Here is a 288,358-nt window from a genome sequence, read left to right as displayed (position 1 = left end):
TGTCTCCAAAGTGGCTACTGACTTTTGAAAAGTAACCTGGAAAAAAAAAAAATCAGAAAGATTTGCTAGGTGGAAGAGCTGCTTTTAGGGCAGTTGGTCAGAGTAGCTACAGCAGTTTGGGGGAGGAATAGGCTTTGCACGGCACAAAATTGTACGCTGCCCCAGCAGGAGTGATTTTGAGGGGGAACCAGTAGGACAGTGACTGATGCAGAGGGACCTCCTTGGGGACAGGCTGAAGCCGGGCAGGGCCGTGGGCCCGCGGGTTGGGTCAGGCTCAGCAGAGCCCACGTCCAGGCAAGGGCGATTCGAGAGCCATCCCTGGCTCAAGGCTGACGGTGGAGTTAGGGCCGGCAGTCGCTGCGGCTGAGACGCCCCTGTGGCCATGGGACGCTGCAGCCGGGGCAGCCCCGGCAGGCTCTCCAGGGACCCGCCTGAAAGGGGAAGCCTTTAGCCTGGTCCTCTGCAGGGCTAAGGCACATCTAAGAAAATGTCCTGACTGCTCGGTGGTATGTCCGTCCTTCTGATTATTTTTTGCCATAAAACATGTTTACTGCTCTTCCTACATCTCCCAATGAGTATCAGTTATGTAGATCAGAAAATAAAAAGGTTTTTCTAGTAGATGTTTATAGTATGCCAATATAACTGCTTCTACCCTGTGCATTGCATTAGTATGGCTACTTTTTTCCAGGGAAAAACCCCACTGTTGTTACCAAAATTGTTACACTGAGAGAGGCCTCACAGCATTTGCTGTATGCAAGGAGAAACCAAAGGACGGTCTTGACCCATCACACTACTTCTACTAAAAATTGCCATCAGACCCATGTCTCCCTGTTGGTACACAGCTATATTGGCAACACAGCTGGATCCACAGAGCCCCTGTCTGCATTATTCAAACACCCTCTCCCTAATGAAGATCTTTTTATTCTCTTATTTTCCTTTTCAAGAGTAGCAATGCCTGCCCTTTCTTTGCTGCACCAGCCCCTTGGGGTTTGCAGGGCCCTGCTGTGCCGTATGCCCTGGAAAAGGCTGGGTCTGCAACAGCAAATGTCTGAGGCTGGAGTGGGGATGAAGATGCTCAGGTTTTGTCATCCTGAAGTAGTTTTTTTCCACTGCAAATGGGTTGTTATGGAATGAAGAACACCATTTTCCTCCTTTAAAAGCTGCCCATAAAACAGGGGCAGCAGGGGGAGAGAACGGAAACCTCCTTTAGGAAGGTGAGAGAATGGGTGGATTTTTTTGGTGGGTTTTTTTTTTTTAAATCTTTTGGCACACTGTCATACTGTAAACACCAAAGCAAATGGTAGCAGAAGTCACCATAGCAACAAAACCTTGGTCAGTGAAAGACTTTCCAAGAAGTGGTGATTATGTCCTTCAGGTAGCAGAGAATAAGACCTCATTATTTTCAACCTTTGAATACTTTAATTTGCACTTTGCTTTAAGGAAAAAGGCAAAAATAAGAAGGAGAACAATGAATAGAATTGCCTTTGTTCTTCTCTGGGGTGTATGGTAGAGTATAATACAAGCAACAATAATCCTGTCACCGTCCTTCCACCCCAGAAAAAGAGAAAGGATAAACATTCCCTGATCCTTTTTTCAGGTTATAACAGGTGAATTATTCTTTAGTGATGGTGGTAACATTCTTTCTTCCTTCTAACCCTCTAACCCCAAATTAAGCCCTTTGAAAGCAGCAAAATATTGAAAAATATTTTAACCAAGAGGTGGTTAAGCTTTGCCCCCGGCAGAGGTGCCAAAGGACAAGGGAGCCCTTTTCTGCCAAGCCTGGTGCCGGGAGGGTGTCCCCCTGCCACTGCACGGCAGAAGGTCCAGGCTGGAATCTGAAGCACCTCAAGGCTTTGGGGAACTCCCTGGAAAGCTGAGGGTGTGCTAGTTTTTCAGCATAACAACTCCTCAGGCTGACTTTGCAACAGTCCTTGAGAGGTTGAGCCGTCCTCCAAAACAGCTGGACTTGGATGCTCTCAAGAAATGTGAAAAATGAGCCAATAACATACAACTCTGTTGTTGCCTGATGATGCTCTGAAGAGTGAGGTAGCACATTTGGGGTGTTTAAAACCCAGAGCAGCAAGAAGCTTGGTCACAAGCGGTTTGTAATCAGCCTTTTCAGGATCTGAGGTATCTTTATACATTACCCCGTGGCAGAATGAAAGGCTGTTTGAATGGATTCCCAGAGAAGATGGGAAGACTTAGTAATAGTCATATTTAGCACCCATCAAGAGAAATTATTTTAAGTTTCCTACTGGAAATATTCTTCATGAAAATTTGAGGTTTTGAGGGGAAAATGAATCTGTATTATAAAACTTTTCTTTTAGCCAGCTTGAGGAAAAAGGATTTGGGGCCTAACTACCAGCCACCAACTGGCATGACAAAAGCAAATAGTTTTAAGAAACCCTGAAGACCCCAAAAACTAACAGAGCTGACATTCTGTAACATTTTGACTTAAACCAATAGGATTCTGTATTTGATGCAAGATTACAGTAATTTGTGGATTTCTTCTCCTTTCTTCAACTCTATTAATCACGTCCAGACACAAGTATGAATTCAAAGTAAAGAAAGGTTTAATCTTTTAGAAGACTAGACAAATGCTTAGAAAGAACATTGGCTTAATTGATTTTTCTTTTACTCAATGCATTTTGAAATTCTCCTCTTTTGTAATAGGACTTGTCCTATTGCTTTTTATATTAGGCAATCTCTGAATAGTACTTTCATCTTCCTATAATTCAAACCCAAGATTTTCTTAGTGGGACCACAGCAATAAATTGTTCAGCCTGGAAGCACAATACTTGTTCTGATAAGAGATTACAAAACTGGTATCTTCTACCTCCATAGAACAATTCCCATTTTTTCTTCAGATCATTTGACTTTTGCATTGGCTTTGTTTAATCCCGTTGTTCTCTCAGGACTAATACAGCTCATACGGAGTGCAGTTCCTAAATTATATGGCCTAATTTATATGCGTAATGGCATTTGGGTTATAAGTCCACAAAAAAATGGTTGATGTTGTATAGTTGTTTTCACCCATGGAAGCTCACTGAGCTCAAGCAGGTCAGCTAAAGCCCTGCATAGACCCACAGGACTTCTGTTGCTCTTCTGTATGACTTACGTGATATATAGAAGTCTCTACAGAGAGAAAGTGGAGTGTCTGTGGGACCAGCTGTTATGAAGTTCCTCTCTTTGTTGGTAAACACGATGGGATTTTAACAGAAATCAGAGAAGCCCTATGAAGTCAGTACTTTGATGTCATTTTCACAGAGATACTTTTTATACCATTTGTGGGAAAGTTACCAGAAATAGCACTGTTTGTATAGGGAGTCCAGGGAGCTACACAAACCTTTTGATTTTATCAACAAATAGAAAAGCTATATTCTCCTGCGGCTTGTAAAACATGAGCAGGAAGAAGTCAAATGTAGTGCCATAGTTAGGACTTTGAAAATAGGTTAAAGGTTAATAATCATCATCATCATCATCTTCAGCGTTTTTATTGACCTGTCTGCATATAAAGCTGGATACATATTTTGACCTACTTTTACCCATTTTAATGAATAAAGCCTATACGGGTCACTGGCAGAACAAAACCAAAATCTTTAGGTGCACAGTAAGTCCACAGCAAGAGGACAGCTGAGTAATGTAGTTTGACACGTTTCCTTACCTGCCCATCAGCTCTTTTGCCCTATGTTTACATAGCAGACCACAATAATCTCTACATCAGATATCTTAAAAAGTAGATACACATCAGAAATACTTTGGGAAATTATTTGGCTTGACATTGTTGAGATGTCAAGGAAACTTGGCACAGCTGTTGTGGAGGCTGAAAATATGCAGAAGTGAGAATCTGCTGGTTGGAAAACTCCAAGGAGAAGAAAGCAGCCTGGGAGATGACAAGATGGGTCTGTACTTATTTGTCATCTGTCAGGGCCATAATCTTGGTTTATGTATAGAATCTGTTAATTAGAGCTGTAATGAACTGTTCAGTTCACTTTGTTCATGCACTAGCTTGCAGACTTAAGGACAAAAGCCAGTGCCTGAAGACCCAGGGGACTAATTAAGTACACAATGTTTCAAGTAATTAACATCCTAGTCAGATGTTTTCAGTGACAGTAAGTATATTATGCTGTCATTGCCCTGCCCTAGAGCATTCTCAGGCCAGGTTTTTTAAACACTCTTATTCTGTAATCTATTTTATCTGTTAACCCACACAAATGTCAGGGATTCTTTCATAAATTTATAAAATAAATCTTTAGCAAAACTTGTTCTTTCCAAAGGAGTCATTGTCATGATGAGATGACCCAAGCTGTGATCTGTAAAATCGATTATTTGTGTATCAATTTAAACTAAATAGACCTATTGGCAGAAGAGATTTTTGCAGAGGGGTGATGCCAGACTTTTATACTGCTTAGTGGATTATATTGTCTATGTAGATTAAAAGACCAGTTAGACATCTTGTTGCATATTGACGGTTGTCCTTTTGATCTTGTACCTTTGTGAGTGGTGTATTTTATATTTCAACTGTGAGAGCGCCACCGGTGAAGAATAATTAGCAAAAAATGCCCAAACTCCTGCACTTCTGTCAGTCAAATAACAATTGGGAAGGTGCCTTTGGTTTTCCTTATCCTTTGACTGTCTTTGTGCTTTAAGGCAACAATGGTGAAATTACCTGAGCTAGATGAAAATGAGGAGGAATACCATCTCAGTATCTGCCACGGCGGCAATGTCTGCTTGCATTCCCATGCAGTACAACTGAACTTGGCAAAATGTGGCAGCCTGAAGCCCCATGACAGTAAAAAATATGCTTCTGGTTTTTAAACAAGTAGTAAATTATCAAAGAAATTTCTAATCTGGAAGAATGGATCATATCAATCTTTAAGAAAGTGTCCAAAAGTAACAAAAGGCAAAATGATTCAGAGATGGTAACAAGATTTCATTTCTAGTGAGTTAGTTCCTTTAAGCATCATGAGATCATATTAAGAAGGCAGTGCTTCGTGACTTGTTAGTTGAGGTCAGTTTATCAGCGTGTTTGCCTAACCTTCTGGATTAACTATTCAGACTGGTGTGCCAAGATCTCTGTCTCTTCCCTTCCCTTTTTAGTCAGCCGTAGACTTTCTGATTTCCAAAGGCCTTCTGTGAAAGATTATCAGTAATTTTCATGATTTTGCAGCCTTGGAAAGGATATATGTGACTATTTGTTACCTTTCATCCCCAGACTGAGTCTAGCCCTGCTTGCTCCTGGTACTTTCACGGGCTATATTAATTGGAGGATTCAGGATGTGTCACCTTTGTTTTGTCCAGGTGTTACCAAAATTTACAACCAGCCCTTACTGGTTGTAGCTAGCAAGTAGCAGGCTTGTGTCTGAGAGTGCAAAAGTTCGGTTTTAGACATTCACCCATACACACTCACATACAGACAAATATCAGCTGCCTGTCAGCATTCACAGTTTAAGTTATTTTTTGTCTACCATAAAGGCCAAATCCTGCGACAGCATGGTACTCCAGTGTACAGAACTTATCTCTGACTTCTCCTATATGGGACTTGTATCACTATAAATTAGACTTGCAGAGACATATAATATGGTTGGGGCTGTTGTAAAGTGTACTTATCATAGCTATTAGTAATAAATCCTATCTGTGCTTCACTAAGAAAAAAATCCCCAGAGCAAAGATGGCTGGGAAGCAGCAGAGCCCACCGGAGGGCACAGTCTCTGTCTGGTGGGCTTGTGGTGGTGGAGTGTATTTTTGTGAAAGTTTTCTTCAAGTATTGCAGCATAGGCCTCTTTTTTTTTTTTTGTTAGGTATTGTCAAGCATTTGCCTATTTAATTTCTACAGAGGATAGGTTCCCTAGGTATCTTTATTAACATTTGATCTCCACACAGTCTGAACCTGAATAAAGTTCTATTTTCTAACTTTCCTTCAGAATCAGTGAGTAATTAACTTTATTTTGACACAGTTTAAATGCATTGGCTGAAGCAGTAGTCCCTTCTATCCTCTTTTCCCAGATTGTCCCAGTTAGAAAAGTGTCCAACTGTATGCTATACAATAAATAATACTCAATCATAAGTTTTATTCCTCAGACGTAATTTCACAACAAAGAGGATTGCTGTGAAGTAGCAGCCCAATTAGTGTTCCTCACTATCTTCCTTTGTATTTTCTTCTTTATAGCAATCAATAACCTTCAGAAGGGAAGAACTGCCACAGAAGTGGACCAGTAGGGATTTGGAAGGGGTATCCCAAAAGTTTTATTTTCTTTGCCTTGCTGTTTAAAAGTGTTGGTGCAGACACATTTATGCAAGCCACTGAGTATAAAATACATGCATGCACGTGCATTTCTGAGATATACAGCTAATGTTTCTCATTGGAAATACTTTTGCAGTTAAGATAACAGAGTTTAAATCTCTCTTGAGGGGTGAGGCCTGCTGCTCTTCTGTAGTTCACGAGGATAAGCTTGACAGATGACCTTGTTTGTATGCAAATTAGTTACTTTAAATACATTTTTATTTAGACTTACTGTACTGGGGACCTAGTGGCCAATAGAGAGCAAATCCTTGAGTACATTTTAAACTGTTTTGTCCTGCCACACCTGATAAATTAAACTAATCCTTATTAGAATATATTCTATCATTAGCATCCCATCCAATTTTAATTTATTGTGGACAGAAGAAATTGCACTAGTGTCCTAGTTTTTCTGTTATTCATTGTGGGAACTAATAATTTAAAATAAAGCCTTCTCAAAGCTTCGGCAGAATAAATGGGCATGGGGACAAGGAGAGGGTATAGGAAATGTGGCTAGGGAGTCCCTCCAACAGCTGGCAAAGCTGCGTGGTTGAAATGCATGGTGTAAATAGATGTTTTGTGAAAGTCAGAATAAATTTTCCATTGACTTTAGGGTCAGTATTTCACCTGTTAGTGTTCAAGAAACCAAGAAAATTAAGAGCTAATCCTCTGTGTAGTCATAATCAGCTAGCTAAAAAATATCAGAACTCCTCGTGTCTGCTCAAGGACACGATATTATCACTGAAACAAAAGGCTGGAAGCATCTTCCTGTTTTCTCAAGTCTAGGCAACTATATTTTAGAATCTTGTCTCTACCTAAAATCCTTGTCTCTAAATTGGAGAGATATGGATTTGATGGATGGACCACTTGGTGGATAAGGAATTGGCTGGATGGTCGCACTCAAAGAGTTGTGGTCAACAGCTCGATGTCTGAGACCAGTAACGAGCAGCATTCCTCAGGGGTCGGTATTGGGACAGGCAGTGTTTATCGTCTTTGTCGGCGACATGGATGGTGGGCTTCAGTGCACGCTCAGCAAGTTTGCCGACAGCACCGAGCTGTGTGGTGCGGTCGACATGCTGGAGGGAAGGGATGCCGTCCAGAGGGACCTTGACAGGATTGAGAGGTGGGCCCGTGCGAACCTCATGAAGTTCAACAAGGCCAAGTGCAAGGTCCTGCACATGGGTCGGGGCAATCCCAAGCACAAATACAGGCTGGGCGATGAGTGGATTGAGAGCAGCCCTGAGGAGAGGGACTTGGGGGTGTTGGTTGATGAGAAGCTCAACATGACCTGGCAATGTGCGCTTGCAGCCCAGAAAGCCAACCGTATCCTGGGCTGCATCAAAAGAAGCGTGACCAGCAGGTCAAGGGAGGGAATTCTCCCCCTCGAAGCAGGGGGGGGCACGAAGATGATCAGAGGGCTGGAGCACCTCTCCTATGAGGATAGGCTGAGAGAGTTGGGATTGTTCAGCCTGGAGAAGAGAAGGGTCTGGGGAGACCTTATAGTGGCCTTCTGGCACCTAAAGGGGCCTACAAGAAAGCTGGAGAGGGACTTTTTACAAGGGTGTGTCGTGATAGGACAAGGAGTAATGGCTTTAAACTGAAAGAGGGTAGATTTAGATTAGATGTAAGGAAGAAGTTCCTTACTGTGAGAGTGGTGAGGCACTGGAACAGGTTGTCTAGAGAAGTTGTGGGTGCCTCGTCCCTGCAAGTGTTAAAGGCCAGGCTGGATGGGGCTTTGAGCAACCTCGTGTAGTGCAAGGTGTCCCTGCCCGTGGCAGGGGCATTGGAACTAGATGATCTTTGAGGTCTCTTCCAAGCCAAACTATTATATGTTTCTATGTTTCTGATTCTATGATAAAATAAATGAGCTTTTTACTAATTTTCTTTTCTCTTTTTTGGGTCCCACTGGTCCTAATGGATGATTGTTCCTGAAGCTCTGTCCTCTGATTTGGCAGGCTGTATTTCTACCAACAGGATAGTATCCTCAGAATCAGCAATTCTGCTTTTATAAAGGCACCAAAGATTTTTGAGGAAGTTTAAAATGCCCCAGAGATTTCTTTGCTGTACCTCAATATTACTGCCAGGCAAGATAGCAGTATCAGTCAGGTCTTTCTTAGAGCCCTGGGATGAAAAAGACTGAATGACAGCAAGGGAGACAATCTCTAAGAAACAATTGAGTTCATCTCTTGGTTTCTTGGATATCTGAAAGTGGGAGATCTGCTTGTATGATGATTTATAGACATTCATTAAAATGAACTGTTTTATTTTGAATCGATAACTTGTCATGTCAAATAAATGCTCAGGTGATGCTGAGGAACAATCCTGATTCAGGCTTCCTTCCCCCTTATTAGACTTCCCTGTGGCCTGAAAGTATTTCATCGGATTCCTCCTTGCTTTTGGTGTGTTTGTATCACTTGGCATTTTTATGAGCCATAATTTATTTTCCTCTTACAAATAGCTTGTTCATCGCTTTCCAATTTCTCCTGCTATTTTGCAATACTTTTACTGACAAATCTGTTCATTTGCTTGTGTTAGAGATGTAAAGATATTTACAGCAGCCACATTTTTGAGTAGTCTTTCATTTAAAGTGTTTATGAGTCTGAGGAGGGTCTCAGCCCTTTACCTTTAACATATTTGTCCTGTAGTGCCCAAATGCCAAGCAGATGAGCCCTATTACGTTAGGTTCTGTACAAGGAAAAGTAACTGTAGTCCCTTGATCCATCTGTAAGGCAAAGTAGGGAGAAGAGGCAAGCCAGCAAGGTGGATTTGGTAAAGGAAACAGTAGTAGAAACAGAATAACAAATACATATACTAATAATTTTGAAGTGGGAAATGCCAGTGAAGTGAGAAACCTTCCCCAAAGTAGATGATTTAAAGAACACTTGATAGAGAATGGGTTTGCTTCTCCCTATCCAGAGACCTTCAGATTTTTAGTGGCTTGGCTACAATTCAGAACTCTTTCACACAGCTAGAGATACTGTCAATAACCTCCAGGATAACATGGTCCCTGTAAAGCCATGATTAGAAGGTGGTTTTTTTTCAAAAGGCATGTACTGTTTTAAAGCTTTCAGTGCCGTTCCAGCTTGAATTAAATAGCTCAGTTCATTTTAAGTATTGATTCCTCACAGAGTAGTATCATAACCTAAACAGTCACAAATTTCCTGTGGAATTCTTGTTTGTTTTCTGGCTATAGCCTCCACAGGCCTGAGACTGCATACTAGTCAATGGCAAAACCAAGACCTGGTCAAACGTGGTAAGACAAATAGAAGATACTGTTCGGCAGGGACAAATGCAAAGTATTATACTTTGGCAGAAATAAGGACCCACAGAAATTTAGATTGGGAAACTTCTGATATGAAACAGTTGTGTAAAAGAGGATCTGTGGATTACGGTAGATCACAAGCAGGAGTTACATCCATGAGATAAAGTTATTCAGAAGAGGGCAAATATGATCTGGTGTTGCAGAAAGAAAAGTGTGGCCTGCAAAACAGGTGAAGTACTTACTTGTGTTCACTACTAGGCAAGTTTCACTTGGAAAAGTGCCTGGTTTTGGACATGACACTTCAAGAAAGATGTAGTTTGACTGAGAACAGTCTCTTATAGACCAATGTGATCAATCCGAGGTTGGAAAGGATGACTTACAGAGAAAGTGTGAACGAGATCAGGTAGCCTGAAGAACAAAGGACTGAAGAAGGATATGACGGACTCTAAGATACATAAGAGGTTGTTGGAAGAGAATAATAGTTTCCAGTGTTTGCAGTAGAATAGGCAGGAAATAGTTAGCTTCAGTTGCATAACAGGTGACCTGGACTTGATGTTAGAGCATACTGATATTGCAAGGTTAAGTGTTCTCAGCTTCTGAAATGGGTATAATACCTGAATAATCAGAACAGCTGGAAACTTCTCCTTGATGTCCTTTTTTTTTTCTTCAAAGTCAGTAAGTACTTTCAAAGTATAACACCTTATTTAGCAAGCAAGGCTATATAATAAAAAGAAACTGTATTTTCTTACCCAGATTCTGAACTCACATTAACTTCCCCACAGCACTTATTGCAGCCTGCATCAGCCTGCGGGAAGTGGAGCCCTGAGACTACCATCAGTCAACAATGCACAGGCCATTGCACATGCATATACTATAGGGCAGCCATAAAGTAAACAGCAGGCTGGGCTTTAAAGCTGCCTCAGGACAGAAAGTAACAAATTGATTCAAGAGTGAGCTCATCAAGGAGGTGTACTCCCTCGTGCTCTCCTCCCGGCAAGCCGTACCACCAGGGCTAGAGTCTTCATTAAGGCAACACCAAATACTCTGTGATCGTTTCCCAGGTAATAACCGGTAATTTGTTTCACGGACTCACAGAGTAGCTGGGGTTGGAAGGGACCTCTGAGACCGTCTAGTCTATCTGCCCTGTTCAAGCAGGTCAGCGGGAGCAGGCTGCCTAGGACAGTATCTGATTTTACATTTTATGTAAATTAAAGTACATTTTAGAGTGTATGTTTCTGTTAACTCAGAGGAAGAGCACCAGCTAGCTAGTGGGGGACGCAGCACATTCCCAATTTTCATTGTAGTCACAGAAAGTGAAGGATGTTTGCCATATTTAGGAGGGGAGCGTATGATGTAGCCCATTATTTTTGCTTGAGTGTATTTTCAATGGAACATGCTGGGTAGAGAATTCCCTCTACTGCTATCTGTGTGCCCCCAGAGCAACTACTACAAGATAAATGGGAATATTTCAAAAATTAAATTCTCAGTCATAGAGTTAACAGTACTGACCTTTGAAGCAGCTGATGTTTTGGTTTTATTAACGTGCTAACTTGCACAAAGAGGTGATTTTCACAGTTTTTCAAATATCTTCTTAGAATTGTTTCTTGAGCAACAATGTTTTCTACACTTGTTTTGCAGTTGAAACAGTTAAACCATGGGTCCTTGAAACTCTTATGGCAATTTTGTCTAAACTATGTCAGGAAGTGATGAGCAATTCAGGGAGAAGTCTTCTGCTAACTGAAATGTCATTTTTAGAGAGATAAAAATGCATTAGACTTATGACAGAGGAGAAAAAACATGGAATGACTGCAATGTGTATTAATCTAATATATGCAGAAACTGGAATGAAACTGTCCAACTGACATGAGTGGAAATGTCACTGTTACATCATAAATATTTAACCTGTCACTCGAATAATAAGCAGACACTCTCAACTTGTTATTTGGATCTATGTGTCTGCAGAGAGGAACCTGCTGTGTAGTTTTTTCAACTCTTTTTCAGATGTCTAATATTTTTACTTCCACCTCCAAAAGAGCTCTCTTCTGATACTTGCTGGCACATTTCACTAGCATGTTTATGTGCAAATTCATTCCTTTTTGAACCAAGTAGGATTGTACTCTTCTAAGTCATTATACCAGGCTTGCTGACTACCCAGCAGTTGTTCCCCATGCTAATTCAGAACCGTGTCTGCAACCTCACCTAGCCAGAATTTCACCCGTGCTGGAGCAGCAGGGTTGGCAAGCACTGAGCGATGGAGCTGGCTTCTCCTCTGTCTTACAAATCACCGGTGCAAAAAATACAGCTATGAATCTGTCTCTGTAGCACAATGTAAGGCTGTGCAGAGTAACACCAGATTGCTGTTGGTGGGTAAATTGGCAAAGTCAGTCAGTCACAGATACAAATGGAAGCTGAATCTGATGAACATGTTGGGGCTGACTATGCGTTTGATAGTAATAGCGATACCACCCAGGGGAAGACAATAAAGAGATTGCAAAGGTGGCTTGCACAACTTTAAACTGTTAACTGGTTCAGATAAATGAGGAAATAGGACAGCTTGACTTGCAGATTCAAGCTGGATTTAGCAAGGCAGGTGGTAGTCAGTGAAAAGATATTTCTCTTCTAAACAGCACACATGAACTGGAGCCACAACAAAAATGGAAACCTGGGATGCCATTTTTATCAAGTCCACTGTCAGAATAGAACTGCATTTGTGCCTGATTAAATAATACGACTTTTCACACTGAACTAACATCAAAGATAAATTTCAGTCAGGTACTTGTTCTTAGTCACTGTAAAAGTGTTGAATGGACTACTGAAGAGGGAAACCATTTCACCGTATTTTCTATAGTATCTTTCATACACATTTCTATTATTATTTTACTTTGACTCTATTTACTTCAGTAAGGGTTTAGTGAAAACAGGACTCAGTACTGAGTCAGAAATATATTTTTCAGAGGGTAGGGAATAAAGAAACATGAAAGAGTAACAAAATTTCAGACAAAATGTTAGTCTGGAGTCAATAACAGAGAATGGCACAGATATTGCTGAGGAGAGCTGTCAAGCCAACAAAGGTGGATTTAAAGAGAGGAATCAAGAGAGTCAGAGATAAGTACAGAAAGGGTGCAAGACTGCTACTTGCTGTCTCATACAGATGGCTAGGGAGATGCATTTATACTAGCTCAAAAAAATCTTGAAATTAAGTGAAAATAACTTTTGTATAAATCAGCCAAGGTTTTTATTTTTAAGCTTGATCAAGACTGGATAAAGAAGAGCGAACCATCTGACTTGGAAAGCCTTTCCCTGAGGGGTTCCCAGGGAAGACTCATGGGAATACCTAATACCACATTATTCTAACATTACCACCCAGCCATAGTAGCAAAGCTTTTCAGGCATGACCGATATATTCAAATTTCTGGGTGTCCAGTGCCAAGATAGTGCATAAGGCTTTCCCTTCAGTGGGTAGGTTCTGAGCACTTTCTAAAAATCATATCCCTTCACTGGACTGCATTTGGGTATCTAATAACAGAAACACCTCAAATCATTAGCCATTTCTGAAAAGTTTAACCTGTGCTATCAACAGAAACATAAGCTGAGTATGTTACATTACGAGATCTGCACTTCATGGGTGAAGATCTGGCTATACCTCTTCTTCTGAGCTCCCCGAGCTCTTCTTCTGAGCTCCCTTCTGAGTCCTCTGTTTCTTTAATGTCAGGCCTTCTTCCTACATAGTATTCAACAATCTTCCCAGCTCCCGGCTGGGGCAGAGCCCCAGACCTGCAATGATTTGTGCCTCTACCTGGCTTACTCTGGTCAGCCAACTGAATTCTGGTCCTGGCAATTTTTTGTTTGTGAACCTGTTACTGGTAAGGTGTATCATGGCTAAAGATCCTCCTTAAACCACGGTACTGCTTATTGAGAGACAGAAACAAGTGTGTTAGAAAGGCATATTTTCAGATAACAAGTCCTAAGTGAATTTTTTTGTCTTCACAGCAGAGGTCTTCAGGCGGCAGAAGGGCTGCGTTGTGTGCCAGCCTCGGGAGGAAGGCTCTCACACCCTCACAGCCTGCTGCCATGGGCTGTTTCTTTTCAGACGCTTTCCCTAGCCTGCATGTTTTCCTGATCAAAATTCTCTATTTTTTTTGTCTTCCCTGATAATTCATTATCACCCCAGAGATACATGGGTTTTCTTCAGACAAACCTCTGTGTGTATGTGCCATAGTTTCAATGTGGCTGATCTAAACAACTGCCTTCCCCCTCTGAGAGAGGGTGACTTTTTAGGCAGATCAGACTCCTTTCATTTTCTTGTCCTCTTTGACCTTTTCCTGCCCCAGAGTCCTTCATATCATCCTGAATAAAGGAGGGTAGTAAAACAGGCATTGTGAGCTATTCTTACAATTTCTTTTCCAACATACGCCCAATTACGTTGAACACAATATACTGTACTGCAAAAAACCTTGTAGCAGGTACTGATAAATACTACCTGGTAAAAATCAGTACAGGTACTGATAAATACAACTCCTGACAGAGAGATCTGTCAGTTCTCTCAGCTTTGTTATCTACAAGCTTCTACACAAATATGGCACATTTCTGCACTGAATTATTGTTCAGAAAGTAGCTTCACTGCTATTACCAAAAAAAACCCCAAAACATTTGGCATCCTAATTTGCCAAATGCTATATCCTAAGGAGCAAACATCATCCTGATGATGGTAGAATTTTGCAATAATAAGGATTTATAAATCTTGTTAGATGAGCAGTTTCAATTATTTTTAGCATATCAAAGCCAGGAAATTATTAAATACCAAGATGCTCTAATTCATGCCATGTTTATATGCATCACCTTACTGAAGTCCTCAGTTCTCATCTGTGGTGACACTGATTTCTGTATATATTTAGTTTCTCTATCAGTGTTCTCTCTGAATCACTGTATCTTTTTTTTTTCCCCATTGGCCTTTTAATCCTCTTCTCTAATTTCATTCCTGCTATTACAGTCTTGACTTGCATCTTAGTAAACCTGGTCAATTATCAGAAAAGTTTGCTTGACATCATTTGGTCAACCCAGTATAATTTAATCAAACAGATCTAGAAAGAATAATTTACTCAATTTTTTACCTGTCTCTGATTGAATCTGAGCAAGTCAACATGCTTAAAGTTCCTCTGTATGAGCAACACTCACAACAAGATCTGAAAATGCTGAACAGTCCTCTGTTGGCAGCCTGGAAATAAATGCCCGAATGACTGGGATGTCAATAGCTGTAGTGTCAGCTGGGAGTGGGGAACTGATGAGGATGGAAAGCTAGGGAGCATGCAGGTAGATTCTCATCTTGTTGGCCTAATGCATGACCTAAATCTTCTAAAATCCTACAGTAGCAGCCAGTGTCTATGAGGACACTATTTTGGCCTTGCCTTTGTCAACAGAAACATCATGAGAATTTCCACAAAGCTGTTACCAACTCTGTTCCACACTTCAGGCCCTTCCCAAAAAGCTTACAGCAGTCTTAACAGTAAAGCTACTGACCTTCTGTAGCTGTTTGCAGCTAGGATAGTTTCACTGAAGAACTTGATGCAGTGGTAAGGAAAGGAGAAGTGGGCAGGAAAGTTGTGAGCTGTTCATTGAAGCAATGCACATGCTCTTTGCAAAACCCATTCTAAGCAGCTTTCTGAGAAGGAGATAAATCTATTTCCAAATCAATAAGAGAAATGCTGATCAAAATACAATCTATAATTATATGTATAAAATAGACCCATTCACTAAAGAAGCCATCATAGTTGGCAAAGGATTGGCTTATGTATGATAGGGAAAAGACAGGCCTAAGCGGAGCTCAGAGAGTGAATAAGCGTGACTCACAAGAGAAAGACCAAAACCAGGAATAACTATATGAAGGTTTATCATCTGACCAGGACAAGCAGCATCATGACAGACCTGGCTGTACTTTTAACTCTGAACAGCAAAGAAATCCTCAGAATCACAGGGTGTTGCCTGGTAAGAGTTAGCGTGGGTTATCGGTACTGCTCAGAGTGGGTTCTGACTTGTGTCATTTCGTAACACGTACCTGCTTTTGGAGGTACTCATCACTTGTGACAAATAGATCTGGGCTGGTGAAAAGCAGCCCACCATCTCCAGTTCATATTTCTTAATTTGAAACACTGCTTTGTCTCCCTCTCACCTTATTGGGATAAGAGACCTGGGATGCAGAAACCAGAGGTGAGAAGAAGGAGGAGAGCAAGCTGAACGTAAGAATAGAGAATTTTGATCAGGAAAACGTGTGGAGCAGACAAGCTGGGGAAAGCAGCTGAAAAGAGACAGCGCATAGCAGCAGGCTGTGAGGGTGTGAGAGCCTTCGTCCCAAGGCTGGCACACCACGCAGCCCTCCTGCCGCCTGCAGACCTCTGCACGAGGGCGATGGGAAGGGTCGGAGCCATCACCCTCCTGCGGCCAGGCTGCACATAGGGCAACGGCTGCTATTGGCACTGCTTGCTCTGCCAGCTCCTGCAACAGAGCTGTGTTGTGCATGTGAGAGATTTCAGCCTTACAAAACCACGTAGGCATCATTATGGTCACATTAGAGGAATCTTGTACCTTGTACTTGCGTTTTTAGGAAACAGGAGTGCATATAGACATTTGGATTCTTGGGAACAACAGAACAGTGCAGTCCTGTGTGCCTCCTTTCAGTCATTTCTGATTTAACTCTATTGAAGCTCTAACAGAAATGTCAGATCAGTTTCAATCTTAATGCAGATCTCCACTGAAAAGCTTTGCCATCTTAACTCTGCTGCCTTATACAGTAGTATAAGGAGACTCCCCTCAGCATCTCAGCCTCTTAACAAATATCCTCCTCTGGATTCAGATGTGCTGGTGGAAGTGGGAGCTCCCAGATGCTGCTTTTCATCTCACTCGTTGAGGCTGCCATCCCACGAATCTGCTGGCAAAGCAGACTGTGACTGCTCACTAAAGTGCTTGAGGCACAGTCAGCTGGCTTGCCTCAGTCAACAAGTTCAGACTCCACAAATAAAACTTTGGTGTAAAGGGAGGTGTTCTCTGACAGTACAGTTCTTCTGTAACTCAAGTTTTATCTTGGGATTAGATGATCCACCATCTCATCTTTTCGAGTAACCAGTATATTTGGCTACTAACATGCAGAAGTAACTTTTTATAATTACATTCCCCGAAATACCATACGAATCTATACCTAGCCTTGTAGAATATTTGCAGGTCTCTTATTTGTATGTATTTTAAGAGTTGTTACGGTAACTTTACTTTATTCAGTAGTATGCAGAGTGCCAGTGATATATTATTGTACTAGCAGATTGGGAGGGAACTAATAGTGCTTTAAAAAAATTAAATAATTTACATGAGAGCTGTGAGACTACTTCAAAATGCCATTATGAAAATACATTCTAATGAAATTAGTTCAGTCTGGTATTTGAAAGTTTATTTGCTCCCATGAATATTCATGCAAGCTGCAATTTTTTTAGCAATAACATTCATTAAAAAATTTAAAATTAATCATGCCAATATGTGTTTGCCCTGAAAGTGTTGTGAATTCTCAGATGACTCTGTTTGCATGAATTTTCACTTCTATAAAACTTACTTGAGTCCTTTTCCTTTTTCTTGTAAGTGTGATGGGGTGGTGGAGACAACCAAATGAATACCCTGGGATTTAAGATAGTAGCAGCACTGTGTAAACAGCAAATTATAAGTAAAGAATGCCAAAAGCAAGGCTGGCCTGAGACAGTTAATGAGCAAGCTATGGGCAAGAATACGATCACATAAAATCCTTTCTAAACAGTGCCAGCCAGCATATTTTGTAGAAATGAAATCAAATTATTCCTATGGCCAAGTAGCAAACACAGAAAGAAGGGGCTTATGTTAAATTCATTTTTCAGTCACCTGTAACTAAAAACTTAAATAGTGCCCATTCCTCTTTTCCTGAAAGATTTTATCCCTGCCTTAGGATGATGAACCTTTTTGCTGTAACCTCTGTGGTATGAGCAAGACTGTCTTAGCACATTATTAAGAGATATCAGGAAATGGCTTTAATAAACTTAATACATTCATGACAAGCTGTTTATAATTCTAACAGAAATCCAGCATTGTATCCTAATATGTGATAAAGCCTTAATTCTTGCAAGCAGAATGCCTGAATCTAGTATCAATATTAGGTTACTCCCTTGCTTTGGTCTCAGGGTGACAATTCACACACATGTTGTTGCTGCCCTAGGAACTGAAATCGGAGCTGAACAAAACCACAGTCAGGAGGGGATCTGGGATGGAGGCATTGAAATTATAAAACAGGGCTTGATGGCTTATCATTTTATTTCATAGTCTTTTCCCCACTCCTCCTTCTCTAGGGTTCATATATAACAGAGTGGGTATTCCTCCAAACCTTTATTATAAGTTATAGCCTAGATAAATAGCCAGATGATCACCTGCATTGTTGTTAGGTGACCCTTGGCAGCCTGTGTTATAAATGGTTTCCAGAAATGAATACCCAAAAAGCCTGTTCACCAGGAGGTGAAATTCTAACATGATCGGGTTGAAAAGCATGCAATCAGGGGAAGAAGAGGGAGAAGCAAAGACAAAGGGCTATATGTGCTAATGAGGAAATGCAGGTTAACTGAAGCTTCACCCACAGAAAAGCCATATGGCAAAGCAACATGAATAATTTGAACCCTTATCTCAGAAGAATGGAGCTAAGAAACTTTTGACCAAGGCAAAAAAAAATGTTTATTTCACTAGAAATTAATAGCTGAAAGAATATGTGTCATTCATTTGTATACATGGAATTGCCTGTTCAAAAGAAGAATCATCACTATATATATATCTTTGCAGACCCCACAGTGAGGCACCTTGGACCCTGGTGACCCACAAAAGCAGGACTCTGCTTCAGTCTCCACCCTCCAGCATTACAACCAAAACCAGATATGAATCTTTAACAGCTGTAGACACCCGCGAGCAAAGTCTGCAAGGAGAAACTGTACCAGCAGCACACAGTGAATACTGCAAAAAGAAACGCTGAGTGTTTGTAGTGGGTGATTCTTCTGTTCAGGGGCATGGAGGTGCCCATCTGCCGGCCTGACAGAGAGGCATGAGAGGTATGCTGCCTTCCAGGAACTAAGGTCTGAGATGTTGCCAAGAGGGTGCCACAACTTGTCAAGAGCACAGACGACTATCCGTTGCTACTCTTTCATGTGGGCATGAATTGACACCGCAAGTCAGAACCTGGGCAGAATCAAGGAAGACTACAAAGCCTTGGGGGTGCAAGCGAAAAGTATTGGTGCCCAAGTTATCTTTTCTTCCATTTTACCAGTTAGAGGAAAGGGTGCAGCCAGAAATAGACGTATAATGCAAATCGACTTCGGGCTTCGTGGCTGGTGCTGTCGTGAGGGTTTTGGCTTTTATGACAATGGGACATCCTTCAATGAGTATAGCCTGTTAGGGAGGGATGGGATCCACCTTTGGGATCCCAAGGGAAACTTTGGCAGCAGGCTGGCCAACTTGGTGAGGCAGGCTTTAAACTGAAGGACTCGGAGGGTGGGGTCCAAAGCGGCAATGCTCACACCATTGCAACCAACTGGGGAATAAGCCAGGCCAACCAGAGCAGCGACAAATGTTCCTTAGCTGCCTCCCAAGATGAGAACCAGAAGACCAACCACCTCAAGTGTATGTATACCAATGCACACAGCCTGGGGAACAAACAGGAGGAACTGGAGCTCCGCACCCAGTCAGAAAGTTATGGTACCATAGGAATGACTGAAACATGGTGGGACAACTCACATGACTGGAGGATTGTGATGGATGGCTACAGGCTGTTTCGTAAAGACAGGCAGGGAAGAAGAGGAGGAGGAGTCACGCTCTATGTTAAGGAGAACCTTGAATGTATAGAAGTCAACTATGGCGATTGTGGAAGCCCTATTGAATGCCTCTGGGTCAAGATCAGAGGGGTTGTCTCCAAGGGGGATCTTACAGTAGGCATCTGCTACTGACCTCCCCACTAAGACAATAAGGCCAACGAGGCAATATTTGGGTCACTTAAGCAAGCTTCAGGTCAATAGAACCTGGTTCTTATGGGTGACTTCAACCACCCAGACAAGAAGAACAATACAGCAGCTCACGTGTCATCCATCAAGTTCCTGGAATGTGTTAGAGGACTGCTTCCTCATACAAATGTTAGATGTGCCAACCAGGAATGAGGCACTGCTGGACTTGCTACTCACAAGCAAGAGAACCTGCTTTGTAATATCTCGGTTAGTGATAGCCTTGGCTACAGTGATAATGTTGTGGAGTTTGGGATCCTGCTGAGCATGCTAAAGGTTAGTACTAAGACAAAGGTTTTAGATTTTAGAAGAAAAAACTTCAGCTTACTCAGAACAGTGTTGGGAGGGATTCCATGGGAAGCTTCCATGGGGGATAAAGGAGCTAGCAAGTGCTAGGAGAACGCTCTCCAGGAAGCACAAAACCAGTTCATCCCCTTTAAAGGTAAGGGAAGCAGACAGAGCAAGGGACCCCCTTGTCTTAACTGCACGCTTCTGAGTCTGCTCAAAACCAAAAGAGAAGCAAGCGTACCAGAGATGGAAAAGCGGTCGAATACCCATTCAGAACTACAAGGGCATTGCCAGGGTGTGCAGAGATGCAGTTAGAAAAGCAAAAGGTCAGCTTGAATTGAAATTGGCCAGAGATGTCAAAAACTACAAGAAAGGGTTCTTGAGGTACATAAGCAACAAGCAGAAACAGAAGGAAAATACTGGCTCGCTGTTAAACAGGAGAGGTGAATTAGTCAACAACAATGCTGAAAAGGCACCTCTATCTTTACCAGCACTGTTGGGCCTCAGGGCTTGGGAACAAAAATCCAGGTTGATGCAGAAACCCACCGTCAGTGAAGGAAGAGTTGGCACATGAACTATTACAGGAGCTTGACCCCTACTAATAGATGGTCCCGACATCATCTACCCAAGGGTGTTAAGAGAGCTGGCTGATGTCATTGCAAGGCTATTCGCTATAATCTTTGAGAAGTTGTGAAGATTGGGGGACATCCCAGAAGACTGGAAGAATGCTAATGTCACACCCATCTACAGGAAGGGCTTAAAGGAGGATCCAGGAAATTATCAGCCCATCAGTCTTACTTCAGCCCCTGGGAAGGTCATGGAGTGAATCCTCCTGGGGGCTATTGCAAGTCAAATGAAGCATGCGATTGGGAAGAGCCAGCAGGGATTCACCAAGGGCAAATCATGCTTGACAAACCTGATTGCCTTCTACGACAAAGTAACCTGCTCGGTTGATGTGGGCTGAGCGGTGCACATTGTCTACCTGGATTTTTCCAAGGCTTTCTATGTGGTTTCCCACAGCCTCCTCCTAGAGAAACTGATGCGTTATGGTCTAGACAGGTGGTCTGGGCGATGGGTGGGGAACTGGCTGACAGGCCGCACCCAGAGGGTGGTGGTAAATAGCTCTTTTTCATACTGGAAACCTGCCACAAGTGGGGTCCCCCAGGGATCGGTATTGGGCCCAACACTGTTTAATATCATTGTGATTTAACCCCAGTCTGTAAGTAAGCACCACACAGCCGCTCGCTCACTCTCCCCCCCGCAGTGGAATGGGGGAGAGAATCGGGGAAAGAAAAAAGTAATACTCGTGGGTTGAGATAAGAACAGTTTAATAGAACAGAAAGGAAGAAACTAATAATGATAATAATAAAAACAATAAAATAACAACAATAATAATAATAGGATTGGAATATACAAAACAAGTGATGCAGAATGCAATTGCTCACCACTTGCTGACCGATGCCCAGTTAGTCCCCGAGCAGCAATCCCCCCAGGCCAATTCCTCCCAGTTTATATACTGGCCATGATATTCATATGGTATGGAATATCCGTTTGGCCAGTTTGGGTCAGCTGTCCTGGCTGTGTTCCCTCCCAACTTCTTGTGCCCCTCCAGCCTTCTTGCTGGCTGGGCATGAGAAGCTGAAAAATCCTTGACTTTAGACTAAAAATTACTTAGCAACAACTGAAAACATCAGTGTGTTATCAACATCCTCCTCATACTGAACCCAAGACATAACACTATACCAGCTACCAGAAAGAAAATTAACTCTATCCCAGCCAAAACCAGGACAAATACCTTCATAAATGATCTGCATGATGGGATCAAATGTACCCTGATGAAGTTTGCCGATGATACCAAACTGCTTGGGGAAGTGGACACTTTGGAAGGGAGAGCCACCTTGCAGGAAGACCTGGATAGGCTGGAAGAGTGGGCTAACAAGAACCTTACAAAGTTCAACAAGGACAAGTGTAAGGTCTTGCACCTGGGAAAACATAATCCAGGAGTGCAGCGCAGGCTGGGATCTACCTGGCTGGGGAGCAGCTCTGTGGAAAGGGACATGGGGGTCCTGGTGGACAGCAAGCTCAATAGGAGTGAACAGTGTGCTGCTGCGGCAAAGAAAGCCAACAGGATGAGGGGTTGCATCAACAAGGGTCTCACCAGCAGAGATGAAGTTAATTATCCCACTCTACTCAGCACTTGTCAGGCCACACCTGGAATACTGTGTTCATTTTTGGTCCCTGCTATGCAAAAAAGATGTGGACAGGCTGGAGAGGGTCCAGAGAAGGGCCATAAAGATGATCAAAGGACTGGGAAGCCTGCCATATGAGGAAAGGCTGAGAGAACTAGGTTTGTTCAGCCTGGAGAAAAGAAGGCATAGGGGAGACCTTATCACTACGTTCCAGTATTTAAAGGGTGGCTGCAAAGAAGGTGGAGACTCCCTTTTTACAAGGAGTCACATGGAAAAGACAAGGGGTGATGGGTAAAAGTTACTCCTGGGGGAGATTCCAATTGGACACGAGGAAACTTTTTCGTAACAAGAACAATGAGCCATTGGCATAATCTCCCCAGGGAAGTGGTGGATTCCCCAACATTGGACGCTTTTAAGATTCGGCGGAACAGAGTGCTGGGCCATCTTGTCTAGACAGTGCTTTTGCAAAGAAAGGTTGGACCAGATGATCCTTGAGGTCCCTTCCATCCTGGTATTCTGTGATTCTATGATTCTGTGATTTTCCAGGAAAATAATTGCTTTCTTAGCACAAAATATATAAATAATCCTGGAGGAGAAAGTAGTTCTTCGTCCTGTGAACGTCTCCCAGTGCCACTGCTTGAGTTTGTGTCCTACTTGCTAGCTGTCATACTGGTTGCCATCTGCTCTCTGCAGTAGCTATGCCCAGGGTGGACTCTTATCCCTCCCTGGCAGAGAGATCTCATATCTACCTGAGCCAGGCACTGACCTGTAGCCAGATAACTAAGGCACTAGATAGGTGTGGGAGCTGTGGAAGTACCCAAGATAGGTACATTAAAAAAAGATAGATTAAGCAACAGTAAATTGCCCCACAATCACTGATAAATTTTGTAGCAACTTCTTTGTTTTTTTACTGTCAGAATCAAACTCTGCTGAATTCTTCCATTTCATGTATTTTTTCCTGTCTGATGCTGTTGATGTGCAAAATGGAGCCGTTCTCTCTAATTCTGTTTATGTGTATAAAAACTAGCATTTAAAACCCTAATGAAAATGGTGATCATAAAAGATGGAAAACTACTAAATTTCTGGGATAAATTCAGTAACTAATGGGTTTTACTGAGCACTCACTGGATCTGGTGGTAAAATATCAGTGGAGTCAGTGGGTAGGAGGGAGGGAGCAGGTATGTCGGTTTTAAACACCAGCACTGTTTAACCCCTGGTGTACGTTCTGTACTAATAGACTAGGAGGGCACAGTCAGGTTAAAATATCAAGCGATTGACTTTCTAATTAATCAGTCAAGAACCTGAAATACCAGGAAACTTGAATGACTGTTTGCAGCTGGATCCAGTTGTTTTTATGCGTGAGGCATCTTCGGATCTTGAAATTGCTTTATTCAAAGCTTTCTCCTCTGGATAATATAGATAATAATAATGAATAATACCAAGAAAATGTGAGCTCAAAACCACCCACTTTGTATAGAGCAGGGAAGTACTATATACTCCTGGCAGGCTTTTCAGTTAGATGGAGATTTATTATAACGAAGAAGTTGAGTCATGTCCTCTGATACTGAACTGTAGGAAAGAGATATTTGAAATTATGCTTACAAATGCCAAAAAACATTCCCCCGGAACATGCTGAAAAAGTAAAGCAAGTATGGTAAGGCAGAAAGCCCCACTGAAGAAATGTCTCTCAATCACATCCATTAACTACTAAAGGGCGTTATGAAATATGCCCTTTCCATTCCACGTAGTGCTCTGAATGTAAAAATTATTCTGCAGTAGCACTGAGTGCTGAGCAGATAATGAAGAAGTTTGGACCCCCACCCTCTTAACTGATTTTCGTGTGAAAGTCAACTGTATATCTAACGGTCATATAATGATGTGTCCATTTCAAGCACAGCCAGGGCCTAAAAGCTCATAGACTTCCCACAAACCACTTTATTTTTCCAGATCCATTAATACAGTCCCTGCCCAACTATCTGAATTGTAGGCTTCATTTAATTTAATTGGCACCAAAGGCAAAGAAGAGACTTAGCTCAGGTTTTTTTCTTTCAGTATTCTCTTATGCAACCAGACAAAAAGGACAGAGCATGGGTGATTTCAGATCAGGTTTGGTATATTCAAAAGGCCATTTCCTGCCAGTTTTCATTTGTGTTTCCTAGCAAGTGGCAACCAGGAGTTTGGCCAGCAGAAACAGGAACAAATATACATAAACTAATATCAGCAACATGCTTCAATACTAAAAAAAAATGTCTTATATAGGGTAGTGGGACACATTTAGAAATTATCAGAGGGTTGGGTGATGCCTGCCTCTAGTCTGGCAACAGAGGGAATGAGAAAGAATTAGGTGTTGCCTGCCTCTAGTCTGGCAACAAAGGGAATGAGAAGGAATTAAGCACTCTGGACACTGTTTCGCAGCTGGGATGGTTGTGAAAGGGCTACTTAGCTTAGCTTGTTATTTACTGCAAGTGTGCTCATAGGGATGGGAGTGAATGAAGCACTGGCATAACCGTCTGGTTCAGAGATAGGGAGATCAGCTGTCCTGGCTGGGGCCCGCAGAAGGGAAGAGCTCTTCGAAGCGAGGGAGAAGTAGGGAGTTTCCAAAAGGCACAGCACGGCTCCAGTTTTCTTATTCGGTTAAATCCTCTGCATCTAGCCAGATGTGAGGAAGCCCTCTCACCTTTAACCTGCTCAGGCTGCTCACAGAAACTGGGCTTAGTTTAGAGATTTGGCTCAGTTCATGATTCCTCTGAAAACATGCAAAAAATCTTGGTTTGGATGGTTCTGCTTTTCATCTTGCTATTCAAGCAAGCAGTATTTCGGTAATGGCACTGCCACTCATATGCAGCACAATGTAAAGTGACACCTTACTTCGCCAGCAAGCCAAGTGATTTCCATATTCCCTTCCTACCAATCTGGAAAGACAGTAGCTTGGATGACTCCTTCTCTGGGAAAAGTAGTGTTATTCTATGTGGGAAGGGAGGGTGGAAACAGCTTTTTGAGCCTGTGGAAAAAATTTCTAGAACAGTCTTGAGACGATTCGCTTTATCCTTGGGAGGAGATACTTCACTGCTGTAAAAAACTGTGTAAGATACAGTATGTGTCATATGACCATGTAAGCCTGTTGTACCTTCTTGTGGGTGACCCACTGAAGAACCACTAGTGAGATTCTTCCTGTAATGTTCTTTAAATGTAAGCTCATTTTGCTATGTTTTATACATAGAGTACCTTAATTTAGTCCCAAACGGGTGGGTTATCATAGCTTATTTAGACCTATGTTAGAAAGTCTCAGTATTTCTTCCATTTTTTCACCCCAACTTTCATTTCCGCAAGCAATCATTTAGCACCCAGACCTGGATGCTGCAGTAATTTCTGATTGATCCATTGTAAGGCACTCAACACGTGAAAATTCCTTAACAGATTCATGACAGTAAAAAAACCCAACCCCCAGAGTTCTACCAATGCCATGATGCACAAAGGAATTAATGTGTTATTTTAAGTTAAAAGAAAAGCAATCCAACACTTCTTGCCAGATAAAATTACTGAAGCTCTGAAAATTAATTTCCTGTTTAGCAGTGAAATAATTGAATGACTAAAGTTGCTCCTGAGATTAGAAGGCTGTCTGCAGGTTCTGTCTGTGAACAGACTTTCATGCAAAACTCCCTGCCAAGCCAGGTTTTCTGTTACTTAGACAGTTTCCTACCAACAGAGATGTAGATTAATCACTGGAAAATGCACAGTAAATAATAGAATGATTAGTATAATTGCCCGAAAGTGGATGGCTATTCTTAAATGATCACGAAGTGTTACAAACCTCCAAGGTACAACATTTCTGTATCTTTGGGTGTAGAGCTTTGAAAATACTTGTTTCAACACTTCCATGGTCATCATCTACCATCTGCCAGCCATCTAGAGCATTCCCAAAGGACTAGGAGGCATTAGTATGCATAGGAAGGATGCCCGGCTTCTGCATCATTCTGTAGGAACAGGAACACAAGTGCAACAAGAAGTAAGTTCTACAAAGTTAGAAAGGAGAGACATTTTGTTTTTCAGAAACCTCTCCATTTGAAAATCTTCCTGCACTTAAGGCTAATTCATCTGGGATTGCTCCAGGTCCCTTAGACACATCTGTCTGTCTCACATCTCTGAAAATTACAGTTTTCTGCTTTGGTAGGCCTACTATTTATTATTTGTAGTATTACAGGACACAGACCAGGCCTCGCTAAGCACTGGGGACAGACAACATCAGCCAATGGTTCCCTAGCAGAAGAGCTAGCAAGCCAAGCCAGACATACAGAAGATATGCAAAGGAATCTCAGTTTCATTTCTTACTTCTCAGTTTTGGGATGGTGATTTTTGGCACTTAACTATATTCTCAACGCCTCGGTATATGCACCTGACTTAAATGCTGACTTCATAATCATTGAGGGAAGACAGAAGTTTCTCCAGTGACAACGCAAAGCAGGATCCTAACTTGAGTGTTTGTTTTGCCCTATGGACGAAAGCCTGTCTCTCTGCGCTGAGTATTCGGGAAGACTAAGCAGACCAAACTACATCATACAAACACCTTTCTATCTCCTCTGGATTTGGATCCCTAACTGTGAAGTAGGAATAATACTCATTTTCCACACAGAGTGATTGTGAGAATAGACTGGGAGGTGCCTATATACAGTCGTGCTAGGACCACTGAAATACACTTAATAAGCTCTCTTTCTCTATCTCACTGTATGTATATTTGCTTTTCAGCATCTAAAATTAATTCTTTGTTATTGGACATAACAAGTATTATGATATTAGAAACTGTTCTGCTAAACTCAGACTTTTTGCTTTCTACAGAAAAAAATATTGAAGGATGAAATATTTTTTCTTGCAAAGGGTTGGAGGGTTTAGTAGCAACAAGAAAATGTAGAAGAAATAACATAACTTAATCATTTCAGGTTCCTGGATCATATTTGTTCTCTGTGCAAAGCAGATGAGAACTACAAGAATGAATAAAGGACTTCGGCCATATAAGCCAGAAAGTGGAACTGACAATAAATGCAAAAGAAACAGATTATGCTCACCAGACTGCTGAAGACAAGAAGGTGCAGACAGGGCTATTACCGAATGAATACACCCAAAGTCAGGTAAGGATGTGGCTTTAACTACAAAGTCAGGCAGAGGATAGCTCTTTAGAGGTTAATCATGTGCCACTCTCTTCAAAATACTTAACTACTAAAGAACATGCATCTTGTTACTTCTTTTCTAGTCTTGAAACCTGCTTTACCCTTGTACATTCTTATGCTTGTGTATAGCCTCATTATTTATAGTAAGTGGAGTGCCACGTGGTATGGTATTTTCACAAAATGAAGGCCACCTTTGCCTAAGGAATATCCTTTTCCTGTGTGTGTTAGCACATCAGTACAAGGCTGGCTAAATCCATTCTCCATAATTCAGCGTTTTGCCATTGACTTCAAGTGAAGCTGCAGTTTGGATATCTGTAAACAGCAGAGATGATTGAATGAAGGTGCTCGTGGTCTTTGCAGATTCAGAACAGACAGTGTTGAGAACAGTAAAGAAAATAATCAAATGCAAATAATCAAATCAAGACATGTAATACATCTGAATGTGCACAATCACTTATTTTGCGAAGGACCTGAGATAGCTTCAGAGGAGCAGTGAAAATGTCTTTAAAGATCTGCTGGAAGGCTGCATTTAAAAGAGATCTTACAGGTGCTTGTTGTGGTTTAACCCCAGCCAGCAACTAAGCACCATGCAGCTGCTCACTCACTCCCCTCCTCAACTGGACAGGGGAGAGAAAATATAACAAAAGGCTTGTGGGTCGAGGTAAGGACAGGGAGAGATCACTCACCAATTACCATCACGGGCAAAACAGACTTGACTTGGGGAGAATTAACTTAATTTATTGACAATCAAACCAGAGTAGGGTAATGAGAAATAAAACCAAATCTTAAAACACTGTCCCCCCACCCCTCCCTTCTTCCCAGGCACAGCTTCATTCCCGAATTCTCTACCTACCACCCCAGTGGCACAGGGGGACAGGGAATGGGGGTTGTGTTCAGTTCATTGCACATTGTCTCTGCCGCTCCTTCCTCCTCCGGGGCAGGACTCCTCACACTCTTCCCCTGCTCCAGCGTGGGGTCCCTCCCACGGGAGACAGTCCTCCACGAACTGCTCCAAAGTGGGTCCTTCCCACGGGCTGCAGTTCTTCACAAACTGTTCCAGTGTGGGTCCCTCCCACAGGCTGCAGTTCTTCAGGCACAGACTGCTCCAGCGTGGGTCCCCCGCGGGGTCACAAGTCCTCCCAGAAAACCTGCTCCGTGGGCTCCTCTCTCCACGGGGCCACAGGTCCTGCCAGGAGCCTGCTCCGGCGTGGGCTTCCCACAGGGTCATAGCCTCCTTCGGACACCCACCTGCTCCGTCGTGGGGTCCTCCCTGAGCTGCAGGAGGATATCTGCTCCACCGTGGACCTCCATGGGCTGCAGGGGGACAGCCTGCCTCACCATGGTCTTCCTCACCACAGGCTGCAGGGGAATCTCTGCTCCGGTGCCTGGAGCATCTCCTCCCCCTCCTTCTTCACTGACCTGGGGGTCTGCAGGGTTGTTTCTCTTACATGTTCTCACTCCTCTCTCCAGCTGCAGTTTCTGTGCTGTAGCAACTTTTTTTTTCCTTCTTAAATCCGTTAGTCCAGACGCACTACCATGGTTGCTGATGGGCTCAGCCTTGGCCAGCGGCGGGTCCGTCTTGGAGCTGGCTGGCATTGGCTCTATCGGACATGGGGGAAGCGTCTAGCAGCTTCTCACAGAATCCACCCCTGTAGCCCTCCCACTACCAAAACCTTGCCACGCAAAACCATTACAGTGCTGTAAATATTACTTACTCCTAGGTGTTCTTCCTAAGATCTTAGGTGAGATCCTTTTCTAGTCATAGCTGGTGTTCAATAACTTTGTTGCACTTACCATGCTGAGCATCTGGATATTTGTGTGGAAAACCAAACAGCAATCTGAAGTGACTTGGCATTGGTATTTCACAATTATTAGAGATAAGTGTTCAAGTTTCGTATGTTATAGACAGACAGCAAGTCAAATTCTGCTTTGAATACAGTGGATGAGCCCAGCAAAGGGCTAAATCTGATCCTGTGCTGCAGGGGTTTGCAATGTACACCTTTAATTTGTTTATGTGAATAAATTATATACCATGGTCACAGCACATCTGTGAAACTCTTACAAGTTCTTTAGAATACATGATGCATATTCTTTATGAAAGGTACAGTTGAACATTATAAAAATCCCTTTCTCATGCCACTAAAAATGTATAGTATTTTCACGAAATGAGCTTTTCAGTTTGGTGTGAAGTGACTAAAAAATGATTAATTCATTTAAGAGATGAGGTCTATGCTAAGAAAGGGGAGTAGCGATGATACAAACAATATCTTGACTTTTGGCCACACAGTTTGTATTCAGTCCACATCTTCCTCAAATGTGCCTCAATTCTCTTCTCTACCCTTCCCGAAAAAGAAGAGTGTTCAAGCATTCCCCCTTTAAATGGCCTCCATAGAAATAGCTTACCTGCACAATGAATTGCTTAGTCTGAGTGACAAGTTTTAAAGGTTGGGCACAGCACCTTTCATTCATTTGTCTAGCACAGTCCTTTTTATCAGCACCCTCCAGGCTCCCTTCACTCTCTGTGCGGGGGAGATAATGAATAGAGCAAATTTTTATAAAGAATACTTTCTATTTAACAAACCATGGTATCTATCTGTTGTTAACCTTCTAAGCAATGAGTGAGACAGGATTCCTCTCTAGGTGGCGAAATAGCCATTAAACTGATAAACCAAACTTCACTAGGTGTTTCAAATTTTCTTTTGTCAGCTGCCCAGGTCAGAGGAGAGGGGGGATATTTTGAACTTGGAGGTGGATTCTCTTATCTGCTGCCCACCACTGCCTGTTCCAGCCATAGGTAATACGAGATGTACGAAGTAGGCTTGGGTGTTTCATAAAGCTGACTCATAAAGACATTCTTTCTTACTGTTTTTTTGTGTGTTCTGAGAAAACTTTGGAGTTCAGTGTGTCAGTCTTTAATAATGATCTTCAACATCTTGAGGAAAAGTGAAGAAGCCCTGTGACTGGGAACCAAACTCACAGAGCCCAGTTTGTTTGTAGAAAGATTCTGTGAAAGATAGGCTAAATATCATGTCGTAGAGGGATCCGACTGCTGTTTTTCATTTCCATATGCATATGCATTTATTTATATGCATAAATAAATAGGCTACTCAGTCTATTTACGCACAGTACTTTCCAGTTGATCTGTATTTTTCTCTACTGTTTTGAATGTCTGAAGGACTTGTTACGTGAACTCTGACAACTGTCTTCCTAGAGAAGACAGCTTTGCTCCTCATCCCCTCTGGGAAGTAGTTCTTAATTCAAATCAGATTTCAAAAAATAGTAGCAACTTGCTGGAAAAAAGGAAAGTAGCTATTCATCACTGGCAGGAAGAAAAGAGAATATCCTTTGAAGCTGATTTATCCTTTGAGTTACAGAGTAATGCACATTTTATTTAGCTATAATGTGTTTGGGATCTTGAGTTTCTATCAGCGTGTCATAGCTGTATCACCTCCAGGCGTCAGGGACTGTGAATGGGGGGGATTCAGCTCAATTTATAGTTCAGGCAACTGCTGATGTGAAGCTGTCATAAATCACAACAAACAGTATATGATGTCTGAAGCTAGTCAGTCTACAAAGTGCAATTTCTTCCTCCTTTCACACATAAACATCAATTGACATTAGATTAGCAAGTGTAGAGCTTAGTGAATAATTTATAATGAACAATTAGTCTAATTGTGTCTGCTTCCGTTATGAGCTGATTATGAAGCGCTGAGATTGGATGTCTGAAATGATTTGTGTGTTTCTTCAAAACAAGTTTTCTGTGTGAATGTCTTGTGAGTAATTCATTGTGAATAGTTGAACTTCAGAAGTGATGATGGTTGCTAAGTTATATAAGTCACTGGGATTGTTTGTGTTTCTCTAATTAGATTATTTGCAAGTCCAGACAAAACACGGTGAATTTAAATTATTAGAACTGAAAATACCATGGCAGTAGAATAAAAGCTGGAAAATATCTGAATATTTGAACTTAATATATTTGGAGTTAATGCAAAATCATCCAAATAACTGGAAAAGTAATACAAAAGGGCCATAGACATCATTGTATTTACCTTTGTTTTCCAATGAGGAGGTTATTTAATAAAAATCTTTTTATTCTCCTAGGCCTAACAGATCTTCCTTTTACCATCTGCATTTAATTTCTGTGTTGTTCAGGGAGCTGTATTTCATTAATTAGCTGTTCACATGCGGAGTTTGCCAAGGCCAGCCCCAGACAGTGACATAAAATCCTGGCTGAAATGAAATTTAAATATTTCCACAGACTTCACCAGCACTGTGATTTCATTCTTTCTTCAGAGTACCTTCATATCACAGGAGAATCATATCTGGATCTAGGTTTGAAGTTGCTATGTGAAATATTAAGATTTCTGAAAATGGAAAGAAAAAGTAAAGTAGGGCATGACTAAAGGCCAATGGAAGTGTTATTAGAGGTCCCTGTAGATGCCCAGTGTCCTGCAATGCCAGTGCTCAAGTGGGAGTGACTTGAGTCATGCCTGGATGATCACACAAGCCTGTTTGAGACAGGTCCCACTGAATACATCAAAATTTTACATTTGAACCTGCATGCTGCTTTAGCGCCTTTACCTTTGCCTTGCACAGTTTTAAAAAGACCCTTTCCTCACCTTGTTATTTCAGCATTAGCCAGTGGGTCGCACTGTGTCAAATGTGCCCTCAGATTATTGGTGAAGGACTTTTTACAAGAATGCTTCTTTTCTGCACTATTGTTATCACAATAAAGGCTCTTTCTCAACATTTAGGCATCCTCCCCCTGTGTAATGTGTCAAATCATGACAGTGAGACTTTTACTCAAAGAGTTTTTATGCACCCACAAACCGTGATCGTCAGTTATTTACTTGTACCACTGAGAGCGGATCACAATAAGGGTTTTTTTCAGCTCACAGGTGTGCTCTGGGCACCTGAGCAGATGTATTTTTACCTTAATTATCTGCACTTTTTTTTTTTCTTCATTTAGAAATCAAAACCAATCATATTTTCTTATGTCACAGGTGTTTTGTAAAGATCAATTAAGATTTGTGAATCCCAACATACGGGTAATAAAGGGCATCAAGGCTTGCACCAAACATTGCATCGTGAGAATAAAATTAAAAATTGAACAGGTGCTTATTGAGTACTGCTCACTGTTGTACCAAATAAAGCAAACACATCCTTTAAAACATCTTATCAGGTCCTGGGATTAAAAGCGGTGTTGTAGTGCATGAACACCAAAGAAATTAATGGCTTTGCAACCTGAATCATGTTCCTTTGACATATCCACGGTGTGTGTAAAGGCTGTTGCCCTATCTCTCAAAAGGACCATATCAGTATAATGAAGTGAAGAAGGGAGGTGGACTGGTCAAGCAAAAGCAACATTTTTATTTCACTGGTAAGTATTTTATGAGGCTAAGAAGAGGCATGTGAGCAAGGGGTGCTGACACTCAATATTTCACTTGGGAAAGAACACAGCATTTAGCACTTCCAGACATGCCCTTCTTTGCTTTGGTCGCAGCACTGTAGCAGCGGCATTTCTAAAAAGCTGTAAAATGCTAAGAGGGAAAGGAATGATAATTCACAGCTCCTCACACATGTGGGTTTTGGAAACATAAGCTTTCATGGCATCAGCTGTTCCATCTAGCCTACACCTGGCTGATATAACTTAGGTTTCCTTCCTCTCTATATAATTGCCTTATGTGTGTTGTGAAACAGTTATTTGAGGGTAATTAGTAGTCAGGTGTTTTTCCTGTAGATTACTGCTCTGGTCACATTTATCATCCCAGCTGGTGTTTAGAACTTTAAAGCAGAAATTTAGAAGAGGGAATACTGTACCAGACAGAGCTAAAAATCACTAACTCTCCATGTGGTATCCAGAAGGTCTCTGAAATGAACCCTGTTATGTGATTCATATTCTACATTTTAGTTGTTTTGGTTTTGTGCAGAGTTTCCAACCCCACCATTGTTGCCGGATAGCTAATATTCCAGGTTTGCCTTTACTGGTATGCCTTTCCAGTGTTGCCAGGTTCCAAGATCATTAAACATTTAGAACTGAAGGAATTTACAGATTATTTATGCTTAAGGCATACAAATATTTCTTTTTTTCGTTCTAGAAGAAAAACAAAAAATCTGATTTATTTATTATTATTGCTGAAGTCAGTCATAGACAGACTGATGGTCAGTCATAGAGGTGTGCAAATGAACTGTGGTAAAACAGACTTGCAGATCAGGAGTCCCAGGGAGTTTCTGCAAAATCTACAGGAGCACAGAATAATGGATTATGCCCTAAATGAGTCCACCATTTTACTATTGGAATTTGGCCCAAGCTGGAATAATCTTATACTCAGGGTGGAGGTAACTGTGTTGTACCCCATTAGCACTGCTGGGGTGCAGCATGTGCTCACATGAAATGGGAATAGCACCTCCCAGAGCCATTCCAGCTAGCTCTCCTCCAAACATTAGCTCTGGTATGGCATCAGCTCTCCCCATGTTCTCTCTCTGGAACTTTCTGTGCCAAGAGGGAATCCCAGCTAGTAAAGAGCACGCTCTGCAGCTTTGGTGCAGCCTCTGAAGCCATAAAAATGGTAGCTTTGGCTAGGCAACCACTGTTCTCAGCATCCTCTGTGCACTCTTCCATGTTGTATATGAACTCAGTTATGCCAGTATCCCATAAACCAGGAGGTGCTTGCAAGGTCCACTGGCACTTTGCATCATTTCCATTTGTGCTGCGCACATCGCTGCTTGGATGAAGTTCACCTCAGGCTGGGAGTAGGTCTGAGGTTCTTCACCTAGTTGGGGTGCTCATGTGGGGAGTCTAGTTGGCTTGGGCTTTCCTGAAGTTCAGGTATCTGAGTCCAGAGAGACAGGTATTTCTCTGCCTCTTAACTCATTGGACAAGGGCCATAGTGTGTCTCCACATTTGCCCTAGACGTCTCGGTTCAATGCCTCATGCCAATGGGTATTTAATATATAAGTGCTAGGAAAAAAGATTAATGAACTCTAGTAAAGGCATTAAAACTCCTTCATATGTACATTTGTTAACAGTTTTTCCTTCTTAAATTTATGAGAGAAACCTCAGTCCACAATATTTTGTCATTTTACACAGCAAACTTCTCTGCTGTCATAGTGTAGAATAGGTGAAAAAGACATTGTTTACTAGACTGAACACTTCCACACACTCATACCCAACTGAAATGTTGACCTTTACAATGAGAAATTGCGTGTATTGCTTGTAAGCTTTTCTTTTCTGTTTTAATATTGAAAGTTGGAAAAAGCACAGACATAAACTTGGACCTAAATCTCTTGTCTGACGCTACTTCATAAGTAGTGTCACCCAGTCCAGGCACTAGTCGCACCAATGCATACGAGCTGCATGGCTGACTCTGGGGGGGTCTTGGCTTCATTAAACTACCCTTTCTTTCATTTTCTGTACTCATTTCTGATGCATCTTTGTCATTTTAGCATGTAAGCCAGGCTGAGGCTACTTTCTGCTATCAGCGGCTTGTCCACCTCTATGTCTTTCATAACATTTGTAAGTAAGTGGAAAGTAATTTTTAAAATTACTCAAGTTGACAGGCAGTGCTTTCTGCTAATCAAAACTGCATTAAAGTTTATTCCTTTGCCCTTTTGGTGCTGGTGGCGTTTCACATTGATAGGAGATTGGCATATAAACAGGCTTCAAAGTTTAGATGCAAGGAGTAAAGGTAGCAGTGCTGGATTCTTCCAGGTGGGAGCTGGATTTCACTGGCTTCTGAATGCATCCTTGCAGTGTTTGCTTGGGTTATTTTTTTCCTTAGAAACCTTGATTTCATTAGAAAGCTCGAATGCGCAGCGCTGATCTGTCTGATCTCTGCATGTGCCTTTGTCCCTGAGCCTCCTTTGCAGGTTAATTTTTAACAGCGTCCTGCATGTGCATATCATTTGTTGCAGCATTTCTTCAGTAGGTGTCTGGAGGTGTGGTAAGTGGACTGTGAGCAGTGGCTTATTCATATATGCTGATTCATATACAGTATTAATGAAGAGGCAGTATAAGGGATCATCGCTGAGCCTCCCTTTCCTGCCCACTTCCTACCAAGCCCCTCTTGGAAGGAATTCTTCAACACTTAATGAATAGTATTTTAATAGTATGTCATCCTTGAAAAGGCTCTTGAGTCTTGCTGAATATTCATTTACATTGCTTTAATCAGTAGTACCTTAAAGACAAGGGCTTCCACCAGTGGAAGGATGACATGAGAGAAGATTCATGAGATTACTCAAGAGCTGTGCTGGAGCAATGTGCAGGGAGCAAGTGGCACAAGATTCACGGCATTTTCAAATCTCCTTCTCCTCTGAGATTTTGAATGTGATCAGCTTTGAAGGTTTTCCTTGACAGTGATATTTTGAAGCTAATAAATGTCATATGACAGGAAATCAAGCATGGGATTTGTAGCTTAAACTTACTAATTAGGGTTACTTCCTTTTGCTACGCAAGATTTTCTGGATGAAAAATCTGTAGGATTTTTATGTCCACCACTTTGTTCTGAGATTGTTTCTTCAGAAATGGAAGGTCTTTTCAGGTTTTTTTAGTTTGTTACTGGGGAGCTGCAATCCAGTGTAGGCAAGCACAAAGTCTTGAATAATGTCAGCAGTCAGCAGAAATGTGTGAGTTCAAGTTTTTCTCAGTGCAGATAGATGTATCTACCTATGCCAAGTGCAGAGATATGAAACAGTTTTAAATCAGTCCCTTTATTCACCTTGCAAAGCCCTGAACTGGGATCTGTGCCCGGGTCTCATGCTGGGTGGACGTGCAAGTTCACATCCCAGAGCTGCACAGCTGAATTAACATGGTACTCAGACTAATTAGCCTTGCCTCAAAGAGCATGCACATACTGTAGGTGGTGCAAAAATCCCTCAGCTAGCAATGACCGCAGTAGTTCCCCGGGTGGAGGCAGCCAGATCCTGCCTTTCTTCAGGGCTTTTTAAGTGAGACATGGCGCAGCCTAAATGTAACCGGACTGCCTTCATGGCACATCGTGATGCTTCATCATACAGATGCGTGGCCACGTTACGTAGGGAGTCCCACTGCCTTGGTCCACATAACTGTGCCTTCAGCAGGGCTTGTTAGCCTAAGGGCAGCACCATGCTGCCATGTCCTACACGCAGGGGTGGAGTTAGCTCAGTTCATGTGTATGCAGGAATTTCTGCCCTGGGGGATGTCTGTACCGTGTCTCTGGATGAGGTGGCCTGCACTTTGTCTCCAAAGTGCCTTGAGTTACCCAAGACCAGTTCCTCAGAAGCTGCTTGCTTCTTTCAGGGCAACCAAACACATACTGTTTGCGTGGATCTTGGCTCAGACGTTGCAGGTTCATGTTCTGACTTCGGGCATTAATTTCTCGTTCCTGGGTCAGCTTTGCGTGTTAGCCACTAGATCAGATTCCAAACCCGCACGCAGTCATTACACGAGGCCTCACCAAAGATGGTTGAATTTCATAAGAATTAAGATCTGGTTTAACTCTACTCCCAATTAGGCCTACCAGGCCAAATCCCATATTAAACATAACCTTTAGATGCATATCCAAGAACTTTCTGTAGCACTTGTTAACTGCTCAAGCTTATGATTTTACAAACCTAGCAGGTAATTCAAGCTGTTGGGAGCTCTCATGTTTCGGGAGTCCACTGTGACAGTAGCTGTTAGGAGAAAGTCAGAAACTGAACATTGCTTTTGAGACATAATTAAAACTTTTCAGCTCCCTTCATAAAATATTCAGGAGAGTCTAACAGAGATTTAAATTAAAACCTATTTGCAAACATTTTAGTGGTGACCACCTAGGACCTGGCTGACTGCATCACTGATGTCATGGTGTGTTGGGGGACGTTATCCCCCGGGGCCGCTCTGGCGATTGGCTTCTGCACCTTGTTCTGAATGTGTTTCCAGCGTGGTTCGGGCGGATGCAGAGTCCCCTATTCAAGACTTGCGCTGATACGATTTGTAAGAAATAATGTATTGTGAAATAGAGACAGCAGGTCAGCGTTGCTGCCCGTTCCTCACTTGTGCCGGTGCAGCTGCTGTGCTGCCCGGCTTCCCCGTGTTTTGGTGATACCCTTGTCCCCGCGAGTGCTGAGAGGGAAGCAAAGATGGGCAAGCGGCACCCAGGGCAGTGCAATGGCTGGCACCCCCATGAATTCCTAAAGCCTATCATACAAACTCATAGAAGGTGGTTTTAAATAAATTCACGCTTACAAATATAGATTTAGTAAATTTTTCAGAGAAATGGGCAGAACAAATATACTTTTTCTGAACAGCAAGAATCAGAAATGTGTCAAGTGCAGCATGTGTCAGAATTTACATGGGTCATCTCATAAGAATACCTGAGTACTTCCCAATCCCTCCAGAGCTAAATCTTAACAAAACCTACAGGAGTTAAGACAAAATAATTCCTGTTGTACAGATGGGAAACATGGTAGGTTAATTGTAAATTCCCTACAGCAGATGACCTCAAAATCATGTAGTAATAGGTGTTATTTTCACTAATACCTTTATTACACCTTGTTTTCGAGCCCAGTGTACAACAGAGCTACCAGGAAGATAAGATAATGCATGTGCAGACACAGCATACATTTCTGCATGTAACTTTGCCTGTGTGCTTCAGGAGAGCCACAAGAAGAGACTGTTCCTACTGAGGTTGCCAACAAAAGTACCAGGGGGTATCTGCTGGCATTTTCTGATGTCAGTGCATGCTCAATGGGATCCACTGACATAATTTCATACTTCCAGGCAGTTTTGGTTTGTGTTTAGGCTGAAGTTGCAAAGCCAGAAATGAAGTCAGTGTTCCCATCTGACTGTAGTTTATTTCTTGGATAAAGTGCGTTTCTTTCACTTAATTTGCTGGAAAGATAAAACAACCAAGGATCATTTGGGAGGTTTTTTCAAGATGTTTTTATAGCTATCAGGGGTTTTCTTGATGGTAAGATACTGATTTGTGTGACATGAAGTGATAGCCTGCTGCAAAGAAACAGCACCATTCTTTCAATGCAAAAACTAATTTAATATTGATCTTTCACTTATAAAATGCAAGGATAATTCTTTCAGTAAAAACACCTTGCATCAGGGCTCCTGTGGCTTTCCCAATTCAATCTGAATTCCTAAGCACTAAAGAAATCTCATTATTGAGAAGTAAAATAGCAGCTCCCTCAGCAAAAAGGTCACGGAAGTGTGAAATAGCCTTTGTACTGTATTCAGCAGCAGTTCTTGAATATACGCATTACTCATCCATGAGGCTCGTGATGTTTAAATGCCATCTACAACAGTGCTCCTTCTCTGATAGTCATTTTACTTTTTTCCCTTTTTGCCTTTAATAAAGCAAAGATTAAATGGTTTACAAGAACTATTACTTTGAAAGTCACGTTTTCTCCATGTGTCACTTGCAATTACGCAGGGAATATGTCTTCTATTAGAATACTTAACTCAGTGGGTTTGGATGTTTAGGTTTCAGCAAGTCCAAAAATGTTTAAACATGTCTCTGAACTTTGAGGTTTTCTCCCTGATACCATGCCAGTCATCTTAGCTTTCCATCCATCCCCACCTCCCTTCCAGCCCAACTCATTCTTTTTTATTTCCTTTGGTTCTGTCATTTCTTTACCTCAATTTGCCCTGATTTTCCTTTTAACCTGTCTCACTTGCTTCATAGTGCAATTAGATCTGTCTTTTTTCCACACTCCAGCAACATCCCACGGTTAGTTTGATCATTAAAATCAGAGGAGTTTAAAGATGCTTCTTTGATTTTTCTCTCAGTTTAATTTGGTTTAGGCTTGTTTTTAAATAAGGATTTGTAGAAGAGGTATAAATGCTATTAAACAAACTTCTTCCAAGGCTTCCCCCCCCCCCCTTCAGAAAAAAGAGTTGCATAAGCAGTCTAGCATAAGGAGGATCAAAAAGTAAATGGATGGGGAATTCCTGAAAACAGTAGAACAAAGGTATTTAATGGGACGTTACTTCAAAGGAAATCTGGGAAAAAGAACCATGGGGATCTGTATACCTAAGAAGGCATACCTCACACGATTTATTCTTACATGCTTGTTCTATACAAAAAGGATTTCAGAACTGAAATACGCACACAGGGAGACCCACTAGCTAGAGTTTATTCAGAGACTCCTGATGGGGAAGAGGAAGGAGCGTGTTATTGAAATGTTCAGGGTCAGTATTTGTGCACTATGCAGAAATTTAAAATATTGGAGAATATCTGTTGCATTGGAGGTAGGGCTCAGTAAAGGAGATGGCGTGAGTAAAACTGAAAGAAAGTATGGAAGTAATGATATGGGGTTCACTGACAATAAATGTGGTGAATGGAGGTCAGAAATTATGATCAAAAATTTAAATATTTTAGAGATGAAGGAGCTGTGTGAAAAGCCTTGACCTTCAGAACGTGGCAGCCTTGTATTCCTATTCACGCTACCTAAGTGTGAGGGGAAAAAAGCATTGAGAAATAACATGTAATCAATATGGAAAGTCTATACTGAACCTGTAATAGCATCCGCAGTGCAGAATAAGACTGCACCATTGTGCAGACCAATACTGCAGGCTAAAGCTCTGTAAGTTGCATTTATTATAGGAAGAGAGCCCAAAGGTTCTTTCTTTGGCTTCCAGCTCCCAGAAGAACTTTGCTCTTATTTTCTGTGTTGGTCTGACCTGCCTTTTAAGCCATGCATCCTTCACCCGGTAGAAAATGCCCTCCTAGACATGTCCACAGTAATCGCTGATGCCTGTGCCAGCCCAGCCATCGGAACAGGCTGGAGCAGCAGCTGCCTCTAACGAGTACACACAGATCGTCCTTCTGTTGTGTGTGCCTTGCTCTTTGATGCTATGGAAATACATTAATTTATGCTTTGCAGCTACATCCCAGATGATCGTGGTTGTATTTTTAGACAAACAAAATTAAGGGGGGAGGGTGTGTGCTCTTGGAGGATGCTGTAGTTCGGTAGTTGATAAGAGGAATTAGAAAATGCTTTTTGCTCTGACCAGTTACAAGCATAAAAGCTATGGTGATACACATATAACGGGAGCCTTATTCAGATCCTGCATGCCGAATTCAGCTTCTGTTTCTGCCAGAGATGTCTGAGTGTTTTGCCCCGCTCTCTATCCCTTCCCACTCACGCGAACACACACACGCATACACATACACATACATGTACTCACTTCGTCTCTCTTCCAGGCTCCCACAGATCTTTGAAGGCCTGTGCTTATGTATGGTGGTGTCCTGGTTTCAGCTGGGATAAAGTTAATTGTCTTCCTAGCGGACAGAGCCATCACATAGAACTGAAAGTAAAACAATTCTGCTACCTGCAAGCACGTTCAATATGTTGCCTTACAGTTTTTACCTGTTGCTGCTCACCGCTGTTCACTGAAGTGTGCACAAGCACTTACCCTTTAAAAGGTGTATTTCTGCTAAGGATGCAGACATATTCAGGGGAAAATGTTGAGCTGTTACTGATTTGTTAGAGATTTCCCGCTCTGTAAAGGTATTTTTCCGGCAGGAGGTGACACAGCGATACCCCTGTCTGCATACTCCTTCCTGAAAAGTCTGTGCATAAACTATGTTTTTGTGTTCAGCAAAAGCGTTGGCACGCTTCGAAATCATGAGTGAGGTCACAGCGATTTTCCCTGTGGGTCAGTGAGGCTGAACTGGGAAACAACATGCAGATGCCTTCTAGGAGGAGAAGAAAAAAGTGCCTTGAGGATGATGTTTGAATCCAGTGTCTCCAAACAGGGTCGAGGAAACAGTTTGTTCTCTGGCCTGATATGGCAAAAAAACTCATTCATGCCAAAAGGCTTTTTAGCTCTCAGTAAAATTCGTCTTTTGTGCTTTGCTTTTCTGATTTATAGCGTCAGGCAAGGCCTGTGTGATCTCCCATTAGTGGAGAGATGAACTAGATGATCTTGTAAAATTATTTTTTTTAGCTCTATTCAGTTTCTTTTCTGAATACCGTATTTAGGATTTTACAGCAAAAGTACTTATCTACAGATAGAAAAAAGCTTTGCCTGTTTTCAGTTTTCTTGTTTTTACATGGTAGTGAAATCACAGCTTAAGTCTTATGGCACAAAGAGGTGATTTATTAAGTAGCAAGAATAAAGTTTATGGATGATACTAGTCTTTTTCTCTAAAAAGGGTATAAACATCTTTTGCCCTTTCTAGGAGCTAATAGGGAATACACATGTCAAAGACAATGCAAAACCCGAGTTGTGCAGTTGTTGACATGATGTTCAAATCCCAGCTGACAAACTCCCATTTCTTCATTCAGCAGCAATCTCTGACAGGTTTCACAAGCTGGACAGCGACAAAAGGGGAAAAAAAGGCCTGACAATTTCTCCCATAATTGCCACCTCCAATCCCAGAGAGCTGAGGAGGAATGAAGCCATAAATAGCAAGAAAGATTTGTCAGGCTGTGCAAGATCAGAGCATTGATTCAGCCTTGATTGGACTCCCTACTGCTGTCGTTTCGTTATTTATGTCAGGTTAACCTCTCACTTTCAGCAATGACATCTGTTCCCCATCTACTCATTTCAGGGAATGTACTGCGGTTTCCATTTTTTCAGCTGGTTTTCCTTCTTCTGATTACTTTGGAACAAAGCTGCTGGGGTGGTTTTATTTAAATAATGCCTAATTCAAAATGAATGTGTTTGCTTTGAGATGGGACATGTGATAAGACATGGTACATTCCATAAAACCTACCAACAATGTTCAAGATGAAATGAAAACTATGAGGACCTAACGGAGAGGTTTAGAGAAGGCAAAGGTGGAGGAAAGAACAGGCCGAGCACAGGGGTGGAAACTCCCAGACCTGTGGGAGGTCTGTTTCCTACGAGGAGAAGGTAATCGTCATATACCCCGTAGTTACGCATGATACCGAGGTGAAGTGTCACCAAAGGGAGCTCTTACCTCAGGTGTGTGAGCAGATGTGTACTTTCACTTGTTGCTAGAAATCTGCTTCTATTCATCAGGTAGTCCAATAAAGTCTGACAGCTTTATTTCTGAATTTAGATTGGTTGTTTTCAGTTTGAATGGGGTCTGTTTTCAAAGGAAATCTTTGTAAGGCAGTTTGGTAATTTTTCTTGTCTCCCGTGCATGTTGGTTGTGCTTCACTTTAGCTTGTACACGGCAACTCCTGCACAAAACCCCCCACATTTCTTGAGCAACACTGGCAGGGAAGGGACCTTACTGTGCTGCAAACTGTGCTCACAGAAAAGCATTATGTATCTTCCACTAGAGATGTTTCTTAGCTTACCTCTATGCTTATTTAGTAAAGAAACTGCTCTGCTGGGATAGCATAGAGGCATATCCTTGACTCAGACGCCTACTTTTGCCTCTTTTGTCTCTGTTCCTTTCTGTGTTCCTAAACTGTAATGACAGACTAGAGCTTCATGCAGAAGTTACAAGCTTGATACAAGAGTCATTTTGTGAAAATCAGTGATTATGAATTATGCAGGAGTCTGGCTGATATCAAGTACTACATTTCTTTAAAAATGCTTGAATCTCCAGTTTTAATCTTGTATTTTTACATAGGGTTACTGGTTTCAAAGCAAAAAAAAAAAGTATTTTAAATACTTTTTGACATACAATGCTTGCAGTGCTGTAAATTTAATTCTGGTGTTGATTCTGGCTAAGGTCACTTTACCTCTTTATTCTGGCATCCCCCAGGGCAGGTATTTCATTGCACTTTGTACATGATTTATGTAGTTTACCTATTCAAATTCCTAGCTGCATAGGACAGCGTGTCTCATCTCATGCCAGGTATATTGTTAGTATTTAAAGAACAATAATAATGATTCTACCTTGAAGGAGAAAAGAGCCATATGAACAAGGTAAGAGACTTAATAATCATGAAAATCTTATCTCTGAAAAAATATGAAGCTGCTTCCTTGCCCAGAGATACCCATAAAAAGCAAGAAAATCTAAAGTAGGTTATTGTATGATCTCCATATAGACTGTTTTAGCAATCTCTCCCTGCTGCCCCCCCTGCCCCCCCCCCAGTTTCTTCCCTGGTGGTGTTTGACGTTGCCTCTGTATTTTATTCTAGGTTTTCTACTGTTAGGAATTATTGCTGCTTAGGGAGATTAGCATTACAAAGACTAAGAAACTTTGTGGAATTTCTCTAACTCTTATCTTGAGACAGGAAGATATTAAAAACAATTGCTGCTATCCCATTATATGTGTTGTTATATCAACCAGGCCACATGAGCAACTCCCAGACTGAAGGCTTTTAAAATAATCCCTACCATTTCATATGGAAGCTCATCTCCAAAGTATTCAAACTCTAACTAAGCCTTTCAACTTCTTTCACAGAGGAGTTTTAACTCTTGTTATGGACTATGGTCCAGAGAAGCAATTTACCAAAAGTCAAAACAGCCGGATTCAAGGCTATGCCCATGACCAGCGGTGCTGCTTTTTGCGGTCAGTCATTGGGGCACCTTTGCCAGCAGTTGATCTCAACATGGACAAGGGATTTAGGAATACCCCTCTATCCCCCATTTCGGGGATGCTGTATTACCCTGAATGTCTTGAATCTTCAGCTTGGTCCCAGGTGCCCCCTGGTTTCACTAATGTTTTTGCACTGTTTTCCAAAATTAGAGAAAACAAGACACGCGGGTCTTGCAGAAGTTTTATTTCCCCCCACAAAGTTATAAAAAATTCAAAAAACTAATGCTGTTAGATCAATGCTAGTACTACTGTAACCCAAATTAACTTCAGCCCTGTACGGTACACCAATTAGCAAAGACAAAAAGGGAAGCAATAACTAGGTATGCCATTATTCTGCCAATCTTTACAATCTCTTTTATGTGGAATTCTACTTCAAAGCGCCTTTCTTGTTTGTTACAAGATCACTTACATAAGCAACCAGACATGACTAAAAATAAGTATTTTGTTATTCCTTCATGTCTCTGTCCTCAGCTACTGAGAATCTCTTATTCCTATTGTCCCTGGCAGTTCTTCAGACTGACGCTATTCAGCTGTCTTCTCTATGTACACTTTTGGCTTCTTATTTTTATTAATTTATTGCTTTATTTTAAATTTTTTCTCATCTTGTGCGCCTTGTTTTTTCAGTCACCTCCATACCCATTTTTAAGGGGTGAATGAGAATGTTGAGAGTAGGACTGGACAGGTAGGGGGACCAAAAAGTTGGGTTTAAACCCCTTCTTTTTTTCCTGGTGGCGCTGGTTTTAAATGTAAATTAGGATTACTTTGGGGTAACTCAGAGCTAGCTGCTCAATCTACAGAGTTTGTTCTCGCAGTCTGAGAACTTCATATTGTAAAAACTATCACTCTGGCTAAGCTGCCTCCCACATTAGCAAGGGACTGGGATTCTAGCTTCCTACTCCTACATAGGGAACTTGATTTTTCTTTCATTTGCACAGGTACATATAAGAATTTAGTCCCCTCATGTGAACAGTATTTTTCTGGTGTACACTACTGTATACACTGATGCTAGAAGAGAATAAGCCCTGGTAATTCTCCTATTATATGACCTCATTTCGCTAAAGTATTAGCTGAATCTGGTATGAAACTTAACACTAAAATAAAGGCAAAACATGTATTCTGCTAAACAAGATGTTTAGACTGCTGCCAAGAGAGGACCTGAGAAAAATCAAACTTTACAAATGTAGGTATGCCTATGAAGTATACACACATATTCAAGTGTCATCTTGTCTTTAAGTGTATTACCTTGATATATTTGTTTGTCCTCGAATCCCGACATTGAGATACAAACATAATAGAAAAAGCAATTGCTAACAGAATGAACTACTGCAAGTACCACCTGTCCCTGCTTTCGATACTCAACCTTAATCTAGAACCTTTTAAAGTAGTCAGGTTATCTGGAAATACTGCACAGCTTAAGTTAATTGCCTACAAGTGCCTCTTCTGTAAATATGTGTCAGGCATCATAAAGCACTCCCAAGGATTAGTCATGTCAGAGGTGCGAAATTCAATATTCATTGGTGTACTTGCAGGAGGCCCCCACAAGAGCAGTTGTTTCTACTTACAGCAACCTGTCATTTATTGGCACCAGCAACATTTTGCAAGAATAAGCAAGCTTGAGAAAAAGCAGCCCTTTGTAAGAAGAAATTGCAATGGAATTATGTTGTGAGTAGCATTGCAGGACTCTGACACAATAAATCATTCAACTTCTAAGGTTGAAAAAAATGAAACATGAAAGTCTTTCTGTTGGGAATTAGCACCAGTTAAAATTTCCAACTGCATGGCTAGCCTCAGCCTGTCAGTCGCAGTACTGTATCTTTGCCTAGTGCCATGTTTAAAAGCTCTTAGCTGAATGCTGATGACCGTGACTTGAATGAACAGGCAGAACAAACAAGCTTAACTTCGATAGTTCTTCCTAATGCATTTTTAAAACTTGGTTCAGGAAGAGTGTTTACATGACAAACAAAATGTCAAAAAACACATGACCAAACTCGTCATTTTCTTTTGTGAAGCCTAGTATCCCAAATGTAGTCCAAAGTCCTCTTGGGTTAGGTGCTCTACAGGAAAGAAGAGACTGTCTCTGCCCTGAATAACAGTCAAGCTAAAAAGAAACAGAGGAAAGGAAGAAAGAAAAAAGATCAGGTGATTAATCCAGCGGTCAGTAACAGAGCCACAGCATGATTTCGGTCTTAATTTCCAGACCAGGCTTGCAGACTACTGAAAAGCCTACTTTTATTATATTACTTGTAGTAGCTCCTAAACTGTATTAGACACTTTTTTTGAGTTGAGACTTGCATTTACTTCGATTATACCCCCAAATGGTTCCAAAGGCTTTAAAATAAGTCTGAAATATGTGAGAAAATTTCCCAAGGGGGTGGCAGAGAGGTTGAGGTGTTAATCCAGGTAATGTCTGAAAGCAAATCTAAAAGGAATTCTAATTTTTGCTTTGTTTGCAAAATATTACTTTAGGACTGTGCTTATGCCTAGGAACTCTGAAGAGTTTGGTGACCCGTTATGAACTTCCCAGGCATATACTTTTCACCATCGCTATTGTCTTTGAGACTACACATACATTAATAGAGTGGACAAAACGGAAAGTAAATGAAAATATCTAGTGTCGTAAAGGCTAGAAAATTTAACAGAACTATATGAGAAAGAGGTGGGAGTTCCCCTTTACGTTAATTCAACACTGAGTGATTGATATTTCGTTCTGAATTGATGATTTGCATCTCTGCTCCAATGTGTGTGATGCTCTGGGACTCAGAAATCCTTTTCCTTAGCCTGCTAGTGATATGCACTGTGACCTTGGTCAAATAGTTTCATTTTGCTTTATATATATATATATATATATTTTTAATGCTTTGACTTTGAAGGACAAAGGTGCTATATGAAAGCAAGGTATTACTGCTGCTAGCTAGTTCCACTTCACTAGATCAGATGTAACTAAGAAGAAGAGGAAAGTCAGAAATTCAGCAGGTTTGTCTTTCTCTGTATTTGCTAAGAATAATTGATCAAAATTGCTTCTGTAATGTCCAGTGTAACTCAGTAACAAATCTAGGACACCCTTAAGTATGAGTAGTAGCCAAACCACCAATTTGCAGTTGTTTATTGTGGGGTAACAGATTTCCTAACAAGTAAGAAAAATGGACAGTGTAAACTTTGAAAGTATATTAGAAGAAAACTAGGAAAATTATATCCCCTCCCCAGCAAGAGGTATGGCAATTTAATTAGTATTTCTCCCAAAATGGCTACAAATGTTGATGCAATTTCCCAGGAACATCAGCTGTTTACATTCCAGATAATTTCCAGCTACTCTGATTCCATCTAGATCAATTCAGTAAGCTTGTAAAAATATAAATATTGGATTTTACCCTAATACTAGAGAACCATATGGGTCATTAACTGTAATTCAGGCCTTGTAGGCTATTTGCTGACTCTCCTGAATAAAAGCAAAAGCGTTTCTCCCTCTCAAAAAGACTGTTCTATTTTGTTTTGCAAGTTTGGGAGGTAGGGCCCAGTCAGTCTTTTTTTAACGCTAGTGTGCATACAGAAGACAGAAACCAAAGAAATCCATCCATAGAGATTTGGCCTTTCCTTGCTCGGTACACTTTTCAAAAAAGAAATTGCCAAGGGAGGTCAGAAACAGTGAAGTCATTATTTATTACTTGTTGTGCAGTAAACCTTAGGAGCCTGAATCAGGACCAGGTACACAATTGCATGCTTGGGACTTACCATGTACCCCCCTAACCCTGCCAGGAAGAATATGCTTGCAGGTTTTTTTTTCCTCATGTGACTTTCTTAAGGGTTCCCCAGGACTCTAGGAAATTTGGTAGGTGTCTCTCAAATCTCTTCTGGTAATAAATAGTCCCAGAGATTACTTTTAAGGAAGAATGGCTGCGTATTTTACAATATTATGATTTTTTTTCAGGGAATGTTGGGAAATAAGAGTTGTCCTGTAGCTCAGGAAGTTGTGTTTATCATTTTTATTTCCTGAGCCATCTCGGTTCTTCAGCTGCCTTTTAGAATATCAGCAGCCCATGTGCCTGAGCCACCCTCCTGTTTTTAACAGGATTACGCTCCCAAGGCATGAATAACTTACAAAAATGACAAAAGTGTTTCAGAATTATTTAAGAGAAGGGCGTAATAAAACTGTCTCACATTCTGAAAATATCTTCCCTCTGCCTGTGGGAAGGAAGCTGTCAACAGCGTTTAATGCTGCCGCAGCGTCCATGCCGACAGAGAACCTGGAGGTACTTTGCTGTTGACGGTTTAGCACAGTGCCCGGTTTCTCGCAACAGGTTTTCTGGTGATCCGCAGGAGGCAGGCAGTGGACGCCCTGTGAGCAGGGGTGTGGGTCGGAGACTCTGCCCTGCTGCCAGCTTAGCCCTGCACCCGTGGTGCCTGCATTTGTCAGAGCTTTAACCTTCCTTTCCCTTGTAAGGTTTGGGGGAGCCGATGTGCTACTGCTGAGTAGGTTGGGGAAATATGGTGGGTGCTTTTCTCTGTTTCTTCTTTCTTTCTGAGCCTCTCTAGATATGCAGAATGAGAACAGACTGAATGGAAGAAAGAGACGCAGCAGGTCTAGGTGCTCAGGTCTTCAACATTTTCTAACACCTGCGGGAGAAATTTCTCCCACAAATCAATGCAGCCACTAGCTCAGAGGCTGCCATGAAACCATTAATCTGTGGCAGAAGCTTTGACGGTACATTTACACTTCGCGCTGTTAAAAATTAATGCCATACTCCAAATGATGACTGTGCACCGCACACTGGAGGAATGAAGTGATGAGTACAATGACAGACATGAAGTATCAATTTCCTGAGTATTTTTAGTTACACTGTCATGGTTTAACCCCAGCCAGCAACTAAACACCACGCAGCCGCTCACTCACTCCCCCCCCCCCCAGTGGGATGGGGGAGAAAATTGGGAAAAGAAGCAAAACCCGTGGGCTGAGATAAGAACGGTTTAATAGAACAGAAAAGAAGAAACTAATAATGATAACACTTATAAAATGACAACGGCAATAATAAAAGGATTGGAATGTACAAATGATGCGCAGTGCAATTGCTCACCACCCGCCGACCGACACCCAGCCAGTCCCCGAGCGGCGATTCCCCCCCCCACTCCCCCCAGTTTATACACTAGATGTGCCGTCCCATGGTATGGAATACCCCGTTGGCCACTTCGGGTCAGGTGCCCTGGCTGTGTCCTGTGCCAACTTCTTGTGCCCCTCCAGCTTTCTCGCTGGATGAGCATGAGAAGCTGAAAAATCCTTGACTTTAGTCTAAACACTGCTGAGCAACAACTGAAAACATCAGTGTTATCAACATTCTTCGCATACTGAACTCAAAACATAGCACTGTACCAGCTACTAGGAAGACAATTAACTCTATCCCAGCTGAAACCAGGACACACTTAAGAGAATACCAAGCCAATGTTGGTGTAATCTGCTTTACCTTTTTTTTAGTGATTTATAATCTATCGGCCAGGTAGGTCTGTACTGGGGTCATGTTGTCTTTCCAGCTTAATTTCTTTATTGATGTTAATATTATTTGTAAGGGCAACCACACATCCTTGGAAAATTATTTGGGTCAGCTGAAAACCTAATTTTGGTCAAACTGCTTTCCAAATTACAGAAGTCGTAGTAGAAGCAATCTGAAGCAGAGACTTTGCTCACAGTTATGTCTTCAGTAATGTGGTGACACAAATACTGTTTTATACTTCATTAGCAGGCAATTAATAATGCATGGTAGACATGGTAGTATCCCCTGTTGGAGTTCAGCTGTGAAATTGAAGTGTTTCCTTTCATTTAGTTTGTCAGCTTCTGTGAAAACATAAAGGATTAGGACTCCTCCAAACTCTGGTGCTCACACCTTTAAAAAACTAGATCTCAGGTTTCATGGTGCGTGGAAACACCATCCTCTATAGGTTTCTCTTTCAATACTTTTCTTTGCTCCTTTCAAGAACAAAACCAATCTTTTCATCTCTTGACTGAATGCCTTGAATCAACCTTTTTAAATCAAAGGGCAAAACTATCTGCCAGTGTGTGTCCCAGGCAACAGTATTAATTTCAGGGATTCTAGATCCCATGAAGAATTGCCTTACAGCTGAACATGAAGTAAAAAACCATACCAGAAAAATTAAGAAGAATTTACCTATTCATGCAGCAGGAGATAACGTGAGGAAACGCATAGCTACTCCTGACTTTATGCACCAGCATAAGGTACAGATTAAAGAAGATAAACATTTGTGCTTACATTTAAAATGCCTAAGGTTTTCAGACATTGTGGTCATAAGCGTGCTGTTAGTGTCAAGAGAGACAATTACATGGTGATCGATAGATAGTAACCAGGTTATATACACAAAACTATGGGATTCTAGGGAAAAGAATGGTTGTATCTCTATTAGTGGTATAAAAACCCACAAAGTCCCACAACTATTTCATTCTTCCATGTCAGAGTGTGGGAATGAAACTGGTTGCAGCAGAACCAGAGAGTGCTCTTTTCATTAACCCAGTGCACATCTAATTTCAGTGAGAATAAAGCTGTCTGTGTTACCAGAAGGGTACAAAATGAGAAGTCAAGAGAAAATAATGTAGTAGCTCTCTCAGTCTCTTTTTCTTTAAATTCTGAAATTGCATATCCGTGGTGTGCTTAAAGAGAATATAGATAGGTGCATATTTTGTATATTTATAAAAAGAAGCTGAAGTGGAAGAAACCACTGTGTGGGAGAGCTCATTCTGATATCAGAGCACATGTAAAATGATTTTGATACAGGCAGGGCTAACAGTCTAATATTAAGGTGACTTTTTTTCCATTAACATATTGTTTCCAGTTGCTTAAAAACTTTGAACATTTTGACTATTTGTGCCAAAATTGTCAGCCTGGACTAAATTTATATGCAGGGGAAGGAAAGGAGGAGGACACAGAACATTTTAACCAAAACTATTGATCTCTTTCCAAGGAAAATGTTGTTTCAGTCAAGGAATTGAGAGATTCCTTCTAGTCCTTCTAGGTTTTGGACAAAGCATGTACAATTTTTCTGTGACAGATGGTTACAAGTAATGATACAGATGTGATTTTTTTCTTTGTGCAAGCACTGTCCTAGTCAGCCAAATAATAAATCCTTAAGCAACTGTACTTTATGCATGCTTGGTAAGGGACTTTGTTCGCTTTAGGAGCTCCACTTTTAAAAATCAAAAGTTTCTGGCTCCTGTGAGCGTGTTCAAGAGCTGGGTGAGCTCTGCTCCACGTGCACTGTCCCCACAGACTGACTGCAAGGGACCAGCAGCAGGTATCTGGACAGGTGACTCCAAACCAAGGAGAAGCCAAACACAAAAGCAGGAACCCTGGCACCTGCTAAATACTCCTGAGGTATGGTCACTGTGTACAAAAATCTGCATTAAACTTACGCAAAGCTGCCTTGCTAGCATCCGTTGTTTATATGATTACAGTTACCGAGCAATATTGCTTGGGAGAGTGCTAATCGTTTGTAAGTACCAGATAAACATGGGTTGTGTCTGCACTTCTCATCTGTCCGTTAGCAGACAGCTGACTGAGCAGAGACAGTCGGTGATCATACGGCGGACAGAGGTGAGGGAGAGAGATGTTGCACTGACACTCACGGACAGAGAGCTAGCTTTTTCTTTAAAAAAAGCAACAAACTACCTGTTACCTTTTGAGTAGAGCAGTGCTCACATGGGGAATCAAACCTCTTGAGCAGGTTGGGGGTCATTGTCCAGACAGCAACAGGGGTCTTGGGTGCAGGGGTCCCCGCAGCAGATCTTCACCTGGGCTTGGTGAGACCCCTGAGCCACAGAGTACTTACACCCAGCTGTCCCACTGTTCTCTGCGGCCACCCCAGCACATACAGGGCCCATGGCTACCCATCTTCTTAAAATACGTACAAAACACGTCCTAACTGCCTCACGTGGGTACAAAATCCTGTCCTACGCAACTGTTTCTGCATCTTTTCTCCTGACTATGTGCAAGTATTTTGTCTGTGTATATCGTGGTGAGCACTGCAGCAGGAGCCGCCCCGGGAGGGTGGGGGTTGACACGACACCGAGACGGGACAAATCCCCAAATCCTCCGCCCAGCACAGGAACCAACACACAGAGACACGCGTCAGTACTGATGGCCGCCCTGTACACCACAGGGGCCGCCTGGGGGAGTCTGCAGAACTGCCCCCAACTCTCACCTGGACTGATAAAACATTTCAGTGCGTTTTGGTGTCAGGGCCCTGTGGGCTTTAACAGGTGTTAATGCTCTTAATAACCCTGACCAGCTTCACCTGGGACCTCTGCCCACACCCATGGGCCCAGAAGCCCTATTTAAACTCCGCCATGGGCCATTTGCTTTGTTGTAGGTGTGCTTGTCTCCAGTACCACTCTCCTGGATGGACTTTGTGCCTTTGCTGTGGGTGGTGTATGTCCTGGATGGACTTTGTGCCTTTGCTGTGGGTGGTGTATGTCCTGGATGGACTTTGTGCCTTTGCTGTGGGTGGTGTATGTCCTGGATGGACTTTGTGCCTTTGCTGTGGGTGGTGTATGTCCTGGATGGACTTTGTGCCTTTGCTGTGGGTGGTGTATGTCCTGGATGGACTTTGTGCCTTTGCTGTGGGTGGTGTATATCCTGGATGGACTTTGTGCCTTTGCTGTGGGTGGTGTATGTCCTGGATGGACTTTATGCCTTTGCTGTGGGTGGTGTATGTCCTGGATGGACCCCTTATGTGGACTTGTCTGCAGTCTCACTTCTGGACCCATCTCCTTTGCTCCTGGCTAGACTCCCTGGACCTGGTTCATCCCCTTGTGGTGCCTGGGGCTGTTGGTGGACCCTGTCACCAGCACCCAGCTCTGGCTGCTGTCTTCAGTCTCTGTAGGACTGTGCTTGTCAGTGAGGGCCCAGCCTGTCCTGGGGCTGCCCTTGGCTGCTGGCTTGCCTTCCCTTGGGGAGCAGCTCACTAGTTCAGTGTCCCGATGCCTGCGAAGTTAAACCTAAACATGTGTCTGCTAGTCTTGAGCTATGTGTTAGCAATGTGAAGCCCTATGGATGCTTTGTGGTTTTAGGGCTTCAGTAATTGATAGCTTAGAGTGGCTGGTAAGTGTTTGTAAGGCTTCGTATGGTACAAAGATGGATGTGTGTTATGGAGTTTCTTGTCAATTCACAGTCTATCAGTGCGACTATGTTTGTGACTGCAATATGAAAGTGAGGATGTGTGGAGCAGACTACCTCTTAATTAGAAAGGGACAAATTTCTCCTGCTGTATTCTCAGGCTATTGACTCCAGGAAGCAGCACAGGTTGCAAGTCGAGGTGAGGGCTTGGCTCTGGGCTAGTGTGTGGCATGTCAGTGTACCTGAGTGACTTTCTTCACCCCTGAACCTTGGCTGTCAGTCAGGGGAGAAAGCCATGAGCTGGGTGCTGAGGAGCCCAGCTGGTGCCTGGGGCAGAAGCTGTGGTTTGAGGCAGTAAACACACTGGAGAGCCAGCAAGAACTGAGATTGCTCTGGGAAGAGGCAGGCACAAGATCAAAGCCAGGGAGCCGGCTGCTGGGACTTGCTGCATATGGATCCTGCAATGAGGAATTGCTGTGCAGGTAGGAAGGAGTCCAGTCCAGTCTGAGAACGGCAATGGGGAAGATCAGGGATTGCCCAATAAAGCATGGAAGGTCAAAACTAGGACTAGGCAAGAAGGAAGCCTCAGGAAGAGGTGGGAGCAGAAGGGTGAGTGTGTTTAGAGGTGGTGTGGTTTAACCTCAGCCAGCAACTAAGCACCGTGCAGCTGCTCACTCACCTCCCTCAGTGGGATGGGGGAGAGAATCAGAAGGGTAAAAGTGAGAAACCTCATGGGTTGAGATAAAGACAGTTTAATAGGTAAAGCAAAAGCTGCACACGCAAGCAAAGCAAAACAAGGAATTCATTCATCACTTCCCATGGGCAGGCAGGTGTTCAGCCATCTCCAGGACAGCAGGGCTCCAGCATGTGTAATGGTTACTTGGGAAGACAAATGCCATCACTCTGAAAGTCCCCCCCTTCCTCTTTCTTCCCCCAGCTTTACATGCTGAGTGTGATGTCCTATGGTCTGGAATATCCCTTGGGTCAGTTGGTGTCAGCTGTCCCAGCTGTGTCCTCTCCTCTTCTTGTGCCCCCCCCCAGCCTCCTTGCTGGTGGGGTGGTGAGAGAAGCAGAAAAGGCCTTGACTCTGTGTAAGCACTGCTCAGAACTAATGAAAACATCTCTGTATTATCAACACTGTTTTCAGCACAAACCCAAAACATAGCCCCATACTAGCTACTATGAAGAAAATTAACTCTATCCCAGCCAAAACCAGCACAACAGGAGAAGGGAGAAAAGGTGCAGGAGGTTAACTGGCAAGATGGATAGGATGTGAAGTCAGATAGGGCTGGGACTTCTTTTCTTGTTGTAGGAGCTCATGCAAGCTCTATTTTTTTTGAGGTGACTGGTACTGAAAAAGTACTGTGTATCTCAGGTTGGACTTCTAAATTTGTCTGTTCCTCAGCTCTCTGTATGAAGCTTGTGGTTAAAATTACTTTTGGAGTGGTTTTCTGAAGACAAATTAATATCTGCTGAGTCCTTGGAAGAGCTCATCAGGAAATCATTAAATCATCCAAACTGTATGACAATAAATAAATCCTGGCCTGTTAATTCACTGAGGGGAAGAAAAAAATCTGGATGGCTGCTCACCTGTTAAGCACCAGCCATCCACTATGCTCAGTCTTGGGGATCCCCTGGAAGAAACAGTACCTGCTGTGTCACAGATAACTGGGCCCAAAGGAACCACATTAAATTTATGTAGGTAACTCTTGTTCTGGAGCTTTCCTTAACCTGAGTGCTTCTTCAGAGTATCCATTCCAAAAGGATATGAGCCTGAATGAAATTCCTGGATTCTGAATGTCTCAGAATTATGATGAAGTATAAATCCACTTTCTGCTGCTCCTTTTGATATGCATTCCCCCACCTGCTATTTGCTGAAAATCTAAGCCTGAAGTATTCAGGTGGCACACTAGTCCAATCAATACCTGGCCCAGTTTTCTGGTTCACTGAACCTGCTGCAGATTAGTTGGAAATGAAGATTTGAACATTTGCTGTTCAGAGTACCCACATGTTACAGCACCCAGCTCTTCCATGCTGCTGCTTAGTGGAAGTACCTGTGCCAGGTAGGTGCTCGGGCTTCTCCATGGGATCCTTGCCCTACAGCAAAGGGGGAAGCTGCTTAACCCAACTGGGAAATAAGTGCAAAGGGAGAGGACTGTTACCTCAGTGACATGCAATAGGCCTCTGCATCTTTTAGTCCTGTGATTTTTCTGGATTCCTTGGCTGAAGATCAGCTATGTATTGTCAGCCTGGTGCTAACATGTCAGCTGCATGGAGGGATGGAGGCTTATGGCATGGAACAGTTATGGTTGAGGTCTTCTGGGGTAGATGTCAAGGGCTGTTTCTGGGCATGCCCTCCATCTTCAGGTTGTAAACACTACTAGAATTATGATCTGTCCCTTTCAGAATTACAGTAAGTAGATTGGGAGAAACATCAAAGTCTAGCCCCTCACTTTTTCTATTTGAACTACCAAGGACACCTGGGATGGGTTCTTTTGGCTATTGGGCAAGCCAGGAGGACATGTGGCTTTTTTATACCATTTTCAGTTGATACATTTGGTAAACCTACCATATCCTTAGACACTGTAAGCAGCCTAGTAAGATGTTTTTCATCAGGGAAAGTACTCAGAGTTGTTGAGTGGATTTCACAGCTGAAACAATACACACCGTGCTTGCACAAGCAGAGCATTTACAGGCAACAAAATGTCAGTTGCAGAAGTCTGGTCACTGTCTAACATAATGGAAATAAACATTTAGCTGGAAGACTTAAGAAAAGTGTTGGCTTTTCTGGCTCCTATTCATTTCTCCTCCCCCCCCCCCCCCCCCCCCCCCGTTATATTTAGTGTCCTTTATTTGCACCAGCTGTGTACATGTGAATGGTAGATCAAGCATCTTAGTTACTTTCAACTGCATGCAGTTCAGCTTCTGTAAAAGCAAACATGGTGGGAATGCCTGACAAACTGTCATTTGGATCTGTTGCCTTTAAATTTTGGTTCTTTACCCTCCACATAGTAATTTATCATTATGTTAGGATATGCAATTTAGCTTCAGTTTTACTAAGCATCTAGTTTGTGTGGTATTCCAGGGAACTTTTTCAAAGCAGTGAATTGGCAGCTGCCTCTACAGTATCTTCTCAGCTGTACCTGCTGTGTGGCTTTGGGTTTGTGGAAGTGGGGGTTCCTTATAACAGGATTGTTCATGGTGAATAGAGACCCACAGCACCGAAGTCTTCAAAAATTAAGGGCAGTAAGAAGCACCCTGAGTATTGATTTAACTAAGGTAGTAAACAAAAAAAATCTGAAAACTGATTATCTTATTCTCTGAGGACAAGCATGTGGTTGCTTTAGGGAAATATAAGGGCACCATGCTCTGGTATTTGCGTTTTCTATTGAATGCCTTGCTTTTAGACACTGAGCAGGTGTCAGTCCTTAAACTCGGAGGGAAGGGGAGATGCACTTTTAAAACAGTAGCTAGGTGAATATAGTGCTCAAGTAAGGACGTGGAAGCTGTGAACTCAGATGTGGTGGTAACCTCTGCCTGAGTGAAGTTACACCTCCATCTCTGAGGAGAAGACCTCCTCATCAGCACATTTGCTGGGTGGGCCTGGCTTGGGACGGCTGTTCTTGTTCAAGTGGCTCTGCAGTGTCACACTTGCTTGCCGTGTGGGCTGCGGCAGAGGCAAGAAAATGTGTAAACACCTTTTCTGTGAGAAAGGAAGGGAGAGAGAGGGTGGTGAGTTAAGCTTTTCAGGATGAGAAGCACCTCAAACCTCTGCAACTTCTTCCTGGCACCTTCCGTGAAGGTGGGTGCTGCTATGTTTTGGTGGGCAAATGAACCTTTGATCACTGAGGAATTTTAGAAACCTCTGCTCTAAATCTCGAATAGAGGAACCCATTGTGTCTCCTATTAACATACAATGTACTGAGTGGCTCAGGGTGCACAGGAGGGATTTTGGGTCTAATCTGGGTGCTCTGAAGCACCTCCCTGGGGTCAGGCGCAGAGCTATGGGTACCCTGGTGGCTTAGCTAGAAGCAGTTGAACTAGCTCATTTGGTGGGGTTTTTGCTTCAAGTTTTCCGTTTGTCAGATTTCTTTGACTGAGCCTATATTTCAGTGGCTTAAATTTCAGTGAAGTCAACTTTTTTTTACTTCATATTAAAGCACCTGCTGCTGGGGAGTATGAATTAAATCAAAATGTAAAAAGCAGAAATGTTAATTTGACTCTTGGCTAGATGGAAAGTGATCTTAATGTCTAGGTCCATTTGTTCCAGCTGGTAGTACACAGCATGTCATAACCTTTAGAAATACTCTTTAACCAACAGCTTTACAATGCATCTTCAAACTGGAGAAATGCCAGAAACTCAATATTAATTTTTCATAGAAAAATATGCAAGTTGAAAATTGTTCATCCAAGCTACTGTAGTTGAAAATTAGTTAAGGTTCCTTGAAGTATGGTGTCCAAGGAGGCTTTATTATGGGAAGTGACAAGGATGTTTTTAATAAGTTACATCCTGTGGTAATCTGAATATTTTTCTGAAGTTACTGTCTTCTGATTAGAGTTGAAAGGATTTTCTTGTAAACTATTCCTGTTTCAATTTAAACTTTGTGTGATTGTGACAATTGTGTCCAAATATCCTTTTTGGAAAACAAGAACCTAAACAAAACTACATCAATACTACAATCAGTTAGGAAATTGCTATGATTAACTGAATGATTTCAAAGTGTTGAAATAAACTTTCAGAACTTCCTATTTTGTTTTATCCCTGCCTGGGATTCTGGATGCTTCTGAGTTTCCCTCAAAGCTGAAGAGGGAATCCATGTGGATCTACTTCTGATGTACCACAAATGGTTCCTGAAACCATGAGGGTGAACTCTTGGCTCTGAAGTCAGAGGATATTTCCCACTGGTCTGGATCAGGCTAGAATTTAACTTCTAACCTTACTTCAAGTGAAAGAGGGTGTTTGAGGACTATCCTCTTGTAAAATACTGGGATTTTGAGTTGTGTGGTTGTGTTGATAGGCTTGACTGTCACAGTTAACAGCCTGATTTCTCCAAAACTGGAAGGTGTTCAGTGATTGCACTTAAAGTTGGTACCAGCAATAATGTTTTGACATTTGTCTGTTTGTTTTTCTGGATCAGTTCCTTGACCCTGTTCACAATGTGGCTGCTCAAGCTAAGGCAGGTGCTGTGTTGTGCCAAAGGGTACAAGTAAGATGCATGGAGTGGGAATAACTTCAGTAAGCATTGCCACTGAAAGCTCTTTCTTGAATTAAAAACAGCCTTCAGTTTCACATGAATCTAGAGAACCATCTGGGGCTTGGATCTCCATCTCATGTGGAATAATTACCAGCTCTCGCCAACAATTGGATTTTCTCCATTTTGTCAATTTTGCGATATAAGACATAAGACTCAAAGTGACTTATAAATAGCATTTAATTCCTGTGCAATTCTCAGGATGTCTACAGTATCCAATTTATTAGGGATCTCATGTATTTGAAGAATAATGCTTCATAATTGCATCGTTATATTCACAGAATTTACTTTAAGGAGACATTTGCTATGACTTCATTTTCCCCATAGCACGGTAACTTCTGACCCTACAGTAGCTATTTCATGAGAAGATGAGGTCTCTCTGAAGCAGTGGGAGCAAACTGCTGGAAGGACAGTGGCGAAGTAATCTCCATCAGAGAGCCCTCTGATGCAAAGATCACACTACACTTTCTAAACTGAACCCTATCTTCTAAGAAGATGTGGGTTGTCGTTTTAGCATTCCCTGATGGATTATAATGAGGTGTCTGAATTTGTGTGTGCAGCTACAGTCAGATTAACATGCTCTGAGGAGAACAGGGATGGATATTCATTATCATTAAGAGAAAGCTTCACAGGGAGGAGACATCTGTATCTCTCTCACACTGCTAACATAAAGGACATGACAGGCAGGCTTGAGTGATGTGAGGAGCAGTGGTTGCAGATTTTACCATAAGTAGTTGTCTGTCTAAAGGTAACTGTCCCAAAGTAAGAATAAAAGCAGATTGTACCACATTTCATCCATCTCATTCATAGCATGGTTTGGAACACTGAAACAAATACTGCAGCTATGCCCAGGCTGAACTTGAGGCATGGGTACGCTGCCTCTTTGGCTGCCTGTTATTGGGGCAGAAGATGGCCATGTCTTTTCAGACAGCCACTGTGTGCCATAATGTTTCTGTGAGTGTTGTCTTACTACATGCATCTGAAAACACCCCCACCTTGATAACATGGTCATCTGCACTTGAAACTTTGTACTTAGGTTTATCCGGCTAGCAGACATAGTCATTCTCGGCCCAGTTTAATATGCAGTAATGGGCTCTTTGTTTCAAGTTCTGGGATGTCTTTTTTCATTGCACTGAAGAAATGGGTAACTTGTTATTTTCTGGATTCCTTTTCTGAGTAGAGCGCCTCACTCTTGCTATTGATCACTATTCCTTTTGGACTATTCTCACTGGACTACTTTAGGTTATACTTCAATTTTAATACTACTTGTCTGTTTGCTGCTTCTGCTCTTGTGTCCTGCTCAGGTCTTTAGTTTCCTGCCACTTTTGTCATTTTGGGGGTTTTACAGTAGTGCACATCAAATGAGTGGCTTTGTTTACTGCAATGACAACACAGAGCTTTCACCCCCACTCACTAGTCCATGTAGAGACTGCATGTATCTACTGTTACTAAATCCCTGTGCATTTTGTGGCCAAAAGTAATGTCCATGGCCTTAATTTGTCTGTACTAGCAGGTTTTGTATCTACTTACATTTAGTCCCCATTTTATTTATATCCCTGTACTATGCTCAGTAAAGTGCCTTGCAGAAGCACATTAGGTGATAATGGCTGCCACATGTCATGTAGAGATTTTTCTTTCTGCAGAACTCTGTTCTATTTCTAAAAACTGTCTATACATCGGTAGTCTCATAAATTGTATAAATGGTTAATTTTTTTCTTTTGACTAATTCATACCTAATCCTGGGAACTTGGACTCCAGATACAGAACTGTAAGTGTTGCACTTTCAATTATTTGTAATACCGTGCATGTTTTAGTATTCACAGCCATGGAAAAAAGTAGGTGATACATGCTGAAGGATCCAATGCAGTTTTTCCTGAACCTTGACCACCTGCTCACACTCCCTTTCAGAGTTGCATCTCAGGACTATTTGCAGCACTTAAAAACCTGTGAACTGTTTTAAAGCAGCTGCCATATTTGTCTGGTTAAAAAAGCAGCTTCCAAAGTAACACTCCTTCTCTCCATATGTCTCTTTGCTACGATGCCTGAGTATTGTCCTCAGTTTTTATGTATTTCCTGGGAATCCTCTAAAGCAAAAATGGAAACAGCCTATTGAGAAGGAATAGTGTCCTTTGCTGTATTAAGATGGGGAAATAAATAGACTACATACACACACCTGTGCACTCATCTTGAACAACCGTAGGTATGTATCTGTCCTGCCTTCGGAATTACCCTTGAAATCAAGTAAGATTACTTCCTTGCAGATGTGTTTGCAAAACTGCAGCTATAGACAAGAGATCCTTCCTGCTGAGTTGTGTATTTCCATGCATAAAGGTTTGTTGGCTGTCTTCTACATGTAGGCCTGAACTGTCATAGATGGAGACTGCTTTTTCAGCTTCATGTGTATATATATGCTATGGTAAGATCACAAGGGATAGACATCACTTATGCACGTTATTCACTTCTGTTGTCTGCCTTTGTCACACAGGAGGTATTCACCAAATACTGATTATTTTTGTCTCTCACGCATGCATCAACACAAGATATATGGCATCTTAACACTTGTGATCTTGTTATATCATGCTAGAGGCTTATTAAGAAGTGACTGCCCTTTGGGTCAGAAGTAAAAACATACACACGAACCCTTAAGGCTTTACTTCAAATAGCTGCCCTTTCCCCTTCTACAGAAAAACTGTAACTCTGTCTAGCGGCTCACTTTGACTCAGATGAATTGGCTATAAGCAATTCCCCTGCATGCGTGGCCTTTTTTACTAAAAAGAAAAAGAACTGAAGCACCTTGCACTCTTAACTAGGTTCCAGATATGGAGGCAACTGAGGGCATTTGCGTTTTGCTTCCTATCAATGCTGTGCTTCAGGTCAGCCTATTTCATTTCCTTCTCTAGGGTTACAGAAGGGGGGTTTGTAGACAGATATTGCAATATTAAGGTTTTAGGTAAACAGATCTTGTGATACAACTGTTCTGGTATCTATTGATTGCCTATCTGTATTCTTTTCATTAGCCTTTATTTGGTTTTACCTCTGCCCTTATTGAGGGGCTTTCTTTGCTGTTGCAGGCTCTGAACTACCCTGAAAGGAATGCAGTTCCTACTCCTACCTCAGACAAAAGAGAAACCTGGAAAATCAGATTTTTTTTTTTTCCCTCTGAAGCGTGCCTATCAGGGTAAAAATGGGAAAGAGGGTGGGTAAGTCTTTATCTCTGAAAGCAGAGCTAAAAGCCTCAATGCTCAGCAGCCCTAGAAGAAGGAAAAGGAATAATTTTGTTTGGCTTGTACTCGCCTGCTTACCTTCCCCTCCCCATCCTCCAAGGAAAAGCTCTAAGAATGGCACAACTAGCAAAGGGCCTTGCGGGGAGGGAAAACTGAAAGTCTCTTGCCTTTCTGGTTTTGGCAGCCCTAGTCCAAAGGATACATGCTGTGTATGAATACTGTACCATCATACTGCAATTATCTCCTGATTGCCACCTTTCTCCCCACAGGAAAACCTGTGAGAACAAAGAATACCTGTCCTACCACAGCACTAAATGGGCCAGTTAAAGGTCTGCTTTATGCTTATGTTACCAATTAATTCCCTGAGCTAGTAAAGAACCTTGAAAGCTGGGAAGACCCCATTACTTCACTGTTCTGCAGGGAAAAAGAGTCCCTTGAATCTTTACAATTCAAGGCCCTTCCCAGACAAGTACTCAATCTCTGAACATTAAGTGAAAGTAAGATTGACTAACTGTAATTATTGTCAGCAGTGGAAAGCAGAGGATGTCTGTACTGCTTTATACCCTGTGGATATTGGTATTGAAAAAACAAAACAACACTCTTTCCCACCAATCCCTTAAATGAAAGGAAGCAGAAAACATGTCTGACTCAACTAAATCTTTAATAAGATATTAATATTTTATACTTAGTTTGATAGTAAATGCATAAGATCTATTGCCACAGGGGTCTGACAGAAAGGAAAGATCGGTTAAATATGTGTATAATAAACCAAGGAAAAAATTAATTCTGAAGCAGAAAGGTAGCAGGATTGGCAAGAGCTCAAGAGATTGTAGCTGTTTGTAGGCTCTTACAGTTTTACAGATCAGTGGTGAGGAACTTCTATTTGGAAGTTTGATCTTTGATTTATTATGTGAGCTTGAGTCTCTCGGTAAACACTATCTTCCCCTATCAAAGTGTGTTCAGGCCAGAAACTTGGACATGCAGCAGCAGAAGTGCAAATTAAGTGTAGGGTTAAGCTTTTGGCATTGATGCCCTGCTGAAAGTCAGGTGGAGATTGCACATTGACTTTTGTATGTAGGATAGGGCAAGGCTGGCTGAAGCTAAGAGCCTACGTTGCTACAAAACTGTGGCTTGGAGGGATTTCAGCTCCTTTAGAGAATGAACTAAGCCTCTCCTGATGTATCAAGAGAAGAATAACTTGTGTGCCTCTGAGGTAAGAAACTCCGTCCTATGAGCCTTGAAACCTGCTAGGTGAGTAATGTCCATCATGGATGCTGCCTTCCTGATAGCTCTTTACCTGAAAGAGTAGATAAAGCTCTTTTCCTTTTAAGTGGAGAATGGTGTGGTGTTTTCCAAGAGATCATATGAAGAAATATTCAGTCATGACCAGAGCTATGGCTGGATATGTAATTGTAGCTTTGGTGTTTTGTTATTCTGCAAGCTTAATTAGCATCTTTAGAACCTCTCTTGATCTGGAGAGATACAAGTTAAATTTTGAGCCTAAATCTTCTCATTTGTGAGAAGTTATCTTTATGGTGATTAAGATATCTATGCCATCTACTTTCATGGGCTTCACTTGCTGTACAGTTCAGTAACCCTGAAGAGTTTCCCTTATGAAGGAGGATATAGGACTTAATTTATCTAGAATGATTCACAGCCTTTTAGACCAGGATAGTCAATGGACTTGGCAGGTAGCAATGACAGGGGTCTTGGCTCTGTTTAAATCAGAATAATGAATTCAGTGATGTAAAGGGAAGAGTGTGATATAGATAATCCAGTGACTTACACAGAGCTTTTGTGGAAATTACATGAGAATGTGTAAGAATTGCTGTTGCAATTTTGAAAACCAACAAATGCAAAGAACATGCTTCCCAAACTTCTGTTCAGAAGTGTTTTAAAAATGATCTCCCACTGAAGGCAAAGTTGCTCTGTGCCCTGAGAATTAATGCATTCCTGTTCTGATAGTGAGCAATTGACAGTGTAAATTTGAAACAGCTTCCACAATATGTATAATTGTTCTAGGAAAAGTCTGATCCACATCCAGGTGGATCTTGCATAGCTGCTGCCATCCTTACTCCTTGAGATGTTGGCAACTCAATTAGTCTGACATAAAATGTGAAAGAAAGGGGTGTCTGAGGTGGAAAAGAAGGGTCCAATGATTTCCCCTCTAACTCTTGAGGAATGAATTGGAAAGCTTTGAGCTTTGTAGCACTCAAGAAAAGCTGTTACATGATCCCCCAAAATAACTAAAGAACAAAACTGGAGAAAAAGGCATGTATCAGTGATAGGAAAAGGAGTAATAGGTTCCTGTTCAAAATACTGTGGCAAAATAAGTTTTTACTGAGAACAGCTAGAAGGGAGAAAAGTCAGGGAAGAAAAAAGGATGCTATATTTGCTGAATGTTTATCCCAAGATTAGATATATCCTAAAAAATGAACATTGTACAATGGCAAGGCAAATAATGGATGAGCGTGAACACAGTAAACCTTTACATTTGATACAGTTCTCCACCTCTGGAGTAGGCATAACTCTGTATTTAGGGAACAGCTGCTCGCTCCTCAGTAGAGCTGGGTAAGTCACATTTCTTCCCTTCCTTGTCAGTTTTGATTTTTTTAACTACACTTGGATAGCGATATATATATATTCCTTGGGGGGGAGAAGTTTTGTAAGACCTTTGCCAGCTTTACTGTTCAGGAAATTTTTTTTAGAGTTAGTGTGTGTTTATGTTCTGAGCTCTTGGAAGAGGTATCATCAATGTCGACTGGCTATTTAAAATATCAAAAAGCCCACCAGTAAGTTTCAGCTGTCCCATGAGTTACCTCAAACCACAGACTGAATATTAACTTCAGTTGGTTCATCCCTAAAGCCTGCCATCACCTCTAAATACTGGCAGTGTTGCCACATTTTGTTGCTTAATCTCTTTAACTCCCTCTATAAGTCAGGAAGTACAGGCACAGCCCTACAGCAGGCATAGTAAAGCCTTTTTCAACCTGTCTTAATGTGTGCCAATGAGTTAAATATATCTTATTTTTGCTACCAACTTATGAAGCAACCTTTATAAATAAAGCAGTATGTTTTAGGTAGGTAGATACCACTAGTAGGAATACAGTAAATGTAGGTGGCACACTGTCTTGTGGACACAGGAATAGAAGTAACATCTTCACCAGTCCTGAACATTGACAGGAGATAGTGACAACTGCAGTGTATACCACTTGCTTCATCTTGGTTTTTCTGAAATTCTTGAATAAACTACCTTACCTTAAGCCTGGATATTAAAGCTACTATCAGTCTTGATACAGGAAAGAATACTGTGGGAATACAGCCATGAGTGGATTGATGCTGGTCAAAAACTAAAACCAGCATATAGGCAAGCAAAGCTCTCTTCTGGTGGATGGAAGTGTAGAATATAGCCCACTAAGAGAAATTATACTGGGGTTTCACTGCTTATGTATAAATGTTAGAGCTATAAAGATACACAGTTAACATGTTGATGGGGGAAATAAACTCTATATCTGTACATATTAGGAACTTCTTAGGCACATACTAGGAGTGGTAATCAGGAACAAATTTTATGTATGTTTCTGCCATGCTGAGGTTAACTTTGTTTCTTTGCTCACTTATGCCTGAAACTTGTACAAATGCCCATCAAAGAGATAGTAGATTTAGAACACTTGGAGGCAGTCAATTCAAGAAAACGTAAGTGTTTGCTTCTGTCTGTCATCTGAATACCCTGTCCTAATGTCTAAGTTGTATATTTGATGCGAGTCCTGGGTGAGAATAGCTCGAAATACCTGGAGAAATAATACTATAGATCAAACTGATTTTTTTTGAGCTTGTTTGCAAGTATGCTTGTTTTCTTACAGAATTGAAAAGCTGAAAAATTCCTCTTGGGTTGAACCTTATGTTTAACCTTTGGTGCTTGGGTATAAGGGAAGTGTTTTGGTGCACATTTGAGTGTCTTTAACAAAGGGAAGTGAAACAGTGCTCCTGTAGTCAGGAGGATGTCCCACATTGTGGGAGGGTTAAGTTCAGCCCTGTTCTCTGCCTGACTGGGAGCAGGGGGTTGAACAGTGGCATCCACTGGGCTGTAACACAGGTCATGGTAGATCATCCCTTGGTTTCCACTGAGGGAGTAGTCCTGACAGAAAAAAAAAATCTCTGAATATCTACTGAAACAAAGAAAGAATGTACCTAGTGTTTCTTCCCAGCCCATGGGCTATTTGGGCTTATCTGTAAGGGCTTCCATCCCATTCCCATATTGAACAGAACTGGCCCTAGAATTGAGGCCTGAGGGGTGCTGCTAGTGACCAGTTGCCAACCAGAATAGCCCCATTTGCTACAACTGAGCCCTGCCATTCAGCCAGTTCTTCACCCACCATACCATGTACCTGTTCATCTCACAGCTGGACAACTTATCCAGAAGGATACTGTGAGGGATAGTGTCAAGAGCCTTACTAAAATCCAGAAAACTATGTCTACCACCTCCCCTTCATCCATTAGGCAGGTGACCTTATCATAGAAGGATATCAAATAAGTTAGTACTTTCCCTTTGTGAAGCTGTGTTGGCTGTGCCTGATGATGGCATTGTCCTTTAAATGTCTTTCAGTAGCACCCAGTGTGATCTTCTCCTTAATTTTTCCAGGAACTAACAGGTTTGTATTTTCCTGGGCCTTCCTTCACACTCTTCTTGTAAACTGGAATAACATTGGCTAGCTTCCAGTCAGTAGGGACCTCTCCAGATTCCCAAGACCTTTGGCAGATGATTGAGAGGGGTCCTGCTGTAACATCTGCTAGCTCCTTCAGTACTCGGATGAATCCCATCAGACCCCATGGACTTCTGAGCATTCAACTAATACAATATAGGAGTATGCAAGAGGCTTGGGGTGTTGTAACCCAGAAGGTAAGGGGTACAGGGCTGTGGCCTGTACTTTGGATGTATGGCTTCATAGATGTGTTAACTGGGCAGCTGGTGAATGTAAGCAAAGGTTATACAAAAGGTTTTGCATTATGAGAACAGTGGAACCAGGAACCACTGAGCTCTTAATTTCCATGTTTGCTACAAAGAGTGACTTTTGGTTCAATCAAATGTGACATGTTTCTCATGGGTCTGACAGTAGGCTAGCCCCTTCTCAGCAGGGCTGACATCTTCATGCCACTGTGCTGCCAGCACAGGTCTTACCTGTGGCAACGTGCAGTCCCATATGAGTGAGGAATCTTGGGGGTGTCAGACCCAGCTGCTAATTGGCCATCTTCCCTTGCATCTGTCCTCCAGCTATTGGATACAACAGGCAAACTGGGGATTCAGGCTCTGAAATCATTCCTAGGCTGTGTATTACAAAAATGATCGTAAATACTGAATAACTGTCCCTGGACTTTGGGACTTGGATATCTGCCTGCCAGTTTGACAACAGACCCTCTCCTCCAAGAACAGCTATTCTCCTAACAGCATGCTCAAGTGACCCAATACCATATGGCATTTAATGCCATGAAAATGAACGTTTTGAACATTTTGACTTATGTAAAACCCTAAGGCAACAAAAGGAAAGAGAAGCCTGTGAGATCTCTGGAAGAGCAATGTCTGGCATGGGGTCAGCTGGTGTCTGTGGGAGGAAGAGAGGTGGGTTGGAAGGAAAAGCATCTCAGCACCCCCTTTTCCCTCAGCCCACCGACAGTAGCCAATGTGATATATGCCTCCCCTTCACAAGCTAGGGTTGTCTTTGCTGCTTCACTAAAAGGGAGCTCAATCTGTGCATAGACTCTTCTTGCTTTACTTCTACATACTGAGATCTCCAAATGATGTAATGTGGATGGACTACTTTAGCCTGCAGATCATGAATGGTGTTATTCTCTCGCCTGCCCCTGACAGTTAAGGATTTCATACCATCCAGTTTAGCATGCTAGCTGTCTGTATTTTTGAAGATATTTTCATCTTTATTTAGGAGAATTTTAACATGCTAGGTGTTTTTCTTAAAACAGATATTTCTACTTACAATTTCTACTTACATATTCAATAATCTATGTAGAATATAATAGAATCTGAAAAAGAAATTACTGCAAGTATCTAGTTTTAAACCAAACATCTTCCTCTATTGTTTTATCCAGTATAATCAGAATACTGTGAGGGTGATTCATGAGGTAGAGGATAATTTTGGTGGTAAAGAGCAGAACTGAAAATAAGACAACTTGGAGTTTTGTTCTCCTTTTTGGCAAGACTTCTGTGAAAAATTGGGAATATAATTTCAATATCTGACTTATCTCTAATATTTTCCTTTGCAGCCAATTGCTTTGGAGTCTTCAAATTGTCTTTAAATCTTCTCAGTGTCATGGATGTTCAGTGTGGAAAGCAAGTGCATTTTTAAATCAGATTTGTTGAGAGATGGCAAATGAACTATGATGGACTTGGCACTTGGACCTGTAGGTCCTGGGTCCTGCTCCTGTTAATCCTCCTGCAGTTTCTGTGGTGGAAGTGCCTCACTGGGTAAAGAGAAACCCTCCCCTCTTCTTCCAGAGGCAACATGCTTTGCTTCCCCTTCCTTCTCCTGAGAAGGCGGTGAGGTTGTCTGGAGTACGTGTCCTAACTATGAGGCTGACAGATGCAGGAAGGAGCTGTCACCTCTGGAACCTCAAGCTGTGTTTAAAAATGTGCTTGTTTTGTAGCTAGAATTGGATGGAAAGGGATAAGAGGAAAGAAAATGGAAAACACTAGCTCAGCTGCCCCATGGCACTTCAATTGTACTGCTGATCAACCTGTAACACTTGGGGTTGCTAAAGAGGGAGCAAGGTGTCTTGAAGTGGGATTAATACTGTGCACTTCATCCATTAGCAGTCTCATTTATTCGGATACCATGATTGAACAACCCTTAGGAATATTTATATGCTGCAGAAAATCTGCTTGCTTCAGGGCATGCTTGTAAATATAGGCTCTAATTTAACTTAATCACCTCCTGCTTTATGTACCTACGAAACCTCTTTGATTAAATAGCTAGAAATGACAGCTGGGACTGTATTTAATTTGAAAGTGACTCTTAAAAGAAAAGCCAGTTGTTTATACATAGAAAGTGAGAGTTTCAGTTTTATAGTTCTAACTTCTAATGAAAGCATCGCAAATGATGCTGCATGGATGAAAACTTGTTTTTCCCCTTCCTATTGCATGGCATAAGAGAAAACCTGAAGTTATATTTGAAAGATTTTTTTGGTTTGAATTTTCATTTTGTGCATGGTTCTAGTAGTGCAAAAATGTTTCCAAGGGGATGAGAGTACTCATCTGAAGTCTGCACATAGACCCTGCTACCCTTCTGAGCATACAAAGCCAGAAACAAACTTGGAAGTGTCCCCTTTAAATGAATGGAAGGTTCATCTCCTATTACTACATTTGCTTTAGACCAGAAAGGCCAGGTGTCCCACACTTTGCTATTTGCTTTTATTATGGTAGCACCATGAAACTTTAAACAGAATCATGGAAGGTCTCATGGACAAGAGGGCAGGTGAAGGATGGATCAACTGAATTTTTGTTTGGAGGACCCTTCTGTAGTCTGAATTCCTAGGTAGCACAGGTGATAGAACTTTTTCTAAGGATCCTTGACTCTATCAAGCCTAGTAAAATTGTGTCTGTACTAGAAAATATTGCTTAGAAAATCAGATCCAGCTTTAAGAGTTTTGAGTGGTAGAGTAAGCTTCCTGGTTTAGCTGTTCTCCTGGCTAGTTAGTGGCTAAATCTAGCTAGGTTCTTTTAATTAGAAAGGAGGTTTGGTCTGGAGGATACAAGGACAGTTCATGTATGTAAGTGCACATATAGCAGAGAAGCTGGGATGAGACTGATACAGTCTTGTTGCTGTGTTGGGAGTGGTGGAAGTGTAGGTCATGGTGATAAGTGGCAGGAACAAAATGATTCCCTAAGGATTAGGGAGAAGAAGAATAGGGGCCATACGCTGTCACAGTTTGCCACCTGGCTTGCTGTTCATTGTAAGTTGGTGTCTTGCAGGTAACAATGCAGAGGTGAGCTGTGAATGTACTCCTGTTAGCTGAGAGCTCAAGTTTAAAACTAAGTTTGGTTAGTAAATACTAAAGTGAGTACTTACATATACATGTGTATGATGTGACAGGGCTTCTCACTTAGAGAACACCTTTTAGTGGCTTGTGTCTATAGCTGAAATAGAGATTGTAGCTATTATAAATGTTTGCAAATAGAAGCAATATTTTCAGGAAGAGTATCCCTTATGAACTCAGGTTTGTACTTAAATTGAAAATATTGTGTAGGGATACATGCTCACTGATACCAGACCTGGGTTCTCTACACAGTGTGGAAGTATGCATTTGGTCTAGATCAGGGGTGTTATAGTAACCTGAATGTTACCTGAATCTACATTTCTTGCAACACTTACGCCAGCCATATGCTGGCTACAAGTGAGCAGGCAACACTGGCTACAGCAAAACGTTTTGGGGGACAGATACAGCCATTCAGAAACTTATGATCAGATTAGCCTTGGCAAACTGAGTTTCTGTTGGTTTACTTTAGCTGGTCCTGGCGCTCTCGATTCAGGAATAGGTGCTGAAAATAGATTTATTGTCCTATGAAGCAGCAGCCTGAATACCTAATATAGAGAAACTTAGCTAAAAGCAGTAGTTGTCTCAAACCTTTTATAGCAAGGGAAAAGATCTTCCATGTTATATGTATGTTACATAAAGATCTATATGCATCTTGCTGTATGTATATAGATGGTATGTTTTTCCTTGTATAGGGAAAACCTTGGCCTGGAGGTATAACTCACACCTATATTTCTTCAGTATTGCTCTTATTTCATTCCTCACAGTTACAAATATTAGAGGAGGAACTCAGTGATGAGGTAGACCCTTGCTGTGGCTTTTTAAAATCATACCCAGAAGTGCAACTTCCACTAACCTAGACATAAAACTGTATTCCTGATGAGGAAGGCAATTATAGTGTTTTATGATATAAATTTCAATTGTCAAGCAAAGTTTCAGTCACTAGATTTGAGCTATGTAGATATGTCTCAGAGATCAGCACTTAGAAGTGAATTTTTAATTTTTTTTAACTCTGTTCCCAATATAAGTATTTCTCAACGGCCTTTTCTTTCTTCCTTTTGTTCATGTCATTTACTTCAAATGCCTTGGCCACATGTTAGCTGTGGAGTGGTTAGGCTGAAAATAGTCTACACATTTTTTTTCATCAGCTTTACAATAATTTTCAGTCTTGCCCCTTAACAATTCTAGCAGTGCTGGGATAAAATGAGGCTACCAGTTCTGTGATGCAGCTTGTAGGTGGGAGGAACCACTGAAACTAATGGGACCACCCACTGTAAGATTATTGAGGACCCTCCAATTTCAGTTGGGAGCAGTTTCATTCATGTCTGTGTTTATTTACGTTGACCCTTTGCTTAGGCTTTGAGAGTGACAGCTTTTCCTCTTTCATGTTTAGCATCAGGCGATTTCATAAAATCTTCCCCCTGCTTTGCTCCCCCCCTTTCACCTGCATATATATACACATTCATATTGCAGCCTAATGTACTGTCCTTATAGCATTGTCAAAAGGCTTTTGCATAATCCTTTAACAGGATTTTAAAGCAATACTTTGAATTGCTGTAGTGGCAGTTTAATGGCTTGAAAATGACAGGGGAAAGGATTTCGACACATGGTAGCATGTAAAAAATGAAACACTATACAAAAGTGACATGGCTAAAGGAATTCCTGTCTAGGCTCTAGAGTTATGAGGAAAGAAAATAACAGTTGGAAGAATGGAGTACTTGCTGTAGGTAGGGCAATGGCCTTAAACTTAAGCAATCTACAGTTAGCTGACTTTAAGCTTGGAAACACTGTGAAACAGTATTTGCATCTGGCGGGTATTGACAGTATCTTCAGTGGGCAGGCCCTGGCCTCTTCAGCAGACATTTATACTGAAAAGGGCTCCAAGGTAAGTGGCAATGGAAAAAGTGACCTTTGGTCTAGGCTTACGTTAGTTTGCTATGTGGGATCTGTTATCGTAGTTTCCCATAAACTGCAGTGCAAAGCAGCAGGTTCTCACAGGCAACCTGCAGGACCCATTGCAATGCACTTACCATAAGCATACACTGCAGTGGCAGTTTCCCTAATGTAGCCTCTGCCACAAAAAACTATTGAATCAGCCAACCATAAAGCTACCCTCCTTTAGCAGAGCTGTAGAGCAAAAGTGGTATTAAACTCCTGTACTCCCATTTATTTTTTACAGCAAAGTGTGTCTTGCTAGTGAGTCTTCCCTTTAATTGGCTTTTGTTTTGAATTTTATTTTTAACTGGGGTTATTCTGTCTTGTGTGAAAGACTTTGCATGTATCTTTGAACTTCATGAGGTTTCTACCGTTCCAGCTTTTTGAGGTCCCTTTGAACAGCAGCCTATCCCCCACCGCATCAATCATGCACCCAGTTACACCTCATCTCTGAACTTGCTGAGGGTGCCTTTCATCCCATTGTTCAGGACATCAATGAAAATGAACCGCATCAATGCCAACGTTGAACCCTGAGGAACACCACTGGTAACTAACTGCCTTCAAGTGTAACTTTGAACCTGCCAGTCCAGCCAGGTTTTATGCATCTTGTAGTCCATCTGTCCCGTCCAGTTTGGCTACAAGGTTGTTATGGGAGACAACACTGGAGACTTACTGAACTCAAGACCGCTTTTATCTTACTGCTCTTTCCTGGTTCAGAGCTAGTCACCACAGGTTGGTCAGGTGTGATTTCCCCTTACTAAATCCATGTTGGCTGTTCCAAATCACTGGCTTATCCTTCAAGTGCCTGAAAATGGCTTCTAGGAGGACTTGTTCCAAAATCTTCCTGGCGAGTGAAGTGAGACTGACTGGCCTGTAGTATCTTGGAGCCTCCTTCTTGCCTTATTTAAAGAAAGACATGGTATTTGTCTTTCTTCAGTCAATGGGAACATCCCCCAAATGCAGTGGCTTTTCAAAAATCATAGAATGGTCTTGCAATGATGTTAGCCCGTTTTAGATGCATCACTTCTGGTCCCATTGATCTGGGTATATCCAGTTGATTAAGTGGTCCCAAATTTGGCCCTTCTCTACTGTGGGTAGCACTCTTCATGAAATTCTGCCACTAGCCTTTGTCCATTGCATGTCTCACTGGTTTCAGCTTCAGTCTTTGTCCTTCTCTGTCATTGCCTGCCCAGGCAATGCTTTGCTATGCCTCCCAGGTAGCCTGTCTCGGCTTCTAATTTCATGTATTCTTTTGTACTTGAGTTACTCAGGAGTTCCCTATTAAATCAAGCTGGCCTGCTAGTTTGTTTCCTCACTCTTTAGCACACTGGAATAGACTGCTCCTGTGATTTGACAAGGTGTTGTCCTTGAAGATCAGCCAGCTCTCCTGGGCCCTTTTGCCTCCCAAGGCAATGCTTCACAGGGTCCCACCCACCTGTATAACCGAAAGTCCACTCTCCTGAAAGCCAGGGTCTTTGCTCCTTGCCTGCCTTACTCCCTTAGGGTCTTAAACTGCAAGTCATGATCACTGTAATAAAGGCTACCACTGCCTGAACGTCCCCAGCAAGTTCTTTAGTCGTGGGTGGAAGGTCCAGCAGACCACCACTTCTAGCTGCCTGTCCAGCATCTGCAGCATAAACTTTCCCAGACATGTCCCATAAATCTCCTGGACTGCTTGCATCTCACTATATTGCCCTTTCCATAAGCATTATGTAGTTAGAATTTCTCATGAGAATCAAGGCCTATGTTAGGAGGCCTTTTGTTCAAAGGAGGTTTTGACTGGGCGTCTGTAGGAGACCTCCACCGTGGCTATCCCTTTTGGCATACTCTCTAGTTTTGGTCCGTAAGCTCCCAGCCCCCTGCTACCCCTGTAGCAAAGCTCTATGCATTGAGCATTTATGCTGAGCACAACCCCTTGTCTTCCCAGCCTGTTCTTCCTAAAGAGCCTGTGTCCACCCATTACGGGGCTCTGTGCGAGCTGTCCCATCTGTTTCATGTCATTCCATAACTCTGCAGGTTCATGCAGATCTGACTCATCCTCTTTGTGCTGCACAGTCATATACAGGTACTTCGGGTGGCTCTGTGGTTACATCACTTTTGCAGGAAGAGTGAGAGCTTCCTTTGTTATACTGTTGGGTGGGTACCACCCCCGTGTCCTCAATTTCTTATTCCCTCTCTTTGATTTCTGGTCTTCATCCACCAGTAAACCTAGTTTAAAGCCTTCCTCACTGAGTTAGCAAATCTGTTGAAGATGCTCTTGTCCCACTTCATTAAGTAGATCTTGTCTCTCCCCAGCCAGCCTTGCTACCTGAAGAGCATCCCTTGGTTTTAGAAGCCAAAATCCTGCTGGTGTTCAGGGCGAGCAGCACCTGGCCCTTGTGCCCTTCCTTCTTGCCCTCAGAGCTGTAGCATGCTGTAAAAAGACATTCTGGCCTTCAAGATGTTGGGCAATGAAGAATGCACTGTGTCCCTTGGTAAGGTAGTGCAATGTCTAACTTTCCTTACTGTAACTAAAATGAAAGAAAAACTATACCACATTTATATTCTGAATATATCCAGCTTCTTCCATTAGATCTCAGGAAAACTTTATCTGCTAAATTAAATACAGGAGAAATTCTGTAGTTAAAAGCTCAGATCAGACCTTCTGATGCAATGAAATGTTGGGTCTAGTCATCCTGAAAATACCAGAGTGAACTAGGAGTTACAGTGTGAAGGTAGGATATAAATCTGTCATGCTCCAGAACTACCTGTTTAGGCTTTTCAAAGCAGGCATCTTTTTAACTGCCTCTTACATGTTTATGTGCATGATGTGCAGCCTTTCATAAAGCATGTTTAAAGTTTATGCTTAAAATGCTCCTTTGTTTTGTATGCTCAGGAGAAGCTCTTCTGTTTTCAGAATTCCTGATTGGATGGATCATAAAAATATCCATGAGCTGATGAGCCCTGACCCATTTCTTGTTTTAAAAATTAAGCACATCTCATACTCATCAACACTGGTGTTTAAAATTGCATGTAGTTTCAGGCAGCCCTTGGGTTGTTGAGTGATGTCATTGTGATGTACAGGCTCTCCCTTAGAGACATCACCTTCTGCTTGCTGTGCTCCATGGTGATATGCATGTTAGAGCTGCCTTTTCCATCTGTCTTAATGTTGTAAACCTGATACCCTTTTCTGCTGCCTATCTTTTCCCATCAGCAAGAGGGAGAAAGAAGCCTGCAACTCCCCCACACATCCACCTCCACCTCCACAAATTCACAACTGGGCTCAGAGCTGTGTGAAGGAAAAACTGACAGGCTGCAATTCTGAATTTTAAAATCTTCATAAACCTCTCCTGTAATTCCTGTGTAGAAAGGGGTCGTGTGCTAAATATAAACCTTTTCAGACAACCTAAGAAGAGAAACAGTCAGGGAGCTCATGGTTAGGAAAAGAAAAACCCTATGAACTGATACTGTGGCGGCAGATTACCAAATGCTTTCTATCAGTTCAGCCTGCATTTAAGAGTTTAATCTGGTTTTGAGTTGGAGTGGTGCTTTAGGTGACTTGGAGGCAGGTGGCTTTAGAGGACATTTGACATTTCACTTTTGGCAGGGTGAGGACAGAGACAGACTTTATTTTGGACTGCGTTACGGAACTGGCATCCAAGGGAATCTGCTCTCGGATGAAGTGATGCTCATTCTGATCTGCAGTTCATCTGAATGTACGTGGAGCTTGGAATAAGTTGATCAGTAGGCAGCCACTTTGAAACCCATTATTATTTGTTTCTTAGACACATCAGTGGTGACAACTGACTTGCTAACAGGTAATGCTATTTATAGTCCTTCTTGTAGGTATAAAAAAATTGCTTATTAATGTTGGTCTTACTTAAGCTAGTAATATTGCTCATTCTTAAACACTTGGCAAGGTTTTAACTTTCAGTTCATCAGCGATTTTTTGTGTAATACTCTAGCTAATGCTCATTGCCAAAGAGAAGCCTTTTGACAGAATTTTGGAATTTGCATTAAAACAAAATAGGTTTTGAGTTGTTATTCTAGTGGCTTTTCTTGAAAGCTTTTATACATGCCAGAAAAACAAACTTGTAAGAGCTGTACAGAAAAGTTGCAGGTGTTAAATTAGAGATTTAATTTTTTTAATCCGACTAGCAAATTAATCTAGATTTCTCTGTCAGGAAGCCATCTGCATGGTCTCAAATGACAAAGATTTTTTTTTTTCTGAAAAGACAGCAAGTGCCATTTCCCTAGGATTTCTACTGTAATGTATTTCTACTCCACATAATAATGGTACTATGTATATTTAAGGAACTACTGCTAGTTTAAGATGTACTCTTCAGAAGGCAACTGAAACTATGATAGGGGAGGTGAGAAATTTGTGAGCTGAAAAAAAATAAGCTGTCAGAAGGTTAGAGTTTATAAAATAATATTATTCAGCATACCAAATGTGAGCTCCTAAAGAGCTTTAACTCCCAGAAGACCAGTATTATTTAGGTTGACAACAAAATGAATGCATAGACAAATGCAATTTTTACTTCCAGCCTTCACAGACCTGTACCATGGTGTCAGCCAGGAAGGTGACTTCTTGCTCCCCCTCAGCATGCTGAAAAGGAGAATGGGCAAGCTGTGGGCAAGGGGAAATGGGTGCCTCTGCTGTGTCACCTTACAGTGTTTCATTGAAATCAGATCAGTGCTTTCCCAGTTTTGGAAGGGAGTTGTCTTTGTAGATGACAATCATATTTTGTGTGAACTGTGTAAACTGACACAATTATTCTAATAAACCTTTTTTGTCTTGGTTGATGGAAGATTCACTTAATGCTTCGAGAGCTTGCTCATCCTGTGGTATATGGACATATCCAAATATTAATTACTGTCTAAATGGATTCTTTGCCTAATCTGCATAAAGGATATTTAAGGGAAAGGCATTATTTTTTATTCCAATTTCCTTGTGAAAGAGCAGGTCATTTTATTAAAGTACTTAGGGCATCCAGGATTATTTCTGTGTCTAGGGTGCAAATGCGATATGCTTTTTCTCTGCTAAACTTCTCCCTAAATTGATGATGGCCAGAATCAATTGCAAGTAGGTTGTTCTAACTCAGGTTTGAACTACCTAGCTCTGAAGATGAATAAGAGAAAAATCATTATTCTGACAGCTATGTTACCAAGCCAGCTCACAGTATGGAATCATTATGCTTTCTGTACTTTGCAGAAAAGTTAAGGCACAGCCGTTGTGAAAGTGTCTTTAGACTTTGGGCTCCAGCCAGTTCAAAATGCGGGGTGCATTAATCATGTGCCCCCTGTGAGGCTGTAAAGGATTAGCTAAATATGAAATCTGCATCCCATATTGCCTCCTGTGAACCTGTGTATTCCTCATGTTGGTATATTATGGTAGGGCATAAGCCAAGGTTGAAGTATGTTAGTGGTAGGAGTTAGCTTTCTCAGAAGGTAGAGAGTAGGAGAAAAGGGGAGTACAGTAGTGGAGATGAACTGAAAATCTCTAGCTTGCCTTAAACATCTTGGAGGTCTGCAAGGAGAACAATGTTGAACCCAGTCAGTCAAGTCCAATTCAACAGCAACTTCAGAGTTGAAGTCACAGTTCAGCATCTCAGCTGTGAGGCTCTCCTTCCTCTTGGAAGGGCTTTGCTTTCTGTGTCTGTATATCTAGTACTTGCCCTCAGTAGGTAACGCGCTTAAACAATTTAAAGCATGTTGAAATATTGCAGTAACGCTAGCGAAAACAAATTCCGTTCTCCGTGGCTTTCTGCCATATCAGCTGAGCAGATTGAATTGTGCCAGCTTCGAGGGTGGTGTTTCCTCCTGCTCGTCCTCTGAGTCAGCGGCAGACAGGACTGGGGTGTGCAGCTGCAGCGGGGAGGGATGAGCTTCCCCAGGTCTTACTGAGGAGTCCAAGAAAACAGGTTAGTGAGTTGTCTATTTAATGCTGCAATAAGTGTTTGGTTGATGACATGTAAATTAGCTCCATATGAATATTTATGATGATTGAGAAGATACTTTCCCTTTCTGTGTGGGCATCAGCCTGTCTTTTTCACATGTGGATGAAAAAATCTGGTAATTTATCCTGAAAGAAAACCTGGTCTTGCACAACTCTAGCCATGTAGAAAATACTATTCTTGAATCAGGATGCTATTGGGATTGAATCTTTTCTTGTGCTTAATGATGGTCTGTTGTTTTCTTATCAATAAGTGATAATCCCATACTCCCCTTCTGCAGGTAGTGCAATCCAACACTTAAAACATTGAAGCCGCAACTGACCAAAGATAGTGCAGAGTGCAGGCAATAAAAAGAGTTGATCAAAGAATGCATGTGCAAAATTGAGGAGGGCAGTAGAAGGGTATCTAGTGTTTTCCAGTTAGCTCTAGGACTGGAAGCCGGACATGTCACTGCAGGCCTTGCAGATGAGCAGTTTGGCAGCCAACTGTGTAAGGACTCCCCTTAACCAGGGGTCAGACTGGGATAAGTGCTTTAGTGTGAGAGGACAGACCTTCCTAACCATAGGAAAAAAAACTGGAGTATTCACCTGGTTTTAGTGAAATCTGCTTGATGGCCACTGGTGGTAAGGTTTTCTAATTGTTTTGTCCATGTTTTCTATAGCAATGCACTCATGGTTACAGAAATCTTTTAAAATCAGTCGTGTATGTGGCTGTAGTATACATGGGTGATTTCACTGCCACTTACCTCCATGAATTTTTCTATCACTACCTGATACTGTGCTGAGAGAGGATGTAAGAGTTACTGCTATGCATTTTTCATAGTTTCAGAAGCCTGATTTAAGAACCGTGACACCATTATATTAGTAGCTGCCCAAATAACATACTAATAACCATTACAGTTACTGCAGGAGGGGATTACTTCACTGCAATGTAATGAAATGTAAAGCTGCAAGGAAGTATTTTAAAATTAGAGGAGATGTGACATTTTCATGGTGATACAATAGATGTTTTTAGAATGAATTTATAGTTGTTCCATATATAGTGATTTTTTTTTCTGCTATCATGCTGTTACCATTTTAAATTTAAATAAAAGCTTAAGAGCAAGTTAATAGTGCTGCTGCCATAATATATTTCTGGTTGCTTGGGTCTTCCTCAGTAGTCACCTACATCATGAGCTCTTTCTGAATTTCTGTTGCTTTACTAACTTTTACTGAGGTATCCATACAGCACAGGGGACTAGTCTTTTCAGTCTAGTGTTTGATCTGTTGCTTTGTCTAGATTATAATCTGACTGAGATCCTAGGAACTGTCCTACAAGCAAGGACACAGCAAAGATCCATATAGGCTTGTTCCATACAATGCTGGACCAGATGCTTAGGAAAAAAGTGCACAGAAACAGCACTTGTAGAATGTTAATAAATATTTCATACACCTACTGTTTTTCTGCAGTGAAACAGGACTAAAAACATATGCTGAGTTGCAGACTTCTATCAATGGAAAACAAGTTGGTCTAGATAATACTTGTTAGATAACACCATGTGTTACAGTAACATCTCAGCTCGTTAAACCTTAGGGTCACACTATCCTCACAGGGGAAAAGGTGTCTTGCAGAGTTTTAAAGAACTTAATATGCAGAAGGAACAGCCCTTCAAAAAAGATACAAGGAGCTCGTAAGCCTAAACAAAAGGTTTGTTGCGATCTTACTGATACTACAGTACTTTGTAGACAAGGAACGAAAGCATCTGAGGAGGAAGAACTAACATATTTTGAGTATATATTCACCCCTGCGTTCTCTGTGTGTCAGGGTGCTTTTATAGAATTTAAGTAGGTATGGAACTGGGTGGTGGAAGGCAGTTCAATGTCGTTTAATGTGTATTTCATGTAGGAAGTACATATTATGTGGAATTTCAGATCTGATTATCCATCAGAACAAAAGGGCTTGTTCTGTTCATGAACTGAAAAAGGCAGGGGAATCTGCCTAAGTCTCTTCCAAACTGTCCTTAACCTAAAAGTAGCAATCTCAACTAGATTTAAGTAGAATAGGAGACAATTAGAGTTGCTCAACAAGATTGGTCTTGGTAAGGTGCTATGCAACACAGGGGATTTGGTGTACATTCTCCAAGCTGACTTCTGTCTTTGTCCTATCTCCCTAAATTTAGACTCTGAAATACATACTTGGAAACAAATATTAATGGTTGTTTTTCACAGTACTTGCATATGAAGGTCTCATTGATTTTGATGGTATTCAGTGTGACTCTGTACCAAAAGAGGCCATCTTTTAGGTACGTGAGTACAGAATTTGTTATGCATATAATTGGTCTAAATTTTTAGTGGCTAAGGAAAAATGTTATGTGAAATGAACAGTAGATTTAGCAGGAGTACTTAGAAAATGTTGAATTCTCGACTACACAAAAAGTATTTTGAAGATTGCTAATATATGTGAAAGCTTTGAGAAATCGATACAAGCTGATGAAGAACTGAACTCTGCTTCAGATTTGTGCCCTTACAGGCTTAGTAGAAAGTAGACATCCTTCAGGAGCAAAGAAACTGCAGAGCCCACTTTCAATGTTTAGCTCTCTTCCACTGTGATTTCCTAAGAGCTACTGGAAATGAAAAGGAGTTTGGCTGCCTGGATCCACTGAGAAAGGAAGCTCAGAGACATACAGGGAGCTGAAAATGTTTCTAGCTTTCAGGTACCACCAGTATAAGACAAATAATGGATAGCAGGGGAACTAAATGTCATATGTAAGGGAGGGAAGCAGATGGAAGATGCACATTTATGGGAAGTGACTGAATAGCAGTGTAGCATAGGCATGGAAAATGGTTAACAGAACAAATATATGAGAGATTAAATATAGAAAAGAGAGGAGATTAATGTACTGGAAACTAGCTGCAGATGTGATCTGCTCTGGACACTCTGTTCTCTGCTCTTGTATCATCCCCATGGTATCTAGGCACTTAACCGGCAGATGAGTCACTGTGTCTTTGTGCTGCAGCTTGTTTCTCCATTAAATAAAGGTAATTCTTTCCACTCTTGGAGTGATGCTGAAAAGGATTGATCTGTAAAGTGCTTTGAAGATATACTAACATTCACAAATCCTCTAAAGCCTAGGTTTTAATTATGGAGCTGCAGATAAATTTAATACACTTTTACAGCAACAAAAATGCCTAACTGCAGTAATTCTAGTCTATGATAAATTGGTTTTGATGTTCCTGATACTTAAGATGATGAAGAGGCTGGTTAAATTGGTTAGGACAGCATAATACCATTGACTTCTCTTACACTTACTTAACAGTGGGAGTCAAAAAAATTGCCGGTTGGGAATCATCTTGTTTTGTTTCCAGGGTAACTTTCTGTACGTTTCAAGGATAACCTATTTCTTTAGCTGATACATGTTATACTTCGACCTTAACTTTGCTGTGTGTTGCAAACAGTGAAGTAAAATGACTCTAAGTGAAATATGAATTCATGACATGCAGCCACAATACAGCTCCTCTCTTAACATGTTGTATGATGGAGTAATGGGAATAGAACTTTACAGTTTCATCTAGTATATTTTTGCAGAGCTCACACACCAACTTCAAATGTTATGTACCTATGACTTCGTGGTCAGTAGCTTTGTGACCAAGTGGTCATTACAGTCTAATCAAACCTGTTCTTTCCATGTCAGTCTACAAAGCCTACATCATTCATTGTCTTAAGCTCTACTTTCCTTGGAAGTAACCATCAAAACCATTTTGGTCAGCTCTAAGCAAAGCAGCAACTGTTCTCCTAATGGTCCCGTAACCATTATAACAAAAATTGTTTTCTAGGTATGTTCAGCAAGGAAGGGAACCTACTGGCTGTAAATAACTAAGGACTTTCTGACAACTTGAGCTGATTTAAATTCCAAATTACTTTGTAATCTGAAAGTTGATACTATCTGACCACTTGCAAATGTAGTCATTCAGCATAAAATCAGAGCCTCGGGAGAGCTTGGTAAGAGTTACTTGAAGATGTGCCATGAGAACTATTATATGTATTTGTTATTTGCAGCACACAAGTGGTGGTTATACCTCTTAAGAGGTGCACTAATTAATAGAAACTTTAAAGTTGGTAATAATTAGTGCTATTAATGATTAAATGTGTCCAGTGGAAAAGTGTGATGGAATAGGTATGGTCTTGCCACTTAAAAGGAGATAAGCAGTCTTTGCTGTACTTGACATTTAGTAGACCTCATTACTATGTACTGGGCCTGATTTATACTGGCAAAGTACTGAAGAATGACTTGAAATGAAAGTTGGTTTACAACATGTTTTAAATCCTTTCTGTTGTGTTATAACACTGTAAATGGGCCTTCGTAAAACACAGTCCAGGCAAGTAATTTTTCAGAGGTCCAGATGATATTACCTCCTACTGGAAAGAAAGTTGCACAGCTGGAGTTTGTCAGAAAAGATTTCTCCACAGCACTTGGCCCATGGTTGTATCAGATCTCATAGTGATTAATCTCAGCTTTATTGGCACTTTGATGCTCTCATTGGGGCAGAAGATGGGGGTGCCAGTGAAAAATCCACTAAATCCAGAGTAATTCCGATAACTATGATTTTTTTTTATTAACCTCACCCATACTTGTTTTTAACCTGGACAAGGTGACTATACTGAAAGTTTATTCTGGTAAAGCAAAAGATGGTCTTTTAGTAAAGTTGGAGACTATCAAAAAGTGAAGTGAATCACTAAGGCTTTCTTAAACTATCTTTAACATATCTATAGCTGGCCTTGTATACCTGGTTTCCATTCAAAACAAATGCAACATCAAAGTAACTGAATGGGACTGCATGGAAGAACTCTTCCCTTTTTAAGAAAGCTATTGCATTGTGTTTCTCTTTGACTTTTAGAGACTGTGTGAAAGCACGGTGACTGCAAATGAAGCTGTCTGAAGCTTATGACCTTTGTAATATAAAGATGTTCTCTTCCTAGTCTTGCTTCCCTTTCTGCTTGGAAGTCTCCTGAGTTGTATGTTTACCAGTTTCCCCTTTCCCAGATAGCATGACATAGAATTCTTAATTCTTTCAATTGAAATTGAATTAGAACTTTTAAATTCTTTCTTGGTGTTGTCCCATGTTGCAATTGCTTATAAGAAATAGCAGCAATATGATGGTGCTGATAGTGTCATTTCTAATATATTGCTGCCTTCTATCAGAGACCAAGTGACAGTAATAAAAACAAATGTCAGATTTAGGCACAGAGCACTTAGTTCAAATCGCTTTGCACCCTTGTCCCTCTTGCTGCTCACATGAGGAATTTCCTGGGTTGCCAGCATTGACAGGTTCTGCTCCTGATCGTTTCTCCTTTCTGGATGTGAAGGAAGCAGCCAGGGGTGATGGTCCACGTGGACTCCACATGCTCCAAGGTAGGGTTGAAGTCTGTGCACAAAACTTGTGACTATTAGCATCGAGTTAGAAATGAAGGGGGGGGGGCTAGTATGTGTGAAACTCCTTTTTCCTTCCCCTTGCCTGAAAAAGGGCCTTTAAGCTGGAAGGGCAGCCTCAGCTACATGAAGTTGCTACAGTACCTCAAAGAGAAGATAGGTCTCTTCTAAATTCTCTGATCTCCCCTGTACTTTTGTTTGGTTACTAGGTCTAAAAGTCAGGAACAGCCTTATATCTCCACACTTGTTAGAGGAAAGTATTATATGATAAGTATATTTAATTTTACTGGTCCCCCCTGAAGTGAGGGAAGGATAAGGAATTTCCTTTTTTGTCTACAGAGAAGCTGTAAAAAAACCCAAACAAACCTAAACCAAAATGCAAACCAAACACAAAACAAAAAACATAGACACAGCTTACTGTTAGGATGTGACACTCCTAAAACACTGAAAGCAAGTTCAGATATCCAAACACTAGAGTGGATTATTAGGCAGCTGCTGCTAAAATATCTTGATTTTAATGCTAATGTAAAAATGCCTTATATGTTAAAAGAACTGTCTATCTTTCTGGACCTAGTGCTAAGTCTTCTAAGGTTCCTTAAAAATCTTACTAGATACTTAGACCTGTAGATCTTTAAAAGGCGGTCTGAGCAATAATTCTAAAGTAATTTGTACTTCAGGTTACTGCTTCTCACTTTAGTATAGTGTTGCTAGTTTAGAGCCTTTCTGATACTGCTTTTCTTTTAAGATTTCTTGTTAGATTAAATCATAAACCCACCACAATTCCAGCATGCAAATTACTTTTAAAGCAAAAGGACTAGTCTATTTCAGCACTCAGACTTTGAGGCAGATAAAGCTCCTTCCACTAATTTCAAGTGACAGTAGTTCAGACCTGGCCTGCAGAGGTATGATCAGGTACCAAAAGCTTTTGATATCTCTTAACAGCATGAGAATAGACATCATACAGCCAGCTGTCTCAGAATAATTCAGTTCTCTGCTGTTGGAAGTTTTTCCTGTTGCTTGGACTGACTTGTTTGCATTTAGTCTGTGCAATGTTCCACAAACCCATTGCTATGGGAAATAGTACTATTGCTCAGGTGTCTTTCAAAATGCTACTCCTTTTAACCTTGTAACTTCTAGTATTCTCACTTTCTACAGAAAACTTAAGTTTGGGGAATTTTGCAAGTCATGAGAATCTACTCTTTTGTGACTATGGAGTCACTGAAGCCAGTTCTGTTTATAACAAGTTAACAAGCTTATCTCTGAGGAGACATTCAATGTACTGTTACCCCTGCTCTAAATAGGACATTTCTAAAGGAAAATCACATCTGCTTTCATGGTAAACCCTTTGCAAAGCTAGGACTTCCCTTCTACATCTTCTCTTGTACAGAGATGTTTTCCATCTGCAGAGATGTCTCCGTGTCTTCCAAAAGAATATAACGTTTGGATCCCTGCATTCATTTAGCTCTGAAACTTAGTCTCGGCACTGGGTTATTTTGCCATTTATTATGTTTACTCGAGGTAAATGGAACTTGCACTTTCACTCTAATTCTATCAGGGTGGGAAGGGGAAAAACCACTAAGAGCCTTGATGTGGTCTTTAGTGTATGTTGCTCTCATCTGTGACCTTTTTCATATACTCATAAATTTTCTCCTTTTGCTTTCTGTGTGTATGTGCATGCAGTAGCTCTAAAATATTAAATCAGATCTCAAATGTCATGTTATCAATTTAGGGAAGAAAGAATCTTGGCCATTAATATAGAAAGTGAATCCTTTTATGTTGCATAACAGATAAGTTATAATAGGCAGGCTGTATCTGAGGATACATGATACAAACATGGCACTGAGCTTTTTGCTGTTTATCTTTTAGCTGTCTATTAGAATTACTCTTTCATCAAACAAATGAGGCTTTTATGGATATTAGCAGGAGATGTGCATCTGTTATAAGCCATGTACGGTCACTGAATTTATGTATTGAATAAGATACTTATATGCTTTTATTACCTAAATATACTGTGTCCTTTATGTACACATATGGTAACAGATCATTTTTGGTCCTGGTGTTGTAGACTACATATAAATTACTTCAGTAGTGTAGACTGGCTCACTTAAGCAGGACCATTCTTCAGAAATTAAATAAGTATAGTGATGCTGGATGTTTCTCTGAATTACATTTTCTCATACTGCAGAATATGGATCAAAGCTGTTCAAATACTGATAGACAGTCTAGAACAATGGTCTGAATTTGTTAAAAGGTAACTTTTTCAATCTGATTTTGTTTAAATGAATCATCTTTCATCTATTCTCCATTGCTACTTGACTATTATACAGCAATCACCTTTGTAATGAAAGCCATTTGAGTCCATATGTTAAAAATCAAATCAGTTGGACTATTTCATTTCAAAGCCATTTAATTCCAGAATTTGAGAAAGTGAATTCATACCATAAAAAAAATCCCTTCTCCCTGCCCACTAATGCAAAGTTTTTCACCAGTTCATTAAATCTTGTATAGCACCCTACCTAACTTTTCTGCAATCTTTTAGTGTACATAGCTCCACTGAAACTTAGCAAACTCTATTTTTAATTAAATACATTTTTTCAAAAAGTAAAACCATAAGCAGTAAGAAAACCCCTACCTTTTGAAATATAGTCTAAAGCCTGTATTGAAGTGTTAGTGGCATAGTGCCCCACCCCTAGGAAGTTGTTCCTTTTTGTATTAAGATGTTGGACACGCAAGGATAATGAGAACAAGTGTGTTTCTTAATGCTTAGCACAAAATTCATCTTGCATCATCTATTTGCAGGAGTATCTTTCCCATATGAAATGCCCATCTGTGAATGTTTTTGGACACAATACTTGGCATATTTGTTGGTCCCTGAAACATCTCTCCCTTCCTTTCTATGACTTATTTCTTGATAAAGTGGCTGAATTACTTGCCTTGCTACTAACTGAGGCTTAAGGAATGGAGTATGTTGCATTTAATGGAGGGAAGAGTTAGGATTGTAAATAACTGCTAATAAAATGCTTTGATGGCAAATAAGAGTTGAATATATTCTACACAGTTTGTTCAAACAGTTGTGTTGTATGAGGCTTACATTGCAAACAGCAGTACTTGCGTCCACATGCATTCTGTATTGTCAATAGCTTGCCTGAAAAGTGATTTAAAGGATTCATAACCTACAAATTTGCCAGTTGTTTGTTATACTTAGGGAAATATCTCACTTTCTATTATTGGGTCATTTCTTCAGTGTGTAATTGCTATATGTAAGTATTCTAAATCCTCTCTCTAACTTGGAGAAAAAAATTGAGTGAAAGCATTTAGATGATGGCCAGCATGTTGATAAGAGATGTGAAGCCCTGCTACATCAGTAAATAAAGGAGGTAGATTTTCTTCGATTTTTCCTTTTGCTCTTGCTACAGTGTGGCATCTCTGAGTATATACATAAGGAAAAAGAGTATTGTGCATATGGAGGGTACCTACTGGGATTGCATTATAATTGCTTTCTATTTGGGCCTGGGTTTTCACTCTAAACTCACACAGTGTTTAGAGTGGGGGCTGTGTGTGGCACAGTAGATTTAAGAACAATCCCTATAGTTTTTACTTAAAGTAGGAATTTACATACTGAAAGAAATGCTCTGCAACCTCAGCCCAAACACCGAATGGGCCAAGAAGAATGAAAAACAACTTTTCTCCTAGGGGTAGTGGCCAGGTGTTAGTGGAAGAACACAACTTCAACATTACATGGGGAAGCCTCTTACCAGCAAGGCAAGGTAATAAAGGCACCTTCAAACTGCTGTGTTCTCCAGCTGGCAACAGGTTAGAAATGCCTATCCCCAAGTGGAATACAGCCTGTAAAAATTACAGTAGCTTTTATCTAACTGATATTTGCCAGTAATGAACTTCCACAGAAAAAGTAGATAGGAAAACACCAGTGAATATCCAGGTATACCATTGCCCTCACTAGAGTGAATTGTTGCCACATTTTAATTTATGACTCATTAAAGTTGATAAACATATTCCAATACCTCTGTGATTATTTACAGTCTAATTGTTTCCTGAAAAAAATAAATCAGAAGTTTCTTCCCATTTGACCAACTGATAGTATGCTTTTGAGAGCAAGTTGAAGGGTTTTTTTAGCTGGGAAGAGACCTCTCAGCATAAAGCATTTAAGATTTTTCTGTTGCTTCCAGTGCAACAGCAGCACTTTTCACCCATTGCTTTAATACATTTGCACAGAGTAACACTGTTCACATTTCAATTCTTAGGAGTTTTGCTTCTCTACCCCTTATATATCTGGCCTAACACCATGCTTTCAGAAACCTGGCGCTTCATATTCTCCTCAAAAACAATTTTGCCATAATAGCTAACTCTTTTTACTAGTAATATTTAACTTGTTTTACCTGACTGGGAGGTCTGATGTAGAACAGTGTTGTGGTAAAAAAAGGATGAAAAGTTCAGTAGTTAATTCATGAAGCTCTTGAATAATTCATTGCACATAAGCCCTTTAAACTCCCATTTAAGTTGTTAATAATGATGAGTAGTTCATTCCCAAGACCTCTGTTACTTGCGTCCTATATAAAGTACAAGTAGGAACAGCTTGGTGAGGCGTCATGTTTCATCTGTAAAATAATTTCACCTATTGCAAAATGACTTTTTTCTTATCTTTTATTCTTTTCTCACACGTTTTAGAAAGTACTAGCTCTAAGAATTTCTTCTGCTTTCACCATCCTACATGGCTATGTAACTGAAAAAAGGCATTTAACTGAAGGATATTCACAATATTTAATTGGAAAAAGCAGTAGTATATTAAATGTCTTCCCCACGCTCTTGCTGTTTTCCTTAAATAAGCTCTTCTAAAATAGTATGAGCATAAATGTCCTACTCTGGGAAATACAGGATTTTTTCCTGCAGAGATCAGAAATAAGCACCTAGTATATTTCTTACGTAAAATTCTTGTTCAATTAAAGACATCCCCTGCTAAAGCAATGAGGAGTACAATATGGCCCTCAAGTACAGAATGCTCCAGGGGTTCAAGCAAATTCATGATCCCTCCTCCCTGGTACTGTTTCCAACTCTGAGTAAGGAATAAATGGAAAATTACATTTGTACATCCCAGGAGTTCCTGATGGAGGGAAGTGGTCCTTCAACATGCTCAGTAGAGGTGATGGGACAGATGAAGCTTCAGTGAGATAGAACTGGGTGGAGGGTTTTAGCAGATAATAAAATTGTTGAAAATTATTCATCCTGAAATGTGTTACAAGCTTTTAACAGTACTTTCCAAAATATCAGGGTGAGATGTCCGGGGTGATAGTTGCAGAAATGCTGGAGGAAGAAAAGTGTTCATCCATATCTCTGCATCATAGCCTAGAGCTTATGTGTTTTTCTAAGCTCTATTAGACTCCTTCTGCTTAAAGAACTTGTATTATTTTCCCAGGACGGAGTGCCCTAATAACCAATAAATCTTATCTTTAAAGTTAAAGCTCTTGCTGATCTTGTAACTTGATAGTCACAGAATAATTCAGGGTGAAAGGAACCTCACAAGGTCTCTAGTCCAAACTTCTGCTCAAAACAAGGTCAGCTCTGAGGTCAGAACTGTTTGGGGCTTTATCCAGTCAGATCTCAAAAGTCTCCAAGAACAGAGACTACACACTCAAAATTTTGTATAAATAATTACACTTATTTGGGCAGGGACTGAAATTTGGGTGACTCACCCACAGGTGAGTGCCTTAATTCTTTGGCTAGAAAGTTATCCTAATGCTCTAAGGATAATACTTATAGGTATTTGCCATATAAAGTTAAATAGTTCTGAAAACAGGGCATAAGTTAGAGCACTCCTCTGCAGGAGAGACGTAAATACAGATCCTGGTCCTGAAATGAGCAGGCAGTCATAAATAACAAGGGAGTGCTAGGTGGAGGGGTGCATCCTCCAGCATTTTTAGGGTGTTTTTTAAACAACTGCTACCATTTCCTCTGCTCTTAAAAGTACTGACAGGTATCAGTCTAAATGGAACACTACATTGCATGAAAACACTTCTCTATAGCGGCCCAGGAAGAAATAAAGGATTTCAGCACTGCTGCAAAATGAATCTCAGACAAACATGGATTATATTTGGCAGGCTGCAAATAAACAATAGTAGGCAGGGGAAGCGGAGCTAGGGCTGTAGTGTTTTGCAAAGGTAAATTACCTTTGGGAGATGTCTGCCTGCTCAAGGGCAGGAACAGAGGTATGTAAGTGGCAGAGGTACACAGATGTAGTAGATGGACTCATTGCTAGTGGACTCATGCTATAAATTAATTCAGGATAATGGCTAAATAGTTGACTCGTGCTTGCACTCTTCACAAAGAAGGTTATCCTGTTCAGTGAACAGTCAGCTGTAACCATGAGTCCAGCTACTGGGACCTGGTTTGCTGCTGCCACTTTACCTACTGCTTGTACCTGTGGGCTCAGGACATTGCTCTCACTCTTTGAAATGTGCTATATGATTAACTGAGGGTTTACAGTGTAAATGCAGCATGTTTACTAAGGAAAGAAGAAGGTTATGTATATGAACTTTGTCACACAGTTCTTTAGCTTTACGTTATCAGAGGAGGTTTATTTGATTTGATTTCTGCTTTAAGTGGGTTTCCATAAGAAGCAAACATTGTTTCTGGAATCATTTAACCTCCTGCAGGGCTATATTTCGTAATCTCTTGCCCCTCGCATACCCCTATGCCATTTAAAAGGCTAAAGATTTCTCTTTAATAGTTAATGCCATTACAGTTTGAATTTTCTAGTGATAAAATTAAACTCCTTGCTGTCAAAAACCCTTGTGACAAATCATTGCTCTCAGCTCACAGCTGAGGGCTGTTGTGATCATTTGTGTTTGCATATGCCAGCTACCATTCTTCATGTTCTTAAACATTTTTCTCAGAGTAAGCAAGATATAGGAATAGTTGAACCCACTCAGATTAATTTAATCTAGTTTAATATTCCCCTTCTCTGCTGTTGGAGAGAGTAAGGATGAATTGAATCCTGCTTGCTAGTGGCTTACTGGTTTGAGCTGGTACAGATGATGAAATTGCTCAGTCAGAGACTGCGAGTTCAGAGTCCAAAACTGTGATTTGTTTCTGACGCAGACTAGCTCTAACACGGTTTGTTGCTCTAGACGAACCGTCAGATGCTTTCCTCCTACCTGCCGTAGGTGCCCGTGCAATTTTGGAACATCTCTCTACATATAGTGGCCTATTTGGCTCATACAGTCTTTGTGCCTGAGACTGCACTGGGTTGAAATATTAGCCCTGTCATCCAGCCCTTGGGTCCAGGTCTAGCTGGTTCTGTAGGAAAGCCGAGAGCCAGGTTAGCTGCGTGTGTGAAGGCTCAGCCTGCCATCAAGTGACACCCACGTAATTGTTTTGAATCCTCTCATCTGTGGTGGTCTGCACTGAGCTCGAGGAGGTAGTTCTGGGAGAAGACGCTGTGCTTGGCTTGGGTGAGTGTCCTCCAGCAGATGCCTTTCCCTGCCCAAGGGTACATTACTTCTCTCATTTTTCAGCAGTAATGCGGGATGTCCCCAGATGAGGAAGGGGCTCTGCTGTATTTTGCAAAGGTTATGTGGCAAAGGTTGTGTTCCCTACTCAGGGCCACGTACGCATCGTCTATGGGCAGGTATGATTCTATACGTGTGCACTGTGGAGAACAGAGGGAAGGGAAGTTATAAGGGAATTGGCTAGGCTCTGCCAGACTGCTTGGCTTTATTAAATACTTGGGTAGTGTCATCAGTACATTAGAGGTGACTTAATGTGTCGTCTTTGCTTCTATGTTTTACCCTTGCATGATAGCCATTACAAATCATCACAATTTATGGCCACCTACCAGAAAACAAGTTTGACTGGAGCTTGCCATAAAATAATGTGGGCAATGGCAGATGACAGATGAAGCAGAATGAATGGTTTGGTTATTCATAAGCTAAATGACCCCTGAAAGACAGCAATAGAAAGCAGTAGAAGATATTCTGAAATAACGTGAGGCTTTAGGCGATGTGACTTACCATAACCGGCAGTCAGAACGTGCTGGTTTTTGTGCTCCTTGGGTGCATTTTGGCATGGGGCTGGGAGGCATTGTCCCGCAGAGACCTGTTTGCCACTGTTTGAGGACAGAGTATTTTGTGATCTCATCTCCGAGGAGAGAATAAGCGAAGGATTTCTGCTCTCCACTGTCCAGCAGCTCACCTGTGTCACAAGTTAACTGGGGGGGAAGGACCTAGCACCACTCCGACTTTCCACCCTGCCTGTTTTTCTCAAGTGTCTCTCCTTGGATCTCCCTGGCACACCAACTCCCCATAATACTCCAAATAACTCTCAGCTGGATGAGCCATTTTAGAGAGCTGTTTGAAAGAAACAGCCTTGTGCAGCCAAGCTGAGGCTAGTCCTTGTCTACCTTTTAATCCCTGAGCTGGATGCTTCACTGTCTTCAGAGCAGCAGAAAGTACAGAAAAGAACACTCCTGTAATGCTTTCTGAGAAATAATATGCTAAGTATTGGGAATGGCTTCACTTGCAACAGTAGAAAACTGATATTTTAATGTAACTTGAATGAAGTGAGTAATATGTGGCTTGTTCTTCTCTAGGTGGCTTGTGTGTTTCTATCCTAATGTTGAGTCTTTAAAATGAGTGTTTAGTTGTGCACTGTGTTGCTGTCATGTTTTTTCTTTGTTCGGAAGAGCCATCTGTGTTTCACTCACTAGGTTTAAAGGAGTACTATTTTTGTACAGTGTTTTGTAAAGAGCTGTACAAATGCCATAGAGAAAGATGTCCCAGTTTTAAGGAACCTTTATAACTTTAAAGAGAGCTACCTAATAACTTTTATGCCAAGTCATTGTTGTAACCTTCATTTATTAGCAAGTCTCAGAAATAGATGCTATGTGCTCATACATCAAATTGAAGTTACTTTGTTTCCCATGATCTTTGTCCTTACACTTTTGGTTTTTGTAGGTCTCTGGCTGTTAAGGTTTTACAGAAAGGCTGAAAAATGTGAATCAAATGTAACCAGATAGTTAACGGAGGATGCTAAGAGAGTATTTCCCAGGGAATGTCAACTTCTTATTCATCTATGAAAACTGCAGCTAAAACTGACAACACTGCCAAAAATAAACATTAATTGTTCTAGGATTCATCTGCATGGAAAGTTTCTCAGCTTTAAGCTTTTAAGACAATTCCAAAATAAATAATTGTATTGGTATTATGTGAACACACTCTTTCCAATAAAAAACTGGTATGAAGCAGGGGATGGGGGTCAATGGGCTCACCTTATTTTTCATTTAAAGGTATACATATTCAAAATTTAATCTGCTATTAAGGGAAAGTGGTCTGTAGGTCTCTAACTATACCTGTAGCATTATTTAAAACTCTAGGCAAAAAAAAAAAAGATATAGGGAAGATGGCAATTTGGTATCCCAGCTTGCTGGCATCTGTGAGAATTCTCTTTTTGCTCTTCAGCAAGAAAGGGGCAAGGAAACCAGTTTACAGGTGTATCCAGGTCTCTTCTAGAAGCAAATCAAAGGATGTATTTCAGCATGTTTTGACCATCTGTGTCCATACTTACTAGCAGTATCTTACTCTCTCAAATTCCATAGATGGGCCTGTTTTTATAAGTAACAGTATCTGAGGAATCTTCCCCACTAAACTCTCAGCAAAATGGCTCTAGCTTGTAAATAATGAATAGTCATTTGTCCAGCCTTCCTGGGAACATTTTTTCCGTGTAAGTACTCTAGTAGTGTTTGTGAAAATGAGAAAATACAGCACAACTTGGGAATCAGCCATTCATCTACATTTTCCAATGGAGAATGAGATTGTGGTCTCAGTTATGCTGGTGTAAGTCAAGTGTAAGTAATGAAGTTTGCTTTGCCATGTATTAGCGTGAAGCTTGGATTTTAACTTTTCCTGCTCTATCAATACGGACATCTATAGGGAAATCAATTTCCTTTCTTCAGAACAAACTTAATGTTAGGTATGTTTTCACGTTCCTACTCTTCTTCTACCTTATGTCGCATGTAAAACAGTGTCTTTTTTATTTAAAGCAGTGGGAGAAAACAAGATGTTGGGGGGGGGGGTTAATACCTATTCATGAAACATCTCTGGGGTCTTGTAACTGAAAGAAGAAATCTTACTTTTCCAGTGAAATTACCTTAGCTGAAACTATGTTGATCATTTTTCTGTAAAATGATTTTAGAATTTATAAATAAGACTACTCAAGTAAAGAAGAAATACTCAGTCTTCACTATTTGTCTCTGTTCATAGACATTTTAACTGTACAAACACATGCTATAAAATGCAATATTCATTTAATTCAACACAGTTATGGGTGGATAAAATTTAAATATGGCTGTTGTCCTTTTAATTTAAATTCATTGGTAGGAAACTCAGTTTAATGGTAGTTGAGTAAAAAAAGAAAATACATTCTCTGTACTCATAAATCACCCCACCGTTCAATTTATTCAAAACACTGAATTAGGCACTCAGCTAGGGCACTGGAGAAGAAGAAATTACATTGCTTTCATTAATAGCTTCTTTGAGTATGCAAATTAATAGTCAATTGTAAATGGCTTTGCAAAAAAGCAGATTGATTTAGAAATTAAAAAAATAAAAACCCATCATTTGGATAGTGAACAAGTCTATCTCCACTCCTGCCTCTCAGGCTTTTATATAAAACAAATTATTCTGACACCTAGTGAAGAAAATTTCAAATTGCCCAATGTAAAACTGGAAGTGTAACTACTCTTTGGTCTGAAATGATTGTGTTTCTAAATTAATGGGTGTTATTAGTGCATATCAATGTGGGAAAGAATTCCCTAGTATTTGTTACTGACATTTCAGTGGTGCCTATTAGCAAGCTTTTGCAGAATGAACAAATAGTCTTCAGCTTTAATTAAATTGTTAAACTGTTTTGTGCTAGGATCCAATCCAACCGTACTAGGTAGTCTGCAAACTAGTGGAAAAACTCTTAAAAGTTTCACTGAGCTTCGGATGTTTGCCTTATTCCCTGAGGCTGTGCTTCCGTCCTCTTCATTGGTGTACCTTATCACATATCTAAATGCACATCCTATTGAAAGTCTTGGTTCAGCAAATCTGCTCAGCTCACGCCTAAACTCATCTGTGCGCTTTAGAGCCTTTGCTTTACACTTAAACATTTTTATCTTCATTTAGTCAACTGTCTCAATGGATGGCTGAGCCCGCAAAGAGGAGAGGCTCCTTGGCTTGGCTGGTAGCTGAAGGCTCCCTGCTATTTGCTGGGCCAGCGGGGGTGGCAGAAGAAAGTGTCGGAGCAGGCTCACTCTGTTCAGATTTTCTAGAGAGCTAAGAGATCACCTCTGTGCTCAGAAAATTACATTCAGGGACGCAAGAAACCTTTGTCTACCGTGGCCTCTTTCAGTACCTCTGTGGGCTTCTGTATCTTCAGGTGGTAGAAATATCCAGAAACAATCAAATAGTGGAAAACTCATTAAAATAGGGATAATGCCTGTAATATATATATAGTATATAAAAAGCAGATAACCCTCTTCCTTCCAAACTGGTAAATCCCACATTCTGCATGTTACTCCCTGCGTACCTGATGCAGTCCACGGAGGGAGGAACCAGAATTCTTACTGACTGCAGGGACTTGTTTGCTTCTCAAGGGCCAGAAAATATGTCTGAGGACAAAACTGTAGTTAAAGTGGCTTTTATAGAAGTGTATTGTATAGTAGTAGAAGCTGCATTGGTTTAACCGACATAAGCTTGCATTATATGAAGGGAGGGGTTGCAAAATAATAAAGCTAATAAATTGCATGGATTGCACAGTTTAGCTGTGTGCTGTTCCTGAGCACCGGTCATACAGTGATCCAAGACTTTAACAATTTCTGCATTCCTACCTGTATTTCATGCTTGCAGCACCTCAGCTTAAAAGGCCTGTGAAATTCCTAAAAATGCTTCTTGTTACAGTGTTGGCCAGACTTTTCATTAATTTCAGAATGGTCCTTTCCAGAAATCAGTAAGAGATGACATGACAGCCCATTTCAAAAGAGCTCTCTTATTCGCAGCCCTGACTTTGTGGCTACAGAGTACCACCCGTTTACTAATAATTGGAGTAGACACTTACTGTATTAATTTAATATGTAAATCTACCTGCAGTTTGCACTAGGTTTCCAGAGTGATTGCATCCCCCGCCTTTCTGATGTACAAGCGAGCTACTGGCAGCTTGTATTTCCCGGGTGGGTCCATGCAAACCTTGCAAGGACAAGGCACGGGGTTTTGGACCAAGCCCAGGTTCACCTGGAAGCCGTGTAACTGAGTTTTCTGTAACCTTGTCTGCCCTTACCCATTCTGTGCGGGGGGGTGCAATTTGATGCGCAATCGAGCTGCGTTTCACTCTGAAGAGCTGGGAGGCACTTGAGCTGAAAATGAAACTTCATGGCTAGGACTCATAGCAAGCTCTTTCAGACTCTTGTGCGCAGGTGCTGGGCAGAGGGTGAGGATGTGAATGTTGTATTTATCCCCGCGGAGGAGCAGAGAGCAAAGCCCTTGCTTGTTGTGATGCCTTATCCCTTCTGCCTGAGGTTTGGGAAGGGTCAGAGGAATCTGGTTCCTCAACGCCCCCCTCCGCCGTGTCCTGCGGGATGCCCGGCAGTAAGATCTGAGGAGGTGTCTGCAGGTCCAGGCAAGGCCAGCCCCCACTGGAGCAGCTCGCTTCTGCAGCCTGCAGAGAGGGAGGTATTGTAAGAATGAAGTCAATCTCTCTTTTTTCAGTCTGCATGTCTTAATTGAGATACATAGACTTTCTCTAGAAACTGCTGTTAACAGTAAATATTTGGATTCCCTGTAATTAGGCAATCTTTTATCCTTGTCTGCTAGGACAAGACCTCCACGGTAGTTTCAGTTTGGTATTTGTTGTCCTAGCTGGGAAGGCCTCCTTTAACAGACCGGGACGTGAGGACAGGAGAGGTCCTTTAGATCTCCTGAATATCCGTTTCAGCCCATTAAAGCCTGCAGAAGGTTTGTGTGTAAAACAAATGTCAAGTTGGGTCCTGTGCTGTTCTGAACACCCAGTGATGAGATCAGCAAAACAGCATCTCCTGATGTTGAGCCAAGGTAAGCTTTAATTCTGCAGCCCTTTCTAAAAATGCTGGAGAAAATGGCAAAATCGGTGCCACGGTTCCTTGAGGGTGTCTGGTCTTGCAGCCAGCCCTGCGTGTCCCGGCTCTCTCGGCTGGCCCTCTAAACAAGCTCCACTCTGTCCAGAGGGGAACAGTGCTCTGTTCCTCCACACGTAAACACCTCATGGATACCTGAGACTCAGACAATGAAGAGAAACTTAAAGTCTGCGTGCAGGAATGTGCTTGCTCTCTCCCCCAAACAAGATCAAAGGGGCCTCAGGTCAGGGCTTCTTGCCTCTCAGGCAGCGAAGCCTGTAAAAAGTAAGGAAAACGGCAGTACTTGGCTGAATATATTCCAGTCCTGTACTAATGCCAGGGTTCTAGAGCAAGATAAATGTAAATCTTTCATATCAATTTAGTATTGTACTGTGCTGAACAATAATGCTGAAAATAGTTGGTTTGTCATAGTTTGATTAATGTACCTGTTTCTTATACAGTAAATACTACGGGAGTTTGTATTACTTTAAAACGAGATTAGAGATGCAAGATAACTAAGAGGAAATTCTCTATATTGCTGCTCAAACAAAATAATATATTTAATCAGTATTATCAGAGAGTTAAGAGGAGCAATCCCTTGATTAAATATTTACCATATGAGACATGATATTATCTCTATTGTAGAAAGCATCCTAAAGCAACATGTGATGAAAGGGCTCAGAAAGCACTCTCAAAACCCAGAAACTAGTAACAATCCTCTTGGCTTAATCAGTAAATAAATAAATAAAAAAATTAGATTTCATAAGCTTTTTATAATGGAATGTATTTTAAAAATGGCTTTGTCCTAAGAAACAGGATGAATTCAAAAGATATTTTGAATGTGGATTTGTACTATTGTTTACTTACGATTCTCAAACAAATAGTTAAACTGCAATGTTTTTAAGATTACACCGCATCTCATTTCTTCAGTGCCATTTTTGTTCAGATCTTAATGTCTTTATGTTCCCCACTTAGAACCACTGGCCATGCTGAGTCCAAATGACACTGCGTGGACTTCAATGAGATTAGACTGCCACTAAACAGAATTTTCACACAGCATGGCTCTGTAACAAACCACCCTGGGATTTTAAAGCCTTGAACTTTCAGCCTTTGTATAAAGTGTCTGCCCACTTAATGCAAAATGCTTCTCCAGATTTATTAGGATGCAAAGTCATGTACATAATCAACATTTTAATAGTGCTGTTATACATACATGAATATGGAAACAGGGTTCAGGATGCTCCTTTGTGCGAATTATGTAGAACTATCCATATAGCAGATATGTCTGAACCGACATACAACCTTTCCAGAGTTAGAACTCTAGATCTAAAGGAAAAGCTTGAAGTGACTTGAAATGGGAACCAGTTAAACCAGCTGAGCTTCAGGTCAAAATCCATATATGCGCTTAATGCTGCTTGAAACTGAGCTTGAGTTTGAGAAGTTTGTGAAACTGGTGGACAGGTTGAAAACTTGAAGTACTGCAATTTCTTTGCAGGCACTGCATCTATATGTCGACAAATAACTGTCTTCCAGGTAACATAAATAGTTCTAGAAGAAGAGTTAATTTTCTTCCTCTGTTTGGGGAAAACAGAACATTTAAAAACAAGAGATGCTACACTCATGTTAAGTTATTTCCCAAAACAAAAGGATGGTAGTTGCCATTTCAGTGAAAACAGGATAGGTCAATATAAATTAAATGTGCAAAATCCAAATGCAACCTCTTAAAGGCTGAAGAATCTCTTCAGAGCAACTTACACAAACGTAAATGCATGATAGCTGCCTTGCCTTCTTTCAAAATTTGTTTGTGGTCCAAATTCTGTTGTAAAGGATAGGTAAAAGCCTGCTGAAACTAGTTTGAGATGCATGAGTTTATACTATCTGATTGCATTTGATCCCCCCATATGGAAATCCTAGTGAGTCTCTTCATACTAAATATTCTTTTCTGAATGAAATTGTATCCAGTCTCAATTGTATGTGCTGAGAACACTGCAAAAGGACATGTAGAAAGCTATGCACTCCTTGTTGTCAATATTTGTCGTATGCTAGGCTGACCTTTTGAATGATAATCTTTGTATTTGCGGAGTGAAAAGAGATTGATTTTGTTGCTTTATTCTAATTACACTACAATGTAGCGGTACCGCACGCTTTTGAAGGGTATTCAGGAACTGAAATGTCAATAACAAAAACAACTTTCCATCTGCTCCCAATTTAATCTGAATGAGTTTGTGATTTTATAGAAGGAGGTTATTTCTGCCACTGGCAATTGAAAGGTGGTAATCAGTTAATCAAAATGCATTGATTGCTCTAATTATTGCATCTTGAATAGGGTTTTTTATGAATCTTAGTCACCCACAATTTAGTTTTGGCATGTTTTGCTTTCTATCCAAGGCAGATCAACGGTTTACAAAAACTTTGACTTCATCAAGAATAACTTCTTTATTGAGATTTAGGGTCAGATGCACCAGTGCGTGCTGACAATGTTATACCAGCCCAGTTATGTAAATTGGCTGGAAACAAACCAGTAAAATCAGTTTGATGAGCAACTTTGCACAGTTCCAAAGATTCTGAGTGAACCAGACAACCGGTCTTGGGCTGTATTCCTCATAGCACAGAATATTAGATGTAAAAACCCCACCTCTGTCCTATATGGACTTCAAGCTTTATCTGCAGCTATTGATGTCTCAACAGAACAAATCATCATTTTGTTATTGTTAGCTAGTACTGCAGCAATAATTCAGCTAGGGGAGAGTGAGCAGGAATCCATTTGTATTTGATCGTGGGCCATAGAGTTTAAAACCTGCACTTGTTTATTATGTTTTTATATGTGAGTGAAAAATAGCACTGCTTCATTTCTACATGTCCAAGTTAGATGCAAACTTAGGGGGCTAACAGTTTAAAAAAATAAAAAAAACAACAACAACAACAAAAAAACAACCCAAAAACCAAACACCAAAAAAAAACCCCAAACCCCAAAACTACTTCTCACAGTCCTGAGGAAATGCAATATAGAAATTTCTTCCAAGAGGGGTAAGTACAAAATCAGTCAGGCTTTGCCGGAGTGCAAATGTATGCCCACAGGAAATTGATTCCAGGTTTAAGGTCTTAGAAATATTGACCGGACTGAATAAACAAATGAGTACTTGAAAACAAATTAGTAAATGGTCATGTATTATTTCTGTGAATTGAAACCTAAGGTTAGGGATTAAATAGCTGAACAGCAATCACTTTTCAAATATTGATATTAAAGAAGCACCATTTTATAGGAAAAGAGCACATTTGCGTAGTAGTTTAATTATGTATATGAACATATTTGCCCACTTAGAGGTGTGCAAAAGACCAGTGGCCTTTGGATGAAACCTTTAGTGACGCTGGTATTGGAACATGAATCTATCATAGTCTAACAAATATAAACCAGATCAATCATGCCCCATCTGAAATAATTATGAAGGGTCCTAAAAGCAGATCAAAATGAGTACTGAGACAATTAGCAGAAATGGAGTAAACTATTTTTCATGAGAAAAATAACTCTACAATTTAATCATCTATCCATAGAGCACTATCCATGCTGTCAGAACTCAGTTCAGCCATGAATTGCAGGAAGGCAAGAGTGAAACTCAGCCTTGGAGTATGTTCCAGAATAATTGCTCTTTAAGTATCTTGCTCTGGAAAGTATCAGTGTAGGTCCCCGCTGGAGATGAGCAGGGAGCGCTGGTCTGACTTGATCTGACAGTTGGCGAGAACAAGGAGCCAGGGCTGGTTGTCCGGCCTTTACTAAAGCAGTCTATCCATTGGTACGATGTTCAAAAGCTGAAGCAGGCCTAATACAAGTGTGCAATAAATGACAGACTTGCAAAGCCTCATTTGTCTGAGGATTAACGATGACAGAAGAATGAAGCTAATGTTACCACAGGAGTTATAGCTACTGCAGATAAACCTGTCGGGCATTTGCCCACAGAGAGCCAGGGTAAATAACAGACAGAGCTCAAAGTGGTAAGGCAGCGGGGAACTGAAAACTGCCTTGGCAGCAGGAGAATGGTTCTACCGCTGCTTTCCTCCGTGGTGTGGTGAGTACGCCCATCCTGTGAAAAGGAAGAAACTCCGCTTTGAAAAAGCGTATCTTGAGATTGCCCTGAAATCAGCCAGACTTCTGAGTATTAAGCCTGTGACAAGAACTTCTACAACAGGCCATAAGTTGCCTTATGTTGACAACTTACGATATCTGGCTCCGGTCTTGATGCTTAGTAGATCCTGTTTTGCATGAGTTCATGATGATTAAGGACAAGCTGGTTAAAAACGGATAGAGGACAGAGGACTGGCTTATTATGCGCTCTCCGTAACGTTATCCTGGAAGGTAACGTGCCAACAATGTATATGCTCTTTTTCAAGTGATGGGGAGTACCAAGTACAAATTTCCTTGTGGCTTCATTAAAAGGCCTTGGATAAAATCTGTGAGCCTTTTACAAACTTGGAAGGCTTGAGAGCTAAAATTACAAGTGCACAGTAAGTCTGGACTGTGTGTCCTTTGATCTGCAAGAATTCTGTGAGACTTGCCAGACAGACAGGTGGAAGACTTGGACCTGTGAAAGAGGATGGAGGATCAGTGAAATGGAAATTAAGTATTTATTAAGAGTCAAAAAAGTAAATGCTTGATAGGATTTGGAATTTCAGAGAAGCTTTGTGGTGTCTGCTGGATTCAAGGAAGAGTAAAATTACCTTTAAACATATGGAGTCCTGCATGAAAATTTATAGAAAAAACATTCTGGAGTGGCAAAGTGATTATTTCAGACACACTCTTGCAATAACAGCAACAATAATTCAAGGAGCTACAAATTAAAATCCATCTGAGAGCAGAGATCTAGACATGATAAGCTGAAGATTTGTAATTTCATTTTAAGACTGCTTGAAATATCCAGTGGTGTAACCTAGAGGTAGTTGATGAAAATAATTTGGAAATTGTACTGGACTCTGTCTGACAGCTCAGTTGATTTGAGCTCTTTCCTGAGACTGGGATTCTGATCTCGGAGGGGAGCACATCACCTTGGGTTTTCTAGTTTAGCGAGCATGGTTTCAGGTGTGGTCAGACAGTCAAGAGCTGCAGAAGTCTCCCACGTTGATCCCATGTGGCTGTATGGTACCAGAAACTCCACAGTCAAAAGAAAAGGTAATTTTTCAGCTTCCTCTTCCTAAGAGATAAAAGTATGTATATCTTTGTAGCTACAACTGATTATTCAGAGAGCTAGCTCACCCCACTCCCCCCCCCCCCAAAAAAACCCCAAAACAATAAAAAGCAGGAACTTTTGTCTGTTCTGCACCCAAATGGAAACACAGCTGTCTTCAGGTGTTATGTTCTTGAGCTAGGAAGGCTAGTCCTCTCCTACTCTAGGTTTCGGCACAGGTTCTACCTTGGACCACAGAAAATCCTCAGTGAAAGATTTTTTGAAATTTAGATTTGAAGCAGTGTTCCTCAGAAACACTTTCATGCATATCTTCATGTTATTAAAACAAGTAGTAGGTTATTGATATGGGTAAAGCAGTACTGGATAGAAAACAAAAGGCTGACATTTAAAGTTGTGCATTAAAATCCATCCTCAGGCCTTTTCCATTTAAAAGCAGTGTTGTCACAAGATTTACTGTTCACAAATCCATGTTGCTATTTATTGCATACTTTGCCAATTAAAAGGAACAAGGTATATTCCTTGTTGCCTGCAAAGGCAAATCTTTCCATCTGCCTAATCCTACAAACCTGTGCTAGTTCAAATATTGCCTGACAAACTCATGTTTGTAAAGTAACCCTGTCTCCAAACCTGCAGGACGCCAGGGTATTTTAGGGTAGGCAGTAGAATCAGCAAAGGCCCTTTATTGGGCCTTTACTGAAGCTGAGTCACTGGGGGGAACTAAGCGTCTTTCAACATCAAATCTCAAGGTGAGAACCCTCAAGCAACTGTCGACTGCCCTATCTTTCATTCCTCCTTTTATTAAATGGTGAACTTTTGAGTAAGTAATCAAACACATTTTAATTCCCATGCTTATAACTTTTGAATGGCAAAGAGATTTTTGGAGAGCCGCAGTTCATCAATACTTACTGCTAACAGTTTATACAATCCTACAGCTTAAGCCAGATCAAATTAGCAGCAGTATCTTTGGAAAAAAAAAAAAAAAAAATGGTTGGTTGCTGATGCTTCACTGGCAGAGGCATTCACCCAAGCTCCTTTCTCACTTCATCAGTTTTGTCAGGAATATTTAGATAGAATTTAACATTTACCTGCTGGTAGGAAGGAATCACAGTGACCAGATTGTCTTCTACCATATATATGGAACATAATTTGCAGCTGTCCAATGCTGGTGATATTAACAGGCTTGCATTATGGCAAGGAAGGTTCAGTTTAATGGTCAAGACAGTGATACGTTGAAACACGAGCTGTGGAGGTTGTGGAGTCTCCACTACTATGAGCCTTTGCAAGCAGCTTAGCAAATTTCTCTCAGAAGAAAGTTGATCTTGCCCTGGGGAGAGAAAGGTATATTAAAGGACCCTTTACTAAATGTCCCTCCTAGCCCTGAAGATCTATGCTTCCAGGCTAAAGCAAAGCAGAGGTGATGTATGCCGGCCTTGCCTATTGACCTTGCTGCCGCAGAAACTCACTGCTGAGTAAATACACCTTGACTTCGGTGACAAACTGTAGTAGCAGATATCCGCATGTCACAGGACGCACAAAAATCAATGTCTGTTGTTTTCACTATGCAGAATCGAGTCAAAACTACGTTTTTCTTCTGATGACCCAAAGCCAGCAATGTAACCCTGCCTCCTTCTGCTCCTGCTCCAGAAGCGGGTGGTGGAGCCTGGCCCTCCCTTAACCTGGTGTTGGACACCAGCCAGTGTCTCTCTCTCACCCTCCCTTTGAGCAGTGTAATGCAGTCGAAATTCTCTTTGTGTGTGCATGATCTGTGGTAAAAATGGAGAGTTTTACTCAGTAATTTTTTATTAGAAGGATACCAGTGTTTTCTGTAGCTGCAGATACAGTTTTGATTTTTTTATGTTGCTTTTTAGAGCCAGGATTCTCAAACATCTGCTCTTTTACTTCTGAAATTTATTAGCAAGCTATAAAAATAAAGGAGAGGGGGGAGTGATCTCTGATACCCTTGGTGAGCGATGCACAGCTTAGAGCACAGGTTTCAAAATGAAGGTTTAATGAGTTCTGGCCCTGACTTAGAGTGGTCTCAGAGATAGCACGTATTTACCAATAATCTATTACAGAGGTATTAAATGTAACGTTTCTAAAAGGATCCTTGAAAGGTAGATACAGACCTGTGAAGTTGTCCTGTTTGTGATGTCTGTAAGCTGATTTTGAAATAAGTGCCAATAAGGCACAAGGCACATTGGTCCTCAGACTAGATTTTCTGACAAAGTTGGACAGAACTAGGAGGAAAAAAGCATCTCCTGCACCTTGCTTTGGCAGCAGCCATGCATATGGTTCCCATACTTTCCGAGGGCTTTTAAATCACTGTTATGATAGGGTGTATAAAACTCCTCTCTGATACCTCTATTGCTTAACGAGTTGACCTTGAAGCAAAGCATGATTATTGTCCTTGTCTCCTCCTCTTTAAATCTCTGCATTAGCCTTGCAGCTTTTTCATTTCTACATTCCATTTATTAAGCTTTAAAGCTAATATGCTGGGCTGAATTTACCAGCATACTCTTGTTGTTTTGTGCAGCCTTGGTGATGCAGGAGAGCTGTAAACTTACACCAGCCAGGCTAAGGCAGTTTTATAGCCTCTGAGTATTGCCAGAGAAAGGCAAAGCAGCTGGCGCACATCAGTGAATACATCCCACCATTTTACGTTTTGAACTGTTGATAATTCTCCTAAGTGCACTGACAAATATTGGTTAAAATAATTTATAATTAGTTGATCTTCCTTCACCTATAAGCCTGCACTAGAGAATCCTGTCCTTCCTGAGGAAAAGTTTTGTTCTGAAGGCCTAAAATTGCACTTGGTTTTTAATAAAACTGACCTGAGAGGATTTGTGTGGGGAGACAGCAATTACAGTGATTAATTATTTGGAAAGAGCAGTTCCTCCCTCCTGCATTTCCTCATCTAGCTGGTTCACAGTTGATTGTCTTTTCATCTTTTTTTTCTAGTGCTAACCATAAGTCATTGTTATCTTCTTCCCTCTGCCACAAAACAAATGAGAGAGCTCCTGGTTCAGCCTGTTTCTTAGCAGAAGCATAATTGAGTGCCATACAAACAGCGCTGCACTTAACAGTAGTTTCAGCAGAATAGTCAGGCATTCAAAGGACTTGCTGAGAGGATTTGCTTCAAAGGAGAGCTGAACTCTCCTCCCATTCCCTCCTGGTGCAATTTCCAGTGGTCATTGTGGGACATCTCACTGGGATGCTCAGGCTTCAGCTGGTTAGCTTATCCAAGATACCATAGCTTATGTCTGGATAAAGAGGAGCTACATCTGTAGGACAGTAAGCGCAGTATCGCAAGCACTAACTTACTTGAAAGATGAGCTTGATCCTCAGCTCCCATCATACTGATGGGTTTGGAGAACATCCCACACCCCATGATTCCTTGAGGTATTGCTGGGACTTGTTCCTTGCTTCTCTGCAAGCAAGAGAGTCTGTAGCCTGCATGAGAACGTGCCCAACCTTCCTTAGGAAAAAAGTGGCCTTAAACTAATATGTGAGCTTTGTTTAGGAGAGTTGTCTACTAAATAGTTCAACATGATGAAATTGGCAATCTCCGCAGCTTCTCTATCTCCATTTCAATAGAATTGCTGTACAGATAATTTTTTAAATAATGCTCTGTATGGGCTGGCCTGTCTCTTAAGTCCCATTTTCTTTACCTTTCACCTGCAGCACTTAATCTTTTGTAAATGACATTGGCTTTTAACAGAACATATTTTTTTCCAGCACAGTCTTTGCAATGTTCCTTTTATAGTCCGTATTAGAAATGAAATTACCTGGAAAGCAGTATTTCCTCTACTTTAGAGGCAAACCATGAGCTGTGCTTACAAGCAGTAAAATATAAACATATCTTAAAGAAAGTGGAAACACCTTGCACTAACTTATTTCTTCAGATAGAGACAAAAAGCTAGCCATTAGGGAGTTGAACGTTTTAAAATTTCAGACTTCTTCAAACATTTCTGTCTAATGTCCTTGGCCAAGTGTTGAGTTACATACAAAGTAGGAACAACAAATCATTACAATTCTGCTAAACAAAGACTGAAGCAAGCTAAGGATTATTGTGCTTTTTTTCTTTGAAAAAAGGGTATTAAACCCCAAGCTTTAAATTGGAAAGCAGATGGTAGACTTATTTCTTTATAAACAAGAAAATGTCAGCCAAAATATTAAAAAGTATTCCAGGGTTCTAGGGTTTTATGACAATAAGTTTAAAATTCCCAAATTGTCTGATTTATCAAGGAACTCATAATTGCAGAGATTTACTTAAAGTAATCCAAGGTTTTATTGTGAGAATAAGGCGATTTCTTTGTCAGATATGCTTGATTCAGAGACACTAGGAAATCCAAGATGTTCAGAGTTCTGTACCTTTTACACATGTAGGTATTACAGGAATTTAATGCATCTCCTTTACTCAAAATAAAAATCAAGACGACATCTACAGTTTTATCAATGGCTTAAAAATTTTAACAGATGCGTTCTGGATTTTCAGAAATATGCAAATAGATGAGAGTAAGCTTATCAAGGCTGATCTTAAATGCTGGTAGGATTTAGCGGTGCTTGTGTAGTTCAGTTGTTGTGTATTAGACTTAGTCTGTTCGATACACTATTAAATATTCAGCAGGTTTCTGAAATGCACTGGAAATCGCAGTAGGTTTTGGTTTATTACACTGCAGAAAGGAATCATCCCATTCTGTTATATTTAAACTGAACTTCTACAAAACCTCAACAAATCAATTGACTCCATCTTAGACATGCTTGAGAGAACAGGCAAGTGTATAGTGTTTTTCCCCCAGTTCATAGTCAATAGTCCTGCTGCTGTAACATTAATAGGCTCAGAGGCTGCTAATGATTTCTGTCTCTGATCCTGCGAAAAAAATTGGAGGGAACTGCTTGACTTCACAGACGTGAGTCCTGAAGTGAGGTCCATTTTTTTCCTGATTTCTAGTATTCATAGTTGCAAGCTCTCTGAATCTGGGAGACTTGAAGGAAGGTTCCTTGGTTTAAAGCTTCCCCTATAACTGCCCAAAGTTAGGCTACAAACCCTGGGAGGAAGGTGAGGGGGATCTGTGCTGCTCTCTCCTTTGATGCTGAAAGGTTGTAAATGAGTTCAGAAGTGCAGGACCCATTCAGAGGAATGGTGATGGTGTTATGCATGCCCAACCTCCTCAGTGGCAAGCCATAAGTAGAAGAGCAGTCCCCTCCGTCAGCTAGTTGTTGTGGCTCACAGTTTAAGAAGAGGGCTCCTTCAGATAATGGAAACTCTAGTGGTTAATGGCAGGGTTGGAGAGGAGCAGTCAGACACCAGCTACCACCTTGTCCTGCAGACAGGTCTCCCAGGTGAACGTTCTCCAGTTGGAGTGCTTCAAGTCAGGTGCCTGGAGCCAAAAGCTGATTTTAGTACAGCTCCTGACTCTGGGTGGGACTGTCAGGGGACCTAGGCCAGCAACTGCTGGGCAACAATGCACTGAGAGTTTAGCAAGAACTGGGATAGATGGATCTCACCTCTTATTTTCAACCCAAATGAGCGGTTCTGAGCAACTGAGAAGGCTAGGGTTGACCATGTACACCAAGGAGTAAGTAATTATCTTGTGGAAAAGGATGAGTCTCCCTTCACCTATCTAAGTGAGGTCCTGGAAATCTTACACTGACCTGGAAGATCTCATTTTGGACAGGCCAGCTCTGGTGATAACTGCCAGTCATGTCTGTGACTACTGACAAGCCTGTAAAGCAGCTCTGTTAAAAATGAATAGGCCCTTCCTAGTTCTGTAGCTGAGATCAGTGCTGACAGCAATGCTGGAAGCTGCAGCAAGACCCACTGCTGCTCTTGTTACTCTCCAAGACCTACTGGTACCACTTTCCACTGTAAGTAACACCTACGTGCTTTGTAAAAGTCTGCTTTCATTGTAGCAACCAAGAAAAAATGATGGCGTGATAAAAATCAACCCCAAACTCTTTGTTCCTGTTCTCTGAGGGCTCAACAGGTTCCTCCTTCAGGGTTGCTCAGCCTAAAATGAAGCTTACAACTCTGCTTACCTGCAACCATTTCCACCCCCTTCATATACAGCTGTAATACCAGGTTAGGTTTCAGCAAAGCCACAGAACCTACCAAACAAATATCAACCTTTTACCAAGGTAAAATGGGCTAGCAACCACTGGCACCTTACAGCGGTTGGAGGCTCTGTTTTGGCTGTTGAATTGCTCTCTAACTAAAAACAGTAAGTATAAACAATCACCACATTTCTTACCAGAAGTTTAAGCCAGAACATAAAATCTTGGCAGTTCATAAAGATTTAATTAAACATGCTTAGTTGTCTTCCACAATGCATTAACACAGTGAATTCCAAGTCCTCCTCCTCCCAGTGGAACCTTTGAGAATTCTACATTTGCATCTTTTTACATCACTGTTTGTCTGCAGATCAGCCTAGGTCAGCAATGGTATGTGACAAGCTGAATAAAAATGATAAGTTCTTGCTAGGAGGATTTGAACCACTTTTTTTTTTTTTTTTTTGACTTCTTCCAATGATCTCTGAAGCTGCTTATCAATTATATTTTTCTGTTGTTGGAAAAAAATTATGATGGTAATTCATGAAAGGAGGAATACAAGAAAGGAGGATTCTTTTTACCTTCTCCATATATGCTGCTAGCCACATCCTTTCACAAAGCATTGCCAGAAAGAATGTTGCTCCCATTTCTGTGCTGCTATAAGATCCTCGAGCATATTTTCTAATATTGCTGGAACGTCCAGTTTGTCCAAAGATAACGATCCTTGCCAAAAAGGCTGGGCCTTCCTTGGTAAGTGGTTTTGTTGCACATGTAGTAGGGTAAGATATTCTTTGTCTTGGCTTCTGTCCCTAGTCCAGCTCCGTAGATTTATGAAGTCTTATAAAAGCAGACTTAAAAGTATTTAATGTTTCTTGCTGTCTGAGGTTGTCCCTAATTACATTTTCTATTCCCTGCAGAAACAGAGATACTTCCTTGTATTGACTTTCCCATGTTGCTATTGTATTCCCAGTAGCTTACACAAAAATAGTCTTCCTAGAGCAGTATTAAGTAGTAGTGATTATCTGATAGTGTAATGTTGTATTTTGGGAATATCAACTCCCACGGTCTCATCAAAAGACGATGGGCCTCATTATTCTAGGGAATGTGTGAAGTATGGAATGGCAGGTATTGCAGAGATGAGGACACCAGCATCAGTACTGTGACTGTACTGGCCCACGTATCCAAAGGACTGCAGGTGCAGATGTATATTGTTTCTGTTAGGGGGATATCTGTAGGTTATGGAAAATACTGAAATTTCATTCAATTGTACTGTAATAGTTTAACTATAATAGTTAATACTAAAATGATGTTATAATTAATTATTATAGTTATCATATTATCATTACAGTCATAGTTGTGTGGCATCTAAAAAGCTGCAGCTTCTTCCTTTCCGCCAGTACCCCATCAGTGCAGTAATTCCTAAAAGTGCCATGGGAGGTCTGGATGAAAACTTAGTTGCTAATGCATAGCCAGCATCAGGTAGCAGAAAACTGCTAGACTACCTAGAAAGATAAATTTATTTCAACAGATTAATTAGTCCACTTTTCCAGAGAACAGAAGAGGGATTTAAATGCCCAACCATAAATACCTAATGCTATTTTAGGTGCACTAGACTAGCTGCCTGGCCTCCAGCTGTGGCTCTGGAGAGACTCATGTCTCCCATAGCTCCTGCCTGGTATCCGCCAGCCCTTTACAGACTTCTCAGATACCCCGGGGCATCTAAAATGGCACAGGGCATCTCTATTTATACACCTGAATCACCCCCAAAGACTGCTAAGGAGTTAATTGTGCGAACTGGAATTAAAATCTGAAGTTCTAATTACACTGCATAGTCATTTAGCATTCAGAGTTGGATTTTCTTCTGCTCTGTGTCAGGAGAGGAGAGGAAGGGTTGGCATTCTCCTCCTCCTATTATTCAGCATGTTACATGCTCAGTGGTTGCCACCCTCCAACCTAGTTTCCAAAGGCACAGTATTCTTCAGGATGAAAATACAATGCAAAAATAGGAAATATTATATGCTGTGCTATGGGGTTTTTATGTTGGTAGCACAAAAGTTCCAGCGCATGTGAAAGACTGTCATTTCCATCTTTATCTTGTTCCTGGTGAAGCCAAACTTCTGATCTCCTGGGAATTTCCAGATGAGGACGCTGGTGGATATGTAGAAAGGGGTTGCCTTCCCCCCCCCCTTTTTTTCTTCCTGTCTTTCTTCTTCTTTCTTAAGCTAGCAGGAATGAAAAGAGTAGGCAGTCTTTATTCAAAATATGGACTTGATGAGACATTTCACAGGCAAATGATGACGAATGAACACATAGCAAAATCTAATAGAACTGAGCGACATTCTGTCTTTAAAAGGAAAGAAAACTGTAAAAAATGCTTTAAAAAATCATATGCAATTAGATCCATTAGAAGGTTTTGTTTTGACTTTGGTCTTTTGAGCAAAAGCTTGATATCCTTTGTATCAGATAGCATACTTTCACAAAAAGAACCTGTGTTTAATGTGTATAAATGAACAACCTCTCCTGCTGTGATTCTGCAGTCACGATGGCTATTTGTGCTCAGGTAACATGAGGTGAAATTTGTACCAGATTCCCATCTCTCTGATCCTCAGCAGCCTTTTCTCTCAAATCCCAAAAGTCGCCTGCTTATGCTCTGATTTTGTTATGGTTATCTGAAGATATATTTGAAAATAAAAGTCCTTTAAAAGGCATGTACATTATTTTCACATTTGTAATCGATATACCAGTTACAGATGCTACAATTTTGAAACAAAACATTTTTCTAAATTAAACTTTTAAAATTAAAACTAGGCATTTTAACAGTTTGGTTAAAAGATGTATTTTCCAGATGGTTTTGTTCAGATCTGCTCCTTTCTAAAATGCCTTGGCTCTGATGATTGGATACTTTCTGCTGAAAAACATTTCTTATAGAAGATTCCTTAACAAATTTGCCTCTATTAAGGGAGTTAAGTTATTTTTCTATGAAATAGGATAATATGCAATGCAAAACAATCACCTCTTGTCAATATTGAACATTTGATTCAAATAATATAAATGTCTAGTCTTAGCCCAAGATAGTAATTTGCTTGGAAAAATATGGTAGGTTTTTTACATACCCACTCGTTTTACATGAAATAAAAAATAAACCAATTTAACTGACTGAATGAAAAGCCATCGGAACATGTTACACATCATAATTCCAGTTTATCTGTGGGATTCTGTCCTGCTCTGAGGACTGAAATCACCGTATGAATTGATCCAAGAATGTAAGTGAAACATCTGAATGAAGTTAAGCTGTGTCCAGTTTCACCCCAAGCTTACTGAGCAAGTAAAATTGTGATGAAATTTGGATCCAGTTCTGGACAAAAAAAGCTTCCATTGATTTGAGTGGCCCCCAGACCACTGCCTTCACCACAGGGACTTTTTTGCGGATTTACTTGTACTGCTTTGGCAGGTGTGAGTACAGAAATATGGGCCAAAAGATCAAAACCAGTCATCTGGGTGCAAATAACAGGGATAGGAAATGGCAGAAATATAGTCCTCTTTAATATAAGACTTTTCTATGGCTTTTTCTACTTGATCAATCTGAAATTGATATATGTATATAAGATCAGGACGTAAAATCTGCAATGAGATATTATCAAAGACTAGAGCCTAAATAAACTCAAAGACTATCTAGCCTAAATAGTGCTCATATCCTAATATATGCAACATCTTTCATAGAAATAGTATGTAGGCTTTTGATCAGTGACTGACTTGGTATGTTTATTGCCATAGGAAAAGCAGCATGAGTACTTCTTTACTCTCTCATGCTAGTATATGTGTCAATATTTTAATACTTAATGTCTGAAGTCTGCACAGAGTTTAACCTTCCATGGATTAACAAAGACTCTGGTGGAGCTTTCTCGCAGTTTCCCATTGTGGTAGGCTCTGCGTAAAAATACCTAAAATAAAAAATGTGTCCTGTACCAGCTTTAAAGTATTTTAATTGCATAGAGAGGTTGTCAGAAGAGAAAGGAAATATAAATATGGTGGGGTTTTTTGGATGCACCATTCTGCTAGTGACGTTGGTGACTCCCATGCCAGCACTGACCAGGCAGAGCTACTTATTGAAACTCTTGAAAATATCAACTTAGTAATTAAACAGCACAGTCTCAGCCTCAAGAAATATTACCTGACATAATCCCTATAGCACAAGGAAAGTGACCCTCGTGGGTGATGCAGCAGGCTTTATTTGCACTGGTTTTTTACACTGCTAAGTATCGGTGAAATGAAAAGGCAGGTGGTTCAATGGCACGCAACAGAAAGGTCATTTTTTAACCCATTTCAGTCCTGGAGTCTGGATTCATTTAACTTTGGGATGAATCTTTGCTGTCTCAGAGTATGCGTCGTGTTAGATGCCTGTTAATGGCAGGCGTATGCAACAGAATTTAAATGTATTGAAGAGCGTGCGTTGTGTGAGATGCTCAAGCAACACAACAGCAACTACAAAAGCTTCCTTGTTTCTTTGGAAACAGGCCCGCAGGCTCATGCAGACAGCACCGGGCACTTAATGCCGGGCCCTTCTTTGGGAGTTGTTCCTTAACAAAAGCAAATTTGCTTTTCCTGAGAGCTAGCTGCTCGCTTCTGCGTGGGCTGAGATTCAGGGCATGCATTAGTTTAATTATGGTGCTGCTTCCCCCAGGTGGGTCTGCTGCAAGGGACAATGCAAGTGGTGCAGGTGGCTTTGGCACCCAGGTGCATGCTCCAAAAGCAGGGACACCATCTATCAACACTTTTTTTTAATTAAAAGTATAATTTTGAGCCATTTGGTCTTTCCAATGAAACACAGAAGGTAGGTACTAGGCAAAGCGCAGGGCAGCGCTATCAGTGAAGGACGGCATTTGTGGTAGAGTGGCTGAGCGGCGTGGGCTCAAAACCACTGTCTGGTCTAAAATAGATCTGAAGTAAGGCCTCTCCCTGAGCTCAGCATCAGTCACTTTGGCTAGCACAGAGAGAAGGTCCCCTCGCAGCCTTGGAAAATTATGACGCTATTTGTGCATCATTACAAAATGTCTGACCCCTACGCTTTTTCCAGAAAAACTTACGTGGGGGTGGGGTTGATTCAAAGGACATTGACTCAATAGTTAATTTTAACTATTAAGTAGGTATTCTTTATTAGCAGCGCTGGTTGCACGGGGGATCGCTCCACCTATCGTGCACACCGTTAGGCTTTAGTGTACAGACTAAATACAGAGCGTTCATGTATATGCATTAGATTTCCGAGAAACACGTTACATATTCATCCTTTTTCCGAGAAGTCATTAACATATTATAATGTTCGTTACGCATGCGTGTTAAGGCCTCTGGTGGTCTTTCGGACGTCCTCTGGTGGTCTTCGCTAGTCTTCCTCACGGTGTCCGCTATTTGACCTTTCTCTTAAGGCATGCGCAGTGTGGGTCATCCCAGGTGGTTTATCTCTTTCCTCCCAGTTAGCTGACCCTGGCCAGTTTTAATCACGAAGCTCAGCAGAACTCAAGGTTTCTTATCTCTTTGTGCCTACTGTTAACAAAGCTCAAGGTTTTCTTACATACTAAAGGGTTTAAACTTGCCTAGGCGAACATAAATCAAGGGATACAAAGATACAAAACACAAAAAAGGACATCACCACAGTCAGTAGATTACACATACAGGCCTCAATTATTAACAATTAATATAATTGTTTATAACAGTCTCTTGAGTCTTCACATCATTCCCCCCTTTTCTTTATACCTTTGCAAATTCTTTTGCAATCATATAATTCCGTTATTTTCAAGAGACCGAGCGAAATATTTCCCAGTTTCTACTTGATGTTTAATTTTATTCCGCTTCCAATTCTCATAGCTCTCGGTGGTGTTCTGGCTACACCACATGAAACACTTAAGCATTACGCATACTATTATCCCTAAGGCTATGAGAATTATAAATGTTATGAATATTTGCTTTAACCATTTAAAGTTCGGTAGCCATGAGGTTAATTTATCCCATAATTCCTGAAATCCCCATGAAGTGTCATCCTTTGCTATTTCATGTAGTATTTTGGTCTGTTTCCAAATTTCTTCTAAGTCAGTGGATATCCTTCCACTTTGATCCACATACATGCAACAACTCGTGTTTATAACTGTGCATACTCCACCCTGAGAGGCCAATAATAGATCTAATGCCATTCTATTTTGTTGTACAATTTGAGATAAACTGGATATCTCCAATTGTTGGGCTTTTATTACATCAATTGTTTTGTTTTCAAGATTCTCTATTACTGCTGAAATATTAACTATGGCTTTTTCTAGCTCACTTACTCCCAACCATGGAAGGAACCATCGGACAAAGCTGTGAAAGGCAGTAGGTCTCCTTACTAAAGGATTTTCAACTTCTCGTCTAAACCTGTGAAAGTGTGTTCGCACCCATCCTTTTGGTGGAGAACTGTGTATAGTCATATTCGGTACTACAGCTCCCAGAGTACATGTTCCCATCCAATTCTTTGGTAAAACTTTCCGGGCAGTGTCATTGCATAGCCAGTACCATCCTTTTCCCTCTGGCACTGGCCATGCTGTAGTATTAACGGAAGTTGAAGTTCCAATATCTATAGTTTTATTACAAACTGTGTGATTCCCTACATACGTCCCATTAACGCAGTCAAGTTTTCCGAGTCCTTTAGGTGGATTACACCTCTGTACACACGTGCAATAAGGCTCCTGGGCCTTAGGACTAGTTATTTCTAATTTCTGAACTTCGTCATTGCCAGTATACCATGTGGTACTTTCCCAAAGAGTGGCCCAGGAGTGGTTACTTGGTATCGGGATGCCAATCAGCGAGATCCCTTTTCCACCATATTCTGGCATGTGAGTACATATCCAACAATCAGTTCTGTTCAGAATTTGGGAAACGTTTTGTGTCAAGGAGAAATGTGAGTTCGAGTTCCACCGAGCTTCATTTGGACCAAGTAATAACTCAGTTATTATCATGATCTGGAAAATCGCAGACCTGTGGGTCCTGTAGAGGTGACCGTCCATGGCCTCTCAGGTGCTTTCTTCACTCTCGAATAGTGAATCCAAGCCAGCTGTTCCTTGATCTTAATGGCAGTGAAGGTCGTCAGTAACACTTGATAGGGGCCATCCCATTTCTCCTCCAGGGGTTGTCCTGAAAAGATCTTTACATATACATAGTCACCTGGTTTAAAGGGATGAATTGGTTGATCTAATCCTCTAGCCCTGGTTCCCAAAATCTGTTTATTTATATTTTCTAATTGTTTTTGGAGGGATATCATATAGTCATACAAATGTCCTGTACCTAGTTGGGTTAAATCCTCCCCTGTAAATTGGGACTGATATGGTCTTCCATACAATATTTCAAAGGGACTTAGGTTTTCCTTGGTTTTTGGTTTTACTCTTATTCTAAGTAACGCCAGGGGGAGAGATTGGGGCCAGGTTAGATTGGCCTCCTGACCAATTTTCGCTATTTGTTGTTTAATTAAATGATTCATTTTTTCAACCTGTCCGCTTGCTTGAGGCCTATATGGGGTATGTAGTTGCCAATCTATCTTCAAAGTTTTGCTCACCTGCTGTACTACTTTGGCACAAAAATGAGGGCCTCGATCGGAAGATATTGTTGCTGGAATTCCAAAACGAGGAATGATTTCATTCAACAATATCTTAGTTACTTCCCTTGCTTTGTTTGTTCGGCAGGGGAAGGCCTCTGGCCAGCCTGAAAATGTGTCAGCCATGACTAACAAGTATCGGTACCCCCCTTTTCTTGGGAGTTCCGAAAAATCAATTTGCCACTGTTGTCCTGGATAATTCCCTTTACCAATTATTCCTAACTTTACTTTATTCGCCACATTAGGGTCATTACGTAAACAAATTTCACACTGTTGAGATATTTGTTTCACCATTGTATACAGATTGCGTCCTATTAATTTCTGATTTAAGCTCTTGTACAAAGTATCTGCTCCCCAATGCGTCTTATTGTGTTCAGTTAAAACTGTTGTCCATATTAAATTGGATGGTATTACTATACGATTATCCGCTAAACGAACCCATCCATCTGACTCTAGTTTACCTTCCAAATCTTCAATTAATTTTAGATCTTCTTTTGAATAATTTGGTTTTTGATTTGTACTTACAGTTTGGATTTTACCGTCTGGTATTAAGGATAATGTTTCTGCTTTCGCTTCTTCTGCCACCCGCCTAGCCTCATAATCTGCCAGTCGATTTCCAATTTCTGGATCTGTGTTTCCTTTCTGATGTCCTCGACAATGCATGATCGCTACCTTTTCTGGTTGTTTTACAGCCTCTAATAGCTTTAAGATTTCTTCTGCATGTTTTATTTGTTTTCCTTGAGCAGTTAGCAATCCTCGTTCTTTCCAAATTGCACCGTGAGCATGAACTACTCCAAATGCATATTTAGAATCTGTCCAAATGTTAATCTTTTTACCTTTTGCCAATTCCAATGCTCGGGTGAGGGCAATTATCTCCGCCTTCTGGGCTGAAGTCCCAGGAGGTAAAGACTTAGATTCGATTACCTGTTGGGTGGTTGTGATTGCGTATCCTGCTTTACGTTGTCCCTGCTTTATAAAACTACTCCCGTCGGTATACCAGGAGTTTTCAGCATCCTCCAGAGGTTCTTCTTTGAGGTCTGGTCGACTGGAATATATAGCTTCTACTGTTTCTATGCAATCATGTGTCACTGGTTCATTCAGAGTCCCACTAAGAAAAGAGGCTGGATTGACAATGTTAGTAACCACAATTTCTACATCATCTTGTTCTATCAACACTGCTTGGTACTTTAAGAATCTCTGGGGCGAGAGCCAATGGCTTCCTTTTTGTTCCAAGACCGTTGAAACTGTATGAGAGACCAGCACTGTTATTTTCTGTCCCATGGTAAACTTTCGGGCTTCTTGAATATTGATAACAACTGCTGCGACAGCTCGAAGGCAACCAGGCCATCCTCTGCTCACCTCGTCCAGTTGTTTGGAGAAATAAGCTACTGCCCGTTTATAGGGACCAAGTCTTTGTGCTAGTACTCCCAAGGCTATTCCTTGTCTTTCATGAGAAAACAGCCAAAATGGTTTTGAAACATCCGGCAGTCCAAGAGCAGGAGCTCTCATTAACTCTCGTTTGAGCTGTTTAAATGCATTTCGTGTTTCTCCAGTCCAAATTAATTTTGACTGGTTTTTCTTTATCAGCTCATATAATGGCTTCACCAATAATCCATAATTATGTATCCAAAGGCGACACCAACCTGTCATCCCTAAGAAGGTCCGCAGCTCTTTCACCGTCTGGGGTTCCGGAGTTTGGCAAATGGCTTCTTTTCGTTCAGTCCCAAGTTCCCGTTGTCCTCCCGAGATTACGAGTCCCAAGTAGGTCACGTGTTGCTGGACTAATTGAGCTTTCTGTTGAGAGACTCGATATCCACTCAAACCCAAAAAATTAAGAAGATTCACAGTCCATTGAATACAACTTTCTCTGGTTTCAGTAGCTATTAAGAGATCATCTACATACTGTAACAAAACCCCTTCATTATCCGGAGGTACCCAAGTTTCAAGTTCTTTTGCCAGTTGATTTCCAAAAATAGTGGGGCTATTTTTAAACCCCTGTGGTAATACTGTCCATGTTAACTGAGTTCTTCTTCCAGTTTCAGGATTTTCCCATTCAAAAGCAAACAAATTCTGGCTTTCTGTGGCTAGGGTCAGGCAAAAAAAGGCATCCTTCAAATCCAGTACGGTAAACCAAACTTGGTTATCTTTTAGTTTTGTTAACAAAGTGTATGGGTTTGCAACTACTGGATGTATATCTTCAGTAATCTTATTTACAGCTCTCAGATCTTGGACTAACCTATAACTTTTTCCATCTGCCTTTTTAACTGGCAGTATGGGGGTATTGTATTCTGATTCACATTCAATTAATATTTTATACTGTAGGAACCTATCGATTATTTCCTTTATTCCTTTTCTGTCATCCAATTTCAGGGGGTATTGTTTAATTTTTACTGGCTCTGCTCCTGGTTTTAGTTTAATTACTATGGGGGCTGCATTTTTAGCTTTTCCCGGAACCTCGGAGGCCCAGACTCCAGGCTATACCTGATCAATGATTTCTGGAGGCACCTCAAATTTTGGTTTAGTTTGTATTAATGCTAAACTTAGAATGTTAATTAGCTGGTCCTCCTTGATTTTCAATTTCATTTTTCCTTTTTCAAAAACAATTTCTGCTTCCAATTGTTCTAGCAAATCGCGGCCCAACAAGGATTTCGGAGATCCGGGCAAATACAGAAATTTATGTATTCCCATTTGTTTACCTAATTTATATTTAAGCGGTTTTAGAAAATAAGCCTTTTTCTGCTGGCCAATAGCTCCCATTACAGTCACAAACTCTTCATCCTCCGGTATCAGCTTTTGATTTAACACTGAATAGGACGCCCCCGTATCTACAAGAAAATCCACCTCTTGTTCTATTTTCCCTAGCTTAATTTTAACCAGTGGATCCGCTAGGGTGGATTCCCCCGGTCCCCCTCATTGACCAGAGGTGATATTGGCTACAACAGCCTGTGCTCCACTCAGCTTGGGACATTGTCCTTTCCAGTGACCTATTTCTTTACAATAAGCACATTGATCTGACCTTAGGGGCTGGCGCGAGCCTCCCCTCCTTCCAGTTCCCCGACCCCTCCCACGAAGGGAGTTATCCTGTCTTCCCAGCGCGGCTACTGTAGCTGCGGCAATAGCTGTTCCCATTTTTCGTCTCTCCTCCCCTTCTCTATTCCGATACGTTCTCCAGGCCTCTTCTATCAACTTTTCTAAATCCCTTATCTCTGTCCCTTTTAATTTCTGAAGTTTCCTTCTTATATCCTCTGAGGATTGTCCCAAGAACAAAGAGACTAGCTGCTGTTTCCCTACCTCAGAAACAGGGTCTAATATAGTATATTTCCGCATTGCTGCTCTTAACCGGTCAAGAAAGTCTGACCTTGTTTTACTGCGTACAGGCTTGACCAGTTAACTGCTTTCGGTACTGCATTCTCAATACCAATTTTTATCCATTCTTGATATTTTTTCAATAATCGGTAATCATGGTTATCATTAGGGTCCCAATTGGGGTCGGTTCTCGGTATGTGGTTATCTACCACACCGGGTAAAACCCCAGCAGTTATTTGAATTTGCACTTGAGTTCGTGCATTCTTTATTATTAATTGTTTTTCAGTCTCAGTTAAGGCATCCAACATTAAATCGATGTCCTTCCAATCTGGGTCTTGATTTTTAACAATCAGCTCGAATCTTTTGGCAACTCCTTCGGGGTCGTCTCGGTATTCCTTTACTACTTCTCTCCATGAATCCAAATCATTCATTGTAAATGGTATCTTAATTCTAGTGGGGCCAGTAACCCCCACCGCTTGTCTCAGAGGAGCCTGAATAATAGGGCCCATCTTACTTCGAGTACGGGCCGTTATAGGTGTGAAACCTAAATCTTTTGTTTTTGTATTTTCCTCAGGTTCCTCCGCACCCGCATCCTCAATGGAATTTCCCTCTGAGGATGGTGGAGGTAATACAGAAAGAGAGAGATCGAGGTCCTCTTCCATCCTTTCTTCATTTTTCTTTAATTTTATACACCTTTGTCCTATACTACATGCTGAGCAACATCTTTTCATTTTTCCCGTACTCTTTCTTTGCTCTTTTTCTATCGCTAGCACGAGAGGGTCTTGTGGGGCCAAATTAATGCCACATTTCTTCTGCCAGTCTGAATGATTTCTTAAAGTGAAAAACATATCTGCATACATTACTTCATCCCATTTTCCCTCTCGTCTCAAAAATAGCATCAATTGCAACAAAGTATTGTAGTTTAGTGTCCCATTCAAGGGCCATTTTTCATCATCATCTAATTTATATAAGGGCCACCATTGATTACAATATTTTATCAGAGTTTTTCTATCCACATTCCCACCTGGGGGTCCCCCAATTTCCTTCCAATGTGCTAGGATACAACCTAAGGGGCTCTTTTTCAGTATTCCACCGCTCTGTCTACCTCCCATATTACTTGCTCTGATTTTTACCTTCCCAACCACAAATTATTCCTGCTATATACGTGACTCTCTCTCTTTTGTCCCAGGAAGCCCAGACCCGACACTTAGGGCATTCAATATCCTTTCCACAATCTATTTGTAGCTTTTGTTTACACCACATACACTCTAGGATATATACGGGTTTACACTCATTTCCTGGATGCAGAAGACACCATTCAAATACCCACATTTATAGAATACACCAGACAGGGAACTTCTTCCAACAACAACAACACAAGGTTAATAAAATAACCAAGCTCAAAGTTATAACTATAATAGTAATGTATAAGTTCACGTCCCAAATCATCAGTAAATCAATCACACTTCATTCATCTCCGGTCGTACCTCCTACGGAGATACGAGTCTGCGGATCGGAATTTCACACACACTTTGCAGCTGCCTCTCACTCACCCAAGCATTCAATTCACCGTTTTTTTTTTTTTTTTTTTTTTTTTTTTTTTTTTTTTTTTTACTCGATTTTATCACAGTTTTGACTCAAAACTCACGATGATCTCCGTAATCCGTTTCCAATCCAATAGTCGTTTACCACATTCAGTTAGCCAAAAGGTCTGAAACAAAGCTAAACCAGAAACCAAAATACATGTATGGGCACTAAACCAAAAGCACGCAAAGTGCACAACAGCATACAGAGTATACTGCAACAAAAATGTCCAGACACGTATTAAACCAAAACCAAAGGTATACCAAGAGCATCAACTACCTGGCATACGCCATCCTGCATAAGTAAATCTTATGACTTATGGACAGCCCAAATGACCGGTCCCCAACTAATAATTTAAAGAATACCTTTTATTCTTTCCGATGGTGTTCTTGTCTGCTCCCGCAGTGATCCGAGTGAGGCGAGGAGCCCCTCCGGGAAAATCCCGGGGGTACCCTAGGGAGTCCTGTTCTCAGCGGGTCCTGCAGCCGAGCAGAGAAAGTCCCACCTGGGTCGCCAGATTGATTCAAAGGACATTGACTCAATAGTTAATTTTAACTATTAAGTAGGTATTCTTTATTAGCAGCGCTGGTTGCACGGGGGATCGCTCCACCTATCGTGCACACCGTTAGGCTTTAGTGTACAGACTAAATACAGAGCGTTCATGTATATGCATTAGATTTCCGAGAAACACGTTACATATTCATCCTTTTTCCGAGAAGTCATTAACATATTATAATGTTCGTTACGCATGCGTGTTAAGGCCTCTGGTGGTCTTTCGGACGTCCTCTGGTGGTCTTCGCTAGTCTTCCTCACGGTGTCCGCTATTTGACCTTTCTCTTAAGGCATGCGCAGTGTGGGTCATCCCAGGTGGTTTATCTCTTTCCTCCCAGTTAGCTGACCCTGGCCAGTTTTAATCACGAAGCTCAGCAGAACTCAAGGTTTCTTATCTCTTTGTGCCTACTGTTAACAAAGCTCAAGGTTTTCTTACATACTAAAGGGTTTAAACTTGCCTAGGCGAACATAAATCAAGGGATACAAAGATACAAAACACAAAAAAGGACATCACCACAGTCAGTAGATTACACATACAGGCCTCAATTATTAACAATTAATATAATTGTTTATAACAGTCTCTTGAGTCTTCACATCAGGGTGTTGCTGAATGCGTGTCCCCTCTTCTCCATCGGTGATTCATCTGCTGGGTTCTCCCTGTATACAGAGGATCTCATCCTGAACTGTAAGACGGTCTCCAACACGCTGTTAATTCAGAGGAACAAAGTATTTCAGTATGTGTCTCCAAGCATCTGATAACCTTCTTGCAGCGAGGCTGGGGATGGAGGTGGGGTGGAGCACGGTGGTGGTGTACCACGGCCTTTCCAGTCTTCTTAGAACTTGACCCAAAGGAGGACGGTGATCAGCTCCTGCACGGCAAACGCCTGGAGAGCGGCTGTGTTCTGCCCTACACCGGCTGTCCTGCGGGGGAGAGAGGAGGGTGGAGGGAGCACGTGGTCTCAGGTGGAAAGCACCTCGAGATCTACAAATAGGGCTGGGCCCGAATTAAAACCTTGGGTCCCAACACGGGAAGCCCAGAAATAGAGCGGGATGCCAATCTCTTGCACAAATTGGACGTGCCTCTACTTGCTACTCACATTTTTCATATTTACTAGGAAAATTGGAAAGCTCCACTGGCTGAGCTGACAGCATCACAGCACATTATTGCAAAGTGGTTACAGCAAAACAATAGCAAAGAATAGCAGGAAAATTACTTTTCCTTTTTGTCCAGGGATGAATAATGATTTTTTAATTCTACATCGAATATTGGTATGTATGTGGGAGTGTGCTGAGTATGAAGGTAGCAGGAGGGGGAAGAAGAGAGGGAGGAGGTATAAACAAACTAAGCCAATAATCTCCATGAATTTTCTGGTGCCTTAGTGAAACTGCTGATATACTTGAAGTCGTTCCCTTTTTTCTCATTTGAGCCACACCAAAGCATCTCTTTCTATGGGATTCCCTGCTTACAAAACCCATAAATTAGCACGTTCCAATTTCACTTTTGTTAAGCAGCAAATATTACTTCAGTATTGAAAGTTTTCACTATATTTAGTAGAGGTTATGCCTAGCAACTAAAGACGTGGATTTAATATTATTTCATTTCAGTTAAGGTAGTTGGGAGTGTATATAGGCATTTAAAGTCAATAACTGTAATAGGTATTTTAAATGGTAACCAGTAGCAGTGTTTAAACATGTAAACATAAGGGACTACATCAAAATTTGAGATTTTTTGCTAGGACTCGCACAAGAAGCCCATGTCTTTGGTTCCAGAAATTTGATTTAATCACAGTTTTGAAAATCTAGTAATGAATATCAATACTAGGTTTTGTTAGGTCCTAATTAACCTAAAACTTTCACCTCATCCATCTTACTAATTTCATATTCTAATATCTTTTCAGTCTCCCAGTCACCACACCTTACCATTGCCTTCTGTCTGCTGTCTTCTAGCTATGTCTAACATCATTCTTCAGTGTCTACTGTTGTTCTTCAGCATTTTGTATACTGGGCAGGAAAAAGTAGTATTCAAAATTCAAATGTATGTGTAGGGAAGCATAGTGAAGAGATTCAGCGTCTGCCTACAATGCCATCGGTGTTTGGAATTAAGTCTTGCACTCAGACCAGCCATGCTTGATTTCTAATGACCTGAGATGTTCACAAGACATGTCCATACTCAAATATGGTGAACATAGCTGTATTTACCAAGAGAGTGATGTCTTGAAGTAACTTAGGTAGGGCTTCAGTAGTCTTTTCAGACAAATGTGTGTCTTAAATACATGGAGAGAAGTGCAAACCTTGCTTTCTGTGTGTTTGCTGGTGCCTGAAGAAAGGCTAGGAGGGCAGGATTTTGACCAAGGTGGTGAAACTCATAAGCAGTTGAAGAAGGGCTTTTAAGATAGGTTTTTAACGCTTTTGGTGGGAATGCAATTTCCCCACGCAAACTCCACAGCCACGTAAAACCACTACTCTAACCCTTGGACTACTCGGTAGATATTGGTTACTGAAGCCGTGTCGTTGCAGGCTAATCAGTCAAGTTGTCTTTTCCAATCCACCTCTGTCCAGCACAGTTCTGAAGGAAGTCTTTTGTCAGGTGCCGAGGAGTGAACCTGACCTGCTGCTGCTGATTTATATCACTATATGATTAATTCTTGGATTTCTCTGTGGTAATCCTAAGCTTATGGATCCATTTTCCTTGCTTTTCCTCCATCTAACACTAGGATGAAGGGATGGCTACAGAGTCAAAGACTTTAAGGAAACAGTCACTTAGTTCGGTAAATAAAATACAAATTTTTTTCAGTCTTGTATTTGTTGATTTTGAATTATGAGTAGGTTAGAGATGTCAGTATCAGTTTGACATTACTTTTTTTTTTTAAACACTTTATGGTTTAATTTATGGTGTGATCTAAATATGGGATACACATAGTTACAGTTCTGTTCAGTATGTCTCTTTGGAGAATTATCAGTTCTCTTTGAGAGGTCCTAATCCAATAAGATCTGTTTTGCTGCCAGCAAAGGGCTGCAATCCTAATTTTACACTGACAGTGGTGGACTCTAAAGTAACCATTTCCATGAGGGAAAGAGATCATAGAGATGTTACAGAGCTCCTAGGAACGTGACTACTCAAAGAGAATCAAAAAGTAAATGGAATACTTTACATTATTAGGAAACCAATAGAAAGCAAAACTAAACCAGTCTATATACATTCATGATGAGCTCACGTCTTTAATGCTAAGTGTAGTTCTGATTTCCCATCTCTCTATTTTAACTAGGAGGTAGTGGTATTCCTAGATAAGACATAGGGAATGGGAGGCGATGATCAGCAATACAGTACGGCTTTTGTACAGTAGCTGTAGGCTCAAAACAAACACAGGGGTTGCACAAAGGCAAACTTTAGAGAGAAGCAAATGGTCTCAAGCATGCAGGCATTTCTCTTAGAGTACTACTGCCGCTTTCTCAAAAGCGTACAAAATGCCTTGATCTGTGCGCAGTTGTCTTTGTATATTGCTGTTTTAATTTCCTGTGTCTTCTGAAACCTTTGGGATGGGTTCAAGTAGTCAAGAGCAATATGCAGGTTTTCTGCGTAGCCGGGATGTCCTCCGAACTGCTTAGTCCCTCTCAGCCCAGATGACCTTCTTGGGTCACCTCACCGTAAAGCTATTTGTTCTCCTCTCAGCTCTGAAACAGTTCTGTCCATCCTTTTGTCTCTCAGGTGTTTTCTGGTGCATCTTTTCTTTGACAGTCCTTTCCAATCTCTCCATTGTCAACTCATCTCACTTAGAGAATTGCAGAAGCTGGTGGCTTGTGAGTTCTTGACTGTTCTCTGATGGTTTCTCAGAAATGTATAAGCTATATGTAGATTTTACAAATTACTCTGGACCTCTATTGGTCACATTAGTTTTTTGGTCTGAACTGAAGAATTGTGACTTTTTTTTTTCCTTGTTACTTAATGGTTAAAGGGTCTTAACTTGTGGCTAGCATTTGTGCAGAGCTTCTTTTAAGTGGTTGTGAATTGATTCATGTAGGTCCTATGGTCCTTACTAAAGTCCTTTTCCACGCTCATACATCAGTATCTTTTGTTTTACCTGTTAAAAAAAGGGTATTTGTGTTTGTTCTATTTCCAACATTTTTAATAGATATGGTTTTGGTTTATATTGACCTTATTAGAAACTTGGCCGATTCAATTCTGCCATGCCCCAGAAAATACAGAATTCTGACTTTAGTTTCCTCATACTGCATCTCTATTAGAGAAATATTCTTTTCTAGACAGTTAACCTTTATTATCACTTTTCTGACTGAATCATCAGCAATTATTTTGTCCCTGAGGAGTGTTCTCATGACTTTCCAGAGATTTATGGGTAACAATCTTATGGTAACATAGGCACAGAAAGGGCTTTATTTCTACTTTTTTTAAAATAGTTCAGGTGTGCATCACCTAGGAACGTGTTAATGAGCCTCCACGAGTTGGTATATGAGCTGGTCATTGTCTGCAGTGGTAAGTAGGGCGGTGTGAGACATATGAAAATGAAGGAAGACTCTGCAGACTAGCCTTGTTCTGTGGATCCTTTTTGATAATTAGGAAGAAGCTGTTTTCAAGTATGTTTTGCATGTAGCTGAAAAACTGGTGTAATTCTTCCTTTTGGCACCTGTGTCACTATAACTTACTTCTTTCATGAAATTAAGCATCTATGAGCCCTATCTTGTGAGTCCTCAGGGAACAACTTCTCTGTGATGGCGGGGTGGTGTAGTCATAATCCTTTTTTCAGATGAGGTTATAATTTTCATTCTGGTTGGAGGCCCAGCTAGATACAGGCTTACAAAATTTGTGGAATTATTATCAAGGCATATATTCTATAGCTCAGGGACAGTAATTCTGCATCATAAAGCCTCAAAGAGCATTTAATCCAGCTGTGTTAGACAAGAATGGGATTTGTTGGCATAAAACTAGCAATCCCCTTTTTCCAGCCTCCAATTCAGTGCAGAAAAAAGAGGAAAATGCACGTTTTGACTGATGAGCACTGGCAAATCTCACTGTTGAGGTTTAAGATGTTATCCAGCTTTCTCTCTTGTCTCACTGCCAGAGGTTACCAGCCCTCTAATGCAGCCTGCAAGGGAACCTGCACCTTCAGCTATGCAGTTTCTGGGCAGATTTCAATATTTTGTCTTAAGCTAGTGAGTACGTACTAAGACACCAGGCTCTTAACAGGAGCAACTGGTTAATTTCTGCTGACTTTACCTTGCAGCAGCCTCCACCAAGAGAGCTAGGCAGGCAGCTAGGACTAGTGTTACCTTGAACAACTAACAGCAAGATTTAACAGAGCTCATCTGTCTAAGCTGTGTGTGTCGTGCGGCTTCTTTTTGTCTTTCTCCTGCACACCTGTAGCCTTTGCCACTATGAAGAAATAGAACAGAAAAAAGGATATAAATGAAAAACCAAGGTTAAGCACTTAGCAAAAGTTTAAGTTCTATTTACAGACTTGATAAAAATTCAGGAAACCTGTTTGAGCTAAGAAACTTCATGTGTCCCTAGTTGTTGTCCCTGTTAACCATTCAAACTGGGGGAAAAAAAATAAAAATTAAGGACAGTTTGTCTTTACAGAGGGCAAAATTTGGCCCCTTAGGAAATTCTGTTAAGGTGAGCAGGTGATGTTAGCACAGCTGGATGCAACACTTACGCACCCATCACACACAGTAAGGACGAACACACCACGTTACCTGTTATAAGATCATGAGATATAACCTGGGACCTTTCAAGTCATTTGCTTTTGTTGGGGTTACTGTAGTTTCTCTGAATGAAGAGAGCTTGCAGTAAGCTATTCTTTGGGTTTCTAACTTCTTCCAAAAAGTATACAATTCACTTTCCTCCTTCATCCTTCCCAGAAGCAACTGCTACATATTTTGACATGCAGTAAGGAATCTGGCTTCCACTGATTTTCAGTGAGGCTCAATCACTTGAACGTCCAAGTCAATTATGAAATAGGATTTGGGGCCCTGCTTCCTTATCTGCTTATGGAGAAGTGTGTGTAATCCTGCTGTAAATGTACATAATATTATTCGAATATATCTTTAAAGTGTGCCAAAAGCATAGCTGAATAAATTTCAAGAGCTAGGTCCGAAACTTGGTCATTTCAGTTATTTTTGGAGGGTTAGGTCAGGACTCAATTGAATAATATTGTCTGGTTTTGCTAGTTGCAAGAAATGTCATTTTGGAAAGCTGATGGATATTGAACATTTGAGGCCTGTATGGTAAATTTTGGACAAGTTTTCCTTTTTTGTGACATTAATATTTGTAACTTCAAAATCCAAATTTGTTATGAGACATATAGTACAACCTGGTAGTAAGTTAGATTGAATACAGCTGTACCTGCTTATCTAGTGGCATAGTTCTCAGGCTGAGGTAATTAAAATTAGATGTCAGAGTTCCTATACGGAAAACCAGAGATATGATAAAGCAAAATAACCCATCTGATGTTAATGATGATGACAGACTAATGGCAAGGTAGATTATATGATAGAATTTTCAGAAATGCGGTTATATAACTTCTGTGCAATTTTCCTTCTCTTCCAACCCATTTGTTGAACCATCTGTTTAAATTTAATAACTAACCTGCAATTAGGCCAGGACCAAATGCACACTGACATAAATAAGGTTAAACAACGTAGCCACAAGTTTATAACCTCTTTGAGGCAACAGCTTCCTTTTTTAACTGTATGTTTTCCTGGTGCAGAGTGAGTTTTCTGTCCATGCTGGGCACCATGAGCCCAACTTTGATACATACAAAACATAACAGAAACTTGTGATATCCAGATCGTGAGGTGATATAACAATTAAGATAGTCAAAATCTTCAGATTACAGCTGTTGTTTCACACACACACACACCCCCTGCCCAGAATTTGAGTGGGTGGAAATGTTTGTTAACTTAAAAATACTAGCATTTTTATTGAATAACTGGCAAGATTGTCTCCATGACTTGGTGATGTTACCTAGTGACAAGAGAAAACAAAAATAAAAAACAGTAATTGAATTCAGAGACATCTTTACTCAATATTTTCTTATTTGTCATTAAATGTTTTAAGGGAATAGTAAAAGTAAATGTCTGGGACTCCCCACTGGTTTCTACAATAAAGTAAAGCCAGAAATGAAGAGAAAGGAAACTCGCTTTCACCCTCAGCCTCTGAAAATTCCCTTTCTGGTTGCAAAGCACTTGTGTTCCTTTTGTTCGTGTCACTTAACATTGAACAGGTAAAGTGCCAGCCTCTGTATGTGGCATCGCTGTGATGTATCTATGTCTTACTAGAAGATGACAAATACTAGGTAACTGTGTAATGCGAGCTGACAGATCACCAGGGTTTCTGCTGTTTCCACTCTGCACGGCTACTCTTAGCACATCTGCAGTGTGTTATCTAGACGAACACAAAGCAAATTTGTTTCTAAAATATTGCAAAGGACCAACACAAAACAAACAGTTTTAAGTACTAGGAAAACAACTAGTTTTAATGTTTAATGCAACATATATTATATAGTCTTGTTAAAACTATTTACTTGACCTTTTTTCCGTCTGGTTCATCATGTATTATTAAAAGCTTTTAACAAGATGCATACAGTACTGGCTGTATCTGCTGACTGTTTACATAAATAGCATGCTTGGGAATAATAAACTACAAGCTTTCTTTAAAAGCCTTGTAAATGGATATATAGCAGAAGCACAAGGTATTATTAAGCACCCCGTAAGACCCTTACAGAAGCCATGCTTTGCATGCAAGTTTAGTCTCAGTGCTAAAGGGAACCTTTTACAAAACTGTCATGCAGTAGCATCTGTATGCACTCTTTCAAGTTGTTATTTCTCAGATGTGCTCAGCTACTCATCTTACTTGAGGTAATACTTCCAGGCTAAGGGTCACTTGGGACTTTGAAGTATGTAAGGTAGGTTGCTTAGTGCCACTGTCCAGCAGCATATAAAATAATTATGGCTAATCTTTTTCGTACCACACCTTCCCTCCACCATTCAGCAGCTGCAAGCAGTATGAAACGTGTGCAGGCTCTGCCTGGCCTGAGTGCCAGGAGTTCCCCTTTTTCCATACTAAAAGAAGTGCTAAACATGTAGCTGACAGGAACTACTAAATGTTTGTAACTCAGGATACAAAGAGTGGTTTTAAATAGCTGTAAAACATTCTGCCAAACGCTTGCAAAAATGACCCTAATTCTGGAAGGACCTTTAAGCATGGAGCTAATATTGCAGCATATATATTGAATTCAGTGCTTCGGTCCTTTTTATGGAGTCCTCTATTTTTAAAAGAACTCTTTGTATTTTGATATGTTGTATCTGCTTTTCATTTATGGCATGTCCCTAAAGCTGCTGTACAAGGAGAGACGGTATTAAAGCACATTGGCCCAGCAAAGGAATGCTCATTTAAGTACGAGCTGGGAACGTTGTACTTTGTAGAAACAGGATTATAACAGTTGAGCAGCTTTGACCCAAACAGTGAGCGGTGCACAGCACTAACAACCCTCCCCTGGGACTGTGCCTTTTGGAAACTGGCCCTGTAGCACAAAATTGCAGAATTCTGTGACAATGTGCAAAACCAGTTAAAGAATCTAATAAATTGAAAAAGGATTGTGGACTTGCTGAGACCATCTATAAATGAGGAAAAGCTGATAATGGAGGTGGGAGGAGGATGGGGAGCTGAGTGCGGCTGCGTCAGGAAGGTCTGCTTCAGAGGAGCAGGGCAAAGAGCATCTGCATTGTCTGTTTGCACAACATTTGCAGGGATAACTCTTCCAGTGGCCACAAACAGCTAGGAAACAGCATATGTATGAAATAAACACAGTCTGGCTTGTTAGAAATTACTTTTTACAGTGCCTTCTTCCCCACACCACCTTGGTATTGTAAAAGCTCAATTTGTAGTAATCAAGTCAGTCAAGAGTGCCAGTGGATCACATACTTACACATCAGCCCCCAGGAGGTGAAATGAGCTCTAGCTTGTGACCTTGCTGGGTTTCTGCCTGCCTTGCAGGGAAACTGGGCGACTGCGGGAAGCAGCAAGCACCAGCACCCAGGCTCCCAGCAGCCGTGGCTCGCTCTGTGGGAGGAAGAACCACCAACTTGCAAAGCCACTACAGGGCATTTTCATTTCAGTTTATTGTAACAGAAGCTGAAAACAGCCTCAGCTCAGGTGCTGGTTGAGGAGCAGATCAAGTTAGCTCGGCTTGAGGACGGACAGCATCTTCCAGCCCAGTGGGGTGGGCACTGGGGGCAGTGGCAGCCACTGATCCGCTCTGTAGGGCTTCGCTGCACCCGGGAGCCTCTCAGAGCCCAATATCTTTTCTGCAGGGATTTTAGGATGTCAGACAAATACGTCTGGCTGCTTGCTCATTCATTCTTCCTGAGCAGTGCAATTGAAGGAGCCATTATAAAAAAGGTTTATTGATTTAATGGGCAAGTGCTGTAGCCAAGCGCTGTGCTTCCCTAGCTGGGGCTAGCTGATAGCTGATGGGAACAGAGCCTAAGGCTGCACAATGGCAGGGTATCAAAAGGTGCCCCTGGGCACGGGATAAAGGAAGCGATGGTCCCCACACTAACATCTGCTGGAGAAAAATCAATTGTGCATTTAGAAACCAGTGGTAAAGAAAGAGACAAATTATAAGAAACTAAAGTAAATTGTTGGAATAGTGACAGTGTACCAAAAAGGAGAAACATCCGTCTCTATGCATATATCCTGGAGAATTTTGTCTGTGAGAGGGAACTTACATTAATGCTTTATAGTGGAAAGGTCCAACTCAAATTTAGAAGATCTTAAAATGTGGTCTAGGAGATCAATCTATCAAATTTACATTTATTTACTGTAAATGGGAAAACAATGTGAAGGGGATATAATACAATACAAATATCTGAGAAGGGAAAAATGCAGGGGGAAAATAATTTCACTCTAGGGAGCAAAGTTAAAACACACAAGAATGGCTAAATGACCGCGACATTACATTTAGTGCACTAGACTGGGAGCCAGCAGGTTTCACTCAGTCCTGGCCTCTGCTGCGCATTTCTGCATGATCTTCGGTCACCTGCTTTGGCCCAAGCCTTTGACGCTAACACCTATTTGGGCATTTGGCCACCCTGAAATCAACTCCTAGCTGAACAGAAATTCGGTATCTCCTTTCTGTGTGCCTCACTTCCCGTGAAACTGAAGATGATACTAGGACAGAGCCTCCATCTGCTTAAGTCCAAACCCTTTGGGGCAGGAGCTCTCCCATGCGGTGCTTTCCTGGCAGGACTGAGCTCTGTAGCCAGCCAGGGCCTCCTACCACTGTTTAAAGAATAAAAACATTTTGTCTTGGTGCTGTGATCATACAGTTGGTTAACATGCAACCATATCCAATACTAAAGATGTTGTCTTTTGCTTCCATAGCCTTAATATCTTTTCTTCTTACTGCCCTCACGTGGCATTGGAATTGCCCCACTGAGCAAATGGTCCTGCCATTCAACTTACTGACATAATGAAAGTCAAATACAAGTCTTGTTAATGTTGCACCGCTATTGCCACCTTTAACATTTCAAGTATCTGTATCAATTTCAATTCCAAGAAAAATCCTAGCTTCATTTCAATAGTTAATTGCTCTGACTATTGCTATAAATTCCTTAACTGAATTTGCCACATGTGCTGGATTGATTCCTGTTATCTTTACACTTCAGTATCAAATAAACATTTGGGGGTAAAATAAAAGGGTCATAGGTCCTTTAATCTTTCTAATAACTACTGTTATGACATACATCTGTCGCTACAGACCAGACAAAGCGTAGCTGCTTTACAGTAGAAAAAATTCCTTCACAGACAAGCTGGAAACCTTGCTGATTTGTGAATAAAGGGGCATATTTTCCCCAGGCACAAGTTGAGCTGGCCACCAGTAACGTGGTTTCAACTTATACCAGCTGAGCGGCTGTCTTCTTAAAAATCATGAATTTGAGAAGCAAGATCAGATGAAGCAAAATCATTCTTATGGCAATATTGCATGAAAGAAAAATGGAAGTGCCCAGCTCAGCCAACCTCCCTCAAGCACATTGTCTTGAAAATCCTAAACCACACAGAAGAAGCAGTTTTAAAAATAAAATCATGCTGGTGCCAGGCTGAGTCCTTTAGAAATTTACTGCTTAGGACAAATGTGAGGGGAGGAAGATTTCAACAGAAGGCGAGGGGGGAACAGGCTGTTGAATAAGCAATGAGATACATTGTATGTTACTAATTGTATGTTAGTACTGAAACGTTAGCACTGATGTATGTACTGAAACCAGAGTCAAAGATTCAGAATGCCTTCTGTAACTTTGTGGGCTTCCTAAGAACAAGTGAATTTTGTCACCAGGGAGCATTTTTGAAAATCTGATACAACCAATCTACTAAATCTCATATGCCAATGCCTGAGTCTGCACGCACTGAACACCCCAAAACTCCACTACGGATGCATGATCAGACTGAAAATAAGGGACAAAGCCAGAGTCTAATGGAGAGCTGAGATTTGTGGGGAAATGTCTAACCAATGCCAAGATGCCATTCATTTCTATAGTCAGCTCCACTATATCTGCCTTTTGTTGTCAAGGTCTCATACAAACAGAATCCTATTCCCATTCTTATAGGAGTATCTTTGGGATAGCAGCAATTTTGGAGAAAGGCAATCAAAACATAACATCCCAACATCTATCTCTACCTGACTTCCTGGTTTAGCAATTACTCAGAATTGTATATGTTTAAAACTTTTAGATATGTTAGCAGCAGCAACTTATTTTTGTGGTACTAATCTCTATATTGCCTTCTTAATATGATGAGGAATATAAAAGAACTAATCATAGGCTGTAGGTGCAGTGTATTCGTGGTAGTAATGTAGAACAGCAAAGATTAATGTAACAGTCTTAAAATGAGATCATGAAATATAATAATAGGTTTTCAATATGTGATCATAAAATAGGAACAATACTATAATGTAAATGAAATTAGTATATTTGAGTTACACGAGCTTGTAAGTGGATAATATAAGAATATTTTAAACAACGCTATATCTTAGGAAGGATGAAGCTGACTGTAATCAGCTTTCTTTGGGAGCCTCTTTCAGTATTAATTTTTTTTTTTAATAACATGAAAAGTATTATAATAATAGTCCTGAATAAAGAAAATCAGCCAATGATAAGAGTTCCATTGCAACTAAAAGTGATAAAAAAATCCTGGAATTGTACCTTGCAAAAAATGCAAGCCTTTGAAAAACAAACCGGTAATCAGCTTCCCGGACTGATGAAAGAAAAGCCAAAACCAGATTTTTTTCTTTAAGTGACAGAATTCCCAGAAATGGTGATTTCAGTTTATGGGCTGCTCACCATTCACTAGGGCATTTGTTTTTAAATATTTAAGGATTTTTGTTCCTTTTTTGCAAAATTAAAATTCTGTCATTGAAGCATTCAGGCTTGCACAAACAGCATTTGTAGGAGAAGAGGAAAAGATGGATGATGCCTAACCAACTCTAATTTGCTATACCTATTTACAGCTGTGATACAGAAAATAACATCATAATGGGACATAATTTATTACAAGATTATCTACACATGGAATACTTTTGAAGGATCAGGGCTTCTGTGAGTGATTGTATATGAATTTAAGAGAAAGCAAGCTGTGAAGAGTGGTTCTTAATCTACTTTTTTTTTTTCACCCTTATTTAAGAAAGGCCAGAAAAATAAAATCTGTGGAATGTTGAAAAAAACACTGCAGTTGTTGTAAAGGTGATCCTACCTCTTACTGACAAAATCCAAATCCAATTTGACATAAAAGCAAAAGATTATTCTCATTTTTTTCCTGCTAAGATGCATCATTCTTTGTACAAATTTCGCAAAAGATTCAGGCTTTGACTATTACCCTTGTTCTTGGTTAGAATAAGAATAGTTAGTGCATTCCTAATTAATCATTTCCCTAAAACATAATGGTTTTCTTTTAGAAGGCCATAAATGCTAAGATTTTTAAGAAAATATCATCAAAAAATACCAAGGTAGGTTTTCTTTCAGGAAGAGATCTCTATGACTAGAAGCAACAGAAATAATGAATTATTAAAGACAGTATCTGAAAATGAAATGCCTGTGGTGTTGAGGGCACAGTGGGGACACAGAAGGCCTGTAATCTTACCACCTGGAAGCCACATCGCAGCATTTTGTCGGTATGTGACTGCTTATCCGAGGATAAATAGATGTTCTGCACAGCACACGTATGTGTTTTGCTTGTTGGGATCCACGCGTGCAGGCTACTCTGGTTTGTTTGCTTGTTTTGAAAAAATAGGTGATTAGGAACTCTGCCAACCTAAGACTAACTAAAGTAGTCTAACTTTTTAGTCTTGGAAGAATGCGTTCTTTCAAGGTACTAGTAGATGGACACCAAACATTATTAGTTGCTTTGGAAATATGATATTCCAGGCTTAAAAAACAATATAAAGAGTAGCATACAGCCTTGTTTTCTGGGCTCTTTCTAATTGAAAGGTACCCACAGCAAAATGTTGATATCAGTATAAGTGAAGAGCAGAATATCACATGCAATAAATTGTAACCACCAGCAAGAAGATGACATCGCTCTTCTTTTCCTAAAGTTTCTCTCTCCCAAAATGAGCGCATGCTTTCATCCTCCTCCATGCAGCAAAGGATAATATTTCCTATAAGAGAACAAGTTAGGCATGTCACTGTGGGATTTTTTCATTACATAATACAAACACACATTTATCCTAATGAAACACCTCTGATTTGAAAACTGGTGAGGAAATGAGAGATCCCACAGTCCTTTAGCTGCCTAACAAAGCAGTGTGCGAAGGCATGGCTTTAATACCACAAACACAGCTAGCTACAGAGTTAGCTTGGGAGCAGATGCTGCAGCTGCAAGATAATTTTCCACAGCTTGGCATGAGGGTGTTAAATTGTTATTGAAAGGCTGAAAAGGGTTGGTAAAGTACTGCAGGATGAGAGAACCATATGAAATACAAGTATTTAATTAGTATTTAGCATGATAGCAATAGCATGTTAAATGCCATGTAGCCTACTCATAGCATTCCAAGCTAGTATTTAAAATTATTTAATTGTCACCTGTCTGCAGTGCAGCAACTGCCTCCCTTTTTTCTTTTGTTCATAAATACCTACAGCCTTCTACAATGTCAACATATTGCTACAGCTAGGATGGCTGCTTGACTTATTTTGAAGACATTTAGCACTAACCAGGCTTATAGTACTTTTGATAAACACCTGTTAACCCTCAAAAGGGAAAAAAAAATCCCAGTTTCTTATGAAACAGAAACTGGTTCATCAAACCCGAGTGATAAATGTTCCTTTGTGAATCTGCACCTGATGACTTGTGCCAGTGTAACCTGATCTAGTATCTCAGTTTTTCCTCTGCCCTTGACTTTCCTTGATGTGGTCAGGAGCTATGAATAGTAAACTGCTGAAGACATAGTTTGCGCTGTGCTGAGGTAAGGAGCCTTTTGCAGAATGTCTTCGCATTGAATCATTTACCTTGCAGCAAAATAACCTGACACAGCTTAGACAGTAGCTTTTAACCAAAACAACGAGATCTGGGCATCTTCAAATCCCTAAAGCAAAGTTCATCAGATCAGATAGGTGAACTTCGGGTCTGATTTATCATAAGCTATACCTGCTTTTTGCTACTTCTTGCCTCTTAAAAAATCTTGGTTTGTAGGCAAATGGTGAGTTTCACAAGTGAAACAAGGTTTGTATTTGTAAGAGAAACCTTTTAGGCATCACTACTCAGCCTGGTTCCTATGATGTTTTGCTTGATACGATTTTACTATGTTTGCAGTTCCCCTCAGCTAGCTCTGTGCATCAGTCAGAAGAGAAAGGAGATTTTGCCCAACCCATCTCTCTCAGAACTGAATACAACGCTTATGAAAATCAAGGGTTGCCTTTTCCGCTCATTTCCATGGTCTGTGACTCTCCCTCTCAGTGCGTGTGTTTAATGAATGCCATTAGCGTTTATATGTACCGAGAAGGCTATGCCTCGCAAGCTTTCTGCAGTTCCAGTATATTACGTGACAGAATAAGCAATATCCCTCTTAATAGTGTTTTTCCTAAATTCATTCTTCTGACCTAATACAGCTTTTTTTGTACAATGGATGTTTTATGGAGGAACATACTTAAATGGAGAATAAAATACCTTGTGGATAGAAAGTAAAATTTGCCTTAAGAAGCATAAGCTCAAATTCCTAGTGCTGGGGTTGTCTGATGAGCAGCTTGATAAACAGCTTCATCTCATCAGGCGCCCATTCCCTGGTCTGTAAAATGGAGACATTTTTGTTCCTCCTCTGCAGAGTGTTCAGGGATAACGCTATAGGGACAGTAGGCTTTGTTTACATGCACCAGACCTTGTTATCTACTTAATGTTGGATATCATCAGTATGGTTAAATAATAACCATGTTGACATTAATCATGTTCGTTACTCCCAAATCTTCCCACCTTTTTGTTTTTTCTCTCTCAGTACTTTGTATTTGCAGTCACGGTGATTTTTGGTGATGGGGTGGGCGGTGATTCCCCAATAGCAGCTGTTCACGTATACATTGAAAACTTTGCATTATCTTTGACTAATACCTTTCAGAAAGCCTCTTCTGTGTCTATATTGCACTGTTGATCCATCTTAGTTAAGGAGCCCCTTGAGAAAGACAGACAAGTCTCCTTCTTATGCTCTGCAGAACTGAACGAAGTTGGAGAGCTCAAAAAATGTGAAATGGCCATCAGCAAGGCAGTACTGCTTAGGAGCTTTTTCTTGACGGATTTGTATCTCATTTATGTTCACTGTATCAGTGAGCTGAAGACTGCATGGCATGTAACTTGCTGAAATAGTGGCTGAACTTGGCATTTCTTAATTTTGTCATGAACCCCAGTTAGAACCAAAGGTGAGAAGGCAGGAACTACAACTGAGTGTTTGCTCCAATCAGACCTGGAAAAATACCTCTGGCTTGGTGTACACAGGAGCTACAAACGGCTTCACCTTGTCCTGATGATTAATGCTTTCTCTCTCTGCATGCAGTCCCTGAGATGGTTGGTGTCAGCAGAATAAGCCTTGTTACTTAACCCAATAAATCACTGTTACCTTTACAGCAGTTCGTACCAGTCCCCTCTCTGGCCAGTTCAGCACAGCGAGCAATTTTCCACACGCTGTCTCAGACCAGTCCAGTGTGATAACTGGAAGCAATAACTGCAGTGTCACCAGACCCTGTGGATCATGTTTTCTTCTTCTAGCTCAGCAGCTCAAGTCTCTTATCACCAAGACACTAGGGGTCACTGCCCAGAATCAAAAGGGAGCTATCAGCATTGTAACTGAGTAGGTAACACTCAACAAACTGATGAGCCAAATTTTAAATTTTTGCTCACTTTTCTGTTTTCAGAGCTTAGAAATTTGCATATTATTTCAGTGAATAACTTTGCAGTTCATAAATCAAAGAGACGTTCCCAAACTAGAGCCATGACAAATGATTACTGCATTTTATCTGAAGTGTTCAATGTCATTTGACGCAAACATTTAAACCATTTTTCATTTTCATACACAAGTGACAAAAATAATTTTCCCTGCCTGGGTTTCAATTTTTTTTCTTTCCCCCCTGCCCCCCTATTTTCTACACTTACAAAATATAGAAGTTTAAAGGAGAAAGAAAGGAACAAATGTAAAATCTTACTTTCGTTGGTTATTCGTGGCAAAGGCATGTAATCAATTACCCATTTTTTGTATGTGACTTTAAAAAAAAAATTCACAGAAGAAATTATGAAGCCCCAAACTAGCTAAAGCTCTGAGACCGTGAACAAAAGAACTTAAAAAAAAGAGAAAACTCAAACTGAGGTGGATGAAACAAAGGACTTTGTAACTAAGTATCCTCCTTCGCCTACTGTGTCCTGCAAGCCAGGTCCTTTCCTCCAGTCCTGCTGCTGTCCACCAGCTTTCTGTGGCTTGTTAGGCCACAGAAAACTCCACGTCACCACCCCCAAGGATCCCTGTGGAAAGCATCTCCCATCTGTCGTTGCCTCTGTGACCTGCTCTTCTCACTTTTCTCCTGGTGACTGCTCTTCCCGAGGGCATGGCTGCGCGCGGCTGATTGATTGTTCTCAGAGGCAAAGTGATCTCCCTTCCTTCTCTAGTAAGTCAGGCCACATGGATCAAGTAGTTTCTTGAATACCATGAAAAGGAAAACCAGTGCTTTGGGAAACCAAAACAGAAGATAAAGTCTAGGATGCCTCGCATATGGGAAAGGGACAAAAGAAGATGATAGGAGGGAGACAGAAACGTGAATGTGAGAGGCTAAGTTCATCTTTTCATTTAGCTTATTTCCTTTGCCACTTTTTTTTACATGGTATTTTAGTGAAAAAGCTTTTCTAAGTGATGTAGATGTGTTGCATTCTGGTATGACACATGACAGTTTATAACTGCTTTCTTTTGCTTGTAGATATACTTCTCTTCCATATTTCAGTTGTTTCAGTAGTTATTCAAAATAAAGGAAATTGGAAAGTCTTGAGACATAAGCAGAATGATGGATTTAATTTCAATGAAAAAACACCTTTGTGTTGTAAAGAGCAAAAATACCTCTGTCTCATGCCTTTGAAATTCCCTTACAAGTTCAGGAAGGTTTTTTCAAGATTTTCAACTCATTTATAGCCTGACCTAAAACCATCAGAGTTGATGGGAGTCTTTGCGTTGACGTTAATGTGCTCTGAGTCAGGACCTTGGGCCCTGAGACTCCATCTCAGTTGCACCAACATTGTGCAGTGCTTAATTAAATGGAGACACTAAAATATGCAGTGAGCCACCTGCAAGATCCCAGGACAGCAATAAGGGTCTTAATACCAAAAAGGAATGATGGTTTCAGTACCAGCTTTCTCAGATGAATTCTTTTAAGAATTATCGCAGATATGGGAGGTATTTTATCCTTCAAAGTGCTAGGTGTTGTTTCAGTCTAGTGCTCACACACACTGTATATACATAATTCTCAAGGCTTTTTATTTTTATCAAGCAGTTGTGTGTATTGAAAAGGGTTTAGGGAAGTAGAGGAAATGCTTCATTCAGTCTGTTATCTGATATGCATTATACCAATTTTGCTTTGCCGTACAAAGTCCTCAAGTCCAATATGAAAGAAAATAGTCTCACCAAAATGAGTGAAACTAATTGTAGTGAGTAAATTTAAATATGTCCTATACATTTTTGTAAGATAAGGGTCTTATAGGCCTTGCCTTTCCTAAGTATTCAGTCAGGCATTCACCAAAATGGTGTTCTAGAAACTCATGACCACTAAAGATGACATGAACCACTCAATCACTAGGAAAATGTAGATTTGGATCTCTGTTTTTGAGCTGGCCTCTATCCACTCAGGCTACAAAAAGATTCATTAAAAGAAACCTAAGCTGCCACAGAAACGTCCAGGATGGTGCCCTGGCATGTGTCGGGCACCAGAGAGCCCTGCTCTTCAGTGGGAGTCCCCTACACACAGCATGCAAGCATGATCACCTGTCCTAGCAAGATATTTATGAGTACACCTCCCTGCAAACCCATGAGTGGGACCATCTCACAAAGTTAGATCTGCAGGATACAGTAATAGCTACTGAGTCTGTGAGATCTTCTTGAAAAACTTCTGTCTTGTTAATTGTCATTACAGAAACTTCAACCCTACACATCTGAAACACAATATATCCCCTTTCTGCTAGTTCCTCTTCTGTACCTCCACATACATTATTTTTTCATGATAACAAATTCCATTGTTTCTACCGGAAAATGTGCTCAGGTAGCATAAATCATGGTCACTGCTTATACAAGATTGCTTTACTATTTGCATATTAATAACAATGCTGAAAAATAAGGAGCCACTAAAGCCAACTCTAAATGAAAACATTTCAAATTTATAAGCAACACATTTTTCATTTCACTAATAGTATGCAGTTCTTCTTAGCAAGCAGTGTTGGTAAATAAGAAATTTGCATTAACAGCCTTGCTGATACCTTACTCTGATTCCACACACACCCCCCCCCAGGAACTCTGAATCAATATAGCAAGTTAATTACCTCTTGACTGCAGACGGTAGTTTTGAAAAGGAACTTTGGACTAGTCAACATTTTCTTGATTTTGTTTTCCAGTAATTGTCAGTGACAGAGCTTAAGAAGCAAGCACACTTCACTGCTAAGCTTCCCATAGGAAAAAAAAAAAAGTATCTGGTCCTTTTGATTTAAGTTCAGTCTGTCGAGGAGAAACGTAAGCTGGAGGCCACAAAATGTTATGCAGTAAGAAAAAAAAAAAGAGAGACCATTTATAACTGTGAAACATAAGTGGATTGAATAGTACGTAAAGTACAATTCTACTCTGAGAAGTGACTTTGGGAAAAGTTATGATCTGACTGAAGAGTGCTGCTATTCAGACTCATTCAGAGTCCTGTCCTCATTTAGACTGAAGCTTTGTGTAATTTTTGCATCACCTTAAATATATCCTTTTTTCCTAACATATAATTCAAGCAATATACTCAGTGTTTTAATATGAATGCATTTACACTGATAAAAATTGTTGAGTATACCTAAATAAGCAGTGCCAGATGAAGCCCTAATATTTTCCTGCTGTTATATCTACTTTTGCATACATAAATATTTGCAGATATATTTATTATACATAGTTTATAAATTGTGATAACTGAAGTGACACAAAAGCCCCGATCAAATCTAATGTATATAATATGGCTATGAGAGAGAGGTATAGCTTTTATCAGAGTATCAGCAAAAATACTGAGTCTCATACCCATTCTTCTCAGTTATAAACAGGACTTTATGCATAGCTGAAGACAACTGAGACGAGAGCGAAGGCACTGCAAGCAGTGTGGTCAGGAGCCTGCAGATTTCATACAGTGTGAGTCAGCAGAGAAATATCCAGCTCATACTTGTCCTCACGCAGAGGAGCTAAGTCATATGCATGTCAAAACTGAGTACGTGGTACTGCCACTGAACCGGGTAGAGTTACTCACACTTCTGTGGCTAGGCATATCCACAAATATCTGCTAGAACTAGAATCTAAGTTTCAGCAAAGTAAATTCATAGTATGGGTGAGTGAAGGGGTGTATATGTGTGTGTGTATGGGTAAGGGAGAGGCAGGTGGACAGTCATTCTGAGCACCCTCACTTTGGAAGGTATTTAAAAGTAATGAACTGTGGACATTCCAATGTATTTGATCCTCATAAAGTGCTCAAACTCTGATGCCCAACACAATCAACTGCTTTGTTATTACACACTTTTTAGTTACCTAAAAAAAAAATCAAAATCAAAGTATTTTGTAGACTGTATAGCTCTCTTAGTGAGCAAGGACTGCCCTGGAATGTTTTCAGTATTCGCTTTTACTTCCCTGCATAAGACCTGCTGCAGATACTCAGCTTATGCAGGTCAGCAATACCTTCTGCTGGGCTTGGTTAATGCACATGGGCTATTTGACTTATTGATCTAATCATATACTAGCTGTCCCTTGTAGCACCAAAGAAAAATATCAAATGTGTCATCCCAAGCCCCTAGTGCATTTGTGATGCCGTAGGGCGTCTGGGACATCGGCATGGCAGATGTGACACGGGACGTGCGGGAGACCTGTGCTCTTCTGGTGTGGCATCTGGTGGCCAGGCAGGATGCCTGAGGGCATTTCAAGGGCACCGAAGACTTACATGTGCGCAACTGGATTGAACCTTCTGTATCTGGATAATTTCAATGTTAGATTGAACGAGAAGGACCAATCTCCCGTTCTCTTAACATCGTCTTTAAAACAAGCTCTCCATGCTAAGCCGCAAACTGCTTTGGACAGAGTGAATTGGCATTGCTGAATCTGTCCACGCAGATGTACCTCTTGAATTTAAATATCAACTTCTACTAGGTCATTAAAAAAAGGTGATATCCCTGAATGCAAATAAATCTAGAGAGTAAAATCGTCATACTGTTGAACATATTAAACACAATTATAAAGCTCCCACTAACATGAGCAGAGTAAGTAAGTAAGTATAATTACCAGAATTTTTTTATATTGCTTAAACCCTATACGTGCAGGCCCCTCAATCTCATTTTTAACTAACAGCCCAACAGAGATGTGTTGGCTCAAGCTTAATTTGGATGTAACAGATTCATCTGAGGAGTAGCTAAGGCAACCAACTAATTGCACATGCCAAGAGGCTGAATTAAACTTTACTTCCCAGAGACTCTCAAGTGATTTCAGAATCCTGAACTATCAGATAACTATGAAAATGTTTTGTAAACAGTAGACATCTCTCATCATAGCCACTCAGTGCATTTCTAAGTTGTAATTGCTATTTTTAACAACGACATAAAAATTCAGGTTTGTTTCACTGCAATTTCTATCTAAAATGTTCCAAAGACTCTTTAAAGTCAGGAACAGGAAGTGTCTAAGCGTGATTTCTCAAAATTCAAATAAACGAAGAGATATTCAGCCAAGATTATTGAACCCTACTGTACAAAAGCTGGTTTATTCTTTGGAGAAGGCGGTATAAATCTGGCATGTATATGGCATGAAATACTCTCCAGCTCATCTGTAAGATGTCTGCAGGAGTCACATCCTGCCCAAAGGCTGGGAAGAGCAATTACTGTGAGAAAATTATCCCTAACAGGGTTCTAGCTGCCTTGAGGTCTTGTATTCTGTTTACCCCGTTCTTTTTGCTTCAAGAAATATAAAGAAATCTTTTGAGTAGAAAAGCATCAGTCAGTTCAAGTATTAAATGTCCTTCCTACATCAATTTCATAATGACTTTGTTACACCGTCTTTGCTACAGCGTGAAATTGGGCGTGTGTCCTGGTTCCGGCTGGGATAGAGTTGATTTTCTTTCTAGTAGCTGGTATAGTGTTATGTTTTGGGTTCAGTGTGAGAAGAATGTTGATAACACACTGATGTTTTCAGTTGTTGCTCAGTGGTGTTTATCCTCAGTCAAGGATTTTTCAGCTTCTCATGCCCAGCCAGCAAGAAGGCTGGGGGGGGGCACAAGAAGTTGGGAGAGGGCACAGCCAGGACAGCTGACCCCAACTGGCCAAAGGGGTATTCCATACCATGTGACGTCATGTCTAGTATATAAACTGGGGGGAGTTGGCTGGGGGGGGCAGATCGCTGCTTGGGAACTAACTGGGCATCGGTCGGCAAGTGGTGAGCAATTGCATTCTGCATCACTTTTATTATAATTATTGTCATTTTATTATTATTATCATTATTAGTTTCTTCCTTTCTGTCCTATTAAACTGTTCTTTATCTCACCCCACAAGTTTTACTTTTTTTTCCCCAGTTCTCTCCCCCATCCCACTGGGTGGGGGGGAAGTGAGCGAGCGGCTGCGTGGTGCTTAGTTGCTGGCTGGGGTTAAACCACGACAGCATGGGAGAGCAGAAATGAGCATCTGGCTTAGCCAAAGCTGCCTTTTCCACCCTCCAGAGCTGTACTGCAGTGAGATGTGAGGACGGTAGGCTACCCGTGCTAATGGCTGGGGCACCTGGGGGTGCAGAGCAAGGCACTCAGTTCTCCATGGAGTGGGGATGCTCTAGGCACTGACTCCTAGGGCACCTGGCGCTCTGTTCAGAGAGATCCTTGACACAGCAGCCTTGCAAACTGCAAATGCTCCCAGCCATGCTCATACCTCCCTCCCATCTGTTCCTGCGGCTGCCAAACCTTGGATGCAACACGGCGCAAAGCACTTTTACTGCCTTTTGCTGCACCATTAACGCAGCAGGGTGCACCTAGAGGGTATGAGTCACCACACGGGGCATTTTGGCAGCACTGAAGTCACAATCCTGCAGGCGATATACTTCCAAACCAAATACAGGTGATGCTACCTCTGAGACCTGCAGAGTCTCCTTTTCCATTCACAGTGGTTGTGGCAAAGGTGTCTGTGCACGCCATTACAGCCCTTCTTGGAAGGCTCCTTCAGGGGGACGATGTGGGGACCTTTCCCCGACTGCGTAGACAGAGGGAAGTTCAGGTTACCTGAAGGAAATATTGCCAGAGTGCTTCAGGCTTTCCTGGTTTGAACTGGCAAGGCGTGGCAGTCCATGGCCACCCTGTTCTTCCTTCCCCTCATTCCCATTCTGCCCTGGCTCTTCTTCCTCAAATCGGTTACTCACATCTCTCTGACATGCCCATATTTCATAATTACACATTGGCCTCATTAGAAACAAGGTCACTACAGATTGCCTGAGCTCTCTGCAGGTTTAAAGCCGTTTAGAAATGTGGTCTTTTGAGAGCACTCTTGCCTTTTATCTGGACACAGTCCCAGACTAATGCAGTGACACATCTCTAGGACTGAGGTGATTTGTGCCCAGGTGCTTGAACTACACTGCGCAGATATGCCCATAGTCATTGGGATACAACGTCAATGCAAGTACTGGCCCAATGGGATTACAAATCCAGAGTGATACATCCATGTGCTTCAGATAGCTATTCCAGCTTATTGAACTTGCACTCCCGTTTTAGAATAAGTTTATAGCAGCAAATCGCTAATTGCGTACCCAACTCTCCCACTTCACTTCTTCCCCCTTTCTAAATAAAAGGAAGGGTCACAGTTGAATTTCCATCTTTCACCAAATGAAAGGCCACCTTGCAGCAAGTGGCATCTTCCTTAACAATAGCTGCATTAACTGTGAGTAAGCACAAAGCCTGATTACACAAACTGTTGTACTGGTGACTCATACAATTTATAAACAGGTACAACGCTCACCACCTTTTTCTTGCTTCTGTAGACCATTCCTACTACGGTTCTTCCTGTTTGTATGTAGATTTAACTGTTTGGTAGCCCAGATAAGTGAAACAATCTGAGTTAAAAAACAAAAAGTTGGCACAATTATGGGTTTATCGGCTCTTTTTCAAGCTAAGCACCACATAATCCCTTTTCTGTTCTTACACCCATCCACACAGATCCATTATATCTGCCTGGCAAATGTCCTATGCGCTCAGATTGCATAATCTTCTCCATGGACTTCTCTGCTCAGCTCTGCAGCATCCCCAGCTTCTCCTATGATCCTGCATAGCTACACTGTAAGATTCAGACCATTCTGCCTCAAAAGTCCCTGCAACATAAGGCAATGGTGGCCACCAAGTCAAATTCCTCAGTGTTGGAGAAAGAAGTGCTGTATAGTCAGTTGACATCTTTTCAGAAGAACCCTAGAGAATTTGATTTTCTCAGTGTTGAATTTTTTTCTACTTACTGAGTCCAGGCTAAAACCCTGCCTAGGTGGTTGGATGTTTCATACCCAAAGACATCCAATATGACCAAGTTTATCAATTCAATACTGGTCTGTATAAGGCTATACTGTGACAAATTAGAATGGGAAAATAAAATGCTATCATTATACTGATGTAATTACAGTGGCTTAGTATGGCTGCAATAGACTGTGGTACAAGGGAGGGACTACATCTCCCTGTCCAGCCTACTGACAGAACTGACCTCTGCCTCTCCTGAACCAGAGCTGCCTAGATCCTTGCCTGTTCAGAAATGCATACTCAGAAGACGTATACTTTGTAATCCCCTACATGGGCATCTTCATTCTGCTGGAAGATTCCTTTCCCCTTCCTCTTCCCTTTCCATTTTTTCCTTTTCCTTTTTTATTCTCTTTTTTCCTTTCTCTTTCTCTTTTTGTCACCTTCACACTGTGTTCATGCTTGTGACTGTGTGAATAGACCTGTGTTCAGTCCATTATGTGTACGTACCACATCATTATATATAATGACAGCAGTAATAATTATAGTGCTACAACAGAAAACATTGGCTGTGTAGACAAGGCCGTAATAGTAGCCTGAGTGCTGTGAGTTAACCCACTCACTCTCCTCCACCACCATGTCTGGGCCTTTTCTGGAGAGAAAAAGTTGTGTCTTATCAGTCATGTTCACCCTTTTGGAAAGGCAAACAATTAGCGTCTCCTATTGTCTAAATCAGACATTTAACTTAATTCAGGAATTTACCAGAACAAACGAAAATAATTTCAGCACTGTTTGAACAGTCACGAAACAACTTTGTTCATCTCCATTATGGGATATGAGCTGTGATCTGGTTTTATTCCAGTTAAAAGCTGCGTGTTTTCTAAAACCACATCTGAGCTATGTTGGCATCTAGAAGTTTGTGCAGGTGTTAACACTATATGCTTAAATATTGCTCTAGCCCCACTCCTGATTGGGCCTACATATATATTACTGTCGTTGAAGGGTTTAAGTTCTCAATAGCAGCAGTCCCAGCCCCTCTGACTCTCTTAGGGAGTTAACAGCTCTTGTTAACAGCTGGCAGACTATTGCTGCAGCACTCTATTATCTTATCTAACAGAGGATTTTATGGCTATATTTAGTTTAATTGAAGAATGTCCTAGAAAAGGATTAATGACGTTTCATTATCAAGATACCAGTTCACATACAGACAAAATTTTAGAAAGAAAAGGGGGGGAAAAAGTTAATTGGAACCAGAAATTACTTCTGGCAGTTAAAATCTTTGAGCATTTTGTTGATATGTGGCTTGTATCTAGTCACGGGCTGATATGATCCATGACTAGATCCTTTTCTCCTCGTCATTTTGAAACTAATGGTCAAAAACATGCTCACTTCCATTGGCTAACCACTTACTTCAGTAATCCCACCAAAATGGCATTAATTCCCCAGGGAGGCAACTTGTTTACAGTATATTGCAACATCTGACTTGTAGATAAAAAGGCTTTACTTTGCCCCGTACCTGTGAGAGGAAGTGTTGTCATTAGAGAAAAAAGGTAGCAAAAATCAGGCACATGCTTTTTACTGGTAGGAAGTAATTTTGCATTTTCATTACCAGATTTCAGAATGGGTTGTTTCACAGTATCATAGGATAATTCAAGCTGGAAAGGACTTCAGGAGGTCTCTGGCCAGCCTCCTGCTCAGGGTCAGGTCCGAGATCTCAGGGCATGTCTTCACAGCGTAAAGTGGCAGGCAGAGACAAACCTAACCTATGGGCTGGAAGCTGAATTAATGTGGTACCTTGCCCAGGTTCATTAGCCTGGCTGAAAAGGAGTATTATGTTAATGTGGCTCTATTGCTTCTGACTGAGCGCTGGCTTAGGCACCTCAGCGTGGCGCAGCCAATGCTCTAGCTCATTTTCTAATGCCTGCACCTGCGAAGAGGAACTCCCAGGAGGTGCTGGTGGAGGCACTGCTCCCCACACCTGACTCTGCAGTGTCTCCTCCCAGGAACAAATACCGTACTTAACACGGTGGGTAAAAATACGTTACTGGACCTGTGAAGCAATGTGCATTTGGCTGGGAGAGGCTGGCACTGGCTGATATTCATAGGTTTGGACACTTTTTATAGCTTCTATGGATGGGCATCTGCAAGCCCCTTAGGCCTTCTTGATACTCTGGAATTGTTGCTTTCATCTTTTTTATTTGTTTTCCCTGAGATGAGGCTAATATTCCTGCATTTTGTAGGCTTTCCGAACAACACACACTGCTTCCTTCTGTAATAGCCAGGTTTTAGTTCATGAACCCCATATATCTTAGGAAAGCTGCGTTAGCTGCGTCAGGGTTTATGCTGCAGGACCAGTTACAATGTCCTCCTGTTGTCAGCTCATTTACGTACCTCATGAATACAGTTTCCGACCCAGCAGGTGTTGTGCTATTCTCGTTTCATGTATGGAGGCAGTTTTTTCCCCTGCTGATCTTACTTCGCAGGGAATGGATGAAAGCACAATGAAAACTGTTTGGACACTTGGTGATTTAAGAGCCTGCTGGCTTGAGGCTCATGCTGTGAAAATGTCACATATCCTAATCCTTGAATCTCCAGCATCCACAGCATCACAACACAGAAAAGGAAGCACCACTGCTTGAAGCCTGGCTCAGGTGAGCAATGAATTGCCATTAGCAGTCTCATTGCTGGTGGAGCTGCAATGCTTCCAGGTCCCGGCAGCCTTACCCAGCTTAACGCTTCAGTCCTTCTTAATGTCGTTTCACGGCTACCAACTACCTTTTCTTTCAGATTGTCTAAACAATTATTAACATAGCCAGTCAAGCACACAGAAGTCTGCTAACTTGCATTTGTACTTGGCTGCGTTTAGCTTTAAAGGCTGTGACTTCCACCTCTGAATTTAGGACAAGCTTTTGTGCCCAAAAGCTTGTCTAGTTTTTGTACCTCTGTTAGTGCCAGTGTCTTCATAGAGCGGAGTCCATTCAACGCCACCTGAAACAAACTGTTCTTTGGCTCTGTGATGTTGTGTATGGCTTTGCTCCCACACCCTAAGGAAAAAAGCAAACTGCTCTTTGAGTAGCGTTAGAGCTATTTTTACTATCAAAACCCTAGAAAACAGCTCTTTTAAGAATACCTGTCTTCATTTACTGAAAGAACTGTTCTGTCTTTATCAAAAAGGGCTATCTGAAGCCAAAAGATTGTTTCCATTCTCAGCGTACCATTGCTGGGTCATGTTTTCACCTCCCCATCGAGGACAGGCATCACCGCTAAGTCACACAGTAAATGTATCTGCCAGCAAGTACGCGCACGGCGTTCACGAAAACCTCAACGTAAGCCTGAGCTCGCTCCCGCACCGCGATACAAAGTCTTCTCTTTGAGACCTTGAAGCGCGACAGACAGGCGTGACCGGTGCCCCCCAGGCCTAGCCGCTGAGGTGCCATCTTGTGAGACAGGCAGCCATTTGCCGGGGTGAGCTGCTCACGTACCCGCTTCGCCTTTGAAGGGGTCCCGGGCGCCCGGGGCAACCCGAACGACGGCCGTTGCGGAACGGGGACGCGCGTGGCGTGCTGCCCGTCCACACGCGCGGCCGCGGGTCTCGGGTGGGAGCTGGCTTGGAGCTGTTGTTGGGCCGAGATCCCGGGGGTGAGGGACGTCGCTGCTGCTGGCGGCTTCCCGAGTCCTGTGTGTGTGCTTCAAGCTGGAGTCGAGGCTGAGGGATGTGTTACGGCGAGCCCGTCTGCGGGGGGAGCAGGTTAAAATACGGGCTTTAAAATTATAAGAGCAGCACTGGTGTGTCACGGTTCTAGCGAGGATCCCTGAAGAATCGGCCTGTTCCCATGGTGCTGGGTGATGGTAAGGCAACCGAGAAACAGACTTTACTGAGCTTCGCTGGTATTCAGTCAAAGTCCCTGTTTGTCTTCTCTAATATCACCGAAGATATTATTTCGGATAACTCTCAGGTGTAGCTTTAGTGTAATTACCGGGTATGCTCATGAGACCTTTGATTGTCAGGGTATTCCCAGCTCTGCAGTGGTTTTTAATGTACTTCAAAAGATAATACTGCTTGGAAGAAAAGCGTAGAACTTGCGTGAAAATAGTAATACGCTTTGTGAATTTTATGCTTTTCACTGGTCAGTAAAATGTGTTGCTTCAGTATCAAACACCACTTCTAAGATTTAGCTTACACAAAGGTATACTTTGTATATCATCTACTTACTGAAGGCTACCTGGACCCCAGAAGAAAAGAGAAGAGCTGGGGCTGAGTGGCATCTCAGTGGAACCTATTTGTATCAGCTGCCTTTAAAAATCTTGATGTGATAATAACCCTGATAGTCAGAATGCTTATCCAGCTACATAAATATGAATGTGAGCCCAACATTCAGGCATAAATAACTGTCTGTCCCTGGAGTTTTCTTCTGTGCATTGTCAGCTAAACAATTATATTATCCATGTATCTCTTTTGTCATACTAAAGCAAAGCAAGACAGGGGACGGCGAAGATCAGAATGTGGACATTAATGGTCCAAATTCACTCTTCCTGAAGGATAATGGACTTTAGCTGAAGATTCACCAAGAATTCAATTATTCCAACAGATACAGGAAATTTTCTCTCTCTTTGTGGTGACCAAGTCCTAGCTGTGCATCACAGGAGTTGGCTGTGAAGTTGTTATTTCCCAGAAAGTAGCCACAGGATAAGACTTCTGGCAATTAGAGCCCAATTCCCTGTTTCACCATGCTTGTGCTCACAAAGCAGAAGTGTTGTGTGCGAGTGGGTGGTAGGAAATGTGAAGGATGAGCTGTCAGGGAGTTCGGTACGAGTGAGCTGCCTTCCATGTCCCTGAATTTTGCCTGTACACACAGCAGCTTTATAGAAGCTGCAGCATTATGCCAACCTTTGGCAATTGGCAGTGACCCTCAAGGGAACAGGAGCGAGCTGAGCATAATCAGAGCAAGTATAGCAGTTTATATTTTCCATTTCCAACCCACCCCATGCAGTGGAAGATTGTACTATCGTGTCTATGGATCTTCTGGGGAACTACATGAGTCTTCTGGGGAATCTCTGCTGGTGCAGCCATTCTCTGCCCCCTCTAAGGAATAGGTGGGGAACATAGTCTGCCTGTAATTGCCCACATGAAATCCTGTCCTCAGGAGAGGACGTTAGTACACACACAAATGGTGAGTCTTCTTAACAGACAGCAGGCTTTTCACGTAGCTATCAGCGACACAATCTACTCTGCGTACATTTCAAATAACAAATGCAAACTATTAGATTAAATAATGCTAAGCAAAGGCAAAGGTTGATAATTTTAAAGTCATATGAATTGCTCTATAAATGTCTGTTATCCTCAGCGAGGCTTTTATGTCAATACAAAATGCCATACAGTGTAGCAGTGTTTGTTTGTTTCATTCTGCAAAGGCCAGTTCTCACGGCAAGACAAATGACAGATGAGCAGATCCTTGTAGCCAAATATTTGCCAAAAGGAAAATCAATCTTTTTTTTTTTTCTTTTCTTCTCTTTTTTTCCCTTGTCTGCAATAGTTCACTTCAAAGCTAAGCAGAAGCCTGAAGTAACGTCCCTTATTTCCTGTGCCCCTGTTCGGACAGTGCAATACCTGCTGCAATAGGTTAGGCGCTTAGCTGTCCTAGGAAGTCTTGTTGATTTATGTGGCCAATAACATGGTCAATAATAACAATTCCCCAAACACTACTTTTGTACCATTGTCAAAAGGTGAGTCACGGAAATCATCCTGTCCCCCACCACCCCTCAAAGGGTGTTTCTTCCTCGGAAGGAGCACTTCTTATCCCTTTGACGTCTCCATCTGCTGTCTGACGTAAAGCAGGATCTGACTGCAGATGCCCCCAAGGCAAGCGGAAGGCTGGAGACTGCATTTGGCTGGCTGCGTTGCAAAGGGGAAGATGATTCAGCAAGCTTTTTTTTTTTTTTCCTCCTTTTAGTGCTGCCCAATTCCCTAACCCCTTTACAGAAAGCAAAACGTGATTTGGTTCAGGCTGAGCTCTGCTGCGTGTGCAGTGGAAGTCTGGAAGGTGGCTGGCTCTGGGAACGGTGCAGGGGACTGACTGCTAGCACGCTTGGCAGTATCACCAGGGTCAGCGGAGTCCCAGCCTGAGCAGAGAGACTAAGGCCTTCTCGAAAGCAAGCTCACTAGGTTTGACAAGCTCAAAGGGAAATGGGTGAGAATTTGCACTTTTACCATCCGTACAGCACCCGACAAAAAAAAAAAAAGAGCCGAGCCCTCAGGATGAAAGCAACAGTTACAGTTACTAGAAAGTGGGGAGAAAAACAAGCAAGCGAAACCACCTGTAGCTTTGTCTAATTTCTGTGATTCTTGGAGAGGTATGCTTAGTTTGTCTTCTTATAAAAGGTATCCAGTCCTCTCTCACAGGTTAACCTTGCAGACATTTTATTTATGACAGCTAATGAATCTGTCATTCTAAATTTCTTTTGGAAAGTAGGACAAGGGCAGAGGTGTGCTTGCCAAATACAGATTAATTCAAGATATTAACAGTACATCCAACCCATTTATAATGAAATGGCTTAATATTAATCCCATCATTAGTAGTGTAATTCTCTAAAAAAGTATGAGAGAGAAGACAGTTAGGAAAAGCAAAGTTTCAGGGCTTGGAAGTGAATCTTACAAGCAGTAATAGCCTCTTAAAGCTATTGACATTTAATTAGAAAGATGCTGATAATGTAAAATCCCCTATAGAACCTGTGTCTCTCTGTATGAGCTGAACATGGGTAGCAAATCCACCTGCAAGGAAATCACTTCTGTTGCCACCTCTTTGGAAATGTCTGGACACTTCGGGTGCTCCTTTGCATATCAATTTACCCATGTTTGAGTATTAATTAACCCTCAGCAAGATGCCTCTTCCAGAAATAGGTGCAGAGAGAAGAGAAGAAACAGAGCATCCCCTCTGGTCCCTGTGTTTGGGAAACGCTGAATGTTATGAAGACTCAGCTATGATGTGTATTCTACATGCAGGTCTGGGTATTATCTATATACGCAATATTTTGAAAGAAAAAGAACGGAAGCTTCACACAGTATATACTGAAAAATGTTCACAAATGTTTTCCACGGAGGGGAAACATATCCCACGTAGTAAAGGAAATGCAGTTCAATACCAGATGCTTCTAATCTGAGTAAGTGAGTGAAGACCTCGCTAGCACAAAAACAAGCTGTATTTTTATTACTTTGTTGCATTCAGATTATGTAATGCCTTTTTTTAGAATGTCAATACCAGAGTAAGTGTTGTGAATTGGATTCTGGGTTTACCACTTTGAAATTATTTTTATATTTCTCATGTCGGGATTTGCAGACAAGCTTCCCTCCCTCCCAGACCTCTGTCACACACTTCCATTCTTCGCCTCCATTCCTGTTCAAAAGGAAATATTTCTGAATTTGAGGCAGACTTCCCCTGACTGTGTGGCAGGGTGTGAAGGGACTTTCGTAACAGCAAACAAAAGGGCTGCATAAACTATCACTACGGTAGGCAGGGATCGCATCCTCCCACTGCTAAAGCCCATATAGTTCTATGGGAAAAAGGAGCAGTGAAGCACAGCAGAAAAAGCAGCGCTATGGAACAGATTAGGACCATGGTATAAGCTGTGCCGACAGCTGTTTTCAAACACAGCAGGAGTGTTGATAGATTTGCCTACCTGCAGATGTTAAAATCCTGCTGAGTTCGGGGGTTTTTTTACAAGCAATTTAATTGCCATAACAGTGCTCTGTGCCATATTAAAATAATCTTTCTCAAGATCATTGGTAATTGCCCTTATCTGTTTTGGTTCAGTAATTATTTGTTACTGCAGTAAGGGAGGAGGCTTGATTTTTTTCAACTTGGTATACCCCACCGAAAGGCCCTGTCCCTACCCCGCCAAGTCTGCAAAAGCAATCTTCTTTCTTTTGCACTAATGTCACTTCATGCCAGCGCTGACAGGGTAAGAAAAGTGGGATATTGCTTTATGACTTGCAATTATTAAATTACCTCAGCTTCGCAAATTTCTGCTTGCAACTGTGTTCATGATCTTTTTAATCCGTCTGAACTGAGAAGTAAAATTAGCTTAAAGAAACTAAGCACTCATATTAGTTAGCATATGTAAAAGGCTATGAATTATCATGGTACCCAGCTGATGTGCAGTACCATAAATTCCAGGACTTCATTTGCTTTGGATTATATGACCTCAGGCTTACACTTGTCTTAGCAGTTTTTGTGCTGGTGTTAACTATTATAGTCCTCTGTGGCTATAATAGTTACATGTGAATGGTTGTACTGATACAAACCTTAGTACGGATCCTTTCAGTATTTGTCAATACTTCTTCTTTTACCCTATAGATAATAGTAATAATTGAAAAACATCTATATGTGCAGGTAGCCGTGCTATAGGAAGGAATCTGCTTTGTGTATTACTTTGTAGTGAAACCAGGCGCAATGTGTGCGAGCCTGTGAACAAGCCATTTAGATGGGAGCAGAAGTAGTGCTTTTTAAAGCAGAAGCTTGAGTGTTAGAGCAGCGCTAGCGCTTGGTGGGAAGACCCTGCAGGTCTTTGCAAAGCAGAGGAGCATGGCTCTGCCCATGCCCCAGAGGGGCAAGTTGGGATGGGGATGAGCGGGGTGGGTGCTGAAGGCATTCACAAGCTGGTGGCAAGGCTGGGCCGCAGATCAGGTCTCCCAAGCCCCACTCTGACACTCCACACAATTTCTCACTAGAGAGCTTTGTGAAATGTGTTGTGGGGTTTTTTTACTGTTTTTTGTGGGCTTGAGGTCTCTAAAAACGGAGACTGATTAGTATCCAGTTCAATGTTTAACCTCACATGTATCCGATATCACGCATACATGGTTAAGCTCATGCATATCTGTAATGCTGAGATAGCAACTTGTGGAGCTTTTTCTATCTGCTAAGAGTCTTCCTGACAGGTAGGGCTTGGTTTTCTGTTTTCCATGTCTTTGCTGTGGAGCAAGGTGCTTTGTGTGGCAATTAGTTTTTATGAGGTCTAATTGTCTTTAGATCGTTGAACTCGCAGAACTCCCTTTCACCTAAATGGTACCATATAAGCCATGTCTATGCAAAACATGCACTGTGACTGAGGAGTGATCACCAACCAGTCCTGAACTGCAAAGCCAACTTTATCGCCAGTTTTATTCTCTCACTAGCTTTGACAGTTGCCATCCCAGTAGTAAATCCTTTGCAGCTGATAGCGTCCAGAAACACTTCTGAGAGGTTTTAGAAAGGGTTCCAAATACCTTCCTCTGTGGGTAGCACCACCATCTCATCTTCTGCAGTAGAGCCTCTGAAAAGTCTGTTCACCTTCTTGAAAGGCTTTAGCCTCGCTGTGAGTTACTTTATTAATAATGCATAATTTAATTTTTCTACTACTGCCTTAAAGAAATAAAATTTTAAATGCTGCATTGATGTGTGATGTATGAGATGAAAGCTGCTCAGAGGAAATTCATTAAGACTCGCCCTTCATTTTCTACTTTTCCCTGCTGCCTCCATTTTGTATTGGTGGTCATAAGTAACACTGACCAAACTGTCTTTGACCAGATTTTGTCATTCCCAACAGTGACGGGTGCCGTTGTCAGCAGTGGCAGCAGCTGTACAGATGAGCAGAGGAGAGGGAAGCTCTGTCTGAACTTCTTCGTCCTGAGCTCTGTGCTTGAGCGTAGCATAGAGTTGGGACCTATCCCAACCCTGATTCGCAGTACATCTTGCTCTTTCTAGGACATCTCTTGCAGGGATGCTCAGCCTCACCAAGCTGCCTGAGCACTTCATGCTTTTCGATTTGTCTGTGCTGTTAAATGAATTGGGATTCAATTCCAGCTACCACAGCTGCAGCACAGTACAGGCACAGCGCTTTGAAATGGTTTGTATACCATAGTTTGAGAGCCCCTGACACAGGGCAAGATGAAGTCAGAGGTGAAAGCTGCTTCAGAGAGTGTATTGATTCCGGGGTTTATTTTGCAAGAATTGGGCCTGGTAGCTATTGAAAGCAATAGAAAAGATCCTCTTCTGCAGACAGTACAGCAGGGCTTGCTGTGTGAGGAGTCTGCCAAATTGATAGCTGTGCAGACCAAACCCTCTCATTCATGGAAGAATAACATCATACACTAGTACAGGCAGTATAAGCTTCTCTTTGTCTTGCCAATATACTGCGGTTCTCACCCAAAGGGCATCACTTGCTAGGAGAATAAGTATTTTGCGTGCATCCTAAATGCAGTCCTGAGTATTTTTGCTATTTGAGAGGCCTGGAAAAAAAGTTTGCTACTTCCTTTAGCATGATCCTTTGTTTGATTTTAACAGCATGTACCTGAGCTTCTTTCCTATAATTCTGTGTGATATTGTATAATCCCTCAACCTCATCCTTTTACTCCCTTCCACCAAATAAATTTTAAAAAACCATCTTCCAGCTCCTTATCCTATCAATGCTAGAGAAGAGGTCTTCAATCTTCTGTCTTAGTAAGAGCTGATACATAATGACATGCCTCCTAATAACAATTAGCAGAGGTGAAGAGGACTCTTAAAGATGTTTGGAGTATTTTTATTGAAATCAACAGTCTGAGACTGCAGGCTGTGTTGTGATAAAAAGCTGTATGAGGTGCAGTTGACCACTATGGTGCACTTCCAGCACTGTCGGTGCTGATGTACGAAAGGGCTCCTATGTTCCACCTATCAGTCAGTTACCCGGAGATAAACTCAGTAACAGATACACATCTCCTCCTCCTCCAGAAATGCTTCTAGAAAAGTTATTTCTTACAAGCACAGACCTTATCTTTAAAGAAAGAGATAAAGTTGATGCCCTGCGGTTGACTGGTTTTGTACTATGTTTGTAACAAATGTCTTGAAGTCACATCTGGTATAGCTTCGTGATGGCAGCAATAGGCTTCAGTTATTTGATCCCAAAACAAACCACCTTATAGCAATTCACAGAATGGCTGAGGTTGGAAAGCAGCCCTGGAGATCATCTGGTCCAGCCCCCCTGCTCAATAGGGACAGCTAGAGCACGTTTCTCAGGACCATGTCCTGTTGGGTTTTTAATACCTCCAACTAAGGACTCTACAACCTTTCTGGGAAACCTGTGACAGTGGTCAGTCACCCTCACAGTAAAGAATTTTTTCTTAGGTTTAAGCCAGATTTCTTCTGTTCCAATTTATGCCCACTGTCTCTTGATTTCCCGTTCATAAACCCATGCTGACTACTCCTAAACACCTTCTTGTCTTGTCCTTGTCTTGAAATGACTTCCAGGAGGATTTGCTCCATCACCTACCCAGGGATTGAAGTGAGGCTGACTGGCTTCTTGTTCCCTGGATCTTCCTTCAGTTCCACAAGGTCATTAAAATGCCTCTCGCAGTGCCAGTGGTGACAGCTAGCATGGAGCGTGGTTATAAATTGAGGGGCCAAAGAACATTGCAGCACCTTTCCTTCCTCCCTGAGGAGCACTGGGTGCCATGTGCACTCTCGGTCACAAATCTGGGGGGACAAGGCCTCTGTTCAGCTCTCTCCCTGCATCCCCACAGCAATTGCATGCTGCCTTTTCCTCACGGACGCCTTTCAACCTGAGCTGAAGGAGAACCCCAGTTTACAGTGCAGGGCTTGTGGTCGGTATGGTTTAGCTGATTTGATCACACAAAATGCAGTGCTGCGCTCTAGGTAGTTCCACAACTAACAGTACAGTAAAAGGCAATGCTTGTGCTTTGAAGGATGAAAGCGTGCAGATTCCTCCCTACTAGAAGTTTTCTGTAAATGGGACAAGACTGTTTAAAATTACAATGCTTGCTAATACAGTGTTCTCTGTTACTTGTAAACATAGTCGAATCTCAAGCGTAAAGCAGTGCTCATTGGGCTATGAGGGACTGAGGAGTAGCTGATGGATGCGTTGCTCTCCTACTGAATTCAGGCAAGTTCCTACCCTAGATTTAATTTAGAAGTTGAGAAAATTCATAAATTCAAAGCAAGACACAGCTGAACCTACAAAATTTTGCATGATTTCCAATGAAACCATGCAATTCCAGGGAGCTTACCGTGATCTCTTTCCCAAGCTGTAATGTGGCTTCATGCTCATAAAATTCAGCCCAGCTTTGCTGAAAGTTTTATGAACTTCATTCAACCTGGGAATTAACTCAATTTTCAGACAGATAACATAATACCTAGATAGACAGTGTGTGGGTAGGAAGATGGATATGTGGCAATGGCATACATTTTCTTATCTGTTTGAATTAATATTTTAGAAAACAAGAACATTAATAATAGCTGAAAAACTAACTTTAGAATCAATTTTGTTCATCATAGCTTGGGTTGAATATCTGGAGCCCAAAGCTGATGGGAGTTTCTGTCTTTGATGCCACTGCCTGGAAACCAAAAGTGAATATTCAGAGTACGTCCACAGAGGGACCCCCTTCCTAGCACTCCCCCGCACACGCTCACTCTTCCTCAATAGCTGAAACTTCTGCAAGAGAGATTACATGGTTTTGGTCAATTTATTTCCAATAGTTGTTAAAATCTCACTGTCAAAGATGGTGAAAAAACCCAAAGGTGTTTACCAAGCAAATAAAAAGTACAGAAGTAAGGAAGTGAAGGCTGTGGGAATCCTGTCAGCCTGGTACTGGTAGTGGCAAGCTCCAGGCAGGCGAGGTGTTTCCAACTGATACCTTACCTCTCATAGCTGCACTGTCAAATTGTTCTTTCCTGACGTTTAATAATCAGACCAACCGTAGTTTATGGCTGTATATTTTCTCCTCTCTCTCTCTCTCTCTCTCTCTGCCTATTCATGATGATAAGGAGAGCAGTGGGGCTGCTGTACTTGCCAAACCCCAAAGTAAAAGGACTTCTGGTCCCCTGGTGGGTTCAAATCGTAGGGTCTGTGCCCTGAACAGCTGGGTAATGTTGCTTTGTGCTGTTGCAGGGCAGTGGCGGTGGGCTGAGATAGCTGGCATGTATATGGCATGTGTGTAGTGGTCACTACGACTGATAGTTGACATACCTGGGCAGAGCTCAGCCTGTGAAAAGGGCTGTGGTTATGCACATTCAACTACAGATTAAATGTAAACTCACTATGTAAATGCATACTCTTCATAGGGCATTTTCATTTGCTGGGTATTTTCTTTGGTTGGTAGATCATAAATCGCTGGCATGTTAAAAATCAGTTAATGTAAATTATGTAAAATCCTTCATGGAATGAAATAATTTTCGAAATTATATTCATTGTCATTAGGGCAGTTTTTCTACCATGAAATCATTTTTCGAATGACTTGACTCAATAGACAAAAGTAGCAGTTGCAGTAATAAGGCATCGTTCGTGTTGCAAGAGCTGATTGGGAAGTCTAAAGACAAGAGCTCTGTAATGTTTTAAATTACTGAATTTTGAATTGCAGAAAAGACTGTAGCTATTTTTGACCACTACAAAACAAGCCGGTTGGTTTTTTGAGGTGTATTATCAAATTCTTTCCACAGTTCATATGTAAAGTATATTAAAACCGTTGCATCCTGATTGAAAGAGAACTGTAGCTTCTCTTAATTACTGAAGGAAGGAAAGTTGTCATTCAGAGATTTTTTTTTAAACTGCAAAAAATGTAAATTTACTTCCAAGTTTTCCTTCACTGCAGTATCATGCAAAATTTCGGCTTTCAGCATTCTTAAGGAACCATCTTGCAAGCGCACAGGAAATGCTTTTTTCTTCCTTATAAAAGGTCTGACACTGGTTTGCATCCTTTTTTAATACAGTGTTTTGTCATGGTAGGGGAAAAGGTAGCAATTCATAAATAATTCAGTTGTATGTGTTTATACAAAACCTTGAGAGAAATCAATCAGAGGTACCCAAACACTTCCAGCATTGCTATTCCATGTTCCAGGGTAAAAGAAATGTGTGGGTCAAGAGCTGCAGGCGCTTGGTAAGAGCGATGCAAATGTGCCGGCCGCTGTCCGACCCGCCGGACGGGGAACGTTGCTGTTCAGCGCTTCCAGAGCAGGGCTCGCCTGTGACCTGCTTTTTGCCACCACCTAAGGAAGTAAAAAGCTACTTTGAGCTTTTTTATTCCCTCTCTGGGGGGCAGCTGCCCTCCCCTTCACAGAAGAGCAGGGCCTGAGCTCCCTGCAGATCTGAGGAGACCGTAAAGAGTAAGCTGGGCACAGACTGGGACGCTGGTGGTTTTCCCTGAGAAACGAGAGAGGGGAAGCCAGAGAGAGGACTGTAATTATGGCCCAGCTCTGGAGCAACCCAGTACCATCTTGAAGACGAGAACATTGACTCTTCATTTTTCTTCATTCGTTCTCAGTATCTTGGTACACCTTGACCCAGACTAAGGCACAACTTACGTGTGGTTTCAAACAAAGAGCAAAAATAATACTTAGTCTGCAAAACAAAATGGTTTTGTGGATGGGTCTATAGTTCGGGTTAAACAAGGGCTTTTCGCACTGGAAAGTCATTTCAGATTGAAGTGTGAATGTAAAATGAAAAGGCTGTTTTTGAAGCAATGCCCTATGCAGATGGTCTTGTTCTGTCACAGTTGTGCTGTTTTGATACTGATTACTCTTTTTCAGAAGTGTATTATATTTGCATGGAAAGAATGAGGGCATCCAGAAAAGGAGCTAGTTAAGAAACAGCTACTGCACAAGGGCTTCTTTCACAGCGGCTCTTCGGCTGAAGTCCCGCGGCAGATGGGCACATGCAGCTTTACTGGTCTTTCTTCTGGAGGGCTACTTGCTCTGTCTTTTCCTGGTCTGAACGAAGTGGTGGTGCCCACCCAACACACAAAGAATTAATTGCCAGAGTCAGCCCTTGGAAGCAGCTCAGCAGCTGGGCCCTGGTATCAGTTCCTGCTGCTACACGGTGCCTGTGGTCCAGCACCTTCCCTGCACAGTGCGGCAGGGAAGTGCTCTGAAAACTTAGCTCGCTTCCTCGGATCCTGCAGTCTAATTAAACTCACCTAAAGAAAATAACTATTTTTTAATTTAGCTCCAGTTGCTTAAAAATTATTCCAAGTATAAATTTTATCTGTAGACTAAAACCAATTTATTCCGTTAATATCCATTCATTTTAGATGTTTAAATCTGTCATTCCTACTTGAGATGAGCTGATTGGCTTTTATGATTTTAAAGTATTATTGTAATAAGTGAACATAAGTATTGACATCACCTAAGTCTGAAACGGGATAAACATCTATCCGGTCATGGCAGTAAGTATGCATTACAGAATTGAGCCTGAGATTTTCCAATAAATTACCACATATTTTTCAGCCTGGCATCCTAATCAAAAACAAGGCTATCGGGAAACTTGCAACCTTTGGATAAATCAGCAAGTACTGAAATAATTACAAATGCAGGACTGTGTACTCTGTCACCCCAGCCTGATTACAGATCAAGAATTCTGGGCTACATCACCTGCTCTTAATGGAAGCATAACACTAGTCCATGTGTGCCGTGGATTTTGCCCTCCGTGTGGAAGGTTAAGGTCCTGAATACCCTTGAGACAGTAGCAAAACTCCTAATCAGTAATACATCTGCTGCTGTATCTATTCTCAGAACAAATCATTCTGGGACTGCCAGAGGCAATAAAAACTGCATTTTTATGGGTTAGTGTCCTGCAGTGGTTTTGAGGTCTGACTGAAGACAATGGCACTTAGCACGTTTCCTTTCTGTGTGGATTCTTTGGTGTCAAGCAAAGTAAAACTGACACTGCAGTTTTTCTCCTTTGCCAAGGTGCTCATACTTTCTTGCTCTTTATACCTGACTGCACTTACAAAACTTGTAGGAACTTAGTTATTGGTCAAGTTTGGCTGAACTCGGACTGCTCAGAAGCTACTGGTGGAAAGATAAGATAAACAAGCACACAAAAACTATGAGTAAAGAAGTTTCTTTTACTTAGGGAACCAGCCTAAAATCTTAGTAACCCCAAAGAATCCATTCTCATATAGGTTCCCTGCCTATGAAATGTACATGGATTTCAGCCTGAGGAAGGTACCTTGAATGAATAGGTTTGCATCCAAATTCTAACCCCTTGTTAAAATGGTTTGCTACTCAGGTTTTTTGTGATAAGTATTTTGCATAAATATTGATAATCCTAATTTTCTAAGTCCACTTATGACATCTTGTTAGCAAGTTTAACAATACCACTTTTTAAATATATTTGATTTTTCAACTTCTTTGAATTTTTGGATTCTCAAAAACTTCCATGGGCAGTGCAGACATCTGCAGAGTGAATTTATGTTTACTGGCAATATAAATGCTTTTCCTCATTGCCTTTTCTAGGTTTTTAAGAATAGTTTATGGCGTTATAGTAGTTTGCAGGCCACAGGTAGGAATGGCTACTCTAAACTTGCCCTTTTTTTTCATTTGATTATATTGTGTTTATATTCAGCCACATCTTGAAACTATTCTCAGCTAAAGTCTGAACAGCAGTCTATAATAGTTAGGTAGAATTTTTTTTGCATCTTTTGATTTTCAAGCAAATCTCTACTCCCTTGGTCTGAATCAGGTTAAGTATGTGTGCTGCTGTGGGAAGTGGAACCACATCTCTGGAAATCAGAGTGAAAGTAAGATGGGTAACAGCAAAATATTTCCAGGACTAGTCACATTTTAATAGTGATTACAGCGGAGTATAATACTGACTAGCATCTTGTACAGTGACAAGTACACAAGGCTGTTGTGGAAGTAATTCTGGTCTTGTTCAGGTTAATGGGAGTTTTGCCATTGACTTCAGTGGAATCAGGATTTATGTTTGATTTTTTTTATTATTATTATTATTATTATTGGTTTTTTTCATATTTACACCACTAGACACCATAGAATATTGACAGAAATCCAACATACTCTGCTCTTGTTAGTATCGCTGTTCTTCCTCTCTTTTTCTCTGAGTGTTTTTTAAAGGTCGGTATAACGCTTCTCAGCTAGCCTTTATTCAATTTCTTATCTTTATAGACAGACTCCATGCGTCCTGTTACTGTCCACATAGTAATTACAGACTTCTTTTCTTCTGAGCAGACAGTAAATGTATTGTTCTTTTTTTGTTTGGATGTGGATTCTGGAGTAGTCCTGGGGTCATCCGAGATCCATGAAGGAGCAGCAATAGCACTGTGCCTTGGCTGGCAGCTGAAAACTGTTCTGCTCCAGACTGTTTAGTGCAGAAGTGGTTAGCTTGGGGGACTGGTAATGACATAAGGAGCCTTTTCCAGAAACGTGCTGGAATGAGGCTCACGAGAACATCTTATTAAAATTCCACTTTTGTAAATGGAAATGTCTTTGCCTTAGAGATCAGTCCCTTTCCACGTATCATTTAGTCATGACTATGAAAGATGACTTAACTCTGAGGCTAATAAAAATATTTTGCCTTCTGACATACATTATATTGTATTTAAAAAAAAAAAAGAAAAGAAAAAGGAGATGATACGACACATAAAAATTCCCAGCGAAAAAAGGAATCCAATTGAATATTTCCCAAGAACATTAACATCGGTGATTCCCCAGCTAAAGCCCCCCATCCCTCATGTCTAATGTCACAAATTGGTCCATGAAGAATACCATCAAACGAAGAGTATTTTCACCCATAAAATGCTTGCAAATTGGTGGTGTTCTCTTCATCGGTTGTGGCAGGGAGATGACAAAAAATTTCTATCATTAGAGCTAATAAACGGGGTAATCACTATCACCACAGTCCTGCTTTCACCAAATAAATTAATCCCATTTGTACTGATTAACCACTGATGGCATGCTGAACATTAAACTGAGCAAAGAGAAGATACAGCGTGAAATCCTGGTCCCACTGGAACCACCGCAAATGTTAAAAATTCCACTGACTTCGGAAGGGTAAAACAGTTGAGATTTAGTTTGGGTCTCTGCTCAGGGATTGTGCATCTTGGAGGCTAGTAGGAATGGCACTGAGAAATGCATACTTGAAGTTAGGTTCCCAAGTGCCTATTTAGGCCCTGAAATAAATGGCCTAATTTTCAAAGACATTTGGTACTTACCGGCTGGTGCTGATGAGACCATTGCAATGAACAGTCACTGTAGCTCATTCTAATGTACACAGACCAGTGAATGTTTATCCCAAGGAAGTACTGTTCACTTTTCTCTTTTTGTATCTGTCAAAGATATTGCAAAAAACCTTTGAGTAAAAAAAGTAACAGAACCCCAGCTTACCAAAAAGGATATTGTAAAACTCACTTTTTCTCTTTGGTATTTTCTTCCCCTTATGTTCAGGTATGAAATAAAATGAGGATTCACAACTTGACTGCAGAATTACAAGCAGATGAGAATCAGCGATCTGTTCCCTGCTGCATGGCCTAGATCCTCCACTGGGAATGCAACAAAAACAGTGTCTCTGGAGCATGACTTGAATGTACTGATGAGAAAAGGTATCCAGTATTGTATCAAACTCTCTCATTTTTTTTCTTCTGTGCACTGTAGGAAAGCGTTCTGATAAAAACTGGTAGGTTTTAAGTGTCCTTCACAGGCAGGCTAAGACGATCGGTGCTGCTGGAATACTGAATGTGAGTTTTCCATAAGTACAAACAAAAGTTATTGTGGCAACAGGAGGATGTTGAACATATATGTAAAAAATAAGTAAATAAAGACAAAAAAAGGATTGATGGAAGATATTAAATCCCTTTAAAAGTAGGGTCAGTTTTATAATACAATGATCATAGGTCAAAAAAGAAAATTTTTAAGTCAGCGTCTTAGCTAATCCTTGGTAGTTTTGTACAAATAGGCAACCTCAGGTCTGTTGCATAAAATTTAACTCAGATTGATTTGAATCTCCTGTTCTTTGAAAAGTGGCTGTCATCCACCTCTATGTGTGTTTACTTAGTAAGACCTAACCTGCTATTTAATGTGTTGCAAGAGTGGCTTAACTGAAGTCTTCTTTTAAATCTATTTAAATTGAACCATTGCAGTCTTGTGTAGATGCACTTAAATCAATGTATAGCTGCCATATAAAATTCCACCCTTTGAATTAAACTAAATCAACATAAGCCAGCTGTAAATCAATTTAACTGTGTCCACATGTGGATTTGCTTCATGTTTAATGAAATTGATTTAAAGAAACAATCCTAGTGAAACCACTGCCACTTTCTTTTGCAGGCAAAGCCTATATTATGTTGATTTATTTGGAACTAGAACTCTTCTGGCATACATATTGAATAGCCAGCATAGCTCTGCAGCTGCACTGTTGAACATCAACCTGAATTCTTGGTCTTGTTAAGGATTTGGCTAATAAATTTTCTTGTTTGAAGCCATATTTCTTCCTCAGTGAGATTTAACCCACGCATTTGTCTTCCCAAATGCGTTGGGATTAGGGGGGTTTTTTGAGTAATCTGATTAATTTAATCCAAACAGGATTTCACCCTATGTTTTTGTCCTGCCAGAAGTAGCATAGGTTCCTTGTATCAGCAGTTATGTTCTTAACAAAATAGTCTAGATTTTCGGTTTGATTTATGAACACACAAACAAGGAAAGTTTTAAATTCAATCAGGACAAATGGCCATATATTGTCTAGCCAGGATGTTCTGGTAGGGTTTCCATCATATGCAGGAAATTGATGTCTCCATGAATTTATGGCTTCAGATGACAGCGGTCTTCAGATTGGTCCTGATTAAATAACGACATTAGTTCTAGGCTTGTAGCTCCAACCGTTTGTACTTCTGGAAATTGTGTGGAGATTAATTCATCCTCGTGCATATGTTTATCCTTTAGTGAACTGAGTTTTGTTTTCCTATCCAGAATTCATAAGGATTTGTTACATATGCAATTCATTTTGGTGAATACCTTCAAAAGGCAGCAAGAAAGGAAAAGTTCAGACTTGCGTGTCCCCAGTTCCTAATGTCTTATCTGAAAATCACAAATTTACATCCATGAGAGACATATATAAAAAACCCCAGTGAGTACCTATGATTTTGTCTACACTTTTTTTTCCCAAACAGGCCAGTTATTCTAACAAAAGCTATTACCGCTCCCTGCAGACTTTACTGGGCTGGTAGCTGCAGTAACGCTGCTGCTAGTGGTGTGCTCATTGGCGTCACACGTCCTGCACACCAGTCAGAAATTCAGTAGAAGCGTGGGGACGCTAAGCTGAAGAGAAATTAGTAGTGGTGTGGCCTTTCAAACCCATTTGATCTGGAGTAATTTATACATCTAATAGCAGTTAATTTTGTACATACTCACTATTTTGTAACTGTACTGCAGGGCAATACTAGATTATTTCTTCCACAGTGCCAGATCCTAATGAATCTTTTCTGTAGTATGTAATGTATTGTTTGTCTGTGGTGGTCTCTTCTTCGTTGTCCCAACTTGTAGTTTTCTGTAAGCACTCTAAAGGGAACTTCAATAAAAACACAGATCTGGAAAGGAGAAAACAGATGCAGAACACAAGCCAGATCCTCAGCTCATGTTAGAGAGATACCACATGCAAATCTGCATGCCAGCCAGTGCTCTCTCGGGGCTGTCATTCCCAGCATAGTGTGAGCATACCATTCTCAGTATAACACTAACACAAGCATCCAAATGCTTTGAAATTTTTAAGGGGGAAAATTTGGAAAACTGTCTTGGATTTGCTGCGAGTACTTTCTTAAAACATACTTTGGTACAGTTAACTTCAGTAAAATAGCCAAATGAAAATACTGAAGGAATGTAACCAAAAGAATAATCAAAGATACAGAGTTCCTGACTCAGCATGTTTCATTACCAAATATGGAAGTTTTCGATCCAATTTCTTGTTTGTTGGCATCAATATTGAGATTCAGACCACTATAGTTTCTGGAGACAAACCCTCCTTATTCTGAGCTGTTCCTACGTGTCTCTGATCTAGGCCCAACTTTCCCCATCCCTTGTTCTTTGTCCTTTGTGTGCATTTTAGGCCTACCAGCTCAGTCTCTCAAATCAAAATAGCCCACTATCCTGCCTTCATCTCCTCTTCCCCATGTTTCTAGTCCCAGATCTTACTCCTTCACCCTGACAGGACACAGGCACCTCTCCTTATCCCAAACTTACTGCCCAGCTCCTGCTGCCACCTCTTCCTTCAGTCCCATGCCCTCTGGAGTCTCTAAAAATGGTTTAATTCTCAAACTACTGGTCCATGAGGCCATGGTAAGTAGTCTAGGAAATAATTTCATTTTCAGATAAAAGTACATTTTCAATTCAGATGGTGACCCACAAGGAATTCAGATGGTTGAGAGGCTTTACTGAGCAGAAGACTTAGGAACTCCTCCTCCATGGTTAATTTGACAATAAACTTTGTCTTACCACATATGTGACTTTTAAATACATAGAAGTATTTTTTCAATCTCAGATTTATAGTCCGTTGGGTTGGCAAAATCCTCTATGAATTCCTTAACTGTGCACTTTGGCCTGACTTTGTCTTTCATCCAAACCATCAATTCTATTTCTGTTTCCCTAACCCATCTATTTTTACACGAGGACTTTTTGTGTTACATTCTGCGCTGTGCTGGCTGTCGCACTCTCAATCTTCCCTTCATTCAGTCGCGCAGTTTCCAGAGCATTGTCTTCCCCAAAACTTCTGTCTCCCATGACCCTGTTTGCAAGCTAGCAGCTTCTCTTCTCAGTTCTTACTTACTCCAGTGCTATTGTCTTTAGTCTCTACCTGGCACTTATCCCACTGCTTCCAGGCACGTATATCTTCTCCTTGCCTTTTTCTTTTCCTTTTTAAAGTATTCTTTCTCTTGTTACTGTCAAATATAGTCCCCTCCTTGTATAGGTTCTCCTGCAAAATCAGAGCTGTGCTTGCCTCTTTGTTCCAGCATGAGCCTTTGCCGTGCTGCTTGTTTATGCTGCTACTCACTGTTCACCATCACATTCAGCAGAAGCAAAGCATCTCCTGGTGACAGCAGTGTGAAAGCAGACGCTAATTTTTTAAAATTACAAACAAGGTTTATCACATTCTCTTTGGAGAACTTGTATTCTAGCCTGTTTGGGGAAGCCTTTTAAATTATTTTTTTCTACAAAATCAGCAAAACAAATGAAAAGTACAATTTCTTTTTGCATGTTCCCAAATGCTGCATCTTTCCCAGGATCTCAGATAGAACTAAGCAATTAGGCAATTTTAAAGCTTGTCAAAGCTGCAGACAGTACAAGGCCAGACAATGCAGCATAGACATAACACATTAGAGTGAGTGTTACAGTTATAAAATAAGAGGAGATGTGCATAATAGGAAAAGGAGTGAATCGAGGGCGGGGGGGAAATGGAGGGCTGAAATTCCTTCAGCAGTCTCAGTGGTTCTTAAACAATTGCATCTAGCTGCATGCTCCAAGTGTTCTTGAATTTGTCTCATTGCTCTCTAGGGTGGAAAGCTGCTTTTTCTGTGCTGTTCCTTCAGAACAGCCAAACACCCTTTTTTCTATTCTGGGCTCAGGCTTATTTCTGTTTTCTGTAAATTCATACACTCGATGCAGGCATGATCTCTGCAGCCGTTAAAATCCAAATTCATTGTGGCCTGATATAATACATTTCAGCAAATAAACATAATGAACGTGATTCTTCAGCAGAGGTTTGTCTACTGAAGACCGCTTTATTTCTTGGGTCTCTCTCTGTTCCTTCAGCTGCCTGACTGCTGGACAGTCCCAGGCAATACTTACCAGTGCCCTATTTTCTTTATTACGGCGCTCTCAGGCATTAGAGAAAAAGGCCTTTGTCAGCTCAAACTCCATAGTGTGCCTGATAAAGTTGATATTTATATTTTTGTATGAAGCTGTCTGCAAGCCATAAAAAAGTCTCGTATTATTACAACATACGCTTTGCCACTGGGACCCTTTCAAGGGGTGACCTGCTCTCATAAAGAGCTTCAGGCTGGTGCAGCTGTTCATTAGCAAAGTGTTGTAGGGCATTCTGGGACCTGTGACAGTCCAGGAGTATCTGATCTAGTTTCTTCATTTTAATTATTGCTACAGTAGTAAAGGCAGCAAAGGCAGTAAAGTAGCAAAGGGAGAGCGCATTTGCCACTTTGCCTATAATAATTTGGATTTCTTCAAACGATAGACAGGGTGCTAACCAGAATCGCACAGGAGACCTCTACAAATGCTATTAATTTCTTCTTAATAAGTTAGGAGGGTATATGCAGAGAGGCAACAAAAAATACAGAGATATTTATGTAGAATATTCATTTTTGTACTTAAAAATCTTTCTGCAGCAGCTCAGGGACAGATGACACTCCCTGTTAACCTCACTGGGGGAACTCAGGGTTTAAATAAGGCTTCTCTAGCTAGTTAAAATTTCTTGGCAGTTTATTACCTTCGTCCTTAATTGCATTCATTTCCCTGTGGAGATTCCTTTGAGAGAGATTCTCCATTACATGGCTGCTGGGAGATTTCCAACAATTCGCATTTTTCCCAATTAATTTCAGACTCAAATATTGACTCATTTTGGGAATAAAGTGATAATAGGACTGAATTTCTGGTTTGGAGAGTTGGGTGTATATACCATGGGGTATTAATCAGTATATACTATTAATTTATACCCCATTGGATGACTCTGTAATGTCTGCTGTCTAGATGAACTCTCAAAGTTTTTGCTTCAGAAGCAAATCGAAAGGAATGATGTGATGATGGCTTAATGCCTCTGAAGATAATGAAAGTGTCAAGAGACTCTTTAGCTCATGATGTGAGAAGCTGGTGAGAATACAAGATCTGAATGCTGGAGAATTAAACACAGGCTGAAACCCAAAAGTTTGTAGATGGTGGAAGATAAACCTCCTTTTCTCCATATACGCCTGAAATACCGCATTATAATCGCTGGATTGCATACAGTGGTACAAAATAAGTTGTCAATGGCTGTCAAAGTTTTAACAAATCCAACTTGATTTGGATCCAAAATGGAGCTCAAAAGCATTTTCAGGCTCATTGCTAGAACTCATTCTGTCTGTACCAGTTTCTAACCAGTCGTCTGCTAGCACTGTTGAAAAGAGATACCCATTTGAAGTTACAACATAGCATGGCATCCCTGCTTTAGTCAAGGAGCACAATATTAGGGCTTTCCTCAATGTCACTCTCCAAAAATAACTCTTAATCTGTCCAAGTACTTTTTAAGAAAAAAAGTTTAAGGAATGGTGTGTGGATCTCTGCGACAATGTCCTCCAGGCTTTCCCTGCTTTCAAATTCTTAACATACTGCCCTCTCATACGATGATGAAAGCTTCTGTGCTGCACTACCGTAGCTCCTAGCATTTTTTTAATAAGTAGCCCCACCGCACCGGTGTGCTGATACCTAGCAGGTCCTCATGTTCTGAGAATTGAAAAGATTCTTTTGTTTCATCAGAAATCTTTGGATGATGTTAATAATTTACCAATTCTTATTATAGAGGGCTACTGTTCTTCCCAAAACAGCTGTTTACTCAGGCCTTTAAACCTTAATCAGCTAAGAAATGCCTGCTTTTTCAACTAATTCCCAGAAATAATGCCTGTCCATAAAGTAGAAAATCAGCCTGACATGACTGTACTTTGTGGAAATCATATTGCTATTAGCCAGAGCTTCCTATGTATGTGGAAATAGAGCCTGCAATGTCAGTTACGACATGTTAATTTGTATTTTTTTTTCCTCAAGGTCTCTTAAAATTTCTCTGTAATGCTGATTTAACTTTTCATTAGGATGTATCTGATAGTCTATGTGTTACAGGTTGAAGGGGGTTTGCTGCTTTAGTTTTTACTAGCAAGTTTATTTTCCTCTGTAAAATTTTTGAAATATGTGTCTGACAGAAGTGTATAATCCCCAGAGTGTCTATTCCTTGGATGTGTTTCCATTCAGAGCATTACAGATGCTCTATCAGAGAAAACAGTTGTAGCAGTATGGGAGGCAGCTAGAAAATTAACAAGCCCTTGCAAAACAGAAAGAAATCTCCACAAGCACAGAACCCAGATAATGGCAAAAGTACAAATAATCTCCATCTATTGGATATATGAACTTCCAGGTATTACTTCTCTGTACATCTTTGAAATGTCATTCCACCACCATTGTAGTTTTGGCTGGTTTACGAGTTGTGGCCATAAAGGGAATCAAAGTACCAAAGCAACCACAACAGCCATGTGTGTAATTTAATATGTATCTATATTTAAAAAAAAAAAAAAAAAAGCTGGAAAGGCTTATATGTAATATACATAAGCAATGATCCATTAGATCCATTTTTGCCTTGATGTCAGGGCCCTGAGGGCACCACCAAGTTCTGCAACCTCTTCTCCCACCATGGGGTTTTAGCTGACGTGACACAGGCAGGTGAGGTTGGGTCAGGCTGCTGGGAAAGCAGCTAGCTTGGGACAAAGAGCTACAAGAATCCTTGCTGGGGGCTTCCCCCTCTAGCTTGGGAGCCAAATTTAGCTCAAGCCTCAGCCTTGGTCCTTGTTTGACCTGTGCTGCGGGAATGCCGTGTCTGGCCATGCACTCTGCTGATCCTGACTTTGTCTTCGTGACTTGACTTCCCAGCTTGGTGCCACGGAGCTGCCCCATCATTGTGGGCGTCTCTGGAAATGATGGGACTCTTGGCTGACCCCGGTTAACACCAGCAGACCCTCTGAGCTCCCCTTGCACTAGTACCGTGGCTCTGACCCCTTGGAGGTGAAGACACTGTCCCAGCCTGTCTTGCGGTTGCCCTCAGCTCTCCGCAGCCTGACCTTGCTGTTCCTTAATGTTTGGTAATATCTATTCAATCATCTCCTAAATACCAAATTGCAATGAAAAAGCAGCACTTAGCATCTCAAACAAGCTAACACACACATATTTGAGATGGAGGCCGGGGTGGAATATGGTGAGAAGATGTGACATCCTGGGCAGGAGTTTTTCCAACACTTAGCACCTTCTTCGATCGTTCGGTATTTCTCTCATGGCAAGATAACAAGTACTTTGTAGGCACATGGAAAATGGAAACTTAGAAAATTTGGTGGGTTTTAGCTGATGTCAAAATATTCCTGCCTATCATTGCTTTCTCTTAATATGTTTGCCAAGTGCAGCACATAAGTACTTGTAATAGATACTTAGGCTTGAACTGAGACATTTGACACTGTGGGAGCTGTATATCCTCAGGAAGAGACTTTACCTGCAAAGATTATTTCCTTTCCCATATAAAAGGCAGATAGAAATAACTGAAGAAAAATAGGCCTATTGCCACACATCATAAACTTTTGTATTAAGGCTCCTGTTAGTACATTTCATGTGCCGTGTTGTTATACTCAAGGTCTGAGCATTTTTGAGGAGCTCTGACTAGAAAATAGGGACAGGGAATCTCAGATCCCAGGTGAGAGGGGGTGGGAAAACAGGGGAAGGGACCCGGCCTGTGGAAGAAAGGAGATGGGTAGGAGCAAAAGGGGAGCATTTGAGGCTAAAAAAAATCAAAGGTAATGAATGAAGGACAAATAAAAGCTTTAGAAGGGTAGAAATCACAGTACTCCATAGCTCAGCAACCTGTACTGTTTCCTTTCAGCCTCCCCATCAGTGCATCATTCAGGTTATTCACACATCACATGGTGCCATTTTGCAAGAGCACCTTTCTTCTATGCTTCCAACACGTGGAGTCGCGAGCCTCTGTGGACTCCCAGAAACCAGACAGGATGGCACAGAGGGGGTTTCTGCTGGCACTCCTTTTCTAAAGCAAAGTTAATGCTTTCCTGCAGGGAAACCATCTCTTTGGTGTACTTCAGTGCTGAGATAACACTGTACTATCTGCAAACAAATTATCTGTATTGATCTGTCCAGTTAGGTGTGCTTGCCAACATGTCATTAACTCACTGCTACAGCTAGAGAAACCAAAGACACCTTGTGTAACTGATAACACAATTTAAATGCATCCTTCATACCAATATTTCATTCCCCTAAGAACCCTGCGGAATTCGATACTGCTTTTAGTCTCTTCCCTGGACTATTTCACACTCAACCACATAGTAAACTTGCTATACCTATTCCAGGAGATAATAAAGCATGCACTTGGAGCAGAAAAGGTTACTAGATGTGTTAGTCACAGCCACTGGTTAAGTTTTTATGTACAAGTAGGGTAGACAACTGTAACAACTAAAAGGAACTTGGTGTGAAACAAACAAACAAACAAACTAGTACAAATATTAAAACTTTTTTCTGGTTTCTGCAAAGGATGCACTTTGTAACCAACTTTGAATTAAAGCTGGGCTGAAAGTTCATGGAGAAACATGGTCTCCCCTGCTTAGCATATTTCCTTGAAAAGTCTGATCTCTGTTCTTGCTTGTCTTTTGCCTAAATCTTTAAAAATAATTGTCTTCATAGTGTCTTAATACACTGTGTTCCCTAACATAGTTTCTTTTTTTATCACAGGCTAATGGCAGTCTTTTTTTTTTAAGGGGAATTTGAAAAATGTTCCAGTCAATTCCTGAGGTTTAGCATTCAATGTTGGTTTAGAAGACAGTAACCTATCAAAATAATTTTTATTTTTATCCAACAGGGTAAAAACTTCTTCAAGGAGTGGGGAGGGGCATAGTTCCAGAGGCTGCTTTTCTCTGTCCTCTCAGGAACCCTTACAATTGCAGAATGACCTCTTTTGAAGTTCTCCAATATTTCGGATTTAACATATCTCTGAATGTTTCTCTTCAGCTGGCTACAAAGCTCTTGCACGTGATCCACCGTCAGTATTCTCCCTTTGATGCCATTCTTCCATAGTATTGGTGTTTACGAGGCCTTTTGTGTTTCAGCCGCTTCTTCTAGCTGGGCATTTTTGTCCTTCTGAGCCTGGAAAGAGAGAAAAAAGAGGCAATGTTCCCCAAGTCTTTCAGTTGCTTGTGAGCTTGCATCAGGTAGTTACCTACTCACCCTTCAGAGCTTTCGAAGGAGGAAAGGACAGTCAAGGATTCCTGGTGCTGAGTGCAAAAGGATATGGTACAGAAAACACCACAAAATCAGAAGAAACAAATCAGAAGACAAACATGTCTTAAAACAACATGCAGTTCAGCAGTGGAATTCCTTGCCCCAGGAAATTGGTAAACAACGGTTTACACAGCTTAAAGAGGACATCTGACAGGTTAATGTAAGAGAAATACAATTGAAGGTTGTTAACTACAAAGGATGCCACTGAGCCACAGACTGTTAGAAGTTGGAAGAATATTGCAGAAAAATGTCACTCCATGTTTGTTCCAATACTTGTGCTCCCCCATAGACAAGTATTTCTGGCTATTGTTGGAGACAGACTGGGTACTGGCCAGAGACGACCCAGGACAAGTGGTCTTATGTTCCTGAGCAAGTAACCATCTTAACCAGAGTAAGAGGGAGGGGTGTTTATTTTTGGCTTGGGTTCTTTTCTGGAATGGAGGGTCAGAGGCCAAAATGGGTCATAAAGAATGAGGGACAGAAGTTCTTCTGTAAGGTGTTGGGTTTTTCTTCTTATCAAAACTTCAAATACCAAACGCACTTGGGTTCTTTAAACACAGCGTGTCTTCCCATTTCATCTTGCCTTTTTTCCCTCTCTAATCTAAACTTACCTAACTATCTAGAGAGTCCTGGATTCCTTTAAACTAACTTCAAGTACCTAGAAAGGATCTATATTTGGATCAAGGTCACTGTAGGGTCCCTTTGCAGTCAATGAAGAATGCTAGGCACCTCCAGTGGGTGACTGATATCATAGGTGGGCTGCATCTCCCTCAGGAAGCACGGATTAACTATGTAGGAAGCCTAACATGACCTTGTTTCTAATTTAAGCCCATCACCTAAGTGTCTAACTTGTCAAGGCCTCAAGTTAGGTAGGAACAGAACTTACTATACTTGTACCTTATATCCTTTTAGAGATTTATTATGTGCATGTGTTGTGAAAAGTCATCTGCTCTTTCAGACTTCTAATCCACAGAAACCATGTCACAGCTGTTGTGACATGAATATAAAATCAAAATCTACAATAAACAAAAATAAAGGACAGATGCTTGGGATCCTCCATTTCCAGATAGTTTTCATATACAAAGAACATAATCAGGATAAACAGAACAAGTTTAATAGACAGAATAGAGCATGTATAATACCACTTAAAATCAACATTTTTGCACTCTACAGCCAGCAACATAGGTCCTGCTATAACATGTGGCTAATCATTCTTCATTTTCTAAGTACAGGAAGAAGGAGCCATAAGGATTTTATTTGCCATACTATTGTTATATCTGTTTCTATTGCAATTCTTTCGTGATTTAGTAATCGAGCTAATTTTGTACACAATAAAATGTTGTCATGATAACTTAATTTTGCATTTTCCTAGGAAAGAAAAAGCAGATGCATAAATGAGGTTTCTTGTAAGCAATCTAATGGAATGTGGTTCTTAAAAATGAGCACTTAACAGTTCTTACTTGTAATACACACAGAGTAGTAACAATACAGTTACTGTAACTTTCCTTTTGGAAGCATGCAAGAATTTACAATATTGCTTCTACCACAAGCAGCAGAACTCTAGAAGCCGTTATTATGAATTCTACTTCTCTTCTCAAGAATTTCATTAGATGAGCAAGAGCAGTTTTGAGTTCTGAGTTTTGGCAATGTCCACACAAAGAGTATGAGAGTTAAATGCTGTTTCTGAAGATTTTACTAATTCAGTTTCCATTTTATGAAGGGATGATTCATATATACTTTGTGCAGTGTTTTGATAGGTGGTTTATCCAAAAGGGATTTTTCTCAGTGATGCTTTCATGTTTCTTTTGTCTGGAATGTTCAAGTACTCTCATTTTGCAGATGAAAAGACACCTGTTCGAGTATCCTCAGATTTATACACTGAGGCTCATCTCTGTTTCTTCATTGCTATTGGCCATTTCTCTTGAGATTGTCACAAAGTACCAACGGGCACAGGTCTTCATATAAATACTACTGGTCACGCTATGACAGTTATCTGAGAAGACCATGTTAGGGTCCACTCCAGTCTCTCCAAAAGAAACTTTTTTAATGTGTAGTAGTGACTTTTCATCCCAGAAGTAACCTGTCATGAAATGGAGCACAGCCTTAGTTTAACAGCAGACCCCAACACAGGATCAATAGATCTCAACCTTGACTGTTCATTGCCTAAGTTGATATACATCCACGCAATAATATAAAGAGGTACCTGAACTAGATACCTGTCTCTGTGCTACAAGCAGTGTAGTTTCCTTAGCCTGGTACTTCACTTGGGCACTTTATTGGTTCATTTGGGACAGCTGAGGCGTGTCTACATGGTGTTGCGTGTTACAGCTCCAACATGTCAACAGAAAAATCCTCTCCTAGAAAGCCATGAAAACAGAAGCAGTGCTGATTGCCCCAGAGCTGTTTGTGGACCGTCCTTCCCAGCAGTCAGTTCTCAGTCACGTACTGAGCATAAAGCTGGGACAGAAAGAGTGAACAGTCTTTTTATCCATTAAATCACAAAGGGAGCTTAGGGAGCAAGAAGTGTGTGGCCAGCTGTGAGTATGGCCAGGATGATGATATCCTGAACAATAATCAGAAGTGACTGGAACCATGGTGTTCTGTCTCATGCTGAAGACAGCAGTTCTGTCATTTTCCAGCTTTTCCACTGTTTCTCAGCAGCTTGGTATTCTCCAAAGGTCTTCTATTCCAGCACCGACCCGGCTTTACCCAGCTTTAGTTGGAAGGCCTGATGGTAGCTCAGCCATGGCCTGGGAGTAATGCCAGCTGCTCTTAGCACGCCTTGGAATTGTGTGTGAACACCGAGAGAAACACGTTCTTGTATAGCTCCCAGAAGGAAGACTCACAAGCAAAGGCTAATCATAAATCACAAAAATAGACCTGCAAAAGACTTCAGGTTGTCATTTAGTTTATCACCTTGCCCAAGGAAGAATCAACTGTATCTACCTCATTGAAAACAAATGGTGGTACAACCTGTTGGGAAACGTGGTTGCAAGCATACAGCCTGCCTTCCTATGTTCTGGAAACTTTCTTTGAAATCTCTTACCATTGTGAATACAGATTGAAACCCGAATATTATTGCAGCATGGTGAATTGAGCACCAATGAGCTGCTGGCTCTTCAAGCATTTTCCTTAAAACACTTTTTCTGTAATGGCAGACAAATGTGTGTTCAGGTCAGTGAGACGAAAATGGCAATTTCATTGTTAAGTAAATTTCATGTTTTGGAATGATCAAAATCAGGGGTTTTGATGGAAGCTGAACAGGACGTTGAAAACTCTTGCAGACCCTGGCTATTCTGAAGCTCCTATCTTGCCCACTTTCTTCTCTTCTTTAGAAACCTAAGTGCTCTGTTGCCATCACATAGCGAAACTTCCCATGGGAAAGTAACCAGTCTTTGGTAGAGTAATGGCAAGTGAAGGGTTTTTCCTGTCCATTTGCATAAGATGCTACTGCCCTTTAAATATTCAGTGAGTAATAAACTTTCCACAAAGCATTTAAAAAAAGGGGAAACAAAGTTGATCTGTGGTGTCAAATATTAACTAAACAGACCAGTCTCCTGCTTCTTCCTGGAAAAAGGCTCTTGCTGTACTGAAATGTCTCTTGCTGCAGATCTTGTTTTGCTAGTGAGGTGCAGTTGTTGCATAAAGTGTGAGATGCTACCTAACAGAACAGTATCTGCTTTCTTGAAACAGCTTTTCAACAGCTCTCTCTCTGTGACTCTATATCTGATATGGCTCAGCTCATTATCATTAACAATAATAAACCGAATAAAAGTTAGTTTGATTAAGAAAGAGCTAAACATGTTCTAATTTAAATTTATTTATATACAATCTGTGCTGCCAGCAACAATTTCAGATTTTTGGGGGGAGGAGGTGTCCTTGGATTCAGAAAACAAAGACCATTATCTTACCAGATTATTTTCTTGTTAATTAAAATGAAAGGTAAGAATTTAGCTAAATGTCCTTTCCTTCATTTTTTTCCTGATGATCTCTTATTTTTCCTTTTTCTCATAAATAGCTGGATTACTTTTAGCAAATAAATATTCTTAAAGACAACTATATCCATTTCTTTTGCATGCCAGTTAGAAGAAAAATAGCTTTCCTTCCTCTCATATTTCCATGTAATTTCTCTTTTTAAAGATAATTTTTTCTCCCTTTGTGTCTTTCTTCCTGAAATTTTATTGCAAATCAATACTTGAAATCTTCCAAAGAACATAACATTCTGAATAGGAAAAAAGAAGAGCTTGTTATCATAAACGTCCTCCAAAGAGATTTCTTTTTATGAGAATATAAACATAGAACCTTTCATCAGCATATTAAAACTCACATCCTCATATGCCTCTGAGCCTGTCATTATTTATAAAAACAATGAAGCCTTACATATGTCATGGCTATACACTCCTGATTTCATTTGCAATCATAAGCGCTTCAGGTACTGGAGGTGCCAGCAGTGCTTAAACTATGAGCTCTTTGAGAAAAGCGCTATTTTATTTGGTCTGTGCTTGTACAGTGCCTACCACAGCCTGATCTGGATCTGTGGCTTAGACTCAAAGACAATATGCCAATACATATAGCAAATTACACTGAGAAAACCACTCAGTTCACTTGAGACTGAAGACTCTCGCCTTACTCTGCATCAGCATCTGCGCAGTTAGCATCATGCTCATGGAGACAGAGGTGATCCTCGACCTAGCAGCTTCACCACATTTGGAGCTCAGCAAATGCTGAAATAACAAGCGTGGTTTGTCTTTTCTTTCCAGGATGGATTGTCTTGTAGTAAGGCACCACAGAGGAACTCAGGAGATGTTGGTTCAGTTTCTGATCTCTTCTACAGACTTCTTGCAAAACTTGAGAGAAATCATTCGCCCTGCCTTTGTCTCAGCACTAAACGTCTAAAAAGCAGATTTTGGCATTTTCTTCTTCTACTCTGATCTCTTTTAAGCACTTGTATTATGAATGACTCTAAACAGGGAGATTAGTTTTGTTTGCCCAGAGTCTAACCAATGGGAGTCCGGTATCAGTGGGGATGTTAGGCTGTACTGTAGTAGAAATTATGGAAACATTAGTGATTATTCATCAATCAGTTACATAATTCAAGGTTAGATATAGACTCGGTGCTTTACAAACAGATGAAAGTGAGACATACTTCTAACCAAAGAATGGTCTCAGAAAATTATGACATACAATATCTAGAGTGGAGTGACTCAGACTCATAGATTTTACTAATGATTTATTTATGAAAAATACATTTGTTCAACAGTCACAAGTCTTCACTGATTTGGCTGATAGTTTAAAAATGGAAAAAATACTGGAAATACAAATATGCTGCAATTAATTGTTTTCAAACAAGATTTTTCAATTTTTTCCTTCAAAATTATTTTAAAGTTGCCAACATTTAATTTAAAAAAAAGGATTAAAGAATGAAAGATAACACTTTTGTTCTGGTCAGCCAAAATATTCAGTAATTCCGAATTATTTCTTTTACAATCTGTGTTACTGAAAAAAAAAAAAAAAAAGTTGAGTTTAGCCCAGTAAAAATGTAAGGTAGCAGACACTCAGCTGGTCTGGCTTAAAACAGGCAGTTAGCAGTGAAGTTGGCATACGTTGTTGGTTGGACTATTTAGCTGGCTGGATGTTCTTGGATTTTTTTTTTATAAGCCAAACTATTAAGAGACTGCCTCTACATATTTCCAGAGCTTTACTGCCATGAATATAAGAGCAAATGTCAAGAACAGAGTCAACTTTCTCAAATGAACAACAGAGTGTCTCAAGATGTATAAGGAGCTCTGCTATTGTCCACGTTTACAATTCAATGGGTTTTTTTCAACATTTTTTTAATATCAAGGATAAATTGGATTTTCATTTAATATAGTGTCATGTTCCTTATAGAAGACAACATGGTAATAACATGATATTGCAGTTTATTTTCATATTCCTGTATTATTTAGTATTTATCTTTCCGAGTCACTAATTGTGTTTGACAATGCCTAGTGTATCAAGTAATACTGCTGTTCAATCAGAATTGAAAGGCTCGGTTCACTTCGACCAAATATCAACCTCCTTCTATTGCCAAACATAGCCCCATACATTTTAATGGGCTCATATTGATCATAAGGGCAGAAGACATTACTGAATGCTAGTCAGCAGAAATTACGGAAATGTTACGTAGGAGAAGACAGCATGGCCAGAAAGACAATTCTCCCAATACGTCTTTTTGGTGTCTGCCTTCCTGGGCAATCACAAAGGTTTCATTGGCTATGTCTTAATGTTCTACTCTGTGCTCTGACAATGATACACCGAAGATACTCTCTCAGCATAAATCATCCACTTTCTGCCAGAGACTGAGGTACTGTGCATGTACATCTTACATAAATGAAAGTGAATTAAGTCAGTTGTATTATTTTGTCTCTGTAAGTGAAAGGAAAGTTCAATTCATTCAGACTGAAGCATCACCAACCTAGCCTAACTTTTTCTTTCTTCTCTCTAACCGGTCTTACATGGAAGAATGAAAATGGAAAGTCATTTTAAATACTGCACGCTCACTTTGTGGTCTCAACAAAAACCGCATCTCTCCCTTCTTCCTTCATTGACTGCCACTGAGGTTTATGTTTGCCTGCCAATTCACAGAGCGTTTGTTCTTCCAGACTGTAGTAAGCTGACATTTTGGCAAAGCAGGTTTTTTCTTACAAAGGAAGGAATTGGACACCTTAGCAGCTTTTTGTCATAGATAGTCAAGGTGAGCTACAAACTTGAATTTATCATGAACAATATGTACATTCTTCAGAGGAAGAAAGGCCCAACACCAGCCATGGCTGGCTCTTAAATTCACATCTCAGTTTTCATTGTGATGCCAATTTAAGCTACTGCAAGAGCAAACAGAATGAGATCAGCAACAAGATTTGCCTGTAGATGAAGTACATGGTGTAAGTTCCTCCTAGAGATAAACCACCAAACTCACTGAACTATGAGTATGACTTACCAAAAATAATGATTTTGTGTAGCCTGTAGGTCTCCCTGCTGATTCTACATTAGTAATTTTATCTTTCCAAACTCAAATAGTATTTCAATTGGTGCTGCTCTGAAACAGCTTTATATGTGTACCTACCATAAAAAGGAAAGAATTAACCTTAAAAATACATTTCATAGTAAACGATAGAAGCTTCTTTCTGTCTGGTATTGCTGAAAAATGTAGTCAGGAGACTCATCTTGAAGGGAAAATAGAGACATCATTTAGGGGAGACAGAGAGGGGTAAAATCCCATTAATGACACAATTTAATACAGCAACCTCAAAATTAAAATATCTGTCATCATTTAGGCTGCAAATAACACTGAAAATATTGATTTAAGTTTATGAATGCAGTAAGACAGTAGGGGAATGGGGTATCCTACTGCTAAAATAACACTTGTCAGGTAATTGAAGACACTTGGAATTTTGTTTGGCTTCATGATCCATGCACTGTCATGTCATATTCCCTAAATACAGCCAGAGTTAATTATAAGTTGCAATGTGGCATGTGCTACGTGCATTGACTTTATGACAGTAGCATATTCTGTTCACTTTAATCCATAGCTCTTATTCTGTGCATCACTGTGACCAATTTCAAAGAACATTTAACAACTTCTTATTAAGTTTTCTGCTGTTTTACACTGTGGTTCAATGGTATTTAATATATAGGGCGGCCTATGTTGTAATGTAAAATGTTGTGCACTTTGAAAGCCAGTACACGAGCTGAGTTGACAGCAACATGAGTATTGCCTGTAGATTATAAACCTGGTGCTTGTGCTTTCTGTAGGGCAGTGTGTGATAGCTGTGAATGGGTGGAAACCCCCTTTCCATCACTGCAAATGATCCATGCAAAGCATTGATGACCTGGTATCTTAGGACCAGCATTTCTTACCTTCCTCCATTTCAACTGAGGCCCATGAGAAAAGTCAGAGCCCAGAATTTCTGAAAATCAGACTCTTCAAGCCCTATATCCTGAACCTGTTCAAACCAGTATTCTTATGGATTTCAGTGGAAGGAGCACAGTCCTTTGAATTTGAAATCAAAGTCCTTTCTCAAGGCACTGAGAGCAATGGATCTATGTTGTGTTATATCACTTGGACACATGGATCTAGACAAATTAAGGCCAAAAAAATCTGTATTCTTGACCCCTTCCCTTTTAGGTGATTGTTTACAGCTCATCCAGCATAAAGTACCTAAATTGACAATATTCTACCAACTTATTTAAGGGGGAAAATAAAGGTGGAACCTCTTTGTCAAAGGAGTAGAGGGAAAATACAGAGATGGAGAGAAATCAAGGGGCCGCCTCCTAATCTTACTTATGTTGATATATGTCATGAGTAACTTTGCTGAAACCAGAGAGACAAGGTGATAGTAACAAAGGGTGAAGGAGGGTCACAGGGCAGAGAAGGCTAGCTAGCTAGTTGGGGATCTTTGGATACCCTCAGTTTAATGGTATACTTCTGTATGAAATTGGCCTGTGACTTACATGGCTTCAGATACTTTCGCTGCCTGGCCATGTCACAGGTAATGCCACCATAATCACTGATCTTAAGAAAGTGAGAAAGGTCCTAAGTTTATGCCAGCTTTATGCATCTACAACTGACTTCCATGAAAGATAAGCCAGACTCTATGGACAAACACAAATCACTAGCCTACTGCTGTATTACCTTAACAACTGTTTCTGCTACAGAAGTCCAATAAGTATATACAGGCTTCCAAAATAAATAATATCTACTGAGCAGCAAATATAAGTTGTTTTGAAATGCTGGTCATAAAGCTGAGCAGAAAGCTAAGACTGTTAGGTCTTATTTCTGTGACATGGTGTTTCATTACTCTCAGGGGACCTTTTTTTTTTTTTTTTTTTTTGCAGCTGCACAGCCACACAGGCTTCTGCAAATTCAGCTCAAGGGAGTGAAAATCCATATTGGCCTTGTTCCTTTTCAGAAAAGGTTGACAGTGTCCACACTAATGGGAAAATGCTTCACATTCTCCCTGGAAGAAGCTTGGGAGAAGTGTTTGTCCCATGGGGGACTGACTTACCCATTTTGCTTTTATCAGGCCTGTGTGAATTTGCTCTGCTGCATGTTAGGGAAGTTTGGGGTTCTTTTGATTCCTCTTGTGCTGTTTCCATGAGCAGCTAGCATACTGGAGAAAATATATTGCATTCTGGGGTTCAAGGATTTGGATGGCACCATCGTGGTGTTTGTAGACATGTAGACATGTTTTATATTTTTGGTTCAGACACTCTTTCATGTTCCTTTTGGAGTATAATGGACCACAGCAAGCAAGCTCCTCATTTTGAGTTAGGTAAGCTTCGAGAGGGGGAAGCAGCTGGAAAAGTAGGGGAGGATGCAATTTCATTATAGGATCTTCTTCTTGAATTCATTTAATCATTTAAATTGCATGGGTGTCAGACAAGGTGGTAGTGAGTGTCTAGTCAAGGGGAGCTTTCTCTGCGCATTGAAGTTCTCGCACAGTACTCAGACGTTTCTTTCAAAAACTGTGATTGAACAGTTTTCTGAGAAAGTACATTAAATGCACTACTGCTCCTCCCTTCTTCCTCACTTAGAGACACAGAGCTAGTTAAAAGCCGCCTGCTAGAAGACAGAAGAATAAAGCCTCATAGTAACTGAAAACATTAGGAAGATATAGATGCGTATATACATAAAATCCAGAGGAAGTGACTAATAAATATTTCTTACAGTATTTGCAATTCAAATGTTATATTGGTGTGTGAGTGCTAGAGAGAGACCTAAAATGAAAGTGACTGGAAAGTAACTATTTTTATTGCAAACAGAAAGAAATGTACAAGGTAATCAAACAGCATACACAATGAAAAGCAAATTAGATTTCTGAAACTCTTCCTGTTTTTAGTGACTCCCATGTGGCATTTGCAACACAAGCAAGCAAGCAAATCTGTTTATTTTATAAACAGCAGGCCAAATCCTTACAGCCTCCCCGTTCCCCTCATGCCACTCTAACACCCTAGGTGATGATAAGTTGATTTAACAGCTGCTTTCTCAGCCAGCCTGCAAAGGGATGTCATCTCCCTTCAGCTGCATCCAGTGTAGAGGGTGAGCCAGAGGAAAGAGGAGGTTTGGTCACAGACAGAATGTAATTTACTGGTTTGAGCTGGGCAAGGGGCAAAATCAGGCACAGCCAGCTGCGTGTGAAAGAGCATCATCTCTGGGCTGCTCTGTAATGTCCAGGGGGAGCTGAAATATGGTGTAGGTGAAGAGAACAGAGATCGAGTCCACCTGGCATGTTAAGACATAATTCTTTTCCTTTACAAAATATAAGATACTCTCACATTTTAATTGTAATACCCAATTACATGTCAGATAGGTTAGAAATATTGCCAGAAAGCAGGACTTTATACCTCAGTGGTGATATACCTGCAAATTGATCACCCCAGACAGATTGCCTGGGAGCCACTTTAAACTAATGGCTAGCATTTCTCACTATTCTTCAGCATTTCTGTTTTCTAAGTATTTTTGACATTGTAACATCAAGAAACTTGGCAGTGACTTGTGTAATCCGAGTGTCGTGTCCCCCTTCCCCGCCCCAGCCTCTCCCATCATTTCCCTGGGTGATCCTGAACAAGTTACTTCATTAGTTTTAATTGGATGCTGTCATGAGAAATGGCTTGTAGGGCTGGGCTGCAAGTCTGCAGTCATTCGATCCTTGTTCATGCAAATTCCTATTAATTCTAGTGGGAATTTTCTCTGTGTCAAGACTGCAAGATTTGCCACAACTGCAAGTGCTTAAAAGGCCGCAACAGTTGGATATTGTTTCTGGTCACGTGAAGGTTTATTAGAATCTGCTATTAATACTTACCTTCTTGTTTGCCACTTCAACAAATTCAAAAAGGCCCTTCCTCAGTCTTTACTGGCTGATTCCAATCGCAGCAGGTATTGTCAAGTGAGTCTGTATTTCTGTTAGCAGCTCTGCCTAGTGCTTTTGAACTCTGGGCAAGTCTTGGCCATGAAGAAAAAAGCACAAAATATCGTGTGATTTTTTTCCTGCCATTGTGCAGCAAAAATGAGCAGGTAGATACAGTTTCCCAGAAAATCTTATGTTCTTGTTCCCATCTCTAACTGGGATGTGAACAGCCCAAGAACAGAAGGCCAGGCTGGCTTCAGTTGCAGGAGAAATTCAGCCAAATGTGATTCTTCAGCAGAGGAGACCAGAGACAGTTTAAATAATTCTTACAAGGTTCTTAAGAATATTGCAAATAAATGGGATGTGGAAATACTAGATTAGAATGTGAGTGTGCCTGATTTACATAGCTTTGTAGAGCAAATATTGCTATTATAATTAAAGCAGTGACAGCTACTGATTAAACAATATCCTTTTAAATGCAGGAGTACTATAAAAATATAAGAAGAGTCAGAAAAAATTACAGGAACTGTGTAAAATAAAGACAAAAATTAAAACAAACATTATTATTATTGTGTTCCACCTGGATTCTCTGCAATTCCTCACATTCATTTCTGGTCCTCAGGAGGCTGGGACAAGCTCTTGACATGTGGGAAGGGTGAGGAGGATGTATTTGTGAACATTTACCTTCAAAACTGAGAAATAGCTCTGAAAATATTTGTGACTTCTTTTTATTTACTCAGTTGTAGATTTTTCTTTGCAAATGTCTTTGCCCCAAGAGAGTGTCCAGAATTCCATTACCAGTCACGCTGGTAGCATTCCCTGGCTGCTTTGAAAGGGCTTTAGTATGAGAGTCAACACAACAGGATTCAGAAACCCTGACACGTAAATGCCAACATGCATTTGGGTGAGAAGCAACCACAGTCACTGTCACCGTGGTTGGCATTAAAGACCTCCAGCCCTCTAATTCTGCACATACTTTATACAGGAGTCCTGAGATCCTTACAGTGAACTGGTTTCTGTTTCATCCCTTACAGTTCCCTGGGTGTTCTTTGTTGAGCTGCTTCTCTTCCTCCTTCTTTGATTCTCCCTCTATTTCTACATTTCATCCCTTTTCTTCTGCAAGCCCTTCTTACCTGCTTCTCTTTTGACACTCTGAAACACCTTCTCTTTCCAACCTCTGTTCTCCATGAACCTCCAAAACGGACATTTCTCTCTTTCCCTGAGCCTCTCCCCTACCACAGACTGCCCTGAAGTCCAGATTGCTCTCCCTGTTTGTGCACAGTGAGCAACTCAGCACAATGGACTTTACTTGGTGAGTTAGGCAACCTGAGTGTGACTCGATACTGACTGATATGCTTTCTGGCAAAATATAGTTTATGCTGCGAGAAGGAAAAAGAAACACTTCAGCCAAGATAAATCAAGATCTCCCCCAAAAGCAGCATGCAAAAGTCTTCTATTATTATGAAAATTATCGAAATGCAAGCTTAATATTATGACATCAAATGGCTAGTAATTACTACTTACAGTGATACTGTTTAATGCATTTCATCCCGAGAAAAAAATTTCACCAGTCGTTGCTCACAGAACACCATAGGTATGCAGCCATCATTTAGCAAAAGACAGCAAAACCACAACATCTTACTAGTTTTGTGTTGAACAGAAAAGGACCTTTGTTTTAGATGTCTCACTTATAATCCCTTCCTGCAGGAAGACACACGGAGCAGTATTTTATCTAGCTAGACAGAAGTGGACGAGTGTCAAACTATGCTTCCAGAAAGAGCAGTAATTTCTAATGTACTCAGGTCACCTCTACTTGCTTTCTCCCTGGGTTTGGCTACCAGCCCATCAGTCGAAACGATTTCTTCCATTTTCTGTCAGTGATCTGTGATGTCTTAATGTAGGTGTGCCACCCCCCAAAAAAATTTTTTTTCCTCAAAATAAACAGTGACCTAAGAATGCGTGGTTAAGTGACTGAAATACAAAGTAACCTATTTCTGCTCCTTTCACTAACAAAAAGGTGTCTGGTGTAAATAAGCAAGAAGGGAAGGAGCAGCATGAAGCAAGCAAATTTGTATTGAAGTTGCACTTCAAAGTGAAGATAACATTTTCTAATACATCTGTGACCCAGATCCTCAAGGATATGTAGGTGTTTGATGCTTAAATAATTTTAAGGATATGGGCACAGATGATTTAGAAGGACACCTAAATATCTGTCCTCCAAACTGCCTGTGGTTGGTGTGTCTGCTTTTGCAAAGGTTTGCAAAGGAGAAAATACAGAAGGGAGTATAATACAGTGTATAGCAGAGAAATGAAAATGCTATATGAGCTCATGAGAATTTCTGGCAGATACCCGGCCGGACCCTGGTGAAAGCAGTGGTGCAGTTTGGTACGCTGGCTCTTGACACATATTTCTGTGCATGGTTGCAGTAAGTGTAGAAGGGAGGATACAGAAGTACAGTGAGGGAGAAGCATGCCATCACAGGGAAGGTGACCATTCCGGTTTCCATTTCAGGCAGGAGAAGAATTTTACAGTGAAGTTTAAAATTTCCTTTTCCAGTCCATCAGTAAGAAATCCTCAACAGGAGGGTGGAATACTGTTCTGGAGGTAATCGCTTATTAGTACACAGGGGATTTTGATTATGAGCCATGCCCATTAATAGTAAAGGGACATTTACTGCATGCAAATCCTAGCCCAAGGATGGCAATCTAAAACCTGTGAGCATGGAATATTGTGCAAGAGAAACCTATTTACATGATGGTTTTATTGTTCATTTTCTCTGCGTGTCTGCTCTGCACAGACAGATTCCATGGAGATTGACTATAAAGGAAAACATAAGCAACTTTCCGAAGTATGCTTCAGTGTCTGGGTTCAGCTCACATTAAAAACCCTTTCACCCAGCTTTTGCAGCTCATTACCATACAGTAGAAAAATGCTTTTGCTGGCATGGCTCAATGTTGCACTGCATGTTTCTCATTCAAATACTTTCTCTTTTTTTTTTTCCTTTTTTTTTCTGTGAATACTAACTTCAGGGAATATTTCCAGTGAAGTGCTAAGACATAAACAATGTAAATCTTTATTATAGTATAAAGAGTAGGGAGATCCAACATCTTGGCCTCTTCCGCTGAGCAGTATGTTTTGACACTTTCAATGTTTTAGTTTCTCTCTGTAATAACAAGGATTAATGTGATGTGCCTACAAAGGGATTACGTGAATGAATCACACAGGAGATTAGGGGAAAATCTCATTTTGTGGACGCATCAAAATAAAACCTTTTCTGACTGAAAGAAAAGCAGCCTTCCTTTTCTCCCTAATTGGACTGGATCCTTAAATGTCCTACAGCTATAAGAGGACTGAAAGAGACCGATGAACCCAAAGCTAACCTATATTCCCAGCAAAATTCTAAACAATCTATCCTGCAAAGGTCACTTATGCCAGCTAAGAAATACGAAGATGAGTCAGTCCCATGTGTCTCTCACGTGTACCACCCTCCAAGCCCCATAAAGTGAGCACACATTGAGGGATTCAGCTGTAGAAGAGCTCCTGCTGGTTTATAGTAAGAAAAATACAACAATACAAATTCCCTCTCATTTGGAGAACCTTAAAATACTTTACAAACAATATGTCCCACAGCACATCTAGGAGACCAGATATTTTTGTGTTTATGTTATGGATAGCTAAACTAAAACGTGCCTCTACTTGTCAAGGGTACCCAGAGAATCAAATGCCTGTGTAAAAACCACCAATTCCCAAGAATCTTGTGCTGTAACTACAAGAAAACCCACCCTATTTGCTGTCCTCTCTGCTTTGGTTTAGTATTTCCCAGTAAAATATAGTCATCACACATCTGTGTAGCTCTTTCCATGTCAAGGATCTTGGACTCCTTTAAAAATTGTGAAAGATACAATTCAGCAATAACAATCCCACCCCTTAAGTGTAGCCATATTTGGAATGAAATGTAGCCACTGTTCAACAATCCAACTCTGTGTAATAATCTCTGACAGAAAGTGAACAGTGACAAAATTAAACTTGTGGAAAAACTGTTAGCTGATATGCATCGTACAATAATTTAAACCGTAAATTGTAGAGAATATAAAACCTGTCCCAGCATTTGCTCTCTTTTCTCTTTACACTCTTATTTGTTTTGCATAACTCTACTTACATTGCAATTGTTCTTCCACCACTTTTTTCTCTTACTAAGGATTCCACATCCAAGTCCAAATACTGCATCTAGCTGCATCTCTTTTTTCATAAATGGAGGGTTTGGCTGGACACTGTGGCCACAAAGACCTACTTGGATTTTGTAGAGCCAAATCCTCTTTCTTTCTTTCCACTTCCTCCCTCCTCTCTCCATCAACATGAAGTTATACAGCCCCATCCAACTCTGACTCTTTTGGAACTGGTAACTTCTTTGCCATGCGCAGAATGATTCAGAAGGGTGGGTTGTCTTTGAAAAAATGGTGCCCTTACAGAAAACTATAAAGATAGCTTTGCTTTCAGCGCCAGACAGGAACGCTGCTCCAGCTCTCCACCCTCTGCTTTACAAGTCCATTGTAACACAATCTAAAAGCACATATCTGTTAACCTTTTGGGAACAATGGAAATCGTACATTTTCTCCTAGGCAATCAGCAGAAAGTGAAAGAGGAAAAAGTATCTAAAAGATAGCGGGGGGAGAGAGAGAGGCTGAGGATGGCCTCGCTGAGCTATTGAGGGATAATCCACCCATTGCGTAATATTTCTATGACAAGTGTTAATGGGTTTTAAATGTCAGGTGTTGTAGCATAACACACCGTCTACACAAAGAAGTAACCAATATTTTTTATTTGCGTACATAAAAATAGTTACTCTCCTGTCTTTCCCTTCTGAACAGCATCTGGCTGGGGTGCATGTGAGTGGGAGAGAGGTGCTGCAATCTGACTTGCTTAGCAATCAAATGGAGGAGAGAGCACCCTGAACTCACAGCAGGCTGCTCTGTGGGAGGAGGAGTGAATGTCCTTCCCTCCTTGATAACAGCATTAATGCCAATCCCCCACATTTGTGTGTGTTCGGAGGTGGATTTATTGGTACAAGCCCTTACCAAGAGCTAGCATGGCAGGGGCTGTGTAATCTCCACTGTGTAATGTTGTGACCCATTCTGCTTCTCTAGATGTGGGCTTGAAAGTGAACATGTATATTTGTGTACATGTGCCTCTGTGTGTGTAAATCACACAGCTAGATGTCCTTGCACTACTATAATTAGCTGCTGTTTTACCTCTGTTATTTTCTTTTTGGAAACCCCAGCTAATTAAAACAATAACAAGATGTTTATGCTGTAGCTAGTCCTTTCCAAAGTCATGGCTCCAGCAATGTCTACAGAAGTATATGCCAGTGTTCTTGGTTCTCATCCACTTTTTAAATATCAGTTTCTTCTTGCAAATGAAACCTACATATATATATATATACACACACACATATATACAGCCTGGACAGCAACAGTAAGGCCTGTCCCTGAGTCATCTCCTTGACATTTAGTTCTGAAAACCATCTTTGGCCACATTTCAGGACCATGTGGTAGCCAGGGCCACGTCCAAACCACCTGAGTTTGGACTTCCCTGTTTGCAGTCAGCACTTTGATTGTTAATTCACTACAGATGTCAACACTTCTCATCTGGAAGGATCTAATGCCTTGGGTGTACCTTGTTAGCATGCAAGTCCCTTGCAAAAAAAACCATGCAAATTCCCCCGAGATGGTATTTAAAGATGAGTTATGAAAGATGACTGAAACAATACTTGAAAACACTCTCTTTTCCAAATACTGTGTGGAAACAGTGTGCATTTCATACCATAATAGTCCAATGAAAACTATTTAAAATACTAAGAAAGGTGAATTAGCCATTTCAAAAATGAATCTGATACTGACATGTGCTCTACTTCTGCGCTCATAATGCATTATTAAGATTTCCTGACATGGCCTAGGAAAAAAGCTGTGTGTATGTTAACAGTTACACAGAGGGTGAAAGCGTGTGGAATTCCAAGGATGGAACAATACAGCCTTGTTGGCTTTGGCAAAGTACAATCTTTAGTGATGAAAACCTGAGAAATTTGGGGTCAGTCCCACAAAGGCTTACACATATGCTTATCTTTATGCATAACTCATGCGTGCAAATCGTTACAGCATTTGGCCTCTGACACGGCTGCTTCAGCACAGAGTTCTGTACTGTAAAACCTAGGGTGTGATCTTGTCCTTACTGAAGTCAGTGGGACTTTCCGTGTGAGCAGTGTTATTTGTGTGAGCCAGCAGAGCTGGCCCATAAGTGGCTAAAATAGTAAATTAGCTACTCAGATGTTGTGAACCTTAAAGTAGTGTTTTCCTCTAACTTCAGAGGGAAAAAAGGAATCTTTGAATAGTGGCTCTATGCTATTTTTCATGATTATATTATTTACTGTGGTATCGTCCCAAGGCCCAAATGACATTCCCATTCAAGGCTTCTTTATACCACAATTACACAAGCAATCACTGCTTGGATTCTTACCATCTTTTGTGTTTTTATATAGAGCCTTAAATTTGAAACCTTGAAGTAGTATAGGCTTAATCAGGAACACTGCCATACTCGGCAAACCTGGTCCTAATACCAGTTCCAGCACTGGTTTAGGCAGGAGTGACAGATAAATCTCTCAGTTGTCTTCTATTCATTGTAACTCTCCATACTAAGATACGTACTTGAAGTTTACACTGTGATAGAGGTCATGAATTTAAACGGCTTTTATTATATGAGACAGGAGTGCTAGAGCAGGAGGACTTGTAGCTATTAAAAAAAAAAAAAAAAAGAAGTGTCTACTAACTACCTGAAATACAAGATTGGTTTTATTTTACATTTACTGCAAAAGAGCCATACAACATCACACAGATGATGATGAGGCTGTTGGGACAGAAGCATTTGGTTGCTGCATCTGGCATTAGCATGGGATGGCAGAATCACTGATCAGGATTTAATTTCCATTTCTCGTCCTAATTTGCATTTCCTATTACTGTTTGTTGCATTTCAGCCCTGTGGGTTTGGGATCTGACCAAACGCCAACTGAAAGCTCAAACCAGCTTTCCAGCAAAAACCAGTAAAAGTCCAGCATTTCTTTCTCGCCTCCAAAAAGAGTCGAACAAAAATAAACACCCTCCCTCCTGCTCTTTCCCCTCACACATATACCCACTCGAAAACGTCTGCTCCTCAGGAAATAGGCATGAGTAATACAGAATCATTTGTGGTTCATTTAAAGGAGGCTCCGGCCACAGCTTTTCCTTTGGTCACTCGCAACAATGAAATGGATGAGGGTGAGAGTGTGTCACTCTAAAAGAAACAGAAGCCCTGGAAAAAAGGAGTGGCTGAAGCCTGAGTACCTCACAAGAATGGCTTTGAATCTTTGTGTCCATGTGGGAAGAGCTTCCTTGATACCATCTGCTGAAAAAGAAAATAAAAAAAAAAAAGGAAAAATGGGGAATAGAACAGCTTATTGCCCTTGTCCTTTTGGGGGTTGGTGAAATGGAGGAATCAGCAATACTACAGAATTGTAAGAAAAAACCAAACAGATGAACTAGTGGTCCACCATTCCTGTGCTCTGTAATTATTTTGTGAAAAAAACAACTGCAGTGCACCTAGTCATAAGGAGTTTTATTTGGTGCCTGTAACAGAATTAGTCCCAATGGGACAATGTAGCCTAGTTTTACATGGCTGTGTAACGAGACATCCTGCTATGAGAAATTGGCACAAGCTGACAGGGGACCTTGATTTCCGTTTGAAATGGTTCAACTTACAGTTTTTAAACAACTGACTAAATTTGCTAATGTGAAGAAAGTCATAGTTTATATTCTTGCCTAATTTGAGTACACCTGCGATTGCTCCTTTCCATGTGCAACACCTGTGCAGAAAGTGCACTTCACCTGCTTGAATATTCAAAACGTAGCTTCACGCAAGACTGTAAATTAAAACATGTCGGGGGGAGAGACTAGGGTTAAGAAATGATGCTTTACTTCCTCCAGATCATAATTACAGGGAGGCACTTCAGAACATCCAGATTATGTTATCGAGTGGCCTAATTTAAACATAGCTCCATCCCCAAACAGTAAATAATGTACATGGTGGGCATGAGTCATCGCTCTTACAACAGCGTCTGTGGAGCTCCCTGCTTTGCGCAATTTACGCATTAAAATGTAAATGAAGAAAAGTTTTTATCATAATTTGAATTCATACGAGAGCGATCATTTATAGACATCGGCTGAGAGCAGTCTCCTTCTCTGAGGTCATGACCACCTGTTGGTCTACGGAGCCGTGGCGTGAGAGGAGGGAAGGAGAGAAGAGGAAGCTTTAGCCATTTTTAGACAAGTGAGCCCATAAATCGGCGTGCATCGTCCTCTCTCGCAGTTGCTTCAGTCTTTGTCCTAGAGGGGCAGGTTCTGCTGTTGTCACAGCAGCAGCAAGGGCACGCTGCGCGCCCAGATGCGCTTTTGATCGGCCCCAGGAGGCCTCACGCTGCGGTGCCCGTCTGTGCACGTGTGTGTCTGCCAGAGGCATGCCGCCAAAAAACCAGGCTTCGACCGCTCCAAAACGCGCTCTTACTTCAGCGCCTCAACTCCTGCTGAACGGCCGGCCCGCATCTCGCCTCGGCTGGTTTTGGCGGGATGCGGGGAACCCCATCTTGCCTCGGCCGGTTTATAGTGAGACATGGGGGACCCCGTCTCGCCTTGGCCGGTTTATAGCAAGATGCGGGGGACCCCATCTTGCCTTGGCCAGTTTATAGTAAGACGTGGGGAACCCCATCTCGCCTTGGCCGGTTTATAGTAAGATGCGGGGGACCCCGTCTCGCCTTGGCCGGTTTATAGTAAGACGTGGGACTGGGAGCCCTCAGGCTGTTCCTAAGCAGAGAGCTGGGGCTCGCCAGCAGCGGTACCAGGCGGGTGTTTGCGTCAGGCTGCTCCGGGGAGATGCGGTGCCAGCGCCTTCCCCCGTCCCCGCAGCTCCCTTCGCGCTTTGCCGCGGCGCGCCCCAGCGCCCACGGGGGCTGCTCGCCGCCACCTGGGCAAAAAAACACGCGCGGCCTTCGCCACGGCGGGCGGAGGGACGCGCAGGTGCGGAGCGGGGGCGCCTGGCGACTCTCTCCCGAGGCGTTTTCTTGAGGAATCCGAAGCGGACCGACCGACTTTTTTGCTGGGGCTCTCCGGGGCGGGCGAGCCGCAACCGGAGGACGCGGCGCCCGGGCTTTGATCCCTCCGATTAAACCGTCCCCGGAGAGGATTGCTTCTTAACAGGCTGCCGGACGCTCCCAGAGTAATTTAAAACCACCGAACCGCTATTACTAACGTAATGCTCTGAAAATTGAATGCGCGCTTAATCCCCGGCGCGCTCCTGCCGGGCGGGGGGCGGCGAGGAGAGGAGCGCGGAGCAGTGCCGGCAGCGGCCGAGCGGCGCGTCTCTCCTCGGCGAGCCCCGCAGGAGGAGAGGAGGAGGAGGAGGAGGAGGAGGAGGAGGAGGGAGGCATGGAGCGCGCACCCGCTAGGTTTCACCTCCACCGGTGATGCCGCGGCGGCCGCCAGCCCTGCCTCTACCCCCGGAGGACGGCGCCGGGCTTTCCTGCGGTGAGCGCCCACCTCCGGGCGGCTCTGCCCATCCCCGAGCCGGGGGTATCCCCAGCCCAGCCGCCCCCGCGGGCTAGGGAAAGGAGCGCCGGGTGGTCCGGGCAAGTTTTCGTGCGGGACAGCGGGGAGACGGGCGGCGCGCCCGCTCCTGCGCCTCGTCTGTCGGAGAGGGGACGTGAGTGGGAGTAGGGAGGCACCTGGAGAGCCGGCCCCAGGTGGAGGGAGAGCAGCTGGAGGGAGCGGAGGCGGGGGGAGGAAAGGAGAAGGTGGGGAAGCAGGCGGGGAGAGGAGAGGAGGGGACGGGGGAGCCGCAGAGCGGGGCGATTCGGAAGGAGGAGGAGGAGGCGGCGGCTCCTGAGCACCGGCGCCTCGAGGGTCCGCCGGGTCGTGGAGCGAAGCCCCGGCCCCGCCTCGGCGGCGAGTTCTCCGGCAGGGCTCCGGCGTGCAACTGTTGGGAAAAGTGGCTGTGCCCCGAGAGCGACTTAGCGCAAGGTTAGGGCTCGATTCCTACGGGGCTTGGGGCGGGGGGGGGGGGGGGGGGGTGTCGCGGATCGCCCTTCTCTCTTCGCTCCCTAAGACGCGACCTGCCGGCGCCGTGCCCCGGTTGCCGGCAGCGCTGCGGCGGCCTCGCCGGCCGGGAGCAGGGCAACGGCGCTGGCCCGGCCCGGCCCGGCCCGGCCCGGTCCGCGTTGGGCTTGAGCGGCCGCCGCCGCCTTTCCCCGGCGCAGCCCGGCGGCCGCTGCCGTTCGGGAAAGTTTGTGTGGCCGCCGGTGTGAGGGGGAGCCGGGGCCGCACGGCAGCAGCGCGGCTCGGGGAGCCGGTGGGGAGGGCGCAAGCCGCGGGCTGGCCGTCTCGTTTGTTTGCCGGTGATCTAGGCTGCTGGCAGTAGGTTTATTATGTGCGCGTTTGGGGTTTGAATCAATATTTATTTACAGGACTCGGGTATTAATCACTCGTGTCTTGGAAAAGCTCGTTAGTGGTGACTTGTTTCCATGACAACAGGACCCCTCCGAGTCTTCGGGGTTATCTGCCCGATTTCTTTTTCTTTTTTTTTTTTTTTTCCTTTTCATGAAGCGTATCGTGTTTTGTCACCGAGGAGAAAAACAAGCAAATAAAACCTGCGTGATCCTGTGGCCCCTATTCCGTGTTCCTCTAACGCTCGGTTATTTCCTCAGCCTTAATTAATGATACATGGATGGGACTAAGCAAGTGTGTGAGTTATACAAGATTTCTTAGTACTTGCTTTGCTGCCTTACCTCCCTTAGCTATAAAGCTGAGACTAAGATATGGTTTGACTTGTCTCTTGTTCAAAGTACTCCTTAGACATGGTAGTGCGGAGAAGCATGCAGTTTGTTATCTTTTTGTTTGTGTCTCCTTTAGTAGCACAGAACCCTTTGAGAGGCGTTGTATATACAGAGTTTCTGTAGTTTTATTGCTACAGGGGAGCTGGGAATCCCTAGTGACTTATTGTGTAACTTTGTCACCTTCTTGTGGTGTGACCTTGACAGGTCCCTTAAGTTCTTTATATCCCACCCTGTCTCAACAAAGGGAAATGTTGCCCACTTGTACCTGTGAAGTGCTCTGAGCTAATCAAGCAAAACGCTTCTTCTAAGATGGAGTACTGTTAAAACTGAATATATTGTTTTCTGTTATGAGGAGTAAACATATCTTATACATCCCTTTTCCCTAATAATACAGGTGAAAATCCCCCCTTTTAACTTCAGTCTTTATTTAACATAGCACAGTCCTGTTAGCTCTTCAAATGATGTGTACTGCTATCATCCAGCTGAATCGGTGATTCGAATCCCATTTATGCTAACTACCAGTCACTGTTTTCCTGGGTTAACTTCAGCAGAGGCAGGTAAAAAGGAGAGTCTTTAGCATCCTTAAATCTGTAGGGGTATCTACTGTGACAAAGAGTATGCATCCAGCGAGATAATACAATAGTAAAGCAAGAAAAGGCTGTAAAATTGAATTACAGTCTTGATCGCTCGCCTTAGCATTGCAACCTGAGAGGGACTCAAATACTTTTTTTGAGAAAGAGAGTGAGCAAGCACGCACTTTTAAATTAACTATATGTCAAGTTAAACATCTGAAACTGTTCCACCAATTTTCATCGTTTTCCAAGAAACATCTTAATATGTAGTGTTCTGTTGAGAAGAATTGGGAGTGTGGAAGAAATGTTTTAGAATATACAGTTCTAAACCAAAATACTGCCCGAGAGATGTTCAGGTATGACTGTTTTAGGTGACAGAAGTAGTAAGTTATAATAGTAGGGGAACTTCATTAAGAAGCGTACATTTTTCTTCATTCTCAAAATGCTCCTTTTAAGTGAATAAACTATTATAACTGTCTCATACTGTGAGAGAGTCTATCTCAGTTCTGCAAAGTGCTAAAACACATGCCTTATTCCAAATGCATTAGTGTTCTCTAGTATCAGTAGGCAAATCACGCTTCAAGCTTTTACTTAAATATTCTAAAGAATCAAGGCCTGTGACCTTGGCTTTTGTATTCTGGTTTTTTAGCAGCTTAGTAGCAAGACATCTGTCTGAAAATATTTCCTGGGAATTGAGGACCGCCTAACCATTACCAGCCCTTAGTTACCAGTGAAGTTACCAGTGGAGTAATTTTATGACAGTTCCATGAAGAGAAAGAAAGAAAAAGAAATGACATCTTAGCGTCTCGTCTCCTTTGGATGTCATTGACTTAAATTTCCATACTGAACTATTAAATTTTTCCTACTTAGTGCTACACAGTCAATACAGGTAGAGAGAAGGTGATGTAGGTTTTACTCTGTGCTTTACATCCTCTGCACAGCTCAGTCTTTTACTACTGGTGATAATAAGAGCAACAGATAACTCCAATTCTCAGACCCTAGTTGCCATGAGAGGAAAAAAAAAATTCTTCATTTTATTTTTTAAGACTGATAACAGGGCAGCAAGAAAGATAACTCATAAGAAGCCTGTATTACTTTTATAGTTAGTTTTCAGAACAATAATCACTTAAGATTGTAAGAAGACATCTGAGTATATGAGCTGTCACTGATAAAGGTGCTCTCTTTGAGGGAGTGGAAAAAAAGTACATAGATGCGAAGGCTTAATCTATAGGTATGGATGATGATATTGGTTTATATTGTATTTTGCTCAGTATTATACCAAAATAACTTGGATATAATGTGCACCAGTTTTCGTAAACAAAAATGCTTCTAACAGAGTTCATATTCAGGCTACGTATTACTCAAGCTGCATATTGCTTAAACTTTGCTGGCATGTGGAAATAATATTGTTTGTTTCTCTGGTGTTGGAAGTCCCTCATCTGGTTTGGTAAATAAGATACTGGACCAGTATTTAGTGGAGGTGGTTAAGCTCCTTCCTCTGTAACTGATCTACTCTGGACGAGTCACTTTAGCCCTCCGTTTCATCTTTTCCGTAGTCATCCTCGCCCTATGTATCATTCAGTCTTGCTTATTTGGAGTGTAGGATCTTCAGTGTAGAGTCTTGTTATGTGCATATATTGTGCCCAGGCAGATCTCTGTTGGAGCAGCAAAATGTTACTGCAGTACAATGACAAGAAATGATAGCCAACATTTTTCCTGTATCAGTCACCGTGGTCTTTGCATGATCACTCATTACTGTCTGAGAGGCTGTAAGATTGTTGTGGATCAATGTGAAGATGTAATGGAGGAATTGCTTCTAGTTAGTTCCTTAAAATTCCTTTTGCTAAATATATTTGAAGAAAACAGCTTTCAGAGAAAAAGTTCACAGCTCTTACCCTCTGAGGACTAGAGAGTAAATAATGGCTCATTCCTGCTTTTCCTGAACACCTATGTTTGCCGTCAGGTTGAATGTACTACTTTTCTGGATGTAAAAATAAGGCCGTCATGAATTTAAAATATGCATATTAGTGGCAAGGGGCTCATCAAGGGCAGAAACCAGCACTAAAGATCCAGAGTGGAATCTTGATTTTTTTTTTTTTTTTTTCCTTTTTACCTTTTCCAGTGTTTTTTAGGAGGGAGAAAGGCAGATGAGTTTCCAAGTGCACTTTTTGAGCTTATAAAACACACGGCTTCATTTGACAGGAGTGAGTAATGATGTTAGGAAGGTATGAGAGCTGTTTCTCTATTATTCCAGTTTGGAGCTTAATTATGTTCTTCATAAACTACTATAAAATGTTTATACTTCAAAATATGATGTACTTGGTTCAGCTATGGGGTTTTGTTTGGTCTTACTTTTCAAAATCACTATGCTAATCGATACTGATGCTTTCTGATAAACTAGGCCTTCAGATTGAGGCAGGATTATTTCCTATGAAAGGTTTACAGATGAAAAACTGATTTTTAAAGTTATCTCTCTCCTGTTATATGTGGTAGATTTACTTTTGTCTTTCATCAGAATTTAGCTGGCAAAATCAGGATAAAACAAAGAAATGTATTTTCTCATACCAGTGGAAGGTAAAGTAAAACTCTTCTGGTTTGGTCATCTTAAAGATGAGACTTCTTAAATACAAAGATGTAGAAAAGCTCCTTTCCAACTTTTCATTTACTTGCCATATTTTTAATGAACTGTGTACAATGATTTCAGAATGACTCAGGCTTTTAAGGCCCAAGTTTGAAACAACCCAAAGAAATCTGTTTTTTAAAAAAAGTTTTCTGGAGGGAAACCTCTCCCAGGTCTCTAAAATGCCTAATGTTGCACGGCTGCAAGTTCACATGCACAAACTCCCTAGTCACTTGGGAAGTTTAGGACCTGGGTGTGTTTTCTACTTACAAAAGATAGGTGAAAAGAGACATCAGCTCAAATTATTTCCAAATTCAAGTTACTTCCAAATCTTTTTATTGGTCAAACCAATAATGGATTTCAGTAGTTGTATAGCTCTGCCAATGATCAATTTGTACGTCACTGCAGTATAGACTATAGGAAGTCTGGAGAGCAAAGTAAATCTTCCTCCTCGCAGAGTCCCACTGAATACGGTGTGGCCTCTTGCATGAAGGAATAGAATGCAGGAAGGATTTTATAAGGATTTAAAAATTCAGGAAGAAATACGACACTCAGTGAAGACAGGCATTACAAAAGAGTTATCCAGATGCTGGTGAATTGGGTAGTAATAGTTAGTGGTGTTAATAGTCACCAGAAGTCCAGTGAGAGCAGAAGCCAAATTGCAGATGTTAGAGTACATCAAATCTGAGAGCGAGCAAACCAGACTGCCTTGCTGCTTCAGAAACACCAAACAAAAGGATTAGTTTCACAGGCTGTGAAGACAAAGACAGAGCTGTTTGCTGGCCTCAATAGATTCTGCAGTATGAAGTCTTCGTTATCTCTGTGCCTTTGCCTCGATTGTAAAGAGTTCATCCGCTGGTGATGGGAAATACCAGTGGTGAGATTCTGATTCAAAGAAGCCAACTAGTGTCTAGAGATAGAGGCAAAAAACACGTGGCAAAAGGTTTGTCTTTGCCATATCGTATCTTTGCTCAGGCATCTAGATAATATCCAGTAGACTTCAGAAGCCTCTGCTCTTGGGAGAATCCTTGCAAATCTAAGAACAGCATAGTGCAGCCTTTGGAACAGTTCAGATTTGAAGCACAGGAGGAAAAAAATATTTTTTTCTTTCTGATAACTGGAAAAATGTAGGCAAGTTTATCTGCTAGCAGTTCATAGGGCAGAGGATAGATTTCTGCTTTGATTGGTACCCCTGATGCGCTTATACTGCTCGCCAAAATGTAAAGAAGGAACATCCCACCCCCAAGAAATGAATACACAGCAGGAAAAACAGAGAGCATGTTCCCCACTTACAGCTCAGAACCCTCTGTCAATATATAATTCCTACAGAGAGGAGCCACTGAGTACTTAAGTGAGTTCAGGTGGCATCTCAGCTGTTAGATGCTGCTTCTGAACTGCCTTTTATCTTCAGCTGGCATAATACAGCATTGCTTTTATGGTAGGACTGGTGTGTCTAGGCTGTTGTACTTGCAGGAGATACGCTCCGAGCACAGTAGCTGACAGGACTGCCTGGCTGGCTGTGCGGGGTGGAAGCCAAGGTTGCAGATTTGTGATGTGCTCTGGGGATAAGACAGGGAGAGACCTCACCTCTGCATGTGCAGCAGCCCCGGCAGCAGCCTGCGTGCTTCTTTTGAGTCTCTTGGTTTGTAGGTTGACCTTTTCACACTAGTGAAGCTTAGCAGGTGCACCCAATTTTGTCACTTTATGCCAGGTCGTGTGATGTTGCAGAAGGGGAGTCTGTTCCTGCTGTATTTGGAGTCAAGGGCAGAATTCTCACTGATTTCCATAGGAACGAGATGTGTTCCTAAACATACTTCAGTAGCTAGAAAGAAACTTCCTAATAAAGAACCAGACTGTAACATTACACAAAACATCAAGCATTGTTCTAGGCTTCAAAGCTCTTAACAGTAACATGCTTGCAGACCAAGCTCCGCAAACAACAAATCTCAGGGCATTCCTGGCAGGACTGTGGAGGATTACCAGCTCTCATTCTGCCTGGAGAAACAATTGAGGCTTGATCATGTTACTGATAAAATCCTGTTTATTCTAATGGACACTATTCAGGCCCCTTAGATTATATCAGGAATGGAATTCTAGAAGCAGTGAAGTGTCACATAATAGCTGTAACACGAAGGATTCACTATGTCAAGCAGAAAAGGCAGTGGGATTTCAGTTTACCTGAAGAAGCAAAAGGCCCTTTCCCACATAGATGTGAAGGCTGTTGGAAGTTACTGAGGCAAACTTTGGACTGCAATTCTGCTGCTTTGACTTGTTATGCTTTAGTCAGACCAGTTCCTAACTAAAACTTTTGCTTTCCCCCCCCTTCCTTTAGGTATGAATTTTTTCTCCCTCCTTCCGCCCCTCATATTACCCTTACTGACATTCCTGTGTTTCACTTAAGAGGAACTTTTTCAGTTACAGGCATTTTCTTTAAGAGGGGTTGAAAAGTAGTACCTTCAGCCTGTTGCAGGTAGGGTGTTCCAAAACGTAGCTCGTAGATATCTGCAGTTCCTTGCTTGCTTTCCAGAATCGCTGTATTCCATTAATTTTGCCACTAGAAAGCCACTGTTCTGTCCAAATAAAGCTGCCAAGGTGCGAGAAAGTAGTGGGAAGTTAATCACTTGAGTCATATAGATTGTACATTCCCCATTTGTGTTGCATTCCCAAACATGAGAGCTCCAGGGCTGCTTTTTCACGCAGTTTTCAGCTTGTAGTCAGAATACCGTTTTCTCCGATTACCAGGTGAAGCATGGTTATCTCTCATTGTGGACTGGTTTGGTTTTGTGGTGAACATTTCGGAGATTCCATTTTTTTTCCCCTGTAGTGTCCTAACAGCATCAACATCCATTAAATTCTTCTTCACCTATTCCCCTGCCCAACAATTCTTACGCTTCTGGGGGGGGGAGCCCCCCCCGCCCAGCTTTGTCTTGTAAAGCATGTGGAGCTTTGTCATGTGAAGCACGTGGCTGACATGCTTTCCCACTATGTCACTTCCCAGGTAATTCATATTTTAACATTCAAAAACATAGGCAAAATTCTACAGAGGTAAACTTTTCCGAGGAAATTTTGTCCGCTTCAGGCAGTTTATTTTGAATGGCAAATATGAATGTTCGATATGCATTAAAATCCAGAGTACTGGCATTGTCTTACGCAGTTAAGTTTTGCTGCTTTGTCCTGTCTTCTTTTTTCAGTATAGCCATGGCATGTCATTGGGACAGAAAGCTGCCAAGATAATAGACTAAACTTTTTGTTTTGCCAAGATAATAGACCAAACTTTCTATTCTAAAGATACAAAATATCCCAAAATGCAAAACTTGAATACAAAGCTGCTTGACTGATTTACTTGAAAGCTGTAAAAGACAACATAAGACTATAGGCAGAAACAGCATCAGCCCAAACATTTATAGTCATGAAGAACTTAACACTATCCAAAATGGGGGAAATGTCGAGCATGTGTGAATGGAAACTGAACAACATCTTCACAGGATGGTCTTCATTGCTATTTTGTGGGACAAAAAAAAAAAAAAATTAAGACTTTCATTCTTCCAAATATTATATTGTCAGTTACACTAGCAGTTAAATTCCCCTTATAGATATGTGGTGCAGGAGCCCTGACCTGAATAAAACAGTGGTTGCATATCTGGCTTCTTGGGAGAGTTGCTCGCTGACAGATTGGGCTAGAATTGAAAAGTCATGAGAGAAATCAGCAAGTGGCTGTTCTCAATATTGAAACCATTTTTATGAAGCAAGTTCAATATAATCATGCTTGTTATCTTTTTTGGTTGTGTGGAGTTTTAAGAGTAATTCATTGCGATCCTGTTGTAAAGTATTGTGACATGGCAGCATTCCCTTGATTAAGATATTGCTGAATTTTCATTTTTAGCAATACTATTGGCAGGGATTTAGAAAACTGGACTCTAGCCAGAAAATAAACAATCCCTGAAGCCAACTATGCAAGGAGATTCTATACACACAAGTTGGAGACCGTTAATTATTACTTTGTGTTGCAGCCTCTCTTGTCTGTGTTTGGGCAAATCTGTGAATTCCTACGTGCAGTAACTCAGTAGCTGTGTGACTGGGCTGCAGAGGCGTCACTAGCGCAGGGCCAGTAGCCAGCGCAGTAGCTGCTGAGCCACATCCCGTCCCATCGCCCTTCAAGGACTGGTGGCAAATGGGAAGGGTCCTGTGGGCTTGGTGCTCTTCTGCTTCTAACCTGTGATTTGTGACAGTCTTCAAGTTGTTCTGTTGCTAGAAGAGCAGCACGGTGTCCAAATCACTATGCGGTCAGCATCTTTGCTGCAAAGATCAGGCTCGGTCGCTCTTAACTTCTTCCCATTTGTGTTCTCTTCCTTTTCACTCAGGGTGAGCTTCACTGTTCATCTCTTGACTAGTGTCAGTCAAAAGCAGCTCCCTTGAAACTAGAGGTTTTACATAAGAAACATAATTTTACATGAGAAACAAATTTTACGTAAGAAATCAGCTCACATCATATATTGCTGATGACAATTAACTTTATAGGAGCCTCACATCTAGAACTGTATTTATAAATTGCAAGCCCATCTTGCAACAGAGAAACAATTCATCTTTATTTCAGAGTAGAAGAGCACAGGTGAAGAGTTACTGAACAGGGCTGAAATATTTCTTTAATATCAAATAACTGTTTTCAAGACACGTATCCTACTTTTCTAAGTCCATGGGCAAATTCCTATTTATTTGAATGGAAGCAGGGTCAAGCTCCATGTGTCTGAGGGATGCTATTGTGAAAGCAAACCCTTGCTGAGTCCCCTCTGCAGGAATCGGGACGCACTCCTGGCCAGTAATCTAAATGTAACAATATGAAATTTATGAGGGAGGGAATTGGCAGTAGTAATACTTCTTTTGCCTTTCTACTCTTCATCATTAGCTTCCCACACTTTTGGGTCATTCTCAGCAGAGAGCTGCTCAGTCCATTAATTGTCTTTGTTAGACAGTCTCTATCTTCTTTCTCATAGTAACATATTCATAGCAGGGAAAGTTCTATCCATCATTAGTCATTTAAGCCCTAAGGCCATAGTCCAAAGCTAGCTTCCATTTTTTTTTCTAGAATCTATTATACATAAGATAAATGAATATGTATCCACATGCACACATATAGGCATACATGCGTTAGCTCTCATTAAAATTAATTTGCATTACGTGTGTTCATTTTGTGCTTTTGTAATTGGTCTAATCTCTCAGTGATAATATGAGGGGTGCAACAAGGTTAATGCTTATGGCAAATTTTGGTCCAGAGTTTTGTAACCCTTATAAAATTTTCTAACTCCACATAGCTTCTCCCTAAATCTTCTGAGTTTGGACTGCAGTGAAAGATTTGTAGTAGCAGGAACATGAATCCAAATGATTAAGAACTAGTAAGAACAAAATTTATTACTTCACCTATTGAACATAAGTAACATCGCTCTAAACTTACTGCAGTGATGGAATGAAAAACGGAATAAACATGTTCACAAGGCTTCACAGTTTTAAACATTTAAGAGATTTTTTTTTTCTCTTATTCTTCTCTGAAGTATGAAATTTAATCCGATAGTCTTAAATTAATGGTAATTATAGTCCAACCTTAAAACATCAAGCAAGAGCTCCAACACCACAGGCATGCTTTTGAGAAGCGTCCTGTACTGTGTCTGTCTCACAGTAAGCCCTAGTCTTGGTCCCAGGTGCTCTTTAAGAAGAGATGAAAGAGGAGCAATATTCTCAAGGAAGTCAGCAGCTTTCTTAAGCAGATGTGTTTATATTATTGTCTGGTTTGATAATTAGGCTTTAAAAGCAAGCATTGGTTTTGCAACCTTCTGCGTAATAGTTATATTACAACAAACAATTAAAAGTCCTGTATAAAATAAATAAAGTAAATGAAACTGTAGTGCTGTCACTCGTCACGATCAAAGCTGAGATTTCTCTTCCTTTAGTTTCTGAACTTGCTCTTCCTTTTCTGTTCTGTCTGCCTTGTCAGTCATGTAACCCTCTTTAGGCGGGCTTAGGCAGGCACATAGTGGAGAGTAATGGAACTCTTGTCATTTTTTTTTAATTACCAAAGCCAGGACTGACTGTGTTTTGCAGTATACTGGTGGCACGGGCTGGGCTAATAAAGCTTGGATGTCCAGCAGCTGCCTACAAACTTCCAAAATTTGCCAGACTACTATCTCAAAAAATATTTACTGTGCCTTCTTCCTCTTCGTATCTTGCATAGGAAATGGTCCTAAGAACAGTGGAAGTGGTTTTGTTTCACGCAATACTGATCAAAACCAGGAAAATCCTTTTCCTGTTTCATGAGCCTAATCCCTATTTCCTTTGCTTTTTCCTTTCCTTTTCCTTTCTGTCTGGTATGACGTAAATATTCTGGTGTTTTAGTTTCAAGCATCAAAACCAAACAAATGTTTATCCCATTTAAACATGAACATCTTTTCTAATTTTTTCCAATTCAGCTGCCAAAACAACAAAAAATACCAGTCAGTTATGTAGCCTTATTGGAGAATTTATATCTGGCACAGAGTGGCCCCCCAAAAGAAGATGGGTTTTCTTGTGAGTTGAGGCACTTGAGCACAGGATACCATCAGTTTGTTTCCAGAGTTGTCATCATTGCAAGTCCTCTTTCCTGAAGAGAAGTCCTGTCATCTTGCACAAGAGCATTTTCTATGACTGAAAAGCCAGAGACTCACAGAGTTTGAAGAGTTTAGGAAACCACTAAAAAAACCCCCAAAGCTTGTTTTAAGGGAGTAAGGTACCTATGTCCTTTTCTTGAAAACAAAGCTAAGACATGGTCCTCAAGGAACTTGGTATCTTCAATTCTTAAGCCCATACTGGCTATGCTTATCATAGAATCACAAACTTTTTTTATCCAGTTTCAAAAAGTGCTGTTAATATGAAATGTAAAAATAGTTTTTGATAGTTACCTTTTGGGTCTTACGGTGGCATTATCTCATGTCGTTTCTATATCCATGCTGAATGCAATCCATCAATATGATGGTTTTCTTCATTTTGGGGGTTGGGGAAGGAAGGATGTCACCTAAATTAAATTGCCTAGCTATTAGTAGCAAAGCAGACGCAATAAAGCAAGCCATGTGTTACATGGCTTGCTACTGCTAACAAACATAATGATATAACAAAAACAAACGTAATGATATAACAAATACAGAGCCTGAATTTTGAAGCACCGAGTGATGATGGTTGCAACTGAAATTCATTGGGATGGCAGATTCTCCGGCCTTCCTTCCCCTGTGAAAGGGATCCAGACTTCCCAGCAAGACTAAGCAGAACTGTCAATGGTTTAAAATACATAACCAAGCACCTAAGCAATACTGAAGTTTGTTCTATCGCAAGAGTGAAGGATCTCTGAAAATGTAATGATATGAGTAGTTAGCAGCAGATCTCCCACAGTAGAAGAATGAAATAACGTCTGAAGACACGCTGCTTTAAGACAGAAGGAGTAAAGTGTCACTTAAAATTTAAAAAATAAAAAAATTCCTTCTGCATGGTCTGGTTTCTTAGTGGTGTGCTGCATCAGTTTGTGGTTAAAACTGAGGTTCATGAGGACACAAACTCTTCATCATTTTTCACCATATAAACCGCAATACAATAGAAAGTAAAACCCTCAAAACACAGGTGATCAGCAGGACACAAGTAAGGCATAAATACCTATACAATATTAGATTCCTACAAAAAAAACCCCACCACCTGGGAATATTCTCATTCCGGTCTCACTATGACAACAAAAGGGATCAGCTGCTTTCCTAGAAACAACTCAAGGACTGCATGTGTCTGGTTTTTCTGAAGACCTTAATCTACAGAGGCCAAAAACTAAGCAGTGTGCAGGCTGACCACTTAACAAGAGTCTGCTGAAGCTTTTCCCTGTATACCCTGTGCAGGGTCCAGGGCAATTTTAAGTTGAATATCTAGACAGTAGTAGATGTCTATACACAATAATAACTGCACATCAGTACGGTGGCTTTGTCTTTTAGCAGGAATCCACTTTCAAGATATAAAAGTCTGTTTGAGGAGTTCTCTTGCGTGCTCTGACCCTGAGTTGTGACTTCATTATATTCTGTGGTTTTAGAGGATCCAAACCTGGGTCAGCTCTTCAGTAAGACACAGTGAAGGGTGGGTCATAAGTATCAAATTGTGAAGTTTTTGTTCCTGTACCTGAACATTAGAACTTGAGGCTATGGTAGGTAGTTCGTATGTGCCCAGAAGCAGATTTTCAGACAGCCTGGAGAATGTCTTCTAGTACCAAGAGGTTTCAGAAAACTGTGATCTTTGCAGCCATCAAAAAGTGACTTTGAAGTCATGATCTGCTCTTGTAGAGTAATGCTTTGTTTGGTTTTGTATAGGCATTCTGCAGGGATGGGGGACAGGGCAAGGAGACTGGGCTTTGGTGTGGCTCTTTTGGATTGGGCAGATGACACAGAAAAAGGATGTAAGAGTGGATGCTTTGGGTCAGGTTAAGCATCCGTCTAGCTTGCTGCTGTGTCTCTGATACTGGCTGGGCTAGATATCCTATCATGTAAGTACAGGGCAAACGTATTTCCCCAGATATACCCTCTCAGCTTCTGGCCATCTGCATCGCAGGTACTTTCTGTGTTAAAGGACATAGTTTTGTGTTTAATAGCTGTTGGTGGATGTTTTTAATGTTGGTCCTTAAAAAAATCCAGTTAAAATGCATGCTCTGGAAAAAAACACCTCTTTTTGTTTGTTTTAGAACTGCTATCTGATAATACTGTAATTCTTGTATTATGAGAAGTGATGCGTGATTGTTGCCTATTCAGTTTGTCAAAGCCACTTGTAGATTTTTATAGACTTTTATGAGATTCTTTCCCAGCTGAATCTTCCTAGTCTGTTTAAATGCTTGCGTACAGAAAACATTCTACACCTCTTACTACCCTTCTCATTCCCTCCTGTTCCCTTTCCAGCTCTAGAGATACATCTAAACCATAAACTAGTACCATGATGTAATGACCTTTTCTTTGGTTCCCTTTTTTTTTTTTTTCAGCTTCTGAAATTCTGTCTGCTTTCTGACTGCTACTGAGTACTAAATCACCATCGCATAGAATTGACGTCCATAATTTTTTTTTATTATAGCTTTCATATCTCTCTAAGATGCAGTAGCCCACCCAGTGTTGGAACCCATCACTGTGCAAAGCTAGTGAGGGGAGGAGGTGTCCTCCCTGTGTTACTTTGCATTTACCAACGTGAATTTCATTTGCCATTTTATCCCCCAGTTTGTCAGTATCATGAGTGATGAATTCTACTGGAATGATTTCTGGGTAAAGGCAAGAAAGTGTTCTGTCAAGCTGTAGATGCTTCGAAGAGGGAGTCAGCTCAGTATAAGGGAATGTATGTCTCGGGGCTTGTCATAGTTTTGTAGAATTGGAATTCCTAAGTTCTCTAAAATAAATTCGGTCAAGAAATTCTCCTATTAAGCCTGTGCATTTCTTTGCCTTCTGCCACAGAGTCTTTGAAGGACTTAATGGGCAAAACCTGACAGCCAAATGAGGTTATGGAGGAGTAGTGACAGCAGGAATGTGGAAGGTCTGCCTTGTTTTGAGGATCAAGGGCAGCAGTGGGAGGAGCAGAACACACAGTTCCAGAAGATAAGTTGACGAGAAGGAGGGGAAAAGAGACTTGGAATCACAAAAAAAGAGATAAAGGTTGGCCTCCACCAGAAATCTGTTAACTTAGAAACACAGCATCTTGATAGCAGGATGACGCTATGGACAGGTACTTGATCGGTTGACAGCAGAAACATTCATGGAATACGTGGACTGGGGTCATCATGGTTCTGTAGATTTATGGTTTTTCTCAACTAGCAACAGTGAAGCAGTTCTCCACTATGACATTATGCTGTTTCTTGTGCAGATTTAAAGTTTCTGAGACAGAAATGGTACTTGGGTTTTGCTCGCTATGCAGTGTTTTGGTCAGCAGTAGGAATTAGACTTCTTGGTGCTGAGAGAAGGGACCTTCAAAGTGATCTGAATTCCCCATGCTTATTCAGACTGCTTTAGAACTAGAGTATGTGTCCTCGGGGATGCAGTACTTGGGCTTCTTGTGTAAGGCAATCTTAAGAGGTGTTTCCTCACAAAATACAAAACAAGAAGAAAAATCTTTAAGGTTGTCAAATCTTCCTTCCCCTATAAATCTTAAGTTTTGCCCATGTGTGTCGTGCTTTCAGCCCAGCCAGTAACAAAGCACCACGCAGCCACTCACTCACTCCTCCCCACCCCGCTCCAGTGGGATGGGGAGGAGAATCAGAAAGGAGAAAAGAAAAAAAACGGAACCTCGTGGCTTGAGATAAGGACAGTTTACTGGGACAACACAAAAAGAGAAGTTACAACAACAACAACGGTACTAATAAAAGAATATACAAAATGAGTGATGCACAGTGCAACTGCTCACCACCCGGAACCTGACGCCGAGAACTCCCCCTAACCCGCTCCCCAGTTATATACTGGGTATGGTGTCACAAGGTATGGAATAGCTCCTTGGCTAGTTTGGGTCAGCTGTCCCGGCTGTGCCCCCTCCCGGGTTCCTGTGAAAATTAACTCTATCCCAGCTGAACCCAGGACAATGTGGAAACTAGCGATGTCTTCAGCAAGTCACCAGATGGTTAGGGTTTTTCCCCTCTCTGTGTCTTTACCTCGGCTAGGGTATGGATAATCTTTACCTCGGCTAGGGTATGGATAATCTTTACCTCTTTGGGAAAGCAAATTTCAGTTATTGGTGTTGCAAAAGAATTTGGTTCATTGTGGAGTCACAGTGTGTGCCTAGACAAAATACTTAAGGGGACTACTATCTAGCTAGTCTTCACATGAGTTTATCTCAAGGAGGCAGAACAATCACTGAACATCATCAACATCAAACAATAGCAGCTCAGATGAGATATTGAAGAAAATGGAGTTATTTTTGCAATAGCCCTTTGTCATGGCATCCTTGTGGTCATCTGAACGGTTTTGAGGTGCCTTCATTTCCAAATCTGGTATTAACGTTATTTTTGTTTTTAGGGGATTTACCTTCTTGCTTTTATTTACTCTATGAATCTAATTCTTTCCAGAGCTGTTTAGACCCTCTAGTCATGCTCTTTTGCTACTTCTTTTAGATTAAGGCATCAGCATTGTCAGCATTAACCTTTTATATCATCAAAATATCTATGATTTTCCTTTAATTACCTTCTTTGCTGGGAAAGTAATCTACAGAATATGCTCCCTTAAGGGGTACCATAAGGGTATTCTGTTTTTCTAACAGATTGAGGCATAACCTTGGGCTATCTAAGGTATAGGAAATATTCTGAATCATTTTTGTCTTCAGATTTCTCCCCTCATTCTCTTTTTACGTATTTGATTGGTTCTTCTCAGCCAGTGTCTTAAGTTCTACCTTCTTTTATACTGCAGGTGCCTTCACTCTTTGCTTTTACATGTTATTCCAATAGCCATATGACAAAAGACTTCTCTTGTAATCTGTGTCTTAAGGCACAGACTGCGGAGTGCATGAAGTTTTTGAGCTCTGTTCTGTCCCTTCCAGTATCACGTTAACATTGTCCTTGGACCCTGCGTTGGCAGTTTTATATACTCAGGAATGGCCAGTCTACTGAGCAACGTGGTTAAATTCGGTGATGGGTAATTCCTCCTCTACCATATCACTATGCATTGTACCTTTCTTAGTTCATTTACTTAAATATTTTATTCTGTATTCTCCCATTGTGAAAACAAAGTACTCTTGAACCTCAATTTAACTTCCTTCTATGAAGTGGTTTTTCTAAAGTTTTGGTATCATGATTTGGCTAACCATGCCAACTTTTGTATGCCAAATACAAAAGTAATAAACAGCCTGTTTGATTTCAGGATGATAGTCTTGCTTATCTTCTAAAACCCTTTACATAACTCTTAAATAGAATGCTTTTGAATTAATTATGTTATTGACATGGGTCTCATTCATGTTATGCAAGCTCTGGTTCTTATATGGTCTTGCTTAAGTGACATAATCCCTTTGTAGTTGCTGGATCCATTCTTCATAGGGCAAGAGGTTATCTTGCTATCAGTTCACTCTAGGTCCATGGGCAACTTTCTGTATCCGATTTCTCTTGCTTGTAATAGGTTGGGTTCTTTGCAGTTTGCATAGTGGTTGTCCACTGTATACTTGGATTTGCTTCACTTGGTGCATCCTCATTTCCTCAAGAAAGTTCAAGTCTGCATCTTCTGGTGGTCTTTCTCTGTTTCTGTTGTATATTGTAATTACAGCCTGGTCTCTTGTCATTGCAGTATCCCACATTTATCTCTAAGGATGTTCCATAATTGGCCCTCTCCACTGGATTTGACTAAAAGACAATCAACTGCTGTCAGAAATAAGGTTTCTTAAAACTGTCTCACACTTAGCTGGTGCTCAGTGCTAGTAGATAGGACACGATTCAGTAAACTGGATGTATTCATGCACAATGGAGTTCTCTCCAACTGTCGTCATTCAGTAGAGTCAACAGCACATTCCTTATCTTCCAAACGGAGATGTTCACATTGATTTGCATGTGGAGAGTGCTTCCTTCTCCATTGACCTGAGTATAGATACAGATCTGTATGCTGCAGAAAGTTTTTAAAGATAGGCGAGTTGTATCCCAGGAATGTCTGAATATCTGCCGCGGGAATTTCTGCTTAGGGATCCTTAACTTACCCCTCTTCTGCTAGAGGCATTGAATAGACAACAGATTTCTCATCCTGGTGTAATTTTGGTGTGGTTTGGTTTGGTTTTGTTCCCAGAATACCATTCTGTACTTGATTTTAGAAATGAAGCACAGGGCACAGCAGTCTTTTCCACAAGAGCTGGGTCCTTTACAAGGTTGTGTCTAGAGATGGGAAGCAAGAGCAATGACCGCAGCTAGTCAATCCATCATCATGGGCCAGTAGGCAGTCCCTACTTTAGATAATGTAAGCTTACCCAGAAGACTTGTTCCCAGTATCCCTCTCTTCTAAATATCTATTATTGGATAAATACTCAGTCCATCCTTTTGATGAAATTGATCTTGGACAAGCAAAGCAAGCTGAGACAACAGAGCTGTAGTGCACAGAAAACTCGAGCCTTGTGTATTCACTACTGCCTGACAATAGCAAGGCTGACATTTCAAATAAGGCTCTTCACAGGTATGTGCAGCATTGTTTAGCTACTTCGTCTAATAAGTGAATTAATACTTTGTTTCTTGATTTTTAAGTGTCTCAAATTCTGTAGCTTGTTTTCATTGGTTGGTCATGGTTATTAACCTTTAAATTCTTTGGAGATGGGAGACTGGGGAGAGGGGATATGAGTCAGTGAAAATCACGCAAAGGTGCCCGTTGCATGGTACCAATTAACTAGATGTCTGCTTCATTTTAGCCCACATTAGCAGAGTCATTTGGATCTGAGATGCTGGGTAACATAACTGACTGTTTCAAGTGCTGAAGGAATTGTTCTTTTTGGGTAGTTTGTAAAGTGACTTAAAACATTGCTCAATAATGAAGTATTATATGCGACGATTACTATTGAAATAAAGAATACTATTCCTGTTGTTTTCACTTAAGTCCTTCCTTAGCTGCATTGATTCTTGAAAGAATTGGAACAGGCTTTGAATTTTCGTTCTGCACTACTGGTTTTAGTTTCAAAGTGTATTTAGGACAGAAAACTCTTTTAACCATTACAGTGTTCAAAACCACCTTCCCCGTACCTGGTACTCCAGTTACCAGTAGTGAGTAAGTGCTAACATTTTTAACTAAGTACGCTTTCCTAAACATCTGAAATAAATATGCTTTTATTACCCGAAGATAGATACTTATTCAGTTGGACTCTAGCCTGTGTTTTGCATAAATTTGCTTCATATGTGCAGCACCCTTTTCATTCCTGTACCTTGTTGCTAAGAGGCTTTCTCAGTCATTGGTCCATCTTCTCACTCTTCATTTTTATTAATATCCTATTTCATATAAGTTTCTTGTTTCCATTTATGTAGTATACTATGTTTCGGCATAGTTAATAGGTGATTTTTTTTACTGAAAGACAGTAAAAAGCCTTTTGCAAAAAGGTTTTAAAACATTTTAGTGGGTTTGAAAAGCTGGTTTGTCACATTTAGCAGCTTGAGACAATGTACTATGATTTCTAGCTTAATTCAGGGAGATTCCAAAAGATCAAGCTATTAAGTGGAAACACCTTCATGAACTCACCAATATTTAAAGTTTTTATTACACTGAACACACAGTGTGCATTGTGGTAATGAAAATCATTGCTTTGCTGGTCATTCAAGGTTCAGGACTGCACAACGTTCTGACTCACTCCTGTTTTTTTAAACCTGTTCTGTGCCCTTCTTTGGATACACAAGAAGTCCAGATAACAGGAGAGGTTACTCTGGTGGAATCTGACTAATCTCATGAGGATCTATCAAAAAACAAGGTCCTGTTATATCATATCATATATCTTATCTCATCTATCTTCTCATATATCACATATGTGTATTGTATCACGTATCATGTCATATGTGCCTTATGTCATATGTATCGTCTATGTCATATGTGCTATATGTGTTGTGTATCTCGTATATTGTGTGTATTGTATCTCGTGTGTCGCGTCGTAGCTATCACATAATTTTCCGACATTTTAGCACAAACAACTGAGGACAAATGTTAAAGCAGGAAAGCCTGAAATGCCATTTCCATTGCATTGTGAAGGATGTGTAACAATAAACTTTTAGAGGCAAGTTTTCTGTAATTAAATTAAAACCAAGAATGTTTTGAAATCTTTGGCATCCATTTCTGCTCCCACATGTTGCTTACATATGGATTATTCAGACTTTCTCCAATATAGAATCCTTCTTGGTGACCAAAAGGACTGGCATAGTGATGACTTTGCAGAATTCAAAGGGTGAAAGTCAAGCTGCTACACACAAATGGGGAATCTTTTTGTTAAGGCAGTATGAATATACCTGTCAGATTTAAAAACCCTTCAGAAGAAAAAGAATATTAATATCCAGGAGTATTCCTTGCCACTTAAGATGAATGCCTGAAAATACATTGTCTGAAAATGCTACAGAGATCTTTCAAGTAACAGGGGGGAAATCACTTTCACATCACTTGTTCTCCAGGAGTAAAACTTCCTAGTGTTTGAAGAGAAGTCACGCTGCTTGTAATTAATGACAGAATCATTTTTATCTTTAAAAACCTTATTCTTAAAAGAGTGAGACATCAGAAAGGTCCAAGTCCATTAAGAGAAGTAGCATCTTTGATTTTTTTTTTTTTTTTTTTTTTTCAGTCTGGCTCTCTGCAAACCCCGAACCAAGCAGATTGCATAGATACTCATGTATTGCCATACTGTGACAGAACTGTACTTGTATAGGGGAGAGAGCATGTGCTTACAATGACATGTCAACATTGTAGTGGTTGTTACATATTTCTGTTATGCTTGATTATCACACTTGAGACCTAAGTTGTTAGTGTGTCATGGAGTGCTGAAGCAACTGGATAGATTTTTAGCCTGTGCATAGCTGAAAAAGAGAGAGTACCACTTGAGGCTGTTAGATGCTGTCTGCAGACTGTGCTTATATATATGGAAATGATCTGTATGCACGCTTTCAAACTGAATCAGGTTTGTAACAGTGGAGAAACTATTAATGTTTGCACCAGTAGTTATTTTGTGTTGTAAAACTGCTGATTTTCTTGATGAAAAACAGCTTGCTTTAATTATCTGATTACCTTTTTCCAGCAAGGAAGTTCTGAAGGATTGAACTATTCATTTTTTGAGTTATATTATGAGTAGTTTTAGAGTGCATCAATTGTCTCATAGCACTGAGCAAATGAGAGAATAAACGTGTTTATCTTCATACGAATGAACAATCTGAACAATGTGTTTGCATGACAGAACAACATGAATTATACAGAATATACAAAGAGTTTTTATTTTCAATAATAAATTTTATTAAAAGCAAATAAGCTTTAGTCCGGCTTTTAGTGACATAAATGTATGTGTTATAATATAAATACTTAAGGCTCACGATTTTTTTTTTTTTCTTAGGGTACAACAAACCTTTCCAGAACATTTTTCATGCTCCAACTACAAAGGCAAATTGAAATATGATGCAAGGTGGATAAAAAAAGTAGCAGGCTAATTAGGTGCCACGGGGTAGTGTTGACAGGTTGCTAGATCCATTATAGTGGAAATGCTTTTGCTGCAGTGCCCACTATGTAACTGCTTGTAATAAAACCAGATTACTTTTAGACTTCTTGCATTGCATTCTCTCTCTTAAATACACAGACACACACACATATTTTCCTTTGTCTACCTCTGCTTGTGCTTTGCCAGCACCTTCCTCGCATGCTGGAAGACCTACATTTTTGGCCAGAAGACGTGCTGCAGGAGGACCCGATGTTCAAGGGGTTTGTGTTTTCATGTACCATGTACCCAGTCTGTTTTTCTGTCTTCTTGGAAATACTGCTTTCCTGCTAGCTGGTAGCTTATTCCTACAATGGGAAGCCTGCCTGGAGAAAAGATGGATGATTGGGATGCTTCTCCCTTGTTATGAGACCAAGATGGAAGTTTTCGCTAATGTTCCCGGCGGTACTGGTGTTTGCTCTGTGTGAGTAGTTTCAGTGACCCACTGACATGCTCGTACGCTGAGTAAGGCTGAATTCAGTTGGCTCTTGTTCTCCTCCACCTGTAAGACAAACAACAGAACCCAGACACTTGCCTCGGGTTAACTGGCAGCACTTTCAAGCACTGATTTGCTCTGAAACCTTGTGTATGTACTTTTGTGGGAGATCTGCCGTTTTAATAGTAATACTGGCTTTCAAAAAACACGCTGATCACTGTTCCCACAGAAAATTTGAAAATGTCTGTGGGTAGTCACGCTAATGCGACTGCCTGGATTTTTAAATGTATTATTTTAATTGCAAATGCTTTGTTGGCTCTTCACGTGGATATTCTTCTGAACTGGCTGTCTTATACAGTTGCAATTGAGACAGTACTTTATTAACAGCTTGTTTCAAGTTCATTGAGCTGATATCCCCACAGGTCTCTTCTTAAGTGCATCTATTTGTCTTGTATTGCACGCATTTAGCAGTCAGTGAGAGACCTTTAGTTCAGAAGTCTATGTACTGCTATCACATATGTGGCTGCTTTGGCTTTTCTCATTGCTTGTTGGGTTGTAAACATTAATTGTCATATTCGCCTTCGTTCCTAGCCAATTTTCCTTTCTGCTTACTTTAACAAACAATGCCTTCCAGATTTCTCTATGGCTTGCTTTATCTACTTGAAGATCCCAGGTATTTTTCTACTAGATAAACAAATAGGCTTACTCTTTCATATGCATCAGCGATTCTTAGATGTGTGCTTTTTGCAACTTTTACCTTTATTAATTATCAAATGACTGGGCCCTGCAAGGAAGGATGGATGTTTAAGTTCTGGTTGCTACCTCTTGACTTCCATGAAGATTATCACTTCTTCAGATGAACTTTGGTCTCATCTCTGAGCGTATTTTGCAGTAGTCTTTATTTGAAGAGCCCCTTTGTGACAAGGTTTATGACATTGGAAGGTAGTTACAGTGCAGATGCCTTGCCTGGTTATGAACCTTTCTGTGAAGGATTAAGTGGAACTTGGTGCCCACAGCATTGCAGTTTCAAGCTGCAAGCCTGATTAACTGAGAAGTGTCTTTCTAAGTGTGATTTTTCTTAAATTCTTTCTTAATCAATGCCGTACTTCAAGGTGAGTTTTCTTTTTAAACTGAGAGAGGTTTCTGTAAGTTAGAGTGGCCTTCTCAATTACTGTTAATTACTTATGAGGAAGATGATGAATTGCGTGACTTGCTTTGGAAATTCATCTGTTCAAAATTGCCTTCAGAAGCTGCTATGCTTAGAGCTTATGAGCAAGAAGAAATTGCAGTTTTGCCCTTTTTGTTTGGCATTTTCAGTATACAATTGAGGTAAAGACAGTAGTGGGGGAAATAAAAATATATGACCCAAAAGCATCCTGCGAGAGTAAATAGCTTTTAGCTAGAAGTATATCAGGTTAAGAACAAGGCCTCCTTTAAACTGACTTTCTGCTATTCACTGGATGGTGTTTGTAATTTGTAGGGTTTCTGAGCTACTGTGATGTACCTTCTCGAAGAAAACACAACTTTTAAGCTATGTAAACATCAGTCTAATCTAAAATGTTTTGAAACCATTTCCTTACTTCTTCAAATTAATTGGTGTTTCATACTCTTTCATTTTCAAAGTGCATCTTTGAAATAAGCGTTCTGATTCAAGCCTTATTAAAAGATAATTCTAGCTTCCTAATCAAGGACTCTTGAGTTTCTCCCATATTTCTCACATGACAAGTGATACAAGACTTGCTCCAGAGAGAATACTGAAAAGATTGAAACTGTTCATTGGAAGGTGGGATGCAAAAGGACATACAAAATTAGAAGTGGTACAGGGACAGAAGATCAGCCCTTTTGTAATGCAAGAATAAGAGACTGTGAAACTGGTCCAATAGCATTTACTATTTATTTACAACTAATCAATAGATGTCATTGAGCTAAAAGATACCCATGCTGATAAGAGCTCCAGAGAAGAGCAGACATTTATAGAAACAATGAAATAACTGTGTAATAATTCACTGTTATGATAATTACATAAAGAGTCTTCAGGAGTAAATTTTTTCTTCAAGACATTGTAAGCCTCTAATGAAAGGGATATAGAAGAAATTTACCTGTAAGACAAACTTCTGCTCATGTCCACTTTCAAATATCTAGCAGACTGTTCTGCAGAAGAAAAACTGGATTTGACCTACGACTGATATGACAGCCAGATTTTCTGTAGGAATTTCACTGTAGCCTCTTTAACCTACTGAAATACCTCTAAAAATCTACTGTTAAGAATCAAAACTTCTATTTTGTGTTCTTACATTGAAACTTTTGCCATTGACTTCAGTGTAATGAAGTTGGCATTAGAATTAGGTTTCTGAGTGAGTGACCATATGGAAAAATTAAAGCATATTGTCTGAGGAATGGAGTGACATTAAGCAGGGTTAAACAGAAATGTTTTTTGCCTTTTCAAGGACGAGAAAACCCCACAACTGTTAAATCAACCCAGAATGTTTCATTTGACCCAGGACAATGTGTATTTCTCTTGCTCAATAAATTAGAGAGAAATCAAATAAGCTTTTGGATCTTTCTAGAATAAATTTTTGGGTTTTTCTTCTGTTGTACTCAAATGTCTACATCTAGAATATGAAACATTTCTAATTTTTAAAAATAGTCAGTTCTAGCTGACTTTAATATTCTTGTTTATAAAACTTGATTTTTGGTGCATGCAGTATAATCAAAATGTCCTATTTTGATTGACACCATGAACAAGCAGGAAATCAGCCCTTTTTCTCAAAGACAACTTCTTAAGAGCAAGAACTTGTATAAATTCTTACCAGTTAAACTACATGTGAAAGAAATTTAGACAACTGGCTTAAAAGAACAGAGCTGAACTTAACTACCTAGAGTATAACCATCTGATAGTGCTACCAGCCTGGTCAGTAAGCAGAAAACTAGGATGATTAAACTGAAGTTCTAGCAGTTGTAGCAAGGTGTAACGCTACCTGGAAGGAAAAAAACAAAACAAACAAAACCCAAACCCTGTTGCATTTCCAGTGATTAGTCTAATGTATCACTTCTGCTATGTTTAAATCTGTCATGAATACACATTTTAGGACGAGGCAGCAAGGTTAACAGTGTCTCTCTGCAAAGAAGAGGCAGAAGAAACTCTCAAAATTCATGCACATGGAGTAAGGTATTATTCTGGCTTTTGAAAACTATGTAAACCATTCTTTGGGCAGATGATTTCCTGTAATCAGTAAGATTTCAATGCTGAGAAGTTTTTCCAGTATCGTGGCCAGGACAATTAAAATTTTTCCATTGTATTAGTGTAGGATGGATAAGATGCTAAATAAGAATAAATTATATCTTTGTGTGAAAGACCTTGGATTGGCAAGCCTTTGTAGGGGGGCTGTGTTTATTTGCTACATTTTGCTATAACTAAAAATCTAGATTATTTTCTTAAAGCAAAACTTCTTGACAACATATTTAAAATTATGTTTGACTTATGGTTACATTTAAGACCTACAGTAGCTACAACAGCTGATGCACTGACTATTCAAAAGGCCTTGGAAAAGGCTGAAAAGCCTCCTTTACTATTGTTGTGGAGCCTGAATAGGACAGTAATTCCAGATGGTAATTACATGACACAAATTACACCAAAACATGCTGCAGTCTATGCTTACCCTTTTAACTGATGTTGAAATCTAGGTATTAAAACATGAGGATTCAAGGGCAAGGGGGTTAATCAAGATAAGGATTTTTTTGGAGAGAGAATATAGGACAACAAGGAGAATACAGAGGAATATGTGACCTTTGGTCAAATACCACAAACCAAAGCAGTATGTTTAATAGTGTAGAAGACAGTTGGTTACCAAGGAAGCTGAGGAATGGACTGCTGACTTTGGTTTTTGGCTGGAAAAGATCCTGTGTCAATGAACTTAGAAATGATGAGGACGTAGAGGAGGATTTTAGAGGCAGCTAGAAAGCAGAATAAAATTCAAGAACAGGAAGGGTTCTTCAGAAGTCATCTGGTCATTTCCCACCATTTTGACTGTAGGGACTAAATCATGATTTAAGCAGCTAGAAGATGGGAAGGAACAGAATAAGGTTATATGGGAGGAGATAAATCACTTCTGCATCTGGCTCCTATTTTCTTACTTGGATGATCCCATCTTCCATTACACTGTCACTTAGTTTCTATCTCATCCCCTCCTTTGCCCCTTGAAATATCCGCCATCTTTCCGCCAGAGTTTTCCAGAGATGTCTCTGTGAGTTGTCATTCCAGGTAAAATAAGGAAGGCAGATTTCAATCCTTCTTTCTCCATATCAGACCTCTTTATTTGCGGGAAGGCTGGAATTTAGGTTTGGAACCTGCAGAGGAAGTGGCTTTGTCCTAAATATGAAAAGCCCCTCTGCTCTTCACAGACTCCGTTAGATTCAGTTCAGCTACGTTTGAGTTCTAAGGATTTCATAATTCAGTATATTTTGGATGTAATTTACTGTCCCAAGACACAACCGATTGTCTGGAGTATATGACTTCATCCATACTGATAAATATATTACATAGTGGGCATCAAAGGCCTTATGGTTAGTGAGAAGAAAATCACTGCAGAATGAACATCTGTGGCGGCTGCCAAAACGATTATATTTTTATTAGACAAGAGGGTCAAAAAATTTTTTTACAATAGATAAAACGTTTGGGAACAGACCTTGAAAATGCATTGAGATACTAGGATCAAAATAATACTCTGCTCATAAAATTTGGATGCATATTGTCGTGTCCCCCCTACCCCCCACCTTAGAAGCTGTAGCACCAGCTTTTTTTTGTCATATGTTTTATGATCAGGTTATATGATAAGTTTTGTGTTCCCCATTCAAGCAAAATAGCTAAAACTATCTGTATTACAGGATAATAAAATTGTCACTTAACAAATGTAACTAATTTCATATTGCTAAAAATACCCAAAAGAACGGGTCATTGGGACCAGACTGTGAGAGACTGTTCCCTGTGACAATAAGGGATTCTTTACATAGACTTTGATGAGGTGGTGCATATGGTGTGGTATAATTGCAGAGCGGAAATGCAGTTATTCAGCCAGAATTTCCAGAAACAAAGTATCTCATTTTTTAAATAATTCTTGTGATTTAAAACTGAACATTCCTATTTCACTTTGTTGTGTCCTGTTCCTCTCAATCTCTGAATGTAGAGGTTAAGTATAACCCTTCAAAGACATATAAGCTTGTTTTCTGCAAGGATGGTTTAAAGTCATATTGGTATCCCTGTATCCTTTCATCACAACCTTTCAATAAATTGAGCTGTGTATTTAATTATACACAGGTTAAATAATTATCTTTTAAGTTCTCTGGGTCAGAGGCTTTGTAGGAGTATCTCAAAGATACAGTGGCTGGCATCTGGGTCCTGTCAGAAAGTTGTAAGTCAGACTTCTCGCTGTCACTTTCTAACTTCATTAGTACAGAAGGCATCACTATGGCTTATAATGACTTCAGAGTTGACCATTACTAAATAGGGTACAGCAGAAATACCTAGCCATGCTCTCTTTTGTATGTAGACTTTATGAAAATCACTTAAACATGAAGTGAGTTTATATTCCCATAGGTAGGGGGTCTGTTTGGTTTTCTTCTTCTTCTTCTTTTTTTTTTTTTTTTTTTTCCCCCCTAACCTGGTCACTTTTCACAGGAGCATGGCATTTTTAATGAGTGTTTCCTGTTTAAGGCATTAGACCTAGAAACTTGATACACAGTTCTCAAATCTGATGTATTCTTCCTTTATGACTGTAACTGCTCTGTGCATCAGGTTTTTTTCTGTAAAATAGAAATAGTACCACCTCTCCACTTGTCTTTTTTCATTTGTTTAGACTCTAAAATATCTCGGAGAAGAAATGTACTGCATGAATGCAATATTGCTTGCTGGTAGTATCTTTGCTGTGTGACATACATGATGAATGCCATACTTTCTTCCTTACATATGAATTGTTTGGACTTGATACGTTCTGTTGATGATGTTCTATATACTGGTCTGTAAGGTAAATAGGAAATGCATGTCACTGTCAGAGGAACCTTTTCAGAAGGTTCTGTCAGATGGAACTATTGGTACTGCAACCAGAAGACAAGTAGCAGTTTGTTCCTACAGGTGTGATCATCTGATGTAAAAAGCTGATCCTGTTGACTTCAAGGCAAAACTCCCACTGACCTCAGTAAAGCTGGTATTTTACCCTGAAACTTAATTATAAGTTAGCTAAGGAGCTAATCAAAGCACTATGGTAAAGTTACTTTGCACAAGATGCAGAAATAAATGCCCTTCTCTATGTAGAGGAAGCTTACATAGCATAAACCAATTGAGCTGAATAAAAATACATGGCTGGGTCATGCTTATTTTATGCATGACTCGGTGTACTTTCCATCTGCAAGTTATAAGGTGCTTACTGTTAGTGCATCCTGAGGTAAGTTGGATTTAGAAGGATGCTGAAACTAGAAACATAATACTGGCTTACAGAAAGAGGGGTAAATGTTTTTTTAGGAAGACTTTGTTCCCCATGGTAGAGCACAATTGTCAACTCAGGGGCTGACACATCCACAAGGGTGGTAATTCCTCAGTCGGTTGCTTTGTCGTCATGAACCTGCGTTCAGGGTCATTTACTGGTTTTGGGTGATTGCTCTATAGTCTCCAGTATGTAGTGTGAGCCCACTGACTTCCTACCAGACTTGCACATCTACCGAGCAGAGGTGAAATTGTGTTTCAAGTATAGTTGACAGCGAAACCTTATTTCAGTAGTGACGTAATTTTGCACCCAGCTGGATCCAACGGGACTTAGCCCCGTGACTGAAACCAAGTATATGCATCAGTCTTCTTAATGGCATTTAGTGCAGTTATATTCTTGAGGCATTTAATTTTTGCCTTTAAGATTCACTGTTCAAAAATGTAAAACTAATCCCTATCAATATTGCAATCTTTTGACAAAGTTAGCTATTCTAGTAACTATGCAGAGAGAAGCGTACATAGAGGTCACATGCAGTCGGTGCCAGTTTGCGCTGGAATGACCCAGGATACCGTGCCAGAACCTGTTTCAGGTGTGAGCTTCGCTTCGCTCCTTCCCTGCCTATACATCCAGCATCTCTTCCGTACAGAAGAGATGTTCTCTGTGTTCTACTGTAATTATAGACATATAAATGACAAGTGTGTTCAGGTGGAAGCCATTTCTTAGGTACATGGCTGTAGGGAGCAAAGGACAGTGTTGACGTCAGTGGCTCATGACTAGGTTTCACAGGTTCTCTTGTAGTCCTTGGAACACTAAGGAGTACGCTCTGTGTGTATGATATATGCCTGCCCACTGAGCATGTACAAATAAATATTAAACAAAGGAAGCCACTTTTAAATGAATTGTGGTTTCAATCTGCTGTTAGTGCTTCTGGTACATTCCTGTATTTTTGCTCAACTTCACTGGGTTCAATGGGGAGGGGGTGTTCAACGCTTGATCCGTGTGAGGTCAAGAAACAGGATTTCTGTGGAATTTAGACAAGTCTTTTCAAGTAGCTTCTCTCACACCTACCTCTGTGCACAGCAAAAAATCTGCAGAAACCCCAAGCTATACATAAAATAAGCACTTTATACATTCTGTAAAACAAAGGATGTGAAACAAAGGTTGGGCCTGTGTTGTCACCACCAGCAGCACAGCTTTGTTTTACCTGTTTTTTCAGTTCCAAAAATGCATGCTAAAAAAAAAAAAAAATTGTTGAAAGCCACTTTTCTGTTGCTCTGCATGCCTTTTTTCCTTCTGCTTGGCAACCTCCACACCTGCTGTTCTGACTACTAAAAATTGTCCTTTCTTTTGTCCTGCAAGTATTTCTGCCTAAGAGGAGAGGACAAAGGATTCACTACCATTTTTCTTGGTTCTGCTGCCTTGTAACTTTCAAAATGAAGTCCTTGTTAACAATTCAGTGTTCCTGGGGCTCCAAAATTTAGGGTTTTTAATTAGAATGCCTATGAGCTAGGATGGCTGCAGTAGCACAGGCACGTACTGCTCTTAAAACCAGCTTTTTAATGTATTCTTTAAGTGTATAGCAGTGAAAAACAGCATTTTCTGCTGCACTGTGAGGCTGGTGTGTTTTAAGAGGAATGAGGCAAAAGAACAGGTGAAAGGAAGTTACTCCCGTCTTCTACTGTACAGTTTTTCTCTCCAACGTTTGTTGGTTCAAGGCTCCCACACAGTTTCCTTTTTCCGTAGCTGGTACAGTGACAGCTCCTTATCCTGTTCTAGTCTGCTTTAAGAACAGCCTTCATTTGTGATGTTACTGAGAAACATTTCAGTATATGAAACATTTGAATATACCATTGCAGATGTTAAAGGAGGAAGGCCAGTTCTTTCTCAGTTTACCCTGATGGGTGTTTTTCATCATTATCTTTAATGAGAGGGTAAGCAAGATCTGTCCAAAACGTTTCCTGGAATCCGAACAGTTATTTGCCTCTTAAGGGAACACGGATGGCTAGTTTCAGATTTCAAAAGTGAAGAAGTCTTGCCTGTTGAACAAATGCGTAGAAGAGCCCACCCATCCCAGAAACACCACCACCACACACACAGACACGGTAGATTAAGTGCAGAATTTTTCCAGTTCACCCCAGGTGACTACCTGGGCCATTTTGTTTCTCATAAGCCTTGTTGCTGCCAGCACTAAGGGTATATAAATACTACTCTGTAGTATAGAGACAGCTGAGCTGGTTCTAGATGAACGAACTTAAATACTGGAAGCAACCTGTATTTCTTCACAGGGTAGACACGCCTCCATGGAGGTCTGCACTAGGACAGCTAGTGTGCTTTCAGTTCACATTTAGAACTGGCTTGTAGTGCACGTTGAGATGTTTTTCTTAGGAAAGTTGGAATAACATAGCCAAAATACTTGTAGTACAGATCCATCTATGTCAGATAAGCTACACGTTGTGTTGGCATAGTAAAATGATCCTCATGAGGGGAAAAAAAAAAGTATTTTTTCTAGTTTAACCACAACTGGCAGCTTCTTCCAGCACTGCTACATTAATCAGGGATTGCACCCTTTCCTGACTTAGCTAACTGCCAGCAAAATTAGCTGGTTTTCCCATTGCAATGTGTCCTGGTTTTAAAATGTGTTAAATAGCATAGTGACATTTTTGAGCAGGAACACGAGTTATCATTTCAATACGTGCTGGCCAGAGAACCATTTTAGAGCCTTTTAGAAAGGACTAGCTCTAGTGCTGTAAGACAGGGCATGCTTAAGGTAATAACTTTGCAAGGATTGATGCCTAGTGGTTGGCCAGAGTTAAAGTACAACTTGGTACCCATACAGGGGCTTGGAATGTTTAATTAGATTCTAAAGGAATGGAGTAATAATTTGTATTTGTAAAAGGAAACATCCTTTCTAAAGTTGATGGAAAGAGGAAAAAAGTATTCATGAGAATTCTGAATTCCTTTGAACTTGACATGTTTGAATTAATCCCTTTTTCTGAGCCCACTTTAACTTTTGCTTAACTTATTCTCATATTTTTTACTTTTGAGCAAAATAATTTTTGAAACCGTTTTACAAACCCAGAGTGACAGAAGGTTAGAAACCAATCTGTTTAGATACAAATAATGATTAACGATGTTCAAGAAAGTGAGAATGAAATAAAACTTAGATGTCAACAGACTGTTCACAGGAAGGTTTATTTTTCAGAAGAGGCCATTTTGAAAGGAAAATCTGTCAAATGTTCCCATAGAGACTATAGGTAGTTCTTAACTTCTGTATATATACAGTTGACAACATATTGGTGAAACCAAAAATTTACTCATGCCTATTTTTCACTAGATAAATTGTTGATATATTACTTTTTTCTCAAATGGATAATACAGATACACTAGCCAGGTTTACTGCCATGTTTACAGAAACAGATATTCTCAGGTTTTAGAGCTATGCTGTAATATAGAGATGAGCGATATTTGTCTATTAGATTTGGGAGATTTTTAAAACATGCCTGTTATAAAACCTCTAATCTTACCTTCATAACTTCTTTTATTTCTCAATAACATCTTTAAAATTACAGGGACAAACTGTTTCCAATAAACTAGTAGAATCTACATTATTAATTTAAGACTTGGAAATTGTAATATTTTAAATTTAAAGTACTTTTGCTCTGGTTGTGTACTGAAAGTAGCTCAAAAACACAAGCTTAAGTTTCCCTAGAGAAGAGCTTTTCATTTCTTAAAAGCTGAAATGATAACTTGATTAACAATAGAGATTTGTAATCACTTTAAAATTAATACTGTCCTGCTCTCAGGCTCTTTTAGAAAATTATTACAAAACTGTGTATGTTTCTTTATAATTTCTGCCTCATGGGAGACCAAGAGCATTTGTAATTTCAGAGTCAAAATTCAGTTGTTTCAGATTACTTTGTTCCATGAATAGACCAGACTCGATAGTTTCATCTCACTAGATTTATTTATTAATTGATAAATGAAGCACTTGTTTCAGCTCACACAGCTGGCTAATCTTAGAAGTTGGTTGTACAAAATCACTCAGCTGCCTTGTTTGACTCAATAACCCAGGTATACATCCAAAATGAGTTTAGTTCATTAAAAGTAAGGATTCTGGATGACTACAACAAATCTTTGTCAGCTGCCTACACTCATGCTGATACAGTACATGCAAATGAGAATATATGAATATTTCAGTCTCTTAACAAAGCTAAGTGGTGTTCAGAGCATTAGGAAAGGTTGTAGCTCTTGTCTGCAGAACGAATTTTGCTTATGAAAGTGAGAAAGTTGCCACTAACTTGTAGCTGAAGTTAGTTATCAGTGTCAGTATATCATTGCAACTGCAGCTGTTATTTTTACATAGCTGACTGTCTTGCCAAAGTAATTTAGGTATTTTTCCCCAAAATGAGACCGTATACAGTGAAGGGCCAGTTGTAGGACAGATGACAATTTAAAATTTTCTGACCTTCCTCAGCAATAAATCCAGGACATCAAATATCCTGCTAAATGGAAATACATAATGAATTGCACCAAGAAATTGATTATCTGAAGTTTATTTGCACTACAGCTACATTATAGTAGTATCTTCAATATCTTTAGTTTTGCTATGGAGACAGGAATTTGGCTGTCAATAAACATTTTGTGCTATCTTAGGGAAGTTTCTCATCAGTTCAATTTTGTGATTAAAAGGTCTGAATGTACCACTGATTCTCTAAAATTAATTATCTTGTAATAAAGGAATACTTTAACTTCTGTATCAGATTCTACTGTGCAATGTACTGCGTAGTCAGGGTAGGAACTGCTAAAATCCATTTCCAACTTGCAAGTGTATGATGTGTCTCTTAGGATGTAGGTGTAGGACAGGACACAATGGCTGACTAAATGTGTTGGTGAAAGAGGCAGGAGATGAATGAGCGGCCTTAACAGTTGTAGCACGTACAGGTTTCTTGGCCTTGTCTTATGAATAACAGCTATAGACTGCTTGACATTCACAAGATGGTCTTCAGGCTGTACTTAATAGCTTTATCTTTTAGGACTCATGCATGTTGTCTCTGTGTGGAGGATAGCTGGGGGAAATAATAAACATGGGGGTGAAATAAAACAAAGTAGTTCATATTTTCAGTTTTAAAAATTATAAGGGGGAAGAATTTCATGATCAAGTTAGTTTAATATAAATTTGCTCGTCTTTAGCAATACTAAACCCCTAACTGTAATGCTTTATCTGCAGTTGTGCAGACTCACACATGCTTAACTTCAAGCATATGTGTAGTAAGATGTTTTTAGGAGAGACACTGAGTAATGTTAACGCTGCACTATAATTCAAAAGGTTTTCTACCAGCAGTTCCTTTTCATAGGTTGTTTCAATCGTTTCAGGTAAGACAACTGTCAACTGAAAACTAGTGTCTGTTTTTCATAAACATTTTCTTGAGGTTATCGCATTGTGAAACCACGTTTTCTTAATAATCAGGTTTTCTTTCACACCGGTTACATTGCTGCCTTTGTAAAAAGACTGTAATTTCACTGCAATAGCATTCATTAACTCATACTAGATGCATTTTTTAAGCCTATTTTAACGTGAGAAGTGAGCAGAGCTGGACTAGAAGTTAGGATTGGATCACAGCCTTCTCTTTTCAATCTAATTTTAAACAGCTTTCTCAACCACTGTGATTGTGTCGGCCACATTATTCATGCCCTTACTGCTGCCACAGTGCAACCGGTGTTGTCTGTCGTCTTCACATGAGCAAATAGGTTGAGAAGAGGTCATTTCCCTGCTGGTGATCCGCCTTGTCCCAACAATGTGGGAAGTGCAGCAAAGCTAACACGTCTCTGAGGTTAATGAGGGTGTTTTCCAGGAGGAGACTGGGGAATAAGAGATTATGGAAATCAGAGCTTTTCTAAGTATCATTTAATCATAACTGTGAAAGATGACCGTGTCCCAAGAGAACGGAGGAAGAAGTGGAAGGAAGCTCATCACTGCAGCTGCTGCTGTGGCATGAATTCCCAGGGCCAGGTCCCTGGTACTCACAAGATTGGAAGGCCTACTGGACATTAGCGTGAAAAGAGGGAGTCATCCTCAATTATGTCACATGTGGTGGTATGTTTTTACGTATATAGTTATGTCTGTATGTAGATGTGCCTTTCTGGGTATACCAGTGATATACCTATGTACCTTTTGATGCACTATGAGAATCAGCAGAAGCTCTATGGCTCTGCACTTTTGTAATGCGGTATTTTTATTTACCTCGGAAGAGTTGGCAGCTATTGTGGTATTTATTAGGACCTTCTGGGCACTAAGAAAATTAAACAACTGAAACTTAAAACGACACTGAAGTTACATGTACCACCTTGCCATAAAGTGTACAGCCAGATTTAAGAGGAGGTATAGGAGGTATAGCAAATATGTTTTTTAACAAAGATTGTAAGAAGTGGAAGTTGTTGGCCTAAGAAAAGGCTGAGTGAACTTATAGCACTTTTGGTATGTATTAATTAAAGACTGATGCAAAGAGGGGTGTAATCAATGTAGCTACAGTTAAGTTGTTCTCCAGCTCCTCTGGGGATAGGATGGGCTTGAATCAAAGCAAAGGAGCTGCAAGTTAGACATAGGAAAACCTTTCTAGCCATGAGGTTAGAGGAACAGTGGAAGTGAATTGCCTGAGAAGGCTGGAAAACCCCTCTGGTGGTGGAGATTCTGTGAACTTCTGCTAAGAATGGTTTAGAGGTACTTAATCCTGTGACAGAAAGGTGGATTAAATGACCTCTTGAATCACGTTATTTTCTGTTATCCTATACAGAGAGCTAACTTGTGAGGCAATGCTGATGTATTTAATAAATTCTCTTGCTAACTCCTTTTGTTCTTTCTAATAACTGAAAAATGCAAAATGTGCAATGTTTTTCAAACATCTCTGCTAAACATAGCTTTTCTTTTCCTTCAAAGTGCGGGGAAAATTATTTCTACATAAAAATCTTGCCACATGAAATGGTTATTTCTCTTGGCAGCTTTTCTTTCCAATAATTCACTGATTCCCTTCAAGAAAAGACAGCTAGATAAAACTATAAGGATAACTGAAGCAATGTACGTAACCAAAGCAATGTACGTAGCAGCAGAGTAAGAGCTAAAATGTCACGGTGTGTAAGTAAAAAGTAAAATCTGGCGTAATGACTGATACGTGTATCTGGTCCCTGCATCTAAAGTCCATGGTGAGGAGGGAGGTTAAAGGCAAATGAGTTCCGTTTCTGTAGTGGTGGGGAGATCAGAAGTTAGAGTGCAATTGCAGACCCTTCGTCAGCAGAAACAAAAAGCCACCCACCTGCCAAGTCTCATATTAATGTCTGTTCTCCTTGATCATAACATTACAGCATCTTTCCTTTGAATGTTGCTGTCTTTGAATCATTCATTGTTGCATCTTCTGCGAGGGAAAGCAGTAGTCCTAACATAATCCATATTTCATGAAAAGATAGCAAAGCACTTAAAAAACATGAGTAAGGACCAATTTTTCTACTTCACAGTAGACGTGTTGAAAAGCAGAGCAAAAAAAAGCCTCTAAACCAGTGATTCCTCAACCATTTCTTTAGTCTACTTTATGATGTAGCCACAGAGATACTTGTGATTGCTAGCAGAACGGAGCAGGGTGGTGTGAGGCTAGGAATCTCAAAGGATATGGAAAAGGAGCGGCATTCTCCTTCCCTCGACAGTCACCACAAATAAGCGTAAAATGGTGCATTAAAAATTAAAATTGGTGCATTAGACCACCCTTCCAATTGCTGATTTACAGAACTAGAAAAGAAAACCTAATCTCTTAGCCTCCAGGCCCTTGAATTTTATTAAAAAAAAACAAAAAACAAAAAACCTACAACCAAATCTACCTTTCCTCTTTCCTTCAAATGTAATTCTCTAATTTTAAAGTGCCCTGTCAGTCTTGACTAATAATAATCATAAAAAATTATTCAGCTAGATCACTGCTAATTACTACGTTTCTATCATCTCTATTCTGTGGCCTAGCATTAGGAAATACTTCGTACGATCTAGGCACTTTCTTTTAGCGAGCCACCTGTTCTGCCCAGCTCTTCCACCTGTCTGATTGAGCTCTAATAGCTCAGAGACATCCTCACGATACTGCACTAAACATGACTGCTTTAGTCAGACAACAGCATGTAAAAAAAAAAAATTCAAAATGGTCAAGTAGTGAATGGTTAGTTGTATCTCTGTCCACCTAAAAATGGTCATACTCAGTTTAACGATCACTGAAGCAGTCATTACAAAATCTGCGCATTTCCCTGTCATCACAAATATGTATATATTTATACATCTACACAGATTCTGTTGCTCTCCTGGCCTTTGATGTGTGGCTCTAGTGTTTTAGTCTCTTGCTCTGATCTTCCCAGCTGGCACTGAATAAAATGCAGGCATCACAAGACTTGGATTAAAGTGCCAATTTCATTGTTGCCAATTCTATTGGACATAATTGAATAAATCTTCCCCTCCCTGAAAAGCTTCTAGATTTCTATATACAGTACTGATTAAAAAATTACCAGTAAGGCTGTACGTACTCAATTACTAGCAAGACTGTACTTTTCAGAAAATGTGCATCTTACTTCCAGTCTGTTAGTCTTCCAAAACTAATATGCTTCCCCCCCCCAATCATTCTCACTACCTGGTCAAATTGCATGCTACTAAATAAGATACTTTATGCTACCTTCATCAACAACAACACTGAGAGAAATAAAATGTACTTTACCATAAGCCCACAATGATATGCATTAGTTATATTACTCTCCTTAATTATTTATTAATTGGATTCTATATTAACCATTCCATTAACTTTCTCTAGATCTGCATCATGTTCACAAGTTTGTAATTACCTGAATTATCTCATTTACTTCTAAAAATGTCCTTAGGTTTCTTCAGGTCCTCTGAAAGCTGCCATAGTTTCCCAATGAACTGGAAAAAGGATATATATGTCCCCTAGCCAGCTCTTCTAAAATAACCGAATACAAATTACACAGAATCGCAAATATCACATTATGAACCTTAGTATCAACTCATTAATGTCATCCTAAATTAGCCTTGATATGGAAATATTTAATAGTCTCAGCTATACCAAACATCTGTCTCTTCCCAGATACACAACAGAAATGCTTATTGATCTCTTTTTAATTAACTGTTACTAAAGCCACGATTTCCCTCTAGTAATGAATCACTACCAGAATTCCTGCAGCTTTGGCTTACTCAGGAAAAAATCTTACTCCTTTTATTCCTAACAATATTGGCAATAGCTTGTTCTTTGTATCTGTTTTTCTTGATCAAAATCCTACATTCTTAACTTCTGGCTTATTTTCAGTATTATTCTTTTTTATGCAATTCTAACTTTAAATTTGCTTGGTGTTTTAGTTAATATGATATTCCTTCTGAAAAAAAGGTGGTGGATTTTTCAAACAAGATTGATGCTTAGAGAAATATTCTTAATTAGCGTTCATAGTTTTCTGCACTCCCCCTCCCCCCACTGTGTTATAGTTTTAATTGTTTTCCCCTTGGAAGAACTGACTTATTTTAAAGCTACAAATACAGTGGTTTGGATGTTAATCATGCTTGCAGGTAACAGTATAAACTATTGTGATTTCTTGTACAAAAGTTACACTGATTTTTACGTTTGTGATCTGTTGTTTTTCATATGCTGATGACTACTTAGAGAATCTGCTTGTGCCAGACACAGCATTTTTTGTTAGCGAGAAATCTTTTGTCTCTAAACACTTCGTAGATAGCACTGTCTCTCCCCTCCTGTGCCCACATATGTTACTCAGAATTTAGTTATTCATGATAATGTTGATTTTCACTCCCATTTTGTACCATACAGGTGCAATTGTCTTGGGATTTTAATTTGATTCAGTAGATTGTAGTAGACACCTATTAGTAAACTACCTAGTATTTATGATACAGCACTAATTTCATAAGCATTTGGCATCCTGTTGCTCTTAAGCTGTCAGCAGCAGTGTAATTTTTCACATAAATTGCTATTTTCCTTTCTTTTTTCCAAGTTGCTTCTTTATAAACATCTTAGAACAATTTTTTTAACAACCCAAGAATTAGACTCGCCCTACCAGCTTTCAGTAGTACCATCTAGGCTTTCTGGTTTATAGCCCAAGCTCCCAGTGTTGTTGTACAAACCAGTAAGCTACCTCTTTATTATTCTCTAATGTCAATGTGAGTTCAGGATGCTGAAGACCTTATATGTCTAGCATTAGTTTGCATTAGCAGTGACAACAGCATAGGGTACCAGACGTTCCTACTGATGTTGATGACAACACTTGCACTGGGACAGAGTCTCTGCTAGAGCTGTAGAACGTGCAGCTGGTGACGTCGAATCCATGTGGATATAAGATGGATTTGGGCTCACCCAGTTGTGGGGCTGTTCTGCAAAAAACTAGGATAGCCTTTTTATGATGACTGCCAGCCAAACTGCATCACATCTCACCATCATTTCTAGGAAAACAAGAAATAAAAATCCCATGAAATGCTCTGATTGTAATGAAAACACATTTTTTTAAATGTTTCCAACCATCTCAGTTGCTCGACCCACTTTCTGAACCACTGCACCCTCTAATGGGGTAAAACAGATTGACTTTCAAAGCAGCCAATTTATTTTTATATTGTTTATATCCTTATAGGCATAGTACACCAGCCCATTCTTTTGACAGTAAAATAAGCACAGTTTTGCTGATTGTAGATCACAGGGGAGGTGTGAATATCCAATAAAGACTTTATATGATTCATCTCTACTCTGAGTTAATCAAAAGTATGTAAATAGCTGTATACATTCATGGTGAAATGAGAAGGGAATTTTTACGAAATCATAGAAAGGAGAATTTATTTAACTTCTAAATCCAGAAAGAAGTATGGCTGGTTTGGGGGTTTTTTTCCTTATTGTGTGAAGCCATCTCATTTTACTAAAGCTTTGTGGGGAAGTAAAAGTTTGAACAATGAAAGTGAGATGAAACAGGCACTTAACCATGATGTTGCATCTTGTCAAACAGGTAATTCTCTAATGGACCAATGAAAGCCAATGATGACAAGTTGTGGTCAACAGTCCTTGAATGTGCTGATGGTTCTGCTTTCATTACTCTTGTCAGCAGGTAACTTTTATACTTTGAATTTATCTTTCACTGATGTGTGCCACAGGGAAAAATTAGTTGCAATTTAATACTGGCTTCCTACAAAATAAACAAGGTCAAATGGATTGTTAATAGAGCAATAAGTAAATACAGCCTTTTTGTATTTAAGAACTGGAAGCTGGAATTTGAAATGCAGTTGAAAATTCAGTTTAAGAAGGAAAAGGTGGTGGGACACTGACATGGTAAAGCAGGCTGAAAATTTAAAGGAAACAAAGCTACTGTTTTGATATGCTAGTTTTTCAGCTCATCTAAAAGAAAAAAGCAAGCTCTGGACTGCCATACAATCCAACCATTGAGCTAAATAACCATCTATTGGAAGCAGAGCAAGTTGGGATCCAATTGTGTGGTTTTATATGTGCACACAAGAGAATGTAAGCATGTGAAGGATTCAACTGGGAACTTCAGCTATTCTTGAGATGAATACATGTTAGATACCATGTAACATATATACTTAAGAGAAAAATGCATGACATCATGGTACACAAATATTATGTTATTTTCCTGAATCTAAAGAATTGACTGGACCAGGGAGTGGTTCCAGAGATTTTTCTCCTGATGCTTGGTAGATCTGCCGTAGACGTTTGCTACTAGCACACAGAAAGGATTTGTGCAGAAATCTGTAAGTTGTTAGACTGAGAATTAGTTGAATGCTATGGTTATTAGTTGCATTCGTTCTTCAGGAGTTATTTATGACATTAAGGTTTCTGTAATTATGAATGAATATTTAAAAAAACAGTAATTAAAAAGGTTCTTAGTCCAAATAGATTTGATCCTACTAGTTTTTAACTCTCAGTACAACCTCTTTTATCCTCCGTTCTCGAAGCACTTTTTAATCCAAACATATTTTTTTTCCATCACTGCTCCTTATTCCCTTGTACTACATCACATCCCTAACCACCATACTTAAAATTTTACCAGGCGTTATGTATCTTAAAGTATCCTCGTGTTCCAGTAAGATTGTTACTACTTTGTCTGCGCAATGCCTATAATATTCAGTGTTAGATCCTCATCAATTAGTTCAAGTGTGCGTTTTGTTGCCCACAGTCTCATTGCTTGTTTGCAAGCGTTGGAGTTGATTCTTGCTAATGATAGTTCATTATTTAGCTATAACTGACACAGTCCTTTTGGTAACAGTGTTACAATATTATCAACTAGACTACTTCTCTGCCTAATCTTAAACTAGTATTTTCCTTTAGAGTCCTTCCACGGATACCCCTATGTATGGCGCTGCATCCCTACTTATGTCACTACCCTCCTCCTGTGTACTAGTCAGGCACAGGGGCTGTGGCAGCTTCTTCGTTGTTTTCCAGGTTAAAGCCATTTCAGGAAGCTCTTTCCCTGGTGCACGAATGAAGCCAGTTATTCAAGACGACTTCAGTGAATGTATCCCAGCGATCAAACTTCACAAAACTTTTCCAGCTGCTCCAGTCTCTTCTCTTGATTTTTGTTAAGTTTTCATACCTTTGCGGCTCTTTATAGGGGACTTCTACTAGAGACCTCCTGAGATCCCACTTCTCTAACCATTTTCCTCAAGATGGTATAAATACCTGTGTTCCAGTTGAATGGGACACTGTGATTACAACATGCGTGCAAATAGAAGTAGTCAGTGACTGGTACATATACACGCTTAATTCCCTCAAACCCAGACATAAAGCCAGTGTTCTGATATTTTTTTCTCTTAGAAGAAAAGCACTGCCTCTGAAGTACAGTGTTTTTGTTTGAAAGTAATTACGTATAGTTTTTACTTCTTACAGAATTTATCTATTAACATCACAAACTATTGTCTTTGTAAATGTGTACCTTATCTTCTTGTTGCTCCTTGGCTATTAGTATTTTATTATCTGACATCCATTCTTAGCATGTAGAATACAGGCTTAATTTGAAATCATCACAAGCCTTTCATGGCAGCCTAACTCTGCTCCTTGGAGAATTTTACTACTGACATCTGTAGGAGTGGGTTTAGTTCATTGCTAACTCACGCGCATTTTACAGGATTAAATTTATTATTATTTTTTTGCAGCCAGCATGAGTGTAAATTTTTTTGTCCAAGACGGGTCAACTTCCATAAAGGAGAACTACTGGCTTTATGCAGTGAAAATGACAGGGGAAAAAAAGGATGCTACTCTCAATGGAATGATATGAACATCATTTTTAAACGGAGGTGAAATGAAAATCTAATGGCAGGACTCCTTCTGAGTTGCCTAGATTTACAGACTTTTGTCTGTAAGATCATGCTTTACTTCCAAGTCTTTGATATACTAAGATTCACAGTCTTGGTACTAAATTTCTAACATCCGTATCCATGGTTGAAAACTGCACTTAACAATTGGAAGCGTAACTTTCACTGGCTCCGCAGCCGGAATGAAAGTAAGGGCACGAGTAACAGAAAAGTTCCCAGAGCAGCTGTTCTCAGAGCCCAGTCTTCGTTGTGTCAGAAAAGGAGAGAAGCAGTGACGGTGGCAGTGGAGCAGAGGTGTGGAGCAGAGGTGTGGTCAGGTACCACGGTCGTGGCTCAGAATGAAGATGAATTTTGGCAGCTTTAGCAGTGTGGTTAGGAAGGAGATGCAGTTGCCTAACGTGGGCAAAATGCTCTCAGGGCAGGGACAAATAATGCTGAAAAGAAAGGCTTCAGATCAGAGTAGGTAGGCTATGGCTCCATTTAAAAAAAAGATGAAATTGGATTGAGAATACTGAAACTTCGGACTGATTTTATTTCAATGCTATCAAGATCACAATGGCGTGCAATTTTAGGATTTGTGAACGCTTACTAGTTGTACTAGCTGCACAAGGAATGCATAATAGAGGGAGGAGCAGCATGCAGTCGTGCCAGAAGAATAGCCTTTCTGACCAGTAACTCTTAGATTTGCTTTGCAGTAATGTTGATACTTATATTCATTTAATGGATTGAAACACATATATAAAATCAGGGATGACAGCAAGGCTTATATTAACAAGCAAAAATTGACAGATTATTTGCACATTACAGTGTTTTTTTCTTTGAAATAGGAAACGAATGTCCATACAGCAAAATTATCAGAGGATCTCAAATGGTTGGCATTGTGCTAAGTAAAATGCATACATGTGAATATTTCTGTGGATCCATATGGAAAGCTTATAAAGACCAGCCATTCTGAAAGCCTTGGGATTTTAAAAATTTAGTAGCTAAATTAAAAATTTAATCAGCATTGCATAGATCTCTAACTGTGAACAGATAGGGAAGTAAGTTTGATGTACGCTGGCTGTTCACTTTTTAAGGTAGAGTAGATAAATCTTAAGATGAGCTTAAATCAGTCATTTGAAGCACAACAGACACTTCTCATCTCAAAATTAGTAAGAACAGAGATAGGAGTGTCTATATCACTTATCTGTTCAATAATACTTTTCAAAAATAGTATGAGAATTTGCACATGCAACTCCACTTCAGAAACAGCTGCCATCTTTGCAACAAACAACTTAAGAGCCTTTCAGGTACAATACTTTTATCTGAAGTATTTCTGTAGAAATAAGGCTCTTTAATCCTCAGGATTTAAGCAAAGTTATTTTCAGGAAAAATACTTTTTTTAAAAAAAAGACACACTTTGTTTATTGAATCTCTCGAAGAGAAGCAAAGACAGCAAGTAAAATTACACAGATTACAATAAAGGGATACCGTTTTTTCACTGTGTACTAGGTCTGGCTGGGATGGGGTTCATTTTCTTCACAGCAGCCTGTATGGTGCTGTCTTTTAGATTGGTGACCAAAACAGTGTTGGTAGCACACCAGGATTTTAGCTGCTGCTGAACAGCCCTTACAGAGGGTCAAGGCCCCTTCTGTTTCTCATTGTGCACCCCAGCAGGGAGGCCGGGGCGGGCAGGAGCCTGGCGGGGGACAGAGCTGGCACAACTGGCCCGAACTGGCCAAAGTGGTATTGCGTACCGCATAACGGCATGCTCAGCGATAAAACTGGGGTGGGAGTTTATCCAAAAATTGCTCAGGGCCTGGCTGGGCATCAATCTGCTGGTAGTGATTGCTTTAGCGTCACTTGTGGGTTGGGTTATTTTGTCGCTGGTGGGGTTTCTTTTTTCCTTATTCATTTATTAAACGGTCTTTATCTCGACCCACGAATTTTCTCACTTTGCACTTCTGATTCTCTCGCCTGTCCCACTGGGAGGGGGAGTGAGCAAGCAGCTGTGTGGTGCTTAGCTGCCTACCATGGTTAACCCACCACACACTGACTACCAAATTCAGACTGTAATTCAATCATCATGTTACGCTCTTATTTGTGCATTTATTTTAGTCACTGACACACATTCTCCTATTTAAGGATTTGCTTAGGACTACATTTTATTACAGGTATCACTCCTCCTCTGACCTGATGTTATCGTCATTCTCCCTTCATTCTTTAGTCAATCCTTCCCCCAGTTTTCATCCCCAAAGAAGTTTGGGGTTTGTTTTCCTTTTAAAATGAGCAAAGGACCCTTCTAGGGATCAGGGGGCACTTTCACATGTGCTGTTAAGTAAACCACTTGGCAGTGACGAGCAAGCTAAACTTCTCAGGGTCCTATAGCCCTCTAGTGCATTCTCACAATGCAGTGTCTCTCTCAGAGCACTGAGTAATTTCAGAAGCACGGAAGTAGTCGATTGCTTATGAAACATAAAGAACTAGCTTTAATTCTTATAACATGCACTAGATGTATATACAAGTCAGGTATAACCTTGCAGGGCTGCTGTTCACTTGTGGTAGCTTAACACGGGTGTAGTCACCTAAGCTAAGCTGTATTAATAACATATGAAAAATTACATTTTTGCTATCCTGTTATTTGCAAAACTAGTTTTACAATAAATATCTTCCATTAAAATGTGCCAAACTTGAAACCACCATCTACATTGGAGGCTTCAAAAATTACTAACGTGTAATTAGTTGTAATAATGTAACTTTTAAAAGGAAAAATGTTAATATATCTTTAGCCATAAAAGGCATTATACCTGCATTTTGAAAAAAAAAATTATGATTCTGTTGATAATGCATGATAAACAACATTTGTGTTGCCCTCTGAGGCTTTACAGGTATCAAAGAAAATTTTGTTTCTTAGGAGCAGCTGGCATAATCAAAGTGCAGATATTCCAACTAAGAAGGAATAAGTGAAGATGGCTAAAAAGAACTGTCAAACTGATCAGTTCAGATCAGTTATATTTTCTCTATGGCTGCAACTGAAGTAGTACATCCATTAAGCCATCTACTTCTGGAAGTTATCCTTCAGCTGGATAGGGAGAACACTGGACAAGGTGGGGAGAAAAAACCCAAACACAAATGTTCAGGACATAAGCAGCACTAAAGGAGAAGAATGGAAAGTCGTTTTTCTTACTATAGAGAGTTTATCGCACAGCTTTTTTGATATAGCACATATGTATCTTCCTCTGAAGCATCTGAAGCTGGCCATTTATCAGAGAAGGATTAGATGGGTGCTCTTCTGCTGGATACTGTAAACAAAAATACCACGGATAAACATCACTATTGGAAATGCAGTGCTACACTAGGAAGGTTACCCCTTCACTTGGATTTATTAGGTCCAATAATAAGACTTACTTTCTGTTTGTTGACATCAGGCATGGACTTACCTTTTTTCCTAGTAATGATGCCTAGTGGAACTACAGACATTGTAATGCATGTAATACGCACCCTTGCAAGCTGATATCAAACATTTACAAAACACTTAGGGACCTTTATAGGTGACCAACCACATGCATCATGCATCTCATGCCATTTGACTTGCCCCAGATCATCCATGTGTGCACCAGACCTACAAGAGACCTGCATCTCCTCCACTGAAAGCTGGAGACCAGACAGAACAGCCTAGGGAAATCTTAGCTGGCACTGGAAACCTGGATTTAAGTAACTGAATCAAGCTCCTGTTCTTGTTGGAAATCAAATACTTAGTTAAAAGTCCTGTTTAGTTTGTGAATTTCTCCCATGCCACGTTTCTCCTCCATTGTTTTCCAGATTTAACTTTTCCAAAAACAAATGATAGGTAGTTAAAACTAAAATGATGATGGGACAGAGTGCAACCTCAGCAAGCTTCCCGTTCATACAGCAGTGGGAGGAGCGGCTGATAGGCCATAGGGTTGTGCTGCCATCCAGAGGGACCGGGGCAGGCTGGAGAAGTGGGCTGGCAGGAACCTCATGAAGTTCAACACGGGGAAGCGCTAAGTCAAAGGAACAGCCTCGGGGACCAGTATATGCTGGGGGCCAGCTGGCTGGAAAGCTCTTTCTCTTTGTGGCTCCATTAGTAGGAGTGCTGCCAGCAGGTGGAGGGAGGTGAGCCCTCCTCTCTACTCAGCGCTGGTGAGGCCACACCTGGAGTGCTGTGTCCAGTTCTGGGCTTCCCAGTACAAGGGAGAGATGGACCTACCGGAGAGAGTTCAGCAAAGGGCCGCTGAATGACGAATGTGACTGGAGCATCCCTCATACGAGGAAGGGCTGAGAGAGCTGGGACTGTTCAGTCTAAGGAGGAGAAGGCTCGGGGGGGGATCTTATCACTGTATATAAATACTGAAGGGGGGGGATGTAAAGAAGACCGAGCCAGGCTCTTTTGGGTGGTGCCCAGTGACAGGACCAGAGGCAGTGGGCACAAACTGAAACACAGGAGGGTCCCTCTGAATGTTAAGAAACGTTTTTTCATTGCGAGGGTGACTGAGCACTGGAACAGGTTGCCCAGGGAGGTGGTAGAGTCTCCATCCTTGGAGATACTCAAAAGCCACCTGGACATGGTTCTGGGCAACAGGCTGTACGTGGCCCTGCTTGAGCAGAGGGGTTGGACCAGATGACCTCCAGAGGTCCCCTCCAGCCACAACCACTGAGTTTTGAAAAAACTTAATCAACCCTGAACAGTTTTATTATTGCTACGTTAATTAAGGAAGGGTGCGGGGAAGTAAGTACTTGTTCAAACAAATATACGTTCATACAATTACATGCTTTGCGGATTTTGCGACAGACTTTGAAAATGCAGATCTGTTGCAAGCGTTAACAGAGGATTTTGAAAACCTAAGTCTAAAGAAAGACAATTTCTCTACTGATTATAGCATCCTCAGATTTGGAACACACTTTTTTCCCAGGCAGGGCAAGAACAGATAGGTAATTAGTTTTCTCAGTATCTGTGTTCCTTTAGAAATAGCATTTTTCTAGCACTTTCAGTTCCTGACTGAATTAATCTACAAAAGCATTTTCTCTTTTGTTAAAGTAACGATGACAGGTATGTGTGTGTGCATGTGCCAGTATGTATATGCGTATATATATAAATGTGAAATGTTTAGAGTAGTTTTCCTTCACGCAGAGGGCAGTACAAGTTACCTTGTTTTCTCTTCAGTTTAGTACTCTGTTTTTTGTTCTGGGTTCTGTCTATACACACAAAGAAGTAATCATCTCCACTGTCATAGCCCTTAATATGTGACTAGACCTACAGAGAGTGAGAGATTCGTGAAATTAATGTATTTTATAAAATGGAGAAACAAAAGTGTTAGGAATTGGCTTTTTTAAGCAACATAGAAAGAAATGAGGATTCGATGGGTAAGGTGCACAGATGCAATTACAGATCAACAGGGACTATGTGCAGAGAGATACTATACAGTCAAGCTAAGTCCATGCAAGTCATTATCTGTAACCTCTTCTACTGGTAAACTGACAGAAAAATCATACAGCAAGTTACAAGGGTTAATTCTGTCAGTCTAAAGTGAATATCCTTTATTAATTGGTACAACGTTATGAGGTGCAGGTACCCACAGCATCACTGTGCCTCTGTTCTCTAATCAGAGTAAAAACGTTTCACTGCTAAGAGTATTCAGATTCTTGACTTCTACATTTCACTTTCCTTAGAGTGTAAGGCCTTTGGGGGGTCTGTACGGTACACACAATCTCAAGTGATGCCATAAGGCCTACCACAACACAAACTACAAAACAGTTAAAACGCTGGCAGTATGTGGAACCAAATATTGTCTCTTACAGTACAAGACTTTTCAGATCGACCACGAAGTCGCGTGTGGTTGCTTATGACCATACTGAAAGGGATCTATCCGCATCCTGCCCCTCTGCACGGTTGATTAGCTCAGGGAAACTAAGATGATTGCACAGCTTCCAGTTCAGAGCTGTTTGCTACCAGTAGGCTTACAGCATGGTCAGAGGGCTTGCATCTGCCCACAGTCTCACCACGTAGAGGTAACCGCAGTGTCCCTGTCGCCGCGCAACAATAAGCCTCAAAACTGCACAGCTGTATTTCTATTAGTTCTACCTATTTGCAAATTCAAAGTTGTTTTGTAATTACTATTTTTGGCAGAATAATCCTTATCAAAGAATGACTTTTACAGTAGAGACAATATTTTCTGTCAAGAACAGTGACTGTAAATCAAGTGCCATCAAACTTTTATTGCAGTTTTTACATAGACTTTTTGTTTTGATGAAGCCATCCCAGGAGAATCAAACATGAACGTTGTTGGGTGGTTGTGGATATCCATATATTTAGAACAGCAGTATGAAAATGTTTCCCTAAATATTTTTGTGCTTCTTGGCATGGAGGGCATTTCTTCTCTTCCCTTAAAACAAATAATAGTAATCAGAAACATAGTAACAATAAAAGTCACCAGAGGCTAAATATTGTAATCTTCTAGTACTCAATGTTATGATGTTGAAAGTTCTGAAATATTTATGTTTTTCAGAAATCAAGCAACTGTTTAAGCTTAGCCAATGAAAAATTATAGTTCATAACGTACAGATAACACAAGTGACTCACAAAGCCAATATTGTTCTTTGTTTTACAGTGCTGTCCGCACATTTTCGGGTCTGCGAGCCATATACGGACTACAAAGGTCGCTACCACTTTGGGTTTCACTGCCCCCGTCTTTCTGACAATAAATCTTACATCTTTTGCTGTCACCATAACAACACAGTATTTAAATACTGCTGCAATGAGACAGAATTTCAGACTGTTATGCAGATGAACTTAACAGGGAACGCAGATGGATATATGCATAAGTAAGTAAATGAGTTTTAAAGTACTCTTCACCAAACTGTTCCTGGTCTAATAACGTAGTCTGAGGTGTACTTCATGATGGAAGCAATTAGAATAATTGCATGTACAGAAAAACATTACTAAAAGGTTTTTGCTATTACAGAACTCCTAAAAGAAAGGATATTTTAGCTTTGGTTTCTTTGCTTTGACATGGGCTATAAACATTGCTAGGAGAGCATGTATGTAAAAGTTGCATATAAATGTAACAAATATAAAGTTACATATAAAAGTTAGAAAAGTCTTTCCCCCAACCCCAGTCTGATCCAAACTATGTTTAAATGTCTATCAGTAAAAACAAACCTGAAAGCTGTCCGCAGGGGAGAGAGGGAGTGAGTTGACATTTTCCATATCAACTCAAATGCACTATTTTGAATCTCTGATGTTTTGAATATAAATCTCTTGTAATCACTGACCTTGGGGAACAGAATGTATTTGTTTATATACCAACAATGTGTGGTCTCCTTGCCTGTTACCTGTGATACTTCCATGTACTGCTGGGGCCTATCCTCTAAGGTAAATGTCAGTAACTTTTTTTCTAAAGAAGTAATAAGTAGCAAGCAGATCTTTGTTACTGATTACCTATTTGCTGTGACAAAATCTTCACTTGTGGTCTGTCTCCTATTTAGTATTTGACATTCTGGCCACACTAATCTGCTGCAATTTCTCTTGGTGCAGAGGGCAACCTGCAGCTGATGTAAACCCCCAAGGTCAAATTCTGATCTATCTGCTTTCCCCTGCCATTTTATTCTGGTATCCAGCCCCTCCGGGGCAAGGAAGGAGCAGATTAAAGAGAACTGGAATTCCAGTCTATCGATTTTTCTTTACAACAGGGATTTTAGTGATTTATTCTGCGGTGCAAAAGTCAGTTGATGTGTTGTCATTCATTCCTATGGAAGCAGGTGCTAGGCTGCTAGGAGACTATGGTGCGGGAATACTGATGTCAGCTCTTTTAACTCACTGTGTGCAGCTGCGTCCAGCAGCAGCCAGCTCACGGAATTAGCAAACTGCCATCTTCTTTAACAACCACTTCTCATACAGCTCTGCCTAGAGGAGTTTGAATCTTGCGTAGATGTAGAAGTTGCATATGTCACGACCCAGACTGGACAGACCAGGGAGTCGTGTTTAATTCAAAATTCCCTCAGGATAAATTAAGGTGAAACGACACCAAACAATCAGTTAAAGATTTTATTCATGACAGAAGCAAACTGAACTGGGGAGGCGTGGTAGTAGGTGGCAGGGTTTCTCACAACAGGAATTGGCATAGGACTACTTCTGCAAACCCTGTAACCCAGGGTAACCATATACATCGATTCAGGGAATAAGGAGATCCCTCCCGTTGAGTCAGGAGGTTCAGAGCAGACCCCCTTGCTTTCTAGACTCCTCCTCAGAGAAGGGCCCAGGGGCGGCTGGATCCACTCTTAGTCTCAGACTTGGTCAATGGTTTATGTCTTGAAACGGATGAGGTGTAGGGATTGTGGAAAAGGAATAGGAAAGAGAGAAGAAGACAGAGCAAAAGGAAGAGAGAAAGATTTCACTGGTCCTGGGTTCAGTCAGCCAAGGGGTCCAGTCCCGGTGGGCTTGCGCACCCGGGGCTTCAGTTTGTGTCCTTTTATCATCCTTGCCCCTCCTTCGGGCAGGCACCCAAACTCCTCAGGTTAATGAGCAGTTTGTGAGCCCTTGGGCTTGGGGGTGGTTTGTGGAGTAGCTTCTCCTTCCCTGCAGACGTGGCCGTTGTTTGATCTTTGTATCAGAACAGCCCATCAGAACAGGGAGCTGCGCACCCTCCAGCACGCCCTCCCCCTCCTGTTGCTGATGTCTGAGCTGATGGGCTTTTCACCTTGGTTCCTTGCTGTGCAGGGTTTGTCTTTAAGCAGAACTTGCCCCACCACAATGTTTGAGACATCAACTCTTTCAGTCTCTCACAGCATACTCTAACTTTACAGGTGTTAATGTGACAATCACCTACTATAAAGAAGTCCGTGTACTGTGTAGTGTAAAAGAAAGACAAAAATAGACTCTACCCATATAAGATACCGTTAAATCAATGTGGATCTATACCGTCTTGTTACTGTATGGGTGGGTATGTCCTTGAGGTGAGATTTCCTTGCCTTGGCCTTGTAGTGCATCTGGGAACATCATGAGAACGTATCACGCAGAACGCAGGGGAGACCCTTGAGTCTAACGGGCCCATTGAAGGCCGTCCATTTTCTCCACCCTTTGTGCAGTCCGGACAATGTAGAAACCGGTAGTACCCTCACCTCGGGCTACCCATCACTGCCAACATACATACCTCCAGGCAACCTGGTGGAATTTATACCACACTATGCCCTAGTGCCCCCACGCAATGCATACTCTATATATGCTCCATGGTAAAAGTAGGATGTGCTCTCCCTTTGTTTGCTGGGATGACCTGGCAGCAGTCGGATGCCTGCCTGAAGGGAGGTCCTCACAGGACTCTCAGTACGGAAGGACTGTGCGCGTAGTCGCAGACTGAGCCAGAAACTGCTTCAGACTTGGAGTGATTGATAAGGAGAGAGCCTCAAGGATGGGCTAGTGTGGCTATTGCCCCCATACTTTCCCAGTTCTTTGTCTTGCACACAACAAATTTGCTTTATTTCTTCCCTTGCTGTTCTGTAAACACTGCACCAACACTGCTGAGCAACCAAGTCTGCATAACAGGCAGCTTCATCACAGAGCTTGGGATGTTACTGGCCAATTGTAGTTCAGCCAAGTACAAAACCAATGCTTCGGGCTTTTTCCAATATCTCAGCAGCTACTCATGTAGTCATGGCCAGAGCTTACTAAGGTAAGGCCCTTCTGTTCTTCCTTTCACCAACAACCTGAAATGGACAGGGCAATCAGCCACTTCCCAAAGCAGACACACACACAAGAACAGGTACGATCTGATGGCAAAATATGCCCTGGGATGTAGAACGTTTCTCTGCTTCCTGCATTCTCTGTTCGCATGCCCACTCACATCTGCACATGTACACACACATGCACGCACACGCACAGAAATAAACATAGGGCTGTTCATATTATAGGGCTGTTGTGTGTGAGCAGTTCTTCAAGGGGAAGAAGGTAGTTTGGTATTCTATGAACTACAGTATTTATTTTAATGAAAATATTTAGAGCATAGTGTAACTATTACATTAGTTTTCATTTAGCAATCTTTTTTTTTTTTTTTTTTTTAAAGTCAGCTCATTCAGTCGTGATGGAGAAAGAGCTACCTCTGTAGTCTTTGTTGGTAAGATTCATGCTTGAGAGCCACCTGCAGACTGTTGACCATATATGTCTTCAGTCCAGAATTTCCCGTGGACATTAGCTATGTGCTGATCTTTTGCAAAGATATGTGAAATCATGCTAAATACAATAAAAAGCTTCTGGAGATGCAGCTTAGAGAAGTACAAGAGTGGAACTGGCATTACCTTTTTGTAACTTCCTGAAACATCACTTCTGATGCCAGGAAAATGAAGAGACGGTAACTTTGTATGTAAAACTCCACCAATGTGGTGAGACAGAGGGAGAGAGATCTCCTCACCCTGAGCTCACTGAGATTGGTAGAAAACTTCCTGATAATTTTGGTGTGCTGTCAAGGAGCAGAAAGAAGTGAAGCCTAGATGCCTACACTAAAAACATTGTAAAGAGCATCTTACTTAATACACTCTGACTTTATTTAACATACATGATAATTGAACTTTATTTGGATTCTAATAGGTCCAGGGTTCACTTTATAGTAACAAAGTCAGCTCTTTGTTTAGATTTAATTTCACACACCACTGAAAAAAATTCTGATGAAACCTATTGTACTGTGGTTGGGGAGAATGATTTAGGATATGGGAATAGCAATGAACTGAAAAAAAAGGATTATAGTTTTCAGGGAAGAGTGATTCAATATTATTATTTGGTTTATTTCAGTATTATTATTTGGTTTATTTTTCCCCTCAGTCATTCTTGTGATCATCAAAATAAATTTCTTGTTTTATAATACAGTTGAGGGAAAAAATTAATGAAGTGACTTGTAACTTCTTTGTCATGGTACAGCTGAAAAAACATATTTGTCTTCTACAGTCATGCAATATAACTATAGCCAGGTTTATTTACAATTTTTACATTACTATAACAAAAGATTTCTATGTTTTTATAAGTGCAGAATACTGGCCTATTACATCTTTGCGATCATGCAGATTAATCAGTCTATAATATTTTTGAATGTGAACAATTCATTTAGTATCAAATATAGAAATACCAATGTCTAAAAGACAAGAAAAGTTCTGCCATTCAAAGTATTTTTCCATAAAACTTCGTCTAATAAGTTGTTTATTCTTAAAAATAATATTCACTTGAATCTAGTGTTCATACTCTCTCAGATTTTCTGTTATGCATGTTTTGGTGGATTATCGGCAGTACTGCTACGCTAGGGATCCTTAATCTGATACTGGAACAGTATTATGGCAGTCTGTAATGCATCCATGTTTTTCCTTATCTCTTATTCAAGTTTTTCAGGGTTGAATGGCTTTTGCACACCACACTACGACATTGCACCGAAAGCAGTGGGAGGCTAGAATAGCACTATCTTTCTCCATGTATAGCATGTCCCCTGCAGAGCTGGAATTTGCTTAAATATCTCCAGGAAGTCATCTCTACAAGAATGAAAAAAAAAAAATATGAAAAAAGCATCAAATCCACTACCAACTGTTGCAAAAAGATGTAATTTCGCTGGGAAGGCCTCTTAGGTACTACATTACAGGAAAACACAGGATTGGGCAAAGCCCTTGAGATAATAGTAAAAAGAAATTAGGAAAAAAAAAAATCACATTTAAAGTGTATATGCAAAAACTGCACAGATTTCCTCAGTGTTAGAAGTACCAAGGCATTTGCTAGGATGTAAGCTTGCATTTCCTTGGGGCAACACTTGAAAAATGTTACTACTGCAAGTAACAGCCCTGTTGAAGGAGAATAGGGAAAAACCCAGTTTCCATGGCCATCTGTCCACATTTAAAGTCTGCAGCTGTAGAATTCTGCTCACAATTGTTTTGATTTGTTGTTTTTTAAGCCTGAATTGCCAAATGAATTATTTTCTGTTCATGTGCTGCACATAAAAACCAACAAACTCTTCTAAAAAAAATATAGCCTGGTCCTAACCTGCTTGTCATCTGTCTCACAAAGTAAATGAATTAGATGGAAGGAATCACATGGGTAAAAATAATAATAAAAGAACCTGCCCTTTCATTTGTGTGTAGGGATGTTAGAGAAATATAAGCAGCATTCTGTAGATGGAGTAGGAGGAGATGGATGGTAAAAGTATTTATTGTTCTCAGAGAGCCCAGTTCAAGGCTCCCTGAAGTCAGAGCAGATCTTTCCATTTACACAAGTGGGCTCTGTCTAAAGGCTATACCATATATACATCATATTTCTACAAAAGACATATCTTAAAATAATGAGCTACTAAGCTTTTCTGATAGGTCCATGAATTACCCTGTTTCACAGAGAAGCTAAAAGGAAATTGTCTTGTAACTTTTACTCTAGATTTAGCTTTTGTATTTGTGTGCCAGAAGCAGCAGAGGACTGGGCAACCTAGCTTTAGGAGTCGCTTTCAGTGTTGTATTGCTAAGCCTTGTGTTGAACCTAAACAGAAACCTCCGCAATGACAGATGGGGAAGGGCAGGAGCCCTAGCCGGGCAGGGCAAGCTTTCCAGCTGGAGAAGGGGAGAGGAGATACAACCACACAAAACCAACTTAGTATACTTGATCGTCCCTGTGAAGGAGCAAACCTCTATCACTTTGAATCTCAATAAATTTGGAATCTGTTCACACTTTGGTTTTAATTGAAATGAAACTTCTGCACAGAAGTACAGGAAAATCAGATTGCAAGATGAAACTTTTACAATTAAATCATTCAGTTCAATGAAATGACAGCAAATCCTATTAGTTTTTTGATTCCCGGTTCTTTTCTGTGTCTCTGGCCTTACTGCTATTCAGTGTAAGTAAGAGTGTTTATTTTCTAATTAAGACATCTTCTTAATTTGTAGGGAAGTTTTAATTTTTACTATACTCAGTAGCCATCAGCAGAATTAATATTTTCTACCATCTTAATAGTTTGAGAAACAGAAAGCATCAAAGTATGGAATTTCCCTCTGTGTACAAAACATACTACTGATTAATTTTGCTTGTGATTTTTTTACAAGGCCCTTTTGATAGTGCTGTTGTCCCACTGTATGTTAATTAAAATAAAGCAGTCTTTCATTTTTGTACTTGCGAGAAACAGATGTTATTTAGAAGGAGCAGATGGATAACTCACATATGGCATGATTAATAAATTGTTGCTTTAAATTGGAACACTCAAAATAGCTCTAATTTTCACTAACCAAAATTTTGATGGGTGAAACTAAATACCTAAAATACAAACAAGTTCTTTTGAGCTGACTATAAGAAACATTGCTGCCAAAACAAAAATGTTTTCTAATATTTCCATTCTTACTATGGATCAAATACAGCTCACCTATTTGTAAAATGGATCCTATTGGCATTAGTGATGAAGAACAAGATTTGTTACAGTGGATTTTTTCCTGACTTCCCCAGCCTTCACTTCCCTTTTATTTGTATTAGCAGAAAATAGAAGAGTTTACCCCAATAGGCATAAATCCACTGAAAGTCAGAGAGTAGCACTGCTGAACAGCCTGGATTAACCCGATCCTGTTATACTTTCAAGTGCCTGGACTGCAAGGATTTTAATGCATTACAAAGGTCTGCCCACTGTTGTGTGAAGTTAGACAGGCATGTGTAAGTCTTTAGTAGAGGCAAAGATGCTTGAGTTAAGGGTTTTCACCAGCACTATATTTTGTCTACTTGCAATCCTCCTGGAAATTTACTGAAATGTCTTTAAAATCCTAGGCTTGCGTAATCCTACAGTTACACAGGAAGGGACCCATTAACAGCTCTGACCTTCCTGATGTTACTTAAGAGTTATTTGCTGTGGAACCTCATTTAATCTAAGCACGTTATACCTGTGTAATGGAAAAATCATTCCCTGGAGAGGAGAATCAGTCTCCTTAAGTGCTGACAGGCAGCAACACAGAAATTAAAATTCTGATTTCTTATCTGATTTCTTGTTTCAAATCCTGATTTTTTTTTTTAAAGTATAAAATGAAAGAGTCATACAAAAGTTTAAATAGAGTCATACAAAAGTTCAAAGCAGAGACTTGAAATATTTTAAATCCGAAAAGGCTTGGGACATGTTTTTAAAATGTCAAAATATCTTTCTGGCTTGCATCTATAATAATGTCTTCTCAGCCTTTTTTCTTCTCACAGCACTTCCATTTTGATCAATGTTCTGATAAAATACAGTTCCCTCAAAGTTTCTCTGAATGTCTGTGAAAGACAGCATGGTTGAGTGTGTGTTCAATTTTATTTATGTAAGTTCAGGTTCACGTAGATGTGGGTTGCCCACCTATTATTTCAATATAATTTTTCTCCAAGACTGTCTTCCTAATGACATTTTTTACTAGTATCCCTTCTGCTTGCTCTTGTTTTTGCAGTCTCTGGTACACATACTGCCACATTAGCTCATAGGTCTAGATTAGCCGCCTTTGCTGTATACCTAACGATCTCATTCTTACCCATTTCTTTCCTTCTCTGTTCTGACCTCATCCTCCCCACTTAGACAGTTTCCAATCCAAACTGCACTTACACCTGACAGTCATTTTTCTTTTAATAATATTGCATCTCCAGCAGAGCTTTAGCACTTCCTCCCCTTTTTGATCTCCAAATTCTTGACCCCTTATAACTTTTCCTCATTCCCCCCCTCCCCTTTCTTTTAATATCTTTAGTCATCTGTCATACAGCTTTACAGCTACATGCACCATGTCAGCAGCTGATAATTTTCATGGCCTTTATCTATATATACACATTATAACTACACCAACATATACATATAAATGTAGTATAAATTTTCCTTCCTGTGGAATGCATTGTATAATATGATCTTGTCAATATTCTTCCTTCCTAAATTTATTGCCAGCAAACTAAGGGATCTTTAGCAGTTGCTCTTGAAAGCCTATACTTTACTAGTATCTTCTGTATCCAACAATAATTATTGAATTCAGAGCATATCCAAGCACATTAAACACCTTTTAAGACAGGTGGTTTATAATGCATGTCAGCAGTGAATGTTTTCAATAGCATAGATGCTCCTTGGTCTCAATTATTACAGCGTATTTTCATATGGTTAACCCCTACTCTCATAAATGCCCTGTCACTTTCAGTAGGGTGACTCTCCGGGAGTGAGAATTTGCCGAATAAGACATATGACCCATCAACCATGTATGTATCAGTGGTCTCACTTAAAGCATTGAAGCTAACTGTACACCAAATTTATGTCTTGATATAAATACACAGATGAGAGGGAGAAATAAAGATGTTTGTACGACTGGGGGCCTTAGTTTTTAAAAACCTCCTATGTCTTGCATATAGGAGTATTTAGGTTGAAATAATAAGTAAGTTTTAAGGTCACATGCTTTAGAACAAAATTTTTGTTTCATCTATCTATATATTATATTTATATAATTAATGAAACAAACAACCTTGATAAACTAACACGATGACCATAACTGATACATGAAATAACTTTTTCATTTTCCCTTTTTTTCTTTCACAGTAATTACAGCGCACTGTTAGGAGTTTGGATCTATGGCTTTTTTGTGGTGATCTTGCTGGTACTGGACCTCTTATATTACTCTTCAATGAACTACGATATTTGCAAATTTTACCTGGCACGGTGGGGAATCCAGGGAAAGTGGATGACACAGGGACAGAGCCGATGGATTAACCCTGCTCAGGATCCAAGCCAAGTACAGACACAGCCTCAGCCAGAGACACAGCCTCAAACTCAGCCACAGCCTCAAACATCACAGACAATACATACTTTAAAAGGAGATGCTTTAAGCCCACCCCTGATGTCTTTTCAGAGTACATCCGCCTGGTAAGTAAGTTAAGCCATATTATGATACATTTTTTGACTCTGTACTTTTGTAGTGTGAACAATCACCTGTATTTGGAAGTGCCTGCAAATTCAGGCTGAACGGCACCATTTCTAGCATATAATTTTTTATATCGTGAACTGTCTTACAGAATTACTGCTTAGGAGTGATTTCTTACTCTGGAATGTATTAAGTCAAGTCATCTTTTAGTACTGTTCTTAGAGAAATAGATGCAGCGATTTTTCAGTGCTAAATAGTTTTACTACTCTGTGGTACAACTAAACTACAACTCTTTTTTTCTACATCAACCATTATAAAATTAATTTTATTCTGGTGTCAAAGACTAATTGCTATGTGTATCTATGTATCTGTTGGTCTGGTTTTAAAAGATTGTATAAATAGCAACACTGAAATAGCTCAATACAAGATGTCACAAATGCACACTATTTGTGGCATGAGACACAGAAACAACGTAAAAACCAGGTCAGGTTTTTTTATATGCATAGCCAAAAAAGCATAGCTTGATCTCATTTGACAGGGTGATACAAATAGGCTACTGTAAAGTTAAATGCTACAAAAAAAAACCAAAGCCCCCCCAAAAACCCCAGACTAAATGGGAGACACATACTTCAGGAGCAGGCAGAACATGCAATATAAATAGAAGAAACTAAATACTGATAGCCATAGGACAAAATTACATTGAATGATTTTGGACTGTTCTTACCAAAGAAAACAGAAGCAAAGGAAGACAGCTGAATAAAATGATGCTCTGAATAACATGTCAAGAAAGGTGGGGACTTTTGTGTTGGCAAGAAAGCATAAAGATATGGAAGGGGGCAGAGAGGGTACAGTGTCACCAGTGTATTTTTGAAGTGTTCCAGAAGGCTGAGTGCTGAGTTTTGGCAAAATAAAGTGATCTAAGAATGAGTAGGGTGAAAAAGATGACAGCAGTTCCTGAAGGCTCTAGAGCATGTAAAGCCACAATGGTCATCTTGGTCTGAAACCTTTGGGTAGCACTGTGTTGCAGATGGGATGATGATAGCAGTGCAGTAGTCCTTTTATTTCTTAACTTGCCCTTTAAGTGTAAATCTAGAGCAAATAGGGCTGAAGATTCTTTTTAATAAAAAAGGTAGTGATAGTTTGACCCAAGGAAAAGGATCGGTGAAAGAGGAGGTTGTTTGGCATAGTAGCTGGTACTGGCTGTATCCAGTGCAGATCAGACCTAAGGACCATTCTAGCAGGCCTTGTCCAAACAGAAGAGTCTAACAGTGCTACTTAAGATAGACACTTGCTTGTGCTTCGTTGTAAGCACTCTTCTTTCCACTTCCTCCTCTTCTCTCCTTTTTTCTTCTAATTGCTTCAGCTTTTTTTTTGCACATTGATTCTCAGTCTTGATTTCATATTCGTATTTCATATACGGTCAGAATTGCCGTACAGGTTAAGACCAACATTTGTAGTACAACAGTTGTATTCTAGCTTAATATGTGTGTGCGTGCACGTGTGTGTATATATAAAAATGTAACGACTGCATGAATGTATGTATATGTAAAAAATACTAGCCTGGTTATACCACTTGGCATTACATATACCCACATAGCATTACAAACGAAAGGAAACTATTCAATAATTCTTGAAGGATTCTTGGTCACTTTCCATTTACTGACTTCTGTTGTTCTGTTTCTTTGCTTTATTTGAAGCATTAAGCGGGGAATGTATGTTAGGATCAGGTGAGCATATCCCATATGCTCCTTTTCCTGTGTTTGCAGGAGATGAGCATTGATAAGTCACTCCAGTAACCCTCACCCCTTCCCCAGTGAACTGTCCGTCTGTGCGCTCCTCAGTTCCCATAAAATTGATTCTTCTTTTCCCTAATCCTTTCATTGTTCAATGGAAGAAATAAGTAGATGTTTCCTTAGCAAAACTAATTTTATCCCTTATATTTCAGCACGTAAAACACTTGCAAGAGATGCCATATTTTCAAACTTATAACCTGCAACTTCTGAAACTCACAACCCCTTAACCAAGCACATAGATGACTCAGAGTTGGATACATAAAAAATACCAAGAAAAAGCTAGTAGGCACTGGTGATCACAGGCAGCGTGTTTAGCATGTGAAAGAGGTTCTTGAGTAAACAGCTCCCTCAGAAAATGACTTGCGTACTACAGCGATTGCTAAGATAGTGGGGAGTAGGAGGAGGTTGCCTGGTTATTTATTTCTCTGTTAGATAATCTGCAGGTTATATACATGAAAATATGGTAATTTTGCCATATAAAAATTAAGCTTCGTTTCAGAGTCCGGTTCTGCTGTAGTCTATGTTTGATGAATGACCACAGTACTGTCTTCTCAAAATATAATCATACTATCAGTGAAGAAGTGCAATGGAGTTACTGGATTTATAATTTCCATCACTGGTTTTAAAATTGCCTAATCTATTAATACCTTTTTGTATTTTATACCTGAATTTCCATTATTCTAGGTGATGACACCAACCTCTTAGATGCTTTGGTAACTTTTCAGCTTATGTTGGCATTTTTAACGTGTCCTAAACTTATCCCAGCATTTCCCTCTATAGAGAAAATAAGCATTTTTCTTTAGCACCTCACACACACGCTTACACGTGTGTATATAGCTATATACACATATATCATACCATAAGAACAGTTCCTTTTTACATATGAGCTTTTTGAAAATACAAAATAGATTTTTTTTAATCCTGTGAGATATGCATATATCCCAGGGCATAAAAACTTAAATACGGTTAAAGACATTTTCCAAAAGAGTTTGCAGGTTTTCATGATGACAGATGTTGTTGAAGTTGTTAGCTTCCTGTACTACATTTATCCTAATACAGTTAAAAAAACATGCCCATTCTAGAAGACACATGATGATAATAGGAAAGTGATTCTTGCACATCAAGAACCTCAGCAGCACTGAAGACTTAGGTATCCTTATTGCAGAGAACTGACAGTGTAAGAAACTATCCCAAAAAGATGGCAGGGTTAACCTATAGTTTGTAAAGCACTTTGGGATCTTCCTGGATTAAAAAAAAATATGTAAGTGCTTTTTATTTTATGTCTTTTCTTGTTCTAGTTTAAATGCTATGAATTGGCAGTGAAACCAATGACTGAAACATGTCAGAGAGAAAAATCAAGCAAGTCATAGTATATAGTGAGTAGAACCATCCCCAAGATGTTTAAACATTTTGTCATAGCAGATCACTTTATTATTTACTTGAGACAAAGAGGACCATGTATAGCCATAATATTATTATAACTAAAGAAGTCTGGAATCCATTATACATGCTGCTGGCTGCTCCGCAGAGGGCTTGCAGTGTTGTGCAAGGACAGGAAGGAAAATCATTAATCTCAGAAACATCGAGCCCGATTTAGAATAATGTTGCTTCATCAAGTAGTGTATGGATTTTGCGGCCCAACTAATGTTGATTTCTTCTTTAGTATGGAAACCATCTGAGGGCTGTCCAAAGGCCTGTGTGGTCTGAAGGTCCTGGTGGATGTACCTTCCGCAACCCAAACACCGTCAGAGACTGCAAGTGAACGAGATTAAACGGTTGTGGCTTGCCTCACGGTGGTTCCTCCAGGTCACGGCTGAGGTGCATGAGCTGGGCCCTTCCATGCTCACTGGTCCATGTAAGAATCTGCAGTCTGGTTAGCCTGAGCAAGCTTTTAACAGCTGGAGATCAAACAGCAACAAGCAGCAGGCAAATTGTTACTACTGCTCCACAAAGTACAAGCCAGGGAGGTGATAAAATGAAGTATTGTAAGTTGAGGAATCAAAAGCCTGATTACTGAAAAAACTTGTTCTCACACCCACGGGAATATTGTTAGTTAATAATGACTAAAAAAGGTCAGACTAACAAGGAAGATCACGTAAGAGGAAGTGTGGGCCAGGGCAGCCTGGCAGTCTCTCCAGTTTCTCCGTGGCTGTGCTACGTTCCAGATGTGAGGGGAACAGATGAACGTGATCTCTCTGCCTTGCTCTGACGATGTTAAACTCCTTCCACACCTCCATCAAGGATGCAGATCACAGGGAATACTGTCTTGAAGTCTAACTTTTGCCTCTCTATTCCCTGCCTTTCTGCACAACAGCACGTAGAGCCAATGCCTGCTCTGTGATCAGATGTGTTATGCTACATGGCTCATGGTTTCGGAAACCTGCTGGTTGTCCAGAATCAGGAAAGGTATCAGCCCAGCAGGGTAAACCCGTGCTTATTTCCTTTATGCAGTTGGAATGGGCTAGACAAAGGCAAGTCTATTTTACTTCCCCTTATTAGATGTTGCAATCTGCTTTTGCTGTGAATTCCTCCGGGTCTCATTGTCTTTTGGACAACAAACAGAGTAGTTTTTAGCCTGCTGCTGTTCACCTGGTACTTGACACCTCTTCAAATGACTACCAAAGCACTTATAAACAAAGAGAGAAAAAAGCCTATAAAAATATTGGCAGAGTTTAGAAGCCAGCAGGTAACTGAGCATGTCCACAGCAACTGTGCAAAAAACATAGGGAGTAAATACTTTGCTGGTGGCTAAAAAGACTATGTGAAACAATTCCCTTTGATACCAAATTATGAAACGGGATACAGACTATCACTGGAGCGAAATACGTTCAGTAGGTCCTCTGCTGCAGTAATTTGAGCTGCGCATGCAGTCTTGCCTGTGTCACCTAGCTTGGGACGTTGGCACTGAAGTGGGTCAGCTGTGCGGTGTGAACATGGCCATAGTCCACCAAAAACATTAGGCGCTGGGTTGGTGGGAGGGTTTTGTGCAGAGGCTGTTCTTGATACGAGATATTTACAGTAACAAAGGGGACAAAATCTGCTTCCTTCCATTTTAAGTAAAGTGAAGATATGAAAGATCTCAAATTCACATTTGCAAAATTGCTACATTAAACAGGAATACAATGATACTGTTTTAAAGATGAAAAATTTTGCATCACAGGGCAAAGCATAGTTTTTATTTACAGCCCCCTATCTAGATTTTTATATTACACTCAGATTAAATATGGCAAACCAGAGCACCAGTAGTTTTTTTAAAAAGATGGCAAGAAATAAAATTGAATACTCATATAGTGCTTTTATGAAATAACTGCCTGGGAATTAACATCATCTGGAGAATCTGTCTGGTAACAGATGTTAGGTGTGTTGGGCAACATCTACCATTATATGTGTGCCTCCATTCCCTTAAATACATTGGGTTAGAATAACAGATATTGTTGAATATATTTTCTTCTAAATATTCTTGTCTATTTGCTAGGAACTGCATAACTGTAAAAATAGAAATTGCTTAAAAACAAAAGCACGGCTAAGGAAATCACTTTCTGCTCCTAGAAGAGCCAGATGCTGAAACTCATTTTGCACTGCATATCCCTTCGGCCGGGCCTTGTATTTGATGTGGGGGCAGGAGACCAACAGCACAAACAGGCAGTGGGCTTGGAACCAAACACCTCAAAATCTGCAATGCTCTGGGTCTTGTTTACTTGCCTCACTACTATAATCATGCAAATAAATAGGAAGATTTATTTTTCATTTTTATCATTTGCATTTAAGTAATACTTAAGTTACTGAATGCTTGCTTGCTTCCTTGTATTTAGAAATTCACTATTAGCATGTGAACTTAAGCCAATATGCAAGGTTTCTGTCCACCACAATCTGAATATAGGCAATCTTTGTGTATATTGATAGACACTGCATCTTTTGTTGATACATATATAATATATATTGTTCATTTCATGCCTTATTCTCCTTTTCCTTTCGCTCTGTAAAGTATAGACCCCATATTGCAACATTTATTTCTCTACATTCTTGTTAACTGCAGATTCATTGGATATGGGCTGATTGATATTCCCTATTTTAGCTGTTTCTCAGCCTTTCCATCAAACTGGGACTGTCACATGCATCAGCTTCAGGAAAGTCTTTCTTTTAAATGGACTGTACAGTTGCAGTGATTTAACTTAACTTAAATGTGGTAATGAATTGTCAGAAAATAGCAATTAGAAGAAAAGTGAGTATTTAAAAGGTTGTCTGAAGAGTACTGCTAAATGAACTCTGCACCCTGAGAAATGAAAGCTAGTAAAGATACTGGAAACCAGTTCTGAACATCTTCCGTATTTAAATTTTCACATGTATTTTGAGTAGAATTTTTTGCAGCAAGATCATTACCTCATCTACATTATAACAAATCCGGAATAACACTACTAAAGTAGCAGATAGCAGCATAAAATTCGTGTGAAATCAGAAGGCTCCGATTAAGCCCACAATTGCACTGCATAATGTCACAACACTATAGCATCTCACACAGGAATGAGGGTGACATCCCAAGTTTTATCAACCAATTCTATCTTCTCTGTCACAATAGAAACCACTTAATTGTAAAAGACTCTGTAGTTATTTTAGCAGTTACAAACTCCTACCCTTTATATCCTCTTAGGTGCCAGATGTTCACCATCAATTGTAATAGCACATGCATGTTTTACATATTTTATATATGCACTGAAAAATAAAATAGCAAGGTTATTCTAAAGGTCCTCATTTAGATTCTGAAGTATCACAGAGAAACTTTAAAACAGCCCCAGCTACTTTGCAAGTACAGCTGAGCGCAACAGCTGAGTTTCATACCCACACACATTCATGCAGTCTGGCCATTTCTCTCAATAGCACATCAAAGGTGTCCAGGCTGGCTGATTTCACTTTCACGTTGGCATTTAAAAAGCTAAGTCAGGTGCTCACAATCACTCCTGATTTAGATCTGTAAATAGAAATGTAACTAACTGAAAATCAGCCTAGTTGTCTCTGACGTGCTTTTAAGAGTAGCTGGATCTGAGTAGCAACAGCAAGGAGGTATGAAGCAGTGAGTAGCTCCCATGTTCTATTGAATTATGCAGTCTCAGTTGTATTAAGCTTTAACTGGCAGGGACCAAAACTTTTATTACATTGGTAAAATTCAACTAATTGTTTTTAGTTTTCTAGAGACTAAATAAGGCAGATGGACAAGCAAACAACAGGGAGAATAAACAGCATTGGTCAAAGATAATGCAAGTGGTAGAAGAAATAAAAAGGGAGGTATTAAGGAGCTGGAGTTAATGATCTAAACAGGCAAGCCTTCCTGTGTTTATGCAAAGTTGCAACAGGATTTCTAAGGAGATTTAACACTCAGAGTTCTGAACTGAAAGAAAGCACTTTTCAAAAAAAAAAAAGGAAAAAAAAAGAAAGAAAATTATGGACAGAATACTGTTCACCTTAAGTAGGCTATGCCCCAGAGAACTTCTAAAACCACCTACAAAACAACTATCTATGTACACTCGGTGCTTTTAACAGAAGTGAGAATGAAGGAGAAGAAAAAAAAAAACTCTCTGAAGTGAAATCCCATTGCTTTCAGTGTCTTGGAAAATCAACTCCCAAAGTGCATTTTGGATATCAAGAAACAGGTAACTCCCTAACTCAAGGAGGAACAAGCAGGTAGTAGAGCTGAAGATCATGTACAGACCAATTTATTATTCTCAGAGTTATTATTAAACAAAAAGCCATATGTAATAAATAATCCTTTTATGGGGTTGCAGAGAATCTTTTAGAGTATGCTAAAATTTCTACATGAAATAATGGCATACTATGGAATACCAGACAGTAATGAAATCATCATAAAGCTTATGTGATAATGCTGAATGCATGACCATAAATGGTAACAATGTCAGACAATTATTTGCAGTGAGAGCTGAGGTCAAGATCTACCACATCATTACTTTTATTGTCACTGTTCTCTGATTAGATCATGACGAAAACAACTGCAGCAAGCAATTAGGCATTTCATCAGAAAAGCGATAAAATGTGTTTGTATGACCTTGGTTTTATAATGATGTTTCACTGCATGGTTCAAGAAAAGGACAGCAATTAGACACAGTCAGTTTGTTCATCATTAGGAAGATACCTGATATATGGCTGTTTCACGTCTCAAAAGCAAAACAGGTTAAAAAGCATTGAAATTTGAGAAACATTAGAGTCATTTTACTGTTTATTAAAGTCATGAGAGAACGCTGATGCCAATCAGCAAACAATTTTCAAGAACTTAAGAGGTTTTGGAGAAGTTGCATGCTTAACACTGTCATAAATACATATACACAGATATCTACAACCATAATTGTGAAGAAAATCTATTAACTGCAGGAAGAACATGCCTCTGAAAAGACTTCAAAATCCACTATAAAAAGTTTCTTGGAAACCAGAAATGCTAAAGAGATAAAACCAGTTTAACACATTAAATGGCAAGAATATGACAAATGTCACTGGAACACAATTAGAAATGCTGCTGATGTTAGTCCCATGTCAGGTGATAACGTGATCCCAAAACAGAACAAGTGAGACGTGTTACTTTAAACATCAGAGAAATGAGTTTAATCAGCACAACACTATGCAGCCCCCACAGAGCAGCATCAAAAGAATAAATGGTGGAAACTGGGCACCCATTATAAAATACAGGAGGGTAAAAATAACTGTAAAAAGTGGTTATGTGTGAAATAAATAAGCTACCTCACTCTACTTCCCAATAGGGTAATCTGTTTCCTGGTGTTTGTGTATATTGGTAACCTTTACTTAGGCTCTAAAGAATCTCAAAGGTGGAACGATTATGGAGACATAACCGTTTACAGTAAGTGTTAAAAGCGGCAACGGAAAACTGTTTGCACAGCAGTTCATGCGATCACCTGGCAGAACAATGACTGTTGAGCTCAAACCTAAAAGGGCACAAGGTCCAGCTACAATTTTTCTTTCTGAAGGACTGGTGCTCTAGTACTAGTTGAGTAGTCTATGCACAAAGGAGCCTTCATAGTTATGGGAATTGTGTGTGTAAGTAGCTAATCATATCTCTGAGCTGAATTCTGTATTAGAGCAATTCCTTGCAGTCATTAAAGTGATGCTGCTCTGAGAGCTGACACACGCTACACAAGCTGCCTTCTTTCTGTTGAAAATCATTACTATCATGTAGCAGCATGTGGAAAAGTAATTGCAGTGAGCTTCATCAAAAATTACAGTAAATTAATTAAGCAGTCATTAACTATATTCTGCGTTGATTAGTGATACAGATTTTAATCAGTCACACAGACGAGGGAGGCAAGTTATTTTCTATTGCATTCCCAACTTCTCATCTCTGGAAAATGATGAGTCACAGGGAGCTGCTGAACCCTGCACCTTTTATCATTCTTATGCTAACAGCTCATCTCCAGCACAGTTTCACCTAAAAAGTTCTAAAATTGTGATTGGAAAGCAGCTGGAGTTCACCCTTTTCGATCACCAAAAACCTCCCAAACTTCTCTAATGCTGCTGAAGTTAACAACTGAAATGAACTAGAAAAATACCTGCTTGATTTGCATTTTAAGACATTTTAAAGAAAATTACATGAGGGGCAGTTGACTTTTTTTTTTTTTTACTATTCACTGAAGCTTCTCAGTGCTCACAACAAAAAATGGTGTCCCAATTAAAAAGAGCCCCACCGGCTGCATGAATGAGTAAACGAAGACAAAAATGTGGATACATTTTTGTGGATGTGTTAAAAATACAACCTAATTGTGATGCTATTGAAAAAAAAAAATAAACTTGGTTTGGCATTTGCCAACTCTTGCTCAGGTTGCCTCTTCCTGTCTTTTCCCTGGGAATACATAAAGCAAAAGTAAACATACCTGAAGCAGTCCAATAGCCATACTTAGGTCCACAAGATGATGCTGGCTGTAAGGGACAAGTTTTGGAGGAGTTAGAGACAAGTGAGATAACAGAAAAAAGAGCTTGTTAAGCATTAGGATAGCGATGAAAGTAATCTACATCTTCCCATTTTAAGTCTTAATCTTCCAGTGTTTGTTACACTAATAAATTTCACCTGCAAGTATAGGCTAGAATATTTAAAAAACAAAATTAGTAAAAATTAGCTAGGGGATTGTCTGGCATTTCCCTATCTTTGTTAAAGGCAGTTCTCATGACCACTGGCTGTAGCTGGAGTTAGCGCTGCTCCTATATACTATAGAAGTAAATGAGTACTTAATAGGCTGTGGTGTATTTATCCACACAGTGCTTATGTGAGCTAGTAAAGTTTTCTTACTTCCATTTGACAGATGAGACAGAGAAGCTTATCTGGTTACTGAGGGCCACACTGAAAGTATTTGATGATACTTCCATTATAGTAATTTGTGTAAAATTTTGTAATACTGTAAGAGTGTGAAATTGCCCCCCACCTCCAGTATCATCCTGCAGCTTCCAGAGGATCATACCTCCTTCATATTTCTTTATATTTATGAGGCAGTAATCCTGGGACTGTGGAGGTCTGGAGGTTTGGGCTCCCAACAGTCCCAGGTTCAACATATGCAAACACTGATTCTTCTAGTTGTGTTTTGCACCTTACCTGACATAGTATGAGGAGACCACATGGAAGCACACGAGCAGATTTGTTCGCACAGTGCAGCATGTAATGTAGTGCTTTGGCGAGGTTCTAGTAGACTGTCTAAGAGAAGAGGAAGGGGTCATTAAAGGATTCACAAACTTCTGGTGCTGCATCCAGTTTCTACAGATGTCTCTCCCATAGTTCTGTAAAAATTTGCAAATGCATTACAAAGACCAAATATACAACAGGCTGTAATCTAGCTCTTGAAGACTTTTTATACCACGCTCTGCTTTGGTATCTGAAACTTAGCACACCTACCTGGGCAAAAACCTTCCTACCTCACAACGCTAAGATTGCACATTTTATGTTATGTAGTAGAAACACGGACATAAGATTCAGGTGATGGCACAACTCACACTCTACTGTTCTGTTGTAGGCATTGCTGATATAGAGTATCCTGGAACCATTTGAAATAGCCAGTAATACAATAAGTAACTACTCACCATCAGTTTCCTATACAGTATGATGGCAAAGCAAGCTAATGAAATTCTTGAGTATATAAAGAGGAGGTGAGATACCAATTAGAAGTAGGGAGCTGTTATCTCACTAGCAGTGGTGAGACTGCTAGAGGAAAACATAACCTTCACTAGGGCCTGTAGCAGAAAAAAATTGTAATGGCAGATGGGAAAGCATTCAGCAAGAGCTGCAGAGCTTATCTGACTTTTGGAAAGTCTGTCAAACTGTAAGAAGTTTAAGAAGCTCAAGGCTAAAAGAACATTAAAAGGCAATTTGGTCCCAGTCTGTAAATTCTTCATGGCAAGGAGATTTCAGATAGCAGAGGACTGTAGCAAACAAAGACAGAAAAAGATCTAATACGTGGGAGATCAATTTATACAAATCTTGACTGGCGATAAGGAGCAGGATTAACCTCAGTCAATTTAGTGATCTACAAGTCGAGCATCTACTAGTTATTTAGGCATCCTCACTAACACATTGAAAGAGGCATTTCCAGAGGGCTATTCATCCCACCTCTCTTGGGATGGATTGAGTCACTTGGAAGCTTCTCTTCATTCATTTTTTGACATTATGCTGGAAGATGAGCTTATACAAGCTGCTAACATGTAACCAGCTGAAGTTTGACAGTGGGATTCATCTCACCTAAGTGTACATTTCTTTTCAAGGTTGGCAGTTCACCAAGGAAATGTCTTGAGTTGCAGCAGAATACCCATTACTTGTGATTTGAAAACTGGCAAGGGGGCTTATGGTGTATAAGGAGGAGTCACTGGATGGGAAGATAGGTCTGTACAGGAGGCCAAACTGAGGACCGTAAGGAGAATGGCTCTTTAAAATCTGATTTATCTGGGAAACATGTGAGGCTGCATTCCCAGAAGACTCATACCAACATCACTTTTCATAGAATCATAGAATTGTTTAGGTTGGAAAAGGCCTATAAGATCATTAAGTCCAACTGTACACCTAGCACTGCCAAGTCCACCACTAAACCATGTCCCCAAGTGCCGCGTCCACACGTCTTTTAAATACCTCCAGGGATGGTGACTTAACCACTTCCCTGAGCAGCCTGTTCCAATGCTTGACAGCCCTTTCGGTGAAGAAATTTTTCCTGATTTGCAACCTAAACCTCCCCTGGCGCAACTTGAGGGCATTTCCTCTTGTCCTATCACTTGTTACTTGGGGGAAGAGACTGACACCCACCTCGCCACAACCTCCTTTTGGGTAGTTGTAGAGAGCAATAAGGTCTCCCCTGAGCCTCCTTTTCTCCAGCCTAAACAACCCAGTTCCCTCAGCCGCTCCTCATAAGACTTGTGCTCTAGACCTTTCACCAGCTTCACTGCCCTTCTTTGGACACGCTCCAGCACCTCCAGGTCTGTCTTGTAGTGAGGAGCCCAAAACTGAACACAGGACTCGAGGTGCGGCCTCACCAGTGCCCAGTACAGGGGACAATCACTTCCCTAGTCCTGCTGGCCACACCACTTCTGATACAGGCCAGGATGCCGTTGGCCTTCTTGGCCACCTGGGCACACTGCCGGCTCATATTCAGCCAGCTCTTGACCAACACCCCCAGGTCCTTTTCCACCAGGCAGCTTTCCAGCCACTCTTCCCCAAGCATTTTCCTAGCATCATCGCATTCTTGTTGGACTTACAGAGCAGTCAGAAAACATGGGCCAGCAGCTGCACATCAAAAATCACACAATGCTTTTTCCAATTGTTTCATCCTCTACCATTAGGGAACACGGGACAAACGTGGTCTTCTTCCTCCCCACCTCTTCCAATAAACACCCGATTGTGCGGCTGCTGCATAATAGCTGCTGATGCCAGTGGGACTACGTGGCGATTGCATAATCACACCAAAGGATGGAAATCTCTGGGCAAAGTCTCATCTCGGCACCACCTGCCAAATCCTCGCCTCTCACGTTCTGTGGGCGCAGAAAGCCAGTGGTGGTAACAGAGCTGAAGAGGTGAAGATTATTTTTGTGTGTAAGTAACTGGCTTCCAATTTTTTATTTGGAAGTGCTGTAAGATTATAGTGGACACAAGAACATTGACACAGCACAGCAGGATTCTCTGTTACAGCGCATGCACATGATAGCTGTTGTTGAATTATTCATTCTGAATTATTACGATCTAATATTAAGGTGCACACCTGAACACTGCAGTCCACTGGGCAACTGCAAGAAGCCTAAATATGCGTCATGAAAAAATGAGCATACAATAGATTCACAATACAAAACATGCACACACATGCAAATGAATAAATAAAGAATAACAACTTAGAACAAACAGAGAATAACCCACCAGCTGGCAGTCGTAATTGTTCAAAACAAAAATTTCTGTGCTTCATAAATTATCAGTCGAACCAAGCCATACCAAATAGAGTACCTCAGCCCGATGACACCAAGCAAGCACTGGTTTTCTTTCTCCAAGACTCAAGAAATGCTACTCAGCAGGGGTCATACGCTGTCATTGATCCATGCACAAAGATCCTTTTGCAGCCAAAGGACGTTTTACACCCCAGCAGACCAGTATCTAGATGCAGCTGTGAGACAATTTAAAAGTAATAAGCCAGTCACAGTTCAAGCACTGGCGTCAAGGCATGTTTCTTTGTGAAGCTAGCAATACAGCTCAGATAACCACGAAAGAGAAATTATTTTCTTGCCCCTTGCACTCTGCTAAAATTGTCCAGGGTCCTTGGCCTCTTCTCTTTCCACACCTCAACTCACCTCAACTTCTCCTGTGGCTTTTTACATGGGAAAGGCAGGGAGGAAAGAAGGGAGAAACGTTCCTGCATAAAATTATCTTTCTAACATCTCTTACAGCATGTAGTGCGGTTTCCAGTGATCGTGTTGTGGGTGTTACCCTTCTGCTCCTAACTACAAATAAACAAAGTTAAAAATTATTTATTGCTTGGATGGTTATGTGCAACCAAACATACCCTGGATCTACAACAGGAAGCCAAACAGTAACCAGATTAAATTGCAACAGCTTTAACTTCTGTTTTTTTTAATTGTTGATAATTTGGTTACTGTTAAAAAGCTGTTCCATGCTCTTTTTTGAAGTGTCTTCAGAAATTTATTTTAAAAGAAATAGTTTTAGATTTCATACTGCTAGAAAAGCCACACAAATTCAGTTGGAGGAGAAAAAAAAATCAGAACAGTTACAGGAAACACAATGACTGTTCCATCCTACATTGAAATCTAGCTCTCAACACAGTAATTACCGAGCTCTGACTCAGAAGACTAGCCCTCTTAATACTGAAAAGTGAAAGTAGAAAAGAAGGCTGTTTGGTAAAAGAGATAACTATTTCAAGAAATACAGTTTTTTCCATATGCCCTTAATATGCATTTTATTTCCAGAAATGAAAGAATTTCCTGTGTTGTGTGGAGGTAAATAAAAAAGCTGATTTAACTGGGAGTAAATATACAATTCTGGGCTAAACCACAGGTTTGGGGATCAAACTGCAAGTGCTGAAACAGAGTCCTCCCTCCCAAATGGACCGTTCTCCAGTTGGAGCAAGTTCAGCCTCTGGCAGGATTAAGGGAAGCAGCTCATGCATCTTGTTTCAGCTCTCCTGGAGGAAGCAGCAGTTATTACAGAAGGTTTTTAATGCACAGGAGAGAAAAATGGAAACAGGAGAAAGAAAGGGGAGGAACTTAGTAAGTCAAATGAAACGAGGAGGCTAGGTGGTGACTGAGGAGCAGTCCCAGTGTCCACAGGGGCTCACCGCCTACCTTGCTGCTGGGCAGTTGTTGGACAGGGCACAGGAACCGGCCGCCTTCCTCTTCAGGGCCACCGTTCTGCCCCCGCAGCACCCACCTTGCTACCAGGGGAATGGAGAGCCTGGAGTACTGCATAGTGTTGTTAGGAATTGCAGGGAATGCAGCTGGGATCTGGTTCAAGCAATATATTAATCCGATCTGCTTTGGAAACCAACTTTGCTGCCTTCTTTCAAATCAAATCTAGAAAAAATTCTCCTGCTTCTAACATAAATCCCCTGAAATCTCAGTGGCTTTCAGTTTTGTTGACTTTCATGGGCCTTGAAAGAAGTCAGCACCTTGAAGCTCTGCAAATGGTACCAAAACACTCAAATCTAATGTTTGGCTAACCCCTTCCCCGCCTTTCAGCACTTTTCAACAGTTCAATTTCCATGAATGTGTTTTTATCCTCTGCTGGACTTCAGGACATGCTAGGCAGCAATTTTAATAGATTGAATTTTGCTGATGCCAAGGTGGCAAAGAGCGCTAGGGCAAAAAGAGATAATAAAAGGAGCAGGATATTCACCTGATGTAGGTTAGCCTACTTTTGTTCAGCTCAGTAGTTCATTCTTGAATTTTACAAAGAAACTAAGCTACACTTACATGTGAAATGTGGGAGATTATATACAGAAACTGTGGGCCAGAAAAATAAATGATACATATATACACATATATAAAGACGTGCATATGCACTCATAGCACTATACATATACCCACATTTCTCCTTCACTTACTAACTTTTCTGTACAGCTCAATTAACGTCAAGGTACAAACCACATACATCACCCTGTATAATAAAGCTGCATTTAACCACAGCTGTAAGTTGCAAAGACCTGTCACAACACTTAGAATTGACCATCCACTGAATAAAGATACTCTACACTGAGTATAGCTTGCATAAACATCCTTTTAAATTATGTCCTTCATTTATTTATAAATTATCGGTCACTGTATGGCAAAGGAATTACAAAAAAAATAAGTTACTAGACTTAATAAAAGAACACACTCTGTAACTGCTCTTCTTTCTGAATCGGGCACTACTGTTACACCAAAGTTTTGGTGTTTTGTTTTTTTTTAAAATCCCTAGTGAAGTTTTTGGGTGCATTAGGAGATTGCGTAAGCAGGGAATGGCAGTGTCCTAGCAAGCTACATCATAAAACACATGGCAAGTTTTACTGCTTGCTTTTTAAACCTGGCTTTCAATTTGTAGCGGATCTGTTAAATTCAAATTGTCAGCCAGCATGAAAGGAGGCCTTTTTCTCATATCATGTACCTGAATTTTACATGGAAGGGCCCACTCTTGTAAAGCCTCTTGTACTTTTCATTGTGCTCTCTTGGATCTTAGATGTATGGGTTGACACTGCTGTATAAGAGCCCAGCAAACACGAAGAATACTTGAGTATCTTAGGTATGTCAAAGCCCCTTTGCGGGAACAGATTTTGAAAGCTGGTAACATCGGCTTTTGGGAAATTGGGATGAGCTGAAATCAGAGACATTCAGATAATTCAGTCCCTACCACTGATGTAGAAATATTCAAAGGTTCACAGATTTTTTTAAAAGCTCTTACAGCAGTACCAAGAGATTTCACTATACAAAAAAAAAAAAAAAAAGAAAAAGGAGTATCAGAATATCAAGCCCTGCTCCAGAGTGCATATCTATTACCCGATCCACAGGAGCGTGCAGCATCTCTTGGGGTGCCACAGTCATGAGCCTCAGGGATGTACCTGTCCTGCCACTCAGCCAATGGAAGTTCACTGTGGGGGGGAATATCTTTGGAACTGCACATGCACATGTAGGGTCAGAAGCTGCTTTTCTTTCCAGAGGTAGCTGTATGTGAGGCAATACCTACAGGCCCTAGCTTTTCCATCAAAATCTTTTAGCATGTTATATGTCTTAAACACATGACTCAAATCTGCCCATGAATGAACGTGAGGGAAGGTTTCTAACCAGGACATGGAGACTCCAGAACAACTTCCACTTAGTGGTGCCGGACTGTAAATAGCACAGAGTTGGATATATTTACATAGAAGATGATATGTTTGCATCTGGCAGTATGCGACTGAACATGATGGTAACAGAAATCCATCCTAGCGCTACACATTTTTATAATTCAGTTTTCAGGGGCAGTGGGACTGCTCATTCCCTAAGTTAGGCATGGGACTTTCAGGCACCTGCACCTGAACTGATTACCCATCTTTCTTTTGGAGCCAGTAAGGACAAAGGGGAGTCTCCGCAGCATCACTCACCCAACTTGACACCTAGACCAGGAGGAGAGTAGCTCTGCAGAGGTGCCTGTTGCTTTCTGTTGACAATAAAGGAGCCTGAGGTGACTCTCTGGAAGCGAAGACATCTAACCATTTTGATGTCTAAAGTTAGGTGAGATGGTATCTTACACTTACAGTATCTATGCTGTTAAATTACACATAGCAATAATCTCCTTTCCAAAGTGACATGCCTGCCCCAGATCTTAAAGAAGCAGGCAAAAAAATACTATCTTGCCTCTGGCAAGAGTTCCTCTTGGCCTCTCTGTGTCTAAATATCTCAAGTCATCTTCCTCTATGACAGGAATGCAATTAAAACTATTTGGTCACTCCAGTTAGCTGAAAATATGTGAAAATGAGCAGAGTCTCAAGTGGAACAAGAAGTCTGAGTTCGTTACATGATATTCCTATTCAGGTTGGCATCATGATTCACTGAGGTCTTGAAAAAAAACTGAAGGCAGTTCAAACTGTATACATAACAGAACGGGGGGGGGGGGGTGAACATGCAAATTGATTTGCCTTCAGGTGTATCAGTTATTTAATGGTTGCCGCACATTAGCCTACAGGAAAATTTGGCAACAATCAGCCAGATAAATTTCAGCCTCAAGTGATGCATCTGATTCAGGCATGCTGGTAGCAACTTGAGGGTTTCATAGATGTCTGGCAAATTAGTAAGTCCAGCTCACTTTCAGTTTTACTTGTAATTGGCCATCTGCACTTTTAAGATGCTTTGGAAGACCCAGGGTGTTTTGAGTATTTTTTTGAAATAACCTTAGTAGGAGGAAGGAAACATTTCAGGTCATTAAAAATCAGACTGCAATGCTTCAGTGAGGGAAGACACATGCAGCTTTTCAGTGATCATCTTTCAATTTATGTCCTCAAACCTTCATCTGTTCCTCTATTCAACACTCATAAATCAGAACTTTGAATGCTTCAGATTTCCTTTAAAAAAAAAAAACAAACCTCAGAAATTCTCCTGGATGTTTTTACTTTCCAGAACTGTGTTCAGGAGTATCAACCATTTCAGGAACTATCAAACGAAAAACATTGCCACTAATTGAAAAATACTTGACTTTCAGAAGCATAGGATTACTTCAGAAACCCTTATTCAGTAAGTAATATTTATTTATGTTAGCAACCCTATTGGTTTCACATCACTGCTCTTTGTGAGAATTGTAAAATACGGCCTTTAGTAAAAAAATAGAGAAAATTGTGTCCTGTGTGGTTTCATTCCTCTCCCACCCAACCCAGCTGATGGGACGAAAGATGTATTTAATTTGTACAATTATAGATATTCCAGAAACTCTACAGGAAACCCGTTTTCTCTCTTAGCTTTGGTCTGTTAGCCAGGCAGCTATATTAATAACAGAAGTTAAGCCAGCTGCTGTTTTAACACCCGCAGTTCTGGTGGAGGAGGTGGGGAAGGCAAGTCCTCGCCTGCAGCAGCTCTCCAGGCTCACTCCAAGTGCCAAGTCTCCTCCTGCATCCGTCTGTGAGACAGACCTGGGATCCAAGCAGATCCCAAGCTTCACTTACCAAAAAAGCAACCACATAATCGGTAACGAGACCATATGCTGTGCCAAAAACAGCACTGGTGCAGGGCCCTCCCCTTCATTGCAGGGGAGAGCTGGGAGGCAATTTCTAACTGGTTGCACTTTGTTTCCCAGCTCTCTGGCGACCAGCTCAGAGCACTGCCCTAGACACAAGTCTGAACCAGTGGACCCACCAGTATGAAGCTGAAACATGTGCTATAGACAAAGTGTTCGTCTGAAAACTGTCTTTGAACTCTACATTAGCATCAAGAAGTCATGGAATCAAATTTAAAAGTAATTTAAAGAGGCAAATAAGACCTTCCACGGGTGTGAGTAACCTTATCTCATATGTGACTACACACCAGTGGGGGGCTTGGCTGTTGTTAATTAGGAGGTCTTAGTACTGGGTTCAGTTTTAGCTAGGAAATAACCCGCAGTAGAGCGTAAATCCTTCAAGTTGCTGTATGTTCCTCTGGCGTAGAGAGTAGCCCTGCACCTCCCCTGACCCACCAGCTCTTCCTCTGCAGGACAGCAGCACAACCAAGGCTCTGGCCAGCAGGTACCTGCCATCCACCAGCAGCTCTTTCTTCCGCACAAGTGCCCAAACCAGCCTACCCCCCAGGAATGCAAGATATTCCCAAAGTTTCTAAAGCTCCTTTAAAGCCAGTGAGCAGCTCTCAGCAGTGATGTGAAGTGCAGTTTGGTTTATATCCCCCAGTCCTTACGGGAGTTACACAAGCTTAATCCAGGCTAAAATTGGTGAGATGCTTGAGAAATGGGGCAAGGAATTTAAAAGCCAGATTTACCAACCCTCATAACAAATTATTAAAATGGAAATTTCTTAAAAATTGCACTGCTTCATAATTTGTGCACCTGACTTTTTCTGGTAACCCCTTCTCAAGCATTGTAAACAGTCATTGCTACTCTTGAATATATTGCTACAATGCTCCAATGTCTAAGACAGCTGACAGCATTCGCTTCTGTAGCATATTAAGCCTTTATGTGATAATTAGCTGCCATAACACAGACAAGCAATTTGCTCTGAAAGCGCAGTGGAGAACAGTGTGACAGGTGACATGCAGCCCCATTTCTAGTGACTGGTAGGTAGGACCTATTCCACCTGCACTTTGAGTTGGTACCATTCACGCCTTGTGTCTTTGTTCCTCATTCAGTATGCCATTGTACTGATGCTAATGCATTGCAGTATGAGCAAATACGTAGCTGTAAGCACAATCCAAAGGAAACTCATAATCCAAATGGTTTATTCCCACCTGCAAAGCAACAATGTAGGCAGACAGCATCTCTCACGTGATTGTGGATTTCCCAGCATCAGTTACGGAAAGCAGGCTTTCTGGTGCTTCTGCAGAACTACTATGAACTTAGTATAATCTTTAACCCACCCCAGCAAAAGCTTTCTCTCCTAATAGCCTTGTGTATGTTGAAGTACATAGCACATTCCAGCACTGCTCAGGGCACATCGCAGAAGACTTCTAAGTAGGCCTCATCTTTCCAGAGGACCCCAGCCAAATGCATGTTCTTCCACTCATTATGGCAACCGACCTATCTTTTGCCTGATGCTCTTAAATAAGGACAGTGATTCACAAGCTACGATAGCAAAAGGGTAGGTTATGTCCTCCCAAAGAGCAGCAGGGCAGAGAAATGCTGCTGAGAAAGTCTTCTCTTGAACCAACAGGGAACTGCTTAATTGCCTGAGCACTCTGGTGCTACACCCCAGATCCATGACTCACAGGAGCTGTGGTTCACAGTTCTCCATCTATGCTTAATCCAGAGCACATAATAACCTTTCTAGTTGCCATTCACACCTACGCTAGCTAAGTTATGGGCCGCCAGCTTAATACAGTTGGTACCTGCCCTCAAATAGGAACCCCTCCAAAATGTCCCCACAGAGTACGATCAAGATTAAACAAGCCCGTCCGTCCTATGCCTCCCTGGGCCTTACAGGCCTGTTACAAAGTCCCACAGTGTTTCTTAACAAGTGATGGATAGAAGCATCGCAGATGTTTCTGACTACTTAGCAAAGGAATTCTCTCAGTTGGCCCCATTTACATATCTCCCAACAACCAAGAGCACACCTGCTGGGGCAGAAGCTTCTGGTTTCATTCTTAACACATCCCAGGTATTGCTGTTGTCTTTTCTTAGGTCTGCAGGTGAGGGATTGCTTAACTCTGATGAATCTGGTATGTGTTGCACATTTATTCTGTTTAAGCCCTAACACCTTCCTGAGGTATTAATTTTCAAACATATTTTGACACATCTCTCCACCTTTGCAGAATTGTCAGTTACAGTAGAAATAACACTTGAGTTGAAAATTCAGAGTCTGTTTTTCAAGTTGAAAATTTCCAGTGCCTGGGTTTTGTTTAAACTCTTAAGCACCAGATCTCTATCTTCCCTGAGCCAACTATTATTTTAGAAACATTAGTGATGGCTACCAGTGATGGTGGTCATTTCACATAATGGCTGTGACAAAATTGATTTGCCACCATTTAAGGCAGTCCTCTCATCTGACCTCATGCAGGTGCCGTGATGCACTTCACAGCAAGACCAGAGAAGAATTTGTGCTGCATCAAAGGCAATGTAACCCAGTAAAAGATCACTCAGCCTGGGGATGAAAATAGGGGCCAAACCACCGCTCCTTTATGGCAAGATGGCAACACTGAGTGCCACTGCTTAATGTTGAAGTGTTCTTAGTCAATTAAAAAGCCCGAAACATTCGACCTCTTCAGGACTGAGCCAACCTGAAGCAAATTTTAGTTGCTGTTAAAGTTTCCCCCACATTGGAAAAATCTGAATCATTCAGCTATTTTGATGTTCTCCCAAAGAAAAAAAGATGACGAGCCCCACCTAAAAAGTCTGAGACTGTCCGCTTGCTTTCACGCAACCAAGAAGGCCAAATGTAGATTGCACCAGCAGCATTCATTCTGGCATTTTGTAACTTTTAAGAATTAGACTTGGTAATCGAAGCAGCCTTTCAGCATACTTTTTGGATATAATGTTATATTCTATGTATAATATAGCCATAGGAGTGTACAGATGCCAAGCTATGAAAATGATTTCCCTGCTCTTTGGCAGACTCCACAGGCAGAGGGATTAGATTATGTTCTATTTCTTTCTGGTTTGTAATACATTTAGACAACTGAATAGCTTTTCATTTGGTGCTCATCCTGCAATTCATTTCTCATATCCTTCCTTTCAATCTTGTGAGGCTTTTTTCAAAATCTAGTGCATTGTGCTTTGTCCTCCCTTGTCCTTCCATTTATGGGGAAGGAGGGCATTCCTATTGCCTGTAATAATTGGTGTATCTGCCAAGGGCTTCTTATTGCAGAAAGCTGTTTGTTAGCCTGGTATCCAAGCTCTTTCTATGAACAGAGAGTGAAAGCTTTTCTTCCACTCCCAGCATGACCAGATTTGAAGGCATTGCAGCAGAACCTCAACAGGCGCAGATCAGTGCAGGTCTGCTTAGATCAGTATAATACAATTTTATGTGAGAGCGAGATCTGGACATTTGCGGAGACCATTTGCTTTGTTATCTGAGGTCTGAAGGGGCTGTGGTGATTGATAATGCTTTTATGTGAACACCAACTTAGCAACAGGCCCTGGAATGGTGAATGTGGCAACTGTTTACTTCATTTGTCGGAAAATGACAGAAGTCCCCAAAAAAGCTTGTCTCCAGAGGCTCTGAATCATTCCTTCATTATTAATGGCTGTCATTTTTTTCCAGCGGAACTAAGTTGCCATGCAAAGTCATTGCTGTGGAAGAGGCGGTAATCTTTTAGTTAGCTGCTTCCTTGCCGGGCAATGAAAATTGATGCAGCTTGACTGGGTGCTGTTCACGGAGCGGTCAGGTAGAGCAGTGATGGCAGTCATCTGGGGTGCTACACAATGACGGTAACCTGAGCCACCTCCAGAGCACACACTTCAGCTCTGAATACATTAAAATCCTGTAGAAGTGACCAGAAATGACGAATACGGGGTTTCTGTTGCCAAGCCCGCTGTGTTGGGTGGCTGGGATATAATACTCTGGCTAACTGCACTTGGAAATTAGCATTCATCTTTCTTAGGAAAATCCAAGTATTTTCAGTGATCCCACTATTGCAAAAATGATCTGAAGCAGTACCTCTCAACTTTACTGGTCCAGCCATCAAGCAGTCAATCACACACCCCACTTCTCACTAGAGGAAGAGGACCTTCCACCTGGAACCTGTCCTGTCAGGGTATGGTTTCAGGCAGAAGCTATTGATTTGGCACCAGGCTCAGCCAGGAGCTCAGAAAATGCAGTGATTACTTCATACTTGATGTAAGAGGCTTTCAGAGCTGAGTGTGGTCTATGTGTTGCTGGCTCTGCTGTTCACATCCTCCCACTCATTCTCCCATAGCTTTATACACACATTAGGGGAACTGGCAGAGAATTGAAGCTACTCGCATGAGTGATATTTTATCTTCTGTGCTGCATACAAATATTCATAAACTTTCCTATGGTCTTTGAATGGGGGAGCTGTCATTTTACACCACCTTGGTGACAATCCTGATTTTACATTAACCTTGAAAGAAGGATCTGGCCAGGAGCAACTTTGGGACTCTCAGGTACGGGAAAAGAGTAACTGGCTGATGGGTCTGACACATTTAAAATTGCATTTGGTCCTGGAGCACACAAATGACTGCTCTGCCTGCTCCATCTCTAAACATTTCTTTAAAAAAAATAACTAAAGGAAACTGCATCCCATCAAACAATCTAGTGATTTAAGTTATGCGGATTGTAGATTAGTAAAGCATTTCATCTGAGCTAAAGCACACATAGCACTCTACGGGAGAGTGAAAAGGAAAAACTGAAGGTGCTGTGAAGGACATAGGTGGCTCCAAGCCATGATATGTGCTCATACTCTTCAGTTTCTCTCTCCCCAGGTATTTTTTAAATTCATTATAACTAAGTCTCAGGAGACTGTCTTCTAGATACAAACAACTTCTTGTTTTAAACTTCATCTGCCTGCAGACCTCACAAGAGGCAGGTTTGCATGTTCTGTTAGTATCCATTTCTACCAATGTCAAAAAAGGACAGTGACAGAACAAGACAATACAAAGTAATTTATTTGTATTTCTAACATGAATAAGGCTGTCTAGGCTATTTGATTATTAGAAAACAATTACTGTCAAACCTTGACATAGGTTTCATTTGCTTGAGTTTTGGGTGAAGGCTTAAATCCTCAGGGTTAGTTACGAGAGAATTGCGTATTTCTGCTCAGAGGTCCTCCCTGGCTAACAGTACTGCGAGAAATGCCCAAATCTGAATTAAGATAATAGAGCTGAGCTACAGCTCAGGTGGCTGCCTACCCAACCTTGCACTTCCGAGCAGATTCACCACTGCAATTTCAATGGAGTTATGCTGATGCGAAAGTTGAGACTCAAGCCTCATATACTGAATAGAATTGATAGGTAAACACTAGATAACCTCAAACATGCAGATTTCCACAGATATTCTGCTGTCTGAACCAGATGTTTCTTTATATTTTATACATTAATGGAATGCAATATGTATAAGTAGCATATAGACTTGAGAATACCCAATATGCAAAGAACTCTGGTGGGAGAAGTTAATTAAGTATTGTTGCTACTAGGATACGAAACTGCCTCCAACAGCTTGTATTTGTACCATTATGCTTGCTTGCTTAAGCAAACTGATGCATTGCTTTAATTTATTATTGTGATTAGTAATCTTGGTCTACCTCAAAACTTTCCCGAGTTGGGCTTTCAGCCAGTTTACCTACATGCTACCACACTTCATATATGGACGGATCAGACAGCCAGTTACAGGCACACACTCTGCACAAGGTGAATTGGGGCAGATTTAAAGCATTTGTTATGTCCAGGAGGCACTGCAAGCAAAAAACAATGAATACTCACAACACTTCTGTGAGGAAAGCACACAAATGTAATATTTACTCATTTACATATGTGGAAATAGAAGTGCATTTTCTCATCATATGAAAGGAATACAGGCTAGAGTAAGCAGCCTGTGCTTGGTCTGATGCATACCTTGGTAATGAGTGCAACAGGAAGACGCCACACCATCTGATAAAGGCATTTACCGTATGGTCACAGGCACACTTTACTCATGTAAACAGCTCCAGTGACATTGTCCACAGAAAAAAGATTTACTTCCAAGTAAATTTATGGTTGCAGAAGGAAGCCCTCTGCACTTTGTACTTTCAGAGTAGACTACAAGCAGTAGAAATGAAGAGTTTAGCAGTTCTTTGTGTTTCCTCTTTCACCTTTTCAGCAATTTGATCTTTTCATCTCACAGGTAGTAGACAACACAACAGCGTGGAATGGGCATGCTGGCATATATACAAGAGGGATTTGGGGAGAAATCTGATTTTTATCATGTAGCATCCAGCCTTGCTGTCTCCAGCAGCCAAGGCTCCACGACCTGAAGGAAAGCATCCCATCTCCCTCCCTGCTAAGTTCCCAGGGTTCCCTCCTGATGATGCTCACCCAGGGGTTTGCCTGGCACATCATCAGCACCTCAGGTATGCACCCAGACCCAGGAGCTAGGCAGCACTCCATGTTCCGCCAGGTTACAGGTAAGAATAGACAACTTGCACACCTACTGTGTGATTAATATTTTGCAGAACCAGGACCAGTTTAATATAAGCAGGGAGAAAAAAGGTTAGCCTCCCACTCTGACTACATGGAAAAAAGAGAAGGAGAATGCAACCATCCGTATCACACAAGCTCACACTGGGCCAATTAGAGCTAATGAGGGAAGGTAGAGGCCTCCTAACACCTTTCTTTCTCACACTTTTCCTTCCTCCTTCTTGCCTCCCCAAATTAAATTCACAACTGAGAAAACTACAGGTTTTTCTTTACAGGAAGTACTTTGATGTTGTGCACTTATGAAACATTATGGGAACACTTGTGGTTTTTGTCTTCCAGAAAATTATATTGATGTGCCTCAAGATGGGAGAGGTGAGATCAGACTTCAAGGAGCAGCTTTCAAGAAAATCAACTAAATGACAAGAGCTGAAAAAATGATGGATAAGCAGGAAAGTCTACAAGAGGGAGATTGAGCAAGTCACCTGGAGAGAAACACCATTCAGACAACTTCTATAGGCAAAGGATATAGAAAAAGTCTCCAAAAGGAAGTAGTCTGTAAGCAATATTTTAATTCGAGACCAACACTATTATCTCTGAAAGGAAGCATCATATTTGAGGAAATGCTTAATAGGAAGAAAATTAAGTTGCTCTGGCAAACCACACAAAGATGGAAAAAGATCACAAGACAAACCTTTGGTAGATAACTTTTCTTTGCCTCCCCATCCATCTATTGCCATTTGAGCCTAATCTAAGTGTCAGAATACTGAATGTGAGTTTTTCCAAAGTTCTCTGGTGAATAGTTTGTCACAATAGGGTAGATGCTGGCAATCCTCATCACTGTTAACCATATTGTCGGATGCATTACAAGGTAAGTAAGTGAAGCCCTTTCATCAAGTCAGACTGCAGGGTAGCAATTGCTTTAACCTTAATACACTTTTTAAGATCATTGGCAATGATTCTGCTAAGACATCAAACATCTGAGCACACCTTGGCTTCAGCTTCACACACCCTCCTGAAGAGGGGAGCTTTATTAAGAAGCAACACAGATACCCCATTCCACCCCCATACCCCTTGAAGCTGAAAGAGAAACAGAAGAAAATCAACAAACTACACATTTCAAAAGCAATAATACCATTGTCCCTCTGTTTTATAAGGCAATAATCCAATTCCCTCAGCCAGCAACTGGCTTCAGAGTTTACCCCTCACAAATCTAAGAATTCATTTGTAAGCCAGACAGGCAATGATGCTACCACAGAAGTATGTGAAGTACTTGGTCACTAGGTTGCAATAGCTTGGCTTAACTTTCCACAGGACAGGTTTATTTTAAAATCATACAGTATCAATTACATGAGCAAATCCTCTGAAATTCAATTTAAGATATATACATGGAGAACCTGGCAATGACACCCAGAGGAGTTCATCTAGAAATCATAACGCAAAGCCGTGATAATGCCAAATTAATCCTTCATGCCTAATATTTTGTCCTGCAAATCTGAGTAACTTTAAAATAACCATATAACCATATATTTTACTGTATAACCAACAGGAGGAACACCTTGACAATCAACAATCAAGTTTTCCTTTTGTACCTCTTTGATTTGAGTGAATTTTAGTCTTCTGTTGAACTCAAAAGGGATAGACTACTCAGTGATTTGAGCTAATTCACGGCTACCGGAGTGCGTGATGGTACCTGACTAAAGCCAGGCAGGAATAAATAGTGCTAGGGCACCCAACAAGGCTGGAGACCTCAGGAGTGCCCAGTCTTCAAAGAAGGCCCAATTTGAGTAAGATACCAATATGCACATGCCCCTTTTCTTTGCAAACCAATGAGTAAAAAATGCAGAGTATCACTGAATAAGGGCAGGCAACAGCTAATAAGAAAAAATTCAAATGCCACAGGTGGGAGTGCCACCCTGCAGGCATTAGACTCTAGCCTGTCGTAGGTAACCTTCAGACCTGGCCCATTCTCACTCTTCACAGAAGCTCCTGCGTACGCACCTCTGCAAGCAACTCAGCTTGTAGAGCTGTAACAGACCTGCCACAGTGCAACTGGGGTGTTTTACATTGTGAGAAACGTAGCACTTCAAATAAAACGGAGTCAGTATTTTTAAACCTTCATTCACACTAAACCTAAGAGATTCTAGTTTTCTAAAAAGAGTATTTCATCAGAGCATTGCAGAACCATTCAAAGCACTTCAGCTGGGAACAAAAAGGACCTCCAGCAAAGACACGCTGTAAGTAGCTTGCAGATACTGGCAGACAGTCTGAACTGCTCCCTCCTAGGTGATGAGAGCTTCAGCAGGAAAAGGGTCAGCACTCCTGGTGGTGGGAGAGCTGATCCTATGAGATGTGAGGCGGTGCTGTTAGTGCCAACTTGCAAGAAAAGCAAAGGAAGCCGAGTAGCTGGAAGCAATGCCATCCATGCCTCTGCCAACATCACATCTTCTCCACACTTCCACATTGGCTCCAAGATCCATAACCCCTGCAGACACCCAACAAAGTACGTATCTACAGTAATGAGTCTTACCTCGGCACTTTGCAGTAACTGCTGCTTTTACCTTCTACCAGCACCTACTTTCATTGTGAGGTGATGACCACCACAGAGAGCTTTGTAAAAAGCTTGTGTTCATGAAGGAATTTGTATTAGATACTGGTTTGTGTGACTTACTGTATTTTGTAAGGGTTTTTTTCCCTTTGGGAATTGTGCGTTATTAATGAGCAGTTTTATGCTTTACTTCTAGTATATGTATACCTTGTAATTGATGTGCTTTTTCTTTGTTTGTTTGTTTTCTTTTATTCTCTATACAGAGCCAGTTAATACAAGGTAGATACTCTCTGGCTGAAAGTCTGATTTTGCCTACCAATTAATTTATGGATAAATCCATGTCGTAGCTGATGAACAATTGTTCATCAATTGTGTTGTTATAATCATCTGATAGCCTCTCTAGTTTAGCAGAACATAATAACCTGAATAAGACTAATGCTTGTTGGGCCTTAAACTAAAGGGAAATAGTGCACCACCCGTGTTTCCCTACCACCATTGCTATAGGCTCCTCTCCCTTAGCGTTTGGGACATTGTAGAAGAGCACTGGCTAGACAGTCACCTGAACATCTCAACCATCTGTGTAGCTGTGCTCTTGATATCCCTCTGCATTTACCTGATCAAAATTATGGTGAACCAGATAAGCTGCAATGAATTCTTCAATTATTTCTGCAGAAAGAGACTGGTTCAAACATAATCTTTCTCTAAAAGAAAAGACCTGGACTAAAACAGACGTATTTTCCTCTATGTCCATCCTGATATGGTTGGAAAAATAAGGGATCTAAAATTAACATTTCCGGAAGTGTATAATTCCACTATACGCCCTATTTAACAATGGCAGCTGTATGTCTCAGTGGCTATTAATGACCTTTGTGCTCCAGAAGCCTCCTTCCTTGTCCAACTCATTTTCTCTCTTCAGTTTTACTGAGAACTGAGTGTCCAACTCCTTAATAGTTGCTGTGCATAACATAGGACATAAAAAAGATAAGTTACAAAGCTTGTGCAGGACTTGGTGTTGTAATTAACCATCTTTCGTGCCTGGTTATTGATCTTACAAAAACACAGAGTGAAAACAATCCGGCCTCTTAATGTATACTTCAGCATATTGTAGCAGCTATTTTAGATAACTGTTTTTAATAGTTTTGTTATGGCTGTAATTTCTATATGAGGACTGTCCACTCGAAGAACCAATGAAGTAACATGTCAAAGTGATTTTTCAAGTCGGTTCTATTTCGCCACCAGTGATGGTGTGTGAAAAGTAAAGCAACAAAAAAGAAAACCTCACCCACTCGCCAGGAAGAAACATCTTTTCTCAGCCTTGAAAATTGTCTTGTATAAGACAGGCAGTCCTTTTACATAAATAGTAAATCTCTAAGAAGATAATATATACAGTACAATAGTCTATTTTAATAGTCAGCAGTCAAATTTTAGGCTAATTAAGCTAACTAGAAATTCTAGGGTTGCAGTGATGTCTCACTCTTTATTAATACATTGACAATAATACTGTTTACATAACACTCAATGTTTGAAATCAATATGTGCCAGTGTCCAGTGATTTGCTAATTTAGTTTTTGATCTAATCCTGTCCTATTTTTTGCAGCATTCTCTAACTTCATATTATGAATCATGTTGTCTTTCTAAAGTGATTGCCAAGTAAACCAAAAACATGTTTTACACTGCTATTGCACTGCTCTTGTCTTTATATACAGTAGTTTTTATAAAGATGTCCTTAGGTTTTAATAAATGAGTGTAACGTAAACTAATCTCTGTAATAAAACTTGCTTTAGTGTTTCAAAGACTGTCTGGAATAGCTGTAGAAATTTGATTTCCACTTTTTTCAGTCGCTTCAAACTTCATGGCCGCCTTTCCATCTGCAGGGAAATCCCCAGATACCAATACTCCATAGTTTATACAAGGGGAAATGAAGAGAGTGTATTTAATGCAAGAATGATGCTTGGATTTGGAGGGGCGGGGCAGGGAAAGGCCCCCAGAAAACCAAACCACACCACACACACAGAAAAAAGCTAAGGCCATTGCATCAATAAATACATGGTCCATTTAGTCTGCATCACCTTTCCAGCAGTTGCTAATACAAGACACTTAAGAGGGAAGTGTGGGAGACTGCTAAGAAATAAACATAATCTTGCCACTACTTAAGGCTAGCTGAGATGGCCAAACATGCTACTGAGCAGAAAGCAAGCAACATTTTGATTTCCACGCATGAAGTACTCTGTCCCACAGGGATGTTATGGCAGGTCTACCTGCCCAGCTGAGGCAGGGGCTAATACAGTTTAACTTGGTCTGTACAAAAAGGCAGGACCAACAAGTCACAAAGGCAAGAGTTTTTTGGTTGTTGTTTTTTTCCTGCCAGGCTGAAGGATTTGGACAGTTTTTCCAGAGAGGTTTAGACTTTCTAAATGCACTGTGCTCTCTCAGGTCCCTTTGTCACCTATTGTTTAGGAGGCATCATTGCCAATGTTCCAAAAATATTAAGTAGGCTTTCGGACTAGTAAAAGGGAACATTTTTGACAATGGGAGATTCTCTCTCCCGCCCCCCTCCCCCCCTTCTCTCTTCACAGCTTTGCTTATACTTAAAGCTTCTCCTCCATCCACCAGCTCCTCGAGAAAATTTCAGTAATACACATGGGGAGTGTAATATACGTAGGAAGTCTAGGTCCTAACAGCACACAGCCAGGAGGGCTTCTCACCTCTCGGTACAGATTGCTTCCATAGACAGAAGCAGTTCTTGCTCTTCTCTGTCCTGTGGCTCCCAAGCATGAGTTTTCGCTGGCATTTACAAACACAGGATGTACCTTTTCACATTAGAAATTATGCTTTCAGTATCAGATCACTAACCCCAGACTAGAGACTGTGCTGCAGGAATACACCTGAACAGTCAAACATACAGAAACTTTAAAGTCAAATTTAAAAAAAAAAGATAAGAAATCCTTTGTAATGTCACTTATTTCATTCCTGCAGCTTCTATAACTACACACATCAGCTCAAAAATGGAAAAGGATCATTTTCATTAAAGCAACGCTTCAATAATTCTTAGGGTTTTTGCAACTGTCAGAGACTACAATTACATCCCACTGTGCTAAGACTTATGGAGACATATTGCAGAAAGAAAGAGAGGACAAAAGACAGTTTTAAAGACACATAAATACGTAAAAATAAATAATCACAACCCACTCCCCTTCTCAAACTGCACTTGCAATTATGAAAACAGCTAAATTTACAAGACAAATTAGAAGAGAAACACTAAATTGATGTATTGGGTTTGCTACAGCTCCCTTACCAAGTTCCAACAATTTTTACAGCATGCTTCTAGTAATTGAGTAAGAACTATATTCAATACATTATACTCAGCAGGAACAGCTTTTATATACTAAGTGAGCAAATTAAATATCTCTGGAATTTCCATAGAAGATGTTAAAATGCTGATAGTGACTTACAGACTGCCATTACCAAGCCATTATCACCAAATCATAAACAAACATGAGCACCACAGCCAGTTTCTTTAAATTAAGCGTTTATTCTTACTGGAAAGCAGAGACTGTACTGATCTGCTTGTTGTTCACACGTACAGAAGGACAAGGAGAGAAAAAGTATCTTGGTTTTGATATTTACTTCCAAGTAAACAAAATCCTGTCCTTCTCACCCAAGTTACTCTCAACAGTTAATTTAATTTGTGCAGAAAATGGAGACTGTGGGGGAAAAACATATCAATATATTAGGTATGTGTGCGCATTCATGTGTAAGCATATAATGGCTTGAATTTCCCAATCAGAATTTTAACTCTCTTCTTTGAACAGCTGAACTGTACAAAGCCTCAAGCTCTTCTCAAATTTGAATTCATCATTTCATCCCCAAGTGCAATTCCATCACTGGTGTTTATTTGTAAGGATAATGAGGAATCGGTAGGATTTTATAAAGAACTGAAAATTCATCTAAAGAGAGGGAAACTCTTCTGCCTCTCTTCACTACACTTTCATCAGCTAGCCTTTGCACCTTTCTTTTTTATACTTTTCCAACAAAATACGAAGTGGAAACAAAGCATCCCATTAGAGATGCCTGTACTTCCCTCCTGCAGCTCCACTGTACAGGATGGCGCTCTCGAGGATAAAACCCTCCTGAAACACACACTCTCCTGGCTTTCCAGTGGGAGCACAGTCCACACTTCCCCAGTGGCTTGTGCTCATTGTGAAAACTAAAGCAACACACTATCTCTAATATGAGGTGTGTGCCTGCATACTTACCTCTGCTATTGTGCAAGCTGGCTTTTTTTTTTTTTTTTTTTTTGAAGGTAGGGAATATTTATGTGACATTTCTCAATCGTGTCTCTGCCTCCTTATCAGTTGTAATGCTGTCCCACTGGAATGAGCTATTCATCTCACTGTTGTGTCTTTCACAATCCAAAAAAACCAGCACATAAGGCAGCGCAGACTTAAAATGAAGAGGCTGCGTGCATCAGGGTAGTTTTTGATGACAGCTGCTGCGAGTTTCATGCCACGTTCTGAGCCACAAAGGGTGACAGCACTTGAACACAAATAGCTGCTTTGACGCCGTGAGAACTACCAGTGACAATTGCATTTAAATCCTTAGCTTTGACAACAAACAAACAAAAAAAGTTTGATCTAGGTAATATTTGAGAATATTTTCCTATTGGCCAGCTAAGCTGCAGTTTTAATGTGTTCTCCCAAATTACTTTTTTTTAAATTAATTTTGTTTTTTAACTGCCTTATAGTTATTGCTGAAAAATGCCTTTTTTTCATGTAGAGCTGTTGAAAACAATTTGAATCTTAGAAGCTTCTAAAACACTATGCTGCATTTGACCTCGAGTTTTTTGCTCCCCAGCATAGGATCTACCAGCTCCTTTCTCCAGTATTTGCTGGCCCAGGAATCAGGTATATTATATCATAGATAAATAATACTGTGCAGTATCAAACTGTTCACTGCAAAGCCACCTTTCTCTAGCATGCCTGGATTTTGCTGGAAGATTTTATGTTGCAAAATGCTGCTGGGGGAGGTGGTAGCGCAGTAGGAATTACCACCTCTGGTGAGTAAGTGATAGCTGGGATTTGCTGTATAAACTCCATTATCATTTTAACCACACAGTACACCTTCTCTTTCCCTGAATGAACATGCTCTAAGCAGCCACCAGAAAAAGCCAGTTGGGAATTTATCTAGCAAGGAGACACAGCATCCCTGTGCTATATCTGCTCTTATTAAGCAGATACAGGAGCTCAAAGACATTTCACAACCTTTCGCTTTTCTCTTGGCCAACCACATGGATGTTTGTTAAAGCAACTTATCTCTAGCTAATAAAAAAAGTAAAAAGCCCCAAACCCTAGGAAAAGAAATCACGCAATATTGTGAGCCTCACAGATTTTATGTTTTGTTATACTATCCGTACAAACGCCACATGAATAAAAAGCACCCTTTGAGCTCGCAGTCAATTTTTTATTGAGTTCCTGGGCTGCAGGCAAGCGGCACAGGAGGTGACTTCTCTCGTTTGTGCTGTGTAGTCATCATTCCTCCATTTCAGATCTTTTTCCAGCACTGCCCATATACGACGAGCTACTGCTCTAACCGTAGCTGGCAGTGCTTTTTCACACACCTGCAAGTGCTCCCACCCTCCCTAAGACCCAGACATGCCTCCTGGCACTGAGCAAGCAAACACCTAGCTGCAAGGACCGACCACTTCACCTTCTAAAATAGTCCCTCCTAGTCTGCGCATGAATGTTTTTCTTTTCAGCCAAGACATCATCAGCTGATGGCTTCAGTTGGGAGCCTGATCCTTTCTCTCAGGTACTTCAGCCTCACAGCCACAGAAAGGGTACCACAGGCATTCAGAAGGAGTGCCTGAAATGGGAACTGATTCAGGACTGAAATAAAACAGGAATACTTGTACTACTTGAACATTGCATCTTCCTCTTTTAACTCCCCCTCCCATTTCCCAATGCTCAGACAACGGGAAATCAGGCCACGCTATTACAGAGGAGAATCACCAATATTAAGAAATCTTCTTACTTATCACCTCTCTGCACTAAAGCTTCCAGCATCCTTTTGCAGATACACATATTCTTTGTTGGCAGGAATGGACAAATTGGGCAAATCTAGTCTTCCATTTCACTTCTCCTCCCCGACAGTTAAATGAAGGATATTTGGGCTGGATCGTGGTCTTTACTCACCATCTCTCTCCAGTTGATGCAAAATGCCTATTCTCCCCTGCAGTGCAGCCCCACATTTGTAGCCACTAGAGATTCAGACCTCCTAGATGAGATCCCGTCGCACGGCCCATCTGGAGGTCCAGCATGCTTTGGACCAAGCCTTGTTCCCTAAAGAGACTCTCTGTCAGAGCTGTGATAAACCCCTGCAGTCTGGTGCTATGAGCAGATTTCTACACTGCTTGTGACCACTTCCCGAGGTTTGATCCAGGGTCCCTCATGCTGTCCTCTCCTCCAGGGCCCAACTCCTGAAACACAGCCATTGCCTTTGGCAGGTCTCCGCTTGTCACAGGTGTGTTTTTCCAGCCCCACCACGGCTCCCACCCCTCACTCCATCACCACGCAGCAAGGCCTTTCCCTGCTTTATCCTGTGAGCCAGAAACATCCACATGTACTGAGGAAGGAAGTGTTGTTAGAACTAAAAACACTTTTAAGTGCATGCTTTGCATTTGCAATTTAAAACCACGCTCTGCTGTCCAGTTGTTATCCAGTTTGTACCACAGGGCTGGGCTCTGGCTTTGCTGCTGCCCAGGCTCCTCTGAGATGAATTGCAGAGCAAACCTTGGTGAGCTGGCAACTGGCAAATAAACTTTGGAGCAGAGTAGGGTAAAAACAGCGGAGTCTGAAGGAAGGCCAAGCTGCATGTCTGTTAACTGTGAGCCTAGACGCCGCTAAGCCAGAGGGAACCCAAACTCCTCTTGTTGTCAGCTCGGCTGTTTGCACGTATCCAAGTAGCAGCTGCATACCTCAGCCAGGCTCTTTTCCCACTGCAAAGTCAAACATCCAGAGACTGCCTCAGATCAGAAGAAGCAGCCACTCACCCAGTACGTGTGAGCACTTACCAAGGATGTGTCTGAAAGCGTTAAGAGTGATCTGTCCCAAACCCAGGAAGTTTCAGAGCCTGCTTGGCTGAGGTCTGCTGGACTTCAGCTCGCCTTCACTGTGCCATCTCCCAGCTCAAAAGCCATTGATGGCACAGGTGGGGCTTCTGCAAAAACACGAAGCTTTTGCCAAAGCAACTGCAGGATTTGCCATTTCAGGCAAGCAGCCAGGTTTCTCAGCCAAAAAAACTTACCCTGGTGTACCCAAAGCCATTGGCTTTAGTAGAACGACCCATGGGTTTCCAATGTGCTGTCTGGCTCCAAGGCACGAAAGCAGGGTGTGACAAACACGCACAGAGCTTGGGTGGACTACATTTGGCAGCAATCAATCAGATCTTAGCAGGTCAGCATGGGTGCTGAAGTTTATAGGGCATTCACAGAAGAGAGTATAAAGCAAAAGGTTGTGCTACTTCTTGCCACAGACTGTACTGGAGAGAGGAAACAGAAAAAATGCCCACCCTGCAGAATATTGCACAGTCTTCTTTTCAGGCCCTCCTGAGAGGCCCTTCTTGGATGTAAATATGAGGGATTTCTTCTAATGCCTTGATGCAGAAAATCTCTAGGTCAAGACATGTGCACAAAACCCAGCAAATTCAAGGCCTCCATCAGAGCTTTATGAAAACTTTGTGGCTAATATATTCCCAGTGACTGCTGCTTTAGTTCTCCCTTGTTGAAAAAGAAAGGAACTCAGTAAAAGGGTGGTAATTAATTCTACAACAATACTCAATAAGGAAAAGTTTGGTTTTAATATGCAAAATGGAACTACTGATTTAACGTAAACATACTCAGTTAGAAGAGCAGGACATCTCAAAAATATTTATATTAGAAACAAGAACAAAGAAATAACCACACTCTACAGGAAGCATTGCTTGCTTTCTGGTGATTAATAAACCCCAGGCAAGAATAAAATAGATGGTCTAAGTTTTTTCTTCCCCATTTTCCCCAAACTGAAATGGGCAAAGGAGATAAATGCCTACAGTGAAACTGAAGCCAAGATTTTGTTACGGGTTTACCCTATTACAGAAACACATTGAGGTCTCCCTCCCCGAGGAGCTCAAATTATTTCTTATAACGCGATAAATGAACAATAGGGAAGGCTTCTTTCTTCACTGGAAATTCAGTAAGGAGTTTGCAGCCCTGGTACTTTTGAGTCCAGGCAGCAAGTGAAAGGTCCCAGCGCTCTCTGGCCGGTGCAGCAGGAGGGTGGGTCAGGGACCTGCCCCTCTGAAGCAGCACCTGGACACCCATGATGGTGTGGTCGGGTGCCAGGGAGTGGGTGTGCAATAGCCCGTGTGCTCCACACACAAGGGAGAGAAAAACATGAGAGGAAAGGTCTCCAGCTTCCTCAGAGGTGACAAAAAGCAGCTGCAGGTTATGCAGCTGTCATAGCAGTCTTTCTTACCATTTTTCTGCTCTAGAATAGTGAAGAGCTCTCTGATTTTTATAAACTGTCAAGCAGCGGAACTTTTCCTCCCCTGCCAGCCCCAGCAGCCGCAGCTCCAGCAGAAAGCAGTGGGAGCTCAAGAACATGCATCTTTAGTCAGCAGCAACAGTTAACCCCTACCGAAACAATGCTAAAGAATCAACTAAAACCTAATTGCAGTATTTCTCATCAAACACTTAGCTCAACAGGAAATATGATGTCATATGGGCAGTAAAAGTTTTAATTTTTTTTTTTATCCTTTGTTTTTCCAATAAACTTTAGGAAAACAAACCAGATCCAGTCACCCCTGGATGTTTGCCTCAATACTTCTTATATCACTTTTATCTAAAATACCCTCTCTCCAAATCTGCCTGGCAATATTTTCTAAGAACTCAATCCGTCATCACGAATGTGGCAGACAGACAGATTTTATGGCCCCGACGCCAGACCATGACTAGAGGTCAGGTGGGTTTTTGGCTGTCAGAAGCTCTCTCTCTAAGCCCTTGGGCTGCACAATTCATCTCTCACCATCTCAGGTCCCTAACAAAATGCGTGCATCTGAGTCCGGCATTGCAAGGGAACAACCTGGAAATCTTTATGAAGTTTTTGGATGCTGTGATGAAGATGATAGAGCAAGGCAGACAATCCGTATGGATTTTGCAAGCAGACATTGGTTTAAAAAACCAAACAAACAAAAAAATCACAGAAATTTAAGTTAAAGGGTGTTTGTCCAGACCTCTCTCCCACACTCTAGGGATACTGAATTTGTCCCTTGCACCACATCATGAAGTTGCAAAAGGAGCCATTACATCATTTCTGTAAATGACGAGCCCTTTTCAAGTGTCATCTTCCTTTCTACGTGCAAAGTCCCCCAAGCCCAGCTGTGACATTCACGTTTCAGTGCTGCATCCATCAGTCACTGCAGACATACCCCACGGGTCACGCATCATCACAGTGGTACCAGGCACTCTTTGCTTGCATTGCAGCAGCTAGAGTCTGGCATCATCAGCTGACACGTGAAAACTGCCTTTTCTAGACAACCAGAACTGCTGTAACAGCCTCTGCTGCAAAAAGCTTTTTTGGAAGCCAACGGAAATGTAGAAGTCACAGGCATGTGAAGAGGAGGTAGAAACATTCAGGATCAAAGCAATGCAGGTTTTTGTTTGCTTTCTAGCTTAGGGTTGGGGGTTTCCTTGGGTTTTTGCTTTGTTTTGCTTTGGTTTTTAGCAGCACAGTGACAATGGAGTGTGTCTAGCATTGTTGATCAAAAGCGAAAGAGTGGGAAAAGTACTGCAAGGCCCCGAGGGCCAGGGGAGGATTTGGAGCATGCCCCAGTCTCGGCAGAATTGCACCTTCACGTGTGCCCATTGATTTTACCCAAGCAAATCTTCACCTTTCCCACCCCGAGCTCAGTTTGTTAGCACTGGGCATGGTGCAGGCTTCAATATCAGAGTGTCAGTAGTGTGAAATGCCCAAAGAAAGCATCACTGCCTCCAGTTTACAGCCTGAGCATGGGGAGAGATTATCTGCCCGCAAGCACAGCACAGACTTTAGCACAAGCTGTACAGCCCGCACTTCAATGAAAGAAGCCAGCCATCAGGTGGAGGCTTGCACATGCCTTTCTCCCTCTTTCCTCCAAACATGTATTTGCCAAAACTGACCAAACAAAAAGGTAGCTTGGGGTTGACTGAATCTGGGTTTGGTTTCTGGTCAAATTTACTAGAACAAAGCCAATAAAAACACCAGGTAGTCTTCTCCTGCCTCGTGGAAGCAGGCCATTAGGCAAATACCACATGGCAGCGGAATCAAACCCTTCTCCTCTTCATTGCCTGTGTGCGCTGGCACACCTGCACCTGCCTGCTGCAACACCTAGAGAGCAAAAGACTTCACTCTGAGTCCAAGATGGAAGTTTTGTTTCAAGTCCCCGCTCTATTCTCACTATTTTCAGCTTCTGCCTCCAAAAAGAAACTTGACACTTCACTTCTGACACTTCAGTTTTTGTGCTGGTGGTGGATGCTCATTAGTTAAACCCCATGCCCCAGTGAGGGCTTTGGCTGCCCTCCAGGATCAAACAGTAAGAGGCACTTTTTAGGAAACTACACTACACAACAGGCACATTACTACGATTAGTGTGGCACAAGCACCGAGCTACACATATGCCCCATGAACCTTGATTTTCATAGAATCATAGAATCATTTGGGTTGGAAAAGACCTTCAAGATCGAGTCCAACCATCATCCATGCCCACTAAACCATGTTCTGGAGTGCCTTGTCTATGTGCTTTTTTAATACCTCCAGGGATGGCGACTCAACCACTTCCCTGGGCAGCCTATTCCAATTTTGGTCTTACCGCTAATGAATCTCCAGCAAATTTACCATATATAGATAAAATCCCTAGGAAATCAGAGCTACCACCGATAGCCCAGAAGAGGTGCGGGAAGGATTCAAGCAACGTATTTCAGCAGCTCAACAGAAATAAACCTATATAGTAAGTCACTCTCGGGACACTTGTAAAGGGAAATCTGAATGAAGGCAGAAAGAGATAATTTTGTAATACTCGGTGTGAAACCCCAAAATAAAGAAACAGCTTTATGGATATTCCTTTGAAATAGAAAATAATCATTCATTCCAGCTGTGTTCAGATCCTTTTTGCCTTCCAGGGTTAATCTGCTGAAAAGCTTTTAGCTAAGATTAATGTATATCCAGCCGTCTCTGGACTTTTCTTTTTTATCCAAAAATTAACACACACCAAACAAACAACAACTGGCAATAACATATTTGCAAAAAAAGGAACATTTCAATTCGGACACAATTCCCACAACATTGCCTTTAATTCTGAAAAAATAAAGTTAATTGAATTTGTTTTCCAAAGGAAAAAAAAAAGGTGGGCAAGTGAAAAAAGGTACTCTGCTAATTTATAGCATTGCTTAGAACACAAGGAGATTAAAGGGATTAATAGCTAGAAGCTTAAAGTTGCCGATCACCT

At 40.7% G+C, this 288,358-nt stretch overlaps 2 protein-coding genes across 8 annotated transcripts; one reads left to right on the top strand and one right to left on the bottom strand.

The window, feature by feature from the left end:
• The first annotated feature begins 74,466 nt into the window (after window positions 1-74,466).
• Window positions 74,467-278,634, top strand: SHISAL1 (shisa like 1). 7 transcript variants are annotated; one of them, XM_052789972.1, is made up of 7 exons: window positions 74,467-75,015; window positions 162,377-162,531; window positions 231,099-231,197; window positions 240,024-240,237; window positions 248,931-249,254; window positions 250,950-250,979; window positions 252,709-258,872. In XM_052789972.1, the coding sequence occupies exons 3-7, from the start codon at window positions 231,128-231,130 to the stop codon at window positions 252,722-252,724; spliced, it is 654 nt and encodes a 217-aa protein (XP_052645932.1). In that variant the 5' UTR covers window positions 74,467-75,015; window positions 162,377-162,531; window positions 231,099-231,127; the 3' UTR covers window positions 252,725-258,872. The 7 variants fall into 7 exon arrangements, with proteins under 7 accessions (XP_052645932.1, XP_052645933.1, XP_052645930.1 ...); XM_052789973.1 differs by lacking the exons at window positions 74,467-75,015; window positions 162,377-162,531; window positions 252,709-258,872 and adding exons at window positions 192,360-192,486; window positions 274,636-278,634; XM_052789970.1 differs by lacking the exons at window positions 74,467-75,015; window positions 162,377-162,531 and adding an exon at window positions 192,360-192,486.
• Window positions 113,901-118,351, bottom strand: LOC128143012 (uncharacterized). Its single transcript, XM_052789830.1, has 4 exons — window positions 118,149-118,351; window positions 117,700-117,823; window positions 115,062-116,330; window positions 113,901-114,089 (listed from the first exon to the last, which is right to left on the bottom strand). The coding sequence occupies exons 1-4, from the start codon at window positions 118,349-118,351 to the stop codon at window positions 113,901-113,903; spliced, it is 1,785 nt and encodes a 594-aa protein (XP_052645790.1).
• Window positions 278,635-288,358: the final 9,724 nt, after the last annotated feature.

This window comes from Harpia harpyja, chromosome 6 (assembly GCF_026419915.1).
Source record: "Harpia harpyja isolate bHarHar1 chromosome 6, bHarHar1 primary haplotype, whole genome shotgun sequence".
NCBI classification, from domain to species: Eukaryota; Metazoa; Chordata; class Aves; order Accipitriformes; family Accipitridae; genus Harpia; species Harpia harpyja.
The sequence above is the reverse complement of the archived record's forward strand: the minus strand, read 5'-3'. Positions and strand labels throughout refer to the sequence as shown.

Coding starts and splice junctions, on each gene's coding strand:
- SHISAL1 (XM_052789972.1), top strand. CDS start 231,128: ATGATGACAAGTTGTGGTCAACAGTCCTTGAATGTGCTGATGGTTCTG. Junction 231,198..240,023: donor TTCATTACTCTTGTCAGCAG/GTAACTTTTATA, acceptor TTTGTTTTACAG/TGCTGTCCGCACATTTTCGG. Junction 249,255..250,949: donor TTTCAGAGTACATCCGCCTG/GTAAGTAAGTTA, acceptor CTTTATTTGAAG/CATTAAGCGGGGAATGTATG.
- LOC128143012 (XM_052789830.1), bottom strand. CDS start 118,351: ATGGGCCCTATTATTCAGGCTCCTCTGAGACAAGCGGTGGGGGTTACT. Junction 116,331..117,699: donor ATAGAAGAGGCCTGGAGAAC/GTATCGGAATAG, acceptor GTCTCTCAACAG/AAAGCTCAATTAGTCCAGCA. Junction 114,090..115,061: donor CAGACGGTAAAATCCAAACT/GTAAGTACAAAT, acceptor GTATATGTAAAG/ATCTTTTCAGGACAACCCCT.